Source organism: Elgaria multicarinata, chromosome 3, assembly GCF_023053635.1.
Source record: "Elgaria multicarinata webbii isolate HBS135686 ecotype San Diego chromosome 3, rElgMul1.1.pri, whole genome shotgun sequence".
Taxonomy (NCBI): Eukaryota; Metazoa; Chordata; class Lepidosauria; order Squamata; family Anguidae; genus Elgaria; species Elgaria multicarinata.
In genome coordinates, this window is record NC_086173.1 from 2,916,180 (window position 1) to 3,200,940 (window position 284,761).

General features: G+C 46.6%; 10 protein-coding genes across 12 annotated transcripts in view; 7 read left to right on the forward strand and 3 right to left on the reverse strand.

The window, feature by feature from the left end:
* The first annotated feature begins 11,582 nt into the window (after positions 1-11,582).
* Positions 11,583-19,209, forward strand: CLPP (caseinolytic mitochondrial matrix peptidase proteolytic subunit). The gene is made up of 7 exons (XM_063123025.1): positions 11,583-11,660; positions 13,125-13,226; positions 14,097-14,168; positions 14,926-15,022; positions 16,305-16,492; positions 16,703-16,808; positions 18,772-19,209. The coding sequence occupies exons 1-7, from the start codon at positions 11,643-11,645 to the stop codon at positions 18,939-18,941; spliced, it is 753 nt and encodes a 250-aa protein (XP_062979095.1). The 5' UTR covers positions 11,583-11,642; the 3' UTR covers positions 18,942-19,209.
* Positions 18,468-18,683, forward strand: LOC134396121 (NADH dehydrogenase [ubiquinone] 1 beta subcomplex subunit 1-like). Its single transcript, XM_063122483.1, has one exon. It carries the CDS (start codon positions 18,468-18,470, stop codon positions 18,633-18,635), a length of 168 nt encoding a protein of 55 aa, XP_062978553.1. The 3' UTR covers positions 18,636-18,683.
* A 6,593-nt stretch (positions 19,210-25,802) lies between the features above and the next one.
* On the forward strand, positions 25,803-50,573 carry LOC134396515 (afadin- and alpha-actinin-binding protein A-like). Its single transcript, XM_063123027.1, has 13 exons — positions 25,803-25,851; positions 27,691-27,863; positions 28,290-28,505; positions 32,462-32,572; positions 35,232-35,367; positions 36,246-36,321; positions 36,913-37,063; positions 37,160-37,249; positions 39,229-39,408; positions 42,266-42,439; positions 45,002-45,128; positions 48,710-48,884; positions 50,009-50,573. Exons 1-13 carry the CDS (start codon positions 25,803-25,805, stop codon positions 50,136-50,138), a joined length of 1,788 nt encoding a protein of 595 aa, XP_062979097.1. The 3' UTR covers positions 50,139-50,573.
* A 2,369-nt stretch (positions 50,574-52,942) lies between these two features.
* LOC134397017 (persephin-like) lies at positions 52,943-56,848 on the forward strand. Its single transcript, XM_063123627.1, has 2 exons — positions 52,943-53,051; positions 56,409-56,848. The coding sequence occupies exons 1-2, from the start codon at positions 52,943-52,945 to the stop codon at positions 56,846-56,848; spliced, it is 549 nt and encodes a 182-aa protein (XP_062979697.1).
* A 7,374-nt stretch (positions 56,849-64,222) lies between these two features.
* ALKBH7 (alkB homolog 7) lies at positions 64,223-72,467 on the forward strand. The gene is made up of 4 exons (XM_063123628.1): positions 64,223-64,516; positions 70,050-70,223; positions 70,895-71,019; positions 71,986-72,467. Exons 1-4 carry the CDS (start codon positions 64,223-64,225, stop codon positions 72,119-72,121), a joined length of 729 nt encoding a protein of 242 aa, XP_062979698.1. The 3' UTR covers positions 72,122-72,467.
* A 21,970-nt stretch (positions 72,468-94,437) lies between these two features.
* Positions 94,438-111,731, reverse strand: GTF2F1 (general transcription factor IIF subunit 1). The gene is made up of 14 exons (XM_063119076.1): positions 111,680-111,731; positions 110,953-111,015; positions 110,360-110,406; positions 108,752-108,824; positions 107,594-107,787; positions 105,981-106,151; positions 103,417-103,598; positions 102,661-102,805; positions 102,411-102,472; positions 101,014-101,133; positions 100,299-100,372; positions 98,869-99,007; positions 96,614-96,752; positions 94,438-95,028 (listed from the first exon to the last, which is right to left on the reverse strand). The coding sequence occupies exons 2-14, from the start codon at positions 110,962-110,964 to the stop codon at positions 94,824-94,826; spliced, it is 1,563 nt and encodes a 520-aa protein (XP_062975146.1). The 5' UTR covers positions 110,965-111,015; positions 111,680-111,731; the 3' UTR covers positions 94,438-94,823.
* A 4,982-nt stretch (positions 111,732-116,713) lies between these two features.
* Positions 116,714-132,483, forward strand: LOC134393897 (adenylate kinase isoenzyme 1-like). Its single transcript, XM_063118928.1, has 5 exons — positions 116,714-116,837; positions 124,427-124,626; positions 127,693-127,806; positions 129,213-129,407; positions 132,382-132,483. Exons 1-5 carry the CDS (start codon positions 116,714-116,716, stop codon positions 132,469-132,471), a joined length of 723 nt encoding a protein of 240 aa, XP_062974998.1. The 3' UTR covers positions 132,472-132,483.
* A 2,443-nt stretch (positions 132,484-134,926) lies between these two features.
* Positions 134,927-167,053, reverse strand: KHSRP (KH-type splicing regulatory protein). Of its 3 annotated transcripts, none has more exons than XM_063119078.1 (20): positions 166,785-167,053; positions 151,265-151,361; positions 150,777-150,815; positions 150,482-150,527; positions 149,840-149,889; positions 148,590-148,661; positions 147,448-147,505; positions 146,209-146,380; positions 145,856-145,954; positions 143,672-143,770; positions 143,353-143,455; positions 142,719-142,819; positions 141,753-141,894; positions 141,498-141,658; positions 141,261-141,376; positions 140,349-140,437; positions 140,006-140,203; positions 138,860-138,937; positions 138,491-138,648; positions 134,927-135,482 (listed from the first exon to the last, which is right to left on the reverse strand). In XM_063119078.1, exons 1-20 carry the CDS (start codon positions 166,992-166,994, stop codon positions 135,474-135,476), a joined length of 2,097 nt encoding a protein of 698 aa, XP_062975148.1. In that variant the 5' UTR covers positions 166,995-167,053; the 3' UTR covers positions 134,927-135,473. The 3 variants fall into 3 exon arrangements, with proteins under 3 accessions (XP_062975148.1, XP_062975147.1, XP_062975149.1); XM_063119077.1 differs by having other exon boundaries at positions 138,491-138,651; XM_063119079.1 differs by lacking the exon at positions 140,006-140,203 and having other exon boundaries at positions 138,491-138,651.
* Positions 167,054-172,082: 5,029 nt separating this feature from the next.
* LOC134393898 (mitochondrial adenyl nucleotide antiporter SLC25A23-like) lies at positions 172,083-236,145 on the reverse strand. Its single transcript, XM_063118929.1, has 11 exons — positions 236,044-236,145; positions 230,703-231,176; positions 211,555-211,681; positions 199,392-199,479; positions 195,700-195,811; positions 183,978-184,136; positions 182,172-182,324; positions 180,312-180,419; positions 178,140-178,307; positions 177,730-177,880; positions 172,083-176,064 (listed from the first exon to the last, which is right to left on the reverse strand). The coding sequence occupies exons 1-11, from the start codon at positions 236,143-236,145 to the stop codon at positions 175,880-175,882; spliced, it is 1,827 nt and encodes a 608-aa protein (XP_062974999.1). The 3' UTR covers positions 172,083-175,879.
* A 24,690-nt stretch (positions 236,146-260,835) lies between these two features.
* Positions 260,836-284,761, forward strand: part of CRB3 (crumbs cell polarity complex component 3) — a 26,644-nt gene continuing 2,718 nt past the window's right edge. Inside the window, exons 1-4 of the mRNA XM_063123028.1 lie at positions 260,836-260,924; positions 277,430-277,685; positions 280,539-280,600; positions 282,672-282,812. Coding sequence (XP_062979098.1) covers positions 277,610-277,685; positions 280,539-280,600; positions 282,672-282,812 — 279 coding nt within the window. The 5' untranslated portion in view covers positions 260,836-260,924; positions 277,430-277,609. The remainder of the gene's footprint in view (positions 260,925-277,429; positions 277,686-280,538; positions 280,601-282,671; positions 282,813-284,761) is intronic.

Below are 284,761 nucleotides of genomic sequence, written 5' to 3' on the forward strand. Positions count from 1 at the left end.
ACAAGTCCCTGCCATTTTTGGAGGAAGTGTCACCTCCGTTTCTCTCATTGATAAAATAAAGGACAATTGTTTTTCCCTAGATCTAGAAGCAAACATGGGAATAAATCCCACTGCAGCAACTTCTTAGAATCCAGCTGGGTTTTGGGGGGTTGTTTTTTTTAAAGATAGTGTAAGGAGAAGTTCTAAAACTGTTTGAGTAACAGAGCAAAGTACAAAACAGATGTTTCTAAACAGAAAATGCAACCATTTATTATTATCAAATGTTTATGATTGTTATACCAAATATTAATCATTGACCCTTCTGCTTCAGTAGGGGGTGGGCAGGGGGAAATACGATTAATTGCTTGTATTTGGGATAATGACAGCCACGGAGTGTTATTAAATTACACAAACTGTTGGATTAATGGTGCAAACATGTAGAATGCAGAAAAGTTGCAGAATGTGTTATTGGATACAGAATTCAATTTCCTATGAATTTGAGCTCTCCCTTTGTATTAAAAAAAAACAAATCAGGAAAATAATGTTTCTAGTCCTTTTGGTTCCAAAAGATACTTGAAACTGTATGGGCAGGGCCTGCTGAAAGGTCAGAAGCTAGAAAGATTGTCTAATGGCTGGGGCATTCTGGGAGATGCAGTCCAACACATCTGGAGCGCCCCAGGTTGAGGAAGGCTGGTCTAATAGGATTTCCATGGATCAGGTGTCGGGGTTAGTAGCTGCATAACTTTGTACTCCTTCCCACAATTACCAGAAGGACAAAACATTATGCAGGACAGTAAAAAATATTTTTCAATTGCAGAAAATATGCATAATTGCTTGATTTGCATAATTGAACGGGTGGCATAATTCAGCTTTTCTTTCCACCCTCCTGGCTTGCTCCCTGCCTGTTCACCTTCATTACACTTGCCATGTTCAAACAAAGAAATATTTAAACGCGTGGCACGGGGAGAAAGACTCTGGGATTCATTAGATTTCCAGATGTTCTTCATGCTGTAAGGTTATTCTTCAGTCTGTATCTGCATCGGCACATCTGCATCACAGTCCTTAGAGTTTTGCTTCTTAATCCTTATAGATAGCACCAGAGTGGGGAGGGGAAATCTTGGGCTAGTAACCCCTTTTGCCCCAAACCACCCACACTAGCCAGACATCATCAAGACAGTCTGCTGCTTCAGTAGGCTGTACTAGGTAATCCAGGAGATATCCCAGGATCCCTTGAAATATAACAGAGGATGCTGGGACACAAACCTCATGATATAGCTGAACAGAACGCATGACTGCGTGGAATGCTGCGACATATCAGTGCTCTATTGGCGCCCCCCAAAACTCTACAGCTGTTCCCACTGCTCCTTTCATATTTTTTCTTACCGCAGAAAATCTGTTAATGAGAAAAAGCTGGAATAGAGTTAGGAGTCCTCCATCTAAAAGCACCACCAGTATTTTGTGAGATACCAGTTTTCCCATTTAATCAATCAGAATTCTATTGACTCCCACTGTGGCAAAAAAAACCAAAACCCACTGCCCCAAACCTTTTAAACAAGCAAACAAACAAAAAATGGCCGATGTTACCACTAAGGAGTGCTAAAGGGCTACACCTAGCTTGTTTTTAAGTAAAATGAGACCCATATAGCTCACCATAGCTACTACAGAACATTATATGGGTCGAATGTAGCGTCAAACAAGCTAAATTTGGCCCATTTAGAGCTCCGTAGTGCTAACATGGGCATTTTTTGGTTAATTTCCCCCCCCCGGCTGACCTAGAGCTCCATCACACCAGCGATTTATCACACACTCACCATGCCTGGTATGTGGTTTTGTGGCCACAATGTCACATGACATCGTCTCCCTCCTGCACTCATTTTGCCTCTTCCCCTTCATTTTTCAAGCGGGGTAAGTCTGGATTATTTCCCCCAAGCAACTTTAATGTGCTCTTAAGACTCTATGTAGTGCTGTTTCCTTTGTTGGGTTTGTGTGTGCTTTGAATGGAGTCTCACTGACGAAAGGGAAGGGCGGGGCAGGTGTGGAATGTTGGAATGAATGGACTTTTTACTGCTCCAACCCCTCCTCCTTGCCCACAGTTCCCTCATTTTTAAAGCTGAGATGAAACTTGGGACCTGGAGAGCAATTAAGTAGAGCTGTAGGCATGCCAAGTTTGAATCAGATCAGTTCATCCCTTGATTTTTTAAGGAATTTTTGAATTTCCCCCTCTTAAACCCTTTTCCTGATAGTCTACCACCTGTTTGCATTTGTGAAGGATCTATTTTCCTTTACTTTGATCATGCGAAGCTGTGCATCTCCAGTTCATAAAACAGAGATCTACTGGTTCCCTTATTCAAGAGTAAATCCCATTGATTTTAACTGCATTTACATCCAAGTCATTCTAAAATCCAGTGCATGCTTACTTTTGAGTAAACCCCATTGAACAGAGAGAGACTTACTTCTGAGTAAATGCATATAGAACTGACTTTTAATAGTGACCCAGAAGCTATTTTTATAAAGTCTAAAACAGCAAATCCTATGCTTACTTCTGAGGTCTTACTTCTGTTTATGGCGGGGGAAACTGCGGATGAAAACTGGATTAAAAAAGTAGGCGTGATAGAGCTCCTAGAGTCCAGCCCATAGGGAGTAGATCTTGGTGGGAAGGCAAAATGCCCCTGGAACCCCTTAAATTGTCCACTCCAGTCAAAGTAAAAGAAAAAAAGAAAAAGACATGTGACATTACACAAGTCCAGAAGACAATGCAAATTTTAAAATTCAACATAAGAGATCATCCTTTATGTTGGCAGTGACTGTGTGAGTCTTTTGCAGCAAAAACAACAAAGACTCTTTGAGCTCCATCACACCTGCGTTTCAAGTATGTCTGCTTTGGCCCTAAAATTGCACACTCGATGCCACATATTAAGAGTACATTTGAATGCTTCTATGAAGTTTTATTTGTATTAATTCCATACCGGGTTAGTAAAACAATACAAACCCCACAAAGTAGTGTGCAAGCTTTCAAGTTCCGCAGCACTCTGCTTCAGATTGGATATTAATCCACCTAACAGCATTATCACAACAACAACATTGTGGGTGGGGTGGGAGACTTTGAGCGCCATCAGATGAGTGTTTAATTGGCTACTCATTACTGGGCATTCACGGATTTTCACGGCTCCCACCCATGTCGTCGTCTGTCTCCCGCGTACTTCCTGCACCTTCTAGCCGCCTTTGTGCCACAAAAAAACCAACCCAGTAAGTCTAACTTAAGATAAAGACAGAAGTTGCCGCTATCCCCTGCTGTGTGCAGTAGAAGCAGCGTGATCAAAACAGCCCATTGAATAGGACAAATGTGCAGGCATAGAAGTGACGGTAAGTAAACACAGTTCCCACCCCCGTGCAATGATGCTCGTAGCTACCCTGTTTCCCCGAAAGTAAGACATCCCCTGAAAATAAGACCTACTTCCAGTTTTGCCTCTCGCTGTAATATAAGGCATCCCCCCGAAAATAAGACCTTTTTTTTTGTTCAACAATAAATGTGTACTGTATTCTTCATGGAAAAATAAGACATCCCCTGAAAATAAGACCTAGCGCATCTTTGGAAGCAAAAATTAATATAAGACACTGTCTTATTTTCGGGGAAACAGGGTAGGCATGATGGAAGCCCCAGTTTGCAGTTTGTAACAGTATTAAGGTGGAATGTGATTTGCAGTCTTACAATCTGCTGATCTCACATATATTTATTTTAAATTAAGGCAGCAATTGTACACCTCCTTACTTGGGAGTGACGTCTGAGTAGACATGTATAAGAATTACACTGTTAGATTGTGCCTGGTGTAAAATTATCTCAGGTTGCAGCAAGGCATGCTGGGACTCGCAACGGCTACTCTCCTTTTGAAAATATAGAAGCTAGCAGCTATTGAAATCCGAGGGAGACAAGATGCAGGTGTCATTATTTCTTTGTCCCAGTCAGCCTTGCTGCAACCTGAGATCTTTTTTTTTTTTTTTTTTTTTTTTTGCATCAGGCACAATCAAATGCCTCTTCCATTCATTTTGAAGACAGTTACAAACTGGTCTCTCGGCTGTGCACAAAACATTTCATTCTCTTCACCACCACCGTCACCCTGGCCCTGTACTTTAAATATATAGATATATTTAAAGTACAGATTTAAGGAGAGTGCTGACTCACGCAAACAATGGCCTAGCTGGGACATGGTGGTCTAATGCAGCGGTCCCCAACCTTTTTGGCACCAGAGACCGGTTTCGTGGAAGACAATTTTTCCACGGACCGGGGGACGAGGGTTGAGGGGATGGTTTGGGGAAGCCCTCCCCCCCTCAGCCACCCCCCACTCCAGCGTCCTGGCTTCGCTTCAGCTGGGTGGGTGAGATGGCGCCCCGCGCCCAGGTACGCTGGGGTGGTGGTGGTGGGTGAAAGCAGTTCACCTGTGCTGCCCGGTTCCTAACAGTCTACAGACTGGTACCGGTCCGTGGCCCGGGGGTTGGGGACCCCTGGTCTAATGGACTGACATGGGGCTACTTGTGCTTTTTATCTATTAGTTAGGGTGACCATATGACCGGATTTGCCTGGGTTTCTGATGACAAATCCGGGAGGGGGAGGGGAAATCTGGATTTTTCCAAAGAGCAGCTCTAATGGGAATTAACAAAAATGCTTATAACTCTGTCATTTTTTAAGATAAAGACATGAAATGGTACAATGGTAGCCCTTAGGAAGGGCTTTAGTCATACCAAATTTGAAACATATCTGTTCATCCATTGATTTTTTTAGGATTTTTTTAAAATTTAGGTTTTAAAATTATTATTTTTAAAATAGTCATTTTTAAAGATAAAGACATGAAAGTTGGCACCATGATAGCTTTTAGGTAGAGCTTTAGCCATACCAAATTTGAAACAGATCCGTTCATCCATTGATTTTTAGGAATTTTTAAAAATTTGAGGATTTAAATATTTTTTTTTTAAAAAATGTTATTTTTAAAGATAAAGAGATAAAACTTGGCAACATGATTGCTCTTAACAAGGACTTTAGCTATGCCAAGTTTGAAACAGATCTGTCCATCCATGAGTTTTAGGATTTTTTAAAAAATAATAATTTTAACATGGCGACCACGTTGTCCTCCTTTTTGGTTTACAAAATATGGTCACCCTATATTAGTTGCAAATCCGGGAGGGGGAGGGGAAATCCGGATTTCCCCCCCCAAAGAGCCGCTCTAATGGGAATTAACAAAAAAGCTTATAACTCCATCATTTTTTAAGATAAAGTCATGAAACTTGGCACAATGGTAGCTCTTAGGAAGGGCTTTAGTCATACCAAATTTGAAACAGATCCGTTCATCCATTGATTTGTAAGGATTTTTTTAAAAATTGAGGTTGCACCCACCTCTTCCTCCTTGGAGCTTAGGTTGGTGTACATTTCCCCTCTCTTGCTACTTAGTGATGGGCTTAGATAGTGAGGGAACGTTGAGGGTATCCATGAATCAGTTTAATAATTCAGGAAGGGTTAATAGGTTCTTCTGTGGTCAACCCCAAAATCCAAACCACAGTGTAGCACAAAAGCATTTAACAACATATGCTAAGTTTGTTTGTTTTTTAATGGACTCCAGAACTGTTGTTGTTTAAAATAGATGCTGTTTTATACTGTTTTTATATTTTTGATGGTTTTAAGTTTTGTATACTTTTTAATGTCCACTGTTTTTTAACTTTTGTAAACCGCCCAGAGAGCTTCAGCTATAGGGCGGTATATAAATTTAATAAATAAATAAAATAAAAATATCACAGGTGCCTTCAAAGTAGTTGGAACGGTCAAACTACTATACTGCTTACCTATGATTGCCAAGTCTTCAGCCAGCCTTGTCCTGTGCCAGCTGCAGACAGTAGCAAGTGATAAAATTAATCACCATGCCATAAAAAGCTTAATTTGCTGGTTTTTGCACCTCTTGATACTATTTCTTCTTCTGTTTTTGTGTGAAAAATGTGTACATACAAATTTAAAACAAAGAGATATAATATTCCTAATTTTAATTGTAGTTACCTGTATTTCTTCGACTGTAAGACGCCATCGATTGTAAGACGCACACTAATTTCAGTACCATCAACAGAAAAAAAAACCCTAAGACATGCCTGCGATTCTAAGACGCACCCCATTTTTAAAGATGTTTATATGGGGTAAAAAACTGCGTCTTAGAATTGAAGAAATACGGTATTTAAGAAAATGCATTATACATATAAATTAGTATTTGGAAATGTTATGCAAATTCATGTCCTCTTTTATGGTTGTGCTTTTTTGGTGATGTGTATTAGCTAGAAAAGAAAGGACTTTCATCCCCCCCTCCCAATCACAGCTGATTTGAACAGTGAATGTTATTGGACGTGTCTGAGTGGCAGCTATTGTATAACTACTTATAGCCTGACCTCTGTGAGGTTAACCATTTGCCAAAAGGTACATTGTTATGGTCAGGTGTATTTATGGATTCCCGCTTGCTTCAGAAATCAGGGCAGAGCAGGGCAGGCGACTGCACAGTAAATGAACTCAATAAAAAATATAGTAGGTTCTGTGAGCCATGGGAGAGAGCATGCCAGGGGTGGAAAGGCCACCCAGGGGTGATATAAGCACAAAAGGAGTCCTTATATCTGTGAATTATTGGAAGGTATGCTCTGCCCCCTCCCCAGGCACTAAGCTGAAATTTGGAACACCATTGTGTTCCATGCCTGGGCAGGACATAAGAGAACAGGCTGAAATTGTTGCAGTCTGAAGGAACCTTTTTGGTAGCGTCCCTTCCTGGGAATTGTTACATGATGTGAGAGGAGCCGCGATTGCAGTACAATGTTACTTCCTTTGTTCTCAATTTGCAGCTAAGGAAAGGCCTGGGATGCTTTTGTCCTTGGCTATCAAGAGTGGGAATTGGGAGAGGAATGGGGGGGTGGGGTGGGGGGGTGGGGGGCCTTGTGGCCTGGCACCCTCAGAGATGGTTGAATTTTCAACTTCCCTTAAAGGAAAATTTCAGAAAAGTCAGTCTCTCGTCCAGCCTTCCCCCAAACTGGAGCTCTCATGATGTGTTAGACTACAACCCCCATCATCTCCCAGCCAGCACAGGCTATGAATGATTGGAGTTGTAGTCAAACACATCTGGGGGTCATAAGTGATAAGTGAATATATACAGGCAGGATTCTTCCAATTGCTCCTCAAGAGAAGCACTATATATTACTTTGGCAAATATTTATTTCCAAGCCTGTATTTGATGAGGTAACATGGAAGTGGGAGTGGGTATATTTTTAGGGGAGAATCATTAAACAGGACAGACAGGTGCTTTATCTCTCCTATAGATCTATCCTTTACAGAGGACAGTCCAGAAAGCCCCCCACCCCCCGGGCAACTCTAGATTCTGCCTCCGGTTTCTCTCTCTAGCTAAAGAACCAGTAGCTAAGCATAGATTCCCAGTAGTTAACGATAGTGTTATGGTTTGGGGGGTTTGGTCTGAATTACCTTCCAAGGCAACCCAGTGTTTATTTATTTAAAAACACTTCTTGCCCGCCTTTCAGGGCAGAGGTCCTCACAAGATGGCTTACAACAACTGCAAAGAGATTCAAGACCCCTCCCAACTACGTATGTAATCTTTGACCCTCTGATATCAGTGTGGGTGAGATGACTCCTCTTTCTCCACACACCCACTAGGCAAAGGGATGGGGTGTGTGTTTTTTATCAGGAAGTCCGATTGTGCTGGATCTGAAAAGGAGGCAGAGAACTGTCTTTTCTCTCTGCAGGCAGTCCTATGGCATATGAGTTCCCCTCTACAGAGGTTATGCTCAACCTGTATATAACTGTAAATGAACTTTACAACAATAAATAATAAACCTTATATCATAGAAATGCCATAAGTCTCCAGTTTCTATGGAAACTGTACCCTGAGTAAGCACTGGCGCCCCTGAAGCATCTCACCTCTCAGAAATTGGGTGCATAAATATTTTTGCCTTAAATGTTTGCTTTGAAACTGGCCCTTTAACAGCAGTTTGATCTGCAGAAGCTTCAGCCCACGTACCCGTTTCCCTCGAATTATCCCCTACAGCGTTTAGCTGTTGTTGTTGCTAGCTAAATCACACCCCAGGCGACAGCACTCCTAAGATCCTTTGCATACCAGGAAAAGGGTTTAAGGGGAGAAATGTAAAAAATCATAAAAAATCAACGGATGACCCAATCCGATTCAAATTTGGTATGCTTAAAGCTCTTCTTAATATCTATCACTGTGCCAATTTTGATGTCTTTATCTTTAAAACTTACGCAGATGTAAGCATTTGTTTAATTTTTCTTTAAACATATCAAATCCTGCTCCTGCGCCCCCAGTGGCCGCTTGGAAAACAACAAATGATTCGCTCCAAAACTAGTAGCAAAATAGGTCGGGTCTTTTGGCTTTATAGCACAATTAAGGCAGGATGCATGGGAGTACGTCACAGTCAAAGCAGACTATAAGATGGAAAACTTCAGAGTCCTTTGCACGCAATTCACAGTGATTGCACAGTATAACGCTGGTGTGATGAAGCTAGATAGGAGGGGGTAATACTTTGCCCTGGAAAGTTTCACCTGATGATTTCTGCACATCAAACCCCAGTTACAGAAGTAGGCTTGGCTGGTTTTTTCTTTGTTACATGGCAATCCTACAATGTATGGTTACTGGGAAGTAAATCCTGAGATTTTATTCAGGGGGGACATTTTGGACGAAAGTTGCCAACTGCCAGCAAAAGCGACGTAGCCTGCTCTTGTGCCTTTAACAGCTGTTTGATGTGCAGAAATTGGCAGCGGAAGCTAATGTCTGCATTGGAAACTGTTATTAAAGGCAAAGCTACATGTACTGGTTAGATGGGCAGCCCCAAGGTCTGAGTAAATATTTACGCAATCTAGTTTAGGTGTGAATTTGTTTATAATATACCCACATCCCACCTTTCCATTGTGGATGGTGATGCCCAAGGTGACTTATGTCAAAATAATTCAATCTAAACAATAAAAGTTTAAAACAAACACACACAAAACAGCAGCTCAAAAATCAGGTATGTTTTAGGTCTCCCAGAATAAAAGGTTCACCCGGTATCTAGTGTTGAGCATGAAGGACGTTTTGTGTACATAAGAAGACATTTTTGTGCATTTTTCATCAATGCATTTGGTCCATTAGCGCATGCAATATTATGACTGATTTCTTGGTATGTCAACTGAGTGGAATTAGGGCTGGTGCCAGACTATTTTGCACGCTAGGCAAGGCGAGCTACTTGCACCCCCCCAAATTGCACAGAAGTCCGAACGTGAGCCCCGAGTGGAGAGCTGGGACAGGCTCACTTCGATTTCCGTGCGAACGCAACCCGCTATGCAGCCTGGCGTCCCGATCCCCTCCGCACGTTTACTCGGGGGAATAAGACTTCTGAGTAAGGAGGCATAGGCGGATCGGGCCGCACTGGTGCCTCCCGGTGCAACGCTTTCTCGGATGCAAGTCCTGTTGATCCACGCGCGCAGGATCGGGAAGCAGGAGAGTTTGCCTTGCAAGGAGTCCACAAGTCTCTAGCTTTCCTGGGGGAAGGGAGAGGGAGTCCCACTTGCCCGCCTGCCTGGACATCGTGGCCCGTTTGAGGAGAGTTGAGGCAACCCAGTGCCCTTTCCTCGGGAGTAAGGCAGAGGCTGGCTTGGGCCAGAGTTGAGCTCGCTATGTGCTTTTTCTTCTTCTTCTTCTGGCGGTGGCCTCCTGGCTCTGGGAGGGCGGCTTCCGGGCGGAAGTCCGAATGTGGAGCCGCCCTCCCCCCCCCAGCGTCCATGGCTTCGCTTCGGCTGTGCGGGCGCGGGGCGCCATCTCGCCCGCCCAGGCCCAGCTGAATCCTCAGGCTGGGCTGCCCGGCTCACAACCAACAATGTGCGTGAGTGTGGCGGGCGTGCGGCGCCCCTCTTAGCTTGGTGCTCTAGGCGACCGCCTGAGTAGCCTCTAGGTAGCACCGGCCCTGAGGGGAATAGATGGAGGAGTGCTACCTATCCATTATGTCAGATCTCCCTCTGTATTTTTCCTAGCAGGATATTTCTCTGCTATTCTTGCCACTGTGTGGGTGGTAATGGAAATGCAGGCTTTAGACATGGTTGAAAATAGCCATCATGATTCCAACAGCCAGCAGCATATCATAGAATCATAGAATAGCAGAGTTGGAAGGGGCCTACAAGGCCATCGAGTCCATCCCCCTGCTCAATGCAGGAATCCACCCTAAAGCATCCCTGACCGATGGTTGTCCAGCTGCCTCTTGAAGGCCTCCAGTGTGGGAGAGCCCACAACCTCCCTAGGGAACTGATTCCATTGTCATACTGCTCTAACAGTCAGGAAGTTTTCCCTGATGTCCAGCTGGAATCTGGCTTCCTGTAACTTGAGCCAATTATTCCGTGTCCTGCACTCTGGGAAGATTGAGAAGAGATCCTGGCCCTCCTCTGTGTGACAACCTTTTAAGTATTTGAAAAGTGCTATCCTGTCTCCCTTCAATCTTCTCTTCTCCAGGCTAAACATGCCCAGTTCTTTCAGTCTCTCTTCATAGGGCTTTGTTTCCAGACCCCTGATCATCCTGGTTGCCCTCCTCTGAACACGCTCCAGCTTGTCTGCGTCCTTCTTGAATTGTGGAGCCAAGAACTGGGCGCAATACTCTAGATGAGGCCTAATGACAAAAACAGTGGGGAAAGTGTTGGATTCCACTGAGGTATTCACAACACAGACACAGCTGACTTTGTGATGAAGGTCACACTATTAGTGGGTTTTATATGTTATTTTTGGGTCACTGTGAACCACTCAGCATTACATTTTATTATATTGATTTATAATCCCTCTTTTATAAAAAGCACACAAGGCAGCTTATGTAAAGTCAGTAGAACCAAGTCTTTTAAAAAATGTATTTATTTATTTACAATATTACAATTTATTTATTTATTTACAATATTTATATAGCACTTCATATCTAAAATAGATTCCAGAGCAGTAGACACACACACACACACACACACAAATCACAAACGTGATTGTTTATGACTCCCCCACTCCAAAATTAAAATGTCCCCACTCCAAGAAACTAGAGAGGGAGGCGAAACAAGAAGAATTGCACATTGTGACAACTATTTAATTTCCCTTACTGATTGAAATTTGCCACCTTGGAAAGGGCTGCCAGCTTTTTTTACACAGCCTCCTCTCCTGTGCCTTGAGCAGCAGTGTGATCTGCATTTTATTTATTTATTTATTTATTTATTTATTTATTTATTTATTTATTTATGGCTGCCTCTTTTTCTAATTAGCAGTTGATACAATACTGTTGGCTCCTATTCAGCTTGCAATCTACAACAATTCCAAGATCCTTCTGGTTTGTAGTATTGCTGAGCCAAGTATCCCCCATCTTGTAACCGTGCATTTGGTTTCTCTGTCCTAGATGTAGAACTTGGCACTTATCCCTGTGAAATGTTGGCGAGAGTCTCATAATAATAAGATAACAGTAGTAAGAGGAAGGACAATTAGCAACCCGGCAGGACTTGGTACTACATTTCCCATAGTGCACCGCGGCTCTATGGCCGGGAATTGCAGCCCTAATCTGTCCCTCGTCATGTGATTCGCGTCCTCTGAAAAGCACGTGGGAAGGCGGAAAGAAGGAACCTCCGGGGCAGAATGCTGCAAAGGATAGCGGTGAGGGGGCCACCGTGCACGTGTATTTGGGTGTGCTACTGAGGGGGGGATGGGAGCACCCCAAGGTGAAGCATGGCTGGTGTTGGGGTGTGCTTCTGTTCCCCCGGCTTTGAGCCCCTTAAAGAGACCCTGGAACAGACGAGCATAAGAAGAGCCCTGTGTGATCAGCCAGCCCCTCCACCTTATGTCCGCTAGAGGTTTTGGACTACAACTCCCAGCATTCCTGGCCATTGGCCATGCTGACTGATGGGAGTTGAAGTCCAAAACATCTGGAGGGCATTCCTGGCCATTGGCCATGCTGACTGATGGGAGTTGAAGTCCAAAACATCTGGAGGGCATTCCTGGCCATTGGCCATGCTGACTGATGGGGGTTGAAGTCCAAAACATCTGGAGGGCATTCCTGGCCATTGGCCATGCTGACTGATGGGGGTTGAAGTCCAAAACATCTGGAGGGCATTCCTGGCCATTGGCCATGCTGACTGATGGGAGTTGAAGTCCAAAACATCTGGAGGGCATTCCTGGCCATTGGCCATGCTGACTGATGGGGGTTGAAGTCCAAAACATCTGGAGGGCATTCCTGGCCATTGGCCATGCTGACTGATGGGGGTTGAAGTCCAAAACATCTGGAGGGCATTCCTGGCCATTGGCCATGCTGACTGATGGGGGTTGAAGTCCAAAACATCTGGAGGGCATTCCTGGCCATTGGCCATGCTGACTGATGGGAGTTGAAGTCCAAAACATCTGGAGGGCATTCCTGGCCATTGGCCATGCTGACTGATGGGAGTTGAAGTCCAAAACATCTGGAGGGCATTAGTTTGAAAGCAGGATACTACCTGCGCAAGATCTCGCCCCTTTTGCTCAGCTTTCACTTACTTGGAATAAGCAGGTTGAGGTTTTGTGCTTACAGTGGATAAAGGAGAGTAATCTCTTCCCCCCGCCCTTTGATCTGAGCATTTGCTGTACAAGGCAGTTAAAAAAATGTTAATTTGTATGAAGCTACTGGTAGATCCCTGGGTAATTTGCATTAGATGGATGAGGATTTCTTGAGTTCCACCTATTTAATAAAACAGCAACAAAATGACTCCCCTCTTGCCCTAAATTATATTAATGAAATGAAGACAGGTTGGGGTAACCAGAAGTGGATTTTTGCAGGAAGGAGGACTGAGCAGAACAATTCAAAGAACCAGATTTCTGGGCTTGGGGAAAAAAATGTTTTGCACCAGGCTCCAGTTGGTGGTCTAAAACAAGCATAGATCCTGCAGGCATGATGTTTTCCTACCGCTGCCATTGACGTGTGTGAGCGTGGCAGGGGAAAAGACAGGAGAGGTGGAGGATGTGGACAGTGGCTTCCACAGGGCAGTGTGGGATGGTGGATCAGAAGGGAAAGAGGAGATGCAGAACTGATGCTTGTGGTTGATGGTTGAGTGAGCATCTCTCTCTTTCTCTTTCTCTCTCTCTCTCTAGCACCGGTTGCAGTTGGGATACCATGTCCTCTCTGTGGCTCGGAGCGTCCACCAGTCTCCCAAGAGTTACATCCCCCTCATCCCCATTGTAGTGGAACAGACGGTAAGCATAGCATTCTGGGGCCTGTGCATGTGCTGCTGGTGGAGCTTCTCATTCTCCGTATATGTAGGAAAGGGAGCAGCAGACTATCGACTAGAAAGTCCCAGGTATCTTATAACAGGTGTTTTAGGTGGTTAGGATTTTATTTCAGGCTCATAGCAAGAAATTTGGGGTGGGTGGGTGGGTGCTTCAGAGTACTGATGTGGCCACGCAAAAACCTAAGCACAGAAGATAATAATTGGGTGGAAATTAAATACACAAGGTCTTGTCTGTCATCCTAGTCTCTTTACACTCTTTGGTTGGAAGCTTGGAGAAGCTTCCTTCCTACTGAACAATTGGGCAGATTACTGTCTGTCCATTTTTCCTGAGGAGTGGATATTTCTTCATTTTTATTTTTTTGTAACGAGAGCCAAAATGTCAGGGCTGGAGACTGCACTCACCAAAATCACAGAAAATGTCTATTCCTGCTTCAAGATCCCCGAAGTGTGCATGACTCTGTCTTGATCCTTGACCCTTCCATCCATGGCGTCCTTGGTTTTCATGGGCTCTCCCACCCTAGAGGCCTTCAAGAGGCAGCTGGACAACCATCTGTCAGGGATGCTTTAGGGTGGATCCCTGCATTGAGCAGGGGGTTGGACTCGATGGCCTTGTGGGCCCCTTCCAACTCTGCTATTCTATGATTCTATGATTGGCATGCATCTCTAATGCCCTGGCAAGCCCTTCTGCTCTTAGAACTCAGAGTTAAACTGAACTCCAGGAGGCTGTTTCTTTTGTAGGAGATCTGTGAGTTCTTCCCTCTGGAGGATGTTGGGACTCTCTACCATCAAATCCTGAGCCTTGAGGGCACTTGTGCTGACCTTCTGTCTGTTTCAGGGCCGTGGTGAGCGAGCCTACGACATCTACTCCCGCCTTCTGAGAGAGCGCATTGTCTGTGTGATGGGCCCGGTAAGTGTGTGTTGCTCCTCCTGCTGTGGGGCAACAGGTTCAGCCAATCCAATGGGCTCACTGTTATCCACACTCAGAAAGTGGTACTGAGTGCAAAATTCAGCTTCCTGGGGAAGACTGGCTTTATTTATTTTTAAAATTCAAGCTTCTAGCCCTTATGGTTGAAAGTGTGTGGGCAATGCCTGCTGAAATCCCAGAACCTAGAAATGTGACTGGGTAAGATTCTCAGACTCAGCAGGCTCAGGACAGCTTCATGACCCTCACCGTAACTAGCAAAATTATGCAAAGTAGTGTAAAGCAGAGAATCAGTTATAAAAAAAATTGAGAAAATGCACAAATTAGTTTCACATTTATAAATAGCAGGACTTGGGTTACTTTATTGGCCAGACCTTTGATCTCTTTTCTTTTTTAGCACAGAATACACTTAGGTCAAACTAAAATCTTTAAAAAGATGGAAATGCTTTGCTCTGTTTCTGGCTCGGCTTTCTTTAGGTATTTCATTTCAAAGAACTGACTATGCATTGTATCGATTATTTCCCTTGCATTTTAGTTTTGCATGCCCTTGGTCTCCTAAGTCCCAGGCCTGAGCTATAGTCTTGAGGCCAGCTAATGTCTCCAGGAGCTGATTCTGGGATGCCCACCTCCGAAAAAGCTACAACACACTTGGGCTTGCTATTAACTCCAGCAGGAGATTCGGTTTGCTGCAGTGGGGAGTTCCCGTGCTGATCATTCACCGCCATGCATTTTCTGCCTTTAGATTGATGACAACATTGCCAGCTTGGTCATTGCTCAGCTGCTCTTCCTGCAGTCGGAAAGCAACAAGAAGCCCATCCACATGTACATTAACAGCCCAGGTGTGTGTCAGTAAAAAACAAGGGGTGAAATGTGGGCTGGCTGAAAGGAAGCTGCTCTCATCGCTAGTGGAGGGAGTGTACATGTGAAGGAGGACCGTTCTGTACTGTACCCTGAAATATCTCCCAGCTGCGGTCAGAAAACCCAAGAATGAACTTTATTCTCCCAAGGCAACACTCCTCTCTTGCTGTCCAGTGGGAGAGCTTGAAACAGAGGTAACTAGGCCTCTTTACCGTAGTTGTTGCTATTCCACTTCTGCAGCAATGCCCACAAACTATGAGGACTTCAAACTCTCCAGGTTTGGAAGGATTTCTTCCAGTGGTGTAGTAGTACGTTTTGAAGTGCAGCTGCTCCTCAGGTGCCCATAGCCACCTTATTATTATTATTATTTATTTATTTATTTATTTATTTATTTATTTATTTATTTATTTATATAGCACCATCAATGTACATGGTGCTGTACAGATTATACACAGTAAATAGCAAGACCCTGCCGCATAGGCTTACAATCTAATAAAGTTGTAGTAAACAATAAGGAGGGAAAGAGAATGCAAACAGGCACAGGGTAGGGTAAACAGGCACTGGGTAGGGTGAAGCTAAACAGTGTAGAGTCAGAACAAACTCAATATTTAAAAGCTATAGGGAAAAGAAAAGTTTTTAGCTGAGTTTTAAAAGCTGTGATTGAGTTGGTAGTTCTCAAGTGTTCTGGAAGAGCGTTCCAGGCGTAAGGGGCAGCGGAAGAAAAAGGACGGAGCCGAGTAAGGGAAGTGGAGGTCCTGGGCAGGCGAGAAGCATGGCATCAGAGGAGTGGAGAGCACGAGCGGGGGAATAGTGTGAGATGAGAGAGGAGAGATAGGAAGGAGCTAGACAGTGAAAAGCCTTGAAGGTCAACAGGAGAAGTTTATATTGGATTCTGGAGTGAATTGGGAGCCAATGAAGAGATTTCAGAAGTGGAGTGACATGGTCAGAGCAGCGAGCCAAGAAGATGATCTTAGCGGCAGAGTGGTGGACAGAGCAAACATCTGGAGGCACCGGGTTGCGAAAGGGTGGTTTACTTTCTCAAGTAACCACCAGGATCTCGTGTTCTGTTCGCCCCTCTTCCGTTTGTTGGGGTTTTTGGCTCCAGTTTGAATATCTGGTAATCCTTCCATTTCTTAGCTCTCCCTTCAGGATGCGTGGCTTTTTCAGATAATTTAGCTTTGGGAAAGGCTTGTTGCATTTGAATCTTGAGAGCCCTGGTGTTGCAGTAAATCCTTTGTCCTCTTCCTCCCATCCCTCTTGCAGGTGGAACGGTGACATCAGGGTTGGCCATTTATGACACCATGCAATACATCTTGAATCCCATTTGCACATGGTGCGTGGGGCAGGCAGCCAGCATGGGCTCTCTGTTGCTGGCGGCAGGGTCACCGGGCATGCGCCATTCCCTGCCCAATTCCCGCATCATGATCCATCAGCCCTCAGGTGGGGCACGGGTAAGTCCAGCCCTGCTGCTTGATTTGACAGTTGCCTGTGGGTTCTCCAGTAGACAGCATCCCATCGCAGTGATGACCTCGGCAGATTGCCTGACCCCTTTGGCTAGGCAGGATGTGTGTGGAAAATCACAGCTGTCCCCTACATTCTTTAGTTCACACTAGTGGCGACTAGGTTCAACTTCCCTTTTGACTCTCTACCTCCCCTTCCAGGGCCAGGCTACGGACATTGCCATCCAGGCAGAGGAAATCCTCAAGCTGAAGAAACAGATCAACCTTCTCTACGCCAAACACACCAAGCAGAACCTGGATGTGATTGGTAAGCAGCATGCAAGAAGCAGGGTGTGGAACCAAACAGGTGGCAGTGGCAGCATCTAGCAATCAGGCAACCATTGAGGGACAGGGAGGCCAGACTCTTGCCTGGATTTGTTCCTTCCTTGGGGACCAGTTTTTCCCCACAGCAGTGTGATAAACAAGAGCTGCTTCCATCCATCCATCATTGTTGGGCAGCAAAAGCACATGGAGGTTTTCTGGAAGTTGATGATTCTTCCTCCCCTGCTTCTGTCTCCTTGGAGACTTGCCATGTCTTGGTTGTTAGCAAATTCTGGATTGGGTATGGGCAGCCACAGGCAGAATCCTAATTTTGCCCCTTCTATTTACCAAGACTTCATTGTATTTTTACAGATTTATTACCTCAACCGTTAGCAAGAATGCCCTCCTTTATCTACAGGACACAGTTGAAGAGCTTTTCATAGAATAGCAGAGTTGGAAGGGGCCTACAAGGCCATCGAGTCCAATCCCCTGCTCAATAAAGGAATCCACCCTAAAATATCCCTGACAGATGGTTGTCCAGCTGCCTCTTGAATGCCTATAGTGTGGGAGAGCCCACAATCTCCCTAGGTAACTGATTCCATTGTCGTACTGCTCTAACAGTCAGGAAATTTTTCCTGATGTCCAGCTGGAATCTGGCTTCCTTTAACTTGAGCCCTTTATTCCGTGTCTTGCACTCTGGGATGACTGAGAAGAGATCCTGGCCCTCCTCTGTGGGACAACCTTTTAAGCATTTGAAGAGTGCTATCATGTCTCCCCTCAATCTTCTCTTCTCCAGGCTAAACATGCCCAGTTCTTTCAGTCTCTCTTCATAGGGCTTTGAGGAACCAGAACCTCACACGATTTGGAAGCTATACTTCTATTAACGCAGCCCAAAATAGCATTTGCCTTTCTTGCAGCCGCATCGCACTGCTGGCTCATATTCAGCTTGTGATCTACAACAATTCCAAGGTCGTTCTCGTTTGTAGTATTGCTGTGCCAAGTATCCCCCACCTTGTTGTGTCAGTTCATGTTGTGTCAGTTTAGAATGTTTCAAGGCAAAAAGTCTAATTTCCAAATCGTAGGCACACTTTGGACCTGGACTGTTCTACTCTTACGTCTCCTGACCCAAAATAACAGATTCTTAAGAAGCCAATGAGACTGACACAAGTATTTACAGTTGCACAGCATTCACGTTACAATTGTTGTAAAGTGCCCAGAGAGCTTCGGTTATTGGGTGGTATAGAAATCAAATAAATAAAATATTTAAAGAGCTCTAGGGCTGCTTTGAGACAGTTAGCTGGGGGGTGGGTGCAGCTAGTTTATTACAACGATCCCCAATCTGCTACCCCCCTGATATTTTGGACCAACTCCTGTCCTGCTCAATCGGACCACAGGTCTATCTAGTCCAGCATTCTGTTCACTCAGTTGTCACCCAGGAAACCACAAGCAGGGGACGACAGCCACAGCACCCTGCTGCCCTTTTTCTCAAGCAACTGGTACTGAGAGACATACTTCCTCTGATACTGGAGGCAATAGATAGGCATCACGACTAGTAGCCGTTGATAGCCTCCTCCTCCGTGAGGGTACAGGCAGATTAGTAAAAAAACAATTGTGGGCTTTTAGTGTTGGGTCGAGTTTGCAGGTCTAGGTCTTCAGGGCAGTAACTATGGTAAATATTAATCCAACTTACTGGCCTTTAGTATTGGTTCCCTTAGGATTTGTGATGGGATATTACCTTGGCAGGAAGAATGATGAGAAACTGGCATTCTTCAGAAACAAGAGCAGGTTATTTCAAAGGGAATTGAAACCTGGTGAAGTCATGACATGGAAATAATGTGTCAAATGAGAAATGTTTCCTTACAATTCAACTTGCTTATATAAGGAGATATATTTGTGGGCTAGTAATCTTCTTTATTTTGCCAAGACGGTATTAAGTCTTTCTTTAACCTAAAGTGGTGTTATCCTGACAGAGGCTGCCATGGAGAGAGATCGTTACATGAGCCCAGTAGAAGCCCAGGAATTTGGCATCTTGGACAAGGTGCTCGTCCATCCTCCGCATGATGGAGAAGATGAGCCAGAGCTGGTACAGAAAGAGGTTCCCCCTGCACCTGCTCCCTCCCCTTCCTCAGCAGAGCCCTGAGGGACCCACGGCCTCAGTTTGAAAGCTGGTTGTGATGGGGATTATTCCAGCAACACCAATGCCCTGAAGTGGTTGGACTCCTTGGAATTGCCGGGGGATGTCAGTCTTCATGGACCTCCTCTTCATGAGTGCTCCACCAGTAGATGGTCACCTGTCTTTCTAGGAGCTGGTCTCTTTGTCTTCTGCTTTTCAGCAAGCTGTTTTCTCCCCACAATTGCAGCATTGTTTAATCGAGTGATGGATTTAAATTAAACGTTGACCTCTGTGATGTGGACATTCTTTTTTTCTGTAACTTTCTCTCTGAAAGACCACTGGCAGTAGATCCTGAGGTTCTTGGATCTGCCTACTGTAATGGATTCAGATACATAAACACATAGGCTGCTGCACAATAACTTTACTAGCTGTCAGATTGAAGAAACATGGCAGGACCACTTTACAAAATTTTTTGTCCCTGCCACGTAACTGGACTATGTTTCTAACACCTTTATTCCCCATCCAGATGTTTTACAGGCACCCTTTCCACAAAGCTGATGTGGAAAAGGCCCAGGATGCTGTGCACATATCCCCTGCCTATGTCAGATCTAGATGCTGTATCTGGAATAGCGCTACGGGCACAATCTGATTTTTGTTCCCCTTTAGTTCTCAGGTGGGGGGGGGTATTGCGCAGGCATCTCACTGCTGTTTACCTGACCTTGGTCATGTGTAAGGCCTACATGAAGCAATATTCTTGGATATGGGACATAAATTCCCATGGCTTTTATAGGCAATGATGACCAGAGTGATAGTGGTACAGGTGTCAAATTTGCAGGTGCACACAGTTTTCTAGGAAGCGTAACAGAAAGGGTCCTTCTTTCTTTGCTCCTATGATACCATCCACAGTGCTCCGGCCTCTTTACACATAACGTGTTACAGTGGAGACGTGATGACTGAAAACTTATTCTGAGTAGTCTGTGTTCGTATGCATGTTCATAAGCATGGGTAACATCAAGCAGTTGCACTCCCTTCTGTAGAAATCACTGGGCTGCGTACAGATGTAAGTTGAGGCAATCAACTACTGGTTCTTGAAACTCAGCTATGCAGAGTATTCCCCAAGGACACTGACATCAAACTCCTGCAAGAGATGGCTGATGGACATTTCAATGTGTTCAATGAGGCAGATGTAGAGAAGATGGAAAGGGGCCATCTGGATAGGACTCCAATACTGAGAGTGGGGGAGTTGTGATAGGGGACAGTCCTGGGGCTCCCTTGGACAGGCTCTATGACTAGGGTGACCCTATGGAAAGGAGGACAAGGCTCCTGTATCTTTAACAGTTGTATTGAAAAGGGAATTTCAACAGCTGTCATTTGTATATATGGGGAACCTGGTGGAATTTCCTCTTCATCACAACAGTTAAAGCTGCAGGTGCCCTGCCCTCTTTTAAATCTGGTCACTCTAGTATAGCTTCTGCAGCTTTAGCTGGTGTGATGGGGGAATTTCACCAGGTGTCATACAAATGACACCTGCTGAAATGCCCTTTTCTATGCAACTGTTAAAGATACAGCAGCCCTGTCCTCCTTTTCATAGGGTCACCCTACTCAAGGCAGTCTTACAAAGTTTAAAATATACTAGGGTGACCCTATGGAAAGGAGGACAGGGCTCCTGTATCTTTAACAGTTGCATAGAAAAGGGAATTTCAGCAGGTGTCATTTGTATATATGGAGTACCTGGTGAAATTCCCTCTTCATCACCACAGTTAAAGCTGCAGGAGCTATACTAGAGTGGCCAGATTCAAAAGAGGGCAGGGCACCTGCAGCTTTCACTGTTGTGATGAAGAGGGAATTTCACCAGGTTCTCCATATATACAAATGACAGCTGTTGAAATTCCCTTTTCAATACAACTGTTAAAGATACAGGAGCCCTGTCCTCCTTTCCATAGGGTCACCCTAGTATATTTTAAACTTTGTAAGGCCGCCTTGAGTAGGGTGACCCTATGAAAAGGAGGACAGGGCTGCTGTATCTTTAACAGTTGCATAGAAAAGGGAATTTCAGCAGGTGTCATTTGTATATATGGAGAACCTGGTGAAACTCCCTCTTCATCACCACAGTTAAAGCTGCAGGAGCTATAATAGAGTGACCAGATTCAAAAGAGGGCAGCTTTAAATGTTGTGATGAAGAGGAAATTTCCCCAGATTCCTGTTTGGTGCATTCTCTTCCCCTCCTTATTGTTTTATTATGATTTTATTAGAATGTAAGCCTATGCGGCAGGGTCTTGCTATTTTATTGTTTTACTCTGTACAGCACCATGTACATTGATGGCGCTATATAAATAAAATAATAATAATAATAATAATAATAATAATAATAATAATAATAAATGACTCCTGCTGAAATTTCCTCTTCAGCACCACAGTTAAAGAAACAGGAGCCCTGTCCTCCTTTTCATATGGTCACCCTAACTGGGCCTTGAGGCCCAGCATTGGGCAAAAGGCGGGATACTACTACTACTACTAATAATAATAATAATAGTTGTTGTTGTTGTTGTTGTTATTGTTGTTTTTGTTATTGTTGTTGTTGTTATTGTTATTATTATTGTTGTTGTTGTTGTTATTATTATTATTATTAAGGTTCGAGCAAGCAGGTCTTAGGCCTAACCCCTTATAGAACTACAAATCCCAGCATGCTCTCAAAGCAGGATCCCTCCCTTTCGGGCTTCATCCAATAACGAATCGCACTGGGACGTTAGAAAAGCCCTTTGAGTAGTTAGCAGCGAGGCTTTAATGGCTGCTTTGTGCGTCAAGGAGAGAGAGAGAGAACACTAATTAATTAATTAATTAATTAATTAATTAATTAATTAATTGTGGAGCCGCCTCGTCTAGTTTAGGCCCGTCGTGTTTGCTCGCCCACTCTGGCGGGGGTATAAAACGCTGCTGAGGGTTAGATTGGGGGTGTTGGTGGTTGAACCCGCTTCTAAAGGTGTGTTTTTAAACAGAAGAGCTTGGCTTAGGGGCTTTTGAAAATCATTTTTTTAAAGGCTTTAAAATTAGAGGGTTTGTTGTGTATATAGATACTGTGTGTGGCTGTGGTTGAAAGGCGGAGAGGGATGCTAGAGAAAGAAAGAAAGAAAAATGAATTAAGGGTGCAATCCTGTCCAAGTTTAGACGGGTCCTGCGAGGGAGAAGAAGTGAAAGAGGAGAGGATAAGAATGAAAACGTTTGGAAATGCATTTAAAAGCTTGAGAAGATGGCAGCGTTCCTGCACTTGAATACAGTTTAAAGGAGAAACCTAAGATTGACACCCACCCACACGCATAGTGCTGCCTTTTATAAGCTGCAGCATTATTATTATTTATTTATTTATTTATTTATTTATATAGCACCATCAATGTACATGGTGCTGTACAGATTATACACAGTAAATAGCAAAGCCCTGCCGCATAGGCTTACAATCTAATAAAGTTGTAGTAAACAATAAGGAGGGAAAGAGAATGCAAACAGGCACAGGGTAGGGTGAAGCTAACAGTATAGAGTCAGAACAAACTCAATATTTAAAAGCTATAGGGAAAATAAAAGTTTTTAGCTGAGTTTTAAAAGCTGTGATTGAGTTGGTAGTTCTCAAGTGTTCTGGAAGAGCGTTCCAGGCGTAAGGGGCAGCAGAAGAAAAAGGACGAAGCCGAGTAAGGGAAGTGGAGGTCCTTGGGCAGGCGAGAAGCATGGCATCAGAGGAGCGGAGAGCACGAGCGGGGCGATAGTGTGAGATGAGAGAGGAGAGATAGGAAGGAGCTAGACAGTGAAAAGCTTTGAAGGTCAACAGGAGAAGTTTATATTGGATTCTGGAGTGAATTGGGAGCCAATGAAGAGATTTCAGAAGTGGAGTGACATGGTCAGAGCGGCGGGCCAAGAAGATGATCTTAGCGGCAGAGTGGTGGACAGAGACCAGCGGACTGATGTGAGACGAAGGAAGGCCAGAGAGAAGAAGGTTGCAGTAGTCCAACCGAGAGATAACCAGTGCGTGAACGAGAGTCTTGGCAGAAGAGACAGACAAAAATGGTCGAATCGTGGCAGGAGTCCCGGCAACTATATTTGAGACAGAATGAAATTTGGGGCAGGATTTGAGCCTATATGTTCTATATACAAGCCTTTGGAACACTTTATGCTTTTAGGGTGAAGGTAGATGGGTATTAGATTTCCAAGTGGATATTTGTATATTCACCCTAGATTTCCCTGATGAAAGATCATTAGGGTCTGAATACATTGAATTATAATAAATAGACCGTATTTCTTCGATTCTAAGACGCTGTCGGTTGTAAGACGCACACTAATTTCAGTACCACCAAGAGAAAAGCTTTGATTTTAAGAAATAATAAACGCACCCGCGATTCTAAGACACACCCTGTTTTTAGAGATGTTTATATGGGAAAAGTGTCTTAGAATTAAAGAAATACAGTATTATTTCATTTATCCCTGTTGCTTTTCTACTGTTAGTTATCTATTTTGGGGGGTTCCATCCTGTTGGGTATTAGGTTGCCAATGTCTCTCTCTTGCAGGGCACCTGTAGCTTTCAAGAAGTGTATGACAAGCAGAAATTCATCAGGCGAAGGTTTCCTGAGCAGGGGCTGGTCTGTCCATTGTAAGGCACCTGCTTCAGACAGTTGATTTTGGTGTTATGAAAGGGCAGAAAATTGTCATTTAATTATTATTATATTTTTTACTGTCAGGTATGGGGAGAAGTGTTTGTGAGGTTTTGTTTTCTGCCCCAGGGGCCAAAATAATTTGCCTTGGTGGGGAATGCCATTTGGTGCTTTACTTCAGGCAGCTAAATATGTCAGACTGGTCCTGCCCGGAGTGCAAAGAATTCCAGATGTTCTCTTTTTGTCAGCAGCTCATGAATGGCATCAGACTGAGGATAGTAACCCATATTCTGATGGCCCTCTTGGATGTTAGATAAAATACTGCAAAGTATTTTTCTCCTTATGTCAAGTGTGTGTGACTGACTAATTATCATGGCCTACTGGATATTGGACCTGTATTGTTTATTTCAGCTGTCCTGTGATTTTTTTGAAATTAAAAGTTGGGGTGTAAATACCTTCAATAAGACTGTAATTTACATAGCTCTGTCAATGTGCATGGTACTCTACAAGGCAGCAAACATGAAGGCAGGCTCTAGAGAACTACCAGCTAGTAGGGTTATTTATTTATTTATTGCATTTCTATACCGCCCAATAGCCGAGGCTCTGTGGGCGGTTTACAAGCTAGTGACCTGGTTCACACGTAATGGCAGTATCAGGCTGCAAATTGTGTGTTAATTAATTTGCAGGGATGCACGCTACACGTGAGCCAATTCTGGTTTGCAGCAACCCTCAAACCCACCATTTATAGGTTGTTGGCATGACATTGAAACTCTGTGTTATGGCTTCAACAAATCATGGGTTAACTTTCGGTTGCTTAAGCCATGGCAAACTCAAAGTTTCTGGGTTCGGATGTCGTGATAACCTACAAATTGAGTGTTCGTAGGTTGTTGCTGCAAACCAGAAGCAGCTCATGCATAGCACATATCTCCACAAATAATGGGTTAATTAATTAATCCACTATTTGCTGCCCAATGCTGCCATTATGTGCAAACAGCCTGACTTTCTTACAGGCTAGATGAATAAAAATGTTCTGGCTGCTGGGTCTGTTGCGAGTTACAATTTTGACATTTGTAGCACCTTTGTTTAAATTGTTTGCTTTATTTGAAATGATAAAACATTATTTGCGAAAAAATGATAGTATTAAATAAAAAATAAGTTGGGAGAAATATGTTATACCAGGGGATATTATAGTTTGAATGGCAGTAAACTCTGGACACTCCCACAACTTCTGTTCTGGGTTCTGTTTCTTAGGTTTGCCTCCCATCCTAGGAAAGGAGGGCAGCATTCTTTAAATCAAAGTTGGTAACTCTAGCAAGGGTTGGGGAGAGGATTTGTGGAAGCAGCCTGAGAAAGAGCTGTGTAGAAAGTCTACACAGCCTCTGATACTTGATATAGAAAGGGTTATGCTAAGCCAGTGAAGCGTTTCTTGTTAGATTAATGAGTGAACCTCTACCAGGTGCTTTGACAGAATGCCCTGCCAATGGACTTCGGAAAAATTATCTTCAAAATACACGCTTCCCTAAGTCCCAGAAAATATACAGATGCAGGGGTTGCCTACACGTAGGGAAAGCCCCGCGGGGGCTGTGGATCTATGCCCCGTTGGTTAGACGGCACAGGTGCAGCTTCACAGCCACCGTGGGCTTCCCTGCAATGCTCTGAAAAAGTCAGGGATTTACCCCAACTTTTTCAAAGGGAGCAACAGCAACACAGTGCTTCTGCCATGTAATGTCGCTCTGGGGCTAAGCCAGGGGCAGAGCCTGGTTGAAGGCGATCAGCGATTGTTCGCCTTCCACCAGGAAGAGGGTGGTGGCTCCAGGACCTGGATGGCCACCCAGGAACCCCGGGCTCCCTCCTTGATGTCAGGATTACCCTATGCAATGCTGGGAGTGAGAAAGTGCGGGGTAGAGGGAGGCGACAGGTAACGTTCATGTACTTTTCCTAAATTCTAAAGCTTTCCATGCACATTAGCAACGGGGTGAGATCCTGCTCCCAGGAGGAATGGACAGTTTTGTGTTAGTCTTCCTAACCCGCCTGGCAAATAAATTCAGGAGAGAGTACAACTTAAAAATTGCTTGCTACTTACCAGCAACTGGTCGTGATGATTAAGGTATAGAAGGATATGTTTTGGCAATAAAGCTGGGTGGGTACAGAAGAGACCAGATGCCTCCCTGCTGATTTGGGAACCATGGAGAAGACTGTAAGAGTTCCTCATTTCTTCCTTTTTTCAGGTTTCTGTTTAAACCTAAATAGAAAAATGGAACCTTTGACTGTCCCAGACACTCCAGGGGCAGAGCCATTCACAGGTAACTATTTGGCAAGGCCTTTTAGCAAGAAATGTTTGCCAGAGTTCGTCTTTCTTCAGTAGTATTTGCTTGCTTTATTACTTACTACATTTTTATCCCATCCTTCCTCCAGCAGACAAGGCTGTCTTCCCCCATGCATTTCTGGTTCTGCAACAACCCTGTGAGGTAGAAACAACACAAGACTTTTGTGGTGCCTTAAAAACTAACACATTTTTTATTGCATGAGCTTTTGCGGACTGCAGTGTACTTTGTCGTATACACGAAGTGTTATTTATATATTTATTTAAAACATTTCTTGGCCACCTTTCAGGACAAAAGCCCTCCAAGGCAACCTACAGCAATACAGTACAGAAAAAACAGTTAAAATTTTAGAAGCAATCAAAACATAAGCACAATAAAATAGCAATAAAAACAACAATAAAACCAGGAGCAACAGCAGTCATATCAAGAGAAGGCTACAGTCAAATAATATGTTTCCAAGGCCTTCTTAAAAGCCTGCAGTGATGAAGCATGGTGGACCTCCAATGGCAACTTGGTCCAAAGGTGTGGGGCCACTGCAGAGAAGTCCCTCTCATGTGTGATCTCTCACCTAATTGCGCTCATGCGTGGGCAAATGAGAAGGGCCTCTCTTTCTGATCTTAAAGTGTGGGCAGGCTGATATGGGTGAAGGTGGTCCTTCAAATAACGTGGTCCCAAACCGTTTAAGGCTTTAAAGGACAAAAACAGCACTTTGAATCAGGCTCAGAAATGCACCAGTAACCAGTGCAGCTGCTGCAATATAGGCATTATGTGTTCAAATTGCCTCGCCCCGATTTGGCCGCATTCTGTACCAGCTGAATTTTCTGAACTGTCTTCAAAGGCAGCCCTACGTACAGCACATTACAGTAGTCCAGCCTAGATGTGTTCTGCTGAGTGACAGGTATATTATTAGCAATGTGAAGGCCTGAAAAAAACCCAGAAAAATTCAGGGGGGAAAGTTTCCCCCTGTTTTTTCCAAAACCTTTTTTGGGTTTTTTCCCGAAAAAATGAAGAAAAAAATGGATTATGGGATGTTTTTTTTTAGCATGATGAATAAAATGTTTAAGGCAAGGTGTTCAGATATTTACTTCTCCAAATGATTTCTAAAAACTATGTACAGTATCAGATTATTACAATTTCTGTGCACCGAGGACAAGCAAGTCCTAGGTTGTAAACTGAGTCTACAACTCTCAAATGCAAGAGCAAGATGCATTTCTGCCTCTAGGGGGCAGCACTGCCACTGAAGCAGAGACTGAAACTGATAATGATAGCTTTAGCTCAGAAAATGAGTCTGATTAAATTTCATGCTAAAATAAAACATCCCGTAATCCGTTTTTTCTTCATTTTTTCGGAAAAAACCCAAAAAAGGCTTCGGGGAAAAAACGGTATTTTTCCGGGTTTTTCCTGGGCCTTCACACCTCTAGTTGTAACCAGTGAGGTCTGAAGGAAAAGAAATGCAGAAAGTACAAAAATAATTGTCTTATTTACAGTGGCTGTTCACAAAAGAGTTGTTAGGTAGTAAGGCAGACATCCTTGTGCTGGTGGTCGTCTCATATTCAAGCTTGTCCCTGTTGTTGGGTATTAATGCTTAAATGTCTGTGTGTATTTGTGTGTTGGGGGAGGAAATAAGCATCGCTTTTGTGTGTGAACCAGATTGGCCTTTGCCCCCCTCCATACTCCTGCCTTTCCCCTGCTTTGCAAAGGTCTAGTGTCCTTTATATGTACCCCAGGTTCAGCTCTGTGTCTAGATATTCCTTGCCTCTCACACTCGTGTCTTCCCATTGGATCTTCTTGCGTTCTTCTCTGTGCTTCTCCTTGCAGATGCTCAGTGCTTCATAGACAACTACGTATGTGAGCTGGGCCTATTGTCAGCGGTTGAGTGCAGCCCAGCTCGTTTCAGTGACTCTCTGGAGCTCCTGGGAGGGCTTGGGGACCTAGGTGATGTTGTCTGTTGGAGTGACAATGTAGATCACTGCATCTCTTACCTCAACAAGGTGAGCAGTGGACTTGGGCAGAGGTGGGGGGAGTATGGATTTGCAGTGCAGACACCAGCTCCCTTTGCCGGTGTTCCATTGGTACCGTTGTTGTGTGGATGTGCAATTTTATCACTCCATTTTGCTTCTTAATGGCACTAGTCTTGTTACTTTTGGTGAAGCTGAGAATGCATCATCTTGCTCTATCTCTTAGGATGATTGGATCTATCTGTCTCCTGGGGAGGCTTCAAAGAAGGCTAGTCCTCTGGTGTGGTGGTGGTGGTGGTGGGCCCTTGGAAAAGAGGAAGTAAGTTGACCCAGGGGCAGGTAGGGAAAGTAGGCATCTAATGGTAAGGTGGGCAGTAATTGGAGGAAAATGAAGGGAATGGAACAGCCATTGGACTCCTTTAGCAACTCTTCTGTGATTCAACTACCTCCTGTACCTAGGAATTGATGGCACTGGGGCTCCCTGCCCTATATAAAGAAGATAGCTCTGAAGATGGCCTCAAGAATGGCTTTGATCTACTGGCATTGGTTAATGGTACATGCCGGCTGCTGAATCTCTACCAAGGAGTGTCTGTCCAGTTGGGTGACATGGAGGCGGAGGCGATGCGGCGGGCTGGAGAGCTAGATTATCTGAGGACACGGCAGGGTAAACTCAAGGTCAGCGCTCCGAGGTTCGATATTGCTTGTGTCATGTTGCACTTGATCCAGTTATCCAATCTCTGCAGGCTGGCCCAAAATGTTTTGGCATTGGTGTGTGTTTTTTAAAGTCCAGATGGTACCATCCACTAGCATGGAGCACGATCTATTGAGAAGCTTTTGTGTGTGAGCTCTGTTGAAATTAACAGGAATTCATGCAGGAGAGCTTCCTGATAGGTTGTGCCCTGTGGGTGAGGCCTGACTGCTGCCTTTAATGGTATCCAAAATGAAATCCGCTGCTTCATGTTGCCTCATGCTAGGGCTTCCCTTTTACCTCGTCAAGAATATCCCCTTCCACCATTAAGACAAGCTGCATTCTTCCTTATACAGCCAGCTCGGGATTCTGCCCTACTTTCCACAGTCCCAACAGCCCTACCAGTGTCTCAGTTTATACCCCTTAAATCTCAGGAATGACTAACAAGAACAAACTCTGTATTATAAATATGTATTGGTCAGTGCCCTCTTCAGCAAGTACTTTCTTGTGAAATCCACTCTTCTCTCTCTCTCTTTCTTTCTTCTTGTCCAATTACCTGTGGCTTGGATTGCATCCCACATACAATGTTCTGTGAAGGTGGAGGATGTATTGGGTTTCTGATTCACACTGGCCCAGAGGGATAGGATGATGTACTGGACATGCATCTCTGAGGTCCAACCTCCAAGCCCTTTGTTACAGAAACTTCTACAGAATGCCTTTTTATGGCTATAAAAAAACAACCCATCATTAATCATTGGATGCTGCCAGTGCATCAAGAAAAAGGCTGGTGTATTTCGATTGAGGGTGGCATTGCATCCAGGTAAAAGTGTACTGGAGCAAAGTAAATGGCAATTCAGGATATTATTTGATATGAAAAAAAAATTATGCCAAGTGATCTGCAATATAGTGATCAATATAGTGAACACTGACACTGACAACAAAGGTCCGCATAGTTAAAGCAATGGTATTCCCCGTAGTAACCTCTGGCTGCGAGAGCTGGACCATAAGGAAGGCTGAGCGAAGGAAGAGAGATGCTTTTGAACTGTGGTGTTGGAGGAAAATTCTGAGAGTGCCGTGGACTGCAAGAAGATCCAACCAGTCCATACTCCAGGAAACAAAGCCAGACTGCTCACTTGAGGGAATGGTATTAAAGGCAAAACTGAAGTACTTTGGCCACATAATGAGAAGACAGGATACCCTGGAGAAGAGGCTGATGCTAGGGAAAGTGGAAGGCAAAAGGAAGAGGGGCCGACCAAGGGCAAGATGGATGGATGATATTCTGGAGGTGACAGACTTGACCTTGGGGGAGCTAGGGGTGGCAACGGCCGACAGAAAGCTCTGGCGTGGGCTGGTCCATGAAGTCACGAAGAGTCGGAAACGACTGAACGAATACACAACAGTAGTGATCTACCTTTCAGGGTTGTTGTAAAGATTACTGAGAAATTGCCCATGAAGCACCTTGAATGTCCTGATTAGCTGTTCAGCTAAATGGCCCCTGTGTGAACATTGTGCTGGACTAGATGGAGCCTTGGTCTGGTCCAGCATCAGGGCACTTCTTACATTCTTAACCTAAAGTGCTATATAATATTTATATCTTTTGGGCTCATTCACGATCTCCTGAATGCAGCAAAAATCGCAGCTGCTAAGGAAAAATACCTGTTCCATTGAACAACAAATAGTTCTGAAAGATTTTTTTTCCTGTGTAATTGCAACTTATAAATTGGTGAAATACAAGAAGCTCTGTCAAAAGTGTCCCCAGTCAAGGACGGTCTTTGTATGCTATGAAACTCGACTGGAACTGTAGATATCTGGGTTGTGCCATGTAACATCATGCTCTTTCAAGTGTTATAAATTAAACACTGTGTACTCAAAACAGCAGCAAAAGATGGCAAAGTCGCTCGTTGCTAAATGCCAGGACCTGTTGCACGATCAGATTATCCTCCTTGATCCTTAAGTGCTTCGAAGTGAGACGTAATGGGAGGAGGGGGCTCGGTAAAACCCCTTTGAGCAGTGTTACAGATGCAGCCTTCTGCAAGAAGGGATGCCTCACGCATTTCTGTAGTGTTGTCTGCAGCTCCCCCCCTTCCCCACCACACACACAGAGTTGAGAAGCTGTTGCTTTGTAAAACAGTGGATTTACTTGTAAACACAGCGCTGATGGAGAAGGGCTGCAGCCAGACACATGACTTATAGTTTATTTCTTTACTTAATAGAATCATAGAATAGCAGAGTTGGAAGGGGCCTACAAGGCCATCGAGTCCAACCCCCTGCTCAATGCAGGAATCCACCCTAAAGCACCCCTGACAGATGGTTGTCCAGCTGCCTCTTGAAGGCCTCTAGTGTGGGAGAGCCCACAACCTCCCTAGGTAACTTGTGAGTAGCTCTCGCTGGGGAAAGCTGCCCCAGGTTGCTATCTGAAAAGCCACACTGGGATGGTGTGGCTTTTATATAACGGTCCCCAGTTAGGTATATTTTCTTAGGAACTGATATCCACCCGGAATCTATTAATGTACTGGGATTGTGCTCCAAGGCTGTCTTAAATATTCATAATCCCTCGTGATTACTCATAACCTCATAGGTACTTCAAAAGCGTCCTTCTAACCAGAAGCTGCTTTAAGGCAGTGAGGTTGTTAAACTTACGTTACCTGCAGCCATAAGAACAGATGTGCCCCCAACCTGTTTAACCCCCACCACTACTGCTCTACCCAGATCTGCGATTCTCCTGATTGCTCCAAAATATTCTCAGAGAATTTCATTGAATGTTCTCGGCATATGTCAGTATTTGTGATAGTTTTGCATTCACTATCACCATTGATACACCATTGTGTATCTCGAGATATTGCAGTAGCATGCAGAAGCTGAAATGGAGTAGCCGTCAATCTTAGACAGGATCTGACAAATTACTTCCATGTTTGGGTGTAAATAAAAGTATTGTCATTCATCTCATTAAAAACAGGTTTCAAATATTGATAGCAAATTTTGGTTCTGATGATGAACTTCAAGGTGACATTTTGGCATCCATATTTGAATTTTGGCAGTTCCTAAAGCCTTGTGAAATTCCATTTGTGGGTCTGCAAATGGAATTTCATGGAAGTTAATGGAGTGAATTCCACTCCATTGTTTTCTAAGGGGAACATACAGTCATGGAAACCAGTGTGTGTGTGTGTGGGGGGGCTACATTTCCCCTCTAACGGTGTTGTAATCTGCCACATCAATGCAAGAGGCAGAGGTGATGATGGTAAAATCATGTTTATTAAGAACATATCAAGAGTTTATATACCCATTTCGTGCTCCCTCAATTTCTCCCTCCTCCTTGGGTGAGTCAACATTCATTGTTGGGTTTGAGTAAGGAAATTAACTTTCCTCATTACCTGTGTTTACTAAACTAGCTGTCTTACCATGTTTGTTCCCCGGATTAAGCTGGAAGTCAAACAGGATGCACTGCTCTTAGACAATAGACAATAGGGAGATAAAGGAGTTACCACATCCACCCTTTATCTCCAGACAGTTTGCTGTCTGAAAAGACTCCAGGCGTTGTGACATCCCTACATAACGGCATATACACCCTATTCCTAGACCCTAGGGTAGGACTAAGCATCCCTTCCCCCAGCAATTCTGTTTCTTGAAGAGGACCATGCAGATATTCTCTGTTGCTCCTTCCCTTTTGATCTGTGTCTTTCTCTTTCATCTCCCTCCACCTCTGCTTCTTCTGTGAGCTTGGTGACTGCTTTAAAAATTTCTGTTGAAGCAATAACTCTTAATAACATTTTGTTTGCTACCCTAAAGTCTTAGTGGCCCCTATTGTCCACCTGTTTTGTCCTTTAATATAATTAATGGGGTACTTTATCGTCTTTGGGTGTGGGTGAACATAATAGGACTTTCCTTTCTTGGCTTTAATTTTCCTTCCTGCTTCACCCCTCCATTCCCCTCTTGGAAACTTCAGAACCAGGTGGAAGCTTGTGAAAGGGAAATTGCAGCTGTGCAGGACAAGGAACAGCAGCTTCAGAGCAAGAACAAGCAGCTAAATAGCATGCTGAAAGAAGAAAAGGATGAGGTGAGTGGGCCGGGGTAGGATGGCTGAACCTAGCCCAAGGCTTTCTAATGCCCTCCTGTTAATTAAAACATGGATGTGATCCACTAGGAAGAGCTATTTAAGTCTCATTGAACTGTGCAGTGGGTCGTGCTTCATGGGTGATCTCTCTCTCTCTCTCTCTCTCCATTCTTATAATTGTTGGCCCATTTGGGAACGCTGTTTGTTTAGCTATAGTATTGCAGATCTCTTGAGTTTCATTTTGAACCCTAGACACTCAACTTGGAGAACATATATTTCCTGGCTCCTGGGCTGCAGGTATGGCTCCTGTATCCCAGTTAGCCTTAATTACCGAGAACCACCCTCTGCTCCACATGAGACTGCTCATGGGAGGAAACCCGCACTCACAGAGATTCAGAGTTTGCTCACATTGCCCTGTAACACTTGTAGTAGATTTGTCATTCAACACCGTCACTATACATTTTGTGAACCGCCCAGAGAGCTCCGGCTATTGGGCGGTATAGAAATGTAATAAATAAATAAATAAATAAATAAATAAATAAATAAATAAAACTATCTATTCTAGTAAAATGACTTGTTAGGAATTGAGTATTATGAGTATTGATGATTGAAATGCTGTGTTGTGATTTATGCTAGTTTTCATATAATTTGTATTTAGTTGCTGTTGAATGTTATATGCATGTTTTAAATAACTTTGTATTTAGGCTGCCTTGAAGCCCAGCATTGGGCAAAAGGCGGGATACAAGTAAATATAATAATAATAATAATAATAATAATAATAATAATAATACACAGAAAAGAGATATACAAATAACTTGATCCATATTTGGACAATCATAATTCAAACAAATATATAGACTATAATCAATAGTTTGTTTTCTTGATACAACCGTAAGTAATAATTCTCAGGACTATTTTCCATTGTGCTTAACTCCTGGGGTATTTGAGCTCCTTTCTGTACTACAAGAACTGAACATTCAGATGCTCTCCTGATCAGGGCACTCTGTCTTGGCTTGAGCACACAGATCCTAAATTGGTTCTGAGAGGAAATTGCTGCATGGCTTTCTGTATTTGGCATCCTAATATAGTAATGGGCCTGTTCAGAAGACATCTTAAACCCTGCTGGTTAAGGGTTAGGGTTAAGCAGCACTGTTTAAGGTGTTGTGTGCAATGCATTTTGCTAAACCCAGGTCATTTTCTGACTTCAATCAGACTGTTTGCAGCAGGGTTAGCAGCTCTAATTGTGGCTTAAAGTGTTGTATGCAACAGCATGGCTTGTGGTTAGTGCTAACCCCGGAGAACCACAGTTTTGCTAACAATAGTCCCTGAAGTGTCGCCTGAATAGGCAGGAGGAGGAGGAGGAGGAGGAGGAGGAGGAGGAGGAGGAGGAGGAGGAGGAGGAGGGAAGCATCAAAACATTTTAGGCACTGTACAAAACACATAAAAATAAGCCCTGCTTAATAGGCTTACAGTGCAATTCAAACATAAATAAAACTAAAAATACTGGAGGAGGAAGAGGACAGAAACAACTGGACCTTGACAAACTGAAATAAACGGGTCTTAAATGTGTAAGAACTGCTGGCAAAGAGTTCCAAAGGTAGCTAACAATAATTGAAAATGCACAAAGACACAAAACTGAGGAAGAGATGCAGGGTTTAACAAGCAGCAAAGAAGCAGAATAACAAGGAGGAGAATACAGAGAATCTGAGAGAAGCAGGAGTTAGACCACAGGGGTGGGTAACTTAATGCCCTTCAAATGCTTTTGACCTACAACTCCTATCAGCTATAGCCAGCATAGTCAGTGGTGAGGGATAATGGGAGCGATAGGCCAAAACATCTAGAGGGCCACAAGTTACCTGTATGAAGGCAATAGAATCTTAAACTGAATGTAAACAATCCTGTCCTGAGGATGACTTTCTACTTTTGATATCACTATTGAATCTCATAGTTTTGTTTAACTGTTTGTTATTTGGGGGCATTTTGTTTCCAATGTATAACACACTGCATTCTACCAGTCCTGTAAACAACTGTTTACCTCTCCAGGCCTTTGCATCGGTTAATTAAAACAATTGGAGGTCAATTGGGAATTTTCGTTCTGAAAACTACCACCAAATAGCCTGTGTTCTCTGGGCAGATCTCAAAACTAGACTTGTAACCATAAAATGCAGTCATATCATAAAACCTCGTATAAACTTAAAAAGTTAAACAGAAATTAAGGGAAGAGTACTGGCTGGGCTACGGGATTGCTTCTTGGGGGGATTCTACATGTCGTACTGAGGGCGCTTCCATGCGCCCCCAGTGCGCCCCCAAAGCAATCGTGTAGCTTGCCTGGAGAAGAGACGAGGAAGAGGCGTCTTTGCCGCCACCGCCACCCACCTACTTCCTCGCTGGCCGGGTCGGAGAGCTCGGCGGAAGAAGGCCGGCGAGGAGGTAGGTGGGTGGCGGCGGCAAGGACGCCTCTTCCTCGTCTCTTCTCCAGGCAAGCTACACGATCGCTTTGGGGTCGCACTGGGGACGCATGGAAGTCCCCTCAGTACGACGTGTGGAATCCCCCTTGATATGCATCTTTAAGCATGGAGAACTTCGAATGTGGCCAAACCAAGGGAGTTGTGGCGGGACGCTAGCTGCCACCGTAGCTTTGAATTCCCGTTTGTCCCAACAGATCACCAAGCTCCTGAGTGCCGTGGTGAACCAGAAGAACCAGCACCTCCACGAAATGAAGAGGAAGGAGCAAGAGCTGTTTCGGCTCAAGGAAAAGATGAGCCAGCTGGTGACTGACAAGAGGGATAAGAGAGGAAGTACGTCAGGGGTTGTGGGTGGCAAGGGGAAGGGGGAAAGGCTTTCGGAGGCTTGGGCTTGGTGTTAAGTTTTCATTTGCCCCTGGAATGATGGAAATGGGGGAAATTAGCATGCTGGCTGCTACAGCACAACATCAGTTCAGATATGAGAAATTGGGGGTGGGGGATCGACACGTTGGCGCGAAGGTGCTTCATTTAGGCACGTCTTTTAAAAAGGCGCACGGAAGCGCCTCTTTCTTCACTGTGTGTACTGGAAAACGAGCGTTGGAGCCGTTGGTGGGGGCTGTTCCCCACCCCACCCCACCCCCCGTCCCCTCCAACACGCTCCGTCGCCAAAATCGGATTCTCCCTCCACCCACCCCGCACTCATCTCTCTCCACCTAAAATGTGGAGCTGGGGGTGGCGGTGTGTGTGCGCTAAGCATGGCGTTTGTTTAAGTGACTCTGACACAGGAAGGAATAGATGTGGGCAGGGAGATGTGTTTACTCGGAAGTAAGTTCCCCCTACGCACGGAGGGTACATCTCCACTCACTCCCACCCCCACTTCTACAAGGCAGACGCTTTTAGTTCTGCAAAGATACATTACCGTGCTCCTTAAGAGCCGAGCGGCGGCTCCTTCACAAACTACGACGAGCGTTGGAGCCGTTGGTAGGGGCTGGGGAGTTGAGGCGGAGCATTTTCCAGTACCCACAGTGAAGAAAGAGGCGCTTCCGTGCGCCTTTTTAAAAGACGTACCTAAATGAAGCGCCTTCGCGCCAACGTGTAGATCCCCTCTGGGCGTGGTTTGGGCTGTTGAGCTTGGAGAAGGGACATTCTGACTTGGGCAGGGGAAGAGCGAGGCGCCCCTCTGATTCTGGCTTCTGCCTTGCTATTCCTAGCCATTGACATCCTCAATGCCCTCCCCCGGGCTGACAGCAAAAGGGCAACCTGGAAAACTGGAAAATCTCTTGGCAGGTAAATATTGATTGATTTTTATATCCCACTTTCCACCAAAACTAGCATTCAAGGTAGCTGACAGAGAGCTTCAGCTATTGGGCATTATAAAAATGCAATAAATAAATAAATAAATAAAATACAGATCAAAACCAAGTTCAGTTTGCCAGAGGTAGTTAACCCATCCATTCTTTTGGAAGGGAGGGGTACTGGGCAGGGGTGGGGAGGTTGCGTTTTTTCCTCCTCCCTCCTAATCCCCTTTCCTTTTGTGTCAGGTTTTTTAGATTGTAAGCCTGTGGGCAAGGACTGTCTTAAGAAATATTTTTGTAAGCTGCCTTGAGGGGTTTTTTGGCTAAAGGGTGGGATATAAGTACTATAAGAACTGCTTCCGCCGAGCTCTCCGACCTGGCTGGCTCTTACCCCCGACAGCGGGAGGCGGCGGCAAGGATGCGGCCGGTTCCCCAGCCGCCTCCTCCTCCGCCTCTTCCTCTGCCTCTTCCTCCATCTCTTCTTTCTCGGTCTACACAGTCGTTGTGGGGGCGCACTGGGGGCGCATGCAAGCGCCCTCACAACGACGTGTGGATTCCATGTTTTGTTTTTCCTCCCTGGCAGGAAGGAGGAAGAGCTCTACCGCACCCAACTGGCAAAGCAAGAACGGCGGGAGCAGGGCCTGGCGCTGGAGAATGCCGAACTGAAGCAGCTGCTCAGTGAAGTGAGCCAAGATGTAGAGCAGCTGCTGGGCCCTGATGTGGGCCTCGCCCGGGTAAGAGCCCTGCAGGGCTTCCAGCGAGCGGGGGGCCATAGCCGCCTCCTTCTGCTTGATCCCCTTGGTGCTGAACCGCTGCTTTCTCTTCTCAAGGGCACAGAGAAAAGCTGTCCGTACAACACATTCCAGGAGCAGTGGGGCAAGTTCAGGACTAGTATAAAGACCCTCGGTATGCAAGGTATGGTTTTGGACTTCCATTCATGTTCTTATATGGGGGCTTTGCTGCTGCAAGGGATAGTAATGATGGCCACTCATTTAAGTGGGCTTAGTTCACGAAGGAGACCACTAAATGGAACCTCTATCTTTAGAGGCAGTAACGTCTCTGAATACCGAATACGGAGAACAACCACGGGGAGGTCCTTATTTTCATGCCTTGCTTGTGAGCTTCTCGGAGGCATTTGCTGGAAATGGAGTGCTGGCCTAGATGGACGCTTGGTCTGCTCCGGGAAGTCGGTTTTTACTATTCCTTCTATTATGTTTTGATGTGAATGCCATTACTTATGTCATCCATAATGCCCCCACCTTCACACGTGAGGAGTTATGACCAGGCTTGGGAGACTCTCGGAAGTTTTGCAAAAGTACAAACACTAAGGGGGGGGGATCCGTAAATGGGGTGGGGTGGGGGGACACCCCCAAAAACAACTAATGCAGATTGAGCATGCTCATTGGGCATGGAATGCTGACTTACTGTTGCCGGGGGGACGACCCTGGGGAGAGGAGCAGTGGAATGAAGTGACTGGAATTCTGAACAGCAGCACACGACCCTGCAACGTTTTGTTTCAGCTCCCCCCCCCCTTGCATTGCCCATGCTCAGTCTGGAAATTATCTGTTAAACACTTTAGCAGTAGTAGATGAGATAAGAAGAGCTATAAGCGCAAGGAACCTGGAATGCCTTCTGCACCTAAACCTTGGTTACACCATTTCATTCCATGGGTGTGTGTGTGTGTTTTTACTGATGGCAGCATGGGGAACCCCCCTTGTAGTTGAAGTAGATGCCAGGAGTTACTTGTCTTGAGCATAACTTCAAAGGAAGTGTGAAGGACAAACGTTTTCCTGGGCAAGTGGCTTCAGTACCTGACCAGGTGTTGTTTTTTTTAGTGAGCTTTCATGCCAGTTGGATCTAATTCAAAAACTAACTTTACTGTAATCTTTCTGTACTGCCTCCCACTCAAGAAAGTTTACTGAAAACAAAGGCACCTGCTTATATCCAAACACGGTGCAGTATTCTTGCTAGAATCCAGCCTGGCTTAGCAGGGGCGTTGTTATGAAGGTGTATTGTGTTAGGAACACAACAGGTGAAAAGGCTCTAACATATCAGATTACCTTAAACCCACTTAACATCGCCTACATGGGTTTGAGGAGCGAATGTGTATGTATGTATGTATGTATTGCATCCAACAAATGAAAAATTATCATGTAGTTTACAGCTTTAATATGTGCAAGGTTGTTTAGTCCTAGCAACAACCCTGTGAAAGCTAAACCTCCCGGAGCCCGCTTCCTTAGCCCAGCCTCCTGGAGCCAGGGCCGGTGCCAGACTATTTTGCACCCTAGGCAAGGTGAGCTACTTTCACACACACACACACACACACACACAAATGCCAACTTTGATTTTTAAGAACAGATGTTTCCTGGAGAAAATAAGAAGCACAAAACTTGAAACTGCTAAATTTATTTTAAAGTGCAAGAAATACGTCATGCCAATTATAGCAAACAAATTGGTAAGGAACGTCTATGGGTCTAAAATGCATGATTGAATAGGAATATCACCTCCAAATCATCCCCCCAACTCACACACACACACACACTCAGCATCACTCACGCCAAACAAACACACGCATGAACACATGCATTCACTCAAAGACCCCCTGCACCCCGTTCACCCAGACATTCTTTCTCTCTCTTCTGGCCGCGTTCTGGAAGTCCGAACGTGGAGCCGCCCCACCCCCACCCCAGCGTCCCTGGCTTCGCTTTGGCTGGGCGGGCGTGGGGCGCCATCTCGCCCGCCCAGGCCCAGCTGAATCCTCGGGCTGGCTCACAGCCAATGCGCGTGAGTGCGGCGCTGTGCTTGGCGCCCCTCTTAGCTTGGCGCTCTAGGCGGCTGCCTGAGTGGCCTCTATGGTAGCACCGGCCCTGTCTGGAGCTAAAATGCTGGTCCCATGCAGTCAAATTCCGCCTGTATCTTTCCCTTCCCAGCCATGGATGCTGCTACTTCCCGAATGTCCGAGGGAGATGGGCAGGACCCTGTCATCAGCGTGACGGATCACGACAAGGAAATCATGAAGCTGAGGAGGGAGATAGAGGAGAGCAGAGTGCTAATTGTGCTGCAGCAGCAGTGTTTCCAGGTAAAGGAGAGCCTGGGTGTCTTGGCCCTTCTCATGGCAAGCCGTGGCCCTGCCTAATTTGGCCAAGTGACTCATTTGACTCCGGGTGGCCACAGGAAGGGCTGTTTGTAGTCGTCACTTACTCTCTGCGCAGTGGGGAGTAAGGAGCACTTCGGGCCACTTAAACACCCCCACCCCACCTGAACTCTTGTCTAGCAACGTCTGACATATCACAGAACTTCATCTCTACAACCGTAGGGGGCGAGACACTTGAAATCAGCTCCTCAGGTAGCAGAATTTTTTGTGTGCTTGAGCAGAGTCACAACATGATGATATGAAGAGAGACTGAAAGAACTGGGCATGTTTAGCCTGGAGAAGAGAAGATTGAGGGGAGACAGGATAGCACTCTTCAAAGACTTGAAAGGTTGTCACACAGAGGAGGGCCAGGATCTCTTCTCGATCCTCCCAGAGTGCAGGACACGGAATAACGGGCTCAAGTGACAGGAAGCCAGATTCCGGCTGGACATCAGGAAAAACTTCCTGACTGTTAGAGCAGTATGACAATGGAATCAGTTACCTCGGGAGGTTGTGGGCTCTCCCACCCTAGAGGCCTTCAAGGGGCAGCTGGGCAAGCATCTGTCAGGGATGCTTTAGGGTGGATTCCTGCATTGAGCAGGGGGTTGGACTCGATGGCCTTGTAGGCCCCTTCCAACTCTGCTATTCTCTGATTCTGTGATATACATACACACTGGGCCCAGTATGGGCTGCGCCGTCCAGCATGTGTAAGGGAGAATCCTGTCTCCAACTCGGACATGGAGGCTGCATGGCCTTTCATGCCTCTTTGGTCTTACCCTACTGCCACTTAACCACCTCAATGCAAATCCTCTACTGCAGCCTTTCTCAACCTGGGGCGCTTCAGATGTGTTGGACTACAACTCCCAGAATGCCCCAGCCAGCTGGGGCATTCTGGGAGATGCAGTCCAACACATCTGGAGCGCCCCAGGTTGAGAAAAGCTGCTCTACTGTGTACCTCCAAAGGCCTTGCTCAGAACTGTCTGTCCTTCCCCCACACAGTGCCTTGGCTAAACCTACTAAATTATTTCAGACCACCATTATCTTTGAGTCTGCACGTTCTTACCAATGAACATGGCTTATTTATTTGAAACATTTATGCCCTGCCTTTTCTCAACAAACATGAAGAATTAACCATTTTAAAGACAGTTTGACAACAACAGTAAATACAGTCATAAAACACTAAATGAGCAGAGAGGAAAAATGAAAAAATATGTGACCATAAAAATGAGGCCACTTCAAAAAAAGGGAGCAACTACTGTATTTCTTCGATTCTAAGTTGCACTTTCCCCCACATATAAACATCTCTAAAAACGGGGTGCGTCTTAGAATCGCAGGTGCGATTATTATTCTTAGAATCAAAGCTTTTTTTCTGTTGGTGATACTGAAGTTAGTGTGCGTCTTACAATCGAAGAAATACGGTACTTATGGCCCAAAAATCTTTACCAAAAGAAAGGCTTTGACCATCCTACAGAAGGCCATTAGAGAGAGGATGCTATGAGCCTTCCTCAGGGTGGAGCTTGAGAGCCTGAGCACAGCTCCTGCAAAGGTCCTCTTCTCCCTGGTCCAAACTATGCATACTTCTGGTAATGCTGAGACACACAGGAGGACCTCTGACCATCTCAATTGGCAAACTCATAAGTGAAGATGGTCCTTCCGGTATCCTGGATTCAAACCATGAAGAACTGTAAAGGCCATCACCAGCACTTTGAATGGTACTCAAACTGGAAGGCAGTGCAGCTGTTTCAACAAGGGAGTCACATGCTCCTTCCATTAGCAACTGGGCTGCAGCATCCTGGATCAATTGTATTTTTGAGTCCTCTGCAAAGGCAGTCCCATGTAGATAATCCAGATGTGATATAACTAAGGCATGGGTCACCTGGGAAGGTCTCCATGAATGGGTGTAGTTGTTGAACCACCCTAAGCTGGGCAAAGGGACTCTTGACCACAGTGGATATTTATTTATTTATTATTGCATTTATATCCCGCCTTTTTTCCCTCCCAACGAACCCAAGGCAGCGTACATAATCCTCCTCCTCTCCATTTTATCCTCACAACAACAATCCTGTGAGGTAGGTTGGGCTGAGAGTTTGTGACTGGCCCAAAGTGGGGCCTAGAACCTGGATCTCCCGACTCCCAGTCCAACACCGTAGCCAGTACACCACCACGAACATGAAAGGTCAAAGCTGGATCCAGAAGACTCCTCAAACTATCAAAGCTGCATTCCAAGTGGGGTTGTGGGGTTCTTGTGAATGTGACATTGGGGAGATAACAGGTTACTCTCCAGCACTTGCAAGTTGCTGTGAATTTTCCCTGCCTGTACCCTGGCCTCTGGCCTCCCTCTTGTGGCTGAACCATTAAAAGGCACATTCACACTGAAAACTAGTTGACAGTCCTGTCTTCTCCCAAGGAATCCCGGGAACTGTACTTCTTCCAGGTCCCATGCATTTGAAGGAGACTGCTCTCATAGGACACAATCGAGGATTCTCAGCACCCTTGCCAGGGCCAGCATCAAGGTCAGGCATGGTCAAGCAGCTGTCGAGGGCCCCTCACGCTAGCAGGGACACTCCAAGACAGGTTCTTTCCCCCCATGGCAGCCTGCTTGTTCACCTGCCTCTTCTCTGGCCCAGACAACAGTGGTAGTGAGCAGGAAGAGCAGTAGGTACCACTGCCTGTTTGCTCACTTACTCTCTGCCTGGAAGGCAAGTAGCATCTGCTGACAATGGCGGTGAGAAGAGAGACTCATTTGGGGAGGGGGCCTTGCCCAAGGGCCCTCAAACAGCTCGAGCTGCTTTCTTGCTTTCAGGAGCAACTGGCTGCTGCCACCAACTCAGAGCTCCCGGCGCACCTGGAGGGCTCCTACTTCCTTGAGGAACAGCAGCGACTACAGGAGGAGCGGGACATGTTCCGGGAACAGAAGCGGGCCTTTGAAATAGAACGGGAAAACTTCACGGAGGCGGCCATTCGGCTGGGATGGGAGGTAGGCAGCAGCTGCTCCCTGGAAGGACTGATGCCAAGCTGTCACATTCATGGAGGGCAGCGGTGTATTTCATAGCCACCACCAGCAGGGCCTCCTTGAAACCAATAGGTTTTCTTCTCTTCCCAGCCCCACCTACTGCTTTGACTAACATCTGGCCTGATGAAGAGTCCGACAGAATTCAAAAGCTCGCTCGTTATTTTGTGGCATTTTGATTGGTCCGGAGAAGTCCTCTGATCAATTAATAACTGGTTAAGGAACAGAAAACAGAGAGTAGGAATAAATGGTCAATTCTCCCGATGGAGGAAAATAAATAGTGGGGTCCCACAGGGATCGGTATTGGGACCAATGCTTTTCAACTTGTTCATAAGTGATCTGGAATTTGGAGTGAGCAGTGAAGTGGGCAAGTTTGCAGATGATACAAAACTATTTAGGGTGGTTAAAACAAAAACGAGCCTCGTGTGGCGCAGAGCGGTAAAGCAGCAGTTTCTGCAGCTGAAACTCTCCCCACGGCCTGAGTTCAATCCCAGCGGAAGCTGGTTTCAGGTAGCTAGCTCTGGTTGACTCAGCCTTCCATCCTCCCAAGGTCGGTAAAATGAGTGGGGGAAAGGTAATAACAGCCGGGGAAGGCAACGGCAAACCACCCCACTGGGAGAAAGGTAATAATGGCCGGGGAAGGCAACGGCAAACCACCCCACTGGGGGAAAGGTAATAATGGCCGGGGAAGGCAACGGCAAACCACCCCACTGGGGGAAAGGTAATAATGGCTGGGGAAGGCAACGGCAAACCACCCCGCTAGAAGGTCTGCCAAGAAAACGTCAGCGAAAGCAGGCGTCCCTCCAAGAGTCAGTAATGACTCAGTGCTTGCACGAGAGGTTCCTTTCCCTAAAACAAAAAGGGATTGTGAGGAGCTCCAAAAGGATCTCTCCAAACTGGGAGAATTAGTATCCCAGGGCTTCTCTACATTGAAGCCAAAATCCCCCACCCTTGCCAGTCGTTCTTCTGGAGTCTTTGCGGGATTCCAAGTGGCATAATGCACCTGCTTCCCCCGTTTTTCCTGGCTATTTGCTTGTTGGGCAAGTTGCACATTTTACATTTTATACAGCCAGTGGGTGGCACTGTGATATTGTGCAATTCCAGAAATGTTACAGCATTTTTGCCAAGTTAAAAGATGGCTGGATAAACTTAAAAACGATGGAAGAGGCACCAGAGGTTGATGATGTTGTGAAAACCATCTGCAAATTTTTGGGAGTGAACGACCCCGAGTACCTGATAAAGCCTCATGTGAAGAGGGCCCAAATGGTAAACACAGTTCAACGTAAGCAAGTGTAAAATCGTGCACATTGAGGGGGGAAATAATCCCAACTCCATGTTAGGCATAATTAGAGAAGGAATTGAGAATAAAACTGCCAATACCACACTGCCTTTATATAGTTCTGATCTGAAAAAAAAAAGATACTGTAGAGTTGGAAAAAGTGCAGAAAAGGGTAACTGAAATGATCAAGGGGCCGGAGAGGGACAAGATGTAGAGATGAGCACCAATTTGGATGGCTTTAAAAGGGGGTTAGATAAATTCCTGGAAGAAGAGGCTATCCATGGCTACTAGTCCTGATAATAAGATGATGATGTAGATGTATTTGTATCCCGCCTTTTGCCCAATACTGGGCCTCGAGGCGGTCTTACAAAGTTTAAAACATGCATTTTAAAACATAGGAAAAGAAATGTAAAAAAAACCCAAGTTAAAAATACACAACAAAATTATAAGTCGTTAATGTAGATGGAGGACCAAATTATTCTCCAAAGGCCTGCTGGAACAAAAAAGTTTTAGCCTGCTTCCGAAAGCCCATCAAGGAGGGAGCCAGCCTAGAGAGTTCCAGAGCACCGGAGCAGCCACCGAGAAGGCCCTCTCCCATGTTCCCACCCAGCATGCCTGTGAAGAAGGTGGGACTGAAAGAAGGGCTTCTCCAGAAGATCTCAAAGCACGGGAAGGCTCATAAGGGAGAATACGGTCTTTCAGATAACCTGGACCCGAGCCATATGATAAATACGTGCTACCTGCAGTATCAGAGGCAGTAAGCCTGTATTCACCACTTGCTTGGGGAACATGGGCAGGAGGTGCTGATGCATTCATGTCCTGCTTGGGGGGTTTCTGGTCAGCAGCTGGTTGGCCGCTCTGTGAACAGAACGCTAGAATAGATGGACCCTTGTTCTGATCCAGCATGGCTCTTCTTAAGTTCTTACGTATGTCCCTATTCACCAGTTGGATTTTGGAATTTATTATTATTATTATTATTATTATTATTATTATTATTATTATTATTATTTATTTATTTATTTATATAGCACCATCAATGTGCATCTTTATTTCTCCCGTTGTGTGGGGTGGGGAGAAACACAAGCGAATTCCTTCTGCATGTGAGGGGGAAAAGGTGGGCAGGGACCCTTCTCTCCCGGTCATCTCATTTTCTATATGGAGGTTTGTTTTTTGTTCAGTGCAGAAGTATTTAGTCCTGTGAGCCGCCACGCACAGCATGAAGTATCTATCTATTTTATTTTATTTTACAGAGGAAGCAGTTTGAGGAACAGAAGGCCCTCTGCCTGAAGCAGGAATTCTTCTGTTCATTGCCAAGGCCAGATATGAGTGACCCTAAGCGGAGATATTCCGCCCCAGTGGCTGTCGCGGAAGTGCAAGGTTATTATCTTCTTTTTCAAAGTAGTGCCATCCATTGCATGCCAATGCCATTTTCGATGGCTACACACAGGGTTTCCTGGAGGAAATATATAAATTTTAAAGCAGAGATACAGCTAAAGTATGGGCAGGCAAAAAAAATAAAATAACGAAAAAAGGCAACTATGCAGTGCTGAAAACATCAAATCTAGCTCGTTTACGGAGCCCTCAAAGGGTCACATTTAGCTTGTAAACAAGCTAGAATTATTATTATTATTATTATTATTATTATTATTATTATTATTATTATTATTATTATTATTACTTGTATCCCGCCTTTTGCCCAATGCTGGGCCTCAAGGCGGCCTTACAAGGTTTAAAATATACATGGGGGAGGGGGAGGGAAACAAAACCATAAAACAATTAAAACACACACACACACACAACAAAATTATAAGACATTAACATAGATGGAGGGCTGGATTATTCTCCAAAGGCCTGCTGGAACAAAAAAGTTTTAGCCTGCTTCCGAAAGCCCATCAAGGAGGGAGCCAGCCTAGAGAGTTCCAGAGCACCGGAGCAGCCACCGAGAAGGCCCTCTCCCATGTTCCCACCCAGCGTGCCTGTGAAGAAGGTGGGACTGAAAGAAGGGCCTCTCCAGAAGATCTCAAAGCACGGGCAGGCTCATAAGGGAGAATACGTTCTTTCAAATAACCTGGACCCGAACCATATAGAGCTTTATAGGTCATAACCAGCACTTTGAATTGTGCCCGGAAACAGACTGGAAGCCAGTGGAGCTGTTTTAACAGGGGAGTTGTCTGCTCCCTGTAACCAGCCCTGGATTTACCCTTTTTGATGCTCCATACTCCTTCCAACTCTTTTTTTATTTCATTAAAAAATAAATAAATCATTTTTGGGGGCAGACTGTGGCCCATGGATTATTTATTTATTTATTGCATTCTTATTCCGCCCAATAGCCGAAGCTCCCTGCATGGGTCCTGGAGGGCAAAAATGAACCCCAGACCTCCTGAAGTTGCTTTACTCCTGACTTAAAACCCCTTTGTTTGGATGTCTGCAAAGAATTGTCTGTGTGAGTTTGTTCCTCTTCCATTTTGGTGAGTGACATTCTGGAGTGTTGCTGGCAGAAACCCAATATTTCTTGGAGTCTTCAAGGCCCGTCAGTGGGAAACTGCTCTGTTGACCCTCAAGGAAGCTTCTATGCAATGCAATGAAACTCTGCCCCTTCCTCCAAGTCCATAGGGCCGGGAGATGTGGGGGCAGGAACAAGGGCTTTTTTATTCTTGTGCACAACTTTGGAGAAAGCAAGAAGTGACACAAGTCTGTTTTGCCTCTTTCCCCAGTGTCTGTGGAACGACTCATTTCACATTTTGGGGAAGGGCAGTTCGCTGGCGGGTGGGGAAGATGACACCATTTGCAACTTGGTATGGATATTTTGTGAAAGAATATTGGGACCAAATGGAGAGAGAGAGAGAATGAGATTATGTCGATGATTCGGCAACTATCCAAGGGATTTAGCTGCAAGCGGTGTTGGGTTTTGTTTGTTCTGTGTGGTCAAATGTTCTTTTGTTGCATTGAAAAATTGAGTAAATAGTTCCCTATTCTTGCTTCCTTTTGTCTACCTGGGCCCCTAGATTTCCCTCCTTTCCCGTTGCCTGCCGCTACTGAACAACATCACACCTACCTTTTTTCCTTGGTATGCATCTGCAATTTCCACCTCCGATTCATTAGCGCATCAAGCACTGGTGACTTCCCTGTGCATGCGTTCTTGCGCTATTTTGCCTTGTTTACCCTTTCACCTGTGCCAGCTCGTGCTTCCTGGTATCGCCACTGTGCTCGCCCCACCCCGCCTCTTTTCCTTCCCCCTCTAGTGCATTGGTTCTTGTGGTTGATGGAAATTGTGCTGGACATGGGTGCCTTACCAGCCCTCCCACTCTGGTTTTGTTGTTGACTGTTTTAACGATCTGGCACCCTTCCTGCCTTTCGAGGGGGAGAAATAGCAATGAGAGCGCAATAATAGTGGGGCTGGAGCAGCGGAAGTACGTTCGAGCGACTCAGCACAAGCCCGGTTGTTCCAGCAACTCCACACCCTTCTCTTTCATCAGCAAGACCACCCTTCAATGCAGACACCCCCAAGAAGGGAGGTTCTGTGACATAGCTGTTAGACAAAGGTTCTTCACCCAGGGACGAGATCCAAAAAATCCCTAAGCACAACTCCACACTGATGCTTCCGCGAGGAAGGCAATGCACGGGGACGGAAGGGTGGTTCTATTCTGAGTGGAGGAAAAATGCCACACTTTCCTCGCCCTAGAAAAACACGAAAAATGGAGGGGAAGAGGCAAGGTGACAGCAGGACAGAGATGACGTCGTGTGAGGGGCGTGGGGCAAAATAGTAAACGAGGCAGGGCAACAGTAGGATAAAATGCTGGTGTGATGGAGCTCACACAGCAGCAGTTCAGTACCTCCGATCCTATTGGAGCATCTTCTGCCTTCTAATTCAGCCCCATTCCCCCTAACCTTTTGTAACCTTTTAAGTGACTCCCTGTTTTGTTTTGGCAGAAAAGGGCAACCAAAATGATTAATGGATTCAAACAGCTTCCATTCAAGGAAAGATAACGCAATTTGGTGCTTTTTCATTTTAAAAAAATTAAGTGCAGACATGATAAGAGCTTTATATCATTATGAGTGATATAAAGCTCTTCTCTTCTCCCAGGCATTTTAACAGCATTTAACAATGTTAAGTTTGTTTTTAATGGACTCCCAGAATTGTTGTTTTTAAATGGATACTGTTGTTTTTATACTGTTTTTATGTTTTTTAAATTTTTGTATACTTTTAATGTTTACCATTTTTAATTGTTGTAAACCGCCCAGAGAGCTTCGGCTGGGGGGCGGTATATAAATGTAATAAATAAATAAATGAATGAGTGGTGTGGAGAAAGTGGGGATTGGATTCGATGGCCTTATAGGCCCCTTCCAACTCTGCTATTCTATGATTCTGTTTGCCGCATAATATTAGAACTCAGGGTCACACAATGAATTTGGGCAGTAGATTCAGGTGAGAACAAGAGTGCTTCACACAGCACATAATTTTAACTTACAGGAATCACTGCAGCAGGATTTGTTAGCCGCTGATTTAGGTGACCTTAAAAGAAAATGAGACAAACTTATGGAGGATAGCTATGTTATAGGCAGTGTAACTTCTGAGTTCCAGATGCTGGAGTGTGGGGAAAGAACAACAGTGTGTGTTCAGGGTTTGTGTGTGGGTGGGTGCTATTGCCTTCTTACTCTCCTGGTGGGATTCCTGGTGGCTTCTGGTGGCCACTGGTGGAACAGGGCGCTGAAGTGGAGGGTCCTCTGGTCTGATACGGCAGAGTTCTTTTTTGCTATGTTGTTTGAACAGACCCTATTTTCTGCAGCCTTCCGCAACTCGTTGCTCTCCAGATGTTCTGAACTACACCCTCAGTGTTCCTGAGCACTGGCCAAACTGGTGGTGGCTGATGGGAGCTGTAGTCCAAACCGCCTGGAGAGCAACGAGTTGGGGAAGGCTGCTTTGGTGTTTCTAACCTTTTCTCTTTTCTTGGCTGCAGAACATGAAGGCTTGCCCAAGCTGATGAGATGGGCCAAACCCATCTGCACCCCTTATCCAAAGGTCATTATCACTCCATGCCACATCCCACCAGAGCACTTCAGAAGAAGACGGCTTGCCTCTAATCACAGCACTCCGGCCACGTGTGGGCAGCAGACACTTCTCCCAAACCACTGGTAAGGCTGTAATTTGTCCCCGGCCTTGTCAGGCAGTGAGGGCTAGGGTAGCTTCATGATGAAGGTCCAGCCCAAGTTTAGGGATGTTTTCCTGATGGGTTGAACTTTCTCCCATATTGTGTCTAGGTAACATGCCCCTTTAGACAAGGCCATGTGTCTGCACAGAGGCCTCTCAGGGGAATGTGTACAGGTTTTAATTCTCCTTGCCATTACCTTTTTAAAACTCTTTACTGCTCCATACTATCACTGGTAAGTAGGTAAATTAAGTTGTCCACAGCTGTGGCTTCCGAAAGAGGGCTGCTGGGGATGTTTCTGCGTAAGCTTCTCTCTGACCCCTTGGGTTTGGCCTAGTAGAAAGAGGGACATCTATCTGCTTTCCCTGAACCCTGGCAAGGTAATCAGAGAGAGAGAGAGGGGTGCGTGTGTCTCTTGTACCTTTAGCAGCTGTGCAGAAGGGGGAATTCCAGCAAGTGCCTTTTTCTCAGCTCTGTATGACTGGTTGCAACTGCTGAATTGGAATTTTTTTCATAGCTGTTAAAGGTGTAGGAGTCCCCTCTTTGGCAACTGGCAACTGCTCTCTGCCTTGACTGACAGTTCTAGCAATCAAAGGACAGCTGTGTTTCTCTTTGAGGAGCATTCTGGAGCATGCCATGGACAAAGGCCACAGCTTAGACCTAAGGTTTATCCTGGGATCATCCAGGGTTCGCCCCTGCCTGAGCACTGGATCCCCTGTGTGGCACCTAGATGAACAGGTTTGACCCCTGGACGATCCAGGGATAAACCTTAGGTCTAGCTATGGCCCCAGATGATCCCAGGGAGAGGGGATCTCTTTCTCTTGGCCTTGGATCTGTCTGGTGTTGCCAGCTGCGAGGTCTGCCCATCACGTTGGCTGTTGGAAGTGGAGGTGTTTGGCTATTGGGGGAGGGAGAGGAGAGGATTGTAACATAAATGTTGGTTCTGGATTTGAAAAGCTATAGAAAGTCTTTAATTCAACCTTACTTCCTTGGCGATAGATTGGGCTGGAGAATACTTATGTAAGAAGGGATCTTTGGATTTTGAAGGGTCCAAGGAAGAATGGAAGCGCACGAATCTTCCCTACACATTTCTCTCTCTCTTTTATCTAGGCCAGCTTCTCCCCCACAGCTCAGCCGAAGGAAGGAGAACCTTCGAGAAACAGCTTCCCAAACCGAAACTACTGTGAAGGATAATCTGCACAGGGACCTTTTGGATTGCTTCTTGGACAGCTTCCTGTAGTCCCCGAAGCCATCGTACTTATAGGAAACAGTAGTTGGTGCAGAATTCTAACTTCAGTAGCAATTGTGACCAACATTGTTTGGAATACTAGAAATAATTTATTGCTTCTACTTAGGAAAGGCTAACAGGAAGATGTGATGACGCCATTAAACTGCTGATCTAGAAGATCTATCATAATTGCTAGACCAGGGTCGATACTGGGAAATGACCCATTGAGGAGCAGCTCAGTGTTACCTGATAACATGTTTTTAAAGTAGTCACTTTCCTAACTATTAGCTAAGAATGTCCTAGTCGGAGAGGCTACTGCACATTTACTAGGCTACATCCTTTACTATCTTTCAAAGTTTATATTTCAGTGGGTGGGGGGGTCATAAGATTGGAGAAAGTCTCTGTTAGAGGTTCCTACCTTCTTATAATAAAGTTAATATTTTTTAATGTCTGGTCTTTGGTGCAGAGTGGTAAGCGGCAGTGACTGCAGCCGAAACTCTCCCCACGGCCTGAGTTCGATCCCAACGGAAGCTGGTTCTCAGGCAGCCGGCTCAGTTCGACTCAGCCTTCCACCCTTCTGAGGTCGGTAAAATGAGCACCCAGTTAGCTGGGGGAAAGGTAATAACGGCCAGGGAAGGCAACGGCAAACCACCCCGCTATAAGGCCTGCCAAGAAAACATCAGCGAAAGCAGGTGTCCCTCTAGGAGTCAGCAATGACTCAGTGCTTGCACGAGAGCTTCCTTTCCTTTCCTTTAGGGTATACTTGCAATCAGGATCATCCTTGAATTTCAGGTGCCTCATCCCAACTGATTGTTTAACAGGGTTCAGGCACCATGAGAACCGACGGCAGTGGGCAGAATGGGACAAAGGATGGGACTGGTGTCAGTTGGGAAAGTCAGTAGGAGTTGAGGCAGTTGTTTGCTTAGACGAAAGAGAGAAGTAGTTGAGTTAGACGTGGCTGCTCACCTGGAGAGCAGTTAGTGAGATCACAAAGGTGAGGTTAGAGTATTGGAACCTCTCCTTATTATTCTCATCAGTTGAGTGCTTGTTCTGGATGTGTTCTGATACAGCGAAGCCTTCAGGCAAGGCTACGCAGCTGCCAGAGTTGGACACGTGATGCCTGTCCTGGCCCTTAGACACAGCCCCTGCCATGATGACCCCCCCCCCAAGAGCCCTTTGAGGGAGGGGTCTGTCCACTTCATTCCCCAGAGTGGGGGCTGCCCTGCAGGGAGGGGTCAGCTGTATAACTCTTTCCTTCCCTCAGGCTACTTCCTCCTGGCTTCAAGTGTCTGAAAGGCAAAACTATGTCCTGTTAAGAAAGTCTGCCATGTACTTACCTGAATATGGAACTGCAGGCTTCAACCTCACGGAGACGTTTAAATCTGAGGTATTCCACTCGTTTTGGATACATAGATAGAGGGTGCGTTTTCTATTGCTTCTGAACTCAAAATCATCTAGTAGCAAAAATAGCTCGTTCCCTGGTGTACCAAGTCCAATTCAGCACACAAGGAGGAGGGGAGGAGAAGTATGGGTCAAACAGCGTTTATTCGGCAGAATAAAGAGCCACCGGAGCTAACTGCTGCAAAGCATGTGCCTACCTCGCAAGGGAGGTAGCAAGGTATTTATATGCTGTTTTCTCTCGTGCCACATACGTAGGCATCATCTAACAGGAAATTTCTAGCTGAAAAGAAAGTACATGGAAATACATTTTCTTGGCAAGCATCTACAGTATTATTTATTATTATTTATTATGTTCTTTATTACATTTATATACCGCCCCATAGCCGAAGCTCTCTGGGTTAAAACCAAGTGAACATTAAAAAGAAATATTCAAAATTTTAAAACATAAGCCTAAAATTATTATTATTATTATTTATAATAATACTCACTGTTCCCTGGAGAACCTTCACTTGATTTTGGTTATCTAAGAATTTCTTGGCTTTTGCAACATTTTGTTAGCAACTACCGTATTTTACTCTGGGCTCTTTCCCAACAATCTTGTAGATAGAAGCAGAAAAGGGAGAAGCATAATAGGGGATAATATGAAACTTTCAGGATTTGTCCTACCCGCATCTGGGATGGTTTCAGGCATAGGGAAACTGTCGTGCCTATGGCTATATACTGACAGCTGTGTAAAATTGCTTGAAGGCTCTTCTGTATCAACCAAAAAGGATCTCTAACCTGTGCGCAGCTGGTCGGTCTATCTATCTATCTAAAAGGAAGTGTGTGTTTATATGTCCTTGATGGACTCAAAAACCATACATCTGATTGTTACAAAACTTTCCTGGATTTTTTCCATGTCTGTCTGGGATGGTTTTAGGCATAGTGAAAATTCCATACCCCTTCTTGAAATGAAACGGCAGCCAATCAAATTTCTTTAGGATGTACTGCTTCAATACCATTTCGTCGATTACTCAGTCGTGTTTGGCTGTAAATAATAGCTCACATCTTGCATGCTTGCAGGATTGCAACAGATCTTACTTTTCCATTGGTACCTTCGGAATAACGCTGCCCCAAGTGGCTATTTGGGCTCGTCGTGCATTTGGGCTGGCCTGCAGAGCCTGTATCCTGCACAGACATCTCATCAGAGCTGTGATGATTTATAAGTGCCGCCTCAACTGAGCCTCTGAGCCTACCATGCAGGAAACCCCACTTGCCGGTGTGATCTGTTGATACACATGGCGCAAGGGTTAAGGCTTTTCCTCCAGCCAGGGTACATGCTATTCCCCCTCCCGTCCACTATTCCAAAGAAGATATAAATGAGGGGAGAGAAGCCACTTCCCCTACAGATCATGGCCCTGCTAACTGGCGAAGGGATGGGTGCCCCTCTGCTCCTCTGCAGCCTCTTTCTCATCCTGCTGATCCACACTGTTCCTTCCCAGCCCAATGAAGGCAAGGTCAGGGAGGCGCTGCGGACACGACTAGGTATGTCAACAGCTTGGAAATTGTAAGAGGCTCCAGCCAACTTGTGCCCCCAAGAAATCGATGCTGCTAGGCGTGGGACACGGTGGCGGTAGTAGATGGCGTGTCACTGCAGTTGGCAGGACTGGCCTGTCTGGGGCGCTCTGCTGCTCTTTTGCCAATGACCTGTGTGACCCAGAAGACCGCACCTGTGCTCTGAGTCTCACAGTCATTTGTCTGCACAAGCAGTTGCATGGGGACAACAAAAGTTTGGCAACACGGATGCTTAGATCAACGCCAAGGTCCACTTGCAGAACCAGAGTGGTGTACCAGCTAGAGTGGCAAGACCTCCCTTCAAATTACCCCTCAGCCACGGAGCTGACTTTTAGTCAGTCACCCTATTTCAGATCTCAGTGGGTTGCTGTGGGGATGAAACAGCCGAGCGGTTGTTGGGAAATAGCCCTGTGTGCTGTCCTGAGCTCCTTGGAAGGAGGACAGGATGAAAACTTCAATAGCCACCCATTGAAAACACGTTGCCCTGACCCGAGATTTCTTCTACTCAAGCGGAAGAAACACTGCCAACAACGAGGCTGCCTGGGGGAGCTGTGCCAGGCGGAGGGTGGCAACATTTTGGATGCAGAAGCAGATGGGAGCGCAAGGCTCTCCTGCTGCCGGATCAGAAGTGGCAGCTGGACCGAGGATGATGGAGGGCCTCAGACAGACGCTCAGAGGCAGAGGGAAGGGGAGAGAGAGAAGCGAGGGGGAGGTCCTGGCCATGGGTCATCAGCTGCTAAGTGGGGTGGGGGAGTGCAAGGAGAGATTAGGGAGGCCCAAGCCGGGTGGGCTGCCCCCCCCCCAGAATCCAGTGGCTGAAGCACCACTGAATCATTTACCTAGGATGCCCCCCTGGCCAGCCCTGAAGCATTGGCGTCCTAAGTAAACTATTAAATCATGGGTTTCTCTCCGCCTTAGCAGAGGACCTAAGTGGTGAGAAGGTCAGGCCCCCCTCTGCACGACCTTTTCTGCTTCAGGCACTGAGAAAGGTCCACTGCAGACTGCAATGTTATTTATGTACCGCTCCCCATTCGAAATTTCAGAGCGGTGTACAAGATAAAATACAATAACAACAAAATAAAACACCTTAAAATAGATTTTTAAAAGAAGCAAAATTAAAGGTGAACCGTGAACAGTCATTAAGGAAAGTCTTTCTGGAACAATGACGTTTTCAGGAGGTGCCAAAAGGAATACAAAGTTGGTGCCTGCCTGTCCTCCAGAGGCAGGGAATTCCATATGAGTGGGGCCACCACAGTAAAGGCTCTTCCCCTGGTGGACTCTAATCGGAGGATGGGTCAATGTGGAACCACCAGGAGCAGGCCCTTGGATGACCTCAGTGACCGGGCAGGTTGGTAGGGAATAAGGCGCTCTCTCAGGTATCCTGGGATGAGTCCCTGCCATCCTTTCTGGATCCTAGCACCTTTTTGGAAGTTCAAACGAGCCTCAAGGGTGGGGGAAGGAGGCAGTGCTGGGGGTGGGTGGGTTAAGTCACTGTGATGTGGCTGCCAAAAAGCAAATGCAGTTTTAGATTGCATCAAAGGATAGAAGTACCGTTTCTACGTCATGGGAACTGATGGTTCCCCTCTACTCTGCACCGGTCAGACCTCCCAGATCACCCCCTCTCCCTCCTTCCCCCACCCGCCCCCTCAGCCTGGTAGTAAGTCTGCTGGGATGGAAAAGGCTAGACGTCTGCACGGTGCCTCTCTTTTTTCCTGCAGCTAAGCCATTGGGAGGATTCAAAGAGGGTGGTGGCGTTCAGTCGGGAAATTGTCAAGGAAACATTCCCGCCTTTAGTGGTGCCGCCCGAGGTCTCCCCCACCCCCAAAACCCTGCTGCTTTTATTCTTAAAGTAAAAAAAGGCATCAAATGAAATCCGGGCTTGAATAGCCAATGGGACAAGCGCCATAGAAAACCAAGCTTAAGTGTCCATCTCACAATCTCCAGTGGTTCTATATGGGATAATCTGCACCCAGGGCTGGGATGAGGGTTTTACGCACTGTGCTGGCCCCTTCCCTGTTTTGCCTTTGAGCTTCATCCCACCTACCTGCTTCCCTCGGATTATCCCCGTAGTGCAGATGTTGTTGTTTTTGCTACCGGGCAACAGCAATCCTTTGCATACCAGGAAGAGAGTTTGGGGGGGAGGATGTAAAAAATCATTAAAAAATCAATGGATGACCCAATTCAATTCAAATTTGGTCTGCTTAAAGCTCTCCCTAATATCTATTACTGTGCCAATTTTGGTGTCTTTATCTTTAAAGCTTATGCAGATGTAAGCATTTTTTTGAAAACCTGCTCCTGCACCCCAGCGGCGGTCAAGAAAATACGCTCAAAATGTAGGGGCTAAATATGGCAAATCTTTTGGCTTTATTGCACAATTAAGGCAGGATGCATGAGAGTACTTCACAATCAAAGCAGATTATAAGGTGGAAAACTTCAGAGTCCTTTGCATGCAATTCACAGTGATTGCACAGTATAACGCGGGTGTGATAAAACTCTTTATTACGCTTGTTACCTATTTTACCACTACTGTTACCTATTTTTTCTGGAAAAAAAACAGAAATTAAACAGGGATCTCTTTTCCAATACAAGAACTCTACCACTGAATTATGACCGCACTGAAAACACTGGAAAGCGTCACAGCGGAATTGTTCTCCCAGTTACTTAGCAAGAGGAGAAAGAGTACGAGGATTTTCTGCTCCTGACATCAAAATGCTGTCCTCTGGCTCTGCCCCTCCTAATTTAACCAAGCAATGGCTAAATACTGAGGCATTCCTGCTCCTTGCCTGGTGCCCCATCAAATCCATGCAGTGATGAGACACAGAACCAGCAGCCTGGGGGGATTCCACACGTCGTACTGAGGGCGCTTTCATGCGCCCCCAGTGCGGCCCCAAAGCGATCGTGTAACTTGCCTGGAGAAGAGACGAGGAAGAGGCGTCCTTGTCGCCGCCACCCATCTCCCTCCTCACCGGCCGGGACGGAGAGCTCGGCGGAAGAAGGCGGGGTTCTTCCGCCGAGCTCTCCGTCCCGGCCGGCGAGGAGGAAGGTGGGTGGCGGCGACAAGGACGCCTCTTCCTCGTCTCTTCTCCAGGCAAGCTACACGATCGCTTTGGGGCCGCACTGGAGGCGCATGGAAGCACCCTCAGTACGACGTGTGGAATCCCCCCTGATCTCCAGTTGGGGTCTCAGAAAGCAGCAGATCTGACCTTCTCATTCTATTTAGAGCATGTATCCAGCAATGGTTGCACCAAGCCAGTCCTGCTCCAATAGGCGGACGTGGCAGAAAGGTGCCAGTTCTCCTCGCCATACTTCCTCTCGCTCTTCTTTCAGAAACACGGACCTCCAAAGGAGCATCGGCGAATGCTACGGGCCTCCAGAACAAGCCGATAAAACTCCGAGCCAAATCAATTCCCAGCCCAGCCAGGAGTCGGCAAAAGCAACACACTCTGGAGAGGCGTCAGGAGCAACAGTGCCAACTACGAAGCCTGGTGCTTCCCGTCACGGGCTTGGGCTTGGGCTACAACGCTGAGGAGGTCATCCGCTTCCAGTACTGCAGCGGGAGGTGCCCCGTAGCCCGCAGGAGCTGCCCTTACCCCCGCAGGAACTATGACCTGGCGCTCTTATTTTTGCTGCGGAATAGCAAGGTCCCAGCCTTAGGGGAACGCTGCTGTCGTCCAGTACAGTTCAACGAAGTGGCCTTTATGGATGACAGCCAAAAGTGGCGAGTGGTGGAGGAGCTCGTGGCCAACGCCTGTGACTGTGTGGGCTGATAGCGTGGCGAAGAGGGGGCGGGAATGGGTGCAGAGCGTGGTCCTAGACCTAGTTGTAGAAAAGCCCCCTTTACCTGGGTCCCGATCCTCTCCTTGGCTCTGACATAAGTTTTTAAGGGCAGGAACTTGAAATAAAGATATTTATTTATTTATTTAGAATATTTATATACTGCTCCCCATTGAAACATTTCAGAGCGGTGTACAAGCTAAAATGAAAACAAGAACAGAATAAAAACAGTTAAAACGAAATTTAAAAGAAGCAATAACAGTAATCCAAGGCTGCATGTTAAAGATGCAGAGAATGAAAGCAAAAGGAAGTTTACACGTCCCTTAACTCTTGATTCAGTTACTCTGGTTCTCAGAGAAATGACGGATGCCGTGTCAGGACTGGTTATCTGAGTGTCTGGTGCACCTTCACGCTCTCAGTCAGATGAGAACAGATAACAGGCCAAATTGCTCGGGTTTTTATAGAGCAAGCCTCACAAAGTTAGAAAACCATCAAAAAGAACACACATGCTGCTACTTCTCTCTTTCTTCTAAGCGCACAGCTCTATGTCTCCTTTTCATCTTCAACAGGTGAGGCTGTGGATATGCCGAACCTGGCTGCGACAATGGACTGGATGAGGGCTAATAAATTGAAACTCAATCCAGACAAGACTTGAGATGCTGCTGGTGGGTGGTTCCTCTGACCAGATGGAGGGTGCTCAACCTGTTCTGGATGGGGTTGCACTCCCCCTGAAGGAGCAGGTCAATAGCTTGGGGGTTCTCCTAGAACCATCTCTGTCACTTAGAATCATAGAATAGCAGAGTTGGAAGGGGCCTACAAGGCCATCGAGTCCAACCCCCTGCTCAATGCAGGAAGCCACCCTAAAGCATCCCTGACAGATGGTGGTCCAGCTGCCTCTTGAAGGCCTCTAGTGTGGGACAGCCCACAACCTCCCTAGGGAACTGGTTCCATAGTCGTACTGCTCTAACAGTCAGGATGTTTTTCCTGATGTCCAGCTGGAATCTGGCTTCCTTTAACTTGAGCCCGTTATTCCGTGTCCTGCACTCTGGGAGGATGGAGAAGAGGTCCTGGCCCTCCTCTGTGTGACAACCTTTTAAGTATTTGAAGAGTGCTCTCATGTCTCCTCTCAATCTTCTCTTCTCCAGGCTAAACATGCCCAGTTCTTTCAGTCTCTCTTCATAGGGCTTTGTTTCCAGACCCCTGATCATCCTGGTTGCCCCAGGTGGCCTCAGTGGCGTGTTGTGCCTTCTACCAGTTTCGGTTGCTGGCCCAGCTACACCCCTATCTGGACAGGGATAACCTAGCTTCAGTTGTTTATGCTCTGGTAACCTCTAAATTAGATTACTCCAATGCGCTCCACGTGGGGCTGCCTTTGAAGACAGTTTGGAAGCTGCAGCTTGTGCAAAATGCAGCGGCCAGATTGATAACCAGAATCAGAAGGTTTGAGCATATAAGACTGACACTGGCCCACTTTCATTGGCTGCCTGTATGTTTCCCAGCCCAATTCAAGGTGCTGGTTTTAACCTATAAAGCCTTACATCGCTTGGGACCACAATACCTGACAGAACACCTCCCCTGACATGAACCTACCCGTACACTATGCTCCACATCTAAGGTACTCCTCTGGGTGCCTACCCCGAGGGAAGCTCAGAGAATGGCAAGAAGGGAGAGGGCCTTCTCTGTGGTGACCCCTCAATTATGGAACGATCTCCCTGATGAGGCTCACCTGGTACCAACATTGTTATCTTTTCACCGCCAGGTCAAGACTTTTCTCCCAGGCATTTAACAGCATATGCTGAGTTTTTAAACTGACCCCAGAATAGCTGTTTTAAACAGATATCGTCTTTTTTTTTAATGCTTTTTATGGTTTAAAATTTTGTATATTTCTTTTTAATGTTCACTGTTTTAAACTTTTGTAAACCGCCCAGAGAGCTTCGGCTATGGGGCAGTATATAAATATAATAAAGAAAATAATAAATAATGCTGTAGATGCTTGCCAAGAAAATGTATTCCCATGTACTTTCTTTTCAGCTAGAAATTTCCTGTTAGATGATGCCTACGTATGTGGCACCAGAGAAGACAGTGTATAAATACCTTGCTACCTCCCTTGCGAGGTAGGCACATGCTTTGCAGCAGTTAGCTCCGGTGCCTCTTTATTCTGCCGAATAAACGCTGTTTGACCCATACTTCTCCTCCCCTCCTCCTTGTGTGCTGAATTGGACTTGGTACACCAGGGAACGAGCTATTTTTGCTACTAGATGATTTTGAGTTCGGAAGCAATAGAAAACGCACCCTCTATCTATGTATCCAAAACGAGTGGAATACCTCAGATTTAAACGTCTCCGTGAGGTTGAAGCCTGCAGTTCCATATTCAGGTAAGTACATGGCAGACTTTCTTAACAGGACATAGTTTTGCCTTTCAGACACTTGAAGCCAGGAGGAAGTAGCCTGAGGGAAGGAAAGAGTTATACAGCTGACCCCTCCCTGCAAGGCAGCCCCCACTCTGGGGAATGAAGTGGACAGACCCCTCCCTCAAAGGGCTCTTGGGGGGGGGTCATCATGGCAGGGGCTGTGTCTAAGGGCCAGGACAGGCATCACGTGTCCAACTCTGGCAGCTGCGTAGCCTTGCCTGAAGGCTTCGCTGTATCAGAGCACATCCAGAACAAGCACTCAACTGATGAGAATAATAAGTAGAGGTTCCAATATGCTAACCTCACCTTTGTGATCTCACTAACTGCTCTCCAGGTGAGCAGCCGCGTCTAACTCAACTACTTCTCTCTTTCGTCTAAGCAAACAACTGCCTCAACTCCTACTCACTGACTGATTCTCCCAACCGACACCAGTCCCATCCTTTGTTCCGTTCTGCCCACTGCCGTCGGCACGTTTCGTCCTCTTCCCTCCGACTTCTTGATTGTGACGTTCATTTGGTGCTTTGTATACGACATTTTTCTTTTCGTTCCTGCTAATGCTACAACTGAACGTCATGTGCACAATTCCGACTGCATATTTAGCGTCAGATTTGTTACATGTATTGTTCTCCGATTTGTTTCCTCCACCTTTACGTTTGTCATACATATTGCTCTCAAAATTAATACTGCCACCAAAAGATGTGTTTTCCGGTGGACATCACGGGATGCTGAAGAAAACAATTGTGATGTTCCAATGAATCTGTACATCAAAACATTGTACATTTGATTGGTAACAGGAATCGTAACACTGCGTACAAAGTCGGGTCCTTCCGCTAGTTGGGTTCAGACAACATGATAATCAATGTTGGTTTAAATAGTCAACAGTTGGTTAATTAACCCACCATCATGTTGTGTGGAGGGAATTTTTTAACCAACAGTTGGTTATTTAGCTGAAATAATGAACGCTGTGCGGACTTGGTTAATTGAACCACCATTGGTTATCGTGTTGTGTGGAGGGCACAGATGGTTATTTTGTCAGCCACAGAGAGGCAAGACAAGACTGGTTTAAGCAATGGCTGCTGCTCTAGTTCAGCTGGCAGGATAGATTTTCAGCAGCAATGGCTGATGGGATACTAACAGGAGGACTGAGGGGGGAGAGAGGGTGGGGGATGAGTCAACTCAGCGTGGACTAATAGCCAACTCAACGCTCATCCTAATCCATACCACTGTTGATTATTATCATGTTGTTTCAGACCCCCTGTGTCTGAACACAGCAAGAGGTCCATTTGGAGATTTCAGTCTTCAGATCTTTTCACTACCATTTCTCTCTACATTTGCTATCCCTCCTTTCCATGCAATGGGCCTGAAAGTTCCTGCTCAACTGGGCAGCACTTCTGGAATGTTCATGTACATGAGAGAGAGAATGGGAGGGTTAAAATGCCAGGATCATACAGATCAAAACCAAACTCAGTTTGCCAGAGGTAGTTCGCATTTGCCCCATCCGTTCTCTTGCAAGGTGGGGATGCTGGGCAGGGGTGGGGGTGGGGAGCTTGGAAAGCATTGCCAAAAGTGCTCAGTCAATCTGACATATAGGAACATTCAAAGCTGCCTTCTTATATACCAAGAGGGAATCTACACGTAGTACTGAAGGCGCTTCTGTGCGCCTCCAGTGTGCCGTCAAAACGATGGTGTAGACGGCGAAAGAAGAGACGGAGGAGGCGGCGGCTGGGGAACCGGCTGCATCCTTGCCACTGCTGCTGCCGCCGCCGCCTCCTCCCTGCCGGCCTCCTGCTGCCGGGGTAAGAGCCACCCGGGTCGGAGAGCTCAGCTTCCGCTTCTGCCGAGCTCTCCGACCTGGGTGGCTCTTAGCCTGGCAGCAGGAGGCCGGCAGGGAGGCGGCGGCGGCAGCGGCAAGGACGCGGCCAGTTCCCCAGCCGCCTCCTCCTCCGTCTCCTCTTTCGCCGTCTACACCATCGTTTTAACGACGCACTGGAGGCGCACGCAAGCGCCTTCAGTACGACATGTAGATTCCCTCTAACTCAGTCTTGTGCACCAGACTGACGGGTCGTGGCTCTCCAGGATTTAGGCATGTGTTTTTCCAGCCCTACCCAGAGATACCAGGGACCGAAGCTTCTGCATGCAAAGTGTTTGTTCTGCCGCTGAGCCAATGGCCCTTCCTAGTATCTGCCTGTGCCATTCATTAGGATTCATTCATTCAGCATTTTTGTAGTCGGCTAGAATTGCAGAGTTTCCCCCTCTACAGAGAAGTAGTAATGCTTTCCCCCATGTAACATCCCTGTATGTGTGCTGTGACGACATGATGCATGCTGGTCCTACCATCTTCTCCATTTGCAGTAGGGGCAAGGGGGTCACTGCATGCTCAAGATCTAGGCTATATATCCGATCCATGTAGACTGGCTCTCTGAAAGGCTGATTAAGTGGCATTAGGGATACACCCAGGCTTTTATGTTGCAGATCAAAATTATGCAACCACAAACTGAATCCTGCAACATGTCTAAATTATACAAATTAGGCAAATGAGCATGGATTCTGTTATCTTGCACAACTTTCATCTTGAAGGGGAAGGCAATGAGCTGTACAGGGTACTAAAGACACAGCCTCCGACCACTGGGAACATTTCTTGCTTAATTGAACTCCTCTTCGCCAGGCTCTGCTCATGCACGTCCAAGCATGACTTCATAATCATAAGGTCTAGGAACTTGCTGCTTTTTTTTTAAGTGTGTGTGTGTGGGGGAGGCTTGGTTGGTTGGCCCTGCCAGTGTTTCCAGGTAAAGGAAAGCCTGGATTGCTTGGACCTTCTCACGGCATGCTTTGGCCCTGCCTAATTTGACCAAGGGAGGATCTACACGGCGTCCTGAAGGCGCTTGCGTGTGCCTCCAGTGCGCCCCAAAACTCCATGTGTAGATCCTTGCCTACCTGGTCAGAAGAAGAGGAGGAGGTGGCCCCGCATCGCCCCTCACGAGGAGGAATGGCTCCGAGTGATTGACATCGTTGGTGCCTAGAGCGTCCTTGCCGCCGCTGCCCACCTCCTGCTGCCGCCGGCCACCTCCCCGCCGGCCTCCTGCTGCCGCCCTCCTCCTGCCGCCCTGGGTGGCTCTTTCGCCGGCAGCAGGAGGCCGGCAGGGAGGTGGGCAGCGGTGGCAAGGACGCTCTAGGCACCAACAATGTCAATCACTCGGAGTCGTTCCTCCTTGCGAGGGGCGATGCGGGGCCGCCTCCTCCTCCTCCTCCTCCTCCTCCTCTGCCTCTTCTGACCAGGTAGGCAAGGATCTACATATGGAGTTTCGGGGCGCACTGGAGGCGCACGCAAGCGCCTTCAGGACGCCGTGTAGATCCTCCCCTGGTGGCCTGTTTGACTTTCATGCGTCTTTTATCTATCATGCTGCCACTAATCCACCTCCATGCAAACCCTCTCTACTATGTACCTTCAAAGGCCTTCTTGCTCCATACTGTCTGTCCTTACCCTCCCCCCAATGCCTTGTCAAAAGGAGGACAGGGCTCCTGTATCTTACAGTTGCATAGAAAAGGGAATTTCAGCAGGTGTCATTTGTATACATGGAGAACCTGGTGAAATTCCCTCTTCATCCCAACAGTTTAAAGCTGCAGGAGCCCTGCCCTCTTTTAAATCTGGTCACTCTAGTATGGCTCCTGCACTTTAACTGTTGTGATGAAGAGGGAATTTCACCAGGTTCTCTATATATACAAAGGACACCTGCTGAAATTCCCTTTTCTATGCAACTGTAAGATACAGGAGCCCTGTCCTTCTTTTCATAGGGTCACCCTATATATACATCCCCTAGACAAAAATTTCTTGATTGCATTCTTCGCTATCTTTCTGATTGATCTTCCCTTGAGCAAATCTGCATATTGTTGGCTGGTAATAATGTATTTATTACAGATTTGGTTGCAAAATTCGCCTTAGCTGCAAGTAAGTTGAGAGCTCAGCACCAAGACTCCCAACAAGTTTCATAATGGATAGACGGAGATTTTGCTCTGATGTATGTACTGATCTAGGTCCTCATTCACGAGGGGAGCTAGATATTTATCTTTATATTCCAACTGTGTTCATTATTTTAAATGAACCCACAGGGCTAGCATCTTCACCTTGTGGGGAAGAAGGAGCTGTTGGTTTGCCCCTCCATTGGGAGATGAGAGGACGGAGCAGGGCCTTCCCACCAGCCTAAGCAGTCTCCTTAATTTCTTTTTATTTTCTCCCTCTTCCCTCCCCATACACTTTTCCTTGTGTGTCATTTCTTCTTTTTTTTAGAATGTAAGCCTGAGGGTAGGGACTGTCTTCTTCATTGATACATTGTAAGCCGCTCCGGGATAAAAATACTCTAAATAAATAAATAAAATATTATTTTAATCTTACTTCATATTATCCATTTTAACCTATTTAACTTATTTATTTTAGCTTATCTGTTTACTTGTTTTTATGATGTCAAATTGTGATGGCTTATCACTTTTAGCAAGAAAGATTTCATTCACCCATAGGGTCACCCTAACTTAGGGTGACCCTATGAAAAGGAGGACAGGGCTCCTGTATCTTTAACAGTTGCATAGAAAAGGGAATTTCAGCAGGTGTCATTTGTATATATGGGGAACCTGGTGAAATTCCGTCTTCATCACAACAGTTAAAGTGCAGGAGCTATACTAGGGTGACCAGATACAAAAGAGGGCAGCTTTAACTGTTGTGATGAAGAGGGAATTTCACCAGGTTCCCCATCTATACAAATGACACCTGCAGAAATTTCCCTTTCAGTACAACTGTTAAAGATACAGGAGCCCAGTCCTCCTTTTCATAGGGTCACCCTACCCTAACTAAACCAGATTCAAGTCAAAGGAGCAAAGTCATAACCGTGACGATGATAAAGCGCGCGGCTCCCCGCGCACGCCCCCTCGCGGCCACGTGGCTCCCGGAAGGAGCCGGAAGCCAGCATGCAAATGAGCAGTTGGCCGGCCCCCATCATGCACCGCGGGTCCTTCTCCGGCGTGAGGGCGGCAGTCATGCGCTGGCGGAGCGCGCGGGCGCTGTGTTGGGGAGCGGAGGCCTACCCGCCGCCAGGGCCAGCCGCAGTCCGGGCGTCGAGTGGGGCGCTGTGGCGGCGGCTGCGGGCGGGCGGCGCCTGCGTGGTGCCCGGCTTCCTCAGCGAGGGAGAAGAGGCGTCGCTGGCTCGGGAGCTGGAGCCGCAGCTGCGCCGCCGCCGCTACCAGGACGAGCATTGGGACGGGGTGGGTGGCCTCCGAGCAGTCCTCTCAGCAAGCCCCCCCATCCCCCGTGTGTCGGCCTACAACGCATGGCATCCTGGGAGTTGTGGTCCAACACACCCGCAGGGCGCCGGTTGGGGAACCATCCCGGCCAAGAGGCAGGGATGATGGGAGCAATAGTCCCATCGAGATCTATCTGTTGTGAGCTATGTGTCTCACAATAGATCAGACCAAGAGGGCCAGGATGGAAGATTACATAGGGTGACCCTATGAAAAGGAGGGCAGGGCTCCTGCATCTTCAACAGTTGCATAGAAAAGGGAATTTCAGCAGGTGTCATTTGTATATATGGGGAACCTGGTGAAATTCCCTCTTCATCACAACGGTTAAAGCTGCAGGAGCCCTGCCCTAGAGGGCAGGGCTCCTGCAGCTTTAACCGTTGTGATGAAGAGGGAATTTCAGCAGCAGCTGCATGCCTACGTATGACACCTGCTGAAATTCCCTTTCCTATGCAACTGTTGAAGATGCAGGAGCCCTGTCCTCCTTCCCTTTCAGTAGGGTGACCGTACGAAAAGGAGGACAGGGCTCCTGTATCTTTAACAGTTGCATAGAAAAGAGAATTTCAGCAAGTGTCATTTGATATATGGGGAACCTGATGAAATTTCCTCTTCATCACAACAGTTAAAGCTGCAGGAGCTATAATAGAGTGACCAGATTTAAAAGAGGGCACCTTTAACTGTTGTGAAGAAGAGGGAATTTCAACAGGTTCTCCATATATACAAATGACACCTGTTGAAATTCCCTTTTATAGATACAGGAGCCCTGTCCTCCTTTTCATAGGGTCACCCTACGGTTGGGGAACCATCCCGGCCAAAAGTCAGCGATGATGGGAGAAGTAGTCCCGTCGAGATCAGGACGGCCACAGGTTCCCCTCGCGTAGCAGGAGGTAGAAGTATGGATGGGGTTGCACTCCCCCCTGAAGACAAAGGTCCGCAGCTTGGGTGTACGTCTGGATTCAGCCCTGGGCCTGGATGCCCAGGTTTCGGAGGTGGCCAGGAATGCATTTGCACAGTTAAAGCTAGCGCGCCCGTTCCAAGAGATGTCACAGTGACACACATGCCTTAGTGACATCCCGATTGGATTACTGTAACGCGCTCTACATGGGGCTGCCTTTGAAGAGTGTGCGGAAACCAACTGAATCAAAGAGCTGCAGCCAGATTGTTGACCGGGGCTGATTACAGAGAGCAGAGAACTCCCCTGTTAAAACAGCTCCACTGGCTTCCAGTCTGTTTCCGGGCACAATTCAAAGTGCTGGTTATGACCTATAAAGCTCTATATGGTTCGGATCCAGGTTATTTGAAAGAACGTATTCTCCCTTATGAGCCTGCCCGTGCTTTGAGATCTTCTGGAGAGGCCCTTCTTTCAGTCCCACCTTCTTCACAGGCACGCTTGGTGGGAACATGGGAGAGGGCCTTCTCGGTGGCTGCTCCGGTGCTCTGGAACTCTCTAGGCTGGCTCCTTCCTTGATGGGCTTTCGGAAGCAGGCTAAAACTTTTTTGTTCCAGCAGGCCTTTGGAGAATAATCTGGCCCTCCATCTATGTTAAGGACTTGTAAAATTGTCATGTATTTTAAATGTTTATGTCCTCCCCCCACCCCATGTATGTTTAAACTTTGTAAGTAGGGTGACCATATGAAAAGGAGGACTCCTGTATCTTTCTGTATTGAAAAGGAAATTTAAGCAAGTGTCATTTGTATATATGGGGAACCTGCTGAAATTCCCTCTTCATCACAACAATTAAAGCTGCAGGAGCCCTGCCCTCTTTTGTATCTGGCCACTCTAGTATAGCTCTTGCACCTTTAACTGTTGTGATGAAGAGGGAATGTCACCAGGTTCTCCATATCTACAAATGACACCTGCTGAAATTCCCTTTTCAATACAACTGTTAAAGATACAAGAGCCCTGTCCTCCTTTTCATAGGGTCACCCTATTGTAAGGCCGCCTTGAAGCCCAGCATTGGGCAAAAGGCGGGATGATGATGATGATGATAATAATAATAAATGAAGAAGGAATAATGAAAAGGAACAGGATGGAGGCTTAGGGAAACATACCAGGGGGCCTGTGATGAAGGACAAAATGCCCCCACCCACCCCCATTCTGAAGCTGACAGGACTGGCAGTTGAACCCCCCCCACACACACACACACTGGTGAGGGGGCCGAAGGCAGCCTGATGATGGGGCGGACACCCTGCTTCACAGTTTATGGACTTTGCTCCTCCAGGATGGGGCTGTGCTGCTTCCAGACAAGGCTTTTTATCATACAATTGCCCTTCCTTGTTCACTAAATTTTACGGGGTGTCCCAGTGACATCTTCCTCACCACTTCCCTTTTCCCCTTCTACAAAAAAATCCATGGAAGATTGAATAGATGCATTATGTCTCTTGCGGAACGAGAGCTCTTAAAGCTCCTTTGAAAACTTTCCTTTTTTCCTACAGCTTTTAGAACTTGACTTTGTTCTTACTTTTATACTGTTTTATTGTCCCCTGTGCCTGTGTGGTGCGTTCTCTTCTGTCTCTTATTGTTTTCTTATGGTTTTATTAGAATGTAAGCCTATGTGGCCGGGTGTTGCTGTTTTTATTCTTTTACTATGTACAGCACCAGGAACATTGATGGAATCATCATGATCATCATCTGGCAGCACTATGAGCTGTCTGCCTAGAAGCACCCTTAATTTAGCAGTAAAGGGGGACTGGATAAATATCAGGGAGAGGAGAAGTCTATCCAAGGCTATTCACTCCAGTTGCTAAAGCAGATAAACTGCCTTCCATTTTCAGAGGCAGTATATCTCAAAGCTAGATGCTGGGGACAATCTATGGGAACATAGGAAGCTGCTTTATACCATGTCAAAATATCTGTCCGTCTAGCTCACCATTGCCTGTCCTGTTCTCACTAGCAGTGGCTTTCCAAAGCTTCAGGTAGAGGTCTTTCATACCTCCAGCAACTACCTGATCCTTTCTTACCTGGTGATGCCAGCGATAGACCCTGGGACCTTCTGCATTGAAGGCACGAACTCTACATCTGTTATGGTCCGTTGCCTTTGTGTCTTGCCCCTGAGGTATCTGTGAGGTATTTGGGTAGCCACCATTGGCAATAAGATGCTGTATAAAGCGATCCGTGGCTTGAAATCTTGGGTGTATGCTACAGTATGTCTTTGAATACCAGTTGTTGGCAGACACAGGCTTTTGTCCTGCTTGGAGCCTTCCCAGGGGCTTCTGGTTGGCCATGCTAGGAAACAGGACACTGGCCTACATAGCACAGGGCCTTTTAAAATTATTATTATTAAAGTTGATAATGATATTTTCATTTCTATACCATCCCAAAGCCGACGCTCTCTGGGCAGTTTAAAACAGCAGACATAGATGCCCCAGCATATACCATTAAATGTCTGGGAGTAGAGAGCCTCAGTGAGGGGCTCTACCATCCCTTCTTCCCTTTTGATAAAAAGCTGGTCACCCTGGATGAAGTGAGTTTGTATTTACGAAAATAGAATACACTAGGGTGACCATATTTTGGAAACCAAAAAGGAGGACAACATGGTCGGCCCCAAGGGGGCGTGTCCAGTACCAAGGGGGCGTGCCCACCCGAACATAGCCTTGGTCACATGTCTGATTTTGCAACACACGTTTAAGACAAATCTGTTCCACATAACATCTTAATGTTAAAATCACTGAAATAAAGAACAAGTGAGAGATTCAATGTATCTGAAATTCACTCACTCCTACTTTTGTAGGTTTTGCTGTACTTTGAAGCTTTTGTTATGCTTTGTGTGTTACATTCTCCCCTTCCCTCAAATATCTTTTCTGACTGTATCTTCACTCATTGCAAGTTGCTGTTGTTGTTAACAGGGTTTGCTACTGGCCCCAGATCTGTTTCAAATTTGGTATGGCTAAAGCTCTACCTAAAAGCTATCATGGTGCCAACTTTCAGCTCTTTATCTTTAAAAATGACAGTTTAAAAATAATAATTTTAAAACCTCATTTTTTAAAAAATTCTTAAAAAATCAATGGATGAACGGATCTGTTTCAAATTTGGTGTGGCTAAAGCTCTACCTAAATCCTATCATGGTACAAAGTTTCATCTCTTGATCTTTAAAAATGACGATTTTAAAAATAATTTTAAAACCTCAATTTTTAAAAAATCTCTAAAAAATCAATAGATGAACGGATCTGTTTCAAATTTGGTGTGGCTAAAGCTCTACCTAAATCCTATCATGGTACAAAGTTTCATCTCTTTAACTTTAAAAATGACGATTTAAAAATATTTTTAAAACCTCAATTTTTAAAAAATACCTAAAAAATCAATGGATGAACGGATCTGTTTCAAATTTGGTGTGACTAAAGCTCTACCTAAATCCTTTCATGGTGCAAAGTTTCATCTCTTTATATTTAAAAATGACGATTTAAAAAATAATAATTTTAAAACCTCAATTTAAAAAAAATTCCTAAAAAATCAATGGATGAACGGATCTGTTTCAAATTTGGTATGACTAAAGCCCTTCCTAAGAGCTACCATTGTGCCAAGTTTCATGTCTATCTTAAAAAATGATGGCGTATAAGCATTTTTGTTAATTCCCATTAGAGCTGCTCTTTGGAAAAAAAAATCCAGATTTCCCCTCCCACTCCCGGATTTGCCTTCAAAAACCTGGACAAATCCGGGCAAATCCGGTCATATGGTCACCCTAAATACACACCCAAGAGAGCTGGTTCATACATGCCTCTTCATTACTTGATTTCTGCCAAATCAAGTGGTGACACAAAGAGAATTTTCTTGTTGCCTCAAAAGTACTGCTTTTTCATGGACTTGCTTCACACATTTCAGCTGCAAATGAATATTTTGTCAAGTGAATGGCATTTTAAATTGAAAGATATTTATGCTGCTGTTTTTATACTGCTGCTTTATTATGTTTTATTGTTTGACATAGCCTTTTTAATGTGAACCATTCCTGAAAAATGACTGTTGGTATGTGGATTCATTAAAAAAAAATAAAAAATTGAGTCATGTGAGGTAAATAATATATTTATTTCTTACCCGCCCCTCTCTTTGGATCGAGGCGGTAGAGCTGAACTGTGTAAAAAAAGCATACTGTTTTGAGCTGATATGATGTAAGTTCTATCTGTAACATTACATTTGTGATTCCCTCATTCTTATGTGGAAGTCATTAAGTGAATGGCATTTTAACTTGAAATAATTTTGTGCTGCTGTTTTTATGCTTTCTTTAGTAGCTGTCACCATTTTACATACTTCATCTGTACAAAATTGGTCTTGGGGTTGGCTCAAATGCATGTTACATCCTTTGATTATTTCGTATTTGATGTCTTCAGTTGATTCCATTTGAAAAGCATTGTGTTTGAGGCAATAGGAAAGAATTGTCTGTGGTGCTTGGTGACGGCTCTTTGGCACATTCAGCTCACCACCTAATGCTGTGTGAAGTGGGCCAGACTTGTAGATGGCTCTCTCATCTCCTTTTCTAGATCATAAAACCTCTTTTCCTCTTCTGCAGGCTATTCATAAGTACCGCGAGACAGAAAAATCACATTGGAGCAAGGAGAATCATGAGATTTTGCAGAGGGTCCGGGATGCAGCTTTTCCCCCAGAAGTGCCACAGCTCACTCAAGTCCATGTCTTGGATTTGGATAAAACTGGGTACATAAAGCCTCATGTAGACAGTGTCAAGGTAACAGCATAGAAGGGTTTGGAAGTACTGGATTCCCCCCCTCTCCCACCAGAGTGGAACTTTGATACCTAGGCAGTTTGCAAGAGAGGCTCCACAGAAGCACCCTGTAGCTTGTTGCATTTGGTCCTTCATTGTATGCTAAATTAGGGTCAATAACCCCCCCATCTTTTATTGAAAAAGACTGGTCTTAAAAAGCATCTAGGGAATATAATAAGTGTGCAATCTTATGCACACTGGGTGGGGAACGTTTTGAATTGTAAGAATTGATTTTGCAGCTGATGGAGATGTTTGCCTATGAAGGGTTGTTCCATAAAAAACCCATTTGCAGCACAATCCTATCTACTCAGAAGTAAACTCCACTAAGTTCAATGTACTTTTTGAAGCATAAAAACCCCAGTTGGGGTTTTGAAAAATCTGCATTTAAAGCACAGTGTTTTGGTCCTTGTATGAATTTCACTTGTTTTTTTTAATCCTCATGATGATCCTTCCCACCCCACCTGTCCCTAGTTGTATTTTTGGGTGATATTAAAGGCTATTTAAGGATGTGTGTGTCCAGTTGCTAGATGAGGCTGTGGCACACTTGATATTCTGGTAATAGGGCAAGCTATGTTTAGGAAGTGACCGAAATCATACTGTTTTGGCCTCATCATTTTTGCCTTTCCATCTGCTAGTTCTGCGGCTGTACCATTGCAGGCCTTTCCCTGCTGTCCTCGAGCGTGATGCGTCTGGTCAGTGAGCAGAATCCACAGGACTGGCTGGATCTGTTGCTAGAGCGCCGATCTCTCTACATCCTCAGGTAATAAAGCTTCACAAGAATTGCTTGGTTAGGTCAGGCCAAGGGTCCATCTAGCCCAGCATCTTGTTTCTAACAAAGGCTAGCTGAGCGCCTCTGAGGAAGCCATGTTGGTACACTTAGTTATCATGCCCAGTAGCCATTGATGGACCTATTACTCTGTGAAGCCCTTCCATCACTGCCCCTTAAAACACAGTTCCTTCCTAGTATCCATCCTGGTTTTCAGACATACCACAACCGCCATGTGTTCTAACCGCTATGAATACAAGTCCTACCTTCTGCTGGATCAAACTAGAGATCTGTCAAATTTATTTATTTATTACAGTACCATCCAATGGCCAAAGCTATTCTATAGCATCTGTTTGTTAGAGGCATACTGCCACTGAATGGGAAGGATACATGTGGGCATTGTGGTTAAAATACATCAGCAGACCTGTCTTGCTCCCATCGCCATACTTTGTGGCCTAAATCAAATCAGGATTAAATGGGTTTCAGGTACTGGCTTGTTCAAAAAAGCTGTTGTGCTCTGATTTTTTTTTTCATTTAGCAGTTTTGTTTTAAAAGCATAAGTTTCCAATCTCCTCCTCTGAGCTGCTCAAGAGAAGTGGAGAAGGAAATTCATGAGCCCAAGGTTCGTTCATGAAACAGGAAACTGGTTTCCATTATATCTGAACCTGTCCAACATCTTACAAGAATTTACAAAGATCTTAAGAGGCGTGGTATATACCCTGATTTATATGGAGTGAGTAACTGTAAGTTGTACCTCTGCAGTCACTATCTGAAAACGGAACTGGAGGTTCTCTTAAGACTGTGGAAGGAACCCGTATGAAATGCCTGAGTCTTGGTATTTTGGCACTTCGATTTCTTGCCTCTGATTGTGTGGTTTGTGATGTCTTCTGCTTGGAACAAGAGTTACTGCAAGTTATGGTAATACATGGGTATGTTGTGTCATTTTTTCTTTCGGTGAAGAGGGCCAGCTCGTTATGAGTTCACTCATGAGATCCTTAAAGACGAGGAATCCTTTTTTGACGGAAGGAAGGTGCCCCGGGAGCGAAGGATATCGGTCATCTGCCGGAACCTGCCCTTGCCATCTGATTCTTCATAGAATTACAAGTTGGGACTGTAGAGGCTGGCCGTTTTCTACAGTTGAAATTTAGGCTACTTCATCTGTTGGAGCTGCTTCTCAAGAGGTTGCTCTCACCTGCTGTTTCATGGGACTCAGCTTTGCGGCCAGAATATAGGGAGGGGATTTCTCCTCCATGCACTAAATGAGTCTGGGGACGTTCAAGATCTAAGGAAGTATTCTGGCTACGGACAGAGAGAATGGAGTCCTGCAGAGGATTGGAGAATGGAACTGATTGTACTTAACCAAAGTACTGTTGATCTCAGGAAAATAAAAAACCCAACGCTGCTTCTGTGATATGTGTTGCAGCAGCCAGGGCTGAAATTAATGGAGACTAGAGTGTAAAGCTTTGTCGTTGGTGGGAAAAGTCAGTTCAGTAATGCTTTTACGTTCCCTTAGAAGTGCCTGTTTCTTCAAACAGCACAGTACTCCCCTTTAGGCTGTATTGCACAGGCTGTCTCAAAGGTTGTGTTCGCACGTCATGATAAGCCATGGTGGCTGACAAGCTACTCGCAGTAACTCATTAGCCACTGTGCCTGTCACACAATCAGGCCAATACGTTACTGTGTGTAGTGTATTTTCCTCCTCCCCCTTCCCCTCAGTCCTCCAGCCTGCATCCCAGGGGACTTGGTGGCAGACCTGACATCTGCCTCTAAATCCCCTTTCCCAGTTCCACTCGTGATCCATTTTTTAAAATTTCCCCAGCCCTGTTTTGCACAAAATGGGGCTTGGATAAATAAAGAAAAATCCAGAAATTGGAGGTCTGTCCCCCTCATAAATCCACACACACACCCAAAGTATGGTGAGGGCAAGACAGTCCTTGGCCAGGGCTTGGATTTCATCCCCAGCCCTGATTTTTACGATGAGCATGTTAAAAATCTAAGTGAATGGAACAACAAGCTCTATTGGCTTTCATTGGATTTTCAAAGTGCCCAAAAATCTATGAAGGCAGCAGGCCATTGAAACAGAAATGGGAGACGAGAGGAAGACGAACTGTGAAAAGAGAGCGTTGAATAGTGGTGAAAATAGTGCTCACCTGGTCTTTTAAGTAATTGGTATGGGGGAGAATTTGGAGAAAGACTGGGCCTAGACTGCTTGTCTTCCACAATTTCAGACCATAGACCCACCCTTCACCTCCTACTTGCATTAAGGGACCCATTTTTAATTGTTTACTGCGTATGGCCCATCTTTCTCCTGTCCTATCTGGATCTGTTTAATTGCTTTTTCTCCTTTCAGTGTCTTTAAAAAGAAATCTGTGCTGCACCCAGACTTAACCAAACAGAGGGGCCTGTGCTGCTTGTGTTGTTGAGCTCATTGACAAACACTTTTCATTTTTTATCCATGAGTCTTTAGAGTGTAGACTTGCTGCCATTGCCTGGGCCATGGTGCCGTGTGGCTTGGAGCCCACTGAGGAAGGATCCAGCCCTTGCCCTCTTTTCCCAATGAGTGACCCTAACCCCAGAACGGGAGACTCTGTGCATGTCTTTGCTTGGTCTTTATTATATTGGCACAAGTATATACATATCGGTCATTTATTCTTGATGCAAATGTGCAACTAATAACCTCAGCCCTCTAACAGGAGAAATGGGTGAATAAATTAGAAACAAAAAATGGGGAGCTCAACTTGAGGAAGGGGTAGTCCAAATGCCAGCCCTTCTTTATATTCTGGGAAGAAATAAATTAAATAACTTAGAAATAATCCATAAATATCTCAGATTGCTCAGCCCTCACCGTGCTACCCCAGTCTCTTGGGCCTTATTCCGACAGGATTCAGTCAAATCAGCAGCATCTCTGTTTGTTAAGTGAAGTGGATTTGGGTGGGGCCTGGCAGTCCTCAGGAAAGCACTGCTTGTCTCGCCCTAATTGGGAGTCGTTGTGAGGGATTGCTTTGCACTTGGACTGGGGAGATGTAAGCGGCCTTTGCATTCCATGGTGGAGCATCCGCGTTACAAGTTACTGCTCTTAAAAATTCATGTCAGAGCTAAGGACCAGAATGGGACCCATGTAAAGGCGCCTTTTTCTACAACTAGGGCTAGGATCATGCTTTGCTGCTCCCCCAGGAGTCTCTGCATCCATTTCCCCCTCCTTGCCAGTCAGTCAGCCCACACAGCTGCAGGCCGAGGCAGAAAGCTGTTCCACCTCGTGCCACTGGTGGCTGTCATCCAGAAAGGCCACGTTCTCATAATGTGTGGGCCGACAGCAGGGGTCCCCTAAGGCAGGGATCTCGCTCTTCTGAAGCAGAATGGAGAGTGTCAGATCATGGTTGCTGCGGGCCTTGGGGCAGCTCCCGCTGCAGTACTTGAAGAGGATGGTCTCCTCAGAGTTGTAGCCCAAGCCCAGATCCTTGATTTGAACCTGCATGCTTTGTAGACGGCACTCTTGCTCCTCGGGCCTCTCCCATGTGCGCCGCTTTGGGCGACTCCTGGCTGGGCTGGGGACCGACCCGGCTGGAAGGTTTATCAGGCTGTTCTGGAGGCCTGCAGCATTCGTCAATGTGCCTTTGGAGGTCCGTGTTACTGAAATGAGAGAAAGGAAGAATGGCAGGGAGAACCAGCACCTTTCTACACCAGGCAAGAGCAGGAATGCCTCAGTGTTTAGCCGTTGTTTGGTTAGATTAGGTTCATCAAAATCCAATTTGGCTGGAGGGGGCAACCAGAGGACAGCAGTTTGATGCCAGGAGCAGAACACCCTAGTATTCTCTCCCCCCCCCCCTCGCTAATTAACCAGGAGAACAATTCCACTGGGATGCATTCTGGTGATTTCAGTGCCATTATAGTTCAGTGGTAGAGTTCTTGCTTTGTTCCAGAAGAGAGATCCCTGTTTATTTTCTGGCATTTCCAGATAAAATAGGTAACAGGAGTGGGAAACACCTATAGTTAAGATCTTGGCAGGGTGTACGCAGTGCTAGGCTGGGCAGACCCAGAATACAGCAGCTTTACTTGTTGAAAAGGAGAACTTCCCAGTGGGTTGTGCCCAATAGATTACCAGGCACACTGCTTTTAATGTAATCCAAGATCTGGTGGCTGAAGTGGCCTCTCGTGGTTAAGGTGGTCTATGTCCAGAAACCAATTATTTGACCTTCAGCAAGTGTAATAAAGGCAAAATGAGGAAGGGGTCAGTGCAGTTGGTAAAACCCTCAGCCCAGCTCTGGGAAAACTAAAAGAAAGGGTTTTATGTGTGCAGATAATGCTACAGTATATAGAACTACAGGATGTTGTGAGATGGAGACTTAAGCTTGCATTTCTACAGATATTGTCTCATTGGCTATTGAAGGCGAAATTACATATGATACCTTTTTTTAATGTATGCATCAAAGCTGCCTGGTTTGGGGAGTGGGGAAATTGAATCAGGGCAGCACCACTATAGAGGTAGGAATGTATTTCCTTCTTGACAATTTCCTGATTGAACACTGTCCCACTCCTTGAAACTTCTAATGACTTTGCTGCAGAAAAAAGAAGCAGAATGCAGATATCTGGCTTCTTTCCATCCCAGCAACTTATTACCAAGTTGGGGGTTGGGGTCAGGTTGGGGATACAGGGAGAGGATTTGATCTGGAAAATGGTGCTGAAGGAAAGTGTCATAGACTTGGAAGGGGGCATTTAGGCCATTAGTGCTCAGTGCAGGAATCCAGTTTAAAGCATCTAGATGGCTGTCTTGAATACCTCTAGCGATGGAGAGACCATCACCTCCCTTGACAACTCGTTCCATTGTCTGACTACTCTGACCCTTAGGATGTTTTTCTTGATTTTCAACCAAAATCTGCCCTCCTCTAACTTGACCCTGTTATTTCATGTCCGACACTCTTAGATTGCTTTCCCTCTTCTCTGTGACAACGCTTTAGGTTCTTGAAAAATGCTATCAAAATGCCCTTTTCTGAACTTCTCCCAATTCATCTGAATCCTCCTTACAGTGTGGTGTCCAGAAGTGGACACAGTATTCGAGGTGAAGTCTGACCATTGCGGAGATAGTTCCATTCTACTCCGCAATGGTCAGACCTCACCTCGAATACTGTGTCCACTTCTGGACACCACACTGTAAGGAGGATTCAGATGAAACTGTACTTCTGTCTTTACTCCAGGAAATCAAGCCAGACTGCTCACTTGAGGGAAGGGCATTAAAGGCAAAACTGAAGTACTTTGGCCACATAATGAGAAGACAGGACACCTTGGAGAAGATGCTGATGCTAGGGAAAGTGGGAGGCAAAAGGAAGAGGGGCCGACCAAGGGCAAGAGGGATGGATGATATTCTGGAGGTGACGGACTCAACCTTGGGGGAGCTGGGGGTGGCGACGGCTGACAGAAAGCTCTGGCGTGGGCTGGTCCATGAAGTCACAAAGAGTCGGAAGCGACTGAACGAATAAACAACAGCAAACTTCTGTGTTATCAGAGCAACCTAAAATTGCATTTGCCTTTTTGTCAGCCACATCATAGTGACCTCCCTTCCCAGTTTAAACAACCCTGTGGCTTATTTAAGCTTCCGAAAAGGTTCTGGAATCCTTTGTTGGATCCCCAGTGTCACATGTCTCTTGGCCCTGAGGACAACACAAGAACAGAGGGCAGGTGCAGGTTTTCAATTTTCCAAAGCGCCTTTCATAATATTAATAACTGTCTTGCAAAGTAGGCTGGTATGATGCCTTTATTGTGTGTGTTGAGGGGAGGGGTGCAGCTGAGAGAAGAGCAGCTGGCCTAAGGGGGCCACCTAGTGAGTTTGGGGCTGAGGTGAGATTTAAATGCGGCAATGAGGGGAGTCATAGAAAATACCTCAGGGCCAAATCAGGCATGGTGACAGCCCCTTCCTGAGTATTCAAGCATGGAGCTGCTCCAGCCATGTACAACCAGTTCCAGGGAGGGGAGGGACATCCAGGTGTGTGTTTTTTTAAATAAAAGGTTGAAGAATCTGGATTATCTCCACTCCCATGGCTGGCAACCTTGTGGCACTTCTGCCAGAACCTGGGGGAAAATGCCTGGAGAGAGCAGCTGTGGAGTGGTAAGCCGTGGGTAGAGTGGAATCATGGAATCAGAATAGCAGAGTTGGAAGGGGCCTACAAGGCCATCGAGTCCAACCCCCTGCTTCCGCGCCTTTGACCCATGCACCCCCTTATTACTTTCAAAATCCGACACACACCTCCTGCCCTTTCTGTGACTGGGGTCAAGGCAGTCCAACAGAAGGGCCACACATTCCCCATCTCTATTGTGCCGGCTCTGTGGTTGTCATTGTACCCACTGTGCTAGATCAGTTCTGCAGCAGACAAATAGCTAGATCAGCAGGGCTCTTAGTAAAACACGACATACAAAGCCAACTGGGGTGTTACGCAACCTACGTCAAACCCGTTTTAAGTCTGTAGTGTAACTTTCTCGGTGCCTGAAGGAGAAAGGCTCGTGCAGTCAAGGTGTTTGACAGCAGGAGGGCAGAGGGGGACCTGACCTTCTCACCACTTAGGTCCTCTGCTAAGGCTGAGAGAAACCCATGATTTAATAGTTTACTTAGGACGCCAATGCTTCAGGGCTGGCCTGGGGGGCATCCTAGGTAAATGATTCAGTGGTGCTTCAGCCACTGGATTTGGGGGGGGGGGAAGCCCACCCGGCTTGGGCCTCCCTAATCTCTCCTTGCACTCCCCCCCCACTTAGCAGCTGATGACCCATGGCCAGGACCTCCCCCTCGCTTCTCCCTCTCTCTCTCTCCTCTTCCCTCTGCCTCTGAGCGTCTGTCTGAGGCCCTCCATCGTCCTCGATCCAGCTGCCATTTCTGATCCGGCAGCTTCTGCATCCAAAATGTTGCCACCCTCCGCCTTGCACAGCTCCCCCAGGCAGCCTCGTTGTTGGCAGTGTTTCTTCCGCTTGAGTAGAAGAAATCTCGGGTCAGGGCAACGTGTTTTCAATGGGTGGCTACTGAGGTTTTCATCCTGTCCTCCTTCCAAGGAGCTCAGGACAGCACACAGGGCTATTTCCCAACAACCGCTCGGCTGTTTCATCCCCACAGCAACCCACTGAGATCTGAAATAGGGTGACTGACTAAAAGTCAGCTCCGTGGCTGAGGGGTAATTTGAAGGGAGGTCTTGCCACTCTAGCTGGTACACCACTCTGGTTCTGCAAGTGGACCTTGGCGTTGATCTAAGCATTGTCTTGCTCAGAGGTCTGTCCTTAGCCATCCAGGCCCTACTGGTGTTCCATCAGGGTGTTTTCCCACTCCCCCAAGCTGGTATGCTAAAAGGTTAAGGCTTTTGCTATCCTTAGAATCGTGGGGCATCTGGCAGCCTTCCTTGCAGTTACGGTTTTGGAGCACCATGAAGGCTGTTCATTGTCAGTCCAGTATAACGGCATTGCTGCACAACCTTTAAGACGTGCCAGATGTGTGTCTTAATATGACACTGAAGATGCTGGAGGAACTCAGATCATACGTGGCTCCCCACATCTTCTGTAAGACAACATGGTGCACCTTCTGGATTTCATCCGGCTTCCTCTGTGCTGCAAAACTTTTGTTGTCCCCGTGCAGCTTCTTGACTGTGAGACTCAGGGCGCAAGTGCTGTGCCCTGGGCCACACAGGGCATTGGCAAAAGAACAGGGATTTGAACCTAGAATGCTCCATTCCTGCATAGTTCCATAGCCAGGCCAATCCTGCCAATTACGGTGACACTTCGTCCGCTACTACTACCATGTCCCAGGCATGGCAGCATCGATTTCATGGGAGGACAAGTTGGCTGGAACCCCTTATGTAAAAGCAGTCATCATACCTAGTAGTGTTCGCAGTGCATCTCTGATCCAGTTCTCCGGCTTCTGCACCATCAGGCTCTTGCCTTCATTGGGCTGGGAAGGAACGGTGTGGATCAGCAGGATGAGAGAGAGGCTGCAGAGGAGCTGAGGGGCACCCATCCCTTCGCCAGTTAGCAGGGCCAGGTTCTATAGGGAGATGGCCCCTTTCTCCTTGTTTATATCTTCTTTGGAATAGTGGGCGGGAGGGGGAAAAGCATGTACACTGCCTGGAGGAAAAGCCTTAACCCCTTGAGCCTTTAAGTTATTATAGATCACGCCGGCAAGTGGGGTTTCCTGCATGGTAGGCTCAAAGGCTCAGTCAAGGCGGCACTCATAAATCATCACAGCTTTGATGAGATGTCTGTGCAGGATACAGGCTCTGCAGCAGCCTCGCCTCTAGATCTCCCCGGGAACCCTCCCAATCTGAGGGGGACACCTGCAGATGTCCGGCTTCCACTCTGCTCTCTTTGCCAAGTGGCAGGCCAGCCCAAACGCACAACGAACCCAAGTAGCCACTTGGGGCAGCGTTATTCAGAAGGTACCAATGGAAAAGTAAGATCTGTTGCAATCCTGCAGCATGCAAGACGTGAGCTATTATTTACAGCCAAACACAACTTGATTGCATCTGCTGCACCGTTGTCAGATACCTCTCAGATTGCAGAGGGTGTTTTGCCCATGGCAATGAAATGTCCGTGGGCAACCATGCTCGCGTACAGTAACTTTGGTTGAAGTTGCAAGTGTTTAGGTTTCTGACAAAAGTTGCCCTTGCCTACCAATCTGAAATGGTTAAATCTTTAAGAAAGCCCAGAATCCTTGAATGGAAATTCCTGGAGTTGATTATGCCCAGACCTGCTGTGGCGAAATGCCTTTGAGAGGAGTCTGTTGTGATGGGCGCGGGGGTGGGGAGAGGGGCAATTCCATAAATTACTGCTTCATGGAACATGCCGATCTGACTGGCTTCAGCGATGATCCCAGCCTGCAGCTATCTGACAAGACGTCCGGAAAGGGGGACTCCCTTTCTCCACACTGATGGATGGCAACGAGACAGAGCCAGGCCTCCCCCTTCAGAGTCTTGGAATTTGGTGGCAGAGGTGATGTTTCTGGCCTATAAGCACTACACCTCTGTTGGAACACAGAACTAAACACAACTCTGATCGGATGGGGGGCGTTCAACCGGTTCTGGATGGGGTTGCACTCCCCCTGAAGGAGCAGGTTCGTAGCTTGGGGGTTCTCCTAGAACCATCTTTGTCACTTGAGGCTCAGGTGGCCTCGGTGGCACGGAGTGCTTTCTACCAACTGGTTGGTGGCCCGGCTACGCCCCTATCTGGACAGGGATAACCAGGCTTCAGTTGTTCATACTCTGGTAACTTCCAAATTAGATTACTGCAATGCCCTCTACGTGGGGCAGCCTTTGAAGACGGTCCGGAAGCTGCAGCTTGTGCAAAATGCGGCGGCCAGATTGATAGCTGGAACAAGGAGGTTTGAGCATATAACACCGATTCTGGCCCGCTTGCATTGGCTGCCTATATGTTTCCGAGCCCAATTCAAGGTGCTGGTCTTAACCGATAAAGCCCTACATGGCTTGGGACCACAATCCCTGATGGAACGCCTCTCCCGACATGAACCTACCCGTACACTGCGCTCAACATCTAAGGTCCTCCTCCGAGTACCTACTCCGAGGGAAGCTCGGAGGATGGCAACAAGGGAGAGGGCCTTCTCAGTGGTTGCCCCCTGGCTGTGGAATGATCTTCCCGATTAGGCTCGCCTGGCGCCAACGTTGTTATCTTTTCGGCGCCAGGTCTAGACTTTTCTCTTCTGCCAGGCATTTTAACAGCATTTAACAACGTTAAGTTTGTTTTTAATGGCCCCCCAGAATTGTTGTTTTTAAATGGATACTGTTGTTTTTATACTGTTTTTAGTTTTTTTTAATTTTTGTATACTTTTAATGTTTACTATTTTTAATTGTTGTAAACCACCCAGAGAGCTTCGGCTGTATATAAATGTAATAAATAAATAAATAAAATAAATAAAGGGACCGTGACAGACAGCAAAGTGTGGTAACATCGCTTAGGAAGAAAACCAGCCAGATGCCACCACAGAGCTGTGTGATGTTCCTTTGGGGATTCAAACTGCAGGAAGGTGAATTCTTTGCCTCCAGCAAGGCTGTAAGTAATGCCATGCTGGATCAGGCTAAACAGTCTTATGTACTGGTACTAATCAGAGAACATATATCCGTGATTGGTGCCAGAAACATAAACAAGGCATGATGGTAATTCTACTCTCAAATTAGGCTCAGCAACTGATAATCTGAAGTAATATAGATGCCACAAATCTGTGATGAACAGAAAAAACATCAGAGGATGGCAACAAGGAGAGGTTCTTCTCAGTGGTGGCCCCCAATTGTGGAATGCTCTCTGCAGTGAGGTTTATCTGGTGCCAACCTTGTCATCTTTTCAGTGCCAGGTTAAGGCTTTTCCCCACACTCAGGTATTTGTGACCATATGATGTGGCTTTTTAATGTTTGGTATTTTATGAACCCATTGTTTTTAAAATTATTTTAACTATTTTTAAACTTTCATATTTTTGTACATTAAAGGTTTTATATTATGTTTTGTCATGTTGCATTTTTAGGGTCTTAATTTTTGTGAACTGCTCAGAGAGCTTTGGCTATTGAGTGGTATAGAATTGGAATGAATGATTGAATGAAAATGTACTGGCTGGAGTAATTAATTACACCCCTAAAAAAAATATTAAATCATTAACCAGTTAAAACCGTGAGAATTTTTTAAGCAATAAAACAATTAAAACTATGTGTAATCATGGAGAATTTAGGCCTCGAAGGCTTTGATAAAAAGCCAGGTTTTAACATGGCGCTGTAATTAAGCCAGTGTCGGCACTCGGCACCAGTCAGGCCTCCAAGGGGAGGGTATTCCATAAGTGGGGTGCCACAACAGAGGAAGCCCTGTGAAGGTTAAACAATCCTCGTGTAACCCACGGTTTGTTTTAGGTTATTTAACGCTCACATATCCACGCTCACCAAGTGTGCATGGCACAACAAACCCCAAGTGGAGGTTGCATATTCAAATTGGTGTCCATAGGCACCACAGCTCATCATAGCCATGCTGTGTCATCCAAACCCAGGCAGTGTGTAGCATATCTAGCCCCTTTTAGCGAGAAGGAATCTTTACCCTTAGTTCTATGGAGCAACTGAATTATGTAGGTTACAGACATAGACACCTCGGCTTTCCTCTTTAAAAAAAAGGGTTCTAGACCTCGGGATTGTGGATTACTATTTGAATACATGCATCCAATAGTTTCCATCTATATTTCTTTGCTGGTCAACAACTGTATTCTCTTGTAGCACATTCGTTTGCTAAATTTGCACAGAAACACTGGGGGTTATTTAGTGCACAATTTGCATTGTTTTGCTCTAGCACATGAATGGAATTGCTCTCCAGGTGACTTGCCTGATTCTCACAACCCTTCAGCAGCTCAGTGTGGATTCCCCCCCCCCCACACACACACTGCTGCCCCGCAAAGACCGTCTTCTCAGTAATGTAGCTAAAGAATAATGTGGGGAGGCTAGCAGCAGCTGGTATTCATAAAGTGAATGGGTGAGTGGGTGATACAAGACAAGCTACTCTCACTACCCATCCAAAGTTCCTACCTGTTTTACCTCTGCTTTACCACCCATCAGCCATGATAGCTAGAATAGAGCTTCCAAGTTCAGAGGCAGTATACCTCTGAATTCCTGGTGCTACAGACAAATGACAGGGGAATGCTGTTACCTCCATTCCTTGCTTGAGTGTTTCCCCAAGTTTAGAAACAGAATGGAGGACTTTTGATCTGCACCAGGAGGACTCCTCTTATGTTCTTGTGCAGCTACTAAACTCAAATACCACTCCTCTGCCTATATGGAACATATTTTCTCCTTATAGATTCACATCTCTTCCAGATGCCCCCCAAAACGCCTTGATCACCAAATCATTTCCCTCCCAGAATCTCTCAAAATCCATCCCCACAAAACTATTTCCCATCTAGATTCCCCAAGATAATTTCTCCAATACTTTCCAAATTAATTTCCCCCTCTGCCCCCCAAATTATGGTTACCAAAAATTCCCCGTCTCCTCTTTACAAAGAAAGAGCAATGATAGTTGCTGCTTCCTTCATGCCAGCTCTCCTTCAATGCAGCACAATCCTACGTTACCTCTGTTCTCCCAGCTCCACCCTAGAGGGGACACAAAGGTGCAAACTGTTCGAGATGATGATTATGATGATGATTTATTTCATTTCTACACTGCCCCATAGCCAAGCTCTCCGGGTGGTTTACAACAATTTATAAAAATACAAAATGGAATAGAAATAGTCTAAATTTTTAACATAGTAACATTAAAGCAACGTTAACATCTAAAAACAATGTAAACAAACCATGTTTTTTCCTGATAGACCTGTTCTAAAACAGCAGACATAGATGCCTCATGTATAATACCCCTTAGGGTCAAGTCATAGCAGGGTGTAGTGAGTTCAGAGGCAGGTTGGGTCATTGTGATAAATAGTTGATCAGACAGTTCAGCTGCCCCATCTAATAATAGGTAAAGTAGGGTGACCATATTTGGGAAACCAAAAAAGAGGATACCTAGTGTGTGTGCGTGGGGGGGAAGCAGCTTTCTGAGTCCTGCAGAAAGTACGTTATTCCCCCGTCACCTTAAAGAACCCGATTGGAGTGGAGGAGGGGAAAGGATTTCATTCTGCACCACCACCATCCACTCCAATTGGGGCCTTTTCTATAATGTCCACGAATGACCCACTTTCCCCTTTAAGACCTCAACTGGAGCTCGGGGTGGGGGAACGATGTGCCTCAAGAAAGCATGTCATTCCCTCCTGCCATGCTAATGGTAGCCTTAAAGGGGAAGGTGTGTCATTCCAGGACATTATTGAAAATTATAGAAAATCCCCCCTGACACCATGGAAAGAACAAAAACCAGGACAAATCCGGGGAAATCCTGACAGTTGGTCACCCTAGGTAAAGACCACCCTCTACTCCCAGGTATTTAATAGTGAACCCTTTTGTCACCATTCCAGTGCACTTGTGCCCCTTTCTGCACCCTCAAAACACGTTATCTACATATGTTGATTTATTTGATCACACACACACAGACAAATTTTTAAGGATTTTGTTCTTGTTGCCCTTTTTAAAGATAGTATGGCAAGACCTGTGCACTCTGCATGTCAAGTCATGAGTGGGCTGACTTAGCCATCCTGCAAAAAACCTGGAGTGTCAACAGACCGGGGGGGGGGAACACGTTTGCATACCGTTGTCTCCCCCCCCCTCGCTTCTGTCTCACCATACTTCCTCTTTCTTCACACAGGAAGAAAGGAAGTAAACAGTGGCCACATAGCCCATTCAGCAGCTGTTTTTATTGCGTTACTTTTCCTGCACACAGCGGGAAATGACAGCATATTTCGTTTTTTAAAAAAATTGATTTACCGGGATCTATTTTGTGACGGAAAGAAGGCCAGAAGGAGTGGGAGACGCATGGGAGGCGGAGATTGTTGTCAAAAGGACCTGCAGACGTCCGTAAGTGGGCAGTAATGAGCATGTGACAAACGCTTGTCTGATCTGAGCTCTGAACTGCTGCTGCAGAGGTAACTCAGGAAAGCCAAAGAGAGTGACTAGCCCTGTGATCTTTGTGACTTGACACTGCTTTGATCCAGAACATTTCAAGGACAACCCACCACTGCCTGGGACTTTGGTTGTCCAATGCCATTGGCAAGCTGATGCCGTAGTGCCAAGAAAAAGGCATGCACTAATAATGCCTCCGAAGAGCTTTTCCCCAGTGCATTGTGTGCTGCTCAGGCTAGGGCGCGACTCTGCTCCAGCTGCCTCCATGTCTGCTGGCGTTCCTGCGATGCCAAGGGAAAGGTCAACAAAGAGGGAAGAGGAATGTGGGGCAGACGAGCCACCGTCTGGCTGTCGGCTTAGCCCTGTGGTGCACGGAACATCTTCTTGAGCCTCCACGAGGCTGGGAACGCTGGCATGTGGCACGACAGAAGTGATCAATCACCATCAAGCTGACACAAGAGGGATCTCCGCTGTCTGCGCTCGGTCTCTCCAAGCACATTCCTTCCACTTGGCATAGGGAATACCACAACAGGGCCCGATGGAGTGGAAACCGTCTGGAGGATCCTAAGAAGGGGAATAACGGGCCAGTGGGAAGTAAGGAGTTGTGGGGATGGGTATAAGGGAGGACAGTTAAGATTGGACCTCCTCCCTATGTGGAAAGCGAATAGGCCCTGAATTATAGAATCATAGAGTTGGAAGGGGTCTATAAGGCCATCAAGTCCAACCCCCTGCTCAATGCAGGAATCCACCCTAAAGCATCCCCGACAGATGCTTGTCCAGCTGCCTCTTGAAGGCCTCCAGTGTGGGAGAGCCCACAACCTCCCTAGGGAACTGGTTCCATTGTCATTCTGCTCTAACAGTCAGGAAGTTTTTCCTGATGCCCAGCTGGAATCTGGCTTCCTTTAACTTGAGCCCGTTATTCCGTGTCCTGCACTCTGGGAGGATGGAGAAGACATCCTGGCCCTCCTCTGTGTGACAACCTTTTAAGTATTTGAAGAGTGCTATCATGTCTCCCCTCCATCTTCTCTTCTCCAGGCTAAACATGCCCAGTTCTTCCAATCTCTCTTCATAGGGCTTTGTTTCCAGACCCCTGATCATCCTGGTTGCCCTCCTCTGAACACGCTCCAGCTTGTCTGCGTCCTTCTTGAATTGTGGAGCCCAGAACTGGACGCAATACTCTAGATCAGTGGTTCCCAAACTTTTTCTGGTAACCGCCCCATTGGTTCCACAAACTCATGCCCAGTGCCCCCTGCGCGCAGCCCCTTTAAATAATTATCTCAGATAATTGATCCAGCTGCATGGTTGGAGGACCAAGTGACATCCATGCACATAGCGCCTCCCCCTAGGTGAGGCTGCTGCACCAGCTGTGGTCTTCCTTGGACAGAGATGGAGTGGGTGCATTGATCCATGCCCTGGTAACTTCCAAACATGATTACTGCAAATGCATTATATCTGGGGCTGCACTTGAAGGCTTCTTCGAAACGGCAGTTAGCTGAGAATGTAGCTCCTAGGCTGTTCATAGGGCCACCCCTAGAGAGACTAACTGGGAGAGGGGGCAGGGTCTCGGGGCGAACCACCTCTCCTCTCCTCTCCTCCCTCTGGCTGCTTGTTCCTCCTCTCCTCATTCTGGCAGCTGCAGAGATCCAGATAATTTGGGGGTGGGGAGGAGCAGTCCCGTTCCTCTCCCCCCCCCATTTTTTTCTTACTTTTACAGCCTAGGGCTGCCCATGCAACCAATCAGGGGGGTGCCATGGGCTCCGCTGCCCCAAAAGTTGGGGTACGGGCCCAACTTTTATGGAGAGGAGTTTCCAGGGTTTTTGCCCAGATGGTTTCTCAATGGCGGCTGCGTCATGTAGATGACGTGCTGCTACTGCAAAGCCGCCCCCGCCCCCACCCCGGGCAAACCCATCTTGCAGACGTGTCCTGGCTCATCATGCCAGTTCCGAAACAATTGCTGGCTGCCAATTCACTTCTGAACACAGTTCAAGGGTGGTCACACTTATAGCTTGCTTAATTAATTAATTAATTAATTAATTAGAGTATTTTCATCCTGTTCCTCAGAAGACGAAGAAAGGCTCCCAGAGCTGCTTACATGCAATCAATAAAACAAGCCTGCCCGCAGGCTGGCAATCTAAAAAGACACAACACACAAGGAAGAAAGGGTGGTAAGGGAAAAGGAAAACATTAAATAGGATTTCAGCAGGGCAGGTGGAATGACAACGGTGCTCCCCATCTCTTCTCCCTCAGCTCAGCCTGCTGGAATGGCTACTGGTGATGACAGCTGAGCGGGGGCAGTGGCAAGCTTTCGGCAGGTTTAGTGGAATGGCCTGCTTCCCCTCTTCCCCTGCTGTTAGGCTTCTTGGAAGACCATCTTTCCCAATATGTACCTGCTTACGGGTCTTTGAAGGCCCTTCGCTGTGTTCCCACCTTCTGAAGATAGATGGGAGGGCCAACTGACCTGGCACTAATTACATCTTTTTATTTTTCTGGGCCTCTGAAAACACTGACGTGGGAAGCAGCTCTAAGCCCCAAGGGCGGATGGCTGAGGGGCCTTGGATCACACTGAGCCAGAACATCCAAAGACCTTTCTCTAGCCTAGAAAAACAGGGTGGCTACACTTATGGTACCCCATTTATGGCTCTGTTTGGTTTGCCAGTCTGTTAAAAAAGAAGTTGCAAGTAGTGGAACTCTCTGCCTTTGGAGGTCAGGCAGGCTCCGCCATCGTTTTATTTTCAGCATCTGTTGATCTAGGAACCCGAATTGAAGAAAAAGAGTGGAATGCCCTGTGGGACAGATGCCCATTTAATACAATATCATATAAAAAAGAGGGAATTAATGTTAAAATTGATACATAGATGGTATCTGATGCCAAGAAAAAATTCCACGATGAGCCCAGGGACATCTCCAGAATGTTGGAGAGGTTGTTCAGGACATATTTTGCAACTAAGATTGTAGTGCCTGAATTTGCTTTCCTTTCCCCCCCCCCCTCCTCCCTCCCAATCCCCTTTCCTTTTGTGTCATGTCTTTTAGACTGTAAGCCTGTGGGCAGGGACTGTCAAGAAATACTTTTGTAAGCTGCCGTGAGAGCCTTTTTTGGCTGAATGGCAGCATAAAAATGCTTAAATAAAAAGAAAATAAAAATATTTACATTTGTGGTGGTCATGCCCAAAGGTGAATATTTTCTGGAACACAGTTTTTCAGGAGATTAGCTCAATAATAATCGACAATGGGTTCACCCATCCTCCCACCTAGCGCTGTTAAATTTGTATAAAGGACTGGACAATGAACTATTAGAAAAGGATTTAATAGGCCACCTTCTATTGGCGGCAAGAGGGTTGATTGCCAGGCACTGGAAGGATGGCCAAGGGCTCCACATCGATAGCTGGTATCAAAGGGTTTGGCAGATGGCCCTTCTAGAAAAATTGACAGATAAAATGAGGAAACAGCGAGGACAATTATGCAAAAATAGTGGAGATTTGGAAGAAATTTATTGACTTTGTGAATAAAGAAGAGGGGAGAACACCCCCGTTACTGTAGACAGACATTTGGAATGGGTTTTGTTTGTTGTTTATTCGTTCAGTCGCTTCCGACTCTTCGTGACTTCATGGACCAGCCCACGCCAGAGCTTTCTGTCGGCCGTTGCCACCCCCAGCTCCCCCAAGGTCAAGTCTGTCACCTCCAGAATATCCTCCATCCCTCTGGCCCTTGGTCGGCCCCTCTTCCTTTTGCCTTCCACTTTCCCTAGCATCAGCCTCTTCTCCAGGTTGTCCTGTCTTCTCATTATGTGACCAAAGTACTTCAGTTTTGCCTTTAATACCATTCCCTCAAGTGAGCAGTCTGGCTTTATTTCCTGGAGTATGGACTGGTTGGATCTTCTTGCAGTCCAAGGCACTCTCAGAATTTTTCTCCAACACCACAGTTCCAAAGCATCTATCTTCCTTCGCTCAGCCTTCCTTATGGTCCAGCTCTCGCAGCCATAGGTTACTACGGGGAATACCATTGCTTTAACTATGCGGACCTTTGTTGTCAGTGTGGTGTCTCTGCTCTTAACTATTTTATCCAGATTTGTCATTGCTCTCCTCCCAAGAAGTAAACGTCTTCTGATTTCCTGGCTGCAGTCAGCGTCTGCAGTAAACTTTGCGCCCAGAAATTGATCATACCCATTTTTGCCTGGAATTTACCTCTGAAGACTGTAATATCAGAGCGGGGAGTTCACCCTTAGCGGAAACTTGTAATTTGTTTCTGAATCGATATGGAATGTACAGATATATGTGTATATACAAATGTTGTTACGTTTGACCTCTGTAACCAAAACTACTAAAATAATGCCTTCCTGTCTTAGGAATAATTGGGACTTTTGAAACTCAGTCGCTAAGGTCTATTCCGTTTAGAACTTTTTCAGAAACGCCAGCATACTTTGCTTCAAAAGATGGTGCAAGCAAAGATGGTTCAGGAGATGGTGGAAAGGTATGTAAACATTTTAAATAGGCCTTGAACTGCAAAGAAAGCATTTGGACTACTTAGATTTTCCTTCTTTCAAAACGTAGACCTCATTCACACATACTGCTAACTCATAATTTATTGCCCCGCCCAAGGTTTGTCTGACAGACAACCAAACAAACTGGTTTGTTTTCTCAATCCCTGGGTTCATAGAATCATAGAATTGCAGAGTTGGAAGGGGCCTACAAGGCCATCAAGTCCAACCCTCTGCTCAATACAGGAATCCACCCTAAAGCATCCCTGACAGATGGTTGTCCAGCTGCCTCTTGAAGGCCTCTAGTGTGGTAGAGCCCACAACCTCCCTAGGTCACCGGTTCCATTGTCGTACTGCTCTAACAGTCAGGAAGTTTTTCCTGATGTCCACCTGGAATCTGGCTTCCTTTAACTTGAGCCCGTTATTCCGTGTCCTGCACTCTGGGAGGATCGAGAAGAGATCCTGGCCCTCCTCTGTGTGACAACCTTTTAAGTATTTGAAGAGTGCTATCATGTCTCTGCTCAATCTTCTCTTCTCCAGGCTAAACATGCCCAGTTCTTTCAGTCTCTCTTCATAGGGCTTTGTTTCCAGACCCCTGATCATCCTGACCCTGTTTGTTTCCCTCCTCCCTATATCCCAAATGCCTTTGTTTCTCATTAGTCCTTCATGTGGACCAGCTCGTTTTTGACCACTCTTGCCTGCTACCTCTGTAGCTGGAGTCACACATAACATCCCATGGTTTAAAAATTGATGTCCCTTTAAATTCTAAATAATAATAATACTTGATTTTGTTCTGACTTTATACTGCTAGTTTTACCCTACCCTGTGCCTGTTTGGTGCATTCTCTTCCCCTCCTTATTGTTTTATTATGATTTTATTAGAATGTAAGCCTATGCGGCAGAGTCTTGCTATTTACTGTTTTACTCTGTACAGCACCATGTACATTGATGGTGCTATATAAATAAACAATAATAATAATAATAATAATAATAATAATAATAATAATAATAATATGGCGAGGAATAAGGTCACGCCCCTTCAGGATGAGAAAAAAAACACCTAGCCATCTCCAATCTGGTGCTTGGCTTTTGGACTTCAACTCCCATCAGCCTCAACCAGCATGGCCAATGTTTAGGAATGTATGGAGCTGTATTCCAAAATATCTGGAGTTTGGGGAAAGCTGGTTTAATACACTGGTGGCCTTTTAGATGGTTTCCTTAGGACAACTCTGGTAGAAACACTACCAAAGTTCTGCTCAGGTGTAATGTAACGGTTGCCAGCATTCCTATGGTCACCTTGGCAAGGTCTGAGAGGCCTGTGTGCCATCTGCCTCGGCTGAAGTAACCAAGTTTTGTGAACTGGAAACTGCCTGTCCCCACAAAACACCATGGGAACTATGGTGCTTGGGAACTCAGCGACGCACCAGCCTGCAGACATGGCCAAAACCTGAAGACGCTGGCCCAGTGCCTCTGGGCAGGTGTTATCTCAAGCAAGTTATTTTTAGCCAGGACATCTGAAGGCCTGCTTTCCTGCCAACAGAGGCCACAGTGGGTAGTGGCATGCGAGGAACAATTTGAGGAATGTTAGAGTTGCTCCAGGCCGGAGGATCGTGGATCTGTGGAAGATAAATCACTGTTGGACTTTCCTTAATGCTCTGGGGTTGGTGATGGATGAGGACAAGGTATTGGAATGTCAGGAAACGATGCCTAGAGAGCCTGAGGGAGGGAACAGTTACTTCTTCCAAAGGGGGAAGCCACATCTGTATGAAACCCCTAAGCGGCTTTGCACAGCTGTGCAAGTAACTCGTGCAATCTCTGTCGTGCACCAGTTGTGCAATAGATCTACAACAGACTGATCTATCAATCTAGCAGCAGCGTATCAACTTGCCCCCAAGGCCTTTAAAAACGGCCACGATTTCACAATTTTGCTGAAAGGTAGACAGCAATTGAGCCGGGCAAAATTCCCTGATGGGAATGGCACCAGAACTGAAAAAAAGCCTTCACTTGTTTTTGGGGGGCCATTTTGTGCCAGTCAATAAATATCAATAAAGCTTGAGCTGCTTTGTTCGGGATAGCAAACATTTTGACTGCTGCAGCCAATAGTTTCTGAAAGCCTGGAAGGTTCGAACTGCTCAAAAACTGACATTCCAAATGAAGTTGACTAGTTAAGCTGTCATGAAACATATTTTGAGTGGTACCCCTTGCCGACCTTTGAAAATTCATCAAAACGTATGTGCACCAGCTAGTATCAGTTTTGCAATCGGGTGTTTCATGAGAAGTACGACAGTGGAATCAGTTACCTAGGGAGGTTGTGGGCTCTCGCACACTAGAGTCATTCAAGAGGCAGCTGGACAACCATCTATCAGGGATGCTTTAGGGTGGATTCCTGCACTGAGCAGGGGTTGGACTTGATGGCCTTGTAGGCCCCTTCCAACTCTGCTAATCTATGATTCTATGAGAACTACTGCATAACCTTCTTCTGTATACAGAAATGTTTTCCTACCTCTTGTCTTGAATTTGTATTGATTCTCTGAAAACTTTGAATAGCCACTATATTTTAAAGTTCTAAAAAATATTGTAGGCACTATTGGCCTTCTAGCCACCCACCTCTTCCTTTAGCACTCATCCATAAGCCTTATTTAGCATTGCCCCCCTTGTCTTGGGCTGTGTTGCCCCCTCTTTAAAGAAAAATGCCTTTCTGCAGATGCACATGCAGTTAATGGATGACATGTTGTCACACCTCTCTCTCTCTGTGCATATAGAAGTTAATGCGAGAGACAGACCATGCTAGTTCTGGAAAACAAACACCTGCCATCCCCCATTTCCAAGTCTTAAACCAATTCTTGGCTTATTGCTAGAATAAAACCAGACAAATCAAAGGAACCATTTGGTTGGGTTTTACCATGAGGCAGAGAATTAGACTGGAGAAGGTTAGGCTCTTCGGTTATCCTTGTCTCTATAATCCTCTGTAACATGTTTGCTTAAGTCTGGTCACGTTGCTTATTTTGACAAAAGCATCCTAACCGGTTTCTCTCGTCAAAATTTAAATGGCTTACGACGTCATGCGAACGCGATCTATTTCATGCTCTTCTGCTGGTGCTGTAGGGATCCTTTCGCAGCAGTCCTTCTTGCTGCGTGGCTTGAATGGAATCTTTGCCTGGTGTAGGTTGGGGGATGGGCAACAAAACCCTAACTCCAAACTAGGCCAGACACAAAACCAAACCGTTTGGGCTTGGGCTGCTGATGCTCATGAATGGATTAAGAGACAAAGCAGCAGCAGAGGCAATGCTGTGGTAACAGAGCAGCCAGGGCTGTACGCTCATCCACTGAACATTTTGGGTGAAGTCATCTCCACTTTGTGCTGCCATTCCCATAGAAGGTGATGGTGGTAGGAGAGCGGAGGGGGGGGGGCGCGTCCCCCGTGAGTATTGGCATCCATTCCTCCCTCAAAAACCCACAGGAGACATGGATGCGCGCGAGGATGCTTGGCAGACAAGACAGAGCATTTTTAGCACATTAATCACACCAAAAGGCCAGGCGTCCCAGAGACGACTTGCCTGAACGTGAGCAAATGGCGATGCAAATTGGGAACGTCAACAAAGGGGGAGCCCTCTAAACTCCCAAAGTGACTTTATGACATCACACGCCTAGGCAGCGCGTTTACTGGGTTGAGACCTACAAAAGCAGGTGCTCAGTAGCACAGCAGCTCCAGCCTCTGGGTAGTTGGCCTTTAAAAAACGAAAGACACAAAAAGGATACACACACACACACTGGGTAGAAGTGCATGCAGGAGGGGTGGGGATTGGGCCTGCGAACCTCGCCCTCCATGCTCTAATTAGACCTCCTGAACCGACACCAATGTACACGTGCATGCACACCACTTAAACCTATGCATGCTCTGAACAGACCATGTTCAGAGCTGCTATGCACTGAGGTGTACGCATACATGGCCCTGTGTAGAAATTCTACTTCAGTGTGTACCGGTTGGGAACGAAGCCAGAAAGTGCAACCCAACAATGTCTCCTGCCAATGCATACATACATTCGTGCCCATTTTGACCTGTCCAGAGTTATGCACAAAGACTATATCTTTACTGCAACAAAGTCAATTCTACATGGAAAGATTCATATCACAATCCAAGTGTGTTTCAAGTAAGATTGTAGGAGATACCGACTGGCATACTAGGTGAGAAGGGGAACACTTTTCCCAGGTGCTTCAGCAAATTCATCTCTCTCCCATCCCCTAAAAAACACCCTTGTGCTACCTAAGAACTCCTGAACCCATCCCCTCTCAAAAACAAACCATGGAACTCTGAAGCAATTCTACAGTATGAAAGTTAAAGCTGTATATGCAAATCTATACAGTTTACCTAGGTTATTCACATTTATTATAGAATTTGAAATTCAGAGTTTCTTTTCTCTCATTTCTTTTCTCTTTTTTCTTTGTTAAAGCCCAAAGCTTTTTATTGCAAACTAAAACCAACTGTGTTTGTCCAGTTGGAGGAAAATAGTCACAGTCACAGCCAAATCCTTTCTCTGTTTGCCAGAGCATACAATTTTAGACCTTGCAACAACAACAAAAAGTTACATGGAAAAGTATGTGTGTACCACTAATGGCTTTCTCAGAGTCTCTGTGCTTTAGGGTAAGGGTAGCAAGAAGAGAAGAATGGAACAGGCTGCAAATAACTTATCTGGACGGAGATAGCCTAGCTACAGTTATCCATGCTCTGATAACCTCTCGCTTGGATTACTGCAATGCGTTATATGCGGGGCTGCCTTTGAAAACAGTCCGAAAGCTTCAGCAGGTACAAAACAGGGCAGCCCGTTTACTAACAGGGACTGGCTGGCGAGATCACATTACGCCAGTCCTTTTACAACTTCATGGGCTGCCAGTCCAGGTCCGGGCCCGATTCAAAGTGTTGGTATTGACATTTAAAGCCCTAAACGGTTTGGGGCCAGGTTATTTGAAGGAACTCCTCCTCCCATATGTACCTGCCCGGACCTTAAGATCATCTACAGGGGCCCTTCTCTGTGAGTCCCTGCCAAAGGAAGTGAGGCAGGTGGCTACTAGGAGGAGGGCCTTCTCCGCTGTGGCACCCCGGTTGTGGAATGAGCTCCCCAGAGAGGTCCGCCTGGTGCCTACACTGTACTCCTTTTGTCGCCAGTTGAAGACCTTTTTATTCTCTCAGTATTTTAACACTTAATTTTAACTTAAATTTAAATTTTACTGTTTTAACTCTGTATTTTAATCTTATATCCATTTTGCTGCGTGGTTTTTATCCTGGTTGTGCTTTTTATATTGTATTTTGTATTTGTGCTTTTAACCTGTTGGTTGTCTTACTATGCTTTTAATTTTTGTGAACCGCCCGGAGAGCTTCGGCTATTGGGCGGTATAGAAATGTAATAAATAAAATAAATAAGTAAAACTCATAGATGGACAGTGGTTTGCCTGGGAGAAAACACAGGGGAAAAGATATAAAAGATGTCCTTGTTTATTTCTCCCCAAATGGCAGCACACAGATGGTGAACCCCTCCCACATGGAAGAGAAAACTACGCCCCCCCCCCCCCCCGCCACTCAGGCAGGCCATATCTTCAACACTCCTTAATAAGCTGTACTAGTCTTCTTCTGCTCCTGTCCACCACTCCTTATCTCGATGGGGTACTCAGACGACGGTAAACAGTGACCCATGCCCTTCTCCCAAAGGGTGCAAATGCTAAGCCACGTGGTCCTAGCCCCTAGCCCCCATGGCTATCCGCTCAGTGCAAGGGACTCAGAGCTGCCCAGAAGGATGGTGGGTACCAAAGGGCAGTTTGTATCTGGCCCCTGCCCTGCCCTCCTCATTCCTTGAGGAAAAAGTGCATCTTGTCATTGATGTTCTTGCGCTCAGGGTTGAGGTGCTTCAGGATCTGGGCCAGCACGTTGACGGTCTTCTCGCTGCTCAACCCTGTCTTCTTGGTCTGGAACTTCTTCAGCAGGTCCTTGGTGGTCATGGGCTTGCGGGTCAAGTAGCGGCGCACGGCATCCTCCGTCAGCTGCACATCGCTGCAAGGAAGGAAACTGAGTAAGGGGCAGGTCCAGGCAGCAGCTACACCACTGAGCCCTAATAAGCGTTGGAAGAGGCCCTCCAAGGAAGAAGGGCATTTTCACACACGCACTCTTTCTCAAGCGGGAAGTATTATTGCCAGTATTATCATCCAAACACCTTTCTCTGGTGTGAATAGCTCTATTATTATTATTATTATTATTATTATTATTAATATTTATTTATAAAGCGCCATCAATTTTCATGGCGCTGTACAGAATAAAATAAAACAAGACCATCTGCCATATGACTTACAACAGCCTTCCTCAACCTGGGGCGCTCCAGATGTGTTGGACTGCATCTCCCAGAATGCCCCAGCCAGAGCTGGCTGGGGCATTCTGGGAGTTGTAGTCCAACACATCTGGAGCGCCCCAGGTTGAGGAAAGCTGCCTTAGTGAGTGCTTGGCAGAAGTGAGATCTGATTCAGGGATGTCCTGGCTACTGTTACTACACCAACTCTAAAGTAATTGTTGTTTGGTTCAACTGCAGTCTCGGAGGCAACAGCAGAGCTGGCTGGGGCATTCTGGGAGTTGTAGTCCAACACATCTGGAGCGCCCCAGGTTGAGGAAGGCTGGCTTACAATCTAACATCGCCGTAACAGATAGGGGAGGGAGGGGAAAAACCAATAGGGGTAGGGGACATTAAAACTAAATATAGACTAGTATGGCCACGCTACGGTTAAAAAGCTTTCGAGAAAAGAAATGTTTTCAAGCGAGATTTAAAAACAGAAATTGACATCTATATGGATATTTATATGGTTTGGCGGTTTAAACGAATGGGAAACGCATATAAGTGTTTCACATACGTTATCACAGTAATACTTGCAACAGTCCTGCAAGGTAAGCCAGCGTTGTTATTCCTGTATTCCAGATGGGAGGGGTGGAGGCCAACAGAGATAGTGGCTCGCCTATGCCCATAGCTGAATCATAGAATCGTAGAATCATAGAATAGCAGAGTTGGAAGGGGCCTACAAGGCCATTGAGTCCAACCCCCTGCTCAATGCAGGAATCCACCCTAAAGCATCCCAGACAGATGGTTGTCCAGCTGCCTCTTGAAGGCCTCCAGTATGGGAGAGCCCACAACCTCCCTAGGGAACTGATTCCATTGTCGCACTGCTCTAACAGTCAGGAAGTCATAGAATCACAGAATAGCAGAGTTGGAAGGGGCCTACAAGGCCATCGAGTCCAACCCCCTGCTCAACGCAGGAATCCACCCTAAAGCATCCCAGACAGATGGTTGTCCAGCTGCCTCTTGAAGGCCTCTAGTGTTAGGATGAGTTAGGATGTGAGCTGAGGGCTCCCCTCCCTTCAACTCATACCCCACTAAGCTACAATAGATGTATCATCCTTAATTATAAGTTAGGTATTTTTTTAATAAAGTCTTAAGTGTACGAAGCCCTTCTCTAAAGCTCGTGCACATTGATGGCGTTTTTAACAGTAACTAAAAAGTAATAGCAGGACCCAAACCACAGCAAGGACCCTTCCCCTCCCAAGCCTCTTCTGACCAACGCACGTGGGCTGCAACAGCTGGCATTGGCACACTTACCCACTGCTGGGCGTTGACTTGCCCGACTGTGGCTGTGGAGTGGACTTCCCAGAGGTGGTCGTGGCGGTGCCCTGGGGCCCAGCATCTATTTTCAACCTCTTGGCTGCAGGGAGCTCGCTGGAACCTGCTTGCCGCTTACCTATTCCAGAGAAACAAGAGCAGCCCAGCTTCATAGAATCATAGAATAGCAGAGTTGGAAGGGGCCTACAAGGCCATCGAGTCCAACCCCCTGCTCAATGCAGGAATCCACCCTAAAGCATCCCTGACAGATGGTTGTCCAGCTGCCTCTTGAAGGCCTCTAGTGTGGGAGAGCCCACAACCTCCCTAGGTAGCTGATTCCACCGTCGCACTGCTCTAACAGTCAGGAAGTTTTTCCTGATGTCCAGCCGGAATCTGGCTTCCTTTAACTTGAGCCCGTTATTCTGTGTCCTGCACTCTGGGAGGATCGAGAAGAGATCCTGGCCCTTCTCTGTGTGACAACCTTTCAAGTATTTGAAGAGTGCTCTCATGTCTCCCCTCAATCTTCTCTTCTCCAGGCTAAACATGCCCAGTTCTTTCAGTCTCTCTTCATAGGGCTTTGTTTCCAGACCCCTGATCATCCTGGTTGCCCTCCTCTGAACACGCTCCAGCTTGTCTGCGTCCTTCTTGAATTGTGGAGCCCAGAACTGGACGCAAGACTCTAGATGAGGCCTAACCAGGGCCGAATAGAGAGGAACCAGTACCTCAGGTACTTCAGGACCCCAATCTCAAAGCCCCTCCCACTCCTACCCCCAGTGCCCAAACCAGGCCCATTCTTCCCTAGCAGAAGGGAAACAAAGGACATCTGACCGAACTGGTGTCCTGGGTTCCTTCTCGTTTTCAGTTCCCTTAAGCATATGATTTAGTTCAGTGCCATCCTACCGAAAATTCCACCCCAAAGAAAGAAGCTCTGCACCCAAGCGGAAGTGTTTATCCGCTCCCAAGAGTTGAGTCTTTGCAAGAGTTGGATTTCTGTTTCCCGTTGCTGGTGGTGCAGCGAACAAACAGGGTCCAACGCATGGGTGGGTGGGGCAGAATGAACAAAGGCCACAAAGCGGAGGCAGGGGAACAAGGCAGGTAGCTGCACGGGCTCACAAAGGAGCCATTGGGCCCCACAACCTTTTGCATAGGCAGCTTGCAAAATGCCTCAGAAGGCCTAGACATTTGCTTTAAAAAGGGAAGACCCCCCCTGTGGCAATACACCCCACAAGTCCGTTCCCAGATGTATGTCTGCAGTTTGTAAGTCTGTGGTGAGTTTAGAAGCTTGGCCTGAGTGGGTGGAGTAAGGATGTCTTGGGAGGGGGAGGAGTGATATATAAGGGAAGGACTGAGGGGATTGAGGGGGACTTTATAGGTACTCTTAGAGCAGCCTTTCTCAACCTGGGGCACTCCAGATGTGTTGGACTACAACTCCCAGAATGCCCCAGCCGCTGGCTGGGGCATTCTGGGAGATGCAGTCCAACACATCTGGAGCGCCCCAGGTTGAGAAAGGCTGTCTTAGAGTCTTTAGTGCTCTTTGTGTTTAGAGTGCTTAAGTTCTGGGAAATTTGAGGTTCAGTGTAGAGAGTGGTGTCTTTAGAGTGTGGTGTGCACGTAGTGGAAGTATATTAATCAATACTGATAATAAAGAAAGTTCAAGAGTGATTGTGTGAGAAAAAGGAAAGCACGTATGTGAATGAGTGAAAGGATTGGATGAAAAGGTTTCAAAAAGAGGTTTTTAAATGTTTTATTTGAAACAAAGCTTGTGAACTTTTGAAAATAAATTTTGATTGTTTTGGTTTTAACTACCACAAAAATCCCACGGGTCTGTTTGGCATTTATCATCTGAAGTTTACACATTTAGCACCCACTCTGACAATCATTCACCTCAGCACATATAACTCACAGTGTTGTATTTTATATTTTGAAATCCTTCTCCATTTAACCCCTTTCTCCACATAGTTTGGAGGAAGGTGGGCTTTATCCCTTGCTTCAGGCATATCAAGCGGTGGTGCTTGGCTTGAGCAGGGAGCAGCCGCGGCCAGGTCTGGTGTTCAGAGCCTGTGTCGCCCCATAATAAGTGGTGGCAGACGTGAGGTCTGGTGTTCAGAGCCTGTGTTGTGGCATATTTGATTTAAAAAGGGAAGACCCCCCCTTCCCCCACAAGAGATGGTTCAGAAATACACTGCCTTCAGAATGCACAACACCAACCAAGGAGACAGGGTCAAATCCAGCCATGTGCTCACACTCTGCCGTACCTTGTTCCAGTTTGTTGGCTGCGGCCCGCAGCGTGGAGGAAGTGCTGCCGGCGTCCACCAAGGGTGTTCCTGGGCGGCTATTCCCTTGTGAGCTGCTCACGGAGCCCTTGCGCTCCTTCTTGGGAGGCGTCTTCTTTTTCTGCAACGGCAGAAACACAGTCTCAGCTGGGGTTCATTTGGCTCTCGAGTCCCCCGGTTCCAGCCAGAGATACCCAAACAGGAGCCTCTCATTCCATGGAACTAAAACACCCACTGAAGATGAGCTAACAGCAGCCCGGGATTCATCTGTCAGGCCTGAGGCCAGCCAGTGCTGGCAAGAGCAGGCCGGACGGACAAAATGTCAAGAAATCCTTTTGTAAGCCGCCGTGAGGGCCTTTTTTGGCTGAATGGCGGCATAAAAACCCTTAAATAAATAAATAAATAAATAAATAAATAAATAAAATGCAGAAACAAGAGGTTAGTTTTTCAAGCCTGGGTCATGGGGCTACCTTGGGCTTGTAAGATAGGCATTTGCCAGGACGCATCCGGGCAGGAAAATTCACTTCCTGTGCCTTCCTCTGAGGCTCCAAAAGACAAAAATGTAAGTGCACTGGCAAGCAGACAAATAAAACGTTTCGTGGAACTACTGCAAGGGCTGTCCTAACCACCGTCAAAGAAGTCAGAAAAACAAACCTGGGGGATCAGCTAGCAAGCAGCCGGGACGCACCAACCATTTAAGTCAAAAGAGAGCTAGTCTGCAGATCCACCATAAGTAGAATTATGCACAGGACACAGGTATTAATCTGCCTCGTCGAATCAGGTTACAGACAGACTGTGTTCGCACGAGCCGAGGGGATACTGTTCCTCAAGAGTCTTAAGCAAGTGTCACAACGGTATGGCCCCTGCTTGTGTTAACACAAGTCAAGGCAGGGACTGGGTTCGGGTGGCAGGTTAACCCACAATCATTTATTTGCCCACGTAATCCATGGTGGGTTGGTGGGTCTTCTGTGCACTGTTTTTGCCCCCCCCCCCCCCAAGTGGCTTATTTATCCCCAAATAAGCCATCCGGGGACCCATGGTCTGCAGAGCTGGTTATTTTACCCACCATGGGTTAACATGTTGTCTGTCAGCCCATTGTGGGTAACGTGCGATCGTGACCAAGCTGCTGCCCGTTTCAAAATTGGGTGCGGAAAACACCCACCCACCCTGGGTCTCGCTGTCCCAAAGACCATGGGCAAACTCCTTCCAACAACCTCCCGCTGAGCTTATTCGCTCAGAGTGCTAAAGTAGGAAAGCGTCCCGAAAAATGCAGCTCCCCTACAGCAACCATAAGTGGCCGGTAAGTTCCACTGCCTGTGGAGACCATGCCTGAGCTGGGAACTTCAGCAGCTGATCAGGGCACAGGATGGAGCCCCAGGCATTCCCCAGCCCCAAGCTGCGTCTAGGGTTACCGTCATGAAGAGCGCTGAAGACGCTTCGCTGTCAATGTCGCTGTCCTCAGATGTCTCCGACTCATCACTGCTGTCTGTAGAGCAGAGCCAAAGCATCAGTCGGGGCTTTGATGCCTTTGTAGCCCCCGGCCACTGGACTTCGGGAGGCCAGGCTGCCACTTGCCCAATCGGACTGTCTCGGGGAATTCCCCCACAGCCACAGCCCCCAAAACAACGTACTAGACGCCCCTTGCAAGGTGGCCAGGCCAGAAACACGGTTTTCTGGGCTCCCAGCTAGTCCCATTTCAGGAGGCTAGGGCTGTGGGCGCTAAAGGGGTGAAATTCTGCACCAAGCAAACCTATATAAAATTAGGCAAGCATACATGGTTTGTTTAAAGGCTTTCATCAATTAAACTGCTGTGCTAGGCTGTGCTATAGAGTCTGCTGCTCTATAGGGCACTTGAACCCTGAATCCAACAGGCACTACCATACATTTGAAAGTTATCTCTGCATCCATAAGGACTAGAACGTTGATTTTTTTAATTTGGGGCATGGGGTGTGTGAGAAGCGGAAGTCAACATTCTTGGGGCGTTGACTTCTATGCCCAATACCATATTTCTGTGCTTCTGTAAGAATTAAAGCTCACCTTCCGGCCTTTACCTTTTCTGAGCCTGATCCAAGTTTCCCCTTCCCAAACTTCCGCCACACCCAACTTCAGTACCCCGACCATCCTCACCTTTCTTTTTCTTCCTGTCCTGTGGAGTCGGGGTCTTTTTCTCCTCTTCTTCCTCCTCCTTCTCCTCCGCAGGCTTCTCCTCCTCACTCTCTTCGCTACTGTCGCTTGCTTCGTCTATACCTACAAAACAACAAGGAGGAAGCAGCCCTTTGTTGACTCACCTCCAACCAGCCTGCGTGATCTGACTTGGAGCCAGAGCTGCCGGTGGTTCGCCTTGCCCAGTACAAAAGGAACGGGTACAGGCAACGGAACCAGAGGCAGGGATGTGGTTTGGCTGCTCTTGGCAATAACACAGATCTGCTCAACTGTTTTCCCCATTCCCTGTGCCAATGTCCACGAAAAGAAAAGCCTAATCAGCTCCGTGGGCCTGGCGATCTCTCCCGCAAATCACAGAATCCTAGAATAGCAGAGTTGGAAGGGGCCTACAAGGCCATCTAGTCCAACCCCCTGCTCAGTGCAGGAATCCACCCTAAAGCATCCCTGACAGAGGGTTGTCCAGCTGCCTCTTGAAGGCCTCTAGTGTGGGAGAGCCCACAACCTCCCTAGGTAACTGATTCCATTGTCGCACTGCTCTAACAGTCAGGAAGTTTTTCCTGATGTCCAGCTGGAATCTGGCTTCCTTTAACTTGAGCCCGTTATTCCGTGTCCTGCACTCTGGGAGGATCCAGAAGAGATCCTGGCCCTCCTCTGTGCGACAGCCTTTTAAGTATTTGAAGAGTGCTATCATGTCTCCCTTCAATCTTCTCTTCTCCAGGCTAAACATGCCCAGTTCTTTCAGTCTCTCTTCATAGGGCTTTGTTTCCAGACCTCTGATCATCCTGGTTGCCCTCCTCTGAACACGCTCCAGCTTGTCTGCGTCCTTCTTGAATTGTGGAGCCCAGAACTGGACGCAATACTCTAGATGAGGCCTAACCAGGGCCGAATAGAGAGGAACCAGTACCTCACGTGATTTGGAAGCTATACTTCTATTAAAGCAGCCCAAAATGGCATTTGCCTTTCTTGCAGCCATATCGCACTGTTGGCTCATATTCAGTTCTGGAGAGGGGATGTGGGGCATGTCAGGAATCTTTAAAAAGATAATGCTCCGCAGTCACTCCGAACTGCAACTCCCAGGATTCTTTGCAGGAAAGCCATGATACTTGAGTAAAACCAATCTACAGTTGTAGCGTACCTCAGATAAGGGCAAAGACAGAACAAGACCCAATTGCATGTGAATTGCAAAAAACACACCCAACCATCTCCAACACAGCTGCTCACCCTATCAAGACGACAGGCAGAATTAGCACCAGAGCCAACAGGCAAGGAAAAACCCACTGTTTGGGAGGGCTCTTGGCCTTGCTGCCGTCTTGACTCATTTGGCAACGAGCGCAGCCGGTCCTCTTCATAAAGCCACATACCTTTGGGGATGTCTTCCTCTTTGGTCACCTTGGGTTTGCCCACCACTTCCTCTACCGAGCTGCTGTAAGAGGACAGAAAGAATCCCCTGGGGTGAGGAACGCAACATGCTGAGGGAACGTAAAAGGGGAGCCTGAGGGAACATCACTTGTCCACCCTGAGGGAACTTGGGAAAGAGCAGCAGCAGCAGAGGAGAAACTGGGGGTGCCGAGGCAATGCCAGCCCCAGCTGGGAAGAAACAGTGGTGCTTACCTGGACCCATCAGACATGTAGTCCACCTCCTGGCCTTCAAAGTCCCCATCATCGCTGTCTTCAAAAGCTTCATCATCGGAACCCTTCTTCTTTTTCTTCTTCTTGGTCAGAGGGGCTTTCTTCTTGGCCTTGGCTGGCTTCTCGCCTATAATGAGGGATGTCGGGGAATGTTACCCACTTTCCCCAAATGGCAAATCTTCCAAGGCGGCCCCATGAAAGCGGCAGGCAACAGGGATCAATCCAAGGAAATGAGGAAGCCCACTACACAACACAGAGCCCATGCTGCCGACTGGAGCATGCTGGGATCGATACACGGAGGTTGGCCTGCCTACTCTACCCTCCCACAGTGCATGAGCCCAGGCAGGAAGAAGCCCAAGCAGCACCAGAGGGAAGCGTGCGAGGCCTTTGGAAGAACCCCTGCCCTTGTCGCATGGTCCAAACATATCACAAAGCCACGGCAGCAAGGCTACAGCAGCGACCGGAGCCTTGGCTGTGTTCTACACACACAAGCACACTTATTCTTGCTGTCCTTGGAAGGCACAGCTGTCGTTTTGCCTTTCGTACATCCTCTCAGACATTGATCGAAGCCTATCAGGGCACTACTTCCCAGGATTCCCCAGACAGGAATGAAGGAAGTCCTGACTCATAAAGCAAACTACTGCTGCCACGGCCACGGCCACCGCCACCACCACCTCTCCGTGGTCCCCTCCAGGGATCCTATACAGACAGGCCTCCCCAGCACCCCACCCCCCGCACCATCAGCGTCACTGAACTCGCTGTCATCCGAGCTCATCTCCAGGTCATCTTCCAGGTCATGGATTTTGAGGTCACTTCCTTTCTTTTTGCCTTTCTTCTCCTTCTCCTCCTCTTCTTCCTCGCCATGGTCCTTCAGCCGCCGCTGCTGCATGATGCTGAAGTGGTTCAGAACTTTGTTCCGCCTGCAGAGAAAGAAGGGCCGGCCTCAAGCAGACCGCTTACTACTTAAAGCCCCACCCGGGAGGGACACTTGCAAGAGGCCTTAACCACTCCAGACGGGCACGCTGCGGCAGCCAGACCACCTTTAGTCCTGTTCCCCATTTTAAAGGAGCTTATAGGGAAAGTATTTGGGGTGAAGAAGAGGGAAATTGGCAGCCCCAGCCCTCTTCGTACTCCTCAATTCTATTCAAGAATAGAATTGAACAATTGAGCAGTGGCTGTTCTGAACCAGTGCCCGGGCACTGTAATGGACTGGATGAGGGCTAACAAACTGAGACTCAATCCAGACAAGACGGAGGTACTGTTAGCGGGTGGTTCATCTGTCCGGCGAGGTGATGTTTGCCCTGTCCTAGACGGGGTTGCACTCTCCCTAAAGGATCGGGACCGTAGTTTGGGGGTGCTCTTGGATCCAGAACTGTCACTTGAGGCACAGGTGAACTCAGTGGCAAAGAGCACCTTTTATCAGCTTAGGTTGATATACCAACTACGCCCTTATCTGGACAGAGATAGCCTAGCTACAGTTATCCATGCTCTGCTAACCTCTTGCTTGGATTACTGCAATGCGTTATACGTGGGGCTGCCTTTGAAAACGGTCCGGAAGCTTCAGCTGGTACAAAACAGGGCAGCCTGTTTACTAACAGGGACTGGCTGGCGAGATCACATTACGCCAGTCCTTTTACAACTTCATTGGCTGCCAGTCCAGATCCGGGCCCGATTCAAAGTGCTGGTATTGACATTTAAAGCCCTAAATGGTTTGGGGCCAGGTTATTTGAAGGAACGCCTCCTCCCATATGTACCTGCCCGGACCTTAAGATCATCTACAGGGTCCCTTCTCCGTGAGCCCCTGCCAAAGGAAGTGAGGCAGGTGGCTACTAGGAGGAGGGCTTTCTCCGCTGTGGCACCCCGGCTGTGGAACGAGCTCCCCAGAGAGGTCCGCCTGGTGCCTACACTGTACTGCTTTCGTCGCCAGCTGAAGACCTTTTTATTCACTCAGTATTTTAACACTTAATTTTAAATTAAATTTAAATTTTATTGTTCTAACTCTGTATTTTAATCTTATATCAATTTCTGCTGCGTGGTTTTATCCTGGTTGTGCTTTTTATACTGTATTTTGTAATTGTGCTTTTAACCTGTTGGTTGTTTTATTGTGGTTTTAATTTTTGTAAACCGCCCAGAGAGCTTCGGCTATTGGGCGGTATAGAAATGTTATAAATAAATAAATAAATAAGACCCCAGGAGTATGGTCTGTGAGCTAAGATCCAAAGAATGGCACTGTGAACAACTGGTGTCACACGGTGGCTAAAGACTATGTGAAGAGGAGGACCGTGTAAGGCTCCTAGAAAAAAATGCAGGATATAAATATAATCGATCAATCCCTGGTCCAGATCTCACCTCTGCCACCTCTTACACAAGATATTCTCCTGCCTGCAATATGGTATGGATGATAATACTGGCCTACTTTACGGGGTAGTTGTAACAATCCCCAAGATAATGAATATGAAGGGCTTTTACTCCCAAAATGCAATGTCAATGCTTGGTATTTATTATCCTAATTCCGACATGTGTTTCCTGAGCAGTAGCCCTTCCATGCAAGCGGTGTTTTTGAAACAGAGGGGAAGGATACAGCATGGGAGTCTGCTGACCAAAGGGCCGAAAAGATCCCACTAAGTGCACTTAAGACCTTGGTTGCATGAAGAGGACCTCTTTGGATTTCAGTGGGGTTTCAGGCAGAACTCAACACCCAACAAGAAGCCCCTAAAAGTGAAAACATCAGTAGCACAGCAAAGCTGTAGCTATGTAACTGAGCCAAATGAATCATAGAATCATAGAACAGTTGAGTTGGAAGGGGCCTACAAGGCCATCGAGTCCAACCCCCTGCTCAATGCAGGAATCCACCCTAAAGCATCCCTGACAGATGGTTGTCCATCTTCCTCTGCCTACCCTCACGTCCTTCTGTTGCCTACCTTGTGGCACACTTCAGATTGTAAGCTCGGGGCAGGGACGTCTGTGCGGCTCCGTATCAAAAAGAAATTGTACTAGGACCCGAATTGGGAGGCCGTCATATCCTGAGAGCTTCCCAAATCCTCTCCCCATCAGGCCAGAGAAGGTTGCTCACTCATAAAGGGCCAGATTGCAGGGAGCCTCTCCAGCAGTCTGACTAACTTATCTATACCTTTGCTTTTCCAGTTCTTTCCACACCTTGCCATCTCCTGGCACTGCCCAGGTTGGCTCAGGACGTCAAGTAGATGTCACTGCTGCTCCCAGCGTGCGCTAGCCTCTCAGGCCTTTCCGTCAACCCCGTCCGTGTCATCTCTTGGGCAGGAACGAATGTCTCCTGCACTCACCTCTCCCACTCCTCCTCGGCTTCTTCTGCAGTCAGTGTACGGTGCTTGGCAATAGGTGTAAAGTTATACCAATTGTTGACTGGGAAGGCTTCAAAGGCACCATCCGGACACTGTGTGAAGATGTAGTAGGAGGTGTTCTCTGTCACACCTCCCTTTTTCACACCTTTGAACCTGAGTGAAAAGAAACACGAGGCAGCGTAAGAGTCTAATGCAAAAGCAACGTGAGGAAGACAGGAACTAAATGTTTCGGCTCCAGATCCAGAAAAAAGCAGAACCAGAGGGAAGAAACACGCACATGAAAGAATTTCGGATCACAACTGTACAAAGTGAGGAATACAGCTCGTAACGCAAAATTTGATAAGTTCTACTGAGTACTGAGATTTATAGCTTCTGATTAAATAAACACTGGTTTTTAAAGAGAGTTTCTAGTCCCCATGGCCGCTAAAATTTGAATATTACACAGCTTTGGGGTGAGGGATCGTTTTGCTCCCTGCCAAAAAAGCACATTTTTCAACTCCTATTTTGCAAAGTTTGGAACCAGGACAAAAGCATGCAAATTTAACAGGATTTAGAACCTTTAACTGGTATAGGACAGACAAAAGGAAATACTTCTTCCCACAGTACATAGTTAAACCACAGAGTTTGCTCCAATAAGATATAGTGATGGCCACCAACTTCGACAGCTTTAGAAAGGGGTTAGCCAAATGCATGGAGGCGAAGGCTCTCAACAGGTATTATTATTATTATTATTATTATTATTATTATTATTTATTTATATAGCACCATCAATGTACATGGTGCTGTACAGAGTAAAACAGTAAATAGCAAGGCCCTGCCGCATATGCTTACATTCTAATAAAATCATAGTAAAACAATAAGGAGGGGAAGAGAATGCCAACAGGCACAGGGTAGGGTAAGCAGGCACAGGGTAGGGTAAAACTAACAGTATAAAGTCTGCACAACATCAAGTTTTAAAAGCTTTAGGAAAAAGAAAAAAATTTAGTTGAGCTTTAAAAGCTGCGATTGAACTTGTAGTTCTCAAATGTTCTGGAAGAGCGTTCCAGGCGTAAGGGGCAGCAGAAGAAAGTGGACGAAGCCGAGCAAGGGAAGTAGAGGCCCTTGGGCAGGCGAGAAACACGGCATCAGAGGAGCGAAGAGCACGAGCGGGGCAATAGTGTGAGATGAGAGAGGAGAGATAGGAAGGAGCTAGACCGTGAAAAGATATTAGTCATGATGGTGAATGGCTAACTCCCGTGTCAGGGGCAGGTTGCCTCTGCTTGCCAGTTGCTAGGGGATATGAGTTTGAGGATGCTACTGTGCTCATGTTGTGCTTTGGACTTCCCATTGAACTAGTGGTTGGCTACTGTACAAACAGGATGCCGGACTAATGGGCCTTGGTTGGATCGAGCACCGATCTTCTTATGTTCCAGTTGAGTACGTTGTTCTGTTCCCTACTCACAAAGCTGGAGAGCCTCCCCACATGCTCCCACCCAACACTCTCCCCGGCGAGAACAAACTGATGAGCAACGTTAGCCCATAATTCAAAGATGAGCCCCCATCTGGTAACATCCCCCGCCCACACACCCCGCCCTTGGGGACCACCCACTGCTCACTTGCGCCCGGCCTTGCCGTTGACTTTCAGGAGCCAAGGCTGGTCTTCTAGCTTGAACTCCTTCAGGATGATGCCGTATTTCTTGCGCCGGGCCTCCTCCCGTAGCTTGCGGTTGAATTCGCTGCCAGCTCCCGACTCAGGCATCTCTTCCTCCTGGTAGATCTTCTTATTGCTGAGATCCCGCTCCATCTTTGCCTAGGGAGGAACAAGAAAGCGCCAAGTAGAACACTGCAGTATCTCTAATAAGACAGGGTGGGTGGAGGTGGATTTGTTCCCGAGAAGCTCCACAGCATGCTAAGGGCGTTCTTGCCCAAAGTCTGAATTCCAACACAGTAGCCATTTGTACTATTTGTCTAGCTCAGGAAGCACCGGCTTTCTATCCAGCTGAAGTCACGCAATTGGGACAACCAAAAAGACTACGGTTTGACCGCAGGAATGCATAATAGCAGAGAAGCCCCACAGCCTGGCTGTGCAGTCGTAAAGATTAAGGGTCTCTCTACTGCTGAAACGTGCACGTTGTGTCTGCGTAATACACAGAACAAGCCTTTGGGGGGTGTGCTCCTTCCCACATGCTCTGCTCTTCATCCAAGGGCTGCTCCAGATTCCTCAGCTGTCTGAGGCCTGGCTGGTGGCAACGAAGAGTAGGGCCTTTTCAGCTGTGACCCCCCACCTTGTGGGTTGCTGTCCCAGTTGAGAGTCACCAAGCCCCGACACAATATGGTTTTAGATGTTTAAACATTGTTGTTTAGGAAGGCCTTCACTTTGAGTTCCTCTTTGGAAAAAAAGTGGGATACACATTTTTAAAATAAGGCAAATAAATAAAAAAGAACATAAGGCAAATAAATAAAAAAACCCAGTTCTCATTGAGGTGCTAATCCAGATCCATATCTAGACTGTACCATTACAGGTGGGCTCACTTGATACACACTTCTAAATGAAAAATAAAAATCTTTGCACGTGGAAAAGCAGCACGTCTCACTCAGTCTTCTCTCTGCCCTGTTCATTTTCCATGTGTAGGAATTTCCCTCCCCCCCCCCCCCCCCGCATGGAGGAGCATTTCACCACATGATCCTCCAGCTCTAGGCTGAAGTGGTACAGCCCGGACATAGGCTTATCACTTTGGTGGGAGCTGGACTTTAGCCTGAGAGCAGGGACCAACCTGGTGCCAGGTGGCAAAGTTGACTTTGTCAGCCGCATTGAAGGCCATAATATTGTATTTCTTGGAGGTGTTCCTGTGAAACGAAGGAGCAGAAATGAGTCAGATCAATGCCCAGCATCCAAGGCTGGAGCTAAGTGGGAAAGCCCCACAGAGGGGAGTCTTCTTCTGCTCAAAAGGGAAAACCCATCCCTGTGCCCTTGCAGAAAGAGAGGAGACATTGAGTGTACTTTTAGCATGATTGATGGCCAACAGCTTTAACAGCACATTTCAAGATATATCTCTACCACAGAGATGGGCACCTTACGGCCCTCAATCTTATTTTATGCCCTCTTCCCAGCTCCCCCTCCAGACGCTCCCATTCCTTCCTCTACCAGTCTTGCAAAGACAGCGACACAGAGACCAGCAGATTGGCATGCAATCAAGCTATGAAGCCCAACCGTGGGGTGTACCAGCTAGAGCAGAAAGACCCTCTGGCCACGGCACTCCAAGCTTAGAATCATAGAATAGCAGAGTTGGAAGGGGCCTACAGGGCCATCGAGTCCAACCCCCTGCTTGCGTGCACCCTGCCTGCTCACTCTTGTCCTTCAGCTAAGGTCACTGTGAACTGGAGGCATTCAACAAGGCAGCAAGTCCTGGTCCAGTGAGGGGGTGGGTGTGAGTGAAGGAAGACAGTGGGGGGGGGGGGAACAGAGTTAAAAGAATGCATGTATGTGGGTGGGCGGGCGCGGGGCACTGAGAGAAAGAGAAATCATCACATCACAGTCGCTTCCTCTCTCTTGAGTTGAGAGAAGCAGAGGGTATAGGGTGCCTCTGGCCCTGCCCACTTTTGACATATGGCCCCTGAGAGATTACCTCCAAGGGAATGCTGCCCTTGATAGTCCACTGCATGCCACGAATACTCGAACAAGACAGTGGGCTCATCTACACCAAGCAGGATATAACACTATGAAAGTGGTACATAAAAGGCAGGAGCCACACTGCTGCTTTATAGTGGTATTGAAGTGCATTGACCACTGTTGGGGCCCATTGACACATCTACACCAAGCAGGATATAACACTACGAAAGTGGTATGAAAGCAGTATATGGAACGTGTCAACGGGCCCCAACAGTGGTCCGTGCACTTCAATACCACTATATAGCAGTAGTGTGGCTCCTGCCTTTTATATACCACTTTCATACTACTTTCATAGTGGAATATTCTGCTTGGTGTAGATGAACCCTATGTGGCCTTGTGAGCAATTCAGAACAAGTTATAGAATCTCTCCCTTTCTCAAAACGGCCTTTACTATTCTGTATTTTGACTCCCATTTGCAAAAATACCCACAAACCTCTCTAAGCTTCATGAATATTCATTAAAATCTAGTTTTATAAAACCCATTTTTGTGTGTGTGGGATTTTAGCTTAGAAAACAGGGAAGTAAAGGGTCTGCAGGTCTTGCACTGAAACACACCCTCACTAGGAACATCAAAAGCAGCAAGCAACATTTTTCCACCCGTTCCATTATGTGCAATTCAATTTAATATTTAGTGTGCCTACCTGGATTAGGAGAAAAATGGTCAACATAATGTGAATCAAGCAAAACATGCAAAAGAGAAAGAACTACTTACTTGGGGACACGGACCACATATTCAGTTGCTGTCTGACTGCTTGTCCCCTACGAAAAAAGAAAAAAAGAGAAAAGTACAGGAATTGCACAGGTAAAAGAGAAAGCACCGAGGAGACTGGGCAAGCTACCTAACAACCAACATGCCAGGGTGGCTGAGCCTTCCCTTGCTCGGCTTCGTCCATTTTCTTCCGCTGCCCCTTACGCCTGGAACGCTCTTCCAGAACATTTGAGAACTACAAGTTCAATCGCAGCTTTTAAAGCTCAGCTAAAAACTTTTCTTTTTCCTAAAGCTTTTAAAACTTGACTTTGTTCTGACTTTTATATTGTTAGTTTTACTCTACCCTGTGCCTGTTTGGTGCATTCTCTTCTCCTCCTTATTGTTTTATTATGATTTTATTAGAATGTAAGCCTATGCAGCAGGGTCTTGCTATTTATTGTTTTGCTCTGTACAGCACCATGTACATTGATGGTGCTATATAAATAAATAAATAATAATAATAATAATAATAATAATAATAATAATAATAAATGCCCACACATCAGAGGCAATTCAGACAACCTTTTAACCTGAATCCCAGTAGGAAGGGAACTCACCAAAGAAGTCATTTCTGGATGTGCTGCACAGGCTCTCAGCGGAGTTTTTGTAAATGCAGTAGCCTGATGGAGGAAGAGGGCGGAAGAGTCAGATCAATGCAGAGGAATGGAAACTCTGGGGTGAAGTCAGCTGAGATGTTGGGGGAGGAAGTGATGAAAAAAGGCCAAGAAGGAGCCCTGGCTAGGACTGCCACTTTTTGTCAACAATTCTGGCTCCCCAAAACAGCACCTTTACTCTGAACAGTTTTAGAAAAGGACAAAAAAAAACCGACAACGTGCTTCTGATCAGGCACAGGCTGCCTTTCCCCTTCCGAGACAGGAAGCCAGCCTTTCTTTAAAGCCAACAACCAATGCAAGGGCAGAGGGCGTCTGAGCATGTGCAGAACACTCCCCTTCGTTGAAGGGTACCATCTTTAATGGTCTCAAAATACACACCCACCCATCATGTAAAAACCACAGAAGTAACCAGAAAAACACACTGGAGGCAAAATTGGCCTCTGTTCTGGCAGCAGGCTAAGGGGGGGCGGCACACCTGGAGCCGGGACACCTGGGTCCATTCTGCAACTAGGAGAGAGAGAGGGAGCCAGGACGCCTGGGTCCCTTGGCCGGGCTGGGGAAGAGGCAGCGGGGGAGCCGGACGCCTGGGTCCAAGGGCGAAGGAGGAGGAGCGCCGCCATCCCAACCCGCCCAAGTCCCACCTGCCTCGAATCCCCCCACCTGCCCTTACCTTGGCACCTCGAGCCCCCTCCGTTTCCCCCACCGCGCATGCGTCAAAACCGGGCGGCTACCAAGAGGAAGACTTTCCGGTTCTTTCCACGACAGTTCCGGTACTCGATTGCAGCACGTGGAGGGCTCCATGTGAGGGGCAGAGGACGCACCTCATAGAGAAGTTCAAATAAAGCCCGCGGAGTTAGAGGCTCTCATTTTGTCGCTGGGTTTTGAAGTAAACCTGCCGACCGACCCACCCTCCCCCAAAAGCAGGTAGATCTGGCTGCGCACCTGTGCTTTTAAGGGCCTCACAACAATAGGGTGACCCTATGAAAAGGAGGACAGGGCTCCTGTATCTTTAACAATTGTATTGAAAAGGGGATTTATATATGGGGAACCCGGTGAAATTTCCTCTTCATCACAAAAGTTAAAGCTGCAGGTGCCCTGCCCTCTTTTAAATCTGGTCACTCTGTTATAGCTCCTGCAGCTTTAACTGTTGTGATGACAGGGAATTTCACCAGGTTCTCCATATATATACACCTGCTGAAATTCGCTTTTCTATGCAACTGTTAAAGATACAGGAGCCCTGTCCTCCTTTTCATAGGGTCACGCTTCACAACAAGCAAGAACTTCAAGAGATGGAGATTCAACGGAATCTGTTGAACTTCACCTGTTGAACTTCTAGTTGTCATCTTGGTTCAAAGGCATAGAAGTCTAACTTTCAAGTCAGTGATGTTGCTTGAGGTTTGAAAGCATCGTCCTCTGCTACATTGGATTAAAAATGGAGGGAGGGGTGTGTGTCCTATGCCTGTGTGATAAGCAGAAATTCAACATGCATCATCATGGAGATATGCTGTGCAGGAAGGCTTCAGGTGTCGCATTTCTGCCTGTTCTGCAGCCATTTAAAGCACAGAATGTTTCCCTGGTGGAAGTCCAAGTCACGTTGAAGTGTGTATTCCACAATGACTTGGAACCAAACAATGGTGCAGGACACGGAATAACGGGCTCAAGTTAAAGGAAGCCAGATTCTGGCTGGACATCAGGAAAAACTTCCTGACTGTTAGAGCAGTATGACAATGGAACCAGTTCCATAGGGCGGATCTACACAGCGCACTGAAGGCGCTTGCATGCGCCTGCAGTGCGCCCCAAAAGCGATTGCGTAGATCCCGCCCAGATGGAGGAAGAGGCGGAGGAGGAGGAGGCTCCCGCCGGCCTCCTGCTGCCGGCAAAAGAGCCACTCGGCGGAAGAAGGCGGGGCATGTGCAGAAGGCGTACATATAGCGTTGGAGGCGTGCATATAGCGTTGTATATGGCGGAGTCTAACCGGAACCTGAAGTCACGGCTGTGTGGAACTTTATGGCTTTCTTTTAAACTCTTTGGCTGAGACTGACTCCACCTACTGTTGGAGCATGAGCGGAAATGCTGGTTGCTCTTACCGGAAGTTGGGGGAGGGGGAGGAGGATCCTTGCTGGTTGATATGGCAACCGGATAGACCATGCCTTTTTGCAAAGGGGAGGGCAGAAATAATGCACTTTTAGACTTAAAATGTAGTATAATTAAGTACTGCAATACTTTGTCTTGAGAGTCCAGATTTCATCCAGATAGTAGAGAAACTGAATAATTTTGAATTTATTTAGGCTGACCGTATGAAAAGGAGGACAGGGCTCCTGTATCTTTAACAGTTGCACAGAAAAGGGGATTTCAGCAGGTGTCATTTGTATATATGGAGAACCTGGTGAAATTCCCTCTTCATCACAAGAGTTAAAGTGCAGGAGCTATACTGGGCCGTAGCTAGGGTGACCAACTGTCAGGATTTCCCCGGACTTGTCCGGTTTTTGTTCTTTCCATGGTGTCAGGGGGGATTTTCTATAATTTTCAATAATGTCCTGGAATGACACACCTTCCCCTTTAAGGCTGCTATTAGCATGGCAGGAGGGAGTGACATGCTTTCTTGAGGCACATCATTCCCTTACCCCGAGCTCCAATTGAGGTCTTAAAGGGGAAAGTGGGTCATTCGTGGACATTCTAGAAAAGGCCCCAATTGGAGTGGATGGTGGTGGTGCAGAATGAAATCCTTTCCCCTCCTCCACTCCAATCGGGTTCTTTAAGGTGGCGGGGGAATAACGTACTTTCTGCAGGACTCAGAAAGCTGCTTCCCCCCCCCCCCCCACACACTAGGTGTCCTCTTTTTTGGTTTCCCAAATATGGTCACCCTAGCCGTAGCTAGACCTAAGGTTTATCCCAGGATCATCCCGGGTTCGTCCCTGCCTGAGCACTGGATGCCCTGTGTGGCACTTAGATGAACAGGTTTGACCCCAGGACAATCCTGGGATAAACCTTCGGTATAGCTATGGCCTTAGAGTGACCAGATTTAAAAGAAGCCAGGACACCTGCAGCTTTAACTGTTGTGATGAAGAGGGAGTTTCACCAGGTTCTCCATATATACAAATGACACCTGCTGAAATTCCCCTTTCAATACAGCTGTTAAAGATACAGGAGCCCTGTCCTCCTTTTCATAGGGTCACCCTAGTTTATTGGCTCTCTGAGATCTCTCCTCTGCAGGCAGCCGCCTCACCCAGCGAGAGGAAATCTGGCAGCAGCATCACAGTTGTTACGCCAACTCTAATAGACTGTAGTGTAGACACATCCGGATGGACACCCAGTTGCCCCAGAGGCATTGATTCCCATCCTTGCCCGTTCTCCCATAGTTTGGGACATGGGGCAAGGGAGAGGATGATAGGAATCCTGCAAGGAACTGGTTTGCTCCTGGATAAACAACAAGCAGATGGGACATGTACAACATGTCCCATCTGTCTGGAGCACAATCAAGGGCTGCCTGTAAAAATGGAGTCCCGCCACACATACTGACTGGTCTCGGGCCATTTCCCCACCTCAATTTGAGGTGACACTTTCCCTCTAGCTGCCACCTTCGTGCCTTTCAAAACAACAAGATACAGAAAACCCCAAGGATGTGTTGATCTCTTGGAACACAGACTTGGAGGCGTGCATTGTTTAATCTATTTACTATTGAAAGAAGCTCTCTGACCAGAGATTTCTGAAGGGTCAGAACGTACTCTGGAATTCCTATCTCTCCTTGAGGTGCTTATCAAGGAACAGAATGCAACATTTTGTACCGGTCATAGGATGCCAAAATATGGCATTGTTTATGTAAGAATGGGTTTCTGTTTATGGAACATGTATGGGATTTGTGATCACTCACAGGAGGGAGGAGGGAAAAGTATGACTTCATCAGAGCAACTTGGATGAAGTATAAATGTATGCTGATGTGGAGGATGATCAGAGAGTTTCTGCCGTTGGTTTGTACAAGGTAAGGGTCTGTCTCCTGTGTGCACAGTATAATAAAGAGTCTCTGTTTCTGGACCGGTTGTGAAGTCGTCCCTTCCCTACCAGGTTAGGGGAATTTCCCTAACAAGGGGAAACAGCTTGAAATCTTCTTTTATAGATGTTCAAATATTAACTATTATTTTTCCTTTTCTTTTTATCCTGTATTTCCTCCAAGGAGCAGCGTATATGGAGGCGGTCCCATTTTATCCCTACAACAATCCAATGGAGTAGGCTAGGCTAGGCTGAGAGAGTGGCTGGCCAAAATCCAATGGTTAGCTTTATGGCTGAGCAGAGATTTGAGACCAGGTCCTCTATTCCAAGACGGATAGATTTTCACCACTGCAGCTCACTTGTTCCCAGTTGTGAATACATAAGCAGCTTTTCATGTCTCTCTGCCTGTTTGGCTGGGAGAGCCAAACAACACATGCTTGTTACATAACTGCTAACAGGTGTGTGCTTTCTGGGGGATCTACACGTCGTTGTGAAGGCGCTTACCTGCGCCGTTTTTTAATATGTACTTAAATGAAGTGTGTCTTTCTTTACTGTCTCAGGTTTCATTTTGTTGGAGCGGTTCACACTCTTCTCAATTCCTGTCCCTTCCGTCGCAAGTGGGCGTTTCTTATAGGCTGGCTTTGGTGGATGCTTGTGACGTTCTCCCTTGCTCCCCCCCCCTTTTTAAAAAAATCCTCAAATCCCAGAATTCCCTGTTTGGGTCGTTGTGATAATTGTGGAGAAGATGGAGTCCATGGATAGCCAAACGGAATTAGTCAGCACCATGGCTGTTTCTATCAATTTACTTCTATGTGCTCTTCGAGCACTGTCTGTGTGGTGGATGAGTACCGGCATCGCCGGGCGCAACTCTGAAAAATCATCAAAATTTTGATGCAGTTTGGGGTTGGCCGCTCGACAGTTGGCGAAGTGTGCTTGGCAATGGAGCTAGTTCTTCTCGTCGGACAGTCTATCTTGGCGATTTTCGGAAGGTAATTTTTTTTCTTCTACGCTAAAGTGGATGCACACGTGCGCATGTGTGATGAACGAACGTGTGTTATGTATAGGAACTTTTTTTTTCCTTTGGCCCGTAGTTGGATGCACATGTGCGCATGTGTGATGAACGAACTAGTGCTATGTATGGGAAGATTTTTTCTCCCTTTGGCCTGAAGTTGCCGGTACACGTGCGTATATGAGTCAATCGAACGAGAGTTTTGTATAGGAAGGATGTTTCTCCCTTTGGCCCCATGTTGCCTGTACACGTGCGCATGTGAGACAATCGAACGCCTGTTAGGAATATAGGAAGGTTTTTTTTTCTTTGGCCTGTAGTTGGATGCACACGTGCGCATGTGTGATGAACAAACTAGTGCTATGTATAGGAAGGTTTTTTCTCCCACGGGCGCATGTGAGACGAACTGCTATGTGTTTCAATTTAAACATTCCTGTTGGTTTAAACATTGTCTTTCACTTTTTAATACAGGTAATGGACGGCTTTGCAGCTTTGGGATTTCGGGGCTCCTGCGGAGCCACAGATGGAATGCATATTGAAATTGTATCTCCTGTTAGGCAAGGCAACGATTTCATAAATCGGAAAAACTATTATTCTATGATTCTGCAGGGGACTACGGACCGCACTGGCCGCTTCACCCATATTGAGGTGGGGTGGAGTGGCAGGAACCACGATGCCCATGTATTCCGAAATTCATCCCTCTTTGAGGCAATGGATGCTGGAGTGTTTTGCCCTTCCAATGAGGTTTGGAGAATTGGGGTCGTCGAAGTGCCGCCTTTCATTGTCGCTGATGGGGCTTATCCGTTGCGGAAATGGCTTATGAAGCTGTACGGGGGTAACCTTGAGCCACTGCAAGCTTACTTCAATTACTGCCTTAGCTGTGCCCAGAACGTTGTAGAACGTGCCTTTGGGAGACTGAAAAGCAGATGGAGGTGCCTCAGTGGTCGGCTGGAAGTGGCGGAGGAAAATGTTCCCTCAGTTATTACTGCTTGCGTAATTCTGCACAACATCTGTGAAGCCAGAGGTTATGCAATCATTAACAGTGACAGACCACAAAACCGTGTAACACTTGCAACCCTAGGACAACCCTATGTTAATAATGAAAACGAGCGTCTAGCTGAGGGAACCAAAGTTAGGGATGCTATTTGCACATACTTGTGGCACAATAGGGAGTTGCGTAGGTAAAATTAAAGTGTACTATAATTGCAATGTTGTTGCTGCATATTTCTTCACTCTCTTCGCGACTTTATGTTTTGTGTTACGTTGTTTCATATTGAATAAAAGCCTTTTGTATTGGCATCTGTACTTCCCTTTTCAACCAGTAGCCTCCAAAAAATGAAGTTTTGTTTAAAAAATAACTTTATTTAAATTAATAATGTACATAAATAAAAAATAGCACTTCTTGTTTAAAAATGTTTTATTACTTGAAACTAAAGACCATATTTTTGCAATGAAAACACAAAGTTGTTTGTTCCTTTGAAATTGAAAATGACCGCAGTGTATACAAGCAGTTCTACTTAGAAGAAAGGCATGCAAAAGGTTTATAAGTAAGCATTGCATTCCACGTTAGAGTTACATAAATTATGCCATGAGGCAGGGGGAAGAATACATTAAAAAGAGAACATGCATTCATCAGCAGACATAAAAACATCAAAATTAAAGGGTAATCTAAGGAGGGGTGGGTTTGTGTGTGGAGGGGAGAAACTTAACATTATTTACATTCCAACATGCAGAAATGAAATGAGCTTGACCAGGCAGCAAAAGCAGTTCTACTAAGAAAAATTCCGTGCAGATTAATGTAAACAGATCTATGTAAACAACAGATTAACCCTAACCGAACAAGCACATATGCGCATCCCTATTAAAAACTAAAAAAAAAATTAAAAATGGGAAAGGCAAAAGAGGAAAGGAATGAGGAAAATTGAACCGACCACACCTGTCCTCGCACGCGGGAAAGGTGATGATTAAAGATGGATGCTGCTGTTCTCACCGGAAATGGTATCGGAAGTCGAAAGGCAACAAAATAAGTCTGGGTGGAGCGGGGCGGGGAGGAAAGAGCGAATAATTGTTACACACGTTGGAAGAAGGAACGCCTTAAATTGACTTAAAGACCTGACTGTCCCTGATTCATATAGACCTATTTCATTAATAAATCAAGATGCTAAAAATTTTTCAACTATATTAGCAAAACGGTTAAATAAATTTATAGCTGAATATATAGGGGAAGACCAATGTGGATTTATAGCAGGTAGACAAATGCATAATTTAGTGGGAAGGGTTTTAAATGCAATACAGGTGATAAAAAAAGTCTAAGATTAAAGCGGGAATTTTGGATAGTTTTAAGGCTTTCGATTGTGTGAGCTGGCAGGCTTTAAAGATGGTTTTAAATAAAATGGGATTTGGAAACAAATTTAAAGCTATAATAGAACAGTTGTACGCTCAAAATACAGCCGTAGTGGTAGTGAACGACGGAGTCACGGATAAGATACGACTAGCCAGAGGGACAAGACAAGGATGTCAACTCTCGCCGGTCCTGTTTGTAATGGTTATGGAATTATTGGCGAATGCAATAAGAGATGATGGGGAGACAGAAGGAATAGGGGGTATTAAAAAAATAAAATTGAATATGTTTGCAGATGATACTTTGCTAACTATTAAAAATCCAATAAGAAAGATGGAAAGAATTAAACAGCAATTGAGAGAATTTGAGGAAATTACTGGGTTAAGAATAAATTGGTTCAAATCAGAGATGATGTTATTTAATTATACTAAAAAGGAAGAGAAGGAATGGGAAGGAAAGGGAAGAGAAATGAGAGTTAAGGAACAGATTAGATATCTGGGAATTAAAATTACACAAAATTTAGAGAGTTTAGAGAAGGAGAATTTAAATAGTTTAAAAAAAGAGATTTTAGCAAAATTGGAAAAATATAAAAGATTAAATTTATCCTGGTTTGGAAGAATAGCATTAATAAAAATGAAGATTTTAGCAAAGATTAATTTTGTGTTCAGGATGTTACCAATAAAAATTTCAGGATCAGAGAGAAAAAGTTGGCAAAATATCATAAACAATTATTGTAATACGGATAAGAAAGCGAGGGTAAATAAGAATAAATGGTATTTAAGTCAAAAAAAAGGAGGATTGGGTCTCCCAAATATTAACCTATATTACATAGCTAATAGGTTAAGACATATTGTGGAAGCAATTATAGGAGTAGGAGATTTAGACTGGATGGAGGATAAAACTACAAGTAACATAGAGATGAAGTTGAAAATGTATTTTTTAGGGAAGGAGAAAAAAAATGGGTTGAAAGTATAGATAATCCGCTCTTGAGGTTTTACTGGGAAGTTTGGAGTAAATATAAAGGGGAGTTGCTCCCGAGCAACTCACCTTTATCACCGGTAATAATGCTTAAGAATTTCCCGGAGGAATTAAAGAGTAGATTAAGTAAAGTTTTAATAGAAAAAAATAAAATGAAATTAAGGGAATGGTTAAGAGAAATGAATACAAGAGAGGATTTGGAAGAGGTTTTAAAAGATAAAAAATTAACTTGGTTAAATTATTGGCAATTAGAACAGTGGACCAAAAAGTGGGTAAGAGAAAATGGAGATTGTAGAGAATTGACGAAGTTTGAGGAATTAATAGTTAAAAAAGAAAATGATAAGGGAAAAAGAACAGCGTCAAAAGGGTTAATGAGTGAAATATATAGAATATTGTTGGAGAAAGGGTCGGATAGTTCAGGTAAAATGGTTTGGGAGACAGATTTGAATGTACAAATAGGACAACAGAGCTGGGAGGGACTATGGAAACAAAGAGCGTTGAGAAATATGTCAGTAAGAATAAAAGATAATTACTTTAAAATTATATGGAGGTGGTACCTAACCCCGGTTAGATTAAATAAGATAAATAATCAGCACTCAGCAAATTGTTGGAGAGGATGTGGGGGAAAAGGAACATATTTACATATGTGGTGGGAATGCAAATATGTTCAAAAATTGTGGAAGATGGTGTTTTTGGAGATTGAAGAAAATGTGGGAATGAAGATAGAACGAACACCAAAAGTTGCATTACTGTCACTATTTGAAGATTTAAAATGTAAAAAAGAAATTAAGGAATTGATAACGAATTTGCTGACTGCAGCAAGATTGATTGTAGCTAGGAACTGGAAGATTCAAGGGGATTATTGTATTGAAGAATGGTATAAAGAAGTATGGGATATACCGTAGCTATTAATGATAAATTGACTTGTAATATTAAATTCAGAAGAAGTAGGAATCTGGAAACAGTTCCTAATATTCGTGTTTTCTAAGGGAAGTGGGAAGCCACCAGCAGAAGAAAGTATGAGATTTTGGAATGAGATCCCGAGGTGGGGAGTGCACTTATATGTTAAGTTTGATTATGTTATATAGATATGATATTGATGTTATTCAACATTTATGTAGTATGTTGTTTCTTTAATTGTAATGGTGTATGTTTAAGTATTGTAGAAAATAAAAAAATATATATTTTTAAAAATGGACTTAAGACGGAGTAAATAACAGCGCTCAAAAGCCGGGAAACTGTGATTTGAAAGTAAGCCTGTGTGTCTTGATGAGCTTTTGGGCGCACTCCAGACGCATGCAAGCGCCTTCGCAACGACGTGTAGATCGGGCCCAGTGGGAGGCAAGTGTTTTGAGATGAAAGTTCCATGTTTGCAAGCAACTGCATCTCATTATGGAAGTTTGTTCATTTTACTGTTCTCTCCGCCTCCATGTACTGAGGGGGGGGGGGAATGATCAGGGCCAGCGTGTGACTTCCTTGTTACAATGGCTTCATTGGCCGTTGGGCCACTCAGTTCGAAGTACTGGTTATGACCTGTGAGGCCCTACACAACTATGAAAGCTCACATTTTCCCTTATGAGCCTGCCTGGCCTTTAAGGTTCTTGACAGAGGCCTTTCTCTGTGTCCTGCCACCGATTTGGTAAGAACACGAGAGAGGGTCTTCTCAATGGTTGCTCCCAGGCCCTGAAACTTCCTGCCAACAGAACCCAAGCTAGGACCATGTCTGTTCCCATTTTGCTGTCTGTGTTAATTATAAGTTTCTATTTTATTTTGTATTTTATTGTTAGCTAAATTGAGCATGATTTATTATTTATTTCATCAGTTTATAGATTGCTTGATTATATCTAAAAAGACATCTTGAAGCAGTTTACAATATAAAAGCTTACAATACAGTTAAAACATTTAAAAATCAAATACAAAACATTTCAGTTTAGAAACATTTTAAAAAAACATTTTTAAAAACAAACACGCAGACCACCAAATCATTGAAAATCAAAGAACTAAGAAACAACAAACTGGGCAGTAGCTTGTACTGGAAAAGCAAGATCTAAATTAAATAAATACATGCAGAAATAAGTTGGTCCGAGATTTATCTGGCTAACTGGGGGGGAATCTACACGTCGTACTGAAGGCGTTTGCATGCGCCTCCAGTACGCCCCCAAAACGATGGTGTAGATTCCCTAGCCTACCTGCCCTGAAGAGACGGAAGAGGAGGCGGCTGGGGAATCCGGCCGAGTCCTTGCCGACGCTGCCTCCCCGCTGGCCTCCTGCTGCCGGGGTAAGAGCGACCCAGGTCGGAGAGCTCGCTCTCCGACCCGGGTCGCTCTTACCCCGGCAGCAGGAGGCCGGCAGGGAGGCGGCGGCAAGGACACGGCTGGTTCCCCAGCCTCCTCTTCCTGTGCCTCGGAAGGCAGGATCTACACAAGCGTTTTCGAAACGCACTGAAGGTGCTTGCGTGCGCCTTCAATACGCTGTGTAGATTCCCTCCAGGACAGGAGGAAACTCTTGCTATGAACACCTATCTGGGTACATCTCTACAGGAATGGAATATGTTCCCTGTACATGTCTATTCGAGCCAAAAGTTCATAGCTGCCACGAACAGAGGGCCATCTATGCTCATTTTTAGACCAGTTTTCCTCCAGAGACATTTGCACACTTCCAGTTAGATCAAATTGTCAGTATACCTGTTTGATCATATAAACTGGTTCTTTTACAAGAAATGGCGCAAGGGACTTAATAGTTAATTTAGTAGGAATGGTGCACAGGGGACTTTAATCAGGCTGAAGAAAAACAGACCAAATTCTGAAGATGAGAAGCAGCTGAAGGAGGCCATAAGACTTGAGGTTACCGCCATACTCACTCAACAGTAGCAATTGTCAGTAGAATCATAGAATCATAGAATAGCAGAGTTGGAAGGGGCCTACAAGGCCATCTAGTCCAACCCCCTGATCAATCCAACCTTCACTTCTTTTTCCCTTGAGAGAGTTACAAAGCAAAAGAGAGAGATGCTTCCATCTCTTCTGCTTGCAAACTTAGATCTATTAATATATTTCCTTCAATGCGAAATTGAACCCTAAGCCCAGACATGAATGAAATGCACTTTCCTGGATTTTGACTTTCTAACCCTTCCTGTCCATCCATTCTCTGTGGACTCTCAGTCAGAACAAAACCCACCTCAAAAGCCAATCTTGTCTGCCCCAGCTTTGCTTTCCCCACGGTCAGAAAATCCATGACATCAGATGTCTATGACATCAGAAAGACAGCTCAGGGAAGTCACATGCCAGCCAAGCTGAAATGGCCAAATTAGTTTTGTACAGGAGTTTGAAGTTTGCCAGGCTGGTGCCTGGAGATCCCGGGCTGGAGCCCTCAGGATGGGGATTTGCCAAAGTAGCCTCCCCCAAACCACAAAGCCCTTGAAGCGTGAACTAAAAGGTATCTGGGTACCTTTCTTCTTGTTCCGGGCATGCTGTAGGCATTTGAAATAATCTATCGGTAGGCATTCCAGGCAGCAGATTTCCCTTGGATTTTATTCCTAGCTATGGGATGGAGAAGGGCTTCAGCTTCAAGTCCTCCCCAGGGCACAATCCACCAGGAACACCTGTACAAGCCTCCGCAAAATCAACACAAGCATTCTGGTTCATTCAGAACAGCTTGCACAAGAGAATTTCCCAGTGGATTGTGACTCACATGGGTCAGATCTGTCAATCCCATTCGGCTACCCTTAACGGAAACATAGTCTATTCCCAGGTTTAGATGTTTACGTGTTCCTATTCGCAAACCAAAGTCGTGTTCTTGCATGTTTTTTCTTTGTTTCAATGGGTGCTCCAAAGATGAATGGCCTGGTGGGTTGTGGCTCAGTTTAACTAACGATGGAGAACTGCGATTTGGATGTTCAGTCTCAGGGATGGCTTAAAATATTGGGGCAGCCCTATATAAATTAGCTCTTTCCCTACCTACCTAGAGAAAGAAGCATTGGGGAGCCAAATAGCTGTCTAATTAGGCAGAAGAAGTGGAAACGAAACCTGCAGATCATCAACATTAATTTCATTTCTTTACTGCCCAATAGGTGAAGCTCTTTGGTGGCTCACAACAATTCACAAGATGAAATACAGTGTAACAATTTAAATATGCAAAATTTAAAAGCAATCTAAACAGCTAAAAACAATTTCAATAAAATACCAGATCTGTTCGGTGATTGGTGGTTGGTGGTTGGGGGGAAATAGGTGGGGCTGGGGAATTTGATGTGGGCATCTTTGAAACCCTGATGTGCCAGATTGTGACCCTAGATCCGAAGTTCCCCACCCCTGCTTTAGTTGCTCCCAAGAGATTTGAGATTACCTTTGTGATCATGCTGTCTTTGTCCCCTCCTCCAGCTCTTGCTGGTTTCATCCTAGAGTAGCCCTCCCCAAGCCGGTGCTGCCCAGATGTGTTGGTTCACAAGGCTGGGGCATGATGGGGGGTGCAGTCCAACACATCTGCAGGACACCAGATTGGGGAAGGAGGCCTTAGGGTGGCCATTGTCTGCAAGGGGAAGCTATTCTCCAGAGAGTGCTCAGGAAAGGTCAGCTTCATAATAGCATTGGCACCATCAAGGAGAGGGTCGCAGTGATGGAACGTGTACGCTCAAGCACTGCACTACTGGCCAAGGTCATATTTAGATGCTGCATTTTAGAAAAGCAAAGCAGGATGCAACATGGAACTGTTGAATCTCTCATATTCATATATCTGTATAGATACCTCCCATGAATCAATTTCACGTGGACTCCAGCTTCCATCAACCCTAGCCAGCATGGATGGACAATGGTCAGGAATGGTGGGAGTTGAAGTCTAACAACATCTGGAGGGGACCAGATCCCCCACCTGGTTTATTTGGACTTTCCCATTTGTTTCAAGCGTTGTTGCTTTAATTTGCTGCTTTGAATTCCCTTTGGGGAAAACAGGTGGCACATATACACTTTTTAAATAAAAGAAGTAAATGAAATTTAAACCTATAACCTCAGGCTGCCTCTGTGTTCCCATGTGGCAGTAATCTTTATTATTGCAAAACAGAAACAACTTGTAGAATGTGCACCTTTCATGTTGCCTCTCTCTTCCTTTTGCTGCAGATAAACTGCAAAACCAGATCATAATCTTTATGTTAGGAGGCCCAGGTTGTGGCAAGGGAGTCCAGAGCTCCCGGATGTCCGTCAAGTACAATTTCTACCACATCGCCGTTGGAGATCTGCTGCGGGAGGAAGGCAGTAGGGTTACCGGCAAGGGCAAGGCCATCCGGGACATCATGCTGAAAGGGGCGCTGGTGCCCTCGGTAAGAAGCCCCTGCAGCTGCCCAATGCAGGATTCCTTTTCCATTGGAGAATTCTTAAAACATTGGGTTGGATTCAAGGCTAAGTATTGAGCCCTATGTTAGTCATGCAATTTGGTTCACCAGGCTAGCCCAGGTTGCATCTAGCTAACACTGGCTGCCTGTATGTTTCCGAGCCCAATTCAAGGTGCTGGTTTTGACCTATAAAGCCTTACACGGCTTGGGACCACAATACCTGATGGAACGCCTCTCCCAACGTGAATACACCCGGTCACTATGTTCAACATCTAAGGTCCTCCTCTGGATGCCTACTCCGAGAGAGGCTCGGAGTGTGGCAACGAGAGACAGGGCCTTTTCGGTGGTGGCCCCCAGACTGTGGAATGATCTCCCTGATGAGGCTCGCCTGGCACCAACGCTGCTATCTTTCCGGCGCCAGGTTAAGACTTTCCTCTTTGCCTGGGAATATGGTGGCACATCCTAATTACCCACATGTTTAGTTTTTAATCGGTTTTTAATGCTTTATGTGTGTCTGTTCTGTGTTTTAGAGTTTTAAATTTTATATACTTGTTTTTACCTCAATTTTAGAATTTCTGTAAACCGCCCAGAGAGCCCTGGCTATGGGAGCAGTATATAAGTGTAATAAATAAATAAATAAAATAAATAAATAAAACATTGCAGAAATACAGGCTAAAAAAGAAAGAAAAAGCTAAAATGATCTTTTGGGGGTGGGTGGAATTACAAGCACATTCTCAGAACCTGAATGTTGTTGCATTTTTAACACTTTATTCTAGTTTGAATGTTTGCATCTTCCAACTTATGGATGATGTGGAATTAGGCCTTTTAATTATCAAATGAAAGAAGTATAAAGTGGGAAAGTCCTGACTTTGAAAAGTTGATACTTAACTTCCTTGTCTTAAATCATCAAGGGCCTTCCTAGACGAGGCCTTAGCGCGCCTTCTGACCCGGTTTCCCTGCTGTGCGTCCAGATGACGCACAGGGGAATCCGGAGGCAGGCCGCGCTGAGGCCTCCTTCAACGCGCCATAAGCGAATGCGCTTATGGTGCGCTTTTTCCCCAGCTCTGGCCTCAGGCCGGAGCTGGGGAACGTCTAGCGACTTCCACGGCTTTTTGCGGCTCCTCGCTTACTCGCGAGGAGCCGCGAAAAGCCGTGGACCTGCCTGGCACAGCGCTCATAGGAGCGCTGTGCCCATCGGCGGGGGGGGGGGGGGAAGAGAGGGGAGGGTGAAGGATGGCAGGGGGGTGGCACGGGGGAGGGAGGGCCCTCCCCCGTGCCACCCCCCCTGCCATCCTTCGCCCCCCCGTGTTTTTTTTAAAAGTTTAAAAAACCTTACTTTGTCCGCCGTCTTCGGGCCACACGCGGCCCCTTTAAACAAAAACAAAAAATGGCGGACGCCGCAGGGCTTGCGTCTCCGCCGTCTGGAAGGCCCCAAGATTTATGGTAGAAAACTACGATCAGAGTTAAACATATTGAAATCTCATTGATTTCAGTTAAAAGAATTTCAGTTTGTGTTTAACTCTTCCATTGAAATAAGTGGAACTAAAACGGGTTTCACTTTGGATGAATCATGCCAGTATCCTTCAACTGAATTAAAAACAAAACAAAATTTGAATGTTGGCCTAGATAGAGTCTTAGCCCTGCATCACAAAAGTAAACAGTGAGTTAACAAATCAGCCTTCTATCACCTCGATCATAGGTTGTGTGTGATGTGCTATGTGTTGTTCTAGTTAGTTATTATGTTAGCTTCGGGTTGTTTAACCCACAAATAACCCATAATGTCCAGGTTCACATGACATGAAGCAAGCTATGATCAGGCTGACTGGAGCTTGCAAAAGTGAAATTGGAAGTGGTTCTCAACGCAGAAAATCATGGGATAATTAATCCTGTCTAATTCTACAGGGCTTTTATATGGCTTTAAATGGGATGAAACCAATATATGGAGAACTGTATCAATGGCTTTTAGACATGGTGCTTAAACGGAGCCCTCCAGGTTCAGAGATGTTGTGCCATTGCATGTCAGCTGGTCTTGGAGCAACAATGGACGTTGCCTTCATGTCTTGCTTCTGGGCTTCCTTGAGGCATCTGGGAAATTGGATACTGAACTAGATAGTGGCTTTCGTCTGATCCCTCTTCTTCCATTCTTACATTTTTGAGCTTTCCAAAGGTCTTATTTGGATTCCGATCCTTTAAAATGGTGTTTTGCAGGGTGGGGGACAAAAGTTTGAAGTTGTGCAGTTTTATTTCATGGCTAATACATACTCTAGGGCCCATTCTGGGTTTCGATGTTTCTCCTCCGCTCATGCTTCGCAGCATGACAGCTTGCTCAGTTTTAGGATCCCTCCCTAGTTCCCCCCTTTCTGATTGTGGCCTGATTGTGGCCTGTACGGGAATGGGGATGGGCTGAACGCTGTCCTTTCAAGCACGACCCCCCACTACCTGGACCCAACGACAGCAGACTTCTCTCACTTCCTCACATGGCTTTCAAGACTCCCTTTCTGCTGCTTTCCTGAGCACTTAGGTAGAAGGTGGGGCGGCGGCTTCTTCCGCTGAGCTCTCCGACCTGGGTGGCTCTTTCGCCGGCAGCAGGAGGCCGGCGGGGAGGTGGGCGGCGGCAAGGACGCGGCTGGATTCCCCAGCGAAGCCGCCGAGCCCGGAAACTTTTCGCTCCGTCCCCGCGAGGGGCGATGCGGGGCCTCCTCCTCCTCCTCCTCTTCTGGCCAGGATAGGGCAGGATCTACACGATGAGTTTCGGGGCGCACTGCAGGCGCACGCAAGCGCCTTCACGATGATGTGTAGATCCCCCCCGGTGCAGGGTTGGCCCTTGTCAAGGGTTTGCCTGCACAGCACATCATGGTCTGCTAGGATGCAGCCTAAACTGTAACGGTGACAAATGGTTGGCATAGGGTGGCCTTTTCCTTCTGGACTCAGAAATGTGACCAGATATCCAGGCTGTGCAAGGAAGGCCGAGCAGATAGCATTAGGAAGGGCGGTCTTTTGCTTTTCTCTGGCATGATAACGTTTCTTTGAGGATTTAGGTGCCTGTCTCTCCAGGGCTTCATCGTAGAGCTGCTGGTCAACAACATGCTAAAAGCCGAAAACGCCCGTGGCTTCGTTGTCGAGGGCTTCCCCCGGGAAATCAACCAGGCCAAGCTGTTTGAGGAAGTCGTAAGTGCAGCTGCTGGGTGGGGAGTGAAAGGGGAAGGGTGGCTTGGCCTACGGCAAGGGTTCGGGCCATAGGGGCTTCCTGAGCTTAGTGAACTGCAGCTCCCATCGGCCCAGCCAATGGTGAGGGATCATGGAAGTTGGGGTCCAATAACATCCCCACCCTTGGCCTGCGGAGAGCTAGGAAACGTTATTTTCCATAGGCTTTCATAAATAAAAGGCTGGTTAGAAAGCAAGGATATGATTGCTGTAGACCCCCTACGCAGGTGTGGTGGGAATCACACGTATAGCTCCGGAGGCTCGGTCACCGGCCTTGTGGCTTGGAAAACTCCTTGCCGGGTACTGTCGGAGAGATGCATTCTCTTACTGCCACTGTGATGTCAAAGGAAGAACAGCACCTCAACCTAAACATCCAAACAATACAATACAATATAAAACAATGCCCCATAATACACAATAATATAAAGTAAACAATTTAATAAACATATGTTCTAACTTAATTCCATTTAACATAACATAATTAACATAAGTGGGCCCCCTCCAACCATAGGATCTTATTCATATTTCCAAAATCTCATTACTTCATCTGGAGGTGTTTTCCTTCTCCCCTTTAATAGTACAAATTATAAAACCTAGTTAAATAAATTTTAACTTGGCGTTTTAAATTTGTAGTTTTGCATTGCTGCTGTTTTCATCTGGTTGAGCTTTTATATTGTATTTTATATTATGGTTTTATACTGTTGCTTTATACTTTGAATGTTGTTAATTTTTGTGAACCGCCCAGAGAGCTCCAGCTATTGGGCGGTATAGAAATGTAATAAATAAATAAAAGAAACGCTACTCCAGTCAGTGGGTGAGTGTTGTTGACCTATGGGTTAGTGTGTTGTCTGAAGCCAGGATATTTTCTCCAGGGTGGCCTTTTAACCACCCTGAACAACCCAGCAACAAACTGCGGGTTTTCCAGGTGGTTTGTTTGAGAAAAATAAACCACACTGCTTGGTTAACAAGCCACCCTGCAGAAAATGTCCTGGGTTCAGACAACACGCTAAAAACAATCCGCCATTCAGAAGCAACCCACACTCAACCACTGAATGTGGGCTAGTGTGTTGTGCGACTCCAGTCAATATATCTTTGGATGCCAGTGGCTGAGGGGTTGGGGCAGTAGGGAAAGGAGGCCTTTTTACTTTGTGGGTTTCTTAGAAGCATCTAAGAAATCTGGCCACTAACATAAAGAGAATGCTGGGCTTAAGCTAGGCCCTTTCCCAGCAAGGCTCTTCTTCTGTTAGCATGTGGGCATCTATATTGTAAGCCCTGGATCCTGGCCATCGCCTCCGCCCTTCCTGTCTAGAAGAGCTTTGCAGGTGAAGCACAAAATGATTAATAGCTGAGCTGTGCGTTTCACATTACAGGTGGGCCGTTCGCCCAACATTGTTATAGTGTTTGACTGCTCTACAGAGACAATGATCCAGCGATTGCTGATCCGAAGCCAGATGGGCGAACGGGTGGACGACCACGAGGGGATCATCAAGCAGCGGCTTGAAACCCACTACACGCTGTGTGAGCCGGTCCTCAGCTACTACCTCCAGAAGAGCCTACTTCGGAACGTAGGTCTCCGTGAATCTGGCCAGGCCCCTAATAGGCCCATTTGCTCCCACATACACCAGGCAGCAAACAGAGCAGCTACACTCAGAAGTGAGGCTGCTCTGGTCCAGCAGCCAATGTTTAGAGGCAGACCCCCCCCCCTCCTCCCCAGGAACAGGAGACCATCTGCAAGGCAAGGTTGGGATTTTCATGCCCATGGAAGCCTGGGAGAAAAGGAGGAAGGGGAGAAGGTTGGCGTACGACGCGGCTATTTCCAACGTTGTAGGTTGGGCCAAGGGTTAAATGATGCTTAGAGGAGTCCTATTGAAATCCATGGGATTTATTTGTTTTATGTAACGGGATTTGTGAATTGCTTATATTAAAGGAATTTCTAACCGATGTACAAAAGCAAGTCTAACTTGTTCCATTGATTTCAATGGGCCTAACTCTAAACATGATTAACTCTAGATCCAATCCACAATGTGGTGTTGGGTTCCCCCCCCCCCCGAGAGAAATAGCTTCATTGATAGGGTGACCATATGACTGGATTTGTCCGGGGGTTTGATGACAAATCCAAGAGCAGCTCTAATGGGAATTAACAAAAATGCTTATAACTCCATCATTTTTTAAGATAAAGTCATGAAACTTGGCACAATGGTAGCTCTTAGGAAGTGCTTTAGCCACACCAAATTTGAAATACATCCGTTCATCCATTGATTTTTTAGGAATTTTTTAAAAATTGAGGTTTTAAAATTATTATTTTTAAAATTGTCATTTTTGAAGATAAAGAGGTGAAACTTTGTACCATGATATGATTTAGGTAGAGCTTTAGCCACACCAAATTTGAAACAGATCTGTTCATCCATTGATTTTTTAGGTATTTTTTTAAAAATGAGGTTTTAAAATTATTTTTAAACTGTCATATTTAAAGATAAAGAGCTGAAAGTTGGCACCATGATAACTTTTAGGTAGAGCTTTAGCCATACCAAATTTGAAACAGATCTGGGGGCAGTAGCAAGCCCTGTTAACAACAACAGCAGCTTGCAATGAGTGAAGATAGTCAGAAAAGATATTTGAGGGAAGGGGAGAATGTAACACACAGAGTATAGCAAAAGCTTCAAAGTACAGCAAAACCTACAAAAGTAGGAGTGAGTGAAGTTAATTTCAGATACATTGAATCTCTCACTTGTTCTTTATTTCAGTGATTTTAACATTAAGATGTTATGTAGAACAGATTTGTCTTAAATGTGTGCTGTAAAATCAGACGTGTGACCAAGGCTATGTTCGGGTGGGCACGCCCCCTTGGTACTGGACACACCCCCTTGGGGGCGACCATGTTGTCCTCCTTTTTGGTTTCCAAAATATGGTCACCCTATTCATTGATATTGAAAAGCAATTGTTTATATTGGTATGTGAAAGCCACGTGGCTACTGGAATGAAGACCCCGCACAAGAGAACAATTACCTGAACGCTTCGCTTTGGTATGGTGCTTCTGAGTAGTCAAAGTTCTTCATGTACAGGATTGTCACTATGAGACTCATTTCCTTACGAAATCCACTTTGTATTCATTCTTCTGCTGAGTAAACATCCCTTGAAGGATCAAAGTTGGAAAGGGTCTCTAGATAATTTATCGCAATCTCTTTCTATAAAGCAGAGATCTAAGAATGCCTGAACGATGTCGCCCAACACGTCTCTTAGTCTGCCACTGCCTTAAGCGTCAAGCAGTTTCTCCTAATGCTGAATTGTTACATAAAAATGTTGCTTATCTTGGTCACACACCTGAATCCATTTGGCTACACTCTTATTTTTTTCTTCATTACTCAGTGAGGCAGTCTTTCACACTTAGGGAAAAACTATCATAATTGTACTGTGGACACCCAGTATCACTGCCAATGTTTACTTCCGCCCCTCCCAATACGGAACAGCCTCCCCTCCCACTGACAAAGACCAAGGAAATGGAGGCAGCAGCAATATATACTGTTTTTATATACTTATATATATAACTTATATATATACTTATATATATACTTAAACCCCCAGTTCTACCTTCCTTTGTTTAAATCTGTTGCTTTCAGTCTTGTCCTGTAGCAGGAGAGAATTACCTTTCCATGATTCTTATAAACATGGGCATATAAATTGTACTACTTGTGTTTTGTTTTTTAAAAAGCTCTGGGTTAAAAGTATCCGTTCATCTTATAAAAACCCTCTTATACCTGCTGTTCTACCTTGGAAACACAAATACTTCAGATGAACACTTCCCAGTGCCAGGTTTTACTGTTTTTATTTCCTAAAAAGGAATTCAGGGACCCCAATACTCTAAAAGGGGGCTGTAGAACAAAATTAAAGACCTTGAGGAATCCAGCTGAAGAGAACTCAGGACAGGCTGATGCCCCGAGGCTAAGTGTGTGCAGAAGTGTTTCAGATACAAATTTTTATCCTCAAGGTCAACCAATAAAATTGATTGACAATAGCTTCAAGGTAGACAGAAGAAACTACTCCTTCACAGAAGGCATATTTAACTTTGGGAATTAACTGCCACAATATGTAGGGATGGTGACTAGATTAAATCGATTTTTTTGGAGAAAGGATTAGCCATGCTGGCTTGATGGAACTTCCGTGTTCAGAGGCAGTATACCTCCACATACCAGTGGGGAAATCAAATAGTGGGGGAAACTGTTGCCTTCACAGACTGCTTATATACCTCCCAGTGCCTGTATCCGCACAGGCACTCTAGGACACAAATCAAAAGAGATGTACCTTTGGTCTGACCAAGTTAACCTTTTCGATCAGGATTGCTTAGACAGCCCTGCTTTAAGATGGCACCATCTCAAAACAGGGTGCCTTTAGTCTTCATGTACCTTATGAGCTAAGGCAGTCCCCAGGGTTTCTGTACCCAGGAAATATTAACATAAATGGACTCCCGCCAGAATGGAAGGGAAGTGTGATGGCTCCAGATAAGGTGTCCAACATCCCTTCATTCTGTTTTTTTTTTTACAGATCCTTGGAGAGGAGCCCCCGGAAATAGTCTTTACCAAGTGCTGCAGCGTTGTTGATGATGTGATAAAGGCAGCTGCTGCGACTGCATAGCTATTTAGTTCTACGTACAAATAAAGGTTTAAAGCTTCTGGTCCATTACGATGCCCTTCTCAACTCTTACAACCCCCCTCCCCCCTGAGCCTCAATACTGGTTCATATATACATGTACAGCACTTGATGGCTTGTAGCTTAATGTGTGAACTGACTACTTTGAAAAGCAATGTTTAAGAGTCTGATGGTGCAAGCCACACATGTAAGTCACACCACTGAATGCTGCTGTCCATCAAGCAATAAGTAGTCCTTGGCATGCGAGGTCTATTGCAGGTGGAAGGATACATCTAACAAAGTGCCTAGTAGGCCGGATGGCTGAGCAAAGGGGGAAGTAGTGCTGGCTCCAGGTTTCGGAGGGCCCTTGGGCAGGCCACCCTCTATGGTACCCATCACTCGGAGAGTTTACTTTCCCACCAGCAGTTGGCTGCTGTGCCTCTTCCTCATTACTACCACCTGCTTATTTGGCAGGTAGAAAGCAGCTGAGCCAGGCCAGGTACTGCTTCTCCTCGCCACCGGTGTCCAAGCAAGAGGTGGGTGAACAAGCAGTTTGCAACGGGTAAGAGGAGCGGGTTGAGCGGCCATCAGCAGGCGCCTGCCATTTTGACCCTGGCCCTGGGAGAGCGGCTACAAACACAGCAGCCTCTTTGCTCTAAATGGAAGGTGTGATCCATATTATTTATTTATTTATAATATTTATAATATTTATATACCTCTCCCCATTGAAAAATTTCGGAGCGGTGTACAAGGTAAAATGAAAATAAAAACAGAATAAAACAGTTGAAACAAAATTTAAAAAGAAGCAAAAATCAGAAATCCAAGGCTGCATGTTAAAGAAAGGCTTCTTGGAATAAAGATGTTTTCAGGAGGCGCCGAAAGGAGTACAAGGTCGGAGCCTGCCTGACCTCCAGAGGCAGGGAGTTCCACAGGAGGGGCGCCACCACGCTGAAGGCTCTTCTCCTGGTGGATTCCAATCAGAGGATGGATCTAGGTGGAACCACCAGCAGCAGGCCCTCGGATGACCTCAGTGACCGGGCAGGTTGGTAAGAGAGAAGGCGCTCTCTCAGGTATCCTGGTCCCAAGTTGTTTTAGCTTATTTCTTCAGTATCTGTTACTTTTATGATCCTCTCCCTTTAACTTTTTCCTCAAGTGGAACATTCACTCCTGTTTGAAGTTGCTCTCTACAATAAGTGCTTTGTATTTTAAAAAGCCCATCCCACCCTGCTCCAGCAATCCTTCTGAGGTGGCAGAATTGCGCTTCGAAACAAGAGGCTACCAAGCAGCCAAGGGGATCTACGACTGGCACTGAAGCAATCTAGAAGGGCATCTTCCAGCCGTAAAACTTTCGAAGTGAAATATATGTGAAGCAAGACTGATTAAAAGACATGCAGAAGTATCCCAACAGACTATGCAGTGCCGTCTACGGCGATTGCTCATTTATCCACCACACAGCTAGGTTCAGTAGCATCAAGGGCCCAGGCCAGCAAAAAAGGGTCTCTTGCAGCAAGCACTGAAGATGAGGGAATCTACACGTCGTACTGAAGGCGTTTGCATGCGCCTCCAGTACGCCCCCAAAACGATGGTGTAGATTCCCTAGCCTACCTGCCCAGAAGAGACAGAGGCGGCGGCGGCGGCTGGGGAACCGGCCGCGTCCTTGCCGCTACCTCCCCGCCGGCCTCCTGCTGTCGGGATAAGAGCGACCCAGGTTGGAGAGCTCAGCGGAAGCGGAAGCCGAGCTCTCCAACCCGGGTCGCTCTTACCCCCGGCAGCAGGAGGCCGGCGGTGGCAGCAAGGACGCGGCCGGATTCCCCAGCCGCCTCCTCCTCCGTCTCTTCTGGGCAGGTAGGCTAGGGAACCTACACCATCGTTTTGGGGGCGTACTGGAGGCGCATGCAAACGCCTTCAGTACGACGTGTAGATTCCCCCGATGGGAAGCAGCAAGCAGCTTCAAAAGAAAAGATGGGGGAAAGCTGCTTGTCACAACCTTCCCCCTACAGATCATAGAATAGTTGGAAGGGGCCTATAAGGCCATCAAGTCATCATGGAAGAGAAACACTGCATCCAACTATGAACATGTGTTTAGCACTGGCTCGACCCTGGAAGGCCTGGGCACAGCACACGGACCATGTCCAGTCTCTTCAAGACCAGCACTGGCGGTCAGCAATTTCCATGCTATGCCCCGACCAAGGGTATGAATCTGATTCCTTTGCCCAAAGCGCAGCTTTCTGGGGCCCTACCCTTGGAAACACACACGGTTGCATCAGAGACTTTAAAACAAAAAAGCATTTTATTCAACAAAAATGCACAAATGCCTGCTTAAACTATAAAAACACAGGAAGCTCTTAATTCATGACCATTTATCAGGCTTTTACAACAGCTATATTGTGAACAAACATCAGCTTCAAAAAACCCTATGGACAGAGAGAGAAAGACAGACACCACCCAGCAGACACGGGGGGATGTTTTGTTATCATTTATTTGTGAAGTTAAAAACGAGCGGTAAAAAGTAAAAATTGAGCATACAATTGTTTGTTTGTTTCAATTTCCTCTTCAACAGACAAAAACACGACAGATCAGTCCCAGCAGTGGAGAAATGGAGGGGCAGGGTAGGGTTGTCTGAAACACCAACACCTTTGTCCGAGGAATGTTCCAACTCTAACTAAAAAGCAGAGTGACTTTTCCTTGTAAAGTTTTTTTTTTTTTTCGAAACAAAAACAGAAAAGAGGAAGTGTTACCCTGAAAACTGAGGTGTGTGTCAGGCAGGATGGGTTCTGGCGGCGGCTAGTCAGCTATCTTCTACAGCTGCTGGCTCAACATTAGGGATTTGGAGATCTGGATTTATTTTTTTTAAGAGAGACTTGAAGGCGGCATGGCCGAGATTCCCAGAAGAAACCCAGGAATCAGAGCAACAGGCCAGCTCCCTTCCCACCCCGTCACTTCCTGCAGCAGCCACCTCTCTTTCCAAAACAAAAAGGTTCTCAGAGATGGGGAGGTTCACATTCAACTCACTGAGCCTGTTGAAAAGGGGGAAAGAAAAAAACACGATGGGAGCCAATTACTGAAGCAGGAAGCAAATGTCAAGGATGTAGAATTCCATCGTCTCTGGAACAGACTTTGGTTTCCTGAAATTCAGTTGTCACTCCCCCCCCACCCCCCAAAGCTTGAACTTTACTGAATGTTTTTAGATATGACAACATAGAATAAGTATACATTTCTGGACTGTTAGTATCTCATAACATTATCCCAAACTCCACCTCTCAGTTTAAAACAACTCTGGTCTTTAAGCTTGTAGACACATTTGAGCCCGGAAACGAAGTCAACCCAGTGCCCTGTTAATCTCCATGAACTTGCCCATTCTTCATTAGGGAGATTGCTGAATGCTCTGAAAAATCAATTTTATTTTGTACAACTTACTCCTTTGGTCAGCACCTGACACAAATCCTCTCTCCTTCTGGAGAATCTCCTTTCGTGAAGGGAATAGGCAATGACCTTCCCAACCTTGCCCATCACAGGGATCTGCCAATAACTACCTTGAAGAGAATGTGTTAGACCCACTGTGGTGCTAGACCAAGTCTAGCAGTGGCTGTGTGCGAAAAACACAGCGAACATGCGCAGAATTTTGTCCTCACAGTTTGTGCTCAGTGTATAAAAACACCATTGCTGGCTTTTGTGGTGGTGAAAATGAGCTTGAAAATGCGGACAATGTAGTATCAGAAGCAACTGTGCGATTGATTTTAAATAAACAGGAGGGAAAGAGTAGAATTATGTATATGTAGCCAACGTAGGCATATTTGCTTAAGGTGTAACTTACACAGGCTAGAAATACATTTTTAAAAACATGGTTCACAGCTTTGGCTTGATTCGCTTATCTTGGAAGATAAACGCCTCAGTATATTTTTGAGAGCACAATCTGTGCTGTCCCCTAACAAGGAAGCCGGTGCTGAGTTCAGAGCCACAAAAACAGAACCAAGCCTCTCCCTCATGTGTTCAGCATTGTTTTCTCAAAGTCTCAGGACTCCCGTTCTCAAAAAACCAACACTTGCATGGCCTCAATGCTCAGCAACTTGAAGATATGCGCTCTAGTGAAAATTTCAAGGTAAAGAATGACCCCATCCAATGCCCCCATCCCCACCCCACCCCTGATGGGCACGGAGCACCTGAAGAACTCCGTGCCCGGTTCCTGGCTCCTTGCGTTTACTTGCGAGGAGCTGGGACAGTCCCGAGACCGTCCCAGTAATCCTGAGGAAAAGGAGGGATCATTCCTCCCTGCCCCTGGGATTCCCTGTGCGTCGTGTGGAAGCACAGGGATGATCCCGGCGCAATCCCCGGCATAAAGTATGGTGTAGATGTGCCCAATGCCAATCCAGGAGACAAGTTTATCTCATAGTTCCAACTGGCAAATGGGGGCCATCAGTTGGGTATTTCTGCTCACAATCCCACTGCACCTCAATTACTTGCTTAGGGTGTCAGTGTCCTCCTGTATGTTTGGGTATTCTGCCATTAATAAACTATCCCTACTATGTAACAGAAGCAGCTTGCAAGTTTACATGCAGATCTTATTTATTTATTTATTTCATTTTTATACCGCCCAATAGGCGAAGCTCTCTGGGCGGTTCACAAAAATTAAAACGATGAAAAGCATGAAACAACTAATGATTTAAAATCTTGTGCTGGTTGGCAATGAAACTTGGGCACTCAAATGCACCTTCCTGCTGCTCACAAGCATACAACCTCTACATTAATCTCAACTTTTGAGGTGGCTCCAGGAGAATCATGGGGGATTCTCTTGCTGGGGGAAAATGATGTGCAAGTTCACCCTTTTTCTGGTGCCCGGGTTGGCGTAAATTCAGTGTGAAAATGCTTTTAACTGAAGAGATATGGTTCTATCTTCTGACACAAGAGCTGAATGAGTCAACGTCTCAAATTCTAAGTGAAGCCAGGAAATAAATTTTCATTCTTGAAGGTGAACAGATACTGTGCTACAAGTCATGGAGCAGAAAATCCTTAGATTAACAGAGAGGCTTCTTCCTTGGGTGGTGTTTGCATCTGTTCCACTTTTTTGGGGGGGGGGGAGGGAACTGGCATGGTGGCCTACTCTGGTAGCTGTTCCACTCCACATACTTGAAACCAAGGATGGTAGAGGCTGCCTCTTCTGGAATATAACCCTAAACCCTCAATTTGAACTCTAGTGGTGCTCCTGAAGCAGCACCACACTACTTTTGCTAGAGAGACTGGAACGTATTTGGATTCCACCTGTCCAGATTTACGAAGGGTGATACACTCAAACCACAAAAACATCAAAACAACTTTCATAGATGAATAATTCAAAAACTTTACAAATGTGCAACGAACAGGCACATCAACAATATTTCTAGGATGTTCACACCAACATTCACAACCAAGCCTGCAATATAAATTCCTAATATACATATAATGAACTATTCACATAAAGCATCTCTCTCTCTCTCTATATATAAAGATTTCAGCGTCATACTGAGGAAGAATCTTCGAAACAGCTATTTGTACCGGACTACTCTGTGTGTGTGTGTGTATATATATAGACACTTTATGCGAATAGTTCATTATATGTATATTAGGAGTTTATATTGCAGGCTTGGTTGTGAATGTTGGTGTGAACATCCTAGAAATATTGTTGATGTGCCTGTTCGTTGTACATTTGTAAAGTTTTTGAATTATTCATCTATGAAAGTTGTTTTGATGTTTTTGTGGTTTGAGTGTGATCACTCTTATTATATTGTTGTTGTTTCTAAACCACAGCCTTCTCGATTTTCTTCAGATTTACGAAGGAACATGAACTTCTCCAAAGCCACCAGGCCAAACTTCAAATGAAAAAGAGCGTGGCGTGGAAGTCTGATGAGGTGGGGGTGGAATCCACATCCCTGCCACCCAAATTACACCTCAGCTTTTCACAGGAGTTTGGCTCAAAGCCCGGCTCCACAGCCTTTCTAGAGGCACCTGTTCCGAAGCAGAAAGAGACACTGGCGGACGTTCTGCCACTCACCTGCTGTCCCTGCTGTGTTGGTGGCGGCACTGGGCCACCTGCGCCAGGCGTCTGTCCATAGTAGGCAGCTTGTTGTCTGTAGTATTCCGCCCAGGCGGCACTGTAGTCCGGCTGAGGTCCGGGTGGTGCTGCTGGCCCTGCCCCAGTGGCTACTTGAGCTGCTTCCAAAGAGAGAAAAGAGGGACTAACAGCACGATCCTATGCATGCCTATCAGAAGCACATCCCACTGAGCTAAAGCAGACTTGCGCCCAGGGACGTGTAGATAGGGCAGCAGCTTAAGACATATGAGGGAGACGCTCCATCCTAAGCCTGATGACGTGCTGCTACAGCCAAGGTCCTCCCAAGGCAACGCAGTCCCTGAAACTCACCTTGCTTCTTATAATACTCTTCCCAGGCTTTTGTGTAGTCCTGCTGTGGAGGAGCTCCAGGCTGCTGAGGCTGCTGGCCTGTAAGCAGTGTCAAAGGACAGAAAGACGCCGGTCATGCAACGCTTCCAACAACCCAAGACCCATCTCACCTACAGGATTCAGATGCTAGGAGGAAGCTTCTCAACAGCCAATGGGAATGGGTAGCCAGCCCAAAGTTGTGATGGCCAGAACCAACGGGGGAGGGTTGAGATGTTGGCTGACATCGCACCGAGCTCCAGAGGAGCTCAGAGCATCTCAGAAGTGTAACGGGACTGCTGGGGCTTGTCATGTTTCCCAAAGGTAGGAGGGGTGTTCATCATGGTGAGTGCATTTCTAGGTCCTTGACCGTGAGTCACCGCATAGGGAAACCCCACGGCCAAGATGGGAGGAAGCCCAACAGGCACTAGGTACATTGCCCACTGAACTTCAGAAGCAAGCCCTCTCCCACCGTGGACAAGGTTCCTGAATCCAAAGTCTTGGAAGACTCTCCCACTCCAAGCCAGATGGTGTTGTGGTTCTCAGTGTTAGAATGAGTGCAGCACTTGCTTCCCCTGCTGCAGATTTAAGCGACACAAACTAAATAGCAACAGGAAATATTCTTCACAGGGAACCATGACAAAAACACAAGGTCATCCTTACTCTACATAAAACAAAGCAAGTTGTGCTGATCCAGAAGGGGGGAGAAAAAACTTTATTAGGACCAAATTGTATTGCTTTGTTTATCTAACCAAAGGATACTTCACCAACATTTGCTTGTTCACCTTCAGGTTCGCGCCGGCTGACAGAATGTGGACTGCTTTGAGACATCGACCTTACTGGCGCTCAAATTAAGTCAATTACCCATGTCTGGATTTGAATCGCCGTCCAAAAGGTCACTAGCCCTCATGACAAGTGTTCACAAAGCAGTTTCAGAGATAGCTCAATAGGAAGAGAAAACAAACCCTGAAGCGTTTCAAGGCAACGCGGTATTTATTTATTTGTCAGGGGGGGATCTGAAAGGAAGTGGGTCTGTTTGGTTTCTCAGTCAAGTTGTTCTCTGAAACCCTTTCAATGAAAACATTACACCTTCACCAGGGAAACAGGATAGGAATCTGTGCAGTCCATTACCTAGTTTTTTGTAATACTCCTCCCATGCTTTAGTGTAGTCTGACTGTCCCGTGGGGGGCGGCTGTGGAGGCTCTCCTTGCACTGGTGGTGCTGTGGGGGCGGGCGGTGCTCCTGGAACTGGGCCAGGGGGCTGCTGGTAGTAGTGCGAGTAATACGCTGCCCAGGCTGCGTTGGGGTCTGCGGCAGCGGCGGCTTTGCCTGGGAAGGAGACATCACGGAAAGCTGAATGCTTCCAGCCCCTCTCCGTTTCTGGGTCCGAACACAACCCCTTGCGATTCCTGAATGCACGGCAGTATTTTGTAAACCACCCGGAAGGCCAGGGTAAGGCCTGATCAATACTCACTTGGGTCATGAGGAGCAGGAGGCTGCCACTGTGGGTAGGCATTGCCCCAGCCTTGGGGTGGGTATTGCGGGGGCGGTGGCCCCCCAGGGCTGAAAGGAGGAGGAAAAGGTCAATGGCAGTATTTATGGAAGCAAAGATGGGGCAACCCCACCCTCTGGGCCCAGGGTCAACAATCTGTGGTGTGCCAATCAAATTGCCCCAGAAAGTCATCATGAAGAAAGCAACCAACTGCCTGGAGAAACCTGAGCGCTTCCCCCTTGCTCCTGCAAGAAGTAAGGCACTCCAGGCCCACCGCGCTTGTGAAACAGGGAGCGATGCGGGGTGCACCTACTTAAGGTCAACGTCGACATCCGGGAGTGCCGGGGTGAGCAGAAGGAAGCCACTGCTGCGCCTGTTTTGTCTTCGTTAAATCAGAACTTGCCAGTGGCCACAAACGGGTCTATGCTAACTTCCCAGAATAGAAGCAAGTCTGTATCTGACAAGTCAAGCTTTGGGTATTATAACCCTTAAGCTCCCATAACTGTATTCACATGTAACAGCAAATCCATCTAATATAGCAGTTTTTATGTTTCCATAACTGCCCATGCGGTGTCCTGACTTGTGCCTTCCCACATTTTCATATATGCTCGTGGAAAATTGCTTTGGAGGCAAACTTTTAGCTACTTGCACAATTCTTGAAAGATCCCCAAAATAGGGGAGGGCCATTTTATGGCCAGTAGAAGGTTCTGCAAAACAGGGCCTCCCATTTCAGTTGAGCACTGCTCCAGCCTTTGCAAACGCATCGCGTTGAGGCGTACACACAGGCACCTCCCCAAGTCTAGATTTCAATCTCTACGAGGACTAAAAAGATCATCGCTATTTCCACAAAGAAGGCCGAAGAGGGAGGCATACTTGAGCAGCCTTGGTACTTACTGAGGGGGTGCACTGGGTGGCCCTTGATTGAAAGGCCCGGGGTTGAAAGGGCCCATCGGTGCCGGTCCAGGAGGTCCACCAGGCCCAGGTCCAGGTCCAATCGGGCAGAGGGGACCCTAAGGAAGAAGTGAGTCATCCCTTAAGGAAGAACCGCCACGTCCAGAACCCAGACACCAACATGCCAGGCGTGCTTCCCCCTCTGGGAGGCCTGCTGTACAGTGGCGGGCAGGCAGCTACCTCAATCTTCTCCTCAATGAGCTGCTTGGCATGATCAATCTGCTGAGGTGAGCCACGAATGATGAAGAGTTTGAAGTTGGGGTCTCCGTTGGGTGGTAGCTGCCGAGAGATTTCTACAAAGGCTCCTGTCTGCTGATTTATGGCCTTGACATTTTCTCCACCTGGAAGAGAATGTGGAGGCACCAATTGGGGACTTGATTTGTGCCAGCTCAAGACCGGTGAGGCTAAGCCGGGGAGCACCGGAGACACACTCACCTCTGCCAATAACCAGCCCACACTTGTGAGTGGGGATAGAGAAGGTCATCTCTCCTCCAGGAGGACCCCAATTCCCCTGCCCTCTGCCTCTGCCTCTCCCTCCTGGTGGCATTCCTGAACCAGGTGGACCTGGTGGGCCACTCTGCAAGACAGGAAGACAATTCACTTTTATTGGAAGAGGAAAATAGAACCAAACTGTAGGCAGTCTGTAATTATTACATATCCATGCATGCACACACACTTTTATTACAATATTAGTTCCCAGAATGTAACAAGTTCTCTCTCTGTGTGTGCACATGCTGTATAGCCATGGTTTTCAAACTGTATACTGGGGAACCCTTGAGTGCTGCAGAAGCTCATAACGGGCTCCTAAGTGAGAAAATGATTAATCACAGACAAAAAGTCCTTGAAAGGTTGCTCACTCACCACTACTGATATTCTCTTCAATGTTCAGCCATAAAGAAGGATTAGGTATGTCCTAAGGTACACTTTCAGTTCCAACGGTAACACCTAAGGAGTATGGCTACCACAAACCATCCCAAAAACTGTGTGTTTATCCTATAATGCGTGCTAGAACATGTCCCATAATCATGTTCAATATTCCAGGGATCTTCAAAACAAGCCAACATGGAAAGGGCTCCCTGAAGGCAGAGAGTCTGAAAATTGGCTGCAGCAAAAAGGGCATCTTTTCAGTTACTCGTGAGAGAATTAAGCGATCGTAAGGAAATAAAACCCTTCTCAAAAACATAGGTCAACTTTTACATCTCAGCTGGTAAAACAACCATAGAAGTTCTCACTGGGATAAATTTAAGGTGCTTTAGCATCTTATTGGTCAAACATGATGGAAAAGATTTTAAAACTACTTGATTAATTTATTCAATGCAGCTCTTATGCATACAAGATGAGATGCGCCGATAGCAGTTGCAACACTTTGAGGCTGAGGTGGACCCCCAGAGCATGTCATACCCGAAGACTCTGGAGAAGGTCATTGATAATCCTGGCAGCATGTTCACATCTGTCAGGGGGACCCATGATATGGGCAATCTTCTCGGGACCCGTCCCATCATCTGAAAGGAGAACCAAAACAGGAAATGCCATCCAGTTCCATATTCATGGGTCCTTGATCCATTGGGCACAACAACCAGCAATAGCATGGAGGCATTTGCTTTCATAAGAGATTAACCTCCTTAATGATTTCCCCCTTCCAGCATCAATAAACCACTCCAGTTCCATGGAAGGAGAACATTCACAGTTTGCACAAGCAAGCGCTAGAGAAGCCCCCCACCCCCCGGAACACTGCCATTCAGAAAACTGATATTACAAACTGTGCCAAGACACACATTTAAATGCAGCGACAAATCCGTATAGATCTTTGGCTGTGTAAAGTCTCTCTAGAAAAGATCTCACTACCTGATTTTTTTTTTTTAGAAAAAAGCTCTGCAGGAATAATTGTACACTTAAAAGGGCGTCAAGCAAACAGATGGGAGAAGCCTGCACAGGGAGAGATCCCACACCAACACCAGTAGGTCTGACGTTTCAGCATACAATACGAAGACAGATCACACAGAGAGGTAGGGAAGGAGAGGTCGGGGCTTCCGACCTTGTTTGAACTGTATCCGAACTCCAGCATCATTTTGGATTTTCTTAATCATCTCGCCACTACGCCCAATAACCACACCAACAGAATGCCTTGGCACAGGAACCTGAACAAGTACAAAGACAACGAAATAAAACTAAGGATCGGTAAGAGCAATTCAAATCACCAAGAAATGTGAAGACTAAACAATTGGCTTCTGCTGCCCCCTACCCCCTCCTTTCAGGCATTAATACACAGGCATTTCCAGGGAGGGGGGGAAAGGGTAATGGCCCAATGAACTACCTTTCCCTGTGCCACAGCAAACCCAAACCAATGCCCTTACATCTATTCCTCCGCCAATCCTGGAACCGTACTCATTTCGGTCACCAAAGCCTCCCTGGTCCCGTTCTCTTAAGATGTCCATTACCATTTCACAGGCTTGCTGCAGAGAAAGATGAACATAAATTTTGGAATGATTTGGGCACTTTCCACAGAGGATTTCTCCCAAGGTAGGCAAATTATATAAGCACTTCCAACGAAGAAGCCCATTTTGTTACACGGAGTATTTGAAAACACTTGGATACAACAGTAGGACACCAGAAAAACAAACCACGCTTAATTCAGCGTCGCCACCACAGTGTAGCGATACAGCGAGGACAGAAGACTTTTGGGTGGCTGAGTCCAGTATGAGTGATAGGAACGAAGATCACAGGCAGGGCATAATGGGGAGTATGGACTGAAAGACAAGATGGAGCAAAGCTGTGGAGCGTTATGAAAGGTTACGACAATGTTTGCGATGGACGTAGAAAGGGATGGGGCCATAGCACACTTCTTTGGAAGTGGAAGGTACCGGATACCACCCTTGGCATGTCCACTGAAAAGGGTTGCAGATAGCAAGGAAAGACCTCCAATCCGAGTCCTTAGTGAGTAACTATGAGTAGGACCAACAGTTCAACTCTGGATCAAGCCCTAAGTTGTTGGGAGGGGATTCAAGGAGGGGCGTCAAATGAGATGAAGGGCAAAAGAGCAAGAGAGTTTTGGCTAGTGGTGAGAAGGCTGAAGTGTGACAAGGGAAGGCCAGGGTGAAGTATGCCATATTCAGAGCATGGGACACAGTTTAACTGTGTGGGGATGGAAGCAATGTTCTCAATGTTGCATAGCAGGGCTTGGGAACTGACTGGTCACAGAAAAGCTGGTCAATCTTTCGACATGGTGTCAAATGATAGTCAAGTACAGCAGGTGGCCAATAAGAGAGGCTTTACAAAGTTCCTGGGTTTGGGCTGACATCTCCAGGGCCAGATGCCCTCAATTCCAGCCCTTGCACACAAACGGACCCCACAGTGAAATGAAAATGACAGAGTGCCACCTAACACAACGGCCGAGTTTGGATGAAGGTATCTCAGTTTATTGAACTGAGATACGCATGAGCCTCGTGGCTGCATACTGTCCTTCCTCCGCCCTGTCCCCTCCATGGCGCACCACTGCTTCAACAATTCCTGGATTAATTAGCCACAGTTTCTTGTTACATTCAAACTAGTAAACTATTTATTTATTGCACTTCTATACCGCCCCATAGCCAAAGCTCTCTGGGCAGTTCACAAAAATTAAAACCTCAAGGTACATCATAATTCAACACAATACAGTACATATAATTGCCCAGTTCAGATGCAACAGGAAGCTACGGTTCATTATCGCAGGAAGCGTTGAATTGTGGCATAACGAGAAGGGTGAAAGGATGGGGGTAGGAGGAGGATGGCACACAAAGACACAAGATACCTGCATAGCAAGTGGCATTCTTGGCTTCATGGAATATATTCTTTATAGTGGCCAGTTGCCCAGTGTGTCAACCCTTTTACATAAGGAGAAGTAATACTACTTGGCAAAAAGATTATGAGCAAGCAGAAGGGCCAGTTCTTTGTGTCTGAATGGTGATGGTTACAGAGAAGGAGAAAAAAAATGGAGTACACCCTTCCACATTTTGACAAGCAGACATCTAAATAGAAAAGTCAGACAGGCAGCTGGAGCTGTGGGACTGGAGGGAGGAGAAAACTTCAGGGATTGAGGTGTCATCGTGTACAGTTAGAATTGAAATTGAGTAAGGTGTTATACATGCAAGGCTGTCTTCACACAAGCTGTGAGAATAACAGACCTAGTCCACCTTCCACATTGGCCCTGTGACATTTCTGATTCAGGCACGTACAGACCAAAAAAAACCCAGATGATCTGAACATCCACGTAACACACCTCTGGCACTTTGGAGCATGAGCAGACATCCTGAAGCAAAAGTTTCCCCCCTCCAAAACACAAATTACTACTATGGGAGGCAAACGATTAGATCAAAAAGCACATAGCACACCAGCATCTGAAAAGAGATACCCCCCACACTTACTTCAGTTCTACTGGCCCTGGTCTGATAGAAGGAACTGTAACTCTATCTCAGTCACAAAAAGTGCAGGAGTACAGTTATTCCTCCACCCACCCAAATCCAGTGGCTGAGAAAACCAACCGAACAAGCAGTCTGCCTTACCTGTACTTTGTAAGGGTCACCAATTATCCGAAGAGGCTTATCTACATTCGTGTTTTGTGAACCGTCCTGAATTAAAATCATTTTCACTCCAGCTCGTTCCTACATTAAGGGAGAGGGAGAGAGAGAGAAGTCAAACAGATTGTACAATTGGCCAGGGTTCCTGCAAGCGCCTCCCCTCAGACTCAACTCATCCCAAACCAATTTCTGTTTCAAGAAGCCCCAGAATCCAGGGCAAGACAAGGCCACCCTTGCTCGAAGAGGCCAGAAAAACCGAAATGCAGGTAGCCCTGAGCCAGAAAGGGGGCAAATAAATGAAGATGAGCGTCAGCTCAATTGCAAGACACAGCCCTCACCTGCAACTGCTTAATGGTCTCCCCTCCCTTGCCGATCACCAGTCCTGCTTTCCCAGCTGGGATCATGATTTCCTGAACTGTTCCATTCTGCCCGTTGGCATTGTCATGGAACTGACCAGGTGGCCCACCACGTCCTCGGGACACAATATCATCAAGCATCATTTTTGCCTTTCTGTGAAAAGATGGAAGCATAAACAGGAAGATGGCGAATAGCAGGAACGATGGCATCCTCTCTCTCTCATTCTCTCACTATAAAGATACCAGCAGCAGCTGAAGCAGAACCCCGTCCTCAAATCATCCTTGGATCAGAGTGTTGCTGCTGTGCTCTCTTCGCAGCATCACAGTAACAGATAACTGAACCTGCTCTAGTTATGAATACAACTACTTTATTTTTGCTCTGGACAGCTATGCCTAGGACTGACTGAGGACTTGCTTTCTGTGTCTAGACGTGATTTATGTTCTGCAACTGTGGGACAAGCAAGACAGCCCCTGCATGTTCAGAAAGCACCGAGGTGCCAAAATTACAATATCCAATAAAGATTTTAGCCCCACCCTGATCTCAGCCCAACCAGATATTTACCAGAGGCTGAAATGCTTCTCTATAAGCAGTACCAAAAGGCAGCGGCCATCTGAAGCTTTAGTGTGCTGCATGTGCTAATTTTGCTTGGTTCAAAAAAATCTACTTCACTTTGCAGCCCCCCCAAGGCAGCTTCCAGATTAAAAGCACGACGACGAGAAAAGCAAATATAACAATTAAATCATTAAAACAGCAGCAAAATGGTCAACCGGGTCGGTTTAAAAACACATTGCCATGCTGGAGCTTAAAACAGATGAAAGGCATGGTGGAATAAAAAAGTCTTTGCTGATCTCCAAAACTTGAGAGGAGACCAACCAAAACCAAATCACTTCAGGAAGAAATTCCACGACCTGGGCTTCACTATTGAGGAAGTCAGATATTTCCAGCAACTGTGCTGGTCTCATGGTGCAAATTGCAGTGGCCAAATTACTGCTGCTCCTTCAGCCCCATATTCTCCAGCCCACCTCCTCACTACCAGCATTTCCCTCACTGGGCCTCAGCATTTGCCCACGGGTCACTACGTGAGTGCTGCCTTACTTCTCTGCTACAGTTCTAGACTATGCTACCTATCAGCTGGCTGCCCTTGGAACATCCTGCCCTCTGACTTCCATCCTTTTATCTTCTTGAAACAGCACCTTGACAAAGGGCAAGAAACTACTCACTGTACAGATTCTGGTGATCCTGTCAGAGACACACTCCGCTCTGGCAACCCCCCACTGTCTGCAGGAAAAAAGAAGGTCCATCAGAAGGTAGAGCTGCTAAATTGCTCTCCATTTAAACATTTCTGCCCAGAGAGTTTGATCCCTCCCCTCCAATCATATATCATCTGCAGGGTCTGAAGAAACTGGCATAACTGAAGGGCAAGTCCTTCAAACAAATACACACTATAAAGCCGCTTTCCCCAGTGCGGTGTTTCCAGATGTTTCAGACTCCCATAAGCCCAAGCCAACATGGCCAATATTATTTATTTATTTATTTATTACACTTATATACCGCCCCCATAGCTAGAGCTCTCTGGGCGGTTTACAGAAATTCTAAAATTGAGATAAAAACGAGGGATGGCAGGAGCGGTAGTCCAAAATATGTGGAGGGTGCCAGGTTGGGGAAATATACAAGAAAGCGTGGCTCGCATTTCTCTATATCAACTGCACTTGGTGAAACTGAGCAGTCAATCAGTCTGATGGCAACAGCAAGCAGGACACAGACTGAAAATTTTGGAGGTACCTCTAAACATTTAGGTTAGTCCACACTCTAGCAGAATTAGCTTGCCTCAAGTCAGGAGTGAGTCTTTGCTTTGCAAGGGCTCATGTTCCCATCCCAAAAAGAAGCCCTCTTTTCTCATAACTCAGCAAAGCGTATTAGCATGTTCAGTACAGGTTATCTAAAACTTTTCTTTTTTCTAAAGCTTTTAAAACTTGATTTTGTTCTGACTTTTATACTGTTAGTTTTACTCTACCCTGTGCCTGTTTGGTGCATTCTCTTCCCCTCCTTATTGTTTTATTATGATTTTATTAGAATGTAAGCCTCTGCGGCAGGGTCTTGCTATTTTATTGTTTTACTCTGTACAGCACCATGTACACTGATGGTGCTATATAAATAAATAATAATAAAATAATAATAATAAGGCCCCTGCTACGAGCAACATACTTTTTCATGACTCTAAACTATACTGCCTTACCACAATAATGCCCCTTCAGCTCCTCACCTTCACAATTACAGGGATGGGAAGGAGCAATGGACATCTGTAGAGCCACGCTCTGAAAACTCCAGCTAAATCCACTTCATGCTCTGCTCTCCCACCTACCTGGCGAGATTTGTACTTTGCATCCGGAGTCCTGTTGTATTTTGTTGATCTGCTCCCCACCTCTTCCTATGACTGCAAAGTAAGGAAAGGGGCACTGAAAAACTTGAACTCAAGATAAAAACAGAGAAGTTACCCTCTTAGTAAACTTTAAGCTTATGCAAGCTTAAAGACATGGCAAGTTTTCCTCTCCCTTCCTCACAAGAAATGAGATTTACTGGATTGTGATTTACTAGGGGACTAGGGGCTAGACAAAAAGGATCAAGAAGAACCACAGCACAGATAATCTAATTATGAATATCTCTCCCCCCCACCCCCCGCAACCACAAGACATTCTATAAGACGGGTTAAGAATGAATCCCAACAAAGGAGGAGTGTAAGTGTGGGTATGGGTGTGTATATAGAGCAGAGAACAGTAGCTGAGTGGATCAATAATCCAAGATTTTCACAGTTTATATAATATTGCAGGGAGAAATTGAGAATAGAAACGCTCCTCCTGAATGGGCAATTCAAGCAACAGGAAACAAAGTACTCAGGGGTCTTGGAGGCCAAAGGTGAGATAGCCTAAATGAACCAGAAATGTCAGAGATGTACCTCAGCACCCATGTTTCAGCCAACTTCTCTTCTAGCTTTCAGAGCTTGAATGCCAAGCCAATTTTAAACCAGGGCTTGTAAACACCATGCCTCCTGGGAACCAACACTCTCCTGCTTAGTTAACACTCTGCTTCAGGCAGTGTTTTGCAGCCACCATTCCTTCTGGCAAAGGCCTACTCACGGAAAGTTGATGTGTCCAAAGCCAAGGCTGTCAGCAACCCAAAAAGGAACTCTGCACCCCTGCAGCACTCCTAGCCCGAGCCTCTGAAGTGTCCAGAGTGAATCTGTGCTGCTGCTCAAATCCCAAAAGTTCTGCTATGCATGGGAAGTGCTCACATGACACCCGCCTCAAGTTGTCCCTAGCAACCAGCCCCTACCATTGAACGAATGGAAACCTTGCCTGAGCATTTCACAGAGCCGAACACCCACCCCACCTCTCTGGAGCTGCAGACCACACACAGGGGAAGCTCAAAGGCTCGTCATCTCTCAGAACACACGCAAAAAGGGCCACAAACCAACCAACCTGCCTGAGCCTTCCCTGCAGGAAGCTCAGCCAACAGGCATCGAGAAGTCAGAAAGGCACTGGTTAGTAAAGATAAAAGTGACAGTCTGTCAACTATGGCAACAGCAGGTTCCTCCCCTCCCTGTCTAATACTCACTGAGTCCCACCATGCCATCAGGTACTCTGTACTCTTCAGTCACTGTAGACCTGCAAGGAAAACGGTCAGCAGCTTAAAGTAAGGAGTGGGAGGGTTACAGAAATGGACCTGGTATTCACCAGCATCCATCAAGAAACAAAAAATGGAGCGCTTTCCTTCTCCCGGAAGGGCAGACAGGAAGGTGGCTGAGCAATTAAGCACCGCTCTGAGGAAATCACCACGCGCCAGCGCAAGATGCGCCGGTGCAGCCTGGCAGGACCCATGGCCAAGCCAGCGGCCCGGAGGCCACCGTAGCCACATTTGCACACTAGGCTCTTCAGACACAGGTTTCAGAAACTACAGCTATGAAACCAGAAGCTACACAAGAACTTGAAGTACCTCAAGTAATGGCCAAGCAGCACAACCCTTTCCTATCTAACAAGGCAAGTGAGTGCCAGGTCTTCCAACGGCATGCCTCTCACAAATCAGGGTGCTGACCCACACCTAACGAAAGCAGACTTTTCTCTCTGGGGGCACTGAAATGCCGCCACCTTGCAGGCAAACTGAATTCACAAGTTGAACAGTTAGCATTGATTGGACTCTTCCAGCTCAAGCACATTGGGGGGGGGGGGGTGGGTAAAAAAGGTCACACAGCTAATTTACCTGGGGGGTGGATGGATCGGTCCCAGCTGAGGGGGCGGTGGCATGGCTGGAAAGCAAAGCAAGGGTGTGGTTATGAATTCACATTGGAGCAGGTAAGCTATAAACCAGCCATTCGTTATACCATAGTCTTGTTTTTAACAGACCCCGGGAAATTAAAAACACCTACCTAAATCCCACACATCCCTCTCAAAAAGCTTAGTTTACATCTTCTCCCACGTTGAAGTATCAATATGAAAATAAACCTGGATTTGTATGTAGGTTTTTACCCAGCTCTTTAAAAATAAACGGCACTTACGTTCTGGCTGAGGAGCCATTTTCTTGCTCTCTGGCTGATCTGTTAGAACAAAACCAAAACAATGCGTCCAAATCTTTTCCAAAAATTAAAAGGACGACCTCCCCTTTCCTCCGTTATGCAAAACAACCTCCAGGACTGCAGCTATAAGAAAGGGGCAGCCAGGAAACTGTATAGGCCATGAGAGCTATAACTATTGATTCCCCCCTACATTAGTTTATAGGCAATTGGCACAAGCACCAGTTTTGTATAGCTTCCATTCATTTCAATGGGGTCTGTTTGGGACTGATATGCAAACCCTATAAAAACAAACAGAATCTCTTGCTGGAGGGACTGGTCCCGTGAGCCTCCTGCACAAACTTTGCCAAGTCATGTATGTGCCACCCTGTGGATGTGTTCTTCACGCTCTACGGAACAGGAGTGTACTTCTACATGAAAAGTATTTTCCAATGCCGTTTATCCTGCCCCCATTGGGTCCAGTTTTACAGTACCTCCATCCTCTAGTTGTCTCTTTTGACCACCAAATCCGAAGTCAGGAGTAGTGTTGTTCACTGTCGTAGCCGAATCCCCGCCAATTTTAGCCGCTATCTGAAAGCAGAATTGACACTACAGTTACTACAGGGAAAAGTCTTCCATAATCACATGGAAAGAGCTATGAGCAAATTGTTTCATACATAGGCATTTCAAGTTCCAGAAAGGCAACGTCGCTTTTCCTAGATAAATGACAAGTTAAAAGTGGTTTAAAAGTGGTTTATTTGAAGTCGCAAAATCTTGGCACGGTCCTTCAAGCTCATTGCTTTCCATTCAGACTCTGTATGGGCTGCCCTTCAAAAGTGTTCAGAAACTTAACCTGGCATCAGCATTTTGGCCTAGCTCACTGACTGATACTCAGCAATCAAGAGCATATTACTCTAATATGTCTCCAAGCCTGTTGAGACCTTGAGACTTGGAGAGCATAAGAACTGCCCCGCCACAAGGCTGGGAAGACCTCAGGACTGGTGAGAGAAGAGAACTGGGGGAGAGGACTGCTCTACCATCCACAGCAGCCTGCTGCTTGTGCCACTGCCCCGTCCACCTCCCAGTTCCATTGATTGCTGAGTGGAGCCAAGGTTCTCTCCAGCCAATTGGCAGAAGAGTGCCGTCTCCAAGCCTGTTGAGACCTTGAGGCTTGAAGAGCATAAGAACTGCCTTGCCACGAGGTGGCGGGCGGCCCCGGTTGGGACGTCCCCGAAGGGTTTGCCCGTTTGGGATGCCGTGAGGGTGATTCTCTGGTTTCTCTCTCTTCCCTGGGCTGTCAACTCGCTACTTGTTTAACCATTACCTCGGTTGTGTGAGAAGAGTTTCCCTGAGTGAGAGCAGGATTCTCATGGGAATAGATATAATTACATCTTGTGACTTCCCCACCCTGAGAGAGAGACAGAGGTTGGGGGCTTCACATATTATAGCTGCTTTATCTGCCCAGAGTGAGAGGCTGTGGTACTTGAAGCAGGAGGCTCCCCTGTGTGAGAGCCAGGGGGAGAATTGTGGCCACACACCTGGTAGAAGTAGAATTAGCAGTTACTAAGGGAGGGAGATTGTGTGGAAATAAGCACTTTATTGCTTAGTTGGTAGTAGCCTGAATCTTGTGAGCTGCTTTGAGTTTATTTTATGACGAGTGGAGCACTGCAACAAAATGTTGCAATGCAGTGTGTTTCTCTTCAGGTTCAAGGCACACCATTTCATACTTCCTACTTGGGCTTCCTACACCCCTGCAGCAGTCAGTCAGCATGCTCAGTCCTCATTGGGCTGTTTTAGGCACTCCCCCATTTCGATTTTGGGATGGGGTAGGCATACTTGCGCCCAATCCCAGCTACTTTAAAATCTTTGATTTCTCCATTGATCATAGAATCATAGAATAGCAGAGTGGGAAGGGGCCTACAAGGCCATTGAGTCCAACCCCCTGCTCAATGCAAGAATCCACCCTAAAGCATCCCTGACAGATGCTTGTCCAGCTGCCTCTTGAAGGCCTCTAGTGTGGGAGAGCCCACAACCTCCCTAAGTAAATGATTCCATTGTCACACTGCTCTAACAGTCAGGAAGTTTTTCCTGATGTCCAGCTGGAATCTGGCTTCCTTTAACTTGAGCCCGTTATGCCGTGTCCTGCACTCTGGAAGGATTGAGAAGAGATCCTGGCCCTCCTCTGGGTGACAACCTTTTAAGTATTTGAAGAGTGCTATCATGTCTCCCCTCCATCTCCTCTTCTCCAGGCTAACCATGCCGAGTTCTTTCAGTCTCTCTTCATAGGGCTTTGTTTCCAGACCCTGATCATCCTGGTTGCCCTCCTCTGAACACGCTCCAGCTTGTCTGCATCCTTCTTGAATTGTGGAGCCCAGAACTGGACGCAATACTCTAGATGAGGCCTAACCAGGGCCGAATAGAGAGGAACCAGTACCTCCCGTGATTTGGAAGCTATACTTCTATTAATGCAGCCCAAAATAGCATTGGCCTTTCTTGCAGCCATATCGTACTGTTGGCTCATATTCAGCTTGCAATCTACAACAATTCCAAGATCCTTCTCGTTTGTAGTATTGCTGAGCCAAGTATCCCCCATCTTGTAACTGTGCATTTGGTTTCTATTTATCCCTATTAAATTTCATCCTGTTGTTTTCAGCCCAGCACTCCAGCCTATCAAGATCACTTTGAAGTTTGTTTCTGTTTTCCAGGGTAATAGCTATCCCACCCAATTTTCTGTCATCAGCAAATTTGATAAGCGTTCCCTGCACCTCCTCGTCCAAATCATTAATAAAAATGTTGAAGAGCACTGGGCCCAGGACTGAGCCCTGCGGTACCCCACTCGATGCCTCTCTCCAGTTTGAGAAGGTTCCATTGATAAGTACTCTTTGAGTCCGATTCTGTAGCCAACTGTGAATCCACCTAATAGTTGTTCCATCTAGACCACTTTTAGCTAGTTTGTTAATCTGAATGTCATGTGGTACTTTGTCAAAAGTTTTGCTGAAGTCAAGATATATGACGTCCACAGCGTTCCCACGGTCCACAAGGGAGGTTACCTTATCAAAAAATGAGATCAAATTTGTCTGACTTGACTTGTTCTTGACAAATCCATGTTGGCTTCTAGTGATCACCGCATTGATTTCAAGGTGTTTACAGATTGCCTTCTTTATAATCTGCTCCAGAATTTTCCCAGGGATGGATGTCAGACTGACTGGTCTGTAGTTCCCAGGTTCCTCCTTTTTGCCCTTTTTGAAGATAGGGACAACATTAGCCCTCCTCCAGTCGTCCGGCACCTCACCTGTCTTTCATGATTTTGCAAAGATAATAGACCAAGGTTCTGAGACTTCTTCTGCTAGCTCCTTCATTACTCTAGTATGCAGTTCATCAGGCCCTGGAGATTTGAACTCATTAAAGGAAATTAGGTGTTCTTTGACCATTTGTTTATGAATCTCAAACTGTAATCCTGCCTCCTCAACTTCTGCTTCACTTTTCCCGGGGGTGTGTGTGTCATAGACCCGCTTTTGGGAGAAGACTGAGGCAAAGTAGGAATTGAGCACTTCAGCCTTTTCTTTGTCATCTGTTATCAATTTGCCATCCTCATTAAGCAGTTGAACCACCATTTCTTTCCTCTGTCTTTTACTACTCACATATCTGAAGAAAGCCTTTTTATTGCTTTTAGCATCCCTCGCTAATCTCAGCTCATTCTGAGCTTTAGCCTTCCTGACGCCATTTCGGCACTTCTGCGCCACCTGTCTGTATTCTTCTTATGTAGCCTGGCCTTCCTTCCACTTCCTATATGTATCCCTTTTTGTTTTCAGGTCATCTCTAAGCTTTTTGTGGAGCCACATTGGTTTCCTCTGTTGTCTTCTATCTTTTCTCCTTGTTGGAATTGTTTGTAACTGTGCCTTTAACATTTCCTTTTTTAAATACTCCCACCCATCCTGCACTCCTTTTCTCATTAGGCTCATTTGCCATGGGACCTTACTTATCATAGTTCTGAGTTTATTAAAATCAGCTTTCCTAAAATCCAGAGTACGTGTATGCCTACACTCAACTTTTGTCTCCTTCATAATCAAGAATTCAAGTATGACGTGGTCACTTTCCGCCAGAGTTCCCGTAACTGTCACTTTATCCACTAAGTCATCCCTATTGGTCAATATCAAGTTAAGGATTGCCGATCCTCTAGTTCCTTCCTCCACTTTCTGTAGGAGAAAGTTATCACCAACACATGACAGGAATTTCTTGGAAGGGCCGCTTTTGGCAGTATTGGTCTCCCAACAGATATCAGGGTAATTGAAGTCCCCCATCACTACTACATCACACTTCCTTGAAACACTGGCAATTTGTTTCTCAAAAGTTTCTTCCTCGTCTTCTCCTTGATTGGGTGGTCGGTAGTAGACTCTGATTATCATGTTCTTTTTATTTCTTGCCCCATTTATTTTAATCCAGATGCTCTCGATGGGGCTCCCAGTCTGATCCGCCTGTATTTCTGTGCAGGGAGAGGTATTTTAACATATAGTGCAACTCCACTTCCCTTTCTATTTCTTCTGTTCTTTTTGAACAAGTTATATCCTTCAATTGTTATATTCCAGTCATGGGAGTCATCCCACCAAGCTTCAGTTATACCTATCAAGTCGTATTTGCCTTCATGTAATAAGAGTTCAAGTTCATTCTGTTTGTTTCCCATGCTCTGGGCATTAGTATAGAGACATCGAAGACCATGTGTTTTATAGTCTGGCTTTGTTCCTACATTGTTGCAGACACTATTTTGGGACACTATTGGAGCTGTTCTCTGTACTGTGGTGCCTTGGCCTTCATCCATTGTTGCCTTGAGGTTTACGTCTCCCGCCCCCATAAGATTCAGTTTAAAGCCCTCCTGATCAAGTTCTTCATGCTGTGGCCGAACTCATTCTTTCCAGCCCTTGTGAGGTGCAACCCATCCCTTGCCAGCAGTCCATGTTCCAAGTAGCGTAGCCCGTGGTCCCAGAATCCAAAATTCTCACATCAGCACCACCTTCGTAGCCAGTCGTTCATCCGGAGTATTTTTCTTTCCCTTTCTAATCCTCTTCCAAGAACCGGGAGGATGGATGAGAAAACTACCTGGGCCCCAAAGTTCTTCAGTTTCCTTCCCAGAGCTTCATAGTCTGAAATGATTTCTTCGTAGCTCTGCTTGGCAACATCATTTGTTCCCACATGGATGAGAAGAAAGGGGTATGTGTCCGTGGACTTTATGAGCTTCGGTAACCCTTCAGTCACATCTCTAATCTGTGCTCCAGGGAGACAGCACACCTGGCAAGTCCATGGGTCTTCATGACATACTTGGGTTTCAATCCCACGCAGCAGGGAGTCTCCCACAACAACTACTCTTCTCTTCTTCTTGGTTGATCTACCTTCTGCCTCTTGTTCATTGTTGCACGGTGTCTCCTGTACTTCTTCCTCTGCAAACTGTCCTTCAGACACATCCTCCAGAAGCTGAAAGCGGTTGCTTAACTCTAATGGTTCCACCGGTGCAGAATGCCTTCTAGTTCTTCTGCTCCTAACTGTCACTCTTTTCCAGAGAGTTTCCTCTTCATTGGCTTTCCTCCCCTCAGCATACTCCACTTCTGCTTCAGCTGGCTGTTGCTCTTCAATCTTGTGTGCTTCTTCTTGCTGTTGCAGTTCCACCGTTCGGTCTAAGAACTCCTCGTCTTCTCTTATTCTTTGGAGGGTGGACACTCGCCGCTCAAGTCCTCTCACTTTTTCTTCCAAAAGTGCCACCAGCTTGCACTTGTTGCAGGTATATGCCATGTTGAGCTCAGGCAGAAACATGAACATTGCACACCCTTTGCAGGTCACCACCTCTAGGGGCTCCTTTCCATCCATATTGTCTATTTCTGCTTTGTTTTTTTCCTTTCTGATTATAGTGGAATTGCCTTTGTCCTCTCCTCTCTGAAGGTACACAACTATACGAGATGATACTTTTGCCCCTTCCTATATCTATGCCTCTCCCTCCCTCCCACTTACCAGCCACTCCAAGCATTTCCCCCTCAACCCAGTTGTCAGGTTTTTTCCTCAGTCACTCTGTCCCACTAAGTTCTGATGGAGATGTTGGAGAGCAGGGATTTTGCTACCTTAGGGAATTTTTTTCTCCCCTAAAGATTTTTGGGGCATCTGCAAACCCCAAGTCTGCTGATACCTCTCATGCATGGTTGGGTGTTGTGGTTTCAGCTATATAAGCACAAGCAATGAGAGTGGGATAGGTGAAAGAAGTAGGACAGAAATTATTAAAATACATACAACCCAAAATAATGAGAAGCTGAGAGCATGAGATCTGGACTTCTGTCCTCTTGCTTTCCAGATTACATAGAACTTTAGCAAACCATTTTAAAGAATGGGCTAGTCTTGGACTTTAATGTTAAAGGTAAGGCTGAGTTAGTTAGATAATGTTGTTATCTAATTTAAACGTTATTGTCACATTTACATTTTCCTTCAGGAATGAATTATTTTCACACTGACAGCCCAAGTTCATCTGTTTTTATGGCAACTCTACTCAGTATATTGGCCCATACTCTGTTTTAGAAAGAAGTGAACAGAAGCAGCTTTCATGCTTGCAGATACAAAACTTCCAATAAAAAGCACCATTTCAAGGAATTTTATCCACCAGATACTGTTCTACTCCTGCACCTAAAGACACATCCGCATTTCTCAAGCAAAGGAACCAACAGCTTGGACTTTCAATTCCAACCAGACCTAAACCTCTATAAAACACCTGCTCGCAGTAAAGTATAAAGGCACATAAACTCTCTACCAGGACTGGTTCTCTTTTAACTTTAGAGCTCCCAAACCTTAAACAACAAGGACATTTTGACAGGGCAGCTTTTTCCACCATACTTGCAGCATTGTCACATGACAAGGTATACCTGCTGAAATTCCAGAGGAGCATGAAGAGAGAGCAAGAAGGGGCATGACATGAGAGAGAGAGAGAGAGAGAGAATGAATTAACTAAATAAATGGAAGCAAGAGAATGAAAACATTTGGAAGTCAATGCAAATTTAAACAGAATGGGTTGTACATACAGAAGTTTTGGGGGGAAACAGAAAAATTGAATATTGGATTATGAAATATTTTCTATTAGAACATTTAATAGAGTGTTTAAGACAAGGTGTTCTTATATTGCTACCAGCTTTATTCCCCCAAAACAATTTCTAAAAACAACGTAATAGGAAAACTCTTATGCAATATGAGAGATATAAAATCTCTGGGGAAAATATTTTTTAATCCTCTTTGTAAGATGTGCAGCCAAGGTATTTCTTTTGCCCCTTGTTCAAATTATTGATCAAATGTATATTTTAAGAACTCACTGCTACAGTTTTTAATTAACTCTTTGTTACAGTACTATTTCAGAAAAAAGACGCAGAGGGAGCAATCCTATGTCCCCCAGATAGCAATATTTTCGTGTCCTGGCTCCAAGCGTGGAGCTAGGAAACCATCCATTCCTCCTCCCCACCAGCACAGACAGAACCACGCTGGCTGCTGTTATGAGCGTGCAGAGAGTGAAAAGGGAAAAGGGGCATTCCTGGGGGAGGGAACGAGGGAATACAGGGTATCCCCAATCACTTCCCTTCCCCTCTCTGATGCCTCTGCTAAACAAGCGAAATCACGCCCATGTCGTGAACATGCCTCCTGCTCTGCATAGGATATTCGTAAGCCTCTTTGAGTTTTGTTGAACTAACACCTTTAAAGCATAATGCAACAACCCCTGGGGAAGTGTCCCACGGACCATCCGATAAAGCAGAACTTTGCCTCTGCCAGCAGCACTCTGCCCGTGCAAACCTCCTCCATGTGGTGGTGATAAGGTTCACCGCTGTTGATGACTTTGGCAGAGAGACTTTGGAGGTGGCTGAATCCAGAAGATCAAGGTTATATATTTTCCTCTTTAGCTCACAAGACATACTTGAAGATTTATTAAAAAAAGTAAATCAAACATAGTAAGAAGTACTGAGAGCTGTAAAATAGGGGAAAGCTGGTGCTGTCATAACTTATTTATTACTGAGAGCAATGGGAGGGATGGCTTAAAGGAGCGTCTCCCACCCCTCTGGATTGCTGTTAGAGGCAAGGACAGAGAAGGTAAAAGGAAAGACGAAATAGGCAATCAAATTATGAAGACAAAAAGAACTTTATAACTAAGAAACTTCAGTGTAGAAAAAGCATATGACAAGGCGGAATGGCTGGTGTTTTAAAAAATAAAAATGCTGAAGGAATTTGAGTTTAGTAGGAACTGTACAAAATGGATTCATTTAATTTATAGAATCTTTGTAAATCACTCAGAGCGCTTTGACTACTGGGCAATATAGAAATATAATGAATGAAAGAATGTGCTTCCACTAGGACTGAAGAGGATGTTATGGTATACCAGATTATGTTTGCTTTATGCACTGAGGTTATGGCTATAAAAAACAGAAGTAATACTAATGTTAAAGCATTGTCTTCTGGAAGTGACAACCTGAAGATCTACCACTAGTTACACAACCAGCAGTAGCATCAAGATCTGAGCAAAAGTAAATAAGGGTTTATCAGAATGGAACACAAATGGTGCTGGCTTAGGAAAACAGCTTTACGGTAGTTTTTGTACTCTTAATACTATTTAAGTTCCATATGATTCAATTGTTATTTCAGGTAAAAGACTACTGAATTGGCATAATCTCTTGTGATAAGTTATACAGGGAAGACAAAAGGCAAAATCAGATCTAGTATATTACAGCAGAACCACAATACACAATATATGTTATTATGGATCCTGGTTAGTTGCAGAGTCCATCTGATTCTAGACAGAGCCATTTTCAGGGGTCAAATGGGGTAATCTTGGCTGTGGCATCCCATCTGTTCAATGTGGTCAGCAACGAGGTTTTCTAGGCAAAGTTAATTCATTCTCCCAGGTCTTTTTCTAAGTATTTTACATATTTGTCTCTGGGATCACTCTGGCTGAGCTCGGACAACACGATAGACAATGGTGGGTTAACAGTCAACTCCAAGGTAATTAATGAAGGGTATATTTCCCGCATAGCAAGATTATAATCAACTGTGGTGTGGATTAAGGCAGCGTTGACTATTACTCAACCGTGTGTTTGATTGACACATCCCCTGCCTTCCCCCCCACCCCCAGTCCTCCTGCTGGTATCCCATCAGCCATTGCGAATTCTGCTGGCTGGATTAGAGCAGCAGCTGCCACTTTGGCTACTCTTGCCAGGGGACTCTGTAGTCACCAAAAATAACCAACTGGGTACAACGAAATAGTCAATGATGCATGACACATGACACGATAACCAACGATTGTTCAAATAATCAACTCTGCACAGCGTTGGTTATTTAAGCTGAATAACCAACCTTGGTATGAAAAAGTTCCAACAGATGACGCAATAACCAACCATTTCTCATTGCCTATTTAACCCACTGTTGGTTAATGTGTCATCTGAACCCAGTCTCTGTCCGCTGCTACTTTTAGTCCTTTATAAAGTACGTTTATTTTGGGGATGATATTACTCTGTTATTCAAATTATTGCTAACTACTGGATACAACATATTGGCAGAGGAGTTGTTTGGCCAAAGACTGTATCTGAGGTATGGCTGCTTAGTGAAAAATAATGGTTTGTGATCTAGAACATATGTGATGCTCAAAACGTAAAATCAGGAAACTACTGGATACATTAATAATTGAAATAGATATTTGGGGATTAAAATCACAATGATAGTCTGGAATTATATATGGAATACAAGCAAAAAGATATACCTTGATAATAACTTTAAAATGTTATCTAATTGACACGCGACGTAACAAACATGAATTAAAATGAGCAGGCGAGAGGATGCAATGGGCAGAGTTCAAATTTCCATATTTGCAAAATAATCAAATTGGTTCTTCATTTCGGCTGCAATCTTACGGCTCCTCGGGTTGTGTTCTAGGGGTCACAGGAGAGACTGGCTCTCCCCTTCCAAGTTTGGATATCCAAACCTGGATCCCCCCACCCCTGCTTCCCATGCAGACATTTCCATCTGAGAGGGAAGATAGGCAGATTGAAGGTGGGGATGAAGCAGTGGGAAGGGAGGCTCTAGATACAACCATCTGTCAGGGATGCTTTAGGGTGGATTCCTGCATTGAGCAGGGGGTTGGGCTCAATGGCCTTGTAGGCCCCCTCTGGCTCTTCTATGATTCTATGATACACAGCATCAAAACCCCTCATAGCCCCCCACCATGCCAACACCACAGAGGAAAATTCAGACCAGGACAAGCGCTGGCCTAACAGTTTCCCTTCCGTTGCTCATAAAGAGAGGAAAATGAAAAACATGGAGGAAAGGAGCAGTGAACTTCACTCCTCACCCTCCGGCAGGAGCCCAGAGGGCTTAGGAAAAGTTGGAGCACTCAAATAATAAGATCGTCTTGCCCCATAGAACAAACAACAGGATTGCCCTGCCCCACAGAAAAGCCTCCTTTAACTCAATGTATCTGATAGAAGGAATTGATTAACTTTAGAAACAATATATTTATATTCAGCTTTAATATTAACCATGCTATTCTTTAAGAGAAACTTGGCCTTTTTTAAAAAAATAAGAAAAAATAACATTTAAAATGTTTTTAAATCACTGATTTTTATCTATCCTCGTATGGAACAATTGAACCAAACCAACATGTGGGAAAAGAGGAATTAAAGCTAACACCATGGCTACAAGCTTAAGGTGTGTGCCTGTTGACATTCCTTATAATTTGAGATAGCAAAGAAAGCATTAGACGTCTTAGTGCATGAGTGAAATCCAGTAATGAACAGGACAACTGAACATCACTGATGATCAAAAGCATAATGTAAGAATATTATGAAATTACAAGGGGACCCAGAACAGAAGATTGTGGAATGCCAACAGATAGGAAAACAGAGGGAGAGAAAGAGGGCAAACCATTAATAGAAACTTTCAAGATGTAATCGGAAAAATATAGCTAGAACCCAGAACAAAGGGAACTCTAATACCCAGAATTACTCATAAAGTGCAAGCAGTGACCACCCCAAATTTCAAACATTGGATTGATCTCCAGGTACAGCAAAACATCTGCAGTACCAGTGATTGGAAATCACTAAGGAAATGGAAACAGCTGGATCAACCTTTTTGCAGTTATAGCAAGCAAGACCAATTACAATAGCACTGCATCTAAGGTCCTCTTCCGGGTGCCTACTCCGAGAGAGGCTCGGAGTGTGGCAACGAGGGACAGGGCCTTTTTGGTGGTGGCCCCCAGACTGTGGAATGATCTCCCTGATGAGGCTCGCCTGGCACCAACGCTGCTATCTTTCCAGCGCCAGGTTAAGACTTTCCTCTTTACCCAGGCATATGGCGGCACATCCTAATTACCCACATGTTTAGTTTTTAATCAGTTTTTAATGCTTTATGTGTGTATGTTCTGTGTTTTAGAGTTTTAAATTTTGTATACTTGTTTTTACCTCAATTTTAGAATTTCTGTAAACCGCCCAGAGAGCCCTGGCTATGGGAGCGGTATATAAATGCAATGAATAAATAAATAAATAAATAAAGTTTAGAACAGGTACCACAAAAGTTGAGAGAAAAACAGTACTGGTATTGACCTCATATCGAACTCTACTGAGGACAAAGGATTTAGAGACAACGGATCCGTTCAGATGTAACACCAAGCCATCATTTGACAATACACGAATGAACTCTGTGGCCATGTGCATAACTCCAATTCCTCCCACATTTACTATTTAGGGGCAAACCATAACTTGCTGATTAGATCCAAGCTGGGCAAATGATGGTTTGCCACTAAGCTGGAAGTGAGAGAAGAAATCAAAGCATGCAACCAAGAGCTTGCTTTGTTGCCAAACCATGAACTGAACTGCCCCACCGTAAGTAGTACGGTGCTAACATAAAGATCAGAATACAAATTTGTGTCAAATTCCTAGCTAAGAAAGACAGTATTAATGGAAACGAGTTGGCTGAACTAAGAAAGGGCATCCAAAGGGCAAACCGTCTGAAACAAGGAAGTCAGCAAACAATTTAGACTGCAAAAGACTAACCTGAGGAAGTAAGGAGGGCTGCAGTGATTCTTTCAGTTAGCAGGAATGAGCAATACCAATCACCAAATCTGACAACAAATGTGCAGACAGAAGTGAAAAGGTGGGATTCCAGATAAGGAAGCAGTGAGACCAAGGTGGATGCAAAATGCATCAATCAATTTGACCTGAAGTGACATCATGGGACCACTTGATCAGATGATTCGAGACCTATTATGATGCTATGTCAGGAACTGGTGGGAAACCTTGCACTAGATTGATATCTGTGTGTGTGTGTGTAAAAAGTTGTCACCTCAACAAAAGAAAGTAGAATACAGGCAAATCTCACAGCCACATGGTAAATCTACTACTGTCTGCTATACATGCACTACTGCGCTGCTTGCAAAAACAAACAAACCTTTTCTTCTCATTCTAACTATTAAGTAACAAAGCATTTAAAAGGACTGAGATTTCCCTTTTCAACCAAGACAGACCTTTTACAGATCAAAGAAAGCTGAATGCTAGGGGGGGAAATGCTAAAAAAAATTAGATTTTTTGGGGGAAGTCAAGTACCCTTAACTAATTTGATGACCAACATTACTTTAGGCTTTTTCTGCTTTGTACTTTATTGTAACAATAGTTCAGAGCATGGAAATCATAGTAGGGCCTAATCAACTCAAGGAAATTCTGTAGTTACAATAATTAGCCACCTCTAGACTTCCAAGCCACCAATATTTTTAATGCTTTCTAAGAAAAGAAACCTGCAATGTGTGACAGCTTACTAGGCACTCTCAAGGAAGGAACATCTATAATAAGTGCTGCCATCTCTTTTAAAGAGTTGGGTTGATACTAATAGTTTAATATATTGGTAAGCAAGCGAGTTAACCCTGACATGCCCAAATGAAACAGTCCTGTCCGTCCCCCCTCCCCCCCAAAATCAGGATCCAGGCAAAATAAACCCAGATTTTCTATTAGCTTTCTCTCAAGTAGTAGTCCCCCAGAACAAAAAGCGTCTTTGCCCCTGAAGAGAATTCTAAAGGAGCTCTCCCTACTCCGTGGCTGTATAGCAGCCTCAATTTTGCTTAGTAGCTGAATACCCCAAAAGCATATTGCCCAATGTGAAAAAAAAGCCTGTAGACAAGCGAACACCAAATCTTTACAAGGATAGCCTCCATGTGCAGCCATGAAGTTTCCCTAGGTGACCTGAGGACAATAACTCAATACCACCCGTACGGCTGTAGCAAGACTGAGATGCCCCATTCACCATGAGCCCCTTGAAGGACGGTCAGGAGATAAAAGTGTGAAAATAATAAAATAAAATGTAACCTCTCAGTACACCACAGAGTTTACCTCTCTTCTTAGCAAATGCTCCCCATTCCTTGCCTCATCTACTTCCAAAACCTAGTTTATGAAGCACTGAAAGCAGCTATCTAAGAAGCAACATCTCCTAAGCTGGTTCCAAATACAAAGAGACCAGCTGCTCTTTCTTAATGTCAGAGACCCTCTGCGGACAGGTGTTCCAAGAGCAAACCGTTCATAAAATTAATATTCCCTCCTCATTTATATTTGTTCCCCTTACACCAATGTGCCTTCAGTAGAACAAGTTTTCCTCCTTCTCTGTGGAAACTGAAGCTTGATTTACACATGCAGCAGAATGAGGTGAGAATAAAGATGGCAGAGTCCTCCCGGTAAGCAAAATCAAAAGACAACCAAACTAACTGTATGCAGAAAATAAGGGGGGTTAGTATAGCCCCATTGTGACTACTTGCAAAGAACTTTTAAAAGTATTTTTCAATAACTATGGGCTCAATTCAGACATAGAATGAATAGAGGTGGGAGACGAAACACTCTAGTAGTTCCTCCTGTGTAACCACTCCTGCAAATAGAGGACTAGCATACAGCAGGGAGCAGGCCAGACTAGAACCTTTCCTCCTTGGTTTGCTTCTCTGTGTGTGTTTACTTATGGGAAGCTTTTTATAAAATGGTAAAGCATTAAAAAGAGAGAGAAAGAGCAAACCCTACCTACAATCTGGATTCATTCTTCCACCTTCTTTTGGTCCATGACCAAACCTCTCTATAGATTCCATAAAATGAGATGACAGCCTGAATTCTGGACTGTACCATTTCAGGGTACAGGTAGTGGGTATTTTTAAATGATGACCCATGACATTATTTAATTTATTACATTTATACGCCACCTAATAGCGAAAGCTCTTTGGGCAGTTCACAAAACAAAACTTAAAACCACGAAATAGAATAACATTAGAATAAATCTACTACACCAGCACATCAGGGAAAACTGTGCTAAGAACTTCTCTGTGGTTATGCTAGTTTTCTACATAAAGGGAGTCTGACTGGTGTGGGTTTAAAACAAACACACACACACACACATTGAGTAGCATTCCATAACACTACATCACTGAAATCTGAAGTAGCACAGTCCAGCCTATTTAATTTTTAATCCATCCAGTAACAGAAGTTCTAAACAGGCTATTTGATGTTTTTACCCAGGCATGGTCTCCACGTGCACCACATCAACACACATAAAAAGCCAGGATGGGATTATACTAACTCCCTCCCTATTGTGCTATCTTTCCACTTGCAAATTTATTAAAATGTGATCTTCCTCACCTTCAGCCTAAAGGAGCGCATCATATATAAAGTAAGACTATTAAAAAATGTGATCTTCCACACCTTCAGCCTAAAGGAGCGCATCATATATAAAGTAAGACTATTAAAAATGTGATCTTCCACACCTTCAGCCTAAAGGAGCGCATCATATATAAAGTAAGACTATTAAAAAATGTGATCTTCCTCACCTTCAGCCTAAAGGAGCGCATCATATATAAAGTAAGACTATTAAAAAATGTGATCTTCCACACCTTCAGCCTAAAGGAGCGCATCATATATAAAGTAAGACTATTAAAAAATGTGATCTTCCACACCTTCAGCCTAAAGGAGCGCATCATATATAAAGTAAGACTATTAAAAAATGTGATCTTCCACACCTTCAGCCTAAAGGAGCGCATCATATATAAAGTAAGACTATTAAAAAATGTGATCTTCCACACCTTCAGCCTAAAGGAGCGCATCATATATAAAGTAAGACTATTAAAAAATGTGATCTTCCACACCTTCAGCCTAAAGGAGCGCATCATATATAAAGTAAGACTATTAAAAAATGTGATCTTCCACACCTTCAGCCTAAAGGAGCGCATCATATATAAAGTAAGACTATTAAAAAATGTGATCTTCCACACCTTCAGCCTAAAGGAGCGCATCATATATAAAGTAAGACTATTAAAAAATGTGATCTTCCACACCTTCAGCCTAAAGGAGCGCATCATATATAAAGTAAGACTATTAAAAAATGTGATCTTCCACACCTTCAGCCTAAAGGAGCACAATCATCTATTCTAAGAACTCAGTCTAGAACAAGGGTAGGTAACCTCGTGCCATCTTGGATTACAGTTCCCACCAGCCCCAACCAGCATGACCCATGATAAGAAATTATGGGAGGAGCACTTTAAAACATGCCTATCCCTGGTCTAGAATATCACAGGCTAAAGCACGATTTCCATGTGTGTGTGTGTGTGTGTGTGTCCCACACACTTCTTGGGGCTCCCCCTTCAATTAAAAATCAACACATGGCAGAGAGAGAGAGAGAGAGAGAGAGGACTGTGCTAAACCTTCTGTCCCTTGCTGTGCTAGCTTTCTGCTCGCGGGGAGTAAGGTCCCTCCTCTTCAGCCTGAAGTGGCATAGTCCAGAGTTCTACCGCTTCAGGACACTACTACTACTACTACTACTACTACTACTACCTCAGTCCCTTCCAAGGGTAAACGCTGCTCCCCGGCTTCGCCATCACAAGGCCTTTGGTGGGGGAAGGGGAGAGATGCGGCGCCCGCCTGCCTGCCTGCCTCCCCCCCTCCTGCCCTCTTCTCGCTCCCTCACGGCCAGGCCGCCCTCCCGCCTCGGCCTCAGTTCCCTCACCTGCCGGGCGCGCTGAACCGCGTCGGCGAAGGCGTCTTTACGGATGCCGCCAGGTCCGGGACCCGCTGCTCCGCCGGCCTGTCCGGCCCCGCCAGCGCCGCCTCCTCCTCCGCCTCCTTGATTCGGAGGCCCGGCAGCCCCAGCTCCTCCTCCCGCGCCCGGCGGCCCAGCGGAAGGCGGCGGTGGACCGCCGGCGCTATAGTCCGACATGGCGGCAGAGATGGAAGCGGCGGCAACGAGGGCTCAACGCGGGAACCAGGCCGAGCGCTCTCCCCCGCTCTCTACACGCACACGCGCACACGCACGGACGCACGGCCGCATTGCACGGTGGGAACGCGAGGGGCGGGACTCCCCGCCTCCTTCCAATCATTTATGGGATAGAACTGACTGACAGAACAAGGAAGCCACTGGGCCTAAAAGGAAAGAGGCGGCCTCACTGCCTGACCTATTAGAAGCGAAGGCAGGGCGGGACCTCTAATTTGAGTGACAAAGAACTCACCCAATGGTAAAGAGGGGAGGCGGTGCCTACATGTTTTATACCTATTGGAGAATCACGGGGCCGGGATGAGTGACGAACGTTGAACCAACCAGGGTGCAAGGATTGCTCGACCTCCGGTCTTCTATTGGACAAATTGAGAATACGTCATCTTGCCCTCGGAGTAGATTGCGTTAGTTTCAACCAATCTAATAGTTAGGTTCTACCGAGATGCTGGTCGAATCCCACTCCCTGATTGAAGGATTTGAAGGGCAGGATTGCTGTATGATTGACAGGAAAGCCAACCACTCTAGTTAGGTGCTTCAAAGGGACCCTCCCTTCCCTCAAAAAAAAACAAACAGCTTCAAACATTCTCAAAACCCGTCAAGAAGGTTGATATGCGAGCACCCCCACAACTAAAAAAAAAAATTAACGGAAAGGATCGAAGAAGAAAAGAACCAGAGTGCGGAGTCTGGGGGGGGGGGGAGGAGAAAACACTTCCGCTTTATCTCCCTGAAGGTACCCATTCGCTGGAGGGCTACGGTGAGGTGGGGACACAGTATGATTGGCGTACCATTGAACCAATAAGAAGCAGGATGAATTTGTTTCGTTTCCGCTGTGCCGTCCTCGCCCTCAGGTTGTCATAACAATGAAACCATGATGGCAGGAAGGGGCGGGACAATCGCGCCCCTCCCCCTCCTTCCCCTCCTCCTCTCCCTCCTCCTCCCCCTCCCCTTCCTCCACCCCTCCTCCTCTCCCTCCTCCTCCTCTCCCTCCTCCCCCTCTCCCTCCTCTCCCTCCCCCTTCCCCTCCTCCTCCTCTCCCTCCTCCTCCCCCCTCCCCCTCCTCTCCCTCCCCCTTCCCCTCCTCTCCCTCCTCCTCCTCTCCCTCCTCTCCCTCCCCCTTCCCCTCCTCCTCCTCTCCCTCCTCCTCCTCTCCCTCCTCCTCCCCCTCTCCCTCCTCCTCCCCCCTCCCCCTCCTCTCCCTCCTCTCCCTCCCCCTTCCCCTCCTCCCCCTCTCCCTCCTCCTCTCCCTCCTCCTCCCCCTCTCCCTCCTCCTCTCCCTCCTCCTCTCCCTCTCCCTCCTCTCCCTCCCCCTCCTCCTCCTCTCCCTCCTCCTCCTCTCCCTCCTCCTCCCCCTCTCCCTCCTCTCCCTCCCCCTTCCCCTCCTCCTCCTCTCCCTCCTCCTCTCCCTCCTCCTCCTCCTCCCCCCTCCCCCTCCTCCCCCCTCCCCCTCCTCCCTCCTCTCCCTCCCCCTCCTCCTCTCCCTCCTCCTCTCCCTCCTCCTCCCCCTCTCCCTCCTCCTCCCCCTCCCCCTCCTCCCCCTCTCCCTCCTCTCCCTCCCCCTTCCCCTCTTCCTCCTCTCCCTCCTCCTCCCCTCCTCCCTGGCTTCTCCTACCTGGGTTTCGGGCTTCAACAATATTATTTTCTCTCCTCCCTTGGACGGAGGCGCCCACAGAAATCATGAGGAAAGCTCAGATTTCAAAGTAGCCCTAATGGGGGAGCAGCAAAGTATCTCCCCCCCTCCCCGCCCTCCCCACACAGAGAGGCGGACTCGCATCTTTGCGTGTGTGTGTGAAACAGTTACATTCTCCAGTGGAGCCCGGTGGCTCTGATTTCATTGGGGCTTGAGATTTATTTATTTATTTATTTATTTATTTATAACATGTATATCCCACCCTATCTTTCCTTAATACGCAGCCTTGAATCCCTTTTTTTGCTTCTTTTAAAATTTTGTTTTAACTCTTTTATTTTGTTTTTATTTTCGTTTTATCTTGTACACCACTCCGAAATTTTTCAGTGGGGAGCGGTATAGAAATATTCTAAATAAATAAATAAATAAATCATTAAGATAAAAACATACAGTATAAAACAATAAATATGCAGAGTTTATTTATTTATTTATTACATTTCTATACCGCCCAGTAGCCGGAACTCTCTGGGCGGTTCACAAAAAAACAAATTAAAAACAAATTAAACCATGATCCAAGTTAAAACAATATTCCATTCTGGGTTTCAGTCAGAACCAGCCAGATTGCTGAAGGAGCTCTCCGTGGTGCTGAGCCTCAATCTCCAAGCTGGGTTCAGCACCTTGGATAGTTCCTTGAAGAGCGCTGGGTGGTTCTGCTTGAAACCCAGAATGGATGCACGGCCCCACCGAAATCGGAGCCACCCGCCGCCACTGTTCCCCCCCCCCTGAGATTGCAATAATAATAATAATAATAATTTATTTATTTCTTACCCGCCTCTCCCTTTGGATCGAGGCGGGGAACAGCATTAGTACAGGAATCAACACATCTTTAAAATTCTTGATTTTACATTAATCTGGAGGGAGGGGGGACCTTAACGAATATGATGAGATATGCAGTACCTTTTGTATTGGGTGACTCTAAGGAACGCTTCGAAAACCAAACTAACACAACTCCAGAGCCTTTCAAGCCTTTTGATCGAATGCACCCAATTAATTGTGATTCAAGAGACAGGGGTGGGGGTGCTTGGCTGCGTGGGCTAGCCCTGACCCCACTGTGCCTGGTGGCTGCACACCTCACTGTCTGTGCATTCAGGGCACACATGAGGAGAGCTCTATGGACATGTGCAGGGATCTTTATGCAAGGGGAGGATCCTGATTGAGTGGATTCCCCCTTTGCATGGAGGATCTCAACATGCATACATTGGTACGTGCATGGAAATGTACAGCTTGCAGGAGATGTGGCGGGCGCATGCATTGTGGACTGGTCGTGGCAACCACTAGGAGTGACGTCACCTCCCCTGTCATCATGTGAGGGGTCTTAATAGGAATGCCTCCGTTGGGTCAAACTCTTGGTGTAGCCCAATATGATCTGCTCCAGCCTTCCCCAACCTGGTGCCCTCCAAATGTGACTGTCAGGAGCTCTCCATGATCTTAGGCTGAGATTACTTCCCAACCCTATTACTTCAGATCCTTGTAGCCAGAGATGCTGGGCCTGGGGTGTGGGGGTGTGGGGTGACCTCCTGCCAGCAAAGCAGGCGCTCCATAACTTCTCCAGAGAGCAGGAACTGCTGGCTGGGGGATGGGAGCTTGGGATCTCTAACCGAGAATCATCAGAACGATCATTCCCAGAATTCCTCAGAGAAAACTATGACAGCTAAATGGGTATTATGCATAATGCAGATAAGATTAATGAATTATCAAAGTGATGCTCCATCTCATGTTATTGTGGGAGAGTCTGGAAATGCAAGGAGAACTTTGCATGTACGGACACACCTTGTCTCCTACCCCATTATTGTCTATAGCGGTTTCCAATGTTCAGTAGCAGGGATGGATTATTTGTGCCGAAGATGAAAAAGTATGTCCTAATTCTTCAGCAAGAAGTTAAGGTAACTGGGTGAAAACCCAAATTCCCCCCTCCTAGCACTGGATGTCAGGTAAGAAGGCCTGGGTGCTGAAAAACTTGATCGATGGTAGGGATGTGCTCCGCTTCTAATCGGCCTGGGTGCTGAAAAACTTGATCGATGGTAGGGATGTGCTCCGCTTCTAATCGGACCGGCAAATTAGAAGCAGAGGCGAAGAGGATTGGGGGGCTGGCGGAGCGTTGCGAAGAGGATCGAGGTGAAGGCGGATCCTTCGCCTCGATCCGGAGCTTCGCAAGAAAGGTAAGTGGGGTTTACCGGGCCTTGCCACTGTCGCTGTCGCCCATGCGGTGACAGGGGCAGGGCCCAGTAAGCCCCCCTCCCTCCTCTCCCCTACCTGTGTCCGTCCGCGGTCCCTCGGCTTCTTCAATTGAGCCCGCAGCTCAACCAGGAAGTCTAGGCCACACGGTTGAGCCACGGGCTCAATTGAAGAAGCCGAGGGACCGCGGACGGATGCAGGTAAGGAAGAGGAGGGAGGGGGGTTTACCTGGCGCCACTCCCCTCCCCTGCGGAGCTCCGATTCGGAGCCAGAGCTCCGCGGCGAAGAGGAGCAGACTATGGGCGGAGCGGTGCGGAGCTGGCCGATCCGAAATTTTTGGATCGGCCCGCGGGGCGGAGCGGGGGGTCCGTGCACACCCCTAATCGATGGTATAGGGTGAGATCCTGTATTCGAATTTTTGTTTTTGCTGCAACAGACAAAAACAGCTACCCTCTGGAAACTGTTGTAGGAGTGCCTGTCTGCTTCTGAACGACCATCTGTCAGGGATGCTTTAGGGTGGATTCCTGCATTGAGCAGGGGGTTGGACTCGATGGCCTTGTAGGCCCCTTCCAACTCTGCTATTCTATGATTCTACCAGGCCAGCTTTCCCCAGCCTGATGCCCTCCAGATGTTTTGGACTTTTGACTCCCGTCAGCCTCAGCCAGTATGGCCAATGATTGGGAATCCTGGGGAATTGGGTCCTAAACATCTGGAGGCCACCAAATTTGGGGAGGCTGCACTAGGCGCTACTTGTACTTTTGGAAGTAAGCTGAATATTGCTGACACTTAAATCTCCAGTGTTCTCTCCTCCACATGAAAGTTAATGCTGTAGCTCTACTCCTGGAACTTCGCATAGCTTAGGGAGGTATCAGAAACAAGGATCAATTCAAAAAGCGTCAGAGCAGGTAGAAATGCCCCTTTGGATAGGATCTTGTGCACGCGCGCACACTTTCCCCAGCCCACTCATGCCATAAAAACACATTGTAGTACAAGCCAGGACTGGGGAACTTTGCTAAGAATTCCTGCACCTAAGTTCCTCGGGTTAGGAAGCAAGATCAATGAACAGATGTGACTCCTGATTCAGAGGCAGAATCAATATGGTGGATCCCTGCACTAAAAAGTGGCTACTTTATGGCTGAATTCATTTCCAAGATATCAGGCCAAGAAACACAAAGGAAAGTTTAGAAAATTTATTAGCTTGTGTTTTGTTTTGTTTTCCCTTTGAAATACCAATACAAAACGCAGCAGCAGCAGTAGCAGCAGATGTACAGAAATAGGCTCAGGCAAGATTTATAAATAAAGAAGAGTGCATGATGAATGCAACAGTTGTTGGAGGACTTCCCCACTTGTTCAATTCCAAAAAACAAGGCATTCTGCTAGAACCCTGACACCATGCCAGGAATTCCACCCAGTGGAAGCTGGTGGCTCTGATGTCAGAAGGGCAATGAATCCGCACCGGGTTTCAGTCAAGACTTTGCACTTTGGATAGTTCCTTTAGAGTTCTGGCTGAAACCCAGTGCAGGTTCACTGCCCCACTGACATAGGAGCCATCAGCCTTCACTGACTCCAGCTGGCTTCTTGGTGGGCGATTTTAGGTCAGTGGCCACCTGACCTTTGTAGTCCAAATGTCTTCTCCCTGGTCAAAAGCACCCCCCAGCCAGAAACTTAGAACCCTGGTTAGATAATATGCTGTGGTGCCCTCCAGTTATTTTGGACTACAACTTCCAGCATGCCTGACCATTGGCCAGGCTGGCTGGGGCTGATAGGTGTTGGTAAGTCCAGCACACTGGGAGCGCACCAGATTGGGGACAGCTATTTTAAGGGCATAAGAAGAGCCTTGCTGGATCAGACCATAGGATCAGGCCCATCTAGGCCAGCAATCTGTTCCAACAGTGACGAACTGGAAGCCTCAGTGCGAAGCCCACGTGCAGGGCATGAGCACAATAGCATCGTCCTGCATGCGTTGCCCAGCCGCTGGTACTCAGAGGCATACTGGAGGGAATATTTAGACCACATGACTAGTAGCCTTATCCCAAGTTTCAACAACCACCCACAGTTCAATGACAACCCACACTCAACCCTTAAGTGTGGGTTATTGTGTTATCTGAACCCCATCAGTCTCTCTCCATCCTTTAAAGGGGCATGGCCCTTTAGAGAATCCCAGTGGGCTGAACTGAGACCTCAGACAGGCTTGGGTTTGGTCCATGACCGTAGGTTCAACACCACTGACATTCCCACAGGGTTGTGGCCCCACACTGTGTGTCACAAGAGGGGCAGAAGTGGGCCCCTTTGAAAAGTAAAGCCGCCAAGTTGGATGCCTCCACTGCTCCAGCATTCCCCACCCTGGGGCCCTTTTAGATGTGTTTGGACTACACCTTCTGTCATCCCCAGCCGTTGTTAGCCAACACACCTGGAGGGCACTCTTCTATTGGCTCCTTGAAGCAGGGATGGTGGCAGCGGCTGTGCAGCGCTGACTATGCCCCTGTCCAAAGAAAAGCATGAAATCCCTGATGCAGCTGAACATGAAGAGAGACTGAAAGAATTGGGCATGTTTAGCCTGGAGGGGAGACATGATAGCACTCTTCAAATACTTAAAAAGTTGTCACACAGAGGAGGGCCAGGGTCTCTTCTCGATCCTCCCAAAGTGCAGGACACGGAATAACGGGCTCAAGTTAAAGGAAGCCAGATTCCAGCTGGACATGAGGAAAAACTTCCTGACTGTTAGAGCAGTACGACAATGGAACCAGTGACCTAGGGAGGTTGTGGGCTCTCCCACACTAGAGGCCTTCAAGAGGCAGCTGGACAACCATCTGTCAGGGATGCTGTAGGGTGGATTCCTGCATTGAGCAGGGGGTTGGACGCGATGGCCTTGTGGGCCCCTTCCAACTCTGCTTTTCTATGATTCTATGTGTGGAGGAATCCCTAGGGCATCACCATTGCCCAGAAATCTCAGTTCCATCCTTGAGTCCAGGCTGGCTAGGCAAAAGGGAGGGGGCAGGCAGCACGTTGACCTGGGTTATTCTGCAGTTTCAAGGAGGATATCGTCCTATTGTCCTGGGAGCTGATTGTGGAGATGATACTGAAGCATGCCTCCGATTTTAATCCATACCCCCCCTTCCCAAACACCACCACCACCACCACCTCGGCTCCGGGGATCCACACTTTGGGAACTATACAGGGAGGTCAACTTGGGTCAACCTCTGGAGCTGGGCTGCGCGTTATCGCCCTCTAGTGGTTACACTTCAGACTACGCACATTTTGCATAAGCGCAAGAAAGTTCACAGTGTCTACTGGGGCCACAATCTTCGGCCAACTGAGAATTTCCGCTTCCGCTTCCCCCTTGCCCAACCCACCAAGTAGGTCTCTAGCCCTTAGGGTTACCAAGATATGTTTGCAAGCACAGGACCAAGGCTTGGTGTGTGAGGTGTGTGTGGGGAATCTCAGCAGCCAGAGGGGTTACTGAACAAGATCGGGGCGGTGGCGGGTTAGGGCACCTTCAGTGCCCTGCATAGCACCTTGCCTGTAGTTACTGCATGATGCAAAATCCCCCATGCTAGGAGTTGACAGCCCAAGTAAGCTTTTAAAGGCAGGTTGTTATTTTTAAATTGGTGGTAGAATAGGGGCGGGGGGGGGGGGGTCTGTCCGAGCAAGCTGTCTGGCCCCTACCTTGCCTCTTCTACAGCTTTCAAAGCAATATCCCTTGGGAGAAAAAAGCAGAATGATTGCCCACCTCCATGGGACCTGCGGATAAATAAAGAGGTCAGCGACACGGAGCAGGGCCAAGAAAGCCAGGGCATGTGGGCGCAAGGGCTCGAGGAGCGGCGTTTCTTAAGCGACAAAGCCAGCGTGGCCGGTGCAAATATCTCACGGCGGGCAGAAATGGGTGCACACAAGAAATCCAGGGATCGCAGGCAGGCAAAGTGCTCTGATTAGGACAACAAAACAGTAGCCCTTGCAACTTCTTTCTGTATTCTCCAACCCCACCCCTAAAGGAGAAGGGAAGAGAATCGGGATGGTTGAGGGGGTAGAGGAGGTTTCAAGTTCAGCCACAGAAGTCTAGGTAGAGAGTGCAGACCAGTCGTATAAGTTAAAAACAGTCCATGTGCAAAATATACAGATGCCTTCCATAGTAAGGGGCAAGTAGAGTGGGGCTGGGCTGAAAAGCAATCATCTGGGCACCCCAACAGGATCTGGAAGGAGGAGGAAATGGAAGAGGGATCAAATGTGATTCGGTGTGGCAACTGGAAATCTGCGGGGGAGGTAGGAACCCCCAGATGCCACCATGGTGCTGGAGTGTCTGCAGAAGGGTTCGGAGGACTCCTGGCAGTCGTCACAGGAATTTCTATCGCCTCCAGTGTTGTGGATTGTCTCTGATTGCCTTGTCTGCAGTGTTGATGTTTGCTGATTGATGGAGGCGTGGGGATTGACCCAGAGTCCCCTGCTTTTCCTTGAGATCTGGCAAAACTGATGGGGTTGGTTCTCCAGCAGGCCATGATGTGGATGGCAGTAATAGGCAGAATGGGAAAACGTGCCATGGTTTCCCATGGTTCTCTCTTGGACACTCGGGGAAAGGGAGACAGACACACATGCAGAGAACAGCGGGCTGCCAGGGAGGAGCCTTGGCTTAGAAGCAAGCCTGTTTGGTGAGGCCATCTCCAAAGACTCCAGAATGTGGGTGATGCACGGAAATCTGCCTCCAAAGGGCCATGGCACTTCCCAACCTCAGGCCTCTGGCTGGTGAGCGAGACAGCGTTCCTCAACGCTCCTTGCCGAGGGGGGACGAGGAAGACGTGGGCGAGTCTGCTCCGACACCTTTCAGTCCTCCATCTCACTGTGCCCAGGGCTCCAGAGCAGGGGAGGCCCATCCCCAACGACGTCCGCCTTTGGAGCACGCCATCGCCATGGCCATCGAAAGGAGCCGATCTTTTTAGGGGGGAAGGTCCCACGCACTCAGGGGAGGCACCCAACCGCTTCATCTGGACGTTACCCCCAGAGCCTGCTTCATGTTCTCATATACCACGTAGCTGATGCTAACAGCAGGAATCACCTTCATGAAGTTGGGGGCGATGCCGCGGTAGAGGCCCAGCACCCCTTCCCGTGAGAGGATGTGACGAAAGAGCCCAACCATGGTGAGTTGTGGGGCACCCTCAATGGATGCTAGAGAGAGAGAGAGGAGAGACAGTGGAGAGATCAGGGACATGGTGGCCGCAGTGGGCTTGTTGAGATTCAGAGTGTCAGGTTGCTGGAGCCCTTGAGCGTGGGAACTGGAGGGCGATGCCTGGCAGACCAAGGGATGAAGCCTGGCTGGGCCTTGGGCCTCATGGTGGATCTTGATGGGAATGTGTGTGTGTGTGAGGTGTGTTTGGAGTGAATGGTAAAGCAATGCAGAAAGTAGCTGGGTTCCCCTCCATTACAGCCCCTTACCCTGGCGTTTACTCTGCGTTTACCCTGGCGTTTACTCCGCCTTTCCCCGGAGAACCTGAGAAAGTGGAGCCTAAAGCCATGTTAAAGATATTTATTTAATTTTTTTTGTAGAACACCTTTAAGGGCAGATCCCTCTCAGGGATGGAAACCACACCAAGTGGATACAATTAAAAATCCACGAAAACATATTCAATAAAAATCCATTTAAAAAGTAGATTACCCCGAGTCCGGAAGACAGGCTCATTGCCTGTTCTGGATGGGGTTGCTCTGCCTCTGAAAGAACAGGTTTGTAGTTTGGGGGTACTCTTAGACCCATTTCTGTCGTTGGAGGCTCAAGTAGCCGCCACGGCTCGGAGTGCCTTTTACCATCTTCGGTTCGTTCGCCAACTGTGGCCTCTCCTGGACAGGGATAGCTTGGCCACGGTGGTACACGCATTGGTAACCTCAAGGTTGGATTACTGCAACGCGCTCTCTGTGGGGCTGCCCTTGAAGCTGCTCCGGAAGCTGGAGCTAGTGCAGAATACTGCAGCTCGGCTGTTGTCTGGTGCTGCCCCTTTCCAGCATGTAACTCCTCTGCTGAGGGAACTGCACTGGCTGCCTATTCGCTACCGGGCCAGGTTGAAGGTTCTTGTACTTGTGTACAAAGCCCTAAACAACTTGGGACCAGGATACCTGAGAGAGCACCTTCTCCCATACCAACTGAGGTCATCCAGGGCCTGCTCCTGGTGGTTCCACCTAGATCCATCCTCCGATTGGAATCCACCAGGGGAAGAGCCTTCAGCGTGGTGGCACCCCTCCTGTGGAACTCCCTGCCTCTGGAGGTCAGGCAGGCGCCAACCTTGTACTCCTTTCGGCGCCTCCTGAAAACATCTTTATTCCAAGAAGCCTTTCTCTAACATGCAGCCTTGGATTACTGTTATTGCTTCTTTTAAATTTTGTTTTAACTGTTTTTATTCTGTGTTTATTTTCATTTTACCTTGTACACTGCTCCGAAATTTTTTCAATGCGGAGTGGTATATAAATATTGTAAATAAATAAATAAAATAAATAATGAAAACAGAACCTTGACAGAAATTCCTGTCAAACCCTCAGACTCAACAACTGTAAGGATAACTGGCTGTGTTTAACAGGGCCTAGAGCACGAACTCTCTCAGAATCCGACTTCCCTTCAGAATTTCCCCTCAAAGTCTTCTGACTTCCCTCAGAATTTACGGAGCGACCATGTTTCTTAAACCTTCTGGACGCTCCCTTTTCCTTCCTCGTTACTCCCCGTTGCTTCTCCGCCCACCTTTTGTCCACCCACCTTGAGGAGATTTCCCACTGGATTCCCCCTCCCGCCATGGCGGCCCAGTCAAGGGCTCTGTTTGGAGACGAGACTGGGCCACGCTGCCCCCTCACCTTGTGCCTGCATCCGGGTCCGCACCAGGGCCAGGGGGTAGCTGGCAATCTGGCCACAGGTGCTGGAGACGGTGCCGCAGGCCAAGAGCACCAAGACCCCCGGGTCAGCGGTGTCCTTGCTGTACTTCTGCAGCCAGGTGTTCTTCAGGGTCTGCGTGAAAAAAGGAAAGGTGAGCCTGGCACAGGGGCAGGACAACATGGCCATCTCCGGAGCAGGGGCACAGGACCTTCCTTTTACCACCCAGCAAGGGAAAGAGCCCATGCAAGGATCGAGGCAGGAGGGGTCTTTGGAAAGGGTCCCAAATGAACAAGGCTACCAAGGCTGTGCCCCTCCACAGATACATGCGGAAGAGGGGCAGCTGGGGGCAGGGAAGTCTGGGGTCCCTCCCAGTTCGCGTCAACCCACTGACCTCATAAACTGCCAGGTCAATGCCAGCATAGGGGATGATGCCCAACATGTTTGGCAGGTAGCCCTTGTAAAAGGCACACATCCCTTCCTTCCGAAGGATCTGCCTGGCACAGTCAGCCACCCCCGAGTACTGGCCCGTCTTGCGGAGGGCCAGCCGCGTCTTCAGAACCTGGTGGGGGGAGGAAAACGTCGATGAGCTGAAGGGCCAAGGTCCCTCTCTGATCTGGCACTGGGAAGTAGCAGCACCTGGGAGATGGGGATGGACAACCTGTGGTCCTTGGCCTAATGCCATGTGGCCCCTCAGCCTGATTTGCAGGACACGGAATAACGGGCTCAAGTTGAAGGAAGCCAGATTCCAGCTGGACATCAGGAAAAGCTTCCTGACTGTTAGAGCAGTGCGACAATGGAATCAGTTACCTAGGGAGGTTGTGGGCTCTCCCACACTAGAGGCCTTCAAGAGGCAGCTGGACAACCATCTGTCAGGGATGCTTTAGGGTGGATTCCTGCATTGAGCAGGGGGTTGGACTCGATGGCCTTGTAGGCCCCTTCCAACTCTGCGATTCTATGATTCTGTGATCAGGAAAAACTTCCTGACAGAGCAGTACGACAATGGAACCAGTTACCTAGGGAGGTCGTGGGCTCTCCCACACTAGAGGCATTCAAGAGGCAGCTGGACAACCATCTGTCAGGGATGCTTTAGGGTGGATTCCTGAATTGAGCAGGGGGTTGGACTCGATGGCCTTGTAGGCCCTTCCAACTCTGCGATTCTATGATTCTGTGATCAGGAAAAACTTCCTGACAGAGCAGTACGACAATGGAACCAGTTACCTAGGGAGGTCGTGGGCTCTCCCACACTGGAGGCCTTCAAGAGGCAGCTGGACAACCATCTGTCAGGGATGCTTTAGGGTGGATTCCTGCATTGAGCAGGGGGTTGGACTCGATGGCCTTGTAGGCCCCTTCCAACTCTGCGATTCTATGATTCTGTGATCAGGAAAAACTTCCTGACAGAGCAGTACGACAATGGAACCAGTTACCTAGGGAGGTCGTGGGCTCTCCCACACTAGAGGCATTCAAGAGGCAGCTGGACAACCATCTGTCAGGGATGCTTTAGGGTGGATTCCTGCATTGAGCAGGGGGTTGGACTCGATGGCTTTGTAGGCCCCTTCCAACTCTGCGATTCTAGGATTCTAGGATTTCAAAAGCCCTCTGCATATCATCAGACCTCTGGCAAGAGCAGCCTTTCGCTCCCCAGGCAGCCCAATGGGTGGGGAGGAAGAGGGGGAGAGTGGCAGAGGAAGAGAGTGAGAGCAAAAAGGGGGTGGCAGAAAGAGAGAAAGAGAAAAGCGAATGGGCAGGCTTTGGCCCTGCTCGTGGCTGGTTTCTGCCCTGCCACTTACCAGTATGTGCACCCCCAATAGAAGCTCCAGCACTCACAAGGGAATGCGACTCTCAACAGGGAAAAGGTCCCCATCCCTGCAGTAGGAGGGTTTTTTTTTTAGGAGATGTTTATTGGGTCATATTAATGGTCATCCATCCAGTTCCGATTTTACCAGGGTCTTGGACAGAGCTCTTTCCCAGATCTTGTACTTAACTATTTTTCATTAGAGAAAACATGGTTTGAACAACCAGCTCATCCTCTCTTCTCTGTTTGAACCAGGTGATGCAGCCTCTTTACTGGGTGAAGTCTCTGGGGAGTTGGCCACAAATTGGATGAATAAATTGAAACTCAGGCCGGGTCAGTTGGAGTTGCTCACTCTGGGCAGTCCTGTTTCCTGTGGAGGGGTGGAAAACCCTACTTTGGATGGGGGTCAGACTCCCCACAAAAGATGGGTACATCACTGGGGAGAATTCTTGGATGTTAGCCGCCTCTTGCATACCCAATCTGGGGCCAGAAGCATATTTCTTTGGATGATTTGCAAAGTACACCGCTTTCTGGGACCAGTATCAAATCTTCCATTTTTGGGCAAAGTGATCAAGACGGCAGTCGCCTTCCAATGTATTGGTTTAAAATGTTTTAATCAGTTATATGTATTTTATGGTGTTTACATTTGTGTTGTACCCCTCCTTGATCCAGAGGGAGAGGCGGGTAACAAATAAATAAATATATTATTATTATTATTATTATTATTATTATTATTATTATTATTATTCTACCAAAGAGGGGTGATCTTACCTCCATGGGGTAGATTATGGTCTGTGCTGTTGCACCAGCCAGTGAGCCAGCAATGAATCGTTCCTGCACCCTCAGCGTCTCCTGCTGCCCACGAATTGCCCGCTTGATCTGCAATGAGAAGCAATGGATTGAGGCCCTCAGGAAATGTTGGTGGAGCCCTCCTTAATCTGTATGGATTGAGAGAGGGGGATGTTGTTTGAGCAAGGGAAGCGTCATTCAATAATAACAAAATTTATTTCTTACCCGCCTCTCCATTTTGATCGAGGCAGGGAACAACAGTAAATATAAAATGCATAAAACTGAATTAAGAACATAATATACATGGTTAAAACATCCTAAAAACAGACTAAAAACATCCTAAAATTCCCGTGGATAGGCCTGCTGGAAGAGATAATATTAATAATAATAATAATAATAATAATAATAATAATAATAATAATAAGTAATTTTGACACCTGGGGAAGGATGGTTTGGTGCAAGGTTGCTCACTGAGAAAGGATTTTTATGGATTCACACTGATTGGTGGGGGGGGGGGGGCGGCACCCCAATTGCCCTGAAATATGACCCCTCCCAGAATGGCAGCAATAGGCTAATATCTATATCTATAATACATATATATATTCATGTGGTATAAAGATATAGATACCTTTTATACTGCTTAAATATATAAGCAGTCCGGGCCCGATTCAAAGTGCTGGTATTAACATTTAAAGCCCTAAACGGCTTGGGGCCAGGCTATCTGAAGGAACGCCTCCTCCCATATGTACCTGCCCAGACCCTAAGGTCATCCTCAGGGGTCCTTCTCTGTGAGCCCCTGCCAAAGGAAGTGAGGCAGGTGGCTACCAGGAGGAGCAGGGCCTTCTCTGCTGTGGCACCCCGGCTGTGGAACGAGCTCCCTAAGGAGGTTCGCTTGGCACCTACATTATTTGCCTTTAGACGCCAGGTGAAGACCTTTTTATTCTCCCAGCATTTTAACAGTCTATAAATAAATTTTAACTTGGTGTTTTAAATTTGTAATTTTGCATTGCTGCTGTTCTTATCTGGTTGAGCTTTTATATTGTATTTTATATTGTGGTTTTATACTCTTGTTTTATACTTTGAATGTTTTTAATTTTTGTGAACTGCCCAGAGAGCTCCGGCTATTGGGCGGCATAGAAATGAAATAAATAAACAAATAAATAAATATTCACACACATGGTTGGCCACTGTGTAAACAGAATGCTGGACTTAGATGAACCCTTAGTCTGATCCAGCATGTGTCGTCTTTCCCAAAACCTCCCGCTTTAAAGAGGTCTGTCACGTAATCCACAAAGCTTTATTCAAGCAATAAACATCCCTTCCCACCTGAAGAGAGTCCAACCTCTAGGAACTTTCCTCTAGGCAAAACTATGCAAACTAAGTGAGACAATTGTCTTTTCAAGAAGAATGGGAAGCCTTTTCCCAGAACGCTTTAACTTCAGGGAGGCTGGTTCTGAAGAAGCCTCTGGTGAGAAGCTAGCCGGGCAGACCTTCTCTCACTTTCCTTTAGCTCTGTCCATTTTTGTCTGTGGCGTACTCTAGGATCAGCTCTCCCCCTCAGAAGAACACTGATTTCCCACAGACTGTGTATTGTTAAGGTTTTTAGAGATAAGGCCTGGCGAAAGTTCATTACCAGCTGGTGAAGAGCCCGTGAGCGTCACTTTCTCCACTCCCCATATAGGCTGGCGTGTTTCTGGCACCGTCTCTTCTGCTTCAGAATCTGATTCCGATCGATCACCTGAAACCCCTTCCCCCAGCCTAAAGGGAACAGGCCCAGTCATGACAGCAGGGGTCTCCTTATGTTCTTATACAGCTGTAGCCCCCTCCCAAGGCTGGCCATACCTGCTCGTAGGCCATGAACTTGATGGCAGATTCAGGGGCGATCTTGAGCACGTTGATGCCATTGCCTCGCCAGAGCGAGCGGATGCCTCCCTCGCGGATCATGCCCTGCAGGCCTCCTAAGACATTCATATTGTTGCTCTTTGAGGCGTGGACCTATAACAAGGAGGTTATTTATTTATTTATTTATTTATTTATTTATTTATTGCATTTCTATACCGCCCAATAACTGAAGCGATTGGTTACTAAATGGGCTGGGGGGGAAGAGACCATCTCTCCTCTCCCTTGGGTGGGGCTGGCTTGACGTCACCAGTGAGAACAGCTGTATTTCTGCAAGGGCTCAAGGAAGCAGCATGCATTGTGAGAGCTGCATCCCTATATCCTTTGTAGCACTGCAAACGCTGTTGCAATGCAGGCCTTTGGGGAGGCGAATGTGCAAGAACTAAGGGCCCCAGGGACAACCATCTGTCAGGGATGCTTTCGGGTGGATTCCTGCATTGAGCAGGGGGTTGGACTCGATGGCCTTAGAGGCCCCTTCCAACTCTACTATTCTATGATTCTATGACACTCTCAGATGCAAAAAATATACAAGAATTTAGGGTCTGTTGCTGCAGCAGTAACTTGGGCAGCAGTTCTTAGTGTAGCCAGCAAATCTCAAACAAGGGTGTGAACGGGAGAAGGGCCTCCCCGCTCTCACACACCATGCTACGCTCTCTTGTTGTCCCAGGGACAAACGAAAGCCCTAGTTTTGTATTGTCTTCTCCCCTAACCAGTAGCAGCACCCATAGCAACAGAGTGGGGAGGGGAAATCCCTCCCTCTTCCTTCCTTCTCAGTTTGTCAACCTGGATTGCAAGAGTTCTGCTAGAGGAGTGGAGTGGAAGAGGGTGAGGACTCGTTTGTTTGCTTTGCAAGACAGCAGATGGGGAGAAAAGATGGTGGGGTGTGTGTGTCTACATCCCCTTAAACTACAGTATCCAGTATCCCCCTCCCCGCATCCTCCCATTTGATACCTTCAAATATTCCAGGCAGGGGATCCCAGCCCACCACATCTTTCAAAATGTGAACCGGGCCATGCCTTGGGTGATCTTCACCAAGGCTAGATCTACACTACTGCTTCCTAGCAGGATTGAAGTGCACTGATAACTGTTGGGGCACAGACCACGTATCGCTTTCCTAGTGCTATTTCCTGATTTTTATTCCACATTATCCAAGATACCGCAAACAAATGCCAAGCGTGCCCTACGAGGTATAAATGGGCGAGAGGGATCTAGCATTACCATGATGGGATTGCAATGATTAGATCCAGAGTGTAGATTTGGCCTTGTGGTGTGACGGAAGGGGCAGAAACGAAAAAGTGCAAGAACCCTTTCCCTGGCACGGCGGCTTCCAGCAAAGAGTCCTGCTGTGAGCCAAGCTAGTTGAGCAGCCTCCCACAAGCTGGTGCCCTCCGGAGGGGTGGGACTACAACTCCCATCATTTCCAGCCCACTAGGTTGGGGAAGGCCATCGCAGGCAGCAGCTTCCAGCTTCTCTGGAGGAGAAGGGTGGTTTTGCATGTGGAATTCTGGGAAGAGCAATCGGGTGAAGAGGTCACTTCTTCACCAGCCTCCTTCAAGCTGGAAGATGTGATAGAGTGGTGAGGGTTATAGACCTAAATATTTGGTTTAATGATTTATTGCATTTATATACCACCCCAGAGCCAAAGGGGAATTGGCCACCGCACACGCAAAATGGCATCCTGGCCTGTTTCCCTCAAGCGGCCCTGCTTGCCCCCACAACTTCCAACCCCATTTCTTGGCTACTCCTTGCCTGCATGAAAACTTTCAGCCGGTCCAACGGGGCGGTTCCGGTCCTGGAGACAGCACCAGCCATGGCTCCAGCAATGAGCTGTTTCCACCACATCCCCGTTTTCTTCTCTTTCTCGGAAAACTCATCTGGGACGGTGAGACACTCGCCAATGTCGAGGACCTGCCAAGGAATGCAATCAGAACAGGAAATCCCAAGGAAGGACAAAGCCGCGTTGCCCCACGTTTGATTAAAGAGCACCTACTGCAGAAGCATGTCAGGTTCGAGTGGGGGGGAAAAATGAAAGGGCAAATATTCGAAACATTCCCAAATGTCAAATTCCACCCAATGCTGATGTTAGATTGGTATTTTTCAAATGGGGATTTTTTTTACACTGAGCATCCAAAATTCAAGTGCTTTTTGATTTGTTGGCACTGCTGTCAAGAGGACTTTGGGGCAGATGTCTAGAGGGCTGGAGGGCCCCCAAACACAGCAGGGCTGGCTTGCCACATTTTGAAGAAAGTGAAGCAATGGAGGCTGGTGGCTCCGATGTCAGTGGGGCACTGAATCCGTTCCAGGTTTCAGTCAGAACCAGTCAGGACTCTAAAAGGAGATATCCATGATGTGAAGCAGAACTTTAGAGTTCTGGCTGGTTCTGACTGAATCCTGGAGCAGATTCACTGCCCCACTGACATCAGAGCCACCAGCCTCCACTGAAGTGAAGTAATATTATTACTGTCTAAAGGCTGTGAAACCGGGGTCTGTGGGGAGAGGAACACCATTTAGTCCAGAGTCTAAAATTACCTAACTGCACTACTGCCTCTTGATCCTTCTGATTCAGGCTGGCGTCATATCTGAAATCTCATAAACTGTCAACCAGCTGTCAAATACTTCATGTCCGCTATCAATTGCATATCAACTGTCAAGTATCCAGTATTGGAAACCTATTTTAAATGTCAAACACAAATTGTAATTGGACGTTAAATACATATATCAAATATTTTTGATGGTTGTTTGGATACGTATCCAGTGAATTAATTTTCCATACCAAGAGAAAGTGCCTAAGGGAATTTCTGGAAGCAAGTTAGGCTGTAGGCCCCCTCAGGCGGGATGGAGAGGGCTTACGAGACTGTGCAAAAAAACCCAAATAAAACCAAATCCCTGTATACTGAAAACTAGACGTCAGGGAGAAGAGTTTTAACCGTTTTGATTTGCTAGCTTTTTATGCACAGGATTATTATTATGCCGCCTTGGGTTCCTTGCAGGAAAAAAGGCGGGATATAAATGCAATAATATATTATTTGTAAGAAGGAGCATTCAGTCCTATGAGACCTCACTTGTAATTAGTGGTAATTAGGTAAACCCTTGACACGGGCTTACCACTCCAATGGGAACTAGGCCTCCATTTCAATTGATCTGAGAGCACCCCTTGGATTCATTACTTTCCCCCTCCCAGGGATGCAGTGCCTAAGCCTCCTCTTGCAATGGGAAATCACAAGCTTGAACCAACTGCACCCTGGCTTGGCCTGGAGCTAATTCTCCAGGTTACTCTCCTCACATCCTTTGGACTTAGATGCTTCAGAGGGGAAGAAACATTCTGCCTCCAGAAGTGTAGACACAGCAGGGATCTGAGGCAGGCTGGGCCGCTCCTGGATATTCCCGGCCTCTTCTCTGAATTTTCAGCTTGCATATTGGTCTCCAGCTATTTTAATTAATGGAGAAATTGTGCAGGCAGGGTTCTATTTCACTGGCCTTCTGCTGATGGGTTGTAAATCATAACCCAAAAACTGGGTTAGGAGGGCCCATCACTCAGTGGCAGATCCCTGGCATTTCGAGTGAAAGGTTCTAAGGCAGGAAGAGACAGAATTCAGATCTTGTGAAATTCCATTTTTGTTTGATTTTACTAGAATCATGAGGTCTGTTGACCAGAGCCAAGGACAAAATAGTGGCGTGGAGGAGCAGTACACACACACACACACACACACACACACACGGAATTCAGCAGGAGAGTCTTCAGCAGGAGAGGCTGTGGATGTGTTGAACCGGTGCCTGGCTGTGACAATGGACTGGATGAGGGCTAATAAACTGAAACTCAATCCAGACAAGACTGAAATGCTGCTGGTGGGTGGTTCTTCTGATCAGATGGGGGGTGTTCCACTGGTTCTGGATGGGGTTGCACTCCCCCTGAAGGAGCAGGTTTGTAGCTTGGGGGTTCTTCTAGAACCATCTCTGTCACTTGAGGCTCAGGTGGCCTCGGTGGCACGGAGTGCTTTCTACAAACTCTAGTTGGTGGCCCAGCTACGCCCCTATCTGGACAGGGATAACCTGGCTTCAGTTGTCCATGCTCTGGTAACCTCCAAGTTAGATTACTGCAATGCGCTCTATGTAGGGCTGCCTTTGAAGACGGTTCGGAAGCTGCAGCTTGTGCAAAATGCAGCGGCCAGATTGATTTCGGGAACCAGAAGTTTTGACCATATAACACCTGCTCTGGTCCGCTTGCACTGGCTGCCTGTACGTTTCCGAGCCCAATTCAAGGTGCTGGTTTTGACCTATAAAGCCTTACACAGCTTGGGACCACAATACCTGACAGAACGCCTCTCCTGCTGTGAATATACCCGGTCACTACATTCAACATCTAAGGTCCTCTTCCGGGTGCCTACTTTGAGAGAGGCTCGGAGTGTGGCAACGAGGGACAGGGCCTTTTCAGTGGTGGCCCCCAGACTTTGGAACGATCTCCCTGACGAGGCTTGCCTGGTGCCATCGCTGCTATCTTTCTGGTGCCAGGTTAAGACTTTCCTCGTTGCCCAGGCATATGGCGGCACATCTTAATCACCCACATGTTTAGGTTTTTTTTTTTAACAGTTTTTAATGCTTTATGTGTGTATGTTCTGTGTTTTAGAATTTTAAATTTTGTATACTCATTTTTATCTTAATTTTAGAATTTCTGTAAACCGCCCAGAGAGCCCTGGCTATGGGAGCAGTATACAAGTGTAATAAATAAATAAATAAATAAATAAATAAATAAATAAATAAATAAGTAACAAGGGGTGCCTCTGAACACATGCTCAGCCCAGGGATTTATTTTTGGTACCAGATCTGAGCTCACAGTCTTTTCACACAAAAATCCACTCCATGTTTTCCCCCCACCAAGCTTTCTTCGTTTGAGCAGCATAATTTAGAAATAATAATAATAATAATAATAATAATAATAATAATAATAATAATAATAATACCCCTTTTTATTTTTACTGTTTTTAACAACGGGGGGTCAGGAAGCCTTGCTGATCTGCTGCAGATAACCCAAAGATCTACCAGTAGATCCAAATCTACATCTTGTCCCTACCTGGTTGAAAGTAGGAAGGTAGAGAAAGAGTTTCTGCTACACAAATGGGCTTGACGGATGGCAACTTAGAATCCTAGAATCGCAGAGTTGGAAGGGGCCTACAAGGCCATCGAGTCCAACCCCCTGCTCAACTTGATGATGGGCGGTTCCAGGTGGAGATTTCCTAACGCCAACCGTTAGAAGGTATTGTGCAGCTCTGCCAGCTTTTCTTCGTTATCAGATTTTCCATGATAAGAAAAGGGATGGAAGCGGTGGGAAAACCCAAGAGAGTTACGAGCGGAAGACGATGAAATCTGGACCCCACCGCATAAAATTCTGTGAATGAGGCAGTGGCGTGATAACATGCTCACCTGCAAGCACTTTCGGCATGCAGTTTTGCAAGATCTTACACAATCTGAGGTGGTCAAACCAGGGAACCACTGTCATTTTATTTCCTCCTTTCAGACTTTTAAAAGGATAAAGAGAATTACAAGGATGGTCATGTATTATATTACTAAAACAATTAAGTCTGCAGTCGCGCGCACGCTTAAGAAAAGGCCGACCACTCCCAACTTTCCCCAGTTGTAAGACATTTCCCCCTGTCTAAGTATGCATAGGAATTGCACCCTAAAAGCGGGTGCTGCATAAATTGGGACTTGGCTTGGACAATAACTCAAACGGAAAGAAACTTGCTTGCGGCTTCCAATGGAATTCCAAGGAATCCAAAGAGCACTGGGAATGGCTGCCTCGCATTTGGCTCTTGAACTTCCTCTGAAGTTCTTCAGTCAAATCAAATCACTGGGAATGTATTCCACTTCCGACGCTTTGATTTTTTTGCTCTTGTGCATTTGCCGACCCGTGCTGCTCTTCCCCACCTCCTGCTGTGGGGTTCCCCAACCCCCAACCCCACTTCCCAAGAGTTCTGACCACGGAGCTGCTACAGCCCCATCTCCCGTGCCAAAGGCTTTGCTGCACCAGCTGACAACCTGCAGCAGATCCGGTTCAAGGGCAGTTGGAGTTTAATGCTGAAAACATTCAGGCGGTCAAAGACTCACATGATTTAATAAGATGAAGGAGAAGGTCAGACCCATACAGACGCACACACAAAAAAGCTCATTTTGTAGGGAGCTTGGTGTAGGAAAAGGCACGTGGGGCAACGTTAAAACAGGTTCAGCCTGAGCTCTGATCACAGAATCATAGAATAGTAGAGTTGGAAGGGGCCTACAAGGCCATCGAGTCCAACCCCTGCTCAATGCAGGAATCCACCCTACTGTTTAATGCATCCATCAGATATGATGGACAAGAGGAAGAGGGGGAGAAAGAATCCTAGAATCCTAGAATAGCAGAGTTGGAAGGGGCCTACAAGGCCATCGAGTCCAACCCCCTGCTCAATGCAGGAATCCACCCTAAAGTATCCCTGACAGGTGGTTGTCCTTATAGCCCTCTTGCTTTGACCTCTTTCTATCTAGATTGGAAAGATGGTCGGCAAACCCACACCTGGGCTATGTTTGCAGAGGAAGCCCTGTGTTCCTGGCACTAAACTTCATGGGCTTCCCTTTATATGCCTTCTTCCACCTCTCCGGATTGTGGATTTGGCCTTTTAACTGTTTTGGGGTGTTGGTTTTTTTGCTTGTTTTTTTTTTTTAAATGGACTGTGAGCATAGTGGGCACAAAAAGGAAAGAAGCAAATCTTGAGATGTTGCCATTGTGGGAATGCAAAATAAAGGGGATTTGCAAATTCAGCAAGCAAGCCGCAGCTAGGGAGGCCTGGGTTCAAGTCCCCACTCAGCCGTGAAGGTCACAGGTAGGGTGACCCTATGAAAAGGAGGACAGGGCTGCTGTATCTTTAACAGTTGCACAGAAAAGGGAATTTCAGCAGGTGTCATTTGTATGCATGTCTCACCTGGTGAAATGTCCTCTTCATCACAACAGTTAAAGCTGCAGAAGCTATACTGCAGCTATACTGTGACCAGATTTAAAAGAGGGCAGGGCTCCTGCAGCTTTAACTGTTGTGATGAAGAGGAAATTTCCCCAGGTTCTCCATATATACAAATGACCCCTGCTGAAATTCCCTTTTCAATACAACTGTTAAAGATATAGGAGCCCTGTCCTCCTTTTGATAGGGTCACCCTAGTCACAGGTGACTTCTGCCTTGTCAGTTTCAGCCTAACCTACATCGCAGGGTGGTTGTAAAGATAATATGGAGTTGGGGAAAGAGCCATATATGCTGCCTCAATGAGTTCCTTCCGTGAAGAGTTAAATGCCACTACTGGAAAACCAGTGAATTTGGTCCAAAGTAATTGGAAGGAGGATTTATATAAAGAAGCTGGTTAGCACAGGGCTCATCAGAGACAGATGCGGGCAACTTTCCCCAATGTGGTGCCCTCCAGATGTGTTGGATTATAACTCCCAGCATCCCCAGACAACAGTTGCTGGGAATTGTAGTTCAACACATCAGGAGGGCCCTGGGTTGGGGAAGGCAAGACAAGGGAATGAGGCAGAGACAGCAAACCACTCCTTTCAGCAACAGAAAGGCAAGATACTGACAACTGATCCAGTCACATCCCCGCCCAAGGTATTGCCAACCACAAGCTTCATCCTGCACCGAACCATGTGTATGTGTCCAGTGTCTACTACCTAGAGCAGACCCACTGAAATGAGTGGGCCTTAAGTTAGACCGGCATTGGACACAAGCAAAGGATTCCACACATGCTCACGCCCGTCACAGCCCCTACCTGCCATGCTGGACAGAGGGTGAGCAGCAAGACGCAGGGCTTTGCCGTCGGTGGGAACAAACAGCCCAGTGGCTTGGAGAGGCAAAGGGGAGGGAGAACAGAAGAAGATGCTTGGGCCCAGGTCTAAGCATCCTGAGGAAGCCAAGAGGTTAGGAAGAGGGGAGGAAACCCCCGGAGCAAGAGCAGCTGAGCCCTACCATGTCGTGTTCCCCCAGGATGGTCTCCAGGCCTCTGGGGTGCCTGTGGTCAGCCTCCCAGAGCGCGGCCAGGGCCAGCAGTGGGGAGTCCCCATGGATCCCTGGAGGCCTCTGGGCACGGGTTCCCTTCCCGACAGGAGAGAGCTCTTCCATGCTGGGATGCTGCAGGGCGGCGAGGGGACGGCGTTGACGGCAGGCGATAAAACCCTCCTGCAATCTTCTAATGGGATTGAAGGGCTAAGCAGTGCAAAAGGGAGGGGCTTAGGCGGAGGAGCCAATCCCAGCCCCACCTGTGGATTACAGACACGGGAAGCAGGAAAGCAACCTGCCCAAAGCCAAGCAGGGAATCAGAAGTAGAGAAAGGGACAGAATCCCGGAGAAGGATTGGCCCCGAGCTATTTCGGTGCCCAAGGGAGCAAGCCCACATGGCGCCCGCCTTCCACTAAATGGGCATGGGGCATCACCCCAGATGAGGTTTCCCTGCATGGAAATGGAGGTGTTGAGCAACGACTAGGTTGTGGAGCCACAGATTGTATCTAACAGCTCAGATCCACACGTCTGCCACTGTGGAAAAAAAGTTGCCCCTTGAGGCAGCCCTCCAGTTTGCTGCAGATTAAGATCCTCTGTCGGGAAGCCCGATCTCTATTCAGCCCTGGTTAGGCCTCCTCTAGAGTCTTGCGTCCAGTTCTGGGCTCCACAATTCAAGAAGGACGCAGACAAGCTGGAGCGTGTTCAGAGGAGGGCAACCAGGATGATCAGGGGCCTGGAAACAAAGCCCTATGAAGAGAGACTGAAAGAACTGGGCAGGTTTAGCCTGGAGAAGAGAAGATTGAGGGGAGACATGAGAGCACTCTTCAGAAACTTAAAAGGTTGTCACACAGAGGAGGGCCAGGATCTCTTCTCGATCCTCCCAGAGTGCAGGACATGGAATAACGGGCTCAAGCTGAAGGAAGCCAGCTTCCAGCTGGACATCAGGAAAAACTTCCTGACTGTTAGAGCAGTACGACAATGGAATCAGTTACGTAGGGAGGTTGTGGGCTCTCCCACCTAGAGGCCTTCAATAGGCAGCTGGACAAGCATCTGTCAGGGATGCTTTACGGTGGATTCCTGCATTGAGCAGGGGGTTGGACTCGATGGCCTTGTAGGCCCCTTCCAACTCTGCTATTCTATGATCTTTTCACCACTGTCTCACTTTAACCGCTAGGCTCACTGGCCCTCTCTCACTGCTGGGGGAATAGCACCTGGAATTCCACTTCTATCAGTCTCAAAGGACTGCAGGGGAAAAAGATACGCAAGGCTGACTGGGGGAGCTGGGTCTAGGAGTGTACAGATTTTGTTTAATCTGTGTTTTGTGGGTTGTCAAGCACCGGCTCATTCTGCTGACCTGCTCATTAACAGAATTTATTTATTCCAAAAATGCATATTGGTGCAAATCCCCCCCTCAAACAATATACATTTTCACGCTTTAGCTTATGGGGTTGGGGAAGTAATGCACATTTTAAGTCGGTGGTTTTTTTTTTAACCTTTTTTTTTTTTCTCGTATTTTTGTACAACTAAATTTGCATGCGATTCTGGAAAGTAAAAAACCAGTCCGCAGGTCTGTGGAATCTGCATGGCTTGGAAAAAGCCGGAGTCCGCTGCAGAACCCCTGGGTTGGATTCACAGAAATCCAAACTCATTTGAATCTGTTGTGGATTTGTCCAACATTCCTGGTTGGGTCTGATCTAAGCAATGGCTGGGGAGAGGAAGAACAATGGCCTTTGGAGTAGAGATGGTGGGTTGCCCCCCCCCCAAATGCCCCCCCCCCCCGCTCACCAGGCCTTCCGCCTGACATTATTGGCATAGTCTCCAAGCTTTTACCTGCTCCCTGGAGGGCGAGGGGATGACACCGTGATTAAATATAAACTTTAATCTGCCCTGTTCCGATCAGCCGATGAGATTAGTGTAGCTGGAACAGGACAGTGAAGAAAGAGGGCCTTGGCCAGCACCCAGCTCAGAGATCTGAACTTTTTCAGTTTCTGTCCCCAACCCCGCCAGTTCCTGCAGTGTTCAGAAAGAGGAAGGTCAGAGAACTTCCGGGCTAGCTGTTCCCTGGATAGCCTCATCTTAGTGAAGGGAGGGACAGGCTTTACACAATCCCCATTTCCTTGAGCGGTGGGAAACCCTAGGAAATGTCTTTTGCAAAGTCAGTCTTCTTGTGAGGAGGGAGCGCTAGGGATTGACAGCATTTTGGTGACATCTTGCTATTTACCACTATACACATCTGAGCATGGAGGAGCAGTCAGTCAGTCAAAAGCCTTATGAAGCATCCTCAGGACCCTGAAAGCCAACAGCATGCCAGTGGAGCGCCCTCAGCCCTCTACAAAAATAATCAAGCAATACTCCCCATGGACTGCCAGACTTCTATCTCCTTCACCAGCTGTACTGAAGAGTTGCTTTTTCCTCTCTGGTTATACACACTCAAGAAGAACATAGGTTTGCACCTGTGCTGCATGAAGGGGAGACCTTCGCTCTAGGAATCATAGAATCATAGAATAGTAGAGTTGGAAGGGGCCTACAAGGCCATCGAGTCCAACCCCCTGCTCAAGGCAGGAATCCACCCTAAAGCATCCCTGACAGATGGTTGTCCAGCTGCCTCTTGAAGGCCTCTAGGGTGGGAGAGGCCACAACCTCCCTAGGTAACTGATTCCATTGTCGTACTGCTCTAACAGTCAGGAAGTTTTTCCTGATGTCCAGCTGGAATCTGGCTTCGTTTAACTTGAGCCTGTTATTCCGTGTCCTGCACTCTGGGAGGATCGAGAAGAGATCCTGGCCCTCCTCTGTGTGACACCCTTTTAAGTATTTGAAGAGTGCTCTCATGTCTCCCCTCAATCTTCTCTTCTCCAGGCCAAACATGCCCAGTTGTTTAGATTACAACAGATTACATCAACTGTAATCAGGGCCCACAGAGCAAGAGCCAAGCTATAGAAAAGCCCAGGTGTCATGCTGACTAGCGCTGCTCCCCCTGGGTTGGAAGAAGGTGTTTCAGGTGACCAATCAGAATCAGACTCTGAAGTAGAGGAGTCGGCGCCAGACACAGGTCAGTTTGTACCAGCAGAGGAGAAAGCTCTCACAGGCCCTTCACCAGCTTGGAGTCTCCAGAGCTTATCTTCTCAAGGGCAAACAATACACAGTCAGTGGGAAGCCAGCGTTCTTCTGAGGGGGAGAGCGCAGAGAGGTTAGCTGATCCTAGAGTATGCAGCAGACTAAAATGGGCGGAGCTAAAGGAAGGCGAGAGAAAGTCAGCCCGGCTGGCGTCCCATCAGAAGCTGCCTCAGAAGAAGTCTCTCTGAATTAACGCGTCTTGGGAAAAGGCTTTCCGTTCAAGAAGGACACAGACAAGCTGGAGAGTGTTCAGAGAAGGGCAACTAGGATGATCAGGGGTCTGGAAACAAAGCCCTATGAAGAGAGACTGAAAGAACTGGGCATGTTTAGCCTGGAGAAGAGAAGATGGAGGGGAGACATGAGAGCACTCTTCAAATACTTAAAAGGGTGTCACGCAGAGGAGGGCCAAGATCTCTTCTTGATCCTCCCAGAGTGCAGGACACGGAATTACGGGCTCAAGTTAAACGAAGCCAGATTCTGGCTGGACATCAGGAAAAACTTCCTGACTGTTAGAGCAATACGACAATGGAACCAGTTACCTAGGGAGGTTGTGAGCTCTCCCACACTAGAGGCCTTCAAGAGGCAGCTGGACAACCACCTGTCAGGGATGCTTTAGGGTGGATTCCTGCATTGAGCAGGGGGTTGAACTTGATGGCCTTGTAGGCTCCTTCCAACTCTGCTATTCTATGATTCTATGATCTTTTCACCACTGTCTCACTTTAACCGCTAGGCTCACTGGCCCTCTCTCACTGCTGGGGGAATAGCACCTGGAATTCTATTCTATGATTAGCTAGTCTATGATTCTATGAGTCTTGAAAAAACAATTGTCTTGCTTAGTTTGCATAGTTTTGCCTAGGGGAAAGTTCCTAAAGATTAGACTCTCTTCAGGTTGGGAAGAGATGTTTATTGCTTGAATAAAGCTTTAAGGATTACTTAGCAGGCCTCGTTATTGTCTCCCAAGAAGGCAGGAGGTTTTGAGAAACACGACACTAGTGGAATGGGGCGGGGGGGGGGGGCAGTGGAAGGGGGTATGGCCGTTGGGGAACACCGGAGGGCCAGATTGGGACCTCAGGAAGGCTGGATTTGACCCCCAAGCCTGAGGTTCCCCAGCCCCGGCCCGAGGAGTGTGAGTGGTGTCATCTCTACGTTTAATGCCACACTACGGCATTCCCATAACATGGTGCCCCAGATGGCTCTGAGATGTTCCATATGTCCAGTAAGAATTTAAAATAGGTTAAATTCACACTCTGTTTTTAAGATTCTCTCCAGCTCTTAATTCTGCTGTTGGTGATGATTTATAGTTTTACATTTGTTTGTTTTTTAAAAAAGTTTTCAAATTATTTCAAAGATGGTTTTTTTTTTAAAAAAAAGCCTTTAAGCTGTTTTATGTTTTAATTGTAAGTCACCTATTTGGGCTGAAAGAAAACTCACACACTTATAAACAAACAAACATGCTTGCAAAGTAGCAGAGGAAGCATGGAACCACAACAGCTCACTCCTGAACATCACCTGTTGTTTGGACTCCAACTCCCATCAGCCCCAGCAAGCATGGCCAATGGTCAGAGATACGGGGGGTTGGGAGTCTAACAACATCCGAAGGACCACAGGTTCCCCCCCACATCTGCCCAGGATGAGAGTCCAGGCTGTGCATTCGGATTCCAGTCCCATCTGCTCTGGTACAGCCCTTTTCGCCTCCAGAGAATCTTGAACTGGGTTCTCGGACATGCCTGGCAAGGACACCTAGCATACTGCTCTGAATTCAGCTTGACTTCACTTCTCGGATGAATTGAGGCCAAGGTGCCTGGGTGAGTACATGGCATCAACAGGTGGCAATAAACACATCTAATAGTCCCCTGGCTGGCTAACGCTACTCTGTCGGAACTTGGCCCTTTTTTACTTGGGGATAAGTAATGAGGGGTTACAAAGTCCCCTGTTTTATGTCACCTGGGGGGAATTCCATTTAAAAAACAACATTAGTGGGAACTGTGTGGGCTGTATGTAGAAAGTATGAATGTCCTCTAGTGGAGGTTGCATCGCTACATTTACATTTTACTATTTTGCCAAGCCCAGTGTTTATGGGGATGAGATTAATCTTCTGTACTTACTGTATAATTCCATGTTTACTGTCTCTATTCATATCAATTCATTCTGGCCCATTTCCATAGAGGGACTATAGCTCAGTGCGCAGAGCTCCTGCTTTACGTGCAGAAGGTCTCAGGTTCAATCCCTGGCTCCTCTAGTTAGGCAAGAAAAGAATCCTACCAATGAGGCAGCTCCCAACCTTCCAGAGTCAGGGAAGTGGAATGGGTAGGAAAGGAAGCAATGCCAGGCCCGGGAAACGGGCTTACCGTTGAGTGTTTCCAGTAGTGCACAATCTCCTCCATGTTCTCCAACGGATTGAGGATGAAGTGGTCCCGCCATTCATGCCAGTCAATGGTCATGGTGCCATCTTTGTCTATGCTGCAAAACACACAGGCACAGTGGAATAAGTTGTGGGCAGTGGTGGGGACTGTGGCGTTTCACCCCACAAGTCAATTCCAAATGTATGTCTGTGGTTTTTAAAATGTTGGCCTGAGTGGGCAGAGTTAGAATGTCTTGGGAGGGGGGAAGTGATATATAAGGGAAGGACGGAGGGGATTGGGAGATCTTTTCAGGAAAGCTTTTAAGGGAGACTTGTTAGGGACTCTTAGAGTCTGTAGTGCTCTCTGTGTTTATGGTACTTAAGTTCTGGGAAATTTGAGAGCCAGTGTAGTGAGTGGTGTCTTTAGAGTGTGGTGTGCATGTAGTGGATGTATATTAATCAATACTGATAATAAAGAAAGTTCAAGAGTGATTGTGTGAGAAAAAGGAAAGCGTGTATGTGAGTGAGTGAGTGAAAGGATTGTATGAAAGGTTTCAAAAAGGTTTTAAAATGTTTTATTTGAAACAAAACTTGTGAACTTGTGAAAATAAATTTTGATTGTTTTGTTTATAAACTACCACAAAAATCCCACGTGTCTGTTTGGCATTTATCATCTAAAGTTTACTCATTTAACACCCACTCTGTCAATAATTCCCCTCAGCACATATAACTCACAGCGTTTTATTTCATATGTTAAAATACATCTCCATTTTAACCCCTTTCTCCACATAGTTTGGAGGAAGGTGGGCTTTATCCCTTGCCTCAGGCGTGTCAAGTGGTGGTGCTTGGCTTGAGCAGGGAGTAGCTGTGGCCGGGTCTGGTGTTCAGAGCCTGTGTCGCCCCAGGGACTGCCATGGGTTAGAACAAAAGGGCACCAAAGCCTGATCTGTCACACTGCTCCCCAAGAAGGGCAGATGCCTCATTGCAGAGGGAAAAGCAACCAGGGGCAATTTAAGCAGAGGTAGCTAGTTGCACACAGTGTGTGTGCATGCATGTGTGAGCATGAAAGGGGAGGGCAGGAGGAGAAGCTGAAACCTGACTCCGATCCCCCCTATCGTCTGACAGTTAATCGTCTTCATCACCACAGTTAAAGCTGCAGGAGCCCTGCCCTCTTTTAAATCTGGTCACTCCAGTATAGCTCCTGCAGCTTTAGCTGTTGTGATGAAGATGGAATTCCACCAGGTTCTCCATATATACAAAGGACACCTGCTGAAATCCCCTTTTCTATGCAACTGTTAAAGATACAGGAGCCCTGTCCTCCTTTTCATAGGGTCACCCTAATTAAATAGGCCCAAGTCTGTTGTCAGCAGTAGGCCCTGGTGAGACATTTGCCCTTCCGCAGCGGCCCAAGAGGGCAGGAAACAAGATCAGGCATTACTAATGCTGAGCCTCAATCCAGTCCTGAGCCTTGCTTCCTATTATTATTATTATTATTATTATTATTATTATTATTATTATTATTATTATTATTATCCCGCCTATTGCCCAATGCTGGGCCTCAAGGCGGCATTACAAGATTTAAAACATATACATTTAAAACCTATAAATACAAATAAACAAAAATTAAATATATATTAAATAAGTTCCAATATTAAAACATTTAAAATGACAATTATTAAAAGTCCTTGGCACAGACGGAGGTCCAGATTATTTGAAAAAAGGCCTGCTGGAACAAAAAAGTTTTTGCCTGCCTCCTAAAACACATCAAATAGGGAGCCAGTCTAGCTTCCCTGGGAAGAGAGTTCCAGAGCACTGGAGCAGCCACCAAGAAGGCCCTCTTCTCCCACGTTCCCACCAGGCGTGCCTGTGATGGTGGTGGGACTGAGAGAAGGGCTTCCCCAGAAGATCTCAAAGCACGGGCAGGCTCATAAGGGAGAATAGGGTCTTTCAGATAACCTGGACCTGAGTCATGTAGGGCTTTATAGGTCATAACCAGCACTTTGAATTGTGCTCAGAAACAAACTGGAAGCCAGTGGAGCTGTTTTAACAGGGGAGTTGTATGCTCCCTGTAATCAGCCCTGGTCATTCTCCATCTTGCTGCCTACCGAGATGAAAGCAGTCACTGAAATGGGTCCAAGTATCAGCCCAACCAAATTAACTGGAACACCATACAGATGTGGAGATAGGCATGAGCCAGGTGTGTGTATGCAAAGAAGAATCAACATGGCTTCCACAAAGGCAAGTCCTGTCTCACTAATCTTCTAGAATTCTTTGAGCTCATCAACAAACATGTAGGCAGGGGTGATCCGGTGGACATTATTTACTTGGATTTCGAAAAGGCTTTTGATAAAGTCCCCCACCAGAGATTCCTGAATAAACTTAGTAGACATGGAATAAGAGGAGAGGTCCTCTTATGGATCAGTAACTGGTAAAAGAACAGAAAGCAGAGAGTAGGAATTATTATTATTATTATTTACATTTGTATACCGCCGCCCCATAGCCGAGGCTCTCTGGGCGGTTTACATAGGATAAAGGGATAAATGGTCAATTCTTCCGATGGAGGGAAGTAAATAGTGGGGTCCCACAGGGATCGGTATTGGGACCAATCCTTTTCAACTTGTTCATAAATGATCTGGAATTAGGTGTGAGCAGTGAATTGGCCGAGTTTGCCGACGACACCAAATTATTTAAGGTTGTTAAAACACAAAGGGATTGTGAAGAGCTCCAAAGGGATTGCTCCAAGCTGGGAGAGTGGGCGTCCAAATGGCAGATGCGGTTCAACGTAAGTAAGTGTAAGGTGATGCATGTTGGGGCAAAAAAAACCCCAACCAACTTCAAGTATAACCTAATGGGATCTGAGCTGGTGGTGACTGAACAAGAACGAGATCTTGGGATTGTGGTGGACAACTCGATGAAAATGTCCACCCAGTTACGGCTGCTGTAAAGAAGGCAAACTCCATGTTAGGCATTATAAGAGAAGGAACTGAGAATAAAACGGCCAGTATCATACTGCCCTTATACAAATGTATGTGTGACCACCCTCAGAATACTGTGTACAGTTCTGGTCACCACACCTAAAAAAGGGTATTATAGAGCTGGAAAAAGTGCAGAAAAAAGCAATTAAATGATTAAGGGGCTGGAGCATCTCCCCTATGAGGGAAGGTTACATCAACTGAGATTGTTTAGCTTGGAAAAAAGGAGGCTAAGGGGAGACATGATAGAGGTGTTCAAAATTATGCATGGTATCGAGAATGTGGATAGGGAGACATTTTTCTCCCTCTCTCAAAATACTAGAACCCGGGGTCATTTCAACTTGATTGGAGGCAGATCCAGGACAAATACTTCACACAGCGCATACTTAAATTATGGAACTCACTACCACAAGATGTAGTGATGGACACCAATTTGGATGGCTTTAAAAGGGGGTTGGATAAATTCCTGGAGGCAAAGGATATCCATGGCTGCTAGCCCTGATGGTTGTGCGCTATCTCCAGTATTCGAGGCAGTAAGCCTGTGTGCCCCAGTTGCTGGGGAACATGGGCGGGAGGGTGCTGTTGCACCATGTCCTGCTTGTTCATCCCTGGCCGATGGCTGGTTGGCCACTGTGTGAACCGAGTGCTGGACTAGATGGACCCTTGGTCTGATCCAGCCTCAGGGCACTTCCGATGTTCTTAAAAGCAATGATAGTCCCAGCCTCACCTGTGCAAGATTTTCTCCGCTTGCTGGAGGGATATGTAGACCCCCAAGCCGTGGAAGGTTTGCTGGATCTCTGACACATCGATCTCGCCTGCAGTGCAAGCACAGGGACAAAGAGGGTGTCACTCTGGGGGCAATGAGGAACAGCGCAGGATACGGATGGGCTGGGAGAAACTGTGGAGCCAAGGGGGAGGAAGTGAGCTGTGGCAGACCGGCCCTCAAGGGCTGAGGGCCTGGGGAGAACCAAAGGACCAGCAGCGGGTTTGGAGAGATTTCCTGAAGGGACGGTGGTGGGTTGGTGCAGGGGTGCAGCAGTTTGGGAGAAGCTCTTGCATGCTGTAAGAGTGGTGGCGGGGGTGGGTGGGCACCATGCAGCCAGCCATACCAGCCTTCGAGATTCTGACACTGAGCTGCCTGCCGGCGTCCCACCTGGAAGAGAGACAGAGAGGGCTGCAGAGGGTGGGTGGGTGGGTGGCTGTGTGCTGTAGTCCGAGGCACAAGAGGGCAACCCTGCAGAGCGCCAGAAAAGAACCCCACCCCGCCATCCCCACATCTGCAGGCAGGGGTGCCACTGATGGGACGTGGGCGGGCTGTGCTGGAGGAGAGCCGTGACGGAAGGGGCTGGGAGGAACAGAAGCAATCAGCACAGCCAAGAGAGGAAGAAGACAACTGTCAATGTAAAACACAGCCGGAAAATGAGCACATGCAGGGACTTGGGGCAAACAGCAGCGGTTCGGCAAGTCCGGGCCTGCGCACCTGCTGTGGGTGTTTGTGCAGCTGTCTCTGCCTGCATATATGCAAATAAATGCCACAATATCGGTCTTTTCTTGTGTGTCACCTTGTTGACATTAGGTCGAGTAGCTAGAGCTGTTTCTCTTCAGGTTACATTCCTGCTCCTCACCTGTGTCTCCATCAGACGGGGAATAAGAGGCAGGTGCACCCTGCACCGTCTTTAGTAGTTGCACCCTGCATTGTAGCTCCTGCGTTGAGCACGGAGTTGGACCAGGTGGGCCTCCAAAGTCCCTTCTAACGCTAAAATCATATTTATTATTTATTTACTACTACTATTTACTACAAATATTTCTACCCAGAGATAAAAAGAAAGTGTTCATCTCCATCGGCCTTGTAGGGCAGGGGTGTCTATGTGGCCTGTTTCCCTTCCCTGCAGAGTGGGAAACTGCTTGGAGCCAAAGAAACCCCCGATCAGGGCCAACCTAAACTGGTGGATGAGAGGCCGTAGGAATGTGGGCGTCCGCACATGCGCTGGTACAAATGTAGCGCGCACTTAAGGTGCCCATGTTGCCTTTGGAGACTTTGCCCCCTAGTGGCAGGCAAGGGGAACAGCTTGCCTTTTAGAACATTCCAGTCGTTCCCATCTGGATAAGGCCTTGGGGCTCCAGAAGGGGACCGTCCTCATTTCCCTGCTTTTTGGACTTTTGGACATTGATGCTCATCATTGCAAAAGCTTCCAAAGTTATCATAAGGGGAGAAAACGACGACGACAACACAGGAGCGAATAGCCCCCGCTGGGAAAAGAGTTAGAGACATCAAGGTCAGCATGGCAGCCAACCAGAAGAGCATGCACACAGTTGCTTGCTCTCCTCCTGTGTTGACTAGGGTGACCCTATGGAAAGGAGGACAGGGCTCCTGTATCTTTAACAGTTGTGTTGAAAAGGGAATTTCAGCAGGTGCCATTTGTATATATGGAGAACCTGGGAAAATTCCCTCTTCATCACAACAGTTAAAGCTGCAGGATCCCTGCCCTCTTGACCAGATATAAAAGTGGCTGGGGCTGATGGGAGCTGGAGTCCAACGACACCATCATGCAGGTCACAGATTGCCCACCCCTGGTTAAGGATGATGCTAGCCGGGCACTCTGGTCAGTTTTAAACCCTGAACGTTTCCCCACAGGTTTGCAAAACCAAAAACGTTGTTACGGTCACTCCACAGTGATTTCCAGCATGCTAAATGTTAGCGATTCTCATAGCTCCACAGGAAAACTCAGAGGGCCTGTTCAGACAACCCACTAAACCATGGCTAGGCCGCTAACCCTTTTGCAGCAAATGGTTAGTGAGCGTGTTTAAACCGTGGTTATGTAGCCACCAGCGTTAGGAATGGTTCACATGACACGCTAAGCCCTAAGGTTTAGCTCCAAATGCTTAACCACCGTGGCTCAGCGTGTCGTCCTAACAGGTTCACTGAGCGACAGCGACCAAATCTGATTTCCCTGGCCAGAATAGAATCTCCTCCGTTGCTGACCTGCAGGTGTAGCTCCTAGACTACTGCAACCTTCTTCTCTCTGGCCTTCCTTCGTCTCACATCAGTCCACTGGTCTCTGTCCACCACTCTGCCGCTAAGATCATCTTCTTGGCCCGCCGCTCTGACCATGTCACTCCACTTCTGAAATCTCTTCATTGGCTCCCAATTCACTCCAGAATCCAATATAAACTTCTCCTGTTGACCTTCAAAGCTTTTCACGGCCTAGCTCCTGCCTATCTCTCCTCTCTCATCTCACACTATTGCCCCGCTCGTGCTCTCCGCACCTCTGACGCCATGCTTCTCGCCTGCCCAAGGACCTCCACTTCCCTTACTCGGCTTCGTCCTTTTTCTTCTGCTGCCCCTTACGCCTGGAACGCTCTTCCAGAACACTTGAGAACTACCAACTCAATCACAGCTTTTAAAACTCAGCTAAAAACTTTTCTTTTCCCTATAGCTTTTAAATATTGAGTTTGTTCTGACTCTATACTGTTAGCTTCACCCTACCCGGTGCCTGTTTACACTTCCCTGTGCCTGTTTGCATTCTCTTTCCCTCCTTATTGTTTACTACAACTTTATTAGAATGTAAGCCTATGCGGCAGGGTCTTGCTATTTACTGTGTATAATCTGTACAGCACCATGTACATTGATGGTGCTATATAAATAAATAATAATAATAATAGCTGGGGCACATTGAGCAGAGAGGCCCTTTGCTCAGCAGCAGCAGCAGCAGCTGGCAAGAAAAGCAGAGAAAAGCAAGAAAAGCAGAGGACACGTGCAAAGTGGCTAACGCTCCAAAGAAACCACCCAGCACTAGGCTGTGGCCAGGCACAAGGCCAGAGAACGCCGCCCCGTGAGCTCGGCCTTCTCAGATTGCAATCGGGAAGAGAACACGTGTTCAAATTTCCCCCAAGAGGTGGATGAAGGCTGCAGGGAGGGGGAAGAAGAGAGGGAGGGGAAGGGGGGGGGGACACAGAAGCCAAGGGGAGTGAAAGACGCCGTGAAAGGGCAAAGACGCGTGCATTTAAAGACACGCATGTGCGCACACACCAAAAAGGGAAGAAAAAGTGACAGGTAGGATAATCTGGTCCCCTCCAGCTTGCTCTGTTCTAGTTAAACGCTCCCTGGTGTGTCTGAACAAGTCGCCACACCTGTAGAATCCCAAACCAGCAGCTGTGGGGAACCAAGCCCTCGGGGTGTGTGTGTGGGGGGGCTCCTCCTGGCAGCTTCCCCGGCCAGGATTAGTGGATGGCTTCTTGCCCTCATGCTCCCAAAGCTGGCAGGAAAGCACGTCCCTGGCTGGGGCTTGTCTTCTTCCCTGCCTACCCCTCCTGGTATTCCAGGGGCGCAGCTGTGACCCTTTCAATGCGCACACGCTCCCGCACAAAGCAGAGCGTCCCATAAATCGCCCCTCTCAATGCAAAGTGTGAAGCGAAGCGCTTTGCTCATTAAAAGTGCCATGGAACAATTTGGAATGATTTAAAGGCCGGGCCTGTGTTTTGCCCTAGAGCTTCGACTCCCCACAGCGGGACAACCCACGCTGATGAAGGCAGCCATTTCCTCCAAAGCAGGGGCCCCTTCTGCCTGTTTTGGCTACGGGCCACCTGGCAGGTACAAAAGCTCCCTGGCAGCGGCAGCGGCAGCGTCAACCCCCCCCCCCAGTTGAGAGTCAGGAGCACTCGTTTTGTCTGGCTCAGTGCTGTCCAAAAACAGCTGGATGGAGAGAAATAGTTGAGGTAGTTTCCTCCTACTTTTAAGGACCAGCCTGGGGAAAGGGTTAGATAGGTGCCCGCCTATACTGCCAGCTGATTGTCAAGGATTCCTTTACAGTAATAAAAGACCAGGACAGCCTTCCCCATGCCACTGCCCTCCAGATGTTCTGGACTACAACTCCCATGCTGCCTGAGGTTGATGGGAGTTAGAAGTCCCAAATGTCTGGAGGGCACCAGGTTGGGGGAAGCTGGACTAGGGGATGGGAGAGGAAACAGAAAGCCAGAAGCTTCAATAAAACACACACAAACACACACACCACTCTCTACCAGATATTTCAGATTGCTTATAAATGCCTGAGCTATGTATTTAACAAAAGACCATGCTGCTACGGTACGAGCCAAGGGGTGAATCAAATTAATGGCATATCTCCTCTTAATTTTAATAAGTACAGATTGCAGTCTTAAATCAATTTGAGAAGCATCATGGCTTTCTTTTAAAGGCTGCTATATAGGGCCATTAGCTTAATGATAGAGCACATACTTTGCACACCAAGGTTCAGTCCCAGGATCGAACTTTCTTTCTTTCTTTTTGATTACGTTATCCTGCCTTTCCTCCAAGGAGCCCAAGGCAGCGTACAAGATCCTCCTTCTCATTTATCTTCACAACAACCGTGTCACGTAGGTGAAGCTGAAAGTCACTGATTGGCCCAAAGTCACCCAGTGAGTTTCATGGCTACGTGGAACTAGAATTGGTCTCCAAATTCAACACATTTTTGGGTTGCTGCACACATTTGAAATGTTGAAGGTGTTGTGGGCATCACCCTAGCCAGCACAGCTAAGGGTGAGGCATGATGGGAGTGGGAGTCCAACAACATCTGGAGGACCAGAACATGCCCACCCCTGGTCAAGATGGACCACTAGAAAGTGTATGCAGCTTTGCTAGAGAATTCGGCATCTCTGACATGTGAGTTTGCAGGACTCACTGCCCCTAAGAGAGGGGGCCCCGTCTGTTTAGCCTTGACTGCAATTATCAGCTACGCTGATGCAATGCTTAACTGGGATTAATGCCAGATGGGGTAAGGGTGGGAAGAATTTGTACAGGATTGGGGTGGGAGTTGTTGTCCAGAACATATGGAGGGCGTCAGGTGGGGGAGAGGCTGACTTAAAGAGTGTCTGTGGTTTGGGAAGAGAGAAAAACTTTGTCCTTGGTCCAGATTAAAGTACACTTGGAGATCAATAAAACAAAAAGGGGAATACATTATGTTAGCTAGATATTAGAAAAGAGCGCCACATCCTCCCAGGCTTGGGAATAAATTAAGGAAAGAACAGCGTGTAGCTGAAATGGAAAAGCTGATTGTGTGTGTGTATGTAGCAGAAGAAAAGTCTGCTTCATGGTTTCAATTAAAAATGGTCACATTTCCCCCATGAGACTGGAATGGAAACCATACTACAACACTGGTAGTACAAAATGCATTCTCCGGAGTCTGAGCATGAATAAAAGATAACATCAAAGAATAGTTAATCATATGCATTTTAGCTGATTTAGCTGCCCATTAAATTTGCACATGGCTAAAAAACAATGCTCCTCCATCAAGAAGCACTTCGTTCGATTATGTATGTGTAGCAACAATCCTCTTAGAAGAGGCATTCTGCCTATGTGAGAAAGAGAATGCCTCTCAAAATACTTGTCCCCATTTGCAGTTTATAGAAGTACTTGTACGAGAGAGAGAGAGAGAGAGAGAGAATTAAATCTGCTGTGTGCTTAATTGGGGGCACATTTTAATCAATTAAGGCTGAAATCCTGTTCATGCTTACTTAGGAGTAAGTCCCATTGAACTCAATAGGACATACTTCTTAGAAGACACATATAGGATTGCACTGTAAAAGATTTAAAGTGGGGAGAGGGGAAGCCCGGTTAGATTAAAGGTTGAACTGCTTAGAGGTTGCAGCCCTAATAAAAATGGCTGACATTGTTCTGGAAGATGTTCAGTTTCAGACTTTGGAGCACCTTCTGAAATGTGTGAATTGTCACCCAGGGCAGCCCTGCATAAAGTTCACTGCAGTTGTCTAGCCTGAATTTTACGAAGGCAGGAATGATGGTTGCTAGGTCTGCATCTAAACCAAGCCGACTCTTCTAACTTGTCTCTACGTATTGTTAAGTTCAACACGCATCTGAAGTATTTTTGGAGCCAGATCCTAGTTTAGAGAGATCTGCCTTCTCCGGTACTGTTCCGCCCACAGCTGCTCCCGTACACACGCAGCTAGCCACAGCCTTTTCTCCTGGTGAAAGTAAAAAAAGGACATGGCAACTCTTAAAAGCAATCATCTGTCTCGAACTGTGCATGTGGGGAGGGGGGGGGAGCCTGGGGAGGGACCCAAGAGTAGTGGGACCCGGTAACCGGCAGCTTCCTGGCCTTCATGGTCCAAAGCAGAAAAAGAAGAAATAGCTGCTTGGTCTCCTGCTCCTTTGATCCACTGCTCCATTCGTCACTCTCTCTGCCCCTGTCAGAAATGAAAGGGCAAGAGTCTGGACAACTAGCAGACTAACAGCAACACAACTGCCCCCTCTTCACAACTTGGGCCCTTTATAAAGAAACTGCTGGTTAATCCCTGTGCCACTGTTCTGCTTTCTCCCTCCGCCCCCTTTCAGTATCTCTCCCCTTTTGGGTGATATTAAGTGCAGGGACAGACTATTGCAGACTTACTGAAGAAATTGCAAGGTCACAGGGGAGCAGGTGGGATCAGTGGGGCTTACGATTTAACACTGCAGTTGACGTCGTCTGCAGTTGACGTCGTCGCACTAAGTCTTTTGATCCGTGCTGTTTTATCTGGATTTCTGTGCACCTCTACAACCTGTTTATTGCTTCCATCCCCCACCCCCAAAGGGAACAGGCAGGGCCTCCAAATCTGAGAGAACTGCCCATCTATGGCTCCATTCCGCCTTTCTCCTGGAAGGTAGTCTACACAGGACAGACTCACTGATCAGGCAAAGCGGGCTGATTTAGTGGGCATCCCACTGAAGCAAGGGCCCTTCTAGATACACCTTGGCTAACTAGACAGGTGGAATGTGTGGAGATCTCATGAACAGGGATGGCCGGCAGGGCCCGGGGTGGGAGTGGGCAGGGAGAGAGAGAAACTGAATATTTTTGAACTGATTAGAACTAGATACCGGAAGCAGAGGGTTGGCAGAAAGAGCGTGGTGCATTTCAAGTTTGTTGGGACAGCAGGGTCTGGCTTCTCCTGAGGTTTCTGCTTTGTCCCTCCAATATTCTTCTCCAATCTATACATTCCAGGCTGTGGAACCTGCTCCAAAGGCAGGCTGGAAAAAGGAAAGGAACCTCTCGTGCAAACACTGAGTCATTACTGACTCTTGGAGGGATGCCAGCTTTCACTGACGTTTTCTTGGCAGGCCTTATAGCGGGGTGGTTTGCCGTTGCCTTCCCCGGCTGTGATTACCTTTCCCCCAGCTAACTGGGTACTTATTTTACCGACCTCGGGAGGATGGAAGGCTGAGTCGACCCGAGCCAGCTGCCTGAAACCAGCTTCCGCTGGGATCGAACTCAGGCCGTGGGGAGAGTTTCTGCTGCAGAAACTGCTGCTTTACCACTCTGTGCCACACTAGATGCCGGAAGCAGAGGTTGGCAGAAAGAGCATGGTGCATTTCAAGTTTGTTGGGACATCAGGGTCTGGCCTCTCCTGAGGTTTCTGCTTTGTCCCTCCAATATTCTTCTCCAATCTATACATTCCAGGCTGTGGAACCTTCTCCGAAGGCAGGCTAAATTTGCTTTATTGATTTTGGCCTGTAAGTGAGTCTGTTGGGCTGTGTGCTGTTCCTTGCCCCACAGATGTTTTATTGTATTTTAATGTACAGTTGTATTGTTTTAGTCAATTTTAATTGTGCCTTTAAGCCACCTCCAGTGCCATTTTTTGATAGAAAGGATGGGTTCAAATAAAATAAATAAATATATTTATCAGCATTAGTTCTCCAGCACTATCCCCTGGAGCAGTGGGTGACCGCTGTGGAAACAGTGAGGGATGTCAGCTTTTTATCTGGCTCTTCTCCCCTGCTTTTTAAGAGTGAAATTTTCCCCTGCATACACACACCTTCACTGACTTACTGTGTGCATGTAAGACAGCCATTCAAAGGCACAGCACAAAGACCGGTAAATAGTTCACAACCCCATTGAGAAAATATAATCAAGAGTAAAAAAAAAAGTTAATAAGGAAGATCCTGAAGTAGCAGGGATATTATTAATCCATGTGGCCAATAAAGGCGAGTTTAGAGTCTGAGGCTATCACTTCATAAAAAAAGGTCATAGTATAGGGTGACCATATGAAAAGGAGGACAGAGCTCCTGTATCTTTACCAGTTACATAGAAAAGGGAATTTCAGCAGGTGTCATTTGTATATATGGAGAACCTGGTGAAATTCCCTCAGGAGCTATACTAGAGTGACCAGATTTAAAAGAGGGCAGGGCACCTGCAGCTTTAACTGTTGTGAGGAAGAGGGAATTTCACCAGGTTCTCCTTATATACAAATGACACCTGAAGAAATTCCCTTTTCTATGTAACTGTTAAAGATTCAGGAGCCCTGTCCTCCTTTTCATAGGGTCACCCTATCATAGTAGGAAGGCTGGGTTATGAGAAGTCAAGTGGGGCCTTAACACTCACCCCATATTAACAAAGAACTTTCTCGGGCAATTTAGCCCAAGGGCCAAATTGTAATCTTGGAAAGTTATTGCATTGTATCTGTGCGTATGGCCAAAGGCTAAATGGGTGGGCCCTAAATGCAATGACAAATTTTAAGCTTACTCAGAAGTAAGCAGGACTGGATCATTCAGAAGCATTTTCAAATAGGGTGACCGTATGAAAAGGAGCACAGGGCTCCTGTATCTTTAACAGTTGTAGAGAAAAGAGATTTTCAGCAGGTGTCATTTGTATACATGCAGCACCTGGTGGAATTCCTTCTTCATCACAATAGTTAAAACTACAGGAGCCCTCCTCTCTTTTCTATCTGGTAAGCTTTAACTGTTATGACGAAGACAAAATTTCACCAGGTGCTACATGCATTCAAATGACAGTTGCTGAAATTCCCTTTTCTATACAACTTTAAAGATACAGGAGCCCTGCCCTCCTTTTCATACGGTCACCCTATTTTCAAATAGCATCCCAAATACCAAGCATCTGCATGTCTACTCACAAGTACGCTGGATAAACCTTTGCAGGACAAACCTCAGAAGTAATCAGGACTAAATCACTCAGCAGTTACCTCCTCAGGCTCCACCCCCTGCTCTCCTGTAGGGAAAAGCTCTTCTCTCTGTTCAGCACCTGATCAGAGAAGATAGCTTTCGCCTGCTGCACAAAGACTCTCTTTCTCACTCTACAGGAGAGAAAAGCTCTTCTCCAATCAGTTGCTGATTGAAGGAAAGAGCATTTCCTTTCTCCAAGAGGGGGTGGGGTCTGGGGGGAAAGCTAGTGGGCTGGTTGGGGAAAACTTGCAGGCCGCATCTGGCCCACGGCTGGAGCCCCCGCCACAATCCCTGTTTTAGTGTCTTCTCAAGCATCACTGCAGACATTATGGGTTACTATGCAGAAGCTTCTTCAAGCAGCCTCTGCTCCATGCAGCAGTCATAACACAGTCAGAGGCTCATCCTATGGACAGGTGGACCGGAAAACAATCTGAGGAAGAGTCCATCCCATGTGTTACAACCACCCACAGCCATTCCCAGTGGCCTTCGCATGGAACAGAAACAGGCTGAGCCCCAGACTGAAACATTAAAAGGCCTGACGTCACATGGAAGTTCCAAGGTTTAGAACAAACCTTAAGGCCGTGAAGAACCTTCACTGGATATAGAGCATATTGTGGCCCCACACACAAATCCCAATCTAGGCCTCAGTCAGGAGATTCACCCACTCCTTTTCCCTCAGCATCAGACCAGGTAGACAAGTTCTCCATGTCACTTGCTATGGCTTTTTGCTGAGAGGGATGTATAGGAAGAGGGAGCCCTATGTGAAAGGGAGCCCAGAGTTGGGAAGGTCTGCAGTCATCAGGTAGGAATTGGAAAGAGCTGGGAGAGTGGCAGCAGGAGGGAAGGTCAACCACTCCTGGGGCAGAGACTGCCAAGGAGCTAGGCGAACTATGCCTGGGTTTCATCTTGGAGCTGTCGCGAAGCTGTTAAACCAGACAGCCTTTATTTAAGGAAGCAGAACAGAACAGGCACTTCCTGGCTCACGCGAGCCTCACAGAAGAACAGAAACTCCTGACGCCCATTGCCCTGAACCTCCACCATCTCTCACTAGCAGCAAACACAACCAAGGTGAATAGGACCAGACAGTGCGATATGGCTGCAAGAAAGGCCAATGCTATTTTGGGCTGCATTAATAGAAGTATAGCTTCCAAATCACGGGAGGTACTGGTTCCTCTCTATTTGGCCCTGGTTAGGCCTCATCTAGAGTATTGCGTCCAGTTCTGGGCTCCACAATTCAAGAAGGACGCAGACAAGCTGGAGCGTGTTCAGAGGAGGGCAACCAGGATGATCAGGGGTCTGGAAACAAAGCCCTATGAAGAGAGACTGAAAGAACTGGGCATGTTTAGCCTGGAGAAGAGAAGATGGAGGGGAGACAGGATAGCACTCTTCAAATACTTAAAAGGTTGTCACACAGAGGAGGGCCAGGATCTCTTCTCGATCCTCCCAGAGTGCAGGACACGGAATAACGGGCTCAAGTTAAAGGAAGCCAGATTCCAGCTGGACATCAGGAAAAACTTCCTGACTGTTAGAGCAGTACGACAATGGAACCAGTGACCTAGGGAGGTTGTGGGTTCTCCCACACTAGAAGCCTTCAAGAGGAAGCTGGACAACCATCTTTCAGGGATGCTTTAGGGTGGATTCCTGCGTTGAGCAGGGGGTTGGACTCGATGGCCTTGTAGGCCCCTTCCAACTCTGCTATTCTATGATTCTATAAGCCCCAAGTGGAGAGTATCACACAGGTGTGCCAAAGAGGAAGGAGGAGAGGGACATGCCCTGGACACAGTCTTGAGCTGCAGCCCTCAACACTTCTCTGCAAGGAAGACATAAAATGGCCTCATTTTTGGAGACATAAAATGGCCAGGATGTTGGGACTTGCCTGTGCAGAGAAAAACGTCCGCTCTCACAGGTAAATCCCAATGCCCAGGCTTGTCCACATCTCTGCTGCTATCTCTGATCTGAAGTGATAGGATGCCCTCCAAAGGGATTCTCCCTGGAGGAGCCCGAAGGGACTGTGTGGACCAGATTGGGGTGTTTCACGAGCATACCCTCTGGGGCTGCTCACAAAACATGCTAACCCACATCCAGTAGTTGAGTATGCCCTTTTTTGAACCGCGGGTTGTTTGTTTAAGCATGGATTAGTATGTTGTTTGAACACAGCATGTTTTCCACAGAGTGGGTTACCATATTGTCTGAACGCAGCTAGGGTGGCTTGTTAACCATGCAGTGTGGCACATTAGCCACCCTGAACAACCGAACAACAAACCATGGGTTCTCAGTGTGGTTTGTTCAAGAAAAAAGCCACACTGCGTGGTTAACAAGCCAGCCTGGCTGCATTCACACAACATGTTAACCTGCGCCTCAACAAACAACCCATGGTTCAAAATATCCCAACTACTAGATGTGGATTAGTGTGTTGTGAGAACAGATCCTTATTGTGCATGTGTACTGTGGCATGTGCAAACAAGGTTTAAGCTGATGGCAGGCTTGAAAACCATTGCATGAGGCTGGAAGGAAGAGGCTTCTCAGTTAGACCTGGGCCAGGGTGTGCAAAGGAAGGAAACACAAACATCTCTGTGGAAAGCTGGGAAAGGTTTTACCAGTCTTCCTCAGCCTAATGCCTTTGAGATGTTTTGGACTACAACTCCCAGCATTCCTGACCATTGGCCATACTGGATGGGACTGATGGGAACTGTAGTCCAAAACATCCAGAGGGTGCCAGATTGGAGGAGACTGGGTTTTACCAATGGCCTGTGGCCCAGGCTGTCATAGGTATGAGCAGGCATTGGGAAGAGGGCAGAGTTTGCAGGATGACAGATTTGGTTTGCAAGCACGTTCCAGGGAAAACGAAAGCTAGGAGTCAGCCAAGTTGGGAGAAGCCTAAAGAAATGCTGGCCCTATTCCAGGCTCCGGCAGGGGTCGGGGTAGAGGCACCTGGAGAAAGATCCCATACCATCATGGTTGCGGTCCAAGCTGTGAAACATCAGCAGCAGTTTGCGTTCGCGCTCCTGGACGTAGCGGGCAAATTCCTCAAAATTAAGTTCGCCATCCTGGTCTGTATCACCATCACGGAGGATATCCTGCAGGCAGTGGAAGAGTGAAGAAGGTTTTAGAAGGTGCTGGTTGTAGAACTACAGTTCCCAAACATGGCAACCACCATTTTAGAACATCTGCACAGGAATGTGTGTCTGTGCAATCTGGCATGATGACATCGATGATACATATAGCATTTGAGAGGAGGGTGGTGTTACAAGGTAGCTTCTGTTAGCAGTACTGACTCCATTTTGAAGCGACCCAAAACCCCACCTACAGACTGAGCGCATTCACAGAAGGCCTAGGTCAAGTCACCATTTCCTGATAGACTTCTTCAAATGCATTCCCCAGAGACAAAGGTAGGGGTAAAACTAAGCAGAATATGAATGCTGGATGGCAAGAGTCATACCTGGTCATACACATGCTAATGTAGCCGTTGCTGAACTCCAGGCTGCATCAAGGACAGCCATCATCCCAAATCACCCTCTTTTGTTCCCATAGCAAGTAAATCTTTAGATAAGATCATACAAAAACCCTCAAGTTTGAGAGAAGAGGGAGGCTAGCTCTCTCTCTCTCTTTAGAACCAGAAACACAGGGCATACTACAGATGCCAGCTTGCGAGAGCAAGACGCCATGAGTGAGTGCTTTGCCTGGCTGTATTCTTTTCCTCTTCACCTAAGACCAAGAGTTGCAACTCTCCCCAGTTCTAGTCTACAGGAAAGGGCTGCAGCGCAAGGAAAGGTATACTGCCTTTAAAGATTCCCTCTACTCTTTCCCCTGTTGTCTCTCTCTCTCTCTGTGTGTATGCTCTTAAGTCTCGAAAAGTCTATTTTTCAGTCATGAAACTGCTTCTAAGCCTCTACTTGCTCAGCTAATTTCCCCAAAACTAGCTTGTACCTTTGTATTTGTTTCAACCTCAATAAATGTGCCATTGTGGCGTTATCCCCTTCAATGTTATAAGTTTCTTAAGTAAGAATCGCCTTACTTAGCCACAGACGCTCTATTGCCAATGTCAAAAGATTCCTTATAAGCAGGTGTAAGTCTCATTAGAACGTGTGCAAGTTTGTACATGGGTCTAATGAGAGCACATCACGTAACAGTGGGGAACCCCAGGTTCAGGGGACAAATCTGCCCCTCCAATGTTCCCCAGATGGCTCCAGTCTCTTCCCCTAGGTCTGCTCCCTTCCCTCTAACTACTGATCATTTGGTGGTTTTTCAGCTTTTGTGCAGTTTTTCCTCCATTCTGAAAGGCTCAAATGCCTCTTCTAAGACTTAGTTACTGGCAATAAGAGCTTTCCATTAAAATATGCTGGCATTTTTTGTATTTCTGGCCACACTCCTTTTGCTTGTGGCCCCCACACCACTGGAATGTGCCCCCCAAGAGCTTTTCTGGAACTGATGTTGGCCCTCAGGCCGAAGAATTCTTTGAAAGTGTCAACAAACATGTAGACAGGGGTGATCCGGTGGACACGGTTTACTTGGATTTCCAAAAGGCTTTTGATAAAGTCCCCCACCAAAGACTCCTGAATAAACTTAGCAGACATGGGATAAGAGGAGAGATCCTCTTATGGATCAGTAACTGGTTAAAGAACAGAAAGCAGAGAGTGGGAATAAATGGTCAATTCTCCCGATGGAGGGAAATAAATAGTGGGGTCCCACAGGGATCGGTATTGGGACCAATTCTTTTCAAGTTGTTCATAAATGATCTGAAATTAGGAGTGAGCAGGAAGTAGCCAAGTTTGTCGATGACACCAAATTATTTAAGGTTGTTAAAACAAAAAGGGATTGTGAAGAGCTCCAAAGGGATCTCTCCAAGCTGGGAGAGTGGGCGTCCAAATGGCAGATGCGGTTCAACGTAAGCAAGTGTAGGGTGATGCATGTTGGGGCAAAAAACCAACCAACTTCAAGTATAACCTAATGGGTTCTGAGCTGGTGGTGACCGAACAAGAACGAGATCTTGGGATTGTGGTTGATAACTCAATGAAAATGTCCACCCAGTTACGGCTGCTGTAAAGAAGGCAAACTCCATGTTAGGCATTATAAGAAAAGGAACTGAGAATAAAACGGCCAGTATCATACTGCCCTTAGACAAATCTATGGTGTGACGACACTTAGAATACTGTGTACAGTTTTGGTCACCACACCTATAAAAGGATATTATAGAGCTGGAAAAAGTGCAGAAAAGGGCAACTAAAATGTTTAAGGGGTTGGAATATCTCCCCTATGAGGGAAGGTTACATCAACTGGAATTGTTTAGCTTGGAGAAGAGGAGGCTGGGGTGTGCGGTGTGTCACATGATGGTTGTATGCTATCTCCAGTATTTGAGGCAGTAAGCCTGTGTGCACCAGTTGCTGGGGAACTTGGGTGGGAGTGTGCTGTTGCACCTTCATACCTGGCCGATGGCTGGTTGGCCACTGTGTGCACAGAGTGCTGGGCCAGATGGACCCTCAGTCTGATCCAGCATCAGGGCAGTTCTGATGTTCTTAAGTGATTCCCCACCCTGCTTTTGCATGTTCAAAGTGCTCCACAGTGAATCTCATTTTATAATCCCCTAAAACAAACCTGCAAAGTAGGCCAGGCCTATTATCTGTATGTTGTAGATCGGAGGCAGGAGGATACGATACTGAGGGGAGTGGGAAAGAATGTCTCACCTAATGTCACTAAGTGAGTTCATGGCAGATTTGAAACAAGGACTTCCTAGCTCTTTCTAATGGGCAGTACACAACACTAGCTTTTAGACAATGGATGCAAAAGCGTATTAGTGAGAGATTATGTGTAGGAAATGCTAGGCCAGAACCCTTCTTCCTGATATGCTAGCTTTCTAAGTGCAAGGAATTGCTTTCGTATAGAGGAGCCCCTAGGCAAGCTCCCACCTGCGGTCTACAGTGGTTCAACCCAGACAGAGGTTTACCCCTACAATGAGAACACTTCCACATGGTGGGAATGACCATAGGCTTACCTATGGATGGGGGACGACTTTGAAGGAAGTTTGATTGCTGCTGTTCTCGCTAGAAGGAAGGGGTTGAAGCAAAGTTGGGCATACCTTAAGCTTACAGGATCTATTTTGTTGAGGTTGAATAACCTGAGCCAGGTACAAAATAGATGGATGCTCGTACACCAAGGATCAGCTGCCACCGAGCATATGCTCAATCCAGAACCAAGTTCACGCGTCCTTTCACACAAAAATCTACACTTGGTTTTCTACTCAGCTGTTCTTTTTCTGTAACGTAATTTTGGGGTGGGGGGTAGGGGTTAGCTTTTTAGTTGCTATCAGGGGGAGGCTGGTGGTTCTGATGTCAGTGGGGCTGCGAATCATAGAATAGCAGAGTTGGAAGGGGCCTACAAGGCCATCGAGTCCAACCCCCTGAATCCACTTTGGGTTTCAATCAGAACTCTAAAGGCGCTACCCAGGGTTCAGAGTATCTTTGATCGCTCCTTTAGAGTTCTGACTGAAACCTGGAGCGGATTCACTGCCCCATTTATTATTATCGTTAAGACTATTGGGAGTCAAGAAACCCTTGGTGATCACCTAGAGATCTACGAGTAGATTGTGATCTACCTTCCAGCCATCCCTGAGTTCAAGAGTCCTTTCTCTGTCTCTCACTTGGGGTATAGGGAGGCCTCCAAGGGACAAATTTAGCTGCTACCAGCTTGCTGACACTCCGGTTAGCGTGTGTTTCGCTTGCCACTTTCAGCTGCTACAAGTTCTTCTATTGCTACTTTATCTCCATGAAGCTTAAATGAAACCTGAGCCCCAAAGCCATTTTGCTGGACAGGGCCAAATAAATGTTGGGCCTTATAGCAAGATATATAGTTACAAATAATAACAATAACCATAAAATGATAATATATTGTTGTTGCTGCTGCTGTTCTGAACACAGAGTAGTTAATTAGGGATGTGCTCCGCTTCTCTTCGGTTCACAGAAGCAGGAGCGAGGCGGCCTAATTCGCCTCCGGAAAAGGCGGAGGCGAAGAGAGTCAGGGGGGCTGCGGATCGAGGCAAAGAGGATCGCCTCAATCCAGAGCTCTGGATGCAGGTAAGTGGAGGGGAGGGGGACTAATCTGGCACTGCCGGCGCCGCCATCCAAGCGGCAGCGGCGGCAGCACCAGGTAAGGGAGCAGGGAGGAGGGACACTTACCTTCTTCTGTCGCGGGCTTCAATTGAGGCCCCGGTTGAAGCTGGAAGTGAAGGCCGAGGCCTCTTCCGGCTTCAACCGGGGCCTCAATTGAAGCCCGCGACGGAGGAAGGTAAGGGGGCGGGGTGGGTGGCTGGCTTATCTTGCGCCGCCGCCGCCGTCCATATAGTGACGGCGGCGGAGCCGGATCTCGCTCCGCGGAGCGGGAGACGGGCAGAGCAGCGCAAAGAGGATCGGGCCCGATCTGGATTTTCCGGATCGGGCCACGAAGCGGATCGGGGGGTCCGTGCACACCCCTAGCAGTTAACACAAATGCATTTCGTTGTCCTAAGCCATTCAAAATGTTGGAAGATGTTCTGAACAGATACGTTGATATGGAGGCATGGTGGGAGTGGGGCAGGGGGATTAAACTAACTGCCCCTTCTTTAAGGGTCTGTTCATTTTTGGATTAATGCAAAAAATATTTTTGGGGTGGGGGGAGGTCAGGGCAGCAGCCCCACTCCCACTCCCCCCCACTATGTTGTGTCGACTTAACTAAAGAGTGAATTCAGAATGCTGCAGAATATTTTGAATTGCCTGAACCGTGGAAGGCATTGTGTTATTTACTGGGCAGCCCTCACAAAAACACAGGAGCAGGATAATTTTAACGAACTACTCTCTGAACTGGGCAGGCAGCAGTTTGCGCAATCAATACAGAGTGCGCAATCAATACAGATTCCCTGACTTAGGTGTGGGGAAAGGAAAAGGAGCCCTCGCATTCAGGACTGGGTGGGGAAGGGAAGCCAACTTCAGCACAGGCATTATTGCAATCTAAACCAAAACAGCGAAGAACGACACATTAATTAGAGAGGCACCAGGGATCACCAAATTCTTGGCTCGCCGCTCTGACCATGTTACTCCGCTTCTGAAATCTCTTCATTGGCTTCCAATTCACTTCAGAATCCAATATAAACTTCTCCTGTTAACCTTCAAAGCTTTTCACGGTCTGGCTCCTTCCTATCTCTCCTCTCTCATCTCACACTATTGCCCCGCTCGTGCTCTTCGCTCCTCTGATGCCATGTTTCTCGCCTGCCCAAGGGCCTCTACTTCCCTTGCTCGGCTCCGTCCATTTTCTTCTGCTGCCCCTTACGCCTGGAACGCTCTTCCAGAACATTTGAGAACTACAAGTTCAATCGCAGCTTTTAAAGCTCAACTAAAAACTTTTCTTTTTCCTAAAGCTTTTAAAACTTGATGTTGTGCAGACTTTATACTGTTAGTTTTACCCTACCCTGTGCCTGCTTACCCTACCCTGTGCCTGTTTGCATTCTCTTCCCCTCCTTATTGTTTCATTATGATTTTATTAGAATGTAAGCCTATGCGGCAGAGTCTTGCTATTTACTGTTTTACTCTGTACAGCACCATGTACATTGATGGTGCTATATAAATAAATAAATAAATAATAATAATAATAATAATAATAATAATAATAATAATAATAATTAAAAAATACCAACCCATGGAAACATAGATTTACAAGAAATGTCTCTATTAGAACTGTGTTTTTTCTTGGATGCTTGGGGAGATTCTTGTCTGCCTACCAGCTTCTTCTCTGATCCTATTTCCCCCCTGAAATAGCTGCCATGTTCTGGATGGTCCAGCTTTTGACTCCTTCTCAAAAGCTGCGCAGACCCTGGTTCCTCACTGTTCTCTGTTGCTTCCCTTTTCACGTGGCCCCCACCCCCCACCAGCTGCCACGAACAGCTTCTTCTCCTCTTTTTATATTCCGTGTCTTTTAGGCAGTCTGACTCAAAATACATCCAGAGTTTGTGCAGCTAACCTGTACAAGCTTATACTGTGCAAAGGCAGGACAAGCGGTTGGCAAACCTGGGCAGTTGCCATGGCTTCCAAGGCCAGCAACTGGCTTGCAATGGCACCACCAGCCTAGTCTTGCTCCAAGCATCGAAGAGTATGCTGGGAATTTTAATCCATCACCTCTGGAGGACACCAAGTTGAGGAAAGCAGGGTTAGAAAACCTGCTGGTCTCCTCCAAATCTGAGATTTCTACACTTTATGAAATTGGGCTCCTCCAAGAAAGCTTAACTTTGCTCAGGTGGGTCAGGGCCCAAATCCTAAAGAGGAAGCCAGGGGATACAATTTGGGAAGGACTTTTCTGCCCTCAGACCTCAGGGACGGATAGTCCAAACCCAAGCCATCTTCCTAATTTGCTCCATTTTGTGAGCTGGGAACAGGACCCCAGAGTCTCGACTCCCACTGCTTTCTGTCCTAACAGCAGGGCTGTGTTCTCACACACTTCCAGTACGCTCACATGACCAGCCAGGCCAGGAAAGGGAGCCAGACAAGCTCAAGGAATGTAAGCACAGAAGTATGAAAATAGCCTGGTGCCACATGCTTTGAACAGACTCCGAGCACCGTTGTAGAGAGACATCATTAGACAACTGAAGTACCTTCCTGCAACATCCACCATACAATACACAGTCCCTTATTCACCCAGCTGCCCAGCCTTCTACATCGTGGGTGAAGGCAGCATGCTGTCTCCTCAGCTACTGCTCTGAAGAGGGTCATGGTACCAACTCCAGCACGACACAGCTGCTGCTGTTATGGTGGATCTGAAACTCACCCCCCCCCCCAACATAGTAACCATGACAGCTGTTAATTGGAGTGACACCCTGCCTTGTCACTTTGCAGGGTACATATCAAAGTGGTGTGTGTGGTGAACCACATACCAGTGGTCGATGGGGCAGAAGGCAAGGAAAGGAAAGGAACCTCTAGTGCAAGCACTGAGTCATTGCTGACTCTTGGAGAGATGCCAGCTTTCACTAACGTTTTCTTGGCAGGCCTTATAGTGGGGTGGTTTGCCGTTGCCTTCCCCAGCCGTGATTACCTTTCCCCCAGCTAGCTGGGTACTCATTTTACCGACCTTGGAGGATGGAAGGCTGAGTCGACCCAAGCCGGCTGCCTGAAACCAGCTTCCGCTGGGATTGAACTCAGGCCGTGGGGAGAGTTTCAGCTGCAGAAACTGCTGCTTTGAGCAGCTCTGAGCCACCAAAAAAGTGTATTTTAGCTTTAAGCTCTTACTGCCAGTAGCTAAACCTTAGGAGAGGCATTTCAATCTTTCAGAATGGGTTGAAACTGCACAAAAGCAGAGAGGAACGGAAAGTCTTGGTGGCTTGGGGAAAGGGTATGTGTGACTGGCTGGGGCATTCTGGGAGTTGTAGTCCAACACATCTGGAGGGCACCAGGTTGGGGAAGGCTGCTTTAAGGAGTGCTGAATTTAGGTGAATTGGGTAAGAGTCCTCAAATGCATCAGATCCAGCCCCTCTTCCCATCACTCATGGTCGAGAACATGCTACTACAGAGGAAACTGGCAAGTGTGACATTAGCCCAAGAGGAACTGCTGGCAGGTGATCAGAGGGGCTGGGACTGTGGTTAGCATATGTTGATTCAGCTGTTGCTCAAGTACAGAGCTCAAGGAAGTTTGCCAGAGAGGAAGGGCACTTCCAGGCTATAAGTGCGGATAGCTTCCCCCACCAGGTAAGAAGTGAGCCCTTGGTCCCTGGCCCATGTAGTTCATTTCCCAGGAGCTAGCTTCGCTCCTTGTTCCTCTGCCTGAATCCTGGAAGGCTGAAACTCTGTTTCGGAATGGGTCCATTTGCAGTTTGCAGATGGTCTCAGTTCACGTCAAGCTTGATTTTTCTGTGGTTTTAAGTCAATGTCTGTGTGGGCACCAGGCAGTCTGTTAGGTAAAAGACAAACTGGAGCAGTGCGACAATGGAACCAGTGACCTAGGGAGGTTGTGGGCTGTCCCACACTACAGGCCTTCAAGAGGCAGCTGGACAACCACCTGTCAGGGATGCTTTAGGGTGGATTCCTGCTTTGAGCAGGAGGTTGGACTCCATGGCCTTGTAGGCCCCTTCCGGCTCTGCTATTCTATGATTCTGTGATCAGGAAAAACTTCCTGACAGAGCAGTACGACAATGGAACCAATGACCTAGGGAGGTTGTGGCCTCTCCCACACTAGAGGCCTTCAAGAGGCAGCTGGACAACCACCTGTCAGGGATGCTTTAAGGTGGATTCCTGCATTGAGCAGGGGGTTGGACTCGATGGCCTTGTAGGCCCCTTCCAACTCTGCTGTTCTATGATTCTATGAGACTGCAGCAAATCTCGCATGCGAGCAAACTCTGGAATTCCACAAGATGAAAGAATGGCAAGTAGTTAATGCTACAGTGGCACACTGCAAACAAAAGCAGGTAATCCAGAACCCCAACATAGGGGGAGAAATTTGGATAGGGTCATTTTGGATGTATCCCAACCTACAATGCTTTTAGCCAAGAGAGCTATAAGGGCTGGAGCGTAAGATACTGCTGGCTTCAGTATCAGTATCATCATCATCATCATCATCATCATTGGGGAGGGGCATAAAGGTGGAAAGGGAGGGTGTCTTGCCATATAATCACAGGACCTGATGGAAGCCAAACAAGTGAGCAGCGGCACAATTCTGATGCTTGCGCCACTGCAGCCAACATGATTTATGAGACGGGGCGGCTTGGCAGCTTCCTGTTTAATGTTGTTCTAACAAGGCCCTTCTGAGAACATCGCTTTCAGAGAAGGTACTGGGGGGAAGGGCAACAGTTTCTGAGCACCAGCTTTGGATTAGAGCTCATTTGGAGACTAGGACAGCAGTTCTATCCACAGCTACTTGAGAGAGAAAGTTCCACTGAAATCAACGGGGCTTGCTTAAGAACATAAGAAGACCGAGGGTCCGTCTAGTCCAGCACTCTGTTCACACTGTGGCCAACCAGCTGATGACCAGGCACCAACAAGCAAGACACAGGTGCAAGAGCAACCTCCTGCCCATTTCTCAGCCAATGGTGTATATAGACTAGCTGCCTCAGATACTGGAGATAGCACATAGCCATCGGGGCTAGTAGCCATCGATAGCTTTCTCCTCCAGGAATTTATTCAACCCCCTTTTAACGCTATCCAAATTGCTGGCCATCATTACATCTTAGGGTAGTGAGTTCCACAGTTTAACCATGTGTTGTGTGAAGTACTTCGTTTTATCTGTACTTCTGTTGGAAGATGCATAGGATCAATCTGTCAGTGAGCCACCCTTGCATTTAAGCACTGGCCTGGTAGCCACAGGGGACCAGAAACTGCATGTAAGCAGGATGGAGGAGGAAGTTCCGTCCTTCCTCTGCTCCGAACACAGAAGCCAAGCAGGCTGAAGATAGATCTCCAGACATTTGTGGACTTCATCTCCCAGAATCCTCTGCCAACATGGCCAATGGTCAAGAATACCAAGACTTGAAGTCCAAAATCTGGAGATCTACTTTCTGCCCACTGTAGTGCTACAGGAGGGAAGCTCTCTCTTCTGTACCCAGTATAGAAATGCAACTCTCTATGCCTCCTCTACCAGCCCCCAGCTGTTTAGTAAACATTGTTGCAGGCTAGCAACTTTTGTGGGTTTATTTACACACTGAAGCCAGCAAATTCATTTTAGCAGACAGGAATATAGACTGATATCTATACACACACACACACAGAGTACCAGTGTTGTGCAAACATCCGTGTGGAATACACACATGCAAATAAATACATGTTCAACTTCTTCTTCCCACCCTCCTAGCAGGCCTCTTAGACCTTTAACAAGAGCACAAGCAGGTGGGAACAAGGGAAAGACGATTCTAGCGAAGGTCATGCAAGAAGGTAACGCAGCAATGGGACAGCCCAACTGGTCGACTCGTTCATTAGATGAATCCATAAACTAAATTATTTTATCAACTAGGGCAGATAAGGTCACTAAAGATTCAACCAGTTTATAGCAGGGATGGGGGATTGCGGCCCCAGATGTTGTTGGACACCAACTCCCATCAGCCCCTGCGAGCATGGCCAATGTTTGAGGATGATGGGAGTTGTAGTCCAAGGACATCTGGAGGGCAACAGGTTTCCTCATCCCTGCTTTGTAGCCATGTCTTATATCAGAGGTGGGGCACCTGTGGCCCTCCAGATGTTTTCACCTACAACTCCCATCAGCCATTGTTAGCCTAGCCAATGGCAAGGGATGATGTCTGTTGCAGCCCAAAACAAGTTGTCCCACCCCTTATACCCTGCCTTATACAGACAAACGAGACATGATACTGGAGGCATTTGACTGGGCAGGTCCTCCCAATAGCATTTTATTGAAATGCAATCCAGGTGGGCGGCTACAAACCTGCTCAGCAAGGAGCATGTACTTGACCACCCAACTTGGCCCAAAGACTCCAAAATGTGGAGAGAAATGTGATCACCGCCTGCTAATTGTTGTGGATCAAGCCAGAGTTAAAAGCAAAACTGCAGGGGCCAGGTTGAGACGTTGTCAACACTCGGTGCCAGGCATGAACCCCGGCCTAAAGGGGGTCAGATTTGCCCCAGGAATCAGCAACTAGGGACCCATACATTTTCAGCCCTGGTTTTAAGAACAGCTTTTACCCTAGTATCCTTGTCCTTTGCCAGCCCCCCCCCCCCGCCCCCATCATCCTCTCTGTACCACACAGAATCAGAGCCAAAGGATTCTTACCGTTCTTTTACCTGTAAAAGCTAAGCTATCTGGAGTTCAGAGGGGCCCCTTTCACCTAAAGGTGAAAGCCCCTTGTTGAAAGAAATTACTCAAAGGAAGCCTGTTGATTTGGAGCAGCGCAGATAACTGATGGGAGAGGTGCAGATAACTGGCTAGATGCAAAAAGAGGACAAGGCAAGCTTCACTTGCTGACATTCCCTCCTCTACACAAGGTGTAGGAGCCCCATCCGCTTTGACACCTGGCCACCCTCATCCACAGACAAAAGTGCACCATGCAGCACAAAGCCCCCGGGGTGTTTAAAATTACCACTTGGACACCAGAACCCTCAAAGTCTGCATGCCAGATTTGATGGCAAAGCTAGTCTAGTGCCTTCTACAGCCAGATGAAGAGGGCATTCAGAGGAGGGCAACCAGGATGATCAGGGATCTAGAAACAAAGCCCTATGAAGAGAGACTGAAAGAACTGGGCATGTTTAGCCTGGAGAAGAGAAGATTGAGGGGAGACATGAGAGCACTCTTCAAATACTTGAAAGGTTGTCACACAGAGGAGGGCCAGGATCTCTTCTTGGTCCTCCCAGAGTGCAGGACACGGAATAATGGGCTCAAGTTAAAGGAAGCCAGATTCCAGCTGGACATCAGGAAAAACTTCCTGACTGTTAGAGCAGTACGACAATGGAACCAGTTCCTTAGGGAGGTTGTGGGCTCTCCCACACTAGAGGCCTTCAAGAGGCAGCTGGACAACCATCTGTCAGGGATGCTTTAGGGTGGATTCCTGCATTGAGCAGGGGGTTGGACTCGATGGCCTTGTAGGACCCTTCCAACTCTGCTATTCTATGATTCTATGATATGAAGTTGCCGAGTATGAAAGAGAGAGAATGTTTCTGGGTGTTCTCATCGCGCCGCTTAGCAGTAATCACTTAGTGATTAGACAAGTCTGCGATCCACCACTTGGCTAGTCCTTTCCCTTACAGGAGGAGTTGGTATTCTAGAGCACAACAGGTCATTTCCGCAATCTGTCATGTGGGACCCCAGAGATAGCTTTAAAAAAAAAAAAGGCAGCCGGGGACAGGTTAAAAATAACTTCAGGCGCCATGAGCAACCCTCTATTTATAGCTTCCTATGTTTATTTGGGTGTTTAATTCCCGCACATCCAGGTGCCTTCAGCTTTCCTGCAACATAGACGTAGAGCAGCATTCTCCAAATCATTGCCCTCCAGATGTGTTGGGCAACAATTGCCAGTATCCCCCAGCCAGCTGGGAGAAGCTGGGAGTTGCCCTCCAGATGTGTTGGATGACAACAGGTTACAATGGTCTTGCAGGAGACACCCCATCAATGAAGGGTAGTTCTCCCCCCCCCCCAACAATTGCAAGAGCAAACAGCCTTGGCACAAGCTCCCTCGCTGCCTGAGGTGGGGGAGAACATGCACCACAGCTGCATTGCGCCCCCCCTCATCCCTTTGCTGCCACGTCGGCTCTATGGAGAGTTGTGCAGCTGGAAGAAGTGGTTTCTCCACATGGCACTCCATAGAGCTGATGTGGCAGTGGGAAAAGTAAGGGTGGGTGTGCACGACAAGAGAAACAGAGCATGGGCAAAGCACCCTGCCAGCTGCTCTTTTACTGTGGCAAATCCACGGTGGGAGAACATCTGGTAAGCATCTTCACAGCACTCAGTAGAATCAGCAGGGCGGCAGCAGCAGGCAAGTGCAGCCTGATGTGGTCACCTCACCCTGCTTCATGGAAGGGCCAGCCCTGAGAGCAAAGATTCCTCTGAGCAGCAAGCCTTTCAGAGATCACAGAGCCCTCCCACCTGCAGAGAGATTGGCCTTGGCATGTGTGGAAGATCCTTGCGTTGGAAAGAACGCAAGAAAGGGTTGAGGCTGCTCCCAAGAATCTGGGTTCAAGCCTGTCAAATCCCACACCCTCTAACTAGGAAGGGAGGCCTTCTCCCAGTCCCAGAAGCATGGGTGGTGGAGGTTCATATCCAGGTTATTTGATAGCAAAGGAAGAAAAATACAGAAAACACACATGCAACACAATGCTATCTTTGTTATCTCAGAAAGAGGTCCCACTCAGCACAGTGAGGCTTGCTCTCCAGTAAATGTGTATCGGATTTCAGCCTCTGTTATTATTTCCCGTATTCCAGGGCTCAGTTCTGCCATTAAAAACAGGCCGTCAAGGCCCAGCCTCCCTGAGCCCTGTCTCAGAATAAACTCTGCTTAGGTGTGGTTTCTGGTTCAAGCCTTGGGAGGACGTGGGACCGAGAAGTTTGAGGAGACGGCCGTCACGTCAGCTGCATGCTTCGCATTTCTTCCTTCTGCGTATGCAAACGGAACTAGGCTAATTTCACCATTCAGTGATGCTGAAATTACATTTGGAGTTCAAATACCCAAGTAGGCTTTAAAACCCTGGTGGGTTGTGCGTTGTGCGTTGCTGGCTATCAGTCACTCTGCACCCTTTCTGTCAGCAGGCTTCCTTCACATCATTCATTTCTGAGTTGGAGAGGCAGCCTTGACACACACACACACACCCGCCCTCGATTCAGGGGCTAAGGAGTACCTTAGTAGCAGGCGCACATAATGAGGGTAAGCAGTCTGGGGCGGAAAGAATTGCAAACCCAACCAGCCATAACACTGGCCATAGTGATGAATTACATCTAAGGCACCTCCGGGTGCATCCCTGTGCTTTCAGCTGGGCTGTCGCCCTCTGGGTGACCACAAAGAAGTGAATACAGATACTGGAATAAATGGTGCTGTGTATGTAAATAAATATTTAAATATTTAATGTACAAAACGTAATGTAGTAAATTAAATTAAATACACTGTATTAAAATGTATGTATTTTTTAAATACAATAGCACGGTGTTTATTTATTTTATTTATTTGTTGTTACGTTTATATTCCACCAGTTCTCCTCTTGTAAGGAACCCAAGGTAGATTACATGGTCCTCTTCTCCATTTAATCATCACACAACCCCGTGAGGTAGGATAGGCTGAGAGTCAGTGCCCGGCCCAAAGTCATGAAGTGAGCTTATGTGGCCGAGTAGAGACTAGAACCCAGATCTCCTAAGTCCCCATCCAACACTCTAGCCACTACATCACACTGGCTCTCTGATGTTGACAGGGACTGGTGGAAGAATGGGAGGTGAAGAAGCAGGCCCAGTTTCCTACTCTGTGAACCTGAGGGACTGGCCTGGTTGGCTGCCCTCGTGTCTGCCGGGTGCTGCCCTCACACGATGCTTGAGCCTACAGCCTGCTATAAAAAACCTCCAGTGCCATGCGATGGTTAGGCTGTGAGCAGATGCCACCATAATCAGCTGACCAGTCCTTGCCTGGAAGCTCCTCCCATTACCAAAGGACAGGTGACATCTGGGGCAGCTCCTCCTAGTATCCCTTGGTTACTAGAACTAATACAGCCTTCCTCAACCTGTGCCCTCCAGATGTGTTGGACTGTCACTGGCCATGCTGGTTGGGAATGCTGGGGGTTGTAGTCCAGCACATCTGGAGGGCACCAGGTTGTTCTAATTCTATTATTCCTTTCCTGCTTCCAGTATGCAGCAAGAGCAGAGGAAAAGCAGCTGTTGGAAATTATTTGGAAATGATATGATTTGTTCATTAGCTAATCTGACTTAAGCCACTGTTTGACTACAGCAGCAACGACAACAATACAACCAGGAGCATCCATAAAGCAGCATGCAAATGGAAAGAAACATCTCAACCTACACACACACACAAAATTTTGTGCAAAAAATCCTAGGGCGTATATTATTATTATTTATTATTATCATCATCACCAGCATTTGTATACTGCCCCATAGCCGAAGCTCTCTGGGCGGTTTACATAGGATAAAAACACTTAAAAACTATATACAAAAATTTTAAATCAGAAAAACTTACAATTTAAAACCACAAACATACATAAACAAATATAGGCAGTGCAGCTGCAAGGGGGGTTTCCGGCCCATCCTGATCTCCCCTTCTGAAGTTTAATTGCATGCTGAGGATAAACACTATTAACATTCTTTTCCCTTTCTAACAGCTCGACCGACACCCCCCCCCCCTTCACAACATTGTCAGAAAAATGGGCTGATAGCCAGTGAAGAAAACTGCAATGCTTTAATAAGGGCAAACCTCCCCATGTGGTTGTTATTTTTCATTCCTCATTTAAGCTAGGGAAACAGAGTCACGCACACACGAAACATGAAAGACTACAATCCTATGCATGCTTGCCCAGGATTAAGTCCCACTGAGTTCAGTGGGACTGACATTTGAGTAGACCTATATAGATTTACCTAGTTCTGTGTAAACTGTACTGTTACAGTGAAAAAACTAGAAAGACATCCCACTTCAAGCAGCTGCTGCCGTTTTAAGACTAGAATCCATCAATTTACCCCTTCTAGACAGAAAAGGGAATTCTAGAAAACATGCCAGGTTTAGATTTTGACCTTGACCTCAAGTTTTTGTGAAGCAGAGGGGTTTAATTTAGGTGGCACAATCTGCCCAAACTTAGGCACTGGTCAGATCAATGTGCTGGGTCAGGCTGTCTTCTTGAATTTCTTTTTTAGGCCTCTAGTTCCCATGGCAACCAACTCCAGCTTTGCTTAAATTCTGAATTTCAGAATGAAGGATAAGAAGTGCTAAGTAACAGCTTTGACTTCTAACCAGTTGCTGTGGAATTCCATTGTGTTGCTCACTGAGATGTTTTATTTTTAAACCAGTCCATCTTCTACTGCTGGCTGAGGATGATGGGAGTTGTAATCCAGACAGTGGCCATGCTGGCTGGGGATTATACGGATTGGCACCCAACACAACTGGAGAATGCCAGGCTGCGAGGGTAGGAAAACTGGTGTCCTAAACTACAGCCCCCATAATTCCTGCTCCTGCTACAGAGGACTGGCAACGTCTCCCAAAGTCTCTGGGCAGATATTTTCTATACCACTTCTCTATTTAAAAACAAACAAACAAACATAAACATTGCTGATGCCCATCTGAGAGCCAACTCACTGCAGCATCAGGAGACGAAGTAAATGTGCCTTTGCAGATTATCTACCAAAGAGAATTTGTCCATAGCATCCTATGTGACCTCAAACACAATGCCTTTTAATTGGGAACCATTCCAGTGAGATTCCTCAGGGTCGGCCCTACCATGAAGTGGGAGGATGCAGGCAGAGAAGGCAGCAGAGTATGGGAAGAGCGGCGCTCTCCCCCTCCGAAAGGTCTGCTACTTCTTGGCCCTGCTGGCTGGCTGCACAACCAAGAAGGAGCTACTCGCTCACTCCTGGACATGTCATGCCTCCTGCTCCACTCCGCTCATGTACCTCCCAACCCAACTGGCCTTGCCCAACTGGCTGCCAGCCGGCCATCTTACAAGGTCGGACAAAGTATTGCGAGAGGTCTTGGAAGTTCTGGGATCACTCACGATTCTTTGCCTGACGTGCAGGCTCTATGCAGCTCCTGAAGGCAAAAACACCTTGTGAGCAGCGCGCTGTGGAGGTGGGCGCACATACATGCGCAAAGAAAACTAACCCAGCTGGCGGGCAGGCTGTTGAGAGGTGTGTGCATATGCAGGCCAAGAAAGAAAGAAAGAAGGAGAAAGAAAATAAAAGCAGGCAGGCAGATCAGGAGGGAGGGCGGCAGCGAGTCCCTGCTTCAGGCGGTGACCTGCCTTGGGCAAGGCCTGCATTGAGACCTCTTTTACATGAACATGTTAATGGATGCATTGGTCACCAAGTGAGAACCCAGTATAATGATATTTTAAGACCCCTGCCATTTCCTTGCTGTCCTTTTTACCCGAAGTCCTCCTTAGGGTGAGCAAAGATAGATCAGGATCAACTAGAATCATAGAAGGCCACCGAGTCCAACCCCCTGCTCAATGCTAGTAGATCCCTAGCTGATCTGTGGTAGACAAAAGCAAGGCTTCTGAATCCCATGCATTTAGCAATAGCAACAACAACAAGACTCTCCTTCCTGCCCTAAATTAGGCTGCTAAAAGGAAGAAAACCCAGGAGTGGATTCGTCTGTGAGAGAACTGTGAACTCAGTTCTGATACTGGAAAACAAAAAAGACCCTTAATTCTAACTGCCCTGTCTCTCCTGCTCCCTATTCTGCACCTGGCTCCAGTTAGTGGATCTTGGGGTAGAAGTAAAAAAGCAAGCTTGTATACTGCCCACACCTGCCTTTTGGCAGAGCTAAATAAAGCCTCACCTGCAGTTACTTAGAAGAACACCTGCACATTGCATTGGGGTTTTGTTCCACTTCTAATGCATTTTGGATGAACCTATGGAGTCTGCCAATGTGTTAATAATGGCTCCAAAACGGAGCAGCTTGTAAAACAGTCACTGGAGACATACAGAGGGAAGGCAGGAAACACAGGCATTAGATCCGAATAAGGGCTTTACTCTGCATCTCTCCAAGGAAGTGAGCTGTGTAAGGAGGAGAGGAATATTAAAGATAGTAATGTCCAAAGAGCACCATTAACCTGGATCTAGTCTTGCTGATGGGACATGGGTGATAATAGGCCATCATGTGGTGGAGGGTTGGGCATGCACATGGATTTGCATCACTGCTCTCTATAGCCCAGAGCATCCATTCCATGCACACGGTCACTGTGCTTATTTTTCATACATTTCAGCTTTAATTGAATTGTCACAGACTGCATGTCATTGTTTCTGCATGCCATTGCCATTTGACCCCAGTAAGCGATGCCTTTTTCTCTACACAAATGTGTACACCGTTATAAATTTTGCTGCATCAGAACTACCTCTCCAGCAGTCTGCACATGATAGTTGCTTTCTAAGACGCCTTTCCAAAAGCAATATCAGCTGATCTGGAAAGTCCAGCTCCTAATCCTGCACAGCGCAAGGCTCACTGCCGGTACGTTTGGCATCAAAGACCTTCTCATCCCTCAACCTATTCCCAGGCCTGGCCCCTAGCATTCAAAGTAGTTTCCAGGGCTCAAATTAAAACCTGCCTTGCATTGATATCTATTGACTCCCTACTGCTTGCATGTGCCCATTTTGCTGCATACATTTCTCAGGGCGATCAGGTGCAAAGAAAGAGAAGGGGAGGGGGTATTTGGGTCTTCCTAGTGGCAGCAGCTGAAATCTGCCCCCCTTTCTACAGAGCTGTTTAAAAAGCCCTCCCCCGCTCATCTGGCTAGCTCAGCTTCCCCTTCCTACCACCTTCCCTTTCAGAAGATGTATCTACCAGTCGCTGATCCATGGTAGCACCTTTTTGCTGCTCTAAGGCAAAAGGGATATTATTATTATTATTATTATTATTATTATTATTTATTTATATAGCACCATCAATGTACATGGTGCTGTACAGAGTAAAACAATAAATAGCAAGACCCTGCCGCATAGGCTTACATTCTAATAAAATCATTTTGCTGCACATGTGTGATAATCTACAGTTGAACATGATGGGTGAGTAACTGCAGTTAAGCTAGATCATCTCTTCTAACAGAGGCCGCAATGCACTTGTTCCAGTGAGGTCCTGGATTTTCTCCATCAGTCTGAAGCAACTTTAATTCAGCTACTCTAAAGGACCCTAGGCTCTGAGTTTTTCTTTCCTTCTTACTTGGAAACCGCTTTTTTAAAGGCAGGATTTCTAAAAGCATTTCTGAATTAATATTTTTCCATGAAGTCAGACTGCAGGGATGGTGAGTTGACCATTCAAGACGTTCTCTGCCTAATACAAGCTACACAGTACTGGATTTTGTTGAAGACCCAAACATCTAGGGGGCATGGGCGGGAGGGGACTGCAGGGAGACCTTTTCTAGAACCAGAGTGGGAGCTAGAGTGACTCATAAGGAAAGCCTTCGTGTAATGCAGGGATTGTGGGCCTGCTAAGTGGGGACTCGATCTATCCCCAATAATAGGCGATCCTGCCATGCATGATGCAAGAGGTTCTTCTCATGCAGCCAAACATGGGAACAGGCTGGGCGGAGGGGACCAAAGCAGCCCCCCTCGCCAATAAGAGGGGACCTCTAGCAGGGTCTTCCTGGACTGGACAACGACGCCCCCCTTGGGAAAACAGGACACCGGGGAAGGAGGACCGGGTTAGGTTCAGGGGCAGCCCAGGCCGGTTTTGCAGGAGGTGGGCTTGGGCCAGGGGTGGAGGGGCAGCACATTCCGACGACACCGTCGGAGATGCCAACAGAGCTGGCGCCTGATGGGGCCGGACTCCGGCTCAGCTGCCAGGCTCCTTCCAGCTACACTCCAACTCCCACCGTTTCCAGCTGGCTGGGAATGATGGAAGCTGGAGTCCAACGCAACGGGTGGGGGGGGGCAAGGCTGCCCTCTTGGCATGCCAAGTCCCATGCCTCTTCCTTTTCGCTGAAGGCTTGCCCGCGGGCCAGGGCTCCCCCTGCCACTCACCTGCTCGGCGTGGGCGCCGGCGTCCATGCCCAGCCGGGCCAGGCCCTCGCGGAGCTCATTGATGTCCACCCGCCCATCCTTGTTGGTGTCCAGCTGCTCGAAGAGCGTCGCCCAGCGCTGGTGGCGATCGGGGTCGCGGGAGCTCTCCTGGGCGCCGGGCACCACCTGCTGCTGCTGCGGCTGGGGCTGGGGCCGGGGCCCTTCCCGGGGCGCCAGCATGGCCCTCGTGCGGCTCGTCGCTAGACCCCCGGCGGCGGCGGCGAAGGCCGTGGCAGGCTGCCCGCGGTGCCTGCCGGCTGGCTGCGCTTGTGCCTCGCCCCGCAGCCCGGGCCAGGCGCCATCGCTTCGCTCCTCCCGCTGGCCGACCTCACTCCGGCCCGCTTCGCCAAAGCGCAGGCACCGGCCAGCAGCGGGGCATTTAAAAATGCGCTGGTTGGCGTCGCCTCCCACCGCGATTGCCTCCTCCCCGCACCCCTGAAAAAAGCAAAAAAGGAAGCCAGGACATGGGAGGGGAGCATCGCGCGGGGGGAGCGGAGGGTTCACGCGCCTTCAGGAGGCGGGCAGAGCGGGGCGGGGCCTGGAGCCCGGAGGAGCCTTTGGGCTATTCGAAACAGTACGCGACGGGATCAAAGCCGCGTGGTGGCCCGGGGGGAGCCGCCGCCGCCTCCTCCTCCTGCCGCCACTGGCCTTGGGCTAGCCAGCAAGAGGGGCGGAGGACGCGCGCAATGCAAGCCACGCGGGGCAGCAGCGCGTCTGGGCTTAAGAGACGCGTGAACAACGAGTCAGGAAGTCTCCCTCCCAGGGCCCGGGCCAGACTATTTTGCGCCCTAGGCAAGGTTTCTCTCTCTCTCTCTCTCTCTCTCTCTCTCTCTCTCACACACACACACACACACACACACACACACACACTCTCTCTCTCTCTCTCTCTCACACACACACACACACACACACACACACACACGGGCCAGACTATTTTGCGCCCTAGGCAAGGTTTCACACACACGCACACACACACCCCAAAAATGCCAACTTTGATTTTTAAGAACAGACGTTTCCTGGAAAAAATAAGAAGCACAAAACTTGAAACGGCTAAATTTATTTCAAAGTGCAAGAAATACGTCATGCCGATTATAGCAAACAAATTGGAAAGGAACGTCTAGGGGTCTAAAATTAGGGTGACCCTATGAAAAGGAGGACAGGGCTCCTGCATCTTTAACAGTTACATAGAAAAGGGAATTTCAGCAGGTGTCATTTGTCTATATGGGGAACCTGGGGAAATTTTCTCTTCATCACAAAAGTTAAAGCTGCAGGTGCCCTGCCCTCTTTTAAATCTGGTCACTCTAGTATAGCTCCTGCAGCTTTAACTGTGGTGATGAAGAGGGAATTTCACCAGGTTCTCCATATATACAAATGACACCTGCTGAAATTCCCTTTTCTATACAACTGTTAAAGATACAGGAGCCCTGTCCTCCTTTTCATAGGGTCACCTTACTAAAATGCATGATTTAATAGGAATATCACCTCCAAATCATCCCCCCCAACTCACACATGCGTGCACGCACACACACCGCATCACTCACTCCAAACAAACACACGCATGAACACATGCATTCACTCCAAGGCCCCCTGCATGCACCCCATTCATCCATACATTCTCTCTCTCTCTTCCGGGCACGTTCCGGAAGTCCGAATGTGGAGTCGCCCCACCCCCACCCCAGCGCCCCTAGCTTTGCTTCAGCTGGGCGGGCGTGGGACGCCATCTCGCCCGCCCAGGCCCAGCTGAATCCTCAGGCCAGGCGGGCTCACAGCCAACGTGAGCGCTGCGCTGTGCCCGGCGCCCTTCTTAGCTTGGTACTCTAGGCGGCCGCCTGAGTGGCCTCTATGGTAGCACCAGCCCTGCTCCCTCCCACTTGAATGTCGCCTCTCTTTCTCCGCCAAGAGCGATGAATAAACGGCCACCTCCGGACATATCGAGCTGTCCCACCCACGGAGTCTGAGACCTTTGCCTCGTCCAGCCCAATACGCTCTCCTCGGCTGTGGCTTAAAAAGGTCTCAAGCACAGGGCCTCCCAAGCACCTATGTGTGTGAATGTGTTCTTTTCACTACGAGGGACCTGGGCTTGAACCTGGGACCTTCTCAGCGGAGGCTGGTGGCTCCGATTTCGGTGGGGCCGCGAATCCACTCTGGGTTTCTCTCAGAACCAGCCAGAACTCTAAAGGAGCCATCCAAGTGCTGAACCTACTTTGGGGATTGGGGTCGGGTTCAGCGTCTTAGACAATTAAAGCTTCCAAATTTTTCCAACATTTATCCTCTCATAGAATTAAAGCACAGAGAGGAAAAATATCTAATTGAAATCAGGAATCCAGTCTTACATAAAGCTCTTACGAGCCTGAAAATGCAGACCATGCAGACGAATTTTAGAGAAGGAAGATTTAACAATATACCGAGAGAGCAAAGAATTTGCTGTTGTGGAGTACAAGAGGTGGAGGACGCAGCTCATTATATCATAGAATCATAGAATAGCAGAGTTGGAAGGGGCCTACAAGGCCATCGAGTCCAACCCCCTGCTCAATGCAGGAATCCACCTTAAAGCATCCCTGACAGGTGGTTGTCCAGCTGCCTCTTGAAGGCCTCTAGTGTGGGAGAGCCCACAACCTCCCTGGGTAACTGATTCCATTGTCATACTGCTCTAACAGTCAGGAATTTTTCCCTGATGTCCAGCTGGAATCTGGCTTCCTTTAACTTGAGCCTGTTATTCCATGTCCTGCACTCTGGGAGGATCGAGAAGAGATCCTGGCCCTCCTCTGTGTGACAACCTTTTAAGTATTTGAAGAGTGCTCTCATGTCTCCCCTCAATCTTCTCTTCTCCAGGCTAAACATGCCCAGTTCTTTCAGTCTTTCTTCATAGGGCTTTGTTTCCAGACCCCTGATCATCCTGGTTGCAGGATTATATTGCAGATTATACAATAACCCTAGGAATAAATATTTAGCTAGGTATTTGGCCCCTATGGTGCATCTAATGGACAAAGCGAAATTAGGCTACCTACTAACTGCAGAGAAATCAAGCCTACTGAATTTGGCCTATTTTGCAGTAAGAGCTGCAAAAATTTAGGAAGGAACAGGTTCAGGTGTCACTGTAGAAGTAGGATATATGTATATTGCAGAAGATGTGTGTTGATGGGAGTAATTGCTGTAATAGTGCACCGCAAACTGTAATTTTTTATGTGATAATGTGTGATAACATATGTTTGGCTAAGACCCATGAATAAAATTTGAATCTTGGAAAACTCCTTTAGAGTTCTGGCTGGTTCAGACTGAAACCCAGAAGAGATCACAGCCCCATCGAAATCAGAGCCACCAGCCTCGGTAGGATCTTCTGCATGCAAGCCATGTGCTTTACCGCTGAGTTTACGACTTCTCCTGATGTGCAATATAGGGGAAAGCATACTCCCCTTCCTTACGAGGTTAGATTGCAAGGCACTGTGGGTGAAGTTATTTTGAACACTTAAAAGCACTACGTGCCATTATTAGTATTGTTAATAATAATAATAATAATAATAATAATCTGAAGAAGACTAGGGCCTTGGTACAACTGCCAATATTTCTACCAGCCCCTGTAGTTGTTGATAATGTTTTCTTTGCGGGATGAAAAGCCTCATCTAATTTCCAAAGACCAAGCTGCTGTTAAAGACACACAGGTGCAATTCTTGGTGTTTGCCCCGCCCCACCTCTTAGGGTCAGTTTTCAACCATATGCTTGGATGGCACCAACTAAAGTTCATGGTGGCTATGTTTGAGAAACCCTGGCCTAGAGTAACCAGATGTAACCAGAGAACAGCAGGGCAGGCGCCCCATTAAAGGCGCAAGAGCAGGCTGGGTAATTATTTCCTTGTCAGTTGGAAACTCTAAACAGAAGGGAAAGTTATATGAAAGACATCCTATTTAACCTTCCATCGCTCTTGTAATCTCATAATTGTCCATCCATCTCACCATCTGGGACAGACTCCTAATTTAAAACACACTACACACACACACACACCAGTTGAAGTAATGAAACACACACACACATACATATATCAGGAATTGCCTCTCAACAGACGCCTTTGAGCCATAGGAGTGTTTGGTAGATATCCGGAGTAGTCATTTGGTTGCAGGGCTTTGGTTCTGCAGGTCTTTGAGGGCGCCACGGCTGAAATTCCAAGTTCTCACAGCTGAAGGCCAAAACAGACATGACTTCGCCCATTTCAAGCAGCAATGGCTTTCAATTTAATTTTTACTTTATTGTAGGTGCAGGGGGTCCAGTCTAGAACTTTAAAGCCCCTCTACTTCCCATGTTAGGGTCCTAATCTGGATCATTCCCTGTGCCTGGAGAAAGGAACCTCTCGTGCAAGCACTGAGTCATCACTGACTCTTGGAGGGACGCCGGCTTTCGCTGACGTTTTCTTGGCAGGCCTTATAGCGGGGTGGTTTGCCGTTGCCTTCCCCAGCCGTGATTACCTTTCCCCCAGCTCACTGGGTACTCATTTTACCGACCTCGGGAGGATGGAAGGCTGAGTCGACCCGAGCCCAGCTTCCGTTGGGATCAAACTCAGGCCATGGGGAGAGTTTCGGCTGCAGAAACTGCTGCTTTACCACTCTGAGCCACACGAGGCTCTTTTCCCCCTGTGCCTACTCTAGAGTAAAAATGGGGACCAAGCCATAGCTGCTCGATATAGATTTAAAGTAATGCCTGTTTTGGCCCTCAGACTGCTCCGGCTCACCCTGCTGACTGCTGCCATCCAATCAGCACTACTGGACAGAGTCACATGTTCCTCATCCTCTCCTTTCAGAGCAGCAGTGTTCAGTGGCAGCTGAGCCCAATGTAATTCACTTTGTGAAAGCTATGAGGCACAGGGCCACTGGAGAAGCTGCAGCAGTGACGCTCTGCCTGGCCTTTTGCCCTCTGAGTGAACTCTAATCTGGCTTTCCATCAAACTCTCTTAAAACATGTCTAATTATTCCAAACGGGGGAAAGGAAAATTGCATAATTGGTGCTATTTTGATCACTGCTGATAAATCACCTAATCTTGAGTGTCCGTTTTACACTCCTAGCACCACCCTACTTACATTCCTGAACAATCCTCCTTAAACATTTCAGACAGATTAGCCCACCCTGATGCCCAATGGTCAGGCTGCTGGGAGATGCTGGGAACCATCCCCTGGAGGTTGGAGAAGGTGTGACTAACCCGTTATAGTCACACCAGCCGCAGGGCACCAGAAGAAACCCCAAAGGTACCCCGTTGCTATGTAGGCTTACCAGTCTGTGTAGAGATGACTGGGTGATAATATTGATTTTCAAGCACCTGCTGATTTCGGCAGGTCAAGCTTTCGTTAAAGACACAGGCGGCAGTGTGGTGGTGCATGTCGAAGGCCAGGCGCTCATCATGCCACCATCCCACCCCCATCCCCACCCCAGGGAAGAATCCAAATAAGCAGGCAGCTATGTTGATCCATATCAACAATCCAGTTCTAGCTACTGATGTGAGGATTGCAGACAAGAGGAAAAAAGGGGACCGTTACGGGGCAACTGGCAGGTGACATCAGCATCCCTGCTAATCCAAATGTCCACTACACCTCTTGGCACAAAAACAGTCTGGCCCATTTTTTCCTGTCCTGCTAGCTATAGGTGTGCCACAATTCAGGACAGTAAAACATACCTATGAGTTTCTCTCCCGATGTTTGCATTTATTTCTTTGAAATGTTTCTATACTGCTTTGGTTCAAAGTCCCCAGGCCGATCGCAACACAAGGATCTATAAAATACATTAACACACACATTACACACACACAGAGAGAGATTAAATGAAAATAGAAACAAAATAAGACCAGAGACATAAGACAACCGAGGGAGTGGGGGAAGAGACGAACTAAAAGCACAACAGAACAAAAAATTCTGAACAGCCCATATAAATGCCAATAATGAGGAAGCCAATTTAGCCTCTTGTGGGAGGCAGTTCCACAGCCTGGGCACCCCTCCGGAGAAGGGCCTAGCTAGTCAATCAAATATCCAATGGCAATGGGATGCAGAGGAAAGCCTCCAATGACAAATGCAGTGTACAAGTAAGTTCATGTGAAAGGAGATGGTCCTTCAAGTCTCCTTTTCCCCAGCCATTTAAGGCTTTATAGCAGGGATAGACAACTTGGCCTACAACTCCCATCATACTTCCCCATTGGCTATACAGGCTAAGACTGATGGGAGTTCTAGGCCAAAACATCTGGAGGACCATAAGTTGCCTAGCCCTGCGTTACAGGTAATGAGCAGCGGCAGCTCGACCTGTGCCCAGAAATGTACTGGCAACCCGTGCAAATGAAATAGAACTGAAGTTAGATGCTCCATAAAATGGGCCCCAGATACAACTTCAACGGCTGTGTTTTACACCTGTTATTCATGCCATGATGACTTCTAGGCTGAATTGCGGCACTGCACTTGATGTGAGGCTGCCTTTGAAGAAAGCTTGGAACCTGCAACCAGTCCAGAACATTGTAGCTATCCGCTAAAGGGAACCAGATGACAACAAGATCACAACTCACCTCTTTGGAAATAACTCTCCGCTCCAAGCTCAATTCAAAGGGCAGTTTTTGACCTTTAAAGCCCTACATGCAGGGCCAATTCAGACGGCAGAGTGAGAGCAGAGGCAAATTGCACATTCTGCCCTTGCTCCCATGAGGAGGACCTGCCTCCTCTTCCTCCTTCCCCCAGCAAGAGCTCCAGGGAGCTGCTCCAGCCACTCTCCCACTGTGGCATTTACCGCAGCTGGAGAGCGGGGCCAGCAGGGCTTTCTGGAGCAGACACCCATTCAGCCACATTCGAGGATGCTCCAGAGGGATGCTCCAGTTCCACTCTCCTGCTGTGGCAAATACTGCAAGGAAATTGTGGCTAGCAGAGCTCTCTGGAGCAGCCACCCACTGCAAAACAGAATCCTCCACTTGCCCTCCAGCTCACACAGAATCTGGTACAGGTGATCTCCTGGGTCACCCCTCCCATGCCTGGCTCTGAGGATAGACCTCCTCAGAGCCAGGCATTTCTGCCGGCTTTCCAGAGCCAGACGGCAGGCGGTGGTGATTGATGTGGTGGTAGCAGCAGCAAAGGGATGAGGATGGGGGCCTCAATGCAGCGGTGGGGCATGGGGACAGGACAGCTTGCACCAGGGCCTGGGACCCAGATGTTTCTTAGACCTCCTACAACCATCTACTTAGATCATGAGGTTGTATCCAACATTAGTCTAAAAACTACTGTTCATTTCAATGGGTCTACACTATGTAGGATTGACATTGGATGCAACCCATTATCCATGGTCTGAAGTATGGCTGGTGGTTGTTGGAAAAAGAGAGACTTTTCAGGGGTTGCTTCGCATCTCCAGGGAAATCTGCCTGGCACCTACATTACATAATTACAATCATTTTGGTGCCAGGCCAAAATGAACTTTTCCTGGGCTCTTAAGAATTGTTCATACTTTTAAATACTTGGAGGGAGGAATCCTGTGGTCGGAGATAGTGCTCTGACTTTGGAGGAGGGAATCTGAGATCTGGCCTCCTGCCCCCTCCCTCTCCATCTCCCAGCTTGGGTGGAAAGAATCATGCCAGCTGGCCTTTGAGGTTGGGAACTCTGCCTTGCAGGGGGCATTTCAGTGAGCAGGGAGGGAGAAAAGCTGTCCTGAGCTTGTGCCAGGCTCTTTCCCTCCCCCTCTGAAACGCCTTTGCTAGACAGGCAAAAAAGCCCATCTAGCAAAAAATGCAGGGTGGGTGGGTGGGACACGGGGAGGTAAAATCACTTCCATTGCTCATCTTGCTGTGCATAGGATGATCATAAGCCTCTGAGTTTGGGGGTTTATGATTATCAAGGGCACAACCCATAGGATTGTGCCCTAATTTTCAGGTAGTTTTTATAGTCATTTGAATGGACTGCTGCTGTTCTAGTATATCAATTGTAAATAATACAAATACACAAATGTTGAAGCTCCTGGACACTCTTTTAGGGCAGCTCCATTTAGCACTCCTTGCAGTAAATGTAACCAAGGCATGTGTGACAGTGGCCATTGCTCTGTGAGTGTTAGAGAGGCAATTGTGCTCATGTCAACTCCCATTCAGTTCAATTTTCCCTGGTTGATTAGTGAGGTATGTGTATATTCTGTTTGGATTTTCCATTTCAAGCAGCCAAATATCTGGAACCAGCTCTGCCTGGATGTAGCTCCTCATGCTAGCCTCAGCCCAGTTAAAAATTCATGGGCAAACTTGATCTGAGGAAGGTGCCTCGTACAGGTCACAGAGCCCAACCCTACCATTAGGCTGAGGGAGGCAGATGTCTCAGGCAGCTGATTTCGGGTGACATGACAGGGCAGCAAATTGGTGAATTATTCATTATTGCCATTGCATTTTTACTGCCCGAGTGAGGTACTTGTGGTATTTTCTACCTCAGGTTCTAAAGTAATTGGGTCTGCTTTGGGTACTATGCATCTTGACCTGGGCGGAGGAAAGCCATTTGCTGTTCTACCTCAGGCAGCAAAATGTCCTGGTCCAGCCCTGCTGGGTGAGCATTGGTCCACCTAGCATAGGACTGAATACTCCACTGGCAACAACTTTCTAAGGCCTCAAAGCAGGCATATTTCTCAGCCAGTGGAGGCTGGGGCTGTGAATCCATGCTGCGTTTCAGTCAAAGCCAGCCAGTATTCTAAAGCAGCTATCCAAGATGCTAAACCTTATCCCAAAATGGGTTTAACCCTATCCCAAAATGGGTTTCAGTCAGAACCAGTCAGAATGCCAAAGGAACTATCCAAGATGTTGAAACCCTAGTGGGTCCAGCACCTTGGATAGCTCCTTTAGAGGTCTGAATCAATTCCCAGCCCCACTGAAATTGTAGCCACCTGGTGGCTACAATTTCAGTGGGGCTGGGAATGGATTCTGGGTGTGCCAGGCACATCCTAATGTCTCAAGCAATACGCATCAAAGTGAGGGGGCAGCTCTGACAATTCCCCTCACCCAACAGTGCCCCGTTGCTTCTGGCCGTAGGAGCAAAAAGGAATCGCTCTGCTGGAAACCTCTCTGCCAGGAGCCGTACTTCAAAGAGGCCAGGAGGAGGGACCTTGAAGGCTAATAACAACTCATAAGCCCCTTCCCTGGCTAGTGTCACCACAAAGCCCCACCAATGCTGGGCCCTCCTGCGGTCAAACAAGCTGAATGCAGAGTAGAGAAATAAATAAATGAATAAAAATACTGTCCTGTATGAATAAGTATTCAATAAATGTTCGCCTTTTAAAAAAAAACCCAAGTGCACACCATAATGAAATGTGCTGCGTGCACCTATGGCTAGGATCTCCTTTCCCTTGAACCCCTCCAAGGTCTTGCCAAAGGCCTTTGGATGCGCTGACTGTCACAGCTGACGGAGAGAAAGACTTGTCTCCTTCTATGAATACTACTAACTGAGAGTTCTCAGCAGAGCAAGGACAGGTGGGTGGGTGGAGTCTTGAGACTGGATCCAACCCCTCAGCCAAGCCCATCAGAGGCTGGTTGCCTCCCTCCCTGCTCACTGACGCTAAAGATAATCTCTTTGCACAAATGAGCTGGACCCAGGTTTTCATATTATTATTACTTTTACCCCCTGCCTGCTGCTGTCGTCAGAACTACCAGCTTTAATTCCTGATTTCGTACATGCCCGGCCTCCAAATCCTTCATCTTTGAATGGGCTGTTTGTTCCCCTCTGGCGGGGCAATTTGTCTGGTTGGATAGGAGGGCAGGTCAGGCGAAGAGATTTGAATGATGCCCGCCCACGTCTTCCCTACCAACTTGCTCTGCATGCCGAACAGAAACGTGAACCCTGGCATTGCTCACGGAGAATGGCTGCTTCTTCCCAGCACTTGACTGGAGTGATCGTCTTCTGCCTTCCTGCCTGGAAAGAACCGCTGTTAACTCTGCCATCACTGAAAGGGAAGGGCAACCTGGATCAATCCCCCCTAGTTCCCAACTTGGGTTGCCCGGTTATTTTTTAACTGACTGACCATGTTTCTGTGCCTTTCTTGGCACACAGTTTCTTCCACGGCACCAATTTTACCTCCAGGACAGGTGGGGAAACCACATGCACCTGCTTTATTTCTGTATGTGGGGCTGCTGTGAAAGGAAAAAGAGAAAATTGAGTTTAAAAAGTGGATAACTCTAGATTCCCACATTCCAGGGGGACCAAATGTTTAAAAGGGGGGACAGGGCTTCATTAATAATTGTGCATTATCTTTCCTGACAATAAATGAACTCTTCTATAAAACTATTAAAGATAAATGTAATATAAACAAATTAAACTTTGTATTAGAAAACTAACAGGGACTGGCCGGCGAGATCACATTACACCAGTCCTTTTACAACTTCATTGGCTGCCAGTCCATGTCCGGGCCCGATTCAAAGTGCTGGTATTGACATTTAAAGCCCTAAACGGTTTGGGGCCAGGTTATTTGAAGGAACGCCTCATCCTATATGTACCTGCCCGGACCTTAAGATCATCTACAGGGGCCCTTCTCTGTGAGCCCCTGCCAAAGGAAGTGAGGCAGGTGGCTACTAGGAGGAGGGCTTTCACCGCTGTGGCACCCTGGTTGTGGAATGAGCTCCCCAGAGAGGTCCGCCTGGCGCCTACACTGTACTCCTTTCATCGCCAGCTGAAGACCTTTTCATTCTCTCAGTATTTTAACACTTAATTTTAACTTAAATTTAAATTTTACTGTTCTAACTCTGTATTTTAATCTTATATCAATTTTGCTGCATGGTTTTATCCTGGCTGTGCTTTTTATACTGTATTTTGCATTTGTGCTTTTAACCTGTTGATAGTTTTGTTATGGTTTTAATTTTTGTGAACCGCCCAGAGAGCTTCAGCAATTGGGTGGTATAAAAATGTAATAAATAAATAAATAAATAAATAAATAAATAAATAAATGTAATATAAACAAATTAAACTTTGTTTTAGAAAGGCCTTCCCCAACCTGGTAGCCTCCAGAGGTTTTGGACTAGAACTCCCAGGAATGCTGGGAGTTGTAGTCCAAAACATCTGGAGATCACCAGGTATGGGAAGGCTGTTCAAAAAATGTTCCCTGTTTGCTCTCTAGTCACATGATCCATAGTTTTATCAATTACTATCATCCCCCCCCTCTGTTAATTAGCTTCCCTTCCACCCTTAAGCTAAACCTTTTAGACAGCAGTCCTATACTCACTTACCTGGGAATAAGCCCCATAGAACTCAGTGGGACTTACTTACGAGTAGAGAATTGTGCTATTTGCCTTTCTTCATATGAAAGATATTCCAACCCCTTGACCATTTTGGCTGTCCCTTTCTATACCTTTTCCAGCTCCATGAAATGGGATGACCAGAACTATACATGTCGCTGTTGTTGCAATGCTGAATTGATGTTTTGCTCAGGTGGCCTCAGTGGCACGGAGTGCCTTCTACAAACTCCGGTTGGTGGCCCAGCTACGCCCCTATCTAGACAGGGATAACCTGGCTTCAGTTGTCCATGCTCTGGTAACCTCCAAGTTAGATTACTGCAATGCGCTCTACGTAGGGCTGCCTTTGAAGACGGTTCGGAAGCTGCCGCTCGTGCAAAATGCAGCGGCCAGATTGATTTCGGGAACCAGAAGGTTCGACCCTGTAACACCTGCTCTGGTCCGCTTGCACTGGCTGCCTGTATGTTTCCGAGCCCAATTCAAGGTGCTGGTTTTGACCTATAAAGCCTTACGCGGCTTGGGACCACAATACCTGATGGAACGCCTCTCCCGACATGAATATACCCGGTCACTACGTTCAACATCTAAGGTCCTCCTCCGGGTGCCTACTCCGAGAGAGGCTCAGAGTGTGGCAACGAGGGACAGGGCCTTTTCGGTGGTGGCCCCCAGACTGTGGAATGATCTCCCTGACGAGGCTCGCCTGGCACCAACGCTGCTATCTTTCCGGCGCCAGGTTAAGACTTTCCTCTTTGCCCAGGCATATGGCGGCACATCCTAATTACCCACATGTTTAGTTTTTAATCGGTTTTTAATGCTCTATGTGTGTACGTTCTGTGTTTTATAGTTTTAAATTTTGTATACTTGTTTTTACCTCAATTTTAGAATTTCTGTAAACCGCCCAGAGAGCCCTGGCTATGGGAGCGGTATATAAGTATAATAAATAAATAAATAAATAAATAAATAAATAAATGTTTTACAGCGAACTACTCATCACAACCCCAAGATCTCTTTCATGGCCTGTTGCAGCCAGTTCAGAGGACCCGCCATCTCAATTTATGAGGGCTGGGGTATGCTGGGCACCCCACTCTAACAACGTTCAGAGGTGGTACAGAGCCGCCAGGTGCAAAAGAGAGCAGAGGGCTCCTGCAAATTCAATAGCTGGGTAGAAGAAGGCATTTCAACAGGTGCAGCTTGTCCTCTTGTGCTTCTGGCGACCTTCTGACCCTGATGCCAAGTCAGAAATGGGCCTTGTATTCTTTTGTCAGATGATTGCTAATGCTATTTCTGGTCCTGGTGGGCTAGTGAGGGATGAGTGTTGCATAGTGGCTAAAAGACTGAGGTATAAATCAGCAAGTCTCTGGTATGAACCCTGCATCTCCCCTGAATCTCTAGGTGTCCTTAGGCAAGCTGCCCTCCCAGCCTCAGTCCCCTGCCTGCAGTATGACTTAAGTTACAGAGTTGTCGTAAGAATTACAATAATGCATATAAAGCATTGTACAAATTATTATTAATAATAGTAGTAGAGATGTCAGCTTTCTTATGTTCAAAAATCAAATACAATTTTGCTCCTTTTGCACTGGTTAGGTTCAGACAACATGATAACCCACACTTGAAGGTTCTGTGTGAATTGAGTGTGGGTTGTCATTGAACTATGGGTTGTTGTTGAAACATTGGTAATTGTGTTTTCTAAACCCACTCCTGCTAACAAACCATGGTTGTTAACCACGAACGACCCATGAATAAGAACACATGGTTGTTTGGTTGTAAACTGTGGGTTGCTCACTGTTAACACACCATGGTTTGTTATCGCAGCTGGGTTCAGACAACAATCTGAAGTATTCACTTTCTAGTCCCTCTCCATGTCTAAGCTAACTGGAGCAAAAATTCCACCCTATCCCAACCACATGCATGAGCTTTCACTTCTCTTTGTCTCTGAAATGAATTTTATACCTTGTCATTTTGACCTCTAGTTTGCAGTCAATCTGTTTACAGTCCAATCTTATGAGTAAGCTCCGTGTGCATTGGAATGCAACCTAAGGGCCAATTCCAGAAGAGTTTCCACAATTGCTTCTTGCGGTGAATCCAACAGAGTCCCACTCTGCCTTTAAGATTAACAAATTAATTGTGGCATGACTTTTTTCCTCCTGTAGGGAACTATTTACTTTGTGGACTACAAACACTTATAATTAATTTGTTCATCAAGGTGCCTCAGCCCTAATCCATGCATGCTTTAATTCCCACAGATTTCAGTGGTCTTTACTGCTAAGTAAAATACAGAGCACTGTGTTTAAATCCATTTAATGGGGGAGTATATAATCTCCTACAGCAGGGCTGGGCAGGAGGTAGATAGTGATCTACTGGAATATCTCTGCAATAGATCTCCAAGGGTTTCTAAAGCCCAAAGGTTAATGAGAGCATGTAAAAATGAAAGAAAGAAAATTGCTAGCCTGGCAGGCCTTATGCTAGCTGCTTTTCTATCAGCCTCAGTGCTCATCTTTAAAATAGGAATGTTAGGGCACAATCCTATGCATGTTTAGACAGAAAAAAAGTCCTACAAAGCTGGTTGGGGCATAATGGATGGGAATTGTAGGACTTTTTTCTGTCTAAACATGCATTTTTTCTGTCTAAACATAGAGAGCTTCGGCTATTGGGCGGTATAAAAATGAAATAAATAAATAAATAAATAAATAAATAAATAAATAGGATTGTGCTCTTAATGGGTTACTTTTGTTCAGCTCCATTAGCCCGTTTTAGAGCATTGTGCTAGAATCCCTGATCTCTGGTAACTCGCCTGTAGATCTGTAAATATCCCAGGGTATGATTCCTGGGGTACAGTTGATAATTGACTGGGCCACCATTTTGTGTCTAGCTCTGGTTGGTAGACCTCAGTGTTCTAGTACAAAACAAAAGGGCCCTGTGGAATTTTTATCCTACAACTCCCATCATCCCCTACTATTAACTATGCTAGCTAGGACTGACGGGAGTTATAAGCCAAAAATCTGGAGGGCTGCGAGTTGCTCACTCACCCTCCTCAGAAGTGTGATTGGCTGCTATGTTTGCCACCTTTCAACCTGATCACCTTTCAACCATGTGGATGCAGACGTGAAGTGTTCTGATTTCGATGCATCCTAATCCCAAGTGTTAAAAAAAATATAAACTGTTGTTAGGTCACCAGTTCGTAACATACAATAGTTCTCTGTAAGGACCTGTATCAGTCCTGCTTGTGGCTCACTTTGATCCCTCCCTGCTGATGTATTGCATAATTTGTATTACTTCTTGAATCAGATCCGATTTTGCATGCCTCTGGCATGCTGACAACATTTTAAAATGGAGGCTGACCTTTTCTGTAATTTGATGTTGAGCAGTAAAATGAATGATCGTAACTATGATTAAATTTCCATTAACATTTCGTCACTTGTATGAGAAACTAGCAAAAGCATTTTTCTTTTTCTTATCCCTGCTTGAAGTGGAAATACCTTGAGGGAACAAAAGTGAGCTATAAATATCTAATTAAAGAAATAAATAAACGATCTTTACAGGATCTAAATGGGAAAAGAATGTGGCCACAGAAAGATGTGAACTTTTGAACTGTTGAACAGCTTTCACAGAACTGCAGTGACCCAACATACTGAATCAAAGATCAACACCATAAAGTTGCAATTTGGGAGGGGTGCATGTGTCAAACTCTGCTCACGGAGCTTACACGCCCCTCCTCCCCTCCCAAAAAAATTGTATAAGTTTGTGCATATTTTTCTCTTTTGTATTTGTAAATATCTATATAAATATATATTATTGTATTTTGAAGACAGAACAATATAACAAACAATAATGTATGCATTCTTTCTCTGTGCATTTTCAAATGTATACATTTTGGTGTGCAGGTACTCAATGATTAAAGCAGGGGAGGGGAACTTCTTGCGTAGGCTTTTGCTCCCTGCTCAAGCCCCACCCTCAAGAATCTACTGGGGGGCTTGGGAAGAGGGTGGGAATCCCCCTGTTATCTCCAAACACAAAATCGTAGATTACTAGGGGATTTCCCCAAACCCCCTGGGGACGACTGGAGGCTTGAGGTGGAGTCGATGATTGGAGATATCATAACACGTTCTAACATGTTGTTATGTTATGTTAACTGGGAGGAAACCCCAGCTAGTGTTTTGGTGGTGGACCAATGACGTCAGGGGGCATGGTCATGCCCCATTATATCATCTGTCCCATGGAGAGCTGGGGGGGGGCACATTTGGCCCCCAATCCCCTCCTCTGAATTAAAGCATGTTTGTGCACATTTTAGAAATGAACACATTTTTTTGTTTGTTTCCATGGAACAAATCACAAGCTCAGAAATGTTCAGATGTCTGACCCACAGTTGTATTCAGGACTGGGGAGTATGAATAGGGTACGAGTGGGGTACCGCAGGGCTCAGTCCTGGGCCCAGTGCTCTTCAACATTTTTATTAATGATTTGGACGAGGAGGTGCAGGGAACGCTTATCAGTTCTGCAGCTGACACAAAATTGGGTGCGATAGCTAACACCCTGGAAGACAGAAGCAAACTTCAAAGTGATCTTGATAGGCTGGAGTGCTGGGCTGAAAACAACAGAATGAAATTTAATAGGGATAAATGCCAAGTTCTTCATCTAGGAAATAGAAACCAAATGCACAGTTACAAGATGGGGGATACTTGGCTCAGCAATACTACAAATGAGAAGGATTTGGAATTGTTGTAGATCACAAGCTGAATATGAGCCAACAGTGCGATATGGCTGCAAGAAAGGCAAATGCTATTTTGGGCTGCATTAATAGAAGTATAGCTTCCAAATCACATGAGGTACTGGTTCCTCTCTATTTGGCCCTGGTTAGGCCTCATCTTGAGTATTGGGTCCAGTTCTGGGCACCACACTTCAAGAAGGACGCAGACAAGCTGGAGCGTGTTCAGAGGAGGGCAACCAGGATGATCAGGGGTCTGGAAACAAAGCCCTATGAAGAGAGACTGAAAGAACTGGGCACATTTAGCCTGGAGAAGAGAAGATTGAGGGGAGACATGATAGCAATCTTCAAATACTTGAAAGATTATTACACAGAGGAGGGCCAGGATCTCTTCTCAATGATCCCAGAGTGCAGGACACGGAATAATGAGCTCAAGTTACAGGAAGCCAGATTCCGGCTGGACATCAGGAAAAACTTCCTGACTATTAGAGCAGTACGACAATGGAACCAGTGACTTAGGGAGGTTTTGGGCTCTCCCACACTAGAGGTATTCAAGAGGCAGGTGGACAACCATCTGTCAGGGATGCTTTAGGGTGGATTCCTGAACCCAGGGGGGTTGGACTCGATGGCCTTATAGGCTCCTTCCAACTCTACTTTCCGATGATTCTATGATTCTACGATGGTAAATCCTTTAAAAGAACCCCAATGAAGAGAGAATTTCTCACCCATCCCTAGTTGTAATGCCTGGATATTGTAAATGTGTTTGTGCACATGTGTGAGCATACGCATGAACTCTGCATTAAAAGGTGAAGCATGATGAACTGTGGGACCAAGATTGCAATTTTCGTGTCACTGAAATACCAGAATTGGTTTGTCATGCCAAAGAGATGAATCATGAATGTATGCAATTCAGTGGTGGAATGCTGTCGACGTGTATATGTAATTATATGGTGGGATGTAAGCCCCCATGAAACAATAATGAGCAGACATGATAATCAGAACTGGTGGAGAAACTTCCCGAAAAGACATCATCTCTGTCACTGACAGCTTTCCCCTGTGATGTGCAGCTTCAACAGAGGATTGGAGAGAAGCTGTTGCTCAGCATGCAGATGGTCGCAGGTTCAATCCCCAGCAACTCCAGGATGGTGGGGAAAGACCCCTTCCTGATACCCTGGGGGGCTGCTGCCAGTCAAAGTCATGGACCAGTGGTCTGACTCAAGATAAGGCAGTCTCCTATATGCCCACTCTTGGTTTACACAAGGCCCAGTAGATGAATGGTGGGTCATATAACACATTATGCTATTTAGGTGCACATCTAAGTACATAGTGAAAGAGACAAATAGAGGCATGGTCATCAGATGATGCCATGATTTGCTCTTGAGTGTACACCTGGTGCCAAACCTGGATTTACGGCCTCATACTTTGGAGAATGGTTATCAAGTATAAGTACAAGGCCGGTCTTGTACCTAGCGGTTAGATTTATTAGGAAATAGTTTGACAATGCCAGATGTTCTCTTGCAAGCTTATCTCTGTAAGAAGTTCCCATAGAAGTAGTTTGTCCACTCTTTTATCTCAGCCTTGAAGTAGCTAGGTGTCTAGGAACTTCAGAGTGTTTTGGAAAAGGTGGGGACTGCTCTTCGAAGGGGGTTGTAACATTCCGCCCTCTTGGTACGTGGGCATAGTTTACAGGTCAGAGGACCTGTCTGTCAAGTAGCTTTGAATAAGCTTTAAATGCTGGTGCAAAGTTGAAAAAGCTCTGTTAAGTTTCATCTCTCAACGCAACGCCTGACTTCCCTCTTGCTTTGGATTCTATCCGCTTGAGACTTTGAAAGCACTCTGCACATAGATGCTTTGCTATTTGGACTTTGGTTATCTAAGAACTGTGCCATGAAAAGTAGTGAAGCTTTTCATAGACTTAGACTTGCGTATGCTGTAGATTCTGTGTTCGTGCTCAGCCTCAGGTAGCAGGGAGTTCCCAGTCTTTAGCAGGATGGGACTCCTGAGCATGAGGCTTAACCTTTCGAGAAGTCATGGTAACAAGGTCAGCTCAGTAGTGGTAGGCTGAGATTGACAAGTGCATGACGGATCTCTCTGCCCTGCTCTAGTGGCTCAGAGCAACTTTTCCTAAGATGTCGTTTTAGGAGATTGGCCATGTCCTTTTGAGGTGCCAGCAAATGCAGCGTCTGGAGAAGCTCAAAGCTGTTATTGGCATACCCTATTCACTCCCCCCCCCCTCTGAGTGTTTGCCTTAAGGAGCATTTTAAAAAAAGAGCCTAAAACTTTCTAACCATTGTTGAGCTTTAACTAAGTTTTAGACACTCTGTAACCATTAAGCTGGTCTACTGTGTGATTTCCTCAATCAAATAAGTCTCACTGATGTGAGTGTCTCGTGTCAGCTTGCCAGCACGCGTGAATGCCAGAGGGAACAGGCATGAACACGACAATGGTTCCAAATGTGGCCTGAAGAAAATGTTTTGTAATGTGCTGTCCCAGTCCGTGGTTTCATGGGGTTCACCAGGGAGGTTGGTAATGTCTGGTGGAGTCAGATTCCAGTCTGTTAAGCACAGTCAGATCACAGTAAGCTAGGTCAGGTTAGGCAGTTATTGTTCAGTCAAGATTCAAAAGATTTATTTATTTATTTATTTTATTACATTTATATACTGCCCCCCCCCCCAGCTGAAGCTCTCTGGGCAGCTTACAACAATTAAAAATAGTAAACATTAAAAGTATACAAAATTTTTAAAAAACATAAAAACAGTATAAAAACAACAGTATCCATTTAAAAGATGCCAAGGCAGACAACCCCTTAAGCAGATGGCAGATGAAACAGGACTTTGGATAGCTCCAAGGGAGACCTGCTGGCTCTCTCCTACTAGGGCAATAGGAGGATGTTATCTCAGCAGAGAGCTAAAGTCAACTGAAGCGTTATGTAGGCTGACAAGAGCTGTAACTCAGCTCTGCCCCTCCTGAAGGAACTCATTGGCTGTGTTCGGACAACACAATAGTCAATGGTGGGTTAATGGTCAACTCCAGGGTTGATTTTCAAGGGGGTACTCCCCACATGACATGGTTATAATCAACCGTGGTGTGGATTAACCCTAGCGTTCAGTTGACTATTAGTCAACTGTGTGATTGACACATCCCCCACTCTCTCTCCACCCCAGTCCTCCTGCTGGTATCCTATCAGCCATTGCAAGTTCTGCCAGCTGGACTAGACTGGCAGCTGCTGCTTTGGACTCTCTTGCTGGAGGACTCTGTAGGCAGCCAAAATAGTCAACTCAACAGGATGAAATAGTCCATGGAGCCTGACAGACAACACGCTAACCAGTGGTTGTGTGAGTAGTCAACTCTGCAGAGGGCTGTTTTTCTCTGTTGGTTATTTTAGGGAAATAGTCAACCGTGGGGTGGGTTTTTTGCCCGACAGACAATACAATAACCAACGGTTGACTATTCAACTAATGGTTGACTACTTAAAATCACTGTAGGTTATTTGTATTGTCCATACACAGCCATTATGTTTATCACCTGATTGTCACTGATTGCCTGAGAAGGCAAGACGTAGCACTATCCCAACAGTTATCATTTTTTTGATTCTGGGTGAATGCAGCACCACATACTCCAACATGTATCCTCACCTGAAATAAGATCATCATAGCTTTTAAGAATTGGAAGGGATCCACAGTACAATGCAGCATCCACATTGCAGGATGCAACTAAAGTTGCCTTTCCTAACCTTGTGTCCTCCAGATGTGTTGGACTATAACTTTTAGGGACATCAGGTTGCAGAAGGCTGAACTGCAGCATCTCTGATGGATAGCCGTCAAGTCTCTGCTTAAACATTTCCTGCAAAGTAGAGCCTACCACCACCAAGAAGATTCCCTACAATTTCCAGCTATTGGTTCTGGTCCTGCCCTCTGCAACAATAGCAAACAAACCTGCTCCATCTAATATAGTGTAAAGTCCTCCTGATTCTCTGGCAGGATGATACAGGTAATCAAGTTACCCAGGGTGGGAAAGTGTGTTCTCTCTCTCTCTCTCTGGCCATGGCTAGACCAGGCCAATATCCTGGAATTGTCCCGGGATCATCCCTGTACATCCAAATGACACACAGGGAATCCCAGGAGCAGACAGGGACGACTCCTCCATTTCCCTGGGATAATCCTTAGGTCTAGATAAGCCCCCCCCCCCCCCGTGTGTGTGTGTGTGTGTGTGTGTGAGAGAGAGAGAGAGAGAGAGATGTATTATTATTATTATTATTATTATTATTATTATTATTATTATTATTATTTGTATCCTGCCTTTTGCCCAATGCTGGGCCTCAAGGCGGCCTTACAAGGTTTAAAATATACATGGGGGGTGGGGTGGGAAACAAAACCATAAATGTTTAAAATACACAACAGAATTATAAGACATTAACATAGATGGAGGGCCAGATTATTCTCCAAAGGCCTGCTGGAACAAAAAAGTTTTAGCCTGCTTCCGAAAGCCCGTCAAGGAGGGAGCCAGCCTAGCTTTCCCGGGAAGAGAGTTCCAGAGCACCGGAGCAGCCACCGAGAAGGCCCTCTCCTGTGTTCTCACCAAGCGCGCCTGTGAAGATGGTGGGACTGAAAAAAGGGCCTCTCCAGAAGATCTCAAAGCACGGGCAGGCTCATAAGGGAGAATACATTCTTTCAAATATGTACGAAAGTAGTATGTGAATGGTGTTGTCATGTTTCTTTAAAAACCTCCTACCTTCTTAGGAGACAAAAAACGAGGCCTCCAAAGCAATCCACAAAGCTTTATTTGATCAATAAACATCTCTTCCCACCTGAAGAGGGTCTAATCTCTTCGAAACTTCTCCCTAGGCAAAACTATGCAAATTAAGCAAGATAAATGTCATTTCAAGGAGAACGGAAAGCCTTTTCCCAAAAAGCGGTAACTTCAGAGAGGTTAGTTCTGATGCAGCTTCAGACGCAATGTGAGCCAGACTGACATCCTCTCACCTTCCTTCCACTCCGTGCGTTTTAGCCTGCGCCGCACCCTAGGGTCAGTTATCCTGTCAACAGAAGAATGTTGGCTTCCCCCTGCCTCTGTATGATTTGCCCTTGATGAGATAAGCATTGGAGAGGGTTCACTCCCAGCTCGAGGAGAAAGCATGAGAGCTCTGTCCCCCACTGGTACAGGCTGGCCTGCGTCTCAGGCTGACTCCTCTACTTCAGAGTCTGATTCTAATTGATTACCTGAAACACTTTCTTCCAAAACAGAGCAGAGCTAGACATGACAGGTGTTTTGAGTTGTGCATATGCAGAATGAACACAGAAAGGGTGTTAACAGCTAAGAACTCATCTGCAAATGTTTCACACAAATCTTCTACTTGCTGGTTGCAATTGACAGGCCCAAATCCTGCATTATTGCTGGTTTTAAGAGAAACTTCAGTGGAAGGTTGTAACCACCTTTTGATTACAGGAGGGACAGGCAACTTCTTAGCCTCCAGATGTTTTGGACTACAACTTCCATTAGCCCTGGCCAGCATGGCTAATTATCAGGGATTATGGATATTGGTGTCCAAAACATCTGGAGGGCACCAGGTTGTCTACCCCTGGATTACAGTCTGATATGTGCCTTTCTGGAGCTTTAGGTTCTAGTTGGCAGTCCTGCTGCCCCAAAAGAGGCATGGGAGTCTCCCTTGGCTCACATCTGGACCATGAAATGGCTAGCAACATCTAAAGTCCATTTTAAAGAAGAAAAATACCTGTTCTTCGATATGAAACGGGTCCATCGAGTTGCCTTTACTCAGCTTCATTTTGAGCTGATGGAGACAATGATGCTACAGGGTAGATTTCTAGGCATCCCACCGAAAGATAGATTATATATATGTGGCATTACTGCTATTGAAGATCTAGCTCACTATTTACTTGAATGTTGTTTGTATTCAAAATGTAGAGAAATCTATCTATCTATGTTTTTAATACGCATGAGAAACTGGACAGTGAAGGATAAATTGTCCTTCCTCCTACATGGTTCTAATTATTTTGTGACTCAGAGGATTGCCCTTTTTGCTCTCAAAGCAAAAGCCAGCATAAGGAAAAAAGAATTAGAAAAATGGCTTAATAAGTAGATTTTATTAAATCTCGCAACACAAGGGGTTTTATTAACTGTTAGTCTTAAATAATATATCATATAGGAACTGTATATTGTTTTAAATTGTAAATTTTAATTAATGCCTGTATGTTTTTAACGATGACGTGATCTTTTGAAATGGTCGGAAGACTTATTCAATAAAGTTTTATTCAATATATTAATAATACTTATTATTCTGGAGACAGCACAGACACTGAGCCCATTCATTTCAAGCTATAATGCATCCTGCCTTCCTTTGAATAATCTTTGCCACTATTGGATTCTTGGAGAGCTCCTGTTTATTTCAGGGATGTCATGCAGGACAGAACATCCCAGGTGGTTGTGACCCTCATTTACAAATAAACAACATGGGAATGCCATTTGAATTTTCTGTTGCAGGCACCAATGTTTCTTGGACTGATCCTGGGTAGCACAATTACGTGTGTGTGTGTGATTAGGAATTAAGTGGATACTGCAAAGGGCTGCACTACTTCCAATGTAGGGCAAAGGACATTTCCTTCATGCCAACAGAACCCCACTCCGAAAGCATACTGCGCCAGGCCTTACTTCCTCTGGGTATAATATAAGAAGCTTACAGGAATTCCTATCTGGCAGCATGTTCAGGTCAAAGAATGCAACAAGGAGAAAGGGCAGCCACCCTAAATCCATAGAATCATAGAATAGCAGAGTTGGAAGGGACCTATAAGGCCATCGAGTCCAACCCCCTGCTCAATGCAGGAATCCACCCTAAAGCATCCCTGACAGATGGCTGTCCAGCTGCCTCTTGAAGGCCTCTAGTGCGGGAGAGCCCACAACCTCTCTAGGGAACTGATTCCATTGTCGTACTGCTCTAGAATCATAGAATAGCAGAGTTGAAAGGGGCCTACTAGGCCATCGAGTCCAACCCCCTGCTCAATGCAGGAATCCACCCTAAAGCATCCCTGACAGATGGTTGTCCAGCTACCTCTTGAAGGCCTCTAGTGTGGTAGAGCCCACAACCTCCCTAGGAAACTGATTCCATTGTCGTACTGCTCTAACAGGAAGTTTTTCCTGATGTCCAGCTGGAATCTGGCTTCCTGTAACTTGAGCTCGTTATTCCATGTCCTGCACTCTGGGAGGATCAAGAAGAGATCCTGGCCCTCCTCTGTGTGACAACCTTTTAAGTATTTGAAGAGTGCTCTCATGTCTCCCCTCAATCTTCTCTTCTTCAGGCTAAACATGCCCAGTTCTTTCAGTCTCTCTTCATAGGGCTTTGTTTCCAGACCCCTGATCATCCTGATTGCCCTCCTCTGAACACGCTCCAGCTTGTCTACGTCCTTCTTGAATTGTGGAGCCCAGAACTGGATGCAATACTCTAGATGAGGCCTAAACAGGGCCGAATAGAGAGGAACCAGTACCTCCCGTGATTTGGAAGCTATACTTCTATTAATGCAGCCCAAAATAGCATTGGCCTTTCTTGCAGCCATATCACACTGTTGGCTCATATTCAGCTTGTGATCTACAACAATTCCAAATCCTTCTCGTTTGTAGTACTGCTGAGCCAAGTATCCCCCATCTTGTAACTGTGCATTTGGTTTCTATTTCCTAGATGTAGAACTTGGCATTTATCCCTATTAAATTTCATCCTGTTGTTTTCAGCCCAGCACTCCAGCCTATCAAGATCACTTTGAAGTTTGCTTCTGTCTTCCAGGGTATTAGCTATCCCACCCAATTTTGTGTCATCTGCAAATTTGATCAGCGTTCCCTGCACCTGGTTACTAATTCCCAGTCCAAAATCTGTCACCCTCATTCACTCAGGCAGCGCTATGACTAGACCAAAGAATGTCAGGAGCTCATTTGCATGGACATCTTCTCCTGTGTTGCAGGCCATCATGTGCTAACAAGTCCCATCTCTTGTTGTTTCCATAGGCCAGACAGGTCAGTCTCTGCACACAAGAGAAGAAATGGACAGAAGTCACCATACTCAACCCCCATCTCCAGATTGAAGGAATCTAGTTTACAGCCACTAAGTCGGACTGTATTAGCATGTTTAATACTGTGGAATTTGGTCTCAACAGTTCCTGGGAATGGGTTAGTTACTACAGTATCTTCTTCTTTAGGAGTTGCCATTGTATGGGCTAAATACAACATTACACAAGCAGATTTTCACTCACACAACAGGATTTCCCCTTCTCCCCCACCCTGCAGCCCTCCACCTAAGTGTGCTTCAGAAGGCCTCACAACCTCCAGCAGATTTGGGGGGCACACCAGGAGCTGCAAAGAGAGGGAGAACGTGGCTGTTTGACTGACAGAAGGACACTGTTGGATACAACCCAGAGTCACCCTTGATGTCACACTCACCCCAATTGAAACTTTGATTGTATTCCACATTCGTTTGTGCTCCGCATAGTACTGTGACACAACTACCACGTCTGGTCCTGGAATCCTGCATAAGGACCTTCTTAAGCAATTGTGTACAGCTGCAAAGTCATGTATCACATGTAATTGGAAGTCCCCAAGCAACCAATTAAAGAGCAATGCACTGATCAAATTTCGGAGACACTGACGCTGTATAAACTTACTCAGCAGGTGCAGCAAGCAAGGAACTCTAACTTTAAGAAAGATATTATAGCACCATGGTTTCCACCTATTTCATACGTGAAGCTCTTCAAACTTCTGATCAAATTCCAGCCAAGTCCAGCTGTCTATTTTTTAATTTACTAATGCACACATACACACAATATAACGCACACACTCCTTTTACATGCTGTATAAATTGAATTTTTACTCTTTCATTAGGCATTGAGCTCCTGCTCAAATGGGTTTACTGTAGATGTTCCATAAGCATATTGTTTATAGATTAAGGAAGTTCATTAGTGAATTCCTTTGTTTCTTTAATGATCTTAATTTATTATGTATGTTCTTTTTCTTTTGGTTTGGCTCCCCATCTTCCCACCCTGCCTTTTTTTTTGCTAGATGGGCTTTCTTGCCTGCCTAGTTGGGGTACTTCAGAGAGGGAGGGCAGGAGGTTGGTGGGGCGTCAGGATAGCTCATATCGTGGCCTCTCCAATCTTTTCCCCTCCCTGCCTACCTACCACCCCCTTTTTACGTAACAACATCAGAAGTGCCCTGATGCTGGATCAGACCAAGGGTCCATCTAGTCCGGCACTCTGTTGGCCGATGGCCAAGCAGCCATCGGCCAGGGATCAACAAGGCAGGGCATGGTGCAACAGCACCCTCCCACCCATGCTCCCCAGCAACTGGTGCACACAGGCTTACTGCCTTGAATACTGGAGATAGCACACAACCATCAGGGCTACTTGCCTTCGCCTCCTGGGCAATTTCCCACTTTACATATTGAATCTGATAGCGCTGTGGTCACTGTTACCGATTGGTTCAACAATATTTACATCTCGTACTAGGTCCTGGGGCAGCTCCACAGGTTTAAGTCCAGGGTTGCCTCCCCTCTGGTTGGTTCTGTAAAGGTAGAACAAGCCCTTCACCTGCCACTCTTCATTTAGCACAGACCAAAACCAAGACAAAGGAAGCTCACTATGTGAGGAAAGATTAAAGGTGGGGTTGATACATGGGGAGAATAGCTAGAAATGTCATAAAAGCAGCATATCATAAAACCCAGTAACGACTAAAACAATAAAGCTTAGCTGTGACTACTTACTCAAAAGCAGGGTCTTGTGTCCCACCCCTCAGCTCTCTCCACATCCTTTTGGCAAAGACAAGACAATGAGTTTGGGGTGGGCCCCCAACTACATACCTTTTCCCTCCTGTTACATCCTGACCCCCTCCTTCCTTGGCTCTGGTCAATTACCTCCATTTCACACCTCCCTTTGCCTCTGCATGACTCAAGGCCTTTTGACAGATAAGAACTGGCTTCCTGTGTGGAGGCCTGGCTACTTGTCTTTCCTGTCCCCTCCAGGTGGTCGACCAAGGCTCTTTGTCATTAAAACTTTGTGCATAATAATATCAAGCTAAAACTACCCTTTCCCAACTACATCACCCATTTGTCCTCTACCCAGCACAGTCTATCTGCTCTCCTTTACAAGTTCCATGACCAACTGTTCTAGGGCACAATCATTTAGCACATCAAGAAATTTAACCTCTTTGGAATATGAATTTGTCCAGACAATATGTTGATAATTGAAGTCAACCATTATTACAACGCTTCCTCGTTTGGAGGCCTCCCTGATTTCATTCTCCATCTCAAGGTCACTCTGAGCTTTTGGGCTGGGAGACGATAGCACGTTCCTAGCACTACATTAGTTTTGGGGCCCTGCATTGTCACCCACAACACTTCTGTGGAAGAGTCTTCCCCGTTTAGGTGCTCTAGTCCAGGGGTTCCCAACCCCTGGCCCACGGACTGATCCCGGTCCGTGGCCTGTTAGGAACCGGGCCATGCAGGTGAGCTGCTTTCACCCGCCCACCCCAGTGTACCAGGGTGCGGGGCACCATCTCGCCTGCCCAGCCAAAGCGAAGCCAGGATGCTGGGGTGGGGCAGCTTCGGAACGTCACGCCCAGTCGGAAGCCGCTCTGGGAGAGCGACTTCCGGGTGCGCTGTTCTGAAGCCGCCCACCCCAGCATCCTCCCCCGCCCCCCGGTCTGTGGAAAAATTGTTTTCCACGAAACCAGTCCCTGGTGCCAAAAAGGTTGGGGACCGCTGCTCTAGTCTACTTGACACAATGCCGTCTTTGACATACAGAGAAAGACTGACCCCAATACGCCTTCCAAGGTCGCGGCCAGAGAAGCGTTCGCTAAATCTGTCTTTATGGTGCCACAAGACTCTTCATTGTTTTTACATACCTACTGAGTCCGGTGACTACTTCCTGCATCTAACAAAGTGGACTGTGGTTCACACAAGCCTATGTCACAATAAATCTGTTGGCCTTTAAGGTGTTGTCTTGCTATCTCTGCAACAGGCTAGCTGCAGCCCAACTTCGAGATGTTGTAGAGTACATTTTTCTTCCGCTAGAGGGAGAATTTCCATGAGGAAACAGCGTTAACAGGTGTCAAGTTAATACCTAAAAAAAAGTTTGAAAGACAGTTTGAGTGATTATTGGCCAAGGGCAAATTTGACTTATAGAAGACGCCAGAATTTGGGATTTTATTCTTAGTGCTGGAAGCAGAATGGGATCTAGTGTTTAGACTCTAGTTGTTATGAGGACTTCTGCGGACGCCACCACCTCACACACAAGGCTTTGACGCGCACACCTCCCTCAGGCTAAGCACCACCACTTAAATACCTGAGGAAGGGGTAAAAAGAAAAGTATAACCTTTCCCTTATAGCAGAGGGAAACAGTAAGGAGATTTGGAAAAGGCTTTTCTGTGAATATATCAGGCTGAAGGTTTAATGTAATGTGTTTATTTATGAACTAATGGAGCAGGAGACACAGCCAAACTGACACGTGGCTTTATGGTAGCAAAACAAAGAAAATGTTTATTGTTGTTTACAGTTCTTAGTTCCTTCTAATTATATTCCAACCCTGCCTATTCTTAAGAATATATATATTATATAGACTCCTCCCCCTTTCCACAGCATCACCAGCCACACCCACTCAGTCCAACATTCCACATTCCATACTCTCTAGACATACTCATGCAGACATACCTAAGGAAATAGAAATGTTGGTAACGCCACAACTTCCTTCATTTCTAATGTACATCCTGATCCTATGCATGTTTACTCTGAAGTCACAGACCTGGTTCCAGGGCTGGCACCAGATGCCAATGGACCCTAAACTGCCCGCTGCCAAGGCTCACAAACAAGCCATGCTTTACTAACCATGGGTTGCTTGATCATGTGAACTGGGTCAATCTCACTAAGTTCAGTGCAATGTATCCTTAAGACAGCAACCATAGAATAAGAAGTTAGGCAGTGACTTAGATAGGTCTTTTCCAACTTTGTACCCTCCAGTTATTTTGGACTTGAGTTCCTATCATTCATAGTCAGCATGGCCAATGAACAGAAAATGCTGGGAGTTGCAGTCCAAAATGTCTAGAAGGCACCACGTTGTGAAGAATGACTCCAATATTTCTAATGGAAGTCCACACAGACTCTGTGAGGGCTTCTCTGTCATTAATCAGTAGTGAAGGAAGTGCACTTTGGATTTGCCCAAGGGCATTTTCACCTATTTTTCATGAGCGTCAGGATTGAGGGCTGGCATTGAAAACAGTTATCAGGGCTGAGCCCTGGAACACATTAAGGCCAAATTATTATTATTATTATTATTATTATTATTATTATTATTATTATTATTATTATTATTTCGTACTCGCCTCTCCATTTTGATCAAGGCAGGGAACAACAGTAAATAGAAAATACATAAAACTGAATTAAAACATAATATACATTGTTAAAACATCCTAAAACATCCTAAAATTCCGCTGGATCAGCCTGCCAGAAGAGATCAGTCTTTACAGACCACACAAAAACAGCCTAGACTGCTCTGCTGTCCTTAATAGCCGCTTGATGTGCAGAAATAGGCAGGTAAAGCTTTTCAAACCATGTAGGTAAACTTTATTGCCTTGATACGCAGTTATCAGCAGGTGAAGCTTTACAAAGCATGGAAGCAGATATTATTGCCTGCTAATCTCTGCACATTCGAGCAGCCTTTAAAAGCCTAGCTGCAGGAGCTGACTGAAGTAGTGGCAACGTTCCGCCTCTCACCTTTTAAGGAAAGCTTCTTCTACTTATTTAATTGACTGAAAGCTTTTCAGTGCAATCCCTCCTTTTACTAGCCCTGCTCCTATTCTGTGCCCTTAAAAGCACCCTTCCTGATCCTGGGGATGCCAGCTTTTCAGCCCATCTCTGCAGCTGTGATGCTTGATGTGCATGCATTAGCAGGTGACCATGCTCAGTTCCATGCTGAGAAGAGCTTAACTTGCTGACTTCTGCATATCCAACTGCTGTGAAAGGCACAAGAGGAGGTCAGGACAGTTTTTTGGTGACCACCTGGAAATTCTCTTGCTATTACTGTTAAAAAAACATCAGGATGTGGAATTTTGACATCTCTGGATTGTTATGGGTGGAAATGGTGCTTGCTGCCTCCATCCCAGAACACCAACTTGACCTGGCTTCTCTCTTGTTCTTCCTCCTCCACCACCTCCCTTCCCATCTTTCCCTCTTTCTTTCTGGATTAACCCTTTAGTCCTCACTCACTATTGCAGTCTTCTCCAATGTGGTGACCTCCAGATGTGATGGACTGCAACTCTCATCAACTCCACCCAGCAGACCAATGGCCAGAAATTATGGGAGTTGCAGTCCCAACACATCTGGAAGGCACCAGGTTGCGGAAGGGCGCCTCTGTTGGAGTCTAAGTGCCTGCGCTGAGTTTAGACGCTCCCCCTGTGACTCTGGAGACCATCTCCCTTCCTTCGTCTTCCCCGTGCACACTTTTAGTTTGTAAGCTCCTCGATTATTGTTTAGTAAAGCCAGCCCCGCACTGCAGGCAACACCACCATACCTTCAACAACCCTTTTTAATGCTCACTGTTGTAAACCGCCCAGAGAGCTTGGGCTATGGGGCGGTATATAAATGAAATAAATAAATAAATAGGGTGACCATATGGAAAGGAGGACAGGGCTCCTGTATCTTTAACAGTTGTATTGAAAAGGAAATTTCGGCAGGTGTCATTTGTACATATGGGGAACCTGGTGAAATTCCTTCTTCATCACAACAGTTAAAGCTGCAGGAGCCCTGCCCTCTTTTAAATCTGGTCACTCTAGTATAGCTCCTGCAGCTTTAACTGTGGTGATGAAAAGAAGATTTCCCCAGGTTCTCCATATATATAAATGACACCTGCTGAAATTCCCTTTTCTATGCAACTGTTAAAGATACAGGAGCCCTGTCCTCCTTTTCATAGGGTCACCTTAAAATAAATAAATAATAATAAATAAAAAAAGGCGTTGGCAACTGTACGCCAAACTCGCAGGGAAGAGCGATGAGGTTTCGTGGGAACTCCCTCCCTGCCCCCCAGCGCCGGCGGGTGAGTGTGTCGTTCCCTCCTGGTTCCTCCGGCCGCCACCAGGTATGCGGGAGGCGGCGCTTCACCTGGCTCAGGTGCGGGGGGAGGGCATTACCTGTGGCTCCGAGGATCACGTGCCCGGGAGGCGGCGCCGTCGCTGTCGTCGCCGGGGCACGGAGTTCTCCGTCGGAGCGCTCTCCAGGACCGCGGAGGGGCTGGCCGCGCCGGAGCAGGTGAGTGGAGAAGGGCCTGCCTACCTGCCTGCCTGCCTACCTGCCAAGGGGCCCGTCTGGATTGACCCCCCCCCCCCGCCCCTGGGAAGAAGGCTCGATCGCGCTGGGACACCTGTCGGAGGGGAAGGGAGCCCTGTTCCTCCTTCTCCGCCTGCCTGGCTGGGCTGATCCTGCTTGGTTTCCCTTTTTCGGTGCAGCCGAGATGTGCCTGGCGGTGGGTGGGCGGGCGGGCGGGCGGCTCTGTTTGCGGGGCGGGGGCTCCTAACCGCCCCTTAGCCCTGGCAAAATGCGCGCTGCCCGCCTTCCCTCCTCCACTCAGGGGCCTTGGAGCTCACGCCGCCCGCCGCCCCCCCCCCCGCACTTTCCCAACTAGGGGCGAAGAGCCTTTTGGGGGGGGGTCCCCGAAGTTCTCCCCTCGCCCCACCGCCTCGGAAGGTCGAGGCGAGCAGCAGGTGGCTGCAACCCGCCGAGGGCTGGAGAGGGGAGGGCGTCTCTCGCGGTCTTGCTGGAGAGGGGGGGGAGGGTCCTCTCCTTCCACGCCTCCCCCTCCCGCTTTTACCTCTCCGGCGAGTTAGGAAACCGCGCCCGCTGGGGTGGGACCTGGGAGGAGGCGGGGGAGAGGGGTCTTGCCGGGGCAACGGATCCTGGGGGGGGGATCTACACTACTGCTTTAAAGCGCTTTATAACAGTTTTGACAACGGTTGGGGCCGGGGGGGGGGGAGGGATCTACCCTACTGCTTTTAAAGCGCTTTGAAAACGTTTTGAAACCTGTAAATGCAGTGTGTCCTGGGCCCCAACCGTTGTCAAAACTGTTATAAAGCGCTTTAAAGCAGTAGTGTAGATCCCCCCCCCCAGGACACACTGCATATACAGGTTTCAAAACGTTTTCAAAGCGCTTTAAAAGCAGTAGTGTAGATTTCCCCCCCTCCCCCACGCTGCTCTGCTTGGGCTGTGCAAATGAGGGGTTAACCATGGAGCCTGCCTGGGGTTCTTCTTGACATCCAGGCCAGGAAACCGTGCCCCTCGCTGAAGGGTGGAACCCGCCTACCCTTGAGCTGTATTATTATTATTATTATTATTATTATTATTATTATTATTATTATTATTATTATTTTGCTACTGTTGTGTGTTTGTGTGTGTCCAGGGCAGGGCTTTTTCCAGCCTCGTTTAAAAACAAGACCCTCTCCCCAAAACTGGAAGTGCCAGGGTCCACCAGTGGGTTTCCAATGGGCGCTGTGCGTGCTGGATCCCATAGCGGTGGAAGGCACCACTGCTTTTTTGCATTAAGCATCTTGCAGATGTGCACTCCTTTAAGGACAGAGAAGGAGAGCCTGGCCGGGTGGTGAGACCAAGGTCCGCTTAGACCCGGCGTTCTTCGCCAGCATCCCAGCAACCAGCTGGCAGGAGGTGGCCTACAGGGACCTGGCGAGTGGACTCTGGTTTACTTTCTGTCCACTCCAGTTTAGGGTAACCAAGTGAGGAACATCGAAAGTTGCCTTGGAGTTGAAGTCCACTGACATCTGCATCCCCCACCCCCACAAGTCCCCATAGCAACGTAGGGAACTTCCTTAAACTGAACCATGGCTCTCCAGGGTTCAGACAGGAGGTTTTCTAGCCCTATCTGGAAATGGTAGGGATGGAACTGGGGCCTTCCTTCTGCATGCAAAACAGGTGCTCTACCACTGAGCTACGGCCCTTCTCCCGAAGTGAAGAAGGACAAGACTCCAGTGTAATACCTTGATTAGACAAACTCAAAAATCACCCTCCAAATGTGCAAGTTTTTGAGCTCTCCAGAGCTCTTCATCAGGCAGGATGTTACAAAAAGCATGTTGAGACTGGGGCGGGAGAAGGCTGACTGGATTGGAGGAATGCATAACAGTTGTTACAAAGAGTATATCATCTTACAGCATCTTGCCTGATGAAGAGATTTGGGGAAATTGAAAGCTTGCACTTTTTGTGTATGTTTTTAGTTAGCCTAATAAAGGTATTGCACTACATGGATTTTGGATTTTTTATTACAGTCAACATGGTATTTTTGTTTGTTTTTAAACCAAAGAAACCCTGGCCTGGCCTACTTTGCCTTGAGGTTGTGGGTTCTCCCATGCTAGAGGCCTTCAAGAGACAGCTGAACAACCATCTGTCAGGGATGCTTTAGGGTGGATTCCTGAACCCAGGGGGGATGGACTCGATGGCCTTTTAGGACCCTTCCAACATTCTATGATTGGCACGAGCTAAGGCTGAAGTCCATGGAGAACAAATTTGGTGGGCTTTTAAAAATTATTAATTTTATAGCTGGCAACCCTGCATGATGCAAATTTATTCTCATTCGCTCTGGGTTCATGCTTGCCTTGGATTTACTGACGCCTTGGTTAGAGTCAGGCTGGCTTGCCAAGGTTTGATGGCATTGTGTGGGTGATATGCTAAGTTTTGTTGTGCTTATGGGTAGGGCCTTCATTTGACTTGACTAGGCTTGTGACTTGTCCTACAAATGTAAGAACAGGAGGAAATGGAAGGTGTGTGCATGAATGATAAACACATTGTAGTGTTTGCAGGTAAAAGGGGGATCCTTGCTCTGTGCTTTTGTGGGTAAATGTAACTCCTGCTTGTTGGGAGCTGTTTGGTGGCTGACATGCCCAGCCTGAGATCTAGGCTGGCCAGTTTTCTTTCCTGGTTGGGCTCCTGGGCTGTTAGCTGCCAGATGACAAACAGAAACCCAGCAGGATTGAAGCCTTCCCATGATTTTCCTGCGTGTGTTTGGAAAACATGGCCTACGGAATTTCTGCCTGCCCTACTTATGTTAAAAGCACAGGAGCCATCTTAAGGGGGGAAAGGTGGCAGCCCTAGAGTAATGTTTGTTTCCTCACCTAGAAAATACATGATTCATAAAACACCTTTTCATGCCTTGGATTGGCACAGACTGGTATGTTGTACAATAATATGTTTCAGATTCTCAGAAGTTGGTATCTGTTAGAGAAGGCAGAGATGGGTCCAATTAGATGCATACTTTAGCACTGGCTTTAGTTCAAATTGTCTGGGTGCCTTCTAGTTACTGGCTTAGCTTATGTACTGGGAAATCAGGAATAGCTAAGCCTCTAGCTATTAGAAAAGATACACTTGGTGACTCTTTGCTGTTTGTAGGCAATTAGACTTTAGTTACTCTAGGATTATTTCATGCTGTGTTTGTTTTGGAAGGAAAAGTTCAAAGGTGATGGGGACTTACCTGCCTGGGCTCCGGAGCAGGCCCACGGCAGTTTGGGCTTAAAGCAGAAAATCTGACCTCCAACCCTCTTATGCTTACCACTTGCGCTTACTGGCACGGGGCATGATCTGTCACATTCACTGAGGAACTGCCCTAAGCATAGCTCCCATTCATATGAATGGAACTGTTTCTTTCCCCTATCATGGGTCACAATCGACCACATCTGGTGGTATGGTTACATCACCAATCTGTTGGTCCATCAACTAGAGAACAAAATTTGAACCCACTTTGCAAAATTGATCAGATACCTTGCCAAATCATTCGTAAAGGTTTGATACCTGGTGCATTCTGACTGGAACAATTTATCATCATGGGACTGTCTGTGTTTGTGTGTGTGTGTGTGTGTGTGAGAGAGAGAGAGAGAGAGAGAGTGCGCGTACGTGCTGTTTGTTAGGAAATTCTCTCTCTCTCTCTCTCTCTCTTGTGAATTAAGAAGCATGCATACTTAATCCAGAGCCACAGGACATAGCTCAATGTGATAGACCACATGCTTTGCATGCAAAAGTTCCCAGGTTCAATCCCTGGCTCCTCTAGTTAGTCATGGAAAGAATCCTGCCTGAAACCTAAGAGAGCTGTGGCTGCCAGTCAGTGTCACCAACAGAACCATAGAATCATAGAATAGCAGAGTTGGAAGGGGCCTACAAGGCCATCCAGTCCAACCCCCTGCTCAAGGCAGGAATCCACCCTAAAGCATCCCTGACAGGTGGTTGTCCAGCTGCCTCTTGAAGGCCTCTAGTGTGGGAGAGCCCACAACCTCCCTAGGGAACTGGTTCCATTGTCGTACTGCTCTAACAGTCAGGAAGTTTTTCCTGATGTCCAGCTGGAATCTGGCTTCCTTTAACTTGAGCCCGTTATTCCGTGTCCTGCACTCTGGGAGGATTGAGAATACTGGGCTAGATGGACCAGTGGTCTGACTTTGTTTAAGGCAGCTTCCTATGTTCCATTCATTGTATTACATAATATATGTACTAATTAAAAAGCTTAAAAGGAAATCCATTCTATACACTTTGGGAAGGGATTAGCATTTACCTGTTTTCAGCAGGGATCTATAGATGGAGAAGGTTGATGTGGTACTGATGCTTGCTCAATCTCTTTGATTACTTTTGGGTTTGGTTGCTTTGCAACCTCGATTGTGGGGTCAGCATCTTTTCCCGAGGCCCAGTCCCACACTGTGATTTCCTACTACAACATGCAGTGACCTTGTCAAGCTTGTGTTGTGTTGGTATCGCCTCTCTTTTGACAGATGACTCATAGAAACTTGCCAAAGGTCATGGGAATGAGTCTGTCTTGCAGTTGTCTTTCTGACCTAGACTTTAGCTGCTATATCATCATCCCAGAAGGAAATAAGGAAGGAAAAAAGCACTGAGTCAAGATGGGTTCACAGCTGCAGGCTTTAGCTTCAAGGAGCAAGTGTAACGTAAATGAAAAGATTTTGTTTTTAATCTGAATTTTGTTGATAGCTGTTTTGAGCATCATTTTTGCCTGGAAAGGCAGGATATAAATAAACAAACATACTTTGCTGTGGGATGGGTTGGCCGAAGTTCCTAAAGCTGCAAGCCGAGACATGCTGACCCGGGGAGTGCAGGTTGCATTGAACTCAGTGGGACTACTTCCGTGTAGCCAAAGCCCTTACCAGTACGGTTCCTCCTTCTCCACCCCGCCGCCCGAATGCTGTTTCTCTTCAGAGGACATCACCTTTCTAGCTTGGGACGCTGAAAACTGGAATGAATTTAAAGAATCCCTTATGATGGGTTGTGAGTGCGGCCCTCGAGCTGTTCTTGGACGGTGTGCCATCACAGGGCTGTTGCGCTGGCACGTTTGCCTGGCCAGCTTCCGATGCAAAGTGGCGCAACTGGTTTTCACCAAGGCCAACCCAGGACAGGTATAAACACCATAAATTGGGGGTAGGGAGGGGCTGTGGCTCAGTGGTAGAGCACCCGCTTTGCCTTCGGAAGGCCCCGGCTCAATCCCTGGCATCTCCAGGTAGGGCTTGAAAAAATCCTGCCTGAAACTTTGGAGATCCGTGGCTGCCAGTCAGTGTCGACAGTACAGGCTGGATGGACCAAGGGTCTGACTCAGTCTAAGGCAGTTTCCAGTGTTCCTATGGGAACTTGGGGGCCCTCCAGATGTCATTGGACTGCAACACTCATCAGCCCTAACCAGTGATGAAGGATGATGGGACTTGCCACCCAACAACATCTGGAGGGCCGAATGTTCCCCATCCCAGGTTGTGAAGGCTTTAAAAAGAAGGAATTGGACAAATTAATAGAGGGACAGGTCTGTCACCACCAGCTGTTAGTAATTATGCAAAATTTAACCTCCATATTTAGAGGCAGTTTATCCTCTGAATACCAGGTGTTGGGGTCAAATTGGGGGGGAAAGCACTGTATTCAAGCCATGCTTGTGAGCCTCACAGAAGCTTCTGGGTGACTGTTTGGTAACAGGAATGCTGGACTAGATTGGCCCTCCCCAACTTGGGTCCCTCCAGATGCTGTTGGGACTACAGCCCCTGACCATTGGCCATAATGGATGGAGTCCAACAACATCTGAAGGGCCACAGGTTGGGGAATGCCACGACTTCCTTCTTCTCTTGAACGTTCTTCATTCATGAAAGAATAGATGGAGTAGGGACAAGAGGGAGAACTGTCTTATAATGGTCTCTTTCTTGAACTGCACACATGATATTAAAGCCTGCTAAGGGATAAGAGAGCCGGCACTTGTGTAGACTGGGAAACGAAAGGGTAGGCATGAATGGACAATTCTGTTTAATGCGGAGCAGTTAATGGGAGCCTCACAAGGAACTTCTCCTTGGGTTTGGAATTAGTAACCTTTAACATTGGTCATACATCATCTGGAGACAGGAATTCTACCAAAGAATTCAGGATGCGAAGGTCCAAACTGTGAAGAGCTGCAGAAGAATTCTCTAACCTGGGTGCTTGTGAGTCAGTTTATACATTCAGCAGACTTAGGGTACAATCCTATGCATGTTTAGACAGGAAGACTATAGGCCTTTTTTCCCTGTCTAAACATGCATAGGATTGTACCCTTAGGTGGTAATGTTTTTATTTTCCACTTCAGACTGCAAGTAGGTAACTGAACATTTCAATCAAAACAAAACCCTTGTGTTTAAAAAGCTAGCATGTTAGGAAAATGTCCCTTTAGCCACTTTCCTAATAAGCTAGTTTTCTATGTGAAGGGAGGGTCTGCCCTTGCCCCCACAAGGGGGATTATTCCAACATCCAACTCCCACCTGCAGCCCAAACATTAACTAAATGGTACAACGTATTGGAAAACGAGTAAAAAAATAAAAGTGCCTATGATGTATCGCAGGGGTAGGCAACCTGGTGCCCTCCAGATGTGTTGGACCAACTCATATAATCCCTAACCATTGGCCTTGTTGGCTGGGGCTAATGGGAGCTGTAGTCTAAAACAACAGGCGGCACCTGTTAACCTATTCCTGATGTATCAGATTAAGAGTCTAATCTAGCATTTATTTCCAATAGTGCCTAATTGTATGCCCCTGAAATGCCCAGAAGCAGAGCAAGAAGGGGATAGCTAATACCGGTTGCTTGCCCCAATATCTCAAAGCCAGTGGATACCATAATGCCATGGTATGAAACCCAGAGTCACCAAAGTGGTGCTCGTGTGCCTGCAGATGCTCTCTTGGTGCTCGCCAGGTTCTCTTCCCCTCCTCATTTTTATTAAGATTTTTTTTAATTAACAAAAATGTTTTTTTAACTGGGGGTTGTTATGCTTCACATTGAAATTCAACAACATCTTTATTAGAGTAGTTTTATTTTTTAGAGTTCAAATTCCACCTCTGCCTTGTACTTGGGGTCTTTGGCAAGTTATTCATCTTTTAGTCTCACCAGTCCGCCTTCTGGAAAATAAATGTTTTGTGACTGGCCATGGCAACCATTTTGTGAGAGTGCCTATGGGAAAGGGAAAGGAACCTCTCGTGCAAGCACTGAGTCATTACTGACTCTTGGAGGGACGCCAGCTTTCGCTGACGTTTTCTTGGCAGGCCTTATAGCGGGGTGGTTTGCCGTTGCCTTCCCCGGCCGTGATTCCCTTTCCCCCAGCTAACTGGGTACTCATTTTACCGACCTCGGGAGGATGGAAGGCTGAGTCGACCCGAGCCGGCTGCCTGAAACCAGCTTCCGCTGGGATCGAACTCAGGCCGTGGGGAGAGTTTCGGCTGCAGAAACTGCTGCTTTACCGCTCTGCGCCACACGAGGCTCATGAGAGTGCCTATGACACTCTCAAAATTCCAAATGTGCCCACTGACCCAAAAAGTTCGGGGACCTTTAATGTAAATACTAATTACACGCTTTGTCCACACTTCAAATATTCTCCCAAGTCCCGCAAAAAGCAAATGTTGCTGCTATCTCCTCGCTGTGACTGAATGCAGATTTTATGGCTTCAGCCAACGTCCCCACCCCCATTGTCAATATTTAGCCTGATGAAGAATTTTGGAGAGCTCAAAAGCTTGCTCACTGTTCTGTGAAATGTTAGTTGGCCTAAAAAAAATTTGCCCCCTACTCTGGATTTTAGAATTTTACTTTTGAGTCTTGTATCTGGTTACATTCTGCCCAACTGAAAGATTTAGCAGAACTAGAAGGAAAAGCCAGTAAGTTGCTAATGAGCATCTTTTGAGAGAGGCTGGTTTGTATTGTGGGTGGGGGAACCCCAATCCACTCCGGATCCCAATCTGCACCTTTTGGATCAGGTCCTCTCTGGGTCACTCCGCTCCGCACACGATCTGGAGCTCCGTTTTTCCTCCATAGACTTACATTGCAAAACTAAAACGCCTATAACTTTTTTAGTTTTCAAGTTAGAAACATGAAAATGGGCACCATGATAGCTTCTAAATAGATCCTTAGGCATGGCCAATTTGAAGGATATGGAATTATCCCCTGTTTATCCCAGCTTGAGAAGGTTCCATTGATAAGAGTACTTATCAATGGAACCTTCTCAAACTGGGGAGAGGCAACGAGTGGGGTACCGCAGGGCTCAGTCCTGGGCCCAGGGCTCTTCAACATTTTTATTAATGATTTGGACGAGGAGGTGCAGGGAACGCTTATCAAATTTGCAGATGACACAGAATTGGGTGGGATAGCTAATACCCTGGAAGACAGAAACAAACTTCAAAGTGATCTTGATAGGATGGAGTGCTGGGCTGAAAACAACAGGATAAAATTTAATAGGGATAAATGCCAAGTTCTACATTTAGGAAATAGAAACCAAATTCACAGTTACAAGATGGGGGATACTTGGCTCAGCAATACTACGAACAAGAAGGATCTTGGAATTGTTGTAGACTGCAAGCTGAATATGAGCCAACAGTGCGATATGGCAAATGCTATTTTGGGCTGCATTAATAGAAGTATAGCTTCCAAATCACGTGAGATACTGGTTCCTCTCTATTTGGCCCTGGTTAGGCCTCATCTCGAGTATTGCGTCCAGTTCTGGGCTCCACAATTCAAGAAGGACGCAGACAAGCTGGAGCGTGTTCAGAGGAGGGCAACCAGGATGATCAGGGGTCTGGAAACAAAGCCCTATGAAGAGAGACTGATAGAACTCGGCATGTTTAGCCTGGAGAAGAGAAGATTGAGGGGACACATAATAGCACTCTTCAAATACTTAAAAGGTTGTCACACAGAGGAGGGCCAGGATCTCTTCTCGATCCTCCCAGAGTGCAGGACACGGAATAACGGGCTCAAGTTAAAGGAAACCAGATTCCAGCTGAACATCAGGAAAAACTTCCTGACTGTTAGAGCAGTACGACAATGGAATCAGTTACCCAGGGAGGTTGTGGGCTCTCCCACACTAGAGGCCTTCAAGAGACAGCTGGACAACCATGCTTTAGGGTGGATTCCTGCATTGAGCAGGGGGTGGACTCGATGGCCTTGTAGGCCCCTTCCAACTCTGCTATTCTATGATTCTATGATTTGGGGGGAATTTTTAAAAGATGTCCCCCCCGTTTACAGACATGCAGTTATCTCCGTCGTTTTTCAAGATACACACATGTAACTGGGCACCGTGATAGCTTCCACATAGGACCTTAGGCATGGCCACTTTGAAGGAAATCAGATCATGCCCTGATTTTTGGGGAATTTAAAAAAATATTTCCAACTAACTCCTCCAAAAATAGCTCCAGAAAAATACACTCCTCTCTGACCAAAGTCCTACCCCACAAAGACAGAAAGAAAAGTGTCTCTGTATGCCTCTGGCTTAGTCCCCCCCCCTCCAGCATTGGGATTGGAGGATGCTTCAAATGGGCTGATCACTCAGCACGATTGGGAGATGAAGCTGTCTATCAACACTGAAAAAGGCTTCCCCCCTCCCGCTTTTACCCATTAAAAAAAAATTCTTTGCAACCCATCCACCAACCTGATTCAGATCCTACCTTAGCGGAGGTGGATCGGGTCACTCTGATCCCAATTCGGGGATCTGAATCGGAGCGGAGCACAGCCGTAATAATAAGGAGGTTTATATGCTTGCAATGGAAGATCAAATAAGAGGGATTTAATTCACAAAATATATAGCCATTGAAGCTGGTAGACAATGATTTAAAGCTGAAGTAGGCAACTTGTGGCCCTGCGGATCTTTTGGCCTTCAACTCTCATCAGCCCTAGCTGGTATTGCCAATGGTGAGGGGTCATGGGAGTTGTAGGCCAAAACGTCCGTAGGGCTATATGTTGCCCATCCCTGGATTAAAGACTGGAAACAATACTAGTTTGGACAGAAACCCGGATCCAAAGAAGAGCAAGATTAACTCTGTGTTCTGTGGGGGCTTTATATCACTTCCTTAGTGTCATCCCCTCTCCATGCCACATAGCAAACCACATTGAACTGGGGGCAGTATTAAAACTGTTTGGCTAATGGATTTGGAGTGGTTTATTTATTTATTTATTTATTTATTTAATTACATTTATATACCGCCCCACAGCCGAAGCTCTCTGGGCGGTTTACAACAATTAAAAATAGTAAACACTAAAAGTCTACAAAAATTAAAAAAGACATAAAAACAGTATAAAAACAACAGTATCCATTTAAAAACAACAATTCTGGGGTCCATTAAAAACAAACTTAACATTGTTAAATGCTGTTAAAATGCCTGGGAGAAGAGAAAAGTCTTGACCTGGTGCCAAAAAGATAACAACGTTGGCGCCAGGCGAGCCTCATCGGGGAGATCATTCCACAGTCGGGGGGCAACCACTGAGAAGGCCCTCTCCCTTGTTGCCACCCTCCGAGCTTCCCTCGGAGTAGGCACTTGGAGGAGGACCTTAGATGTTGAGCGCAGTGTACGGGTAGGTTCATGTCGGGAGAGGCGTTCCATCAGGTATTGTGGTCCCAAGCCATGTAGAGCTTTATAGGTTAAGACCAGCACCTTGAATTGGGCTCGGAAACATATAGGCAGCCAATGCAAGCGGGCCAGAATCGGTGTTATATGCTCAAACCTCCCTGTTCCAGCTATCAATCTGGCCGCCGCATTTTGCACAAGCTGCAGCTTCCGGACCGTCTTCAAAAGCTGCCCCATGTAGAGGGCATTGCAGTAATCTAATTTGGAAATTACCAAATTTGCAGGTGGTGGTGGTGTGTCCCTAGGGGGTGGGATCCCAAACTTCCAGCACTGGGCATGGCAAAGCCCTTGGACAGACATACCTAAATCAGCTCTTTGGATCCCAGCCCAGATGCAATTAACCAATATAATTCATTGCCACAGGACGTGGCCAGGATGAGAAGTTCATCACTTCATTGGTGTCATGGCAACTAGAAAGCCAGCCTCTTGTGTTCATCACTACTACTGTGGCGGTTAAATCTTCCGGGCCCAGCTTGCTGAACTTTCCCGGGGCATCTTGTGGGTTTGTTGCAGGCAGAAGAATGCCAAACTAGGCAGATGATGGCTCTGACTCGGTAAATAGATTCCGACAGTCCGCCTGTTACGCAACGCAGTTTTGTTTTCCACACTGCCAGTGGACCAATGATTGACGTGTACTCCCACTGAACCAGTCATGTGGGGGAATGTTCTCTTCGAAAGGGCCTGCCAGGCAGTTGATGGGGTGCACGCAGCGCATAAACGAAAAAGCTCATTCGGCACGGGGCCTCACGGGCGGGGGAATCTGTCCAAAGCAGGAGGCAGCACTGAAGTGCCAGAACTTCAAAGCACTCCTTGAGGTCACAGGGACTGAAAAGGCTTCAGAGAACTATTCCTGTTTGTGATTATCGTTGTTGCTGTACTGTTGTCAGTGTGCATTTTACGGTGTTCAAGTGGCCAAGTCTCTGCCCCAAGGAACTTACAGCCTGAAATTTGGCACAGGGAAAGGGAAGGCAGCAGAACTTGGTACTCTGCTTGAAGGAGCTTTAGCCTCCAATGCATGGAGTAATCTTTCAGCTCTTCTAAAATGGATTTTCTTTTGAAAGGAAAAAAAAGTCAAGTGAATGTTTCAATGAATAATCCATGGTGTACTTTTAACCGCCCCCCAAACACACACACACACACACACACACACACACACACACACACACACACACACGTAGAGAGCTAACCTGAAGATAGGAAGGAGGAGTGAAGATTGAGATCAGTGTGCAAATCACTTGATTTCATATGTATAAGTAGGAAGTTATTCTTATGTCTATCCCACCCCTTCAGTGTTGTTGGTGATCCCAACAGTGATTACAGAAAGTAATTAAAATTCAGTAATGCAACACAATGACCCAAACAAAAGAGGCTAACTTAAAAACCCAGTCAAAAAGAGATTTGGAATATTTTAAAAGAAGGTTAAAGGTACAAAACGTAAAAGTGGCATGGGTTGCTTCCTGGTAGACAAAGTGGTGGTGAATCTTGTTTCATAGAATCATACAATCATAGAATAGCAGAGTTGGAAGGGGCCTACAAGGCCATCGAGTCCAACCCCCTGCTCAATGCAGGAATCCACCCTAAAGCATCCCTGACAGATGCTTGTCCAGCTGCCTCTTGAAGGCCTCGAGTGTGGGAGAGCCCACAACCTCCCTAGGGAACTGATTCCATAGTCGTACTGCTCTAACAGTCAGGAAGTTTTTCCTGATGTCCAGCTGGAATCTGGCTTCCTTTAACTTGAGCCCTTTATTCCGTGTCCTGCACTCTGGGAAGATCGAGAAGAGATCCTGGCCCTCCTCTGTGTGACAACCTTTTAAGTATTTGAAGAGTGCTATCATGTCTCCCCTCAATCTCCTCTTCTCCAGGCTAAACATGCCCAGTTCTTTCAGTCTCTCTTCATAGGGCTTTGTTTCCAGACCCCTGATCATCCTGGTTGCCCTCCTCTGAACACGCTCCAGCTTGTCTGCATCCTTCTTGAATTGTGGAGCCCAGAACTGGACGCAATACTCTAGATGAGGCCTAACCAGGGCCGAATAGAGAGGAACCAGTACCTCACGTGATTTGGAAGCTATACTTCTATTAATGCAGCCCAAAATAGCATTTGCCTTTCTTGAAGCCATATTTATTTATTTATTTATTTATTTATTACATTTCTATATCGCCCAATAGCCAGAGCTCTCTGGGCAGTTCACAAAAATTAAAACCATTCATAATATAAAACAACAGTACAAAACCATAATATAAAATACAATAAAAAAGCTCAACCAGATAAAAACAGCAGCAATGCAAAATTACAAATCGCACTGTTGGCTCATATTCAGCTTGCAATCTACAACAATTCCAAGATCCTTCTCGTTTGTAGTATTGCTGAGCCAAGTATCCCCCATCTTGTAACTGTGCATTGGTTTCTATTTAAAGGTTTGTTTGCAGGTCTACAGTTTAGATTTTCCCTTCTTAGCTGTTTGCCAGAACAGGAGGATGTGGAGCTAGGGGGAAAAAAAAAGTTCCTGCATAGTTGTGATGCTTTAAAAATAAATAAATCCGTCCCACTGTTTCTTCCCAGTCTCAAGGCATCTACAAACCAGTCCTGTGAGATGTTGCACTGCCAGCCTCTGCTCCTCTGCCAAATCCTCTCACCCTCATCCAGATCCCTCGAGGCTGACTTTGGGAAGTTTGCAGTAGCTTCAGGGGATATATGTCATGTGCGGTTCCCTTGAAACCTGAAGTCACCGTGCTTCTTGGTGACTGTCACCCAGTCTCGGCTTGTGAAGGCAGGGCGGCCTATTTTTAGAATGCTTTTCTGCCCTACCCTGGAGGTTTTGGGGGGAAGGTTACACAGAGTTACAGTATCTCCCTGCCCAATTCTGCCCTCTCCCTGAGGTGGAGTTTGGGCTGAAAACACATCTTGCCCAAGGCCTCTTCCTGAGCAAAACAGGGATTCTTTCAGATCCCAACCTCATAAGTCACACACCCGAGCTGCCGCCACTGCAGCATTTAGGGTGGATTCCTGCACTGAGCAGGGAGTTGGACTTGATGGCCTTGTAGGCCCCTTCCAACTCTGCTATTCTATGATTCTATGAACCCCCATGCAGGGACCACGGAGCGGGCATTATAGGAGGGATGAAACACTACACACACACCCTGCCTAGCATAGTAACCAAGTAGGCTGCTCCAGGAAGGAAGCCCCCTGCTCTGTGCCTGCCCAGCATAGAAATGCATCTTTCCCTCCCATCTCTGCCAATCCCACCCCCTTATTTGCAAGGCTGATTTGCAATCCCACCCACCCCCTTATTTGCATGTTATCATGTGTGTGTGAAGATTAGAGACTCTTAACAACTACGTTGCTAGTAGTTGTTAAGAGGCTCTAAGCTTTACACACACATGATATCTTGCATGGTATTGCATTTGTCAGGCTTCAGTGACGACATAGGACAAATGCCACCCCCCGCCACAAAGCCATAGTAAAGCTCTAGAATGAGTATGGTATTGGTGAAGAACATTCTTCTTAAATAAATGGATCATTTGCTGGTGAATCCTTCTGCTGTGGCTGGCCACAATTTATTTATTTATTTATTTATTTATTTATTTATTACATTTTTATTTATTACATTATTACACAAACCCCTGGGATTAATGAATAGGGAAATCCCTGAGCTCTCAGCGGCTTTTCCTCTCAAGTGGCTTCTCCTGAATCTCTGTGTGTCCGATGGGAATCGGTGTGTGTGTGTGTGCTAAATGGACTGTTTGCATGAGGCTAATTGGTTTGGGTCAGAGCACAGAGAGGGCTGTCTGAAGGTACTGCTCCAAAAAGCCAGTTCACAACAGATCGGTACAACCCTTTGTACAAATTTTCCACACCAACAGTGCAACCCGATGTCTAAGTACCTGGGAGTAAGTCCCATTGAACTTAATTAGACTTACTTTTCAGTATACACACACAGGATTGTCAAATGACTAGTTCATTTCTTTGCTATCCATGTGCTAAAGTGGTGCATTCAGGTTCTCTCCTCGCACCCCTCTACTTGTACTGACTGTTAGGAACTTAAAGCAAAGGTCCATAAAGAAAGGAAAAAAAAAACCCAAACCCGTATTAGTGTAATACCTTTATTAGGCCAACTAAAAGGACATAAAAAATGTGCAAGCTTTTGGGATCTCCAGATCTCTTCATCAGGCAAGATGTGGGGAGAATAGGAGAAAAAAAAAGTGGTTGACTTGATGTTGAAGTTGGCATAGTTAGGTCCGGTTTGCAAGTCCTGACTACCAATGGATTGTTTAAACCCTGGGTAGTTGTGCGTGAGTAGGAGTGAGCAAGCATTTATTTACTTTTATATACTGCTCCACATCTAGATAGATTCTGGAGCAGTGAACGATAAAAGATAAAATGACAAAAGTAGATGAAAAGACAAAAGAATAAATCTCTGTATTGTTGTCGTTTTAAAAAAACAATGCCAAAAAACCCCATGGCTAGTCAGTCAAGGAAGGCTTCCCGAGATAAGGGAGAATGCATGCTCTCAGTTAGCTTGGTCCCAAGTTGGGGAGAACCACCCAGTCACTCCCGCTGTAGCCAGGTGATGCTAAACCTGGTCCCTGGGTTGTTGAGTGCGACATCGAAACCAGGTATTCTGGGCTGCTGGGGGAGAGACAATCCAAGAGTTAGAACCCAAGAACAAACCCTGGGTTGTTTAGCTCCGCCCAGCTGCAGTGGGAGCAATCAGGTGGGAGCCAACACACTCATTTGCTCATTAAGCAACTTGTGGTAGTCAGGACATGCAAACCAGGTCTGTAGAGTCAGAGTCTTAAGATGAAATAGAGGACGAGGATTTGCAGACATTCAAATAGGGCTCCACCACGCCATGTGGTGTTTTCACCTGGGTCCGCTCCTATGGCTTCTAGGAGTTGAAGGGGATGAAGCCTTGGATAATTCCCAGCTTCAGGAGGTTTAAAATCCTCTTCCTCCTGTATAGGGTCCCGCTGTAGAACAGCTAGATTTGGTTTTCCCCAAGACATACAAAATGCAAAGATAGCGATGTAAGGAGCTTGCTACTGTTCACACAGCAAAATCAAAACACACCAAGTATACAGGCATTTGCAGAATGCTTGAGCGACTCGAATGATCCAGCCACTTCTTTTTGCATTTGGACACGATGAGTATTTTGTATGCCCTCACACAACATCCTATACCCAAAATACGTTTCCTCTCCCCGCCAGAATGTCCAAAAGTCCATTGTATGCCCCAAAAGTTGTTTCTGAGCCAGTGTCCTGTACCATCCAAATAGGTACATTATATTATAAAAGGTACAGGTTTAGTAGGCAGTATTACTTGGCATACTGAGTAAAATAAAATAAATACTGTACTACCTATTTAATAGGTACAATTGGAGGGTGTGGAGCTGTTATCTAGAAAAACAGCAGAAAAGGGACTTCATGACCCAGGTAATTGGTCTAACTGGTTCCTGCCACGCTGCCTAGACCTGCTTTCTCTTCCAGAACTAGTTGGTTAGTTCAAATAATATACAGACACTGCGTGCTCATTTAAAGCTTGTTTTGCACATGACATGGCAGAAACCTGTGTTTTTCCTCAGAGTTCATTTGACAATGAACAGTTGCTAATTGAGACTCCATGGCAGGTGTACCTGTATGACGCATGCGTTTGCAAATACACATTTCCTAACCTTCGGTCTAACAAAACGGTCGGTTTCTACATCTCTGCAGCCTCCCACAACCTTGTGCTGTCCAGATATGTTGGACTACAATTCCCAGGATCCCCCCCCAGGGCAGACATTTGTCTTTTCTTTTTAACCCACATTGGCTTTCCTGTAATTCGGCAGAAACTTCTTCCAATACATTGATTGTATCACTTGTCATTTTCTTCTTACGCTCCAGTTGGAACCCGGACTTCTGTCTCCGCCATCACATATCTCAGGACTTGACCCACTGTGGACCTGGCTGAGGAGATCGGGGCCTGCTGCAGCGCAAAGGGAGTGTACCAACAGATAGCCTTACTTGGGAGGCAGTGGAGACCTCGGCTTCCCCCTGCCCCTCTCCTGGCTGGAGAGGCAGGCGATGGCAGCCTCTGGACTGCGTGCATGCCTTCTGACAGCCTCTCTCCAGTCCCTCTTACAGACTGCTTTGGGCCAAGGTGGGTGCTGTGCTGCCTTCTGAATCTGAAGAATATCAGCCAATTTTGCAGAGGGGGGAAGGGAAAGCTATTTCACTTTGGCTCTAGTGTCCAAAGGGCTCACAATCATCCACACTTGTTCTTAGAGGACTCAGTTTAAGTTTCCAGAAACACTGTCTGAAAAGGGCTACAACATGCAAGACTCCTGTCTAGTCCAGGGTAGCCTACCTCAACCTAGAGCCCTCCAGACCTTTTGGACTTCCAACTCCCATTGCCCCAGGACAGCTTGGCCAGTGGTCAGGAATGCTGGGAGGTGCGGTCCAAAACATCTGGAGGGCACTAGGCTTGGGAAGGCTGAATAAAGATACAGTCTGAAGTCAAGGCAACAGATCAGCTTGAAAGTAGACCTGGGAATGTCTACTTTGCGTTTTCTTGAAGTGCTTTTGCTCCCAACAAGGCCTGGCCTGTCAACAGTGGAGGCTCGTGGCTCCAATATCAGTGGTGCAGTGAATCTGCTTTGGGTTTCAGTCAGAACCGGTCAAAACTCTAAAGGTCGAAACTCTTCAAGAGGCAGCTGGACAAGCATCTGTCAGGGATGCTTTAGGGTGGATTCCTGCATTGAGCAGGGGGTTGGACTCGATGGCCTTGTAGGACCCTTCCAACTCTGCTATTCTATGATTCTAGGTGTAAAGTCCCTTGTATCACTCCTTTAGAGTTCTGGCTGGTCTTGACTGAAACCTGGAGTGGATTCGCTGCCCCACCACCATCAGAGCCACCCGCCAGCACTGCCTGTCACCTGGAAAGCACTTTCAGGGCAAGGCTCTGCGGTGCAATCCAGCTGACTCACTTGTGCCCTCCCCGCCAGAGAGTGGGCGTGGCGGAAGACGGCAGAAACCCGAGTGCTCCACCTTGTACCTTCTCGTGACGACTGGAGCAGCGGCCAGCCTGAGGCGGAAATGGAATGCAGAGACTGTCTCAACCTGAGCCACACCTGTCCCAGGAGGGGTGGAAAGGAGTGAGTTTAGAGTTCCCGTAAACCAAGGCCTCTGGAGGAAAATCAGCCTTGGCCATTCAGGCCTCGTGCCCCTGGGGTCCTTCCCCAAAATATTCATGTCCCCGTTCACGTATGATGGATTAAGATCCCTCTCCCCCGCCCCCCTGATTGGCCGGAGGGCTGCTCCAAGTTCAAGCTTTTTTTAGGCATTCACCGAATGTTAACCTCTGAGAAAGGCAGGTTTGCCAGCGCGAGTCATGCAGGCTCGTCCCCCACGGAGCCAGGACCAGCTGCAGCTCCCTGTTGAGCATAAACATGGTGGTTGGCAGGGCTGGCTGCGGGGTGAGGGGATTCTGTGCAAAGTGCACTCTGGGCGGGGGCTGCCTGTGGAGGTGGCAGCAGCGCTGTGATGAAAGTAGGGCTGTGCACAGGGCCCCCAAATCTCTTCGGATCCTGATCCGGACCTTCTGGATCGGGCCAGAACCGCTTTGGGTCAATCAGACCTCCCCCGATCCATTCTGGAACCTGATCCGGAGGTTAGGATCGATATTCAGAGCCCATTTTGCCCCTCTTCCCCACGGCGGATGGCGGAGGCAGGTAAGTGGGGAAAGGGGGACAAAATGGGGGCCAAATAAGCCCCCACCCCCTTACCTGGCTTCGTCGCCCGCTGCTGCACGGACCATGGCATACAACAGAGTCAGGTAAGCCCCCCTCCCCCCAGGTAAGCCCCCTCCCCCACTTAACTGGCTCCACCGCCATCATCACATGGACTGCGGCGGCAGAGCCAGGTAACCCCCCCCCCCCTTACCTGGCTCCGTTGTGATCTGGGCAGCGGCTTCAACTGTGGCCCAGGCCATAGAATCAAGATTTAAAACAGTATTGACAGATTGGAACACTAAACTGGCACCAAAAAGTTGGAATTCAACAGAGAGAAATGTAAAGTCCTGCATTTGGGTACCGAAGAAGAAGAAGAAGAAGAAGAAGAAGAAGAAGAAGAAGAAGAAGAAGAAGAAGAAGAAGAAGAAGAAGAAGAGGACGAGGACGAGGACGAGGACGAGGAGGAGGAGGAGGAGGAGGAGGAGGAGACCTCCAAAAGCACACGTATAAGACGGGGGAGAGCTAAAGATCTAGATTTTGTAGTTGATCCCAAACAACTTGAGCCAGCAGTTTGATGGAGCTGCTTAAAAAGCTACTGCAATTTCAGGCCGCATTAACAGAAACATAAAGCAACATCCAATGTAAGTCCTACTTAGTGTAAATCTATTGAAATGAATGGAGTTAACTTAAGCTCCATTTATTTTAATAGGTCTTCCATAAGTAGGACTTCTGTTGGATTTTGTCCATAGTGTCCAGTTCATGGGAAGTCATGGTTCTGCTGTATTCCCCACTGTATCTGGATGCCACATTTCAAGAAGGATACAATCTGGAGTGTGTCCAGGATGGTGAGGGGTCTGGAAAGCAAGTCCTGTGAGGAATAGTCAAAAGAGCTGGGTAGGGAGCCTGGTGGGGAGCAGATCAAGGGTGATATGATACTGGCTGTTCTCTGTTGCTCCAGAGACCAGGACTGAACCAACAGGTGAAAATTGCAGGGAAGCTGATTTCAGCTAAACATTGGGAGAGACTTCCTAAGTGCCAAAAGGTGTCTGACAGAGGATCAGACAGCCATGAGAGGTGGCGAGTTCTCCTTTCCTGGAGGTATTTCAGCCGGGCTGGATGGCCATCCGCCAGGGATGCTGTGGTTGCATCCTGCATTTCAGGCTCTGCATTGAGCAGGGGGTTGGACCCGATAACCCCCAAGTTCCCTTCCAGCTCTATGAAGTTTGAGCCAGGTGAAAATGAATCTAATTTCTAATTCTGTTTTTTTGTCTCTCCAAATCAAGTTACCTCTAACAGCACGGTGGGACCCATGACATTGACGCCCTCCACTTCGTCTGGCCTTTCGGTACGTCTGTCTCATGGGGGCTCTTTTAAGCTGTGGAATGACCCTAAAAATGCCTGAATTGTGGGACAGCGATGCCAATGGAAGCTGAGTGTTGGCTGATGATGTCTTAGGCCTTAGCTAGACCTAAGGTTTATCCCGGGATCATCCTTGTCCATGTAAATGACACACAGGATATCCCGGGAGCAGGCAGGGACAACTCCGGGACGATCCCGGGATAAACCTTAGGTCTGGCTAAAGCCTTAGCATAAGTATAGCTCAAATGAAGCTAAGCTAATCCCCCCCCCCCCCCGTTTTAGTGGGTGGAATGAGAAAGGGCATATCAAACCCTTTGTCTGCTGTGGCAAGTAATATTTGAGCTCATCTATGCTGGTCGTTCTACAAAGACCCGTGGTCTGTTTGGGGTCTACTCAGAGTCACGCTTTCCCTCTCACTGGAATTCCATACCACTTGGTGCCCATAATGCTTTGTTTTCAGCATCTGCTAAAGGCATTTTTATATACACAAACATTTTCTGAATGACCACCCACAGTTGTATTAGTATAACTTGATTGTAAATATTTTTGTTCTTTTGCATTTTGATTTGTATTTTACTTCACTGCTCAAGAATCTTTTTTTGAGCTTTATGTGAGTTTATAAACGTTGTGAACAATATAATAATAAATAGTGGCATGATGACACAAAATTGACAGCAATGATCTGAGATAATTCAGGTTTACTATAATTTTATCTCATGGAAAATTATCCTGGATAGAAGATGGGAGGGAGATGGCTGCTGTGTCTTCTTCTTTCCCACTGCTGTGGCCACTTGACATTTTGGATAGGGATGTCTGAGAAATCCACAATGGAATCCGATGAATTCGGATTTTTATGAACCAGCCCATGGATTCCACTGTGGATTATCTCTTCCCTAGCTAAGTGGATTCCACAGACTTGAGCACTGCTTTTCTGACTTTCCAGAATTTTATGCAAATTTAGTAATAGAAAATTATGCAAAATTAAAAAGACAGGAAACGTGCATTTTGTGTGGATTTGCACATTTAGCCAACCCCCACATTGGCTAAAACATGAAAAAGCACATTTGAGATGGGGGGATTTATGTATTTTTGCAAGTGCAAATTTGTGCACGTCCAAATTTGTGGAAGTGCAAATTTGCACAAATTCAGAAACTAAAAAAATGATCAGAAGACAAAACAAAGGTGCCGGACAATCCATGAAATGCAGATGAAATGGATTTTACCCACTCCATACATCCCTACTCTTGTGTTGGCAATGCCAACAGTGTTCGTAATGGAGGGGTTGGATTTGGGCTGCAACTTTGGCGTAGAAGCGAGCAGGAAGGCTGAGACCTCATGGCTAAAGTTTGCTTCAGATAGATACTTGGCAGCCTGATGCCCTACTGGCCATCAGTGTACTTGCCAAACTGGCAAGTCAAGCAGTGGCTTTGGGCTAGGGTGACCAACTGTCAGGACTTCCCCGGATTTGTCCTGGTTTTTGTTCTTTCCATGGTGTCAGGGGGGATTTTCTATCATTTTCAATAATGTCCTGGAATGACACACCTTCCCCTTTAAGGCTGCCATTAGCATGGCAGGAGGGAGTGACATGCATTCTTGAGGCACGTCATTCCCCCACCCCGAGCTCCAATTGAGGTCTTAAAGGGGAAAGTGGGTCATTCGCGGACATTATCGAAAAGGCCCCAATTGGAGTGGATGGTGGTGGTGCAGAATGAAATCCTTTCCCCTCCTCCACTCCAATCGGGTTCTTTAAGGTGGCGGGGGAATAACATACTTTCTGCAGGACTCAGAAAGCTGCTTCCACACACAAACACACACACACACACACTAGGTGTCCTCTTTTTTGGTTTCCCAAATATGGTCACCCTACTTTGGGCCCCAATATTTCCAGAGTTCCCTATGAACCCGCATGACCTGGGCTTATGCTGTGCATGGCAAAGGAGTCCACAGGCCTCCGGCTTTGGCAGGTTTTCCCATGTGGCCCCCACCCCCACCTCTCCTCAGTTGCCCGACAGTCAGTAACCAAGTCCCCCCCCCTTATTTTCCTTTTCTCGTGGCAGAAGTCGGAGTTGGCTGCCGCCATTGCAGTGCCGTGCGTCATTGGGGGTCTTCTGCTCATCGGCCTCTTGGTTTTCATAGGACTCAAAGTTCGAGAGAAGCGCCAGACGGAAGGCACCTACCGGCCCAGCAATGAGGAGCAGGTGGGTCCCCGGGTGGAAACTAACGCCAACCTCAAGCTGCCCCCGGAAGAACGACTCATCTGAGATGGGGAAAGGCCGCAGCTTGGGAAGAGTGACTCGGGGCACCGGACTAAAAAATAGGATAAGACTGGACCTGCTGCGATCAGGCTTGCATTCCAGGCTGGCTGGCTGTGAACTTCTGTGAAGGGGAGAGGTCCCAAAGGCTGCAGAGAGGCCTTTTAGGGATGCCTGGAGCTGATGCTTGTAACTGTGATGGGTAGAGACCATCAGTGCAACGCAGGGCCAGACCTTGCTTCTCTGTGCACACAGAAGAGAGAGGGCCGCCTCCCCTGTATGCAATGCCAGCTGCCCAGGGCTGCTTCCTTTCTCTTGGCGTTTTCCAAAAGGATGAACTCTCTTCCTTGTAGGCAGGCATGAATGGGATTGCTGCCGCAGCTGACATGAGTTGCTACTTTGCCCAAAGAGCAAACGATAGGTTGGGTTTTAAGCGGCCTGTTGTATGGGATCTGGGGCAGGGTCACCTTTTTTTTAAAAAAATGTGTATTACACTGTGCTTTTAAATATGCCACTATTTAATAAAATCAATTCTCCCTTCCCTGGTGGTGGGGTCAGTGGGAAAAGACAACGCCACTTGGCATTATGCGGGGAGTGTTCACGCACATTCCCTTGCACATACGCAAGTTCTGAGTGCAGAAGTTACTCTGAAATGTTTTAAATGGAAAATAAAAAGGGCAGATTCAGAAAGCCAACAAATAAAGTGAGGCAAATCTCCAAAGGCTGTTAATGAAACCTTGTTATTCGAGCAATTTTTTAAAAAATGTTGCCCTCTATTTTATGTCCCCTTCTTTCCACAGACTCCCCAGGCCAGATATTTCTTAATAGAAAATCTGCCATTTGGGGGTGTCTTAAACCAATTGGGTATCTAGGTGGTGAAATGAAAAAAAATGTTTGTCCTCTCTATCTTCATGGCATCCTCTAAAATATGGGTTTGTCATACTTAAAGTAGACCTGTTGAAATCAATAGGACTTAAGCTGGTCATGACTTAACTTAAATCCAATTGATGTCAATGGGTGTACTTCACTTATGGCTACATCTCTGTTTTAGGGAAGAGCAAATCTGTAAACTCAATTTTGCTCAGGCTCTCATTTTCCCACAGTTAAATTTATTCTGGCCTGGTTCCACATTGCATTGCGACTCAATAGTTTAGTCTGCACAAAAATCAGTGTGTATTATTGTGTACATTATTTTGCATTATTGTGTACACTTCTTCAAATTATGCATTTTTCAAGGGATTTTCAATTGAATAAAGTATTTTGTGTGTATTTTTCCAAATAAGCACATTTTTGTGTGCACTATTTCAAATATACACTTTATTTTGTGCATTGTTTCAACTTGAAGTGTAGATTTTTGGTACATGTTCTTTGTTCACTGAATTGCAAACTTTGGGGAAAAAATATGCATTTAGTTGTCTATCAGTGCTGCAGTTTGTGTTTCAGCTTTTGGAAGTGTGAATTTGGACAATTCACACTGAAATGCAACCCAAACAAATTTCTTGCCTATTCTGTTCACCTATCCAAATGAACCTGCAGGGATCTAGTTCAATGGAACAATAATGGCCCAGTATTTTAGTCTGAGACAGTAGGTGGCAGTACCGTTCTTGTTGGGGATAGCTGAGAAATTTATTTTGGCTGCATTTCAGTGTGAATTTACCAAATCTGTATTCCTGGACTGTAACATAATTTGCCATAAAAAGCCATACACTTCCAAAGTTTGTGAAGCAATTTGTGTGTGTGTGTGTGGGGGGAGGCATATGAAATGCATACCTTTGAAAGAATGCACATAAAGTGTTGAGTATATAGAAATGATGTATCTATTTAGAAAAATGCACTGAAAACTTGCATTTTTCAAATGTATCAATTTTCAAAAGTGCATGTATATATTTTTTTTT

What these genes read in the sequence shown, in the direction of transcription:
- CLPP (XM_063123025.1), top strand. An exon ending in CATGTACATTAACAGCCCAG is followed by an intron (nt 15,023 to 16,304) that starts GTGTGTGTCAGT and finishes TCCCTCTTGCAG; the next exon opens with GTGGAACGGTGACATCAGGG. An exon ending in GCAGAACCTGGATGTGATTG is followed by an intron (nt 16,809 to 18,771) that starts GTAAGCAGCATG and finishes TTATCCTGACAG; the next exon opens with AGGCTGCCATGGAGAGAGAT.
- LOC134396121 (XM_063122483.1), top strand. Translation starts at nt 18,468, where the DNA reads ATGGTAAATATTAATCCAACTTACTGGCCTTTAGTATTGGTTCCCTTA.
- LOC134396515 (XM_063123027.1), top strand. Translation starts at nt 25,803, where the DNA reads ATGGAACCTTTGACTGTCCCAGACACTCCAGGGGCAGAGCCATTCACA. An exon ending in AGGGGCAGAGCCATTCACAG is followed by an intron (nt 25,852 to 27,690) that starts GTAACTATTTGG and finishes TTCTCCTTGCAG; the next exon opens with ATGCTCAGTGCTTCATAGAC. An exon ending in CAAGAGGGATAAGAGAGGAA is followed by an intron (nt 35,368 to 36,245) that starts GTACGTCAGGGG and finishes TGCTATTCCTAG; the next exon opens with CCATTGACATCCTCAATGCC.
- LOC134397017 (XM_063123627.1), top strand. Translation starts at nt 52,943, where the DNA reads ATGGGTGCCCCTCTGCTCCTCTGCAGCCTCTTTCTCATCCTGCTGATC. An exon ending in GGCGCTGCGGACACGACTAG is followed by an intron (nt 53,052 to 56,408) that starts GTATGTCAACAG and finishes CTCTTCTTTCAG; the next exon opens with AAACACGGACCTCCAAAGGA.
- ALKBH7 (XM_063123628.1), top strand. Translation starts at nt 64,223, where the DNA reads ATGCAAATGAGCAGTTGGCCGGCCCCCATCATGCACCGCGGGTCCTTC. An exon ending in AGGACGAGCATTGGGACGGG is followed by an intron (nt 64,517 to 70,049) that starts GTGGGTGGCCTC and finishes CCTCTTCTGCAG; the next exon opens with GCTATTCATAAGTACCGCGA. An exon ending in CTCATGTAGACAGTGTCAAG is followed by an intron (nt 70,224 to 70,894) that starts GTAACAGCATAG and finishes TCCATCTGCTAG; the next exon opens with TTCTGCGGCTGTACCATTGC.
- GTF2F1 (XM_063119076.1), bottom strand. An exon ending in ACTTTGCCACCTGGCACCAG is followed by an intron (nt 107,788 to 108,751) that starts GTTGGTCCCTGC and finishes GTTCCTCCCTAG; the next exon opens with GCAAAGATGGAGCGGGATCT. An exon ending in GGACAGGAAGAAAAAGAAAG is followed by an intron (nt 100,373 to 101,013) that starts GTGAGGATGGTC and finishes TCTGCTCTACAG; the next exon opens with ACAGCAGTGATGAGTCGGAG.
- LOC134393897 (XM_063118928.1), top strand. Translation starts at nt 116,714, where the DNA reads ATGGATGCTGGAGTGTTTTGCCCTTCCAATGAGGTTTGGAGAATTGGG. An exon ending in GCTTATGAAGCTGTACGGGG is followed by an intron (nt 116,838 to 124,426) that starts GTAACCTTGAGC and finishes CTTTTGCTGCAG; the next exon opens with ATAAACTGCAAAACCAGATC. An exon ending in AAGGGGCGCTGGTGCCCTCG is followed by an intron (nt 124,627 to 127,692) that starts GTAAGAAGCCCC and finishes CTGTCTCTCCAG; the next exon opens with GGCTTCATCGTAGAGCTGCT.
- KHSRP (XM_063119077.1), bottom strand. Translation starts at nt 166,994, where the DNA reads ATGTCGGACTATAGCGCCGGCGGTCCACCGCCGCCTTCCGCTGGGCCG. An exon ending in CGGTTCAGCGCGCCCGGCAG is followed by an intron (nt 151,362 to 166,784) that starts GTGAGGGAACTG and finishes TTCTGCTTTCAG; the next exon opens with ATAGCGGCTAAAATTGGCGG. An exon ending in AATGGCTCCTCAGCCAGAAC is followed by an intron (nt 150,528 to 150,776) that starts GTAAGTGCCGTT and finishes TTTGCTTTCCAG; the next exon opens with CCATGCCACCGCCCCCTCAG.
- LOC134393898 (XM_063118929.1), bottom strand. Translation starts at nt 236,145, where the DNA reads ATGGGGGTGGGATGGTGGCATGATGAGCGCCTGGCCTTCGACATGCAC. An exon ending in GCGGAGAAAATCTTGCACAG is followed by an intron (nt 195,812 to 199,391) that starts GTGAGGCTGGGA and finishes TGTGTTTTGCAG; the next exon opens with CATAGACAAAGATGGCACCA. An exon ending in TTGACCTGGCAGTTTATGAG is followed by an intron (nt 177,881 to 178,139) that starts GTCAGTGGGTTG and finishes TTTTTCACGCAG; the next exon opens with ACCCTGAAGAACACCTGGCT.